At 44.7% G+C, this 254,837-nt stretch overlaps 1 protein-coding gene across 1 annotated transcript; it reads right to left on the bottom strand.

Annotated features, from left to right (window-relative positions):
• Positions 1–37,989: 37,989 nt before the first annotated feature.
• FGR (FGR proto-oncogene, Src family tyrosine kinase) lies at positions 37,990–238,186 on the bottom strand. Its single transcript, XM_088442123.1, has 12 exons — positions 238,087–238,186; positions 148,697–148,916; positions 141,322–141,421; positions 139,037–139,135; positions 137,004–137,107; positions 112,213–112,362; positions 78,238–78,393; positions 77,406–77,585; positions 77,085–77,161; positions 70,361–70,514; positions 39,937–40,068; positions 37,990–39,680 (listed from the first exon to the last, which is right to left on the bottom strand). The coding sequence occupies exons 2-12, from the start codon at positions 148,911–148,913 to the stop codon at positions 39,472–39,474; spliced, it is 1,578 nt and encodes a 525-aa protein (XP_088298249.1). The 5' UTR covers positions 148,914–148,916; positions 238,087–238,186; the 3' UTR covers positions 37,990–39,471.
• Positions 238,187–254,837: the final 16,651 nt, after the last annotated feature.

Here is a 254,837-nt window from a genome sequence, read left to right as displayed (position 1 = left end):
CCCCGGTTCGGTAGGGCGCGTCGGTCGACGTGAGGAAGGACGGTACTCACCTCGTCTCCTTCCCCCTAGGTCATCGTGTCCGTGTTTTATTTGGAGGTTCCAGGACCGTCTGCTCAACACACGGCCTGAAGGTGAGAGGGTGCGACGCAAGGTAAGTAACAGACGTACACTTGCACGGCAGCAGGCATTGCACCGCGCCCACCCCTCACATTTTGGCGTAGTCGGCAGGATCACGGACACGATGTGGACCACCGGCAAGAGGACCCCCCTACGGACAGCTCCGGAGTGGAACCATCCCCGGGCGTATGAGGACAAGAGTGACTGGATTACGGTGTCGAGAGAAGACATCGTGAAGATGGTGCAGCGGTCGGTACAGCGCGGCAAGGAAGAGCGCCGGGAGAAGGGGCGCAAGAAATCAGCTGTGACCCCCTGCAAGACGTGTCAGCGGCTGGGACATGATGCCAGCGAATGTCCCTGGCGTGAATTTAGGGCGACAGAAGAGGAAGAAATGTCCCCGTTGGAGATCACACAGATGGCCCAGCAAGCGGTCCAGAGATGTGGTCAGAAGAACTCTGTGAAGAAGAGACTCTGGTGTATGCTCTGCGGAACCTACGGGCATGAGCATAATAGCTGTCCACGTGATGAAGAGTGGCACCAGGAGGATGAAGAATTCCGGTGTGAAGGATGTGGAGATCCAGAGCATGAGCTTCGAGATTGTCCGTGGGACGAAAATCGGATGATCTTGGATGGCAGAGCCCAGAAGTGGATAGAAGAAGCCAGGGAAGTGGAGCAGAAGAGCCTGCTGGAAGTACGTTCGCAGGTGCCCATTGTTCCTGAGCAGGAGCCGAAGGGTAGAGACCCCTTTGTGATGAAGATGGCAACAGCACCCCCGTGCTGGAAGTGTCGGCGGCAGGGACACTTGGCCCATGAGTGTCCCTGGGAAGATGCAGTGGCACTGTTATGCCCCGAAGAGGTCCCAGTGAAGAAGAATCCTTGCCCGCAGAGGACGGATGTGGATGACTGGGAGGTGAAGATGCCACGCTATAAGGAAGAGCGTGAAGACCCAGTGGCAAAGAAGTCTAGGATCTCCCCATGCTGGAAGAGTCCGCGACCTGGATACCCGGAGATGTCAACGGAGCTTGGCGCTCGGCAGCCAAGAAGCGGCGGGTAGCCGGCGCTGGGAGAGAGTACCTGCTCCCAGCGCCGGTCAGGCGTTGGGCGCGGTGTACTGTGCGGCGGGCGTTTGGCTCTGGCCGCGAGCCAAACCTGGCTCGCGGGCCAGCAGCCAATCAGAGGCGGACGCGACGAGCCAATCGCGGCTCGCCGCGTCATAGCCCCGACCATTCGCGCCGTCTTGTATTAGACAGCGCCGAGCGGGAAAAGTCTGTTCGGCGGCGGAGAGGGAGGAGAGAAGACCTCCCGAAGAGCGGAAGATCGTCGCGGCAACAGAGGCGGCGGAGGCGGAAGAGGCCAGAAGACGCCGCTGTCAAGGAAGAAGAAGAAGACAGGCGGCGCCGGCTGGAAGAAAGGAAGAAGAGGCGGCGCCGCTGGCCAGGACGGGCCAGCGGCCGAAGAATGCGGCTGAGTACCGGAGAGGAGAGGTGAGAGGGTGCGACGCAAGGTAAGTAACAGACGTACACCTGCACGGCAGCAGGCATTGCACCGCGCCCGCCCCTCACAACATGACAGTCAGGAGCTTATTGGCTGGTTGTTTATCACTATCCACTTTATCACTTTCCAGAGCTTCATACATCTGCCCCATTGATCCCTATAGCTACATGCATTTTCATGAAAGCGTTCTCCTGGCCACTTATATGGAGCCCCTTGTAATATACAGTACATGAGCAAGCCCTGAAAAGTATCAAAAATGTATTCAATTATTTTTACTTATCTATTCCCGCTGCCTGGCACCCTCCCCCCCACCTACCTTTCCCCTGCAGGCTGCAGCATTTTACTTACATAAGTCACTCACAATGAGAACCTGACACAGCGCACACTACTGCTGCCAGCTGCTGCCAGATTCAATGTCTACCGCTTGCCAAGTAAGTGCCAGTGCGCCACTGAATGTGTAATACTCTTCATTGCCTGGCACAGGGAAGAGAGCTTGCTGACAGGCGCGCAGCGTGACGTCATCGCGTCACGTCAAGCGCACACATAGGTTAAAGAAGACACTGAGAGGCAGAACAACTTTGCCCATGATGATTAATCCGGTCAGTAATCAGTCCTGACCGGGTGCCGTTGGGAGTATATTAATTGGCAGTCATCACTGCAGGCGTGTGTGGGAGGGTGCTGGGCATTAGAGTGTGCCTGTGTACACCAGGCATCCCCCCTGCACACGCCTATAAATACAGTAGATCTTACTGCTTTGGGGTTTGTTTACATTTGAATCATACTTACCGGGAGGGACAGCCAGGTCTGTGCAGCATGGGATTGGCTTAAGTGGGCGGTGCGGGGGCGTGCTGGTGCGATCTGGTCATCGAGGCCCTGCCCCCCACTTTACAATGGCGTTATTACCGGTAGTGTAAAGAAGGGGGTGGGGCTGCGATGATGCGATTCAGCGCAAATCTCATTATCACCCCCCCGGACCACCCACTTTTGCTTGCTAAGTGGGTGCTAAGCGGGGGGATGGCGGCCTCTTACTCTTGCAGGAGGCTACCAGCCATCCTGGGAGATTAGGCAAGTATGAGTTGAATGTAAGTAAATTTTATGGCACGCCTCTCAGATGTAGCAGTATACGTCCACTTTAACGGCACGCTCATACGTGTTGCTTTCACAACCTCCTTAAAATACTTTTTAAAAAGTAGGAAAGTATGGTATGTAGGCAGGTAGATTGCACAGCATATATGTAGGGCACAGCCATTATTCTTCAAGATAAAGACATTCCCTGGGTAATTATCTTTTGGTTTCTTTCCACCAAATAGTAACACTGAACAGGTCCAGTAGAGCTGGGTAAACGTACACACCTAACAGATATGTCTGCAGATGATGGTTGTTCATACACACTGAACAACAATCATCTGGCCATGGGTCCCGCTGGCAAAGGGAGTGTAGGGCGGTCGTCTGACCACCCATACACACAGCACAATGCCTCAATATATGTGCAGATATATTGGGCATCGGCTGTGCGGCACAGCCGACGCGGTATGTCTGTGAACAACGTCGTTCACAAACATATTGCTGGTACACACTGACCGTTAGGCACACAATATATTGGCCAATCAATTGATCTGCCAATGTGTACCCAGCAATAGACTATCTAGGGAGAAAGAAACCAGAGGACAATTACCCAGGGAAGGTTTTTTTGTAGATTGGACATACACATTTTCAACAGTATAGAACTTGTGAGAAATAGCAGCTCCTGATCCTCGTCTTCAGGCTCAGGAGCCTATTCACCATCGAAAGCCGTATGGCCTCCAATGATTTAGTATTGATCTGGCTGCGAGGGATACTTAAGTATCCAGCTCGCAGCGGGGGACAGATTACACAGGAGCAATTCATAATTTTCCGGTGTTAGTATCGCAGCGCGAGACCCAGCCAGCTCCCCTCGGTTAGTATCGCAGCTACAGAAGTATCTGCATTACTTACTTCCTCCCCGTCGGCCCGGATACGCATGTGTGACCCAAGGTCACGCATGCGCACAGCCGCAGGGGAGTCCGTGAGAAGGCGGCGGAGGGATCCGCTCAGATCCCTCTTCGCATCTCCGGAACTCCTTCCCATAGGAAGGAGCGGGACTATAAAAGCAAAAGCCGTCTGAAGATGGCACTTGTTCTCGGCAGCAAACTCTGAAAACTTTCAGTTTTTGGAGTTTGTTGAATATCAGGGCGTCCTAACGGACCCCTGATGATGAATGGCTCAATAAATAAAATGTGTGGAAACTAGTGTTTCCGCATGGTTACTGGGCCATTTATCGATGTTGAATAGGCCTTTCAGTCATGATGTCCGTCTTTAAAGTTTTAGGGGATGAGACATAAGACTTACATCTCATCCCACAGTGTCTCTAGCGCTGCAACTATGTAACTGGGGGAGGGAAGCCAGCAGGTTGGAGGCGGACAGCCAGCAGGGACAGTGGGGCACTCCGCTCATATATGCATTGCGGCGAGCGCCGGGAATTCTTTTAACTATGGCAGTGGCTGGTTGAGCATTGTGGGCTGGGGTGGTAGCAGTGCTGCCCCAGTACTACCCTGGCTGTGGTCCCCTTCATCTCCATGGGTCCTGGTGCTATGCACCAGCTGCACTGCTAGTAGTTCTGCCTATGAACTCTACTGTAGTCTAGTCATCTTCTATCGTAGAACATCCATTTTAATATCTTTTGGGGCACTAAACAGCATCAAATTAGCTTCACACTTTGTAATGTGTTTCTCAATTTGAAGCCCTCCCTTAACCACTTATCTGACAATTTTTTTTACGTCGAAACCGCACAGAGGGCCTGATTCAGAGCCGCTCGTAAGCAGCAGCTCGTTCGCTATGAGCGATGTTCGCACAACTGCGCATGCGTATGGGTCGTAATGCACATGCGCAAACCAGTCATTGCGGTCGGAAATCGAGCGCTCGAAAAACAGCGAGGGGCTGCTAATTTGATTGACAGAATGTACCGTTTGTGGGTGGTAACAAGGGAAGGTGATTGAAAACGAGGGAGTGGAGATCCGAACGCAGGCGTGCCTAACGGTAAAAAGGGCATTAAATGGGAGTGCATAATTAGTAAAGGAGCGTCATCGACCACGTCACTTGGTTGTCTTTTAGCCCGAGCTGCTCACAGTGATTGCGGTAGGATAAACCTACCACAAGCACTGCGAGCAGTTCAGATGCCTTTTGATGTACCCGATTAATCTAATAAATACCGGAGATGACGTGTGATGCGAACAGCAAAGGGGCGTCTTTACAAAATAGCGAGTGCATTTTTCGTTCGCTCACTCAGACATAGAGGCGTCCACAAACCGCAATGAGCGAGCGCTCAATTTAAATAGCCGGCCCCTTTTTAGGAACGACCGTCCGCAAATAGCGTCCGGCTCTGAATCAGGCCCAGAATTTTTTATTTATTTATTTAAGTTTAAAAAGTATTTCTAAAAATATATTTAAATATTTGAATTAAAAAATTTAGCTAGGGAATGTTTTGCATCCCCCAACCCCTGTGTCCATAGGCCCCCATTGTAATTTAACTTCCCAAACCCCCATCAAAAATAGCGCCCCCTTTTGTTAAAAGTTCCCCAGCAATGTCAATCCGCACCCCCCTAGTGGCAATAGGTCCCCCCAATCAAAAAATATTTTAATGGGCATTATAACCACTCCCCCACAGTGCCAAAAGATCACTGCATCACTGCAGGTGGCTCTAGGGAGTCAGAGGAGATACATTTTGCACTTGTGTACTATAATATTTAGGGAGGTCGTACATGTCAAAGTTCTGAAGCTCACGTGTCCATTGTAGGCGCTTTCAGTGGTGAACAGGTGTCTGCATGGGCACTCTGACCTGACTGCAGCTACACAGCCCCATATGCAGCAAGCTGGGGCAGCCAGAATGACGGCAACCCTGAACACACACACACACACACAATCATTCATCAAAGCAAGGTACAAGCCACCATCATTTATTGAACTCCCCCCCCCCCCCCCGGCTCCAAGCTTGTTCACATTCTGGCTGCCCCCTGCGGGAGGGAGCAGCAAGATCAGCATAGGAGGGGGGTGTGGCCGGCATAGGGGGGCGTAGCGGACACATTACCCGGCATTTGCGAGTGGAGCGGGGGGCCACCCCCATTGCAGGGGTTTGTGTTGTAACTGCGGGGGGTCTGGAAGGGTTGGCGGCTGCACCGAGGCAGCAAAGACTCTAGCACTGTGCCAGAGCCCATGCTCTCTAGTGCAAATGCGCCATCTTCCCAAATATCACTGGGCAAATGGAGCTGCAGAGGAGGGACCCGCTTGCCGGAGCACGGTAAAATGCCTGGTTGGGGCCTGGTTAATACGACACTGTTGACATAGTGGTTATCAGTACTGCCTTACAGCCCTGAGGTTATGAGTTAAATTACTGATCAAGGAATATTGTGAGTAGTTTGTATGTTCTCCCCATGTTTGCATTGGTGTCCCTTGGGTGCTTCAGCTTCTTCCCACACTCCAAAACCATACTGATAGGTTAATTGGCTTCTGCCAAAAACAAAATCCTAGTAATCGCGTGTGTTCATGTGACAGGGAATATAGGGCCTGATTCAAAGTTGATGGTTTGCATGCAACTCCTAAGGCATGGGGACTGCACATGTGCGTTACCTATTCTGCGTTTGTGCAGAACGGGTCCTGCATCATCACATGCAGTGCCCCCTAAACCGCAGCCTAATTGACATGCTGTGGCCGTTTGGGGGTTGGAAGGGTACAAATGAACTATACTTGCTGAAGCTTCCAATGTTTTTGTAGTTGACCATCAGGACATAGTTGTCGCTCCCGACCTCCCGGGAAGGCAGGCAATCCTCCCGGCCCCCCATTAATCACGGCATTGTGAAGAGGGGGCGGAGCCACGATGACGCGATCGCGCTGTCACGCCCCCATGCTCCGCCCCCAACACTACGTCATGTGCCGGGCCCCGCACCCTTTGGCCACGTCATGCCCCCAGCCATGTAAGCCCGACAGCTCCCTCCCGGAAGGAGGGAGCCAAATGTCGGCAAGCATGCATCAGGAATGTTGTATGTTTAGTTAGTGCCGAACAAGCAAGCTGTTTATTTTGAGGTTGTATTTTATTTCTTAGCTTAATAAAACTGTCTGTTGTCAGTGGTACCCAAAACCTTGGACTTGTGTGATCTCTCAGCCACTGTTCACTACCGTCTACACCAGTATATGGTACCTGTCCTCTTAATACGGTTACAACACGGTGGAGAATGCAAGCATTTGATCTGTGCATATTGAGAGGAGCAGCAGCAGCCTTGAGAAACATGCAGGAAGCAGATCTGTGTGTACTTGGAGAGAGGCCAGACTACAAATACAGCCCAAAGTAAGATCGCAAGAGTGATGCTCTGCAGAGACTTTTTATATCGTGACATGGACTGCGAGTTGCAGTGCCACACATAAAAGTCGAAGTGGCGTTCAGTCTACACAGTTTTGGAATCTGTTACAGTTAAACCAGACCCTCTTTTCTTTTTTTTTTTTTTAACACAATGTTGAATCATGTCCTGGGTAACAGTGGCTCCAAAGTTGACAGTAAAATCTGTTAATATGGAGGAACTGATCATGCAAGTTGGTCCAGGCCAATATAAAACAGGCTAAAACTCATGAAACTTTAAGGAAGCCATCCAGGAACAGCGTAGAACCTTGACTGTGGTCGTGCAGCAGCTGGCAGCAGAGGCTAAAAATATGTCCACAGCTCAGTGACAAGCTCCAGTTCCATACGAGCTAGTCACTTTCTTCAAAAAATGACTATGGCTGTTGACATGTAGGTGTATCTGACTGCCGAGCATGAGAGTTGGCTTAAATAACAGTGGTATGGCCTATTGGCACCTTTTCTTTAAGGGAGAACTCCGAAAACGTACTTAGATTTAAGCCCTGTAGATGCTCAGGGCTACGAAAAGCTAAAAACTGAAATTCTGACTTGCCTGGTGTCACGGCTTGAATAGTCAGATCCAGGTCAGTAACAGTGGACAGGGCTGACGAGGTATACTGGAATCTAGGAGGCTGGATTAGCTGACTAATCATGGAGAGGGTCCATGTGACAAGTTGCTGAGTGCCATCTAAGATGTCAGAGATCTCTATAAAGTTTTCAGTCTATCCCTGGAAACAATTAAAGGGAACTCAGCCCCTAGCACTGAACACAGGGGATAAGAGCTGGAACCAATATTTGAATGTCATGGCCAGGGTTTCTCAGCATGGTGGTCACCGCGTATTACCTGTGAGGTCATTGTGGCGAGGGGTCTCTGGCAGCAGTGCTGGTGTTTGGCGAGGGGCATTGGCTGCATGTGGTTCTGTGCAGGCACATTGTCACTGAGGCCTGGTGGTGTTTCCGTTCCGTTTGGCATGGGCGCCGCCATCTTGCCTCAGGTCATGTGATTCAAGCTGTCCAATCCTGGTGGGTCATGTGCTCTTTCCAGCCAGTCACAGCGCGGCACCTGGTATTTAGGAGCCTTCATTCATTGCCAGTACAATGTGTTCGTCAGCTGTGGCTGAGAGAGAGTAACTGTGCCTTACCTGTCTGCCTGGAAGCGCTACTAGCCTGTTACCTTGCCTGCTCCAAACCTGCTGGACTCACCCTACACCCTCAATCTACCTTTCCCCTGCCTGAGTACCTGAACCTGCTGTTTCCCTGCACCTTGCCTCACATTCTAACTCCCAGTTGGACTTCATTACCTCTGCCTGCACTTCGTTACAGCTCACCAAACCTGCATTCTGGACATTTCCTGCCTGTCACTATCTGGACATTCTCCCATTTGCTTCATCACAGTTATCAAGTGCACTGTAGTGCTAAACCTGGACTTTCTCTTTTGCCATTCCCGTGTCTGCTAAATCACTTATTAAAAACTCCACCTTTTTATTTAAATCTGCTTCTGTGTCTGCTCCTGTCACCACCCAGGGTCCACAACAAACCCAGACCTTCACATTGAGAACTAAGCAGTGAGGAATACAGCAGATCAATAGCTTGCCTGGAATCCACTGAGGATAGTACAAACCGACTTCCAGAGCTGGGTGCCCGGCTCCCTGGAGGATCTTCTATGTATCCAGGTATCTTCTGTCTGGCTGCGGCAGTGGCTTCCTGTCTCTGTGGCTGTCAGCAGATTCCCCGGCATCCACGAGCTGAATTCCATCACCTGACACCTGCAGCCAATCCTTGATGACCCAGTTACAGTGCAGTGCTATCAACAGTCTCGCTGTGTGCTACTCGGTGAGATCCTGCTAATTCTTTTCCTTTGCCTAGAAACTCCTTATGCATTCACCACCTTTCTGCACTACTAGCTCCAGTAGTTCGGTCCCATTCCAGTGATCCAGTATTCCTGTCCCATTGCAGTGTTTCATAATTCTGGTCCCATTCTGTTATCCAACATTTTGATTAAATTCTGGCTATCCAGCGTTCCGGTCCCATTCTGGTTAGTCAGTATTCCGATCCAGAGCTACTCTGAGTTCCACGTGATCTAGATACTAGCTAGTGCAGTGGTTTGGTTTCCCTTTCCCCCTCTTTCCTTTGATATTACTCCTACTGATTCTAGCCTGGTTGATGTAATGAAGCTCTTCTTATCTCTATCTACCTGCACCTGTGTGCCTCAAGCACTTATCCTATTGTTTCCATCAAGACTCTGGCTGTCCTACCAGTGACTCCAGTTGTCAGCAACCATATCTTGCCTACCAGGTAAACACACAGTGCACTCCAATACACTCCTATATATCTGTCTAGTCCATGTGCAGGAAGTATATTAGGCTGTCTAGCTTTCAGCCGCTCGTCCCAGATCCCACTCCTGCCAGAGACTCCAGTCCGGTTTCAAAGACAAATACAAACATGACAGTTTGCACTGGCCACATGGATCCGACAGGCAGTTCAGTGCTTGGAACAAACCTCCTGCAGAATGTTGCAGGTCGTATAGAGGGTCTACAGTTGACACAACAACAGCTGGCTCAGCATCTACAAGAACTTTTTGTTCACCAGGACTATTTGCAGACCAATCTCTCAGGACTCTGGGCTCCTTCCCTTCCTGAGAATCCTACATCCAGAACCATGGCTTCTGTTCCATGTACGCCAGCTACCCTGCTTCATTTACCAAGCCACAAACACATTTGATGTCAGTCCCAATTTATGCTGCAGATTTTTAAATCAGCGCGGTGTGCTTTCAGCCTGCAGCCCGCCAACTTTCCTACTGCCAAGACATGAGTCACCTATATTGTGTCCCTGCTAATCGGTCAAGCCATTGACTGGGTCAGATCAACTGCTTTCCAATTACCACGAGTATATTGCCACTTTTCACAAGATCTTTCACGATCCCAGGAGATCAACTTCTGCTTCCATTGACATCATAAGGTTACGTCAAGGCAACAAGACTGTAGGGACAGTATATAGTCCATTTCCGGACCCTGGCATCAGAGATGCAGTCAAATGAGGAGGCACTAATGGCAGCATTTTGGAACGGGCTTTCCGAAAAAAATCAAAGAATTAGCTACTCGGGACCAGCCCGCTAGATTGGATAACTTGATATCACTTTGTATTAAAGTGGACTAGCATCTAAGAGAACGATCCATGAAGAAGAATAAAAATGACCGATTCAGATATCGTTCCTCTTCCAGTCCATTACCCTCTGAGGAAGAACTTATGCAGGTCAACAGATTGCTTCTTTCTTCCAAAGAGCGTCTTAGATGCCGTCAAGCCAATGTCTGTTTGTACTTCGGTGATGCCGGCTATGTTCTTGATTCCTGTCCCAAACGACTCTGAAATGGATGCTACTAGTCTTTAAAGGAGAGACAAGATTAGGAGTACTCAGTCACTCTCCATGTAAACCTGACTCATCATCACGGTGACCAAGGTGCATTCCAAGTCTGATACACTTTCAGCACTCCTCGACTCCGGAGCAGAGAACTTCATCATGTCTGAATATATTTTCATGCATCAGACAACCACCAAGGTGGTACCTCAATCTGTCTCCTTGTCCACAGTAGATGGCAGTCTGATACCTTCCGGACAAGTCCTCTTAACCTCTGCATAGGAGCATTAAATTCAGAAGAAATCTCCTTCTTAGTTATTCTAAGAAGGTCTGGGACTTCCATTGTTGCAAAAGCACAACCCACAAATTTACTGGTCCTCTATGCAGATTCTGTCTTGGGGTAAGGCCTGTACTAACATTTGTTTCCAGAAAGTTGTTCCTCTCTGATCTTCTGAGACAGCTATTGCAGAGAAGTTACCTTCTCAGTACTATTCTTATCATTATGTCTTTAGTAAACAAGGTGCCAACAGTCTTCCTCCTCATTGGGAATGGTATTGTCCTATAGACCTAATTCCAGGAAAGGCACCCCCTTGAGGTCGCACCTATCCATTGCTTGCACCTGAAAAAGCTACTGTGTCTGCTTACATCAAAGAGAATCTGGAAAAAGGATTTATCCATCCTTCCTCTTTGCCTGCAGGAGCAGTGTTTTGTAAAAAAAAAAAAAAAGAACATGGTGGACTTCACTAGAGCTGGCCCTAAGCAATTTAATTCCCTAGGCAAGATTTTTGTTGATGCCCCCTAGCAGATAATCCCACCACCAAGTTAAGTGCTTTTACACAGACACCACAAATAACACATTAGTTTATGGCTTATTTTTTATTGTTAAAGAAACACATGCAGTAAAGCTCTTCATGTCAGCTACTGATGCCAGCCAGTGAATCTACACTCTACAGTGCCATCCCTCCTCCTTCTGCATAGCATGCTGTGCATGGCCATCACCGACTAGAAGGGCCAGCGCTGACTTGAAGGATGATGATTGATCTCATCACCCTTCATTTGAACTAATGACGCCGTCGCCATTGGTCCCTCACTGCGTCCAGGCATCCTCCTTTGTTATGGTCCGTGCGCAGAAGTGAATGGTGTAAAATGAGTCAATCAGACTCATTATAGTGCTGCCTGCTGCAGTCCCCTTCATTGCGGTGGGTCAGTGCAATGTACCGGCTGCACCACCGCTAGTTCCGCCTCGGACCCAGCACTTCTCTCCCTGTCTCACAGCGCAGCACCCGTCACTCAGCAGCACAGATCACAGAGGCTGCCAACAACACCCATCACCTTTCTCCCACAGAGCAATCCTCTTCCAGCACCCTGCACAGAGCACAGCACCCCTTATACAGAAACTCTCTGCCCTCTCCCAGCACAGCACCCCTTACCCAGCAGCACAGATCACAGCCACACCCAACACCCATCACCAATCACCATTCACCCAACCAGCACACAGCACCAGCACCCTTCACAGACAGCAGTCAGCTCAGCACCCCTCACTACATGCTGAGCTGACTTTAATCAAAACATTTCTATAACACAGATTCTTACTTTTTAAAACTGGCTGGCTAGCTGCCTGTGTGTCCACCCCTGCTGTTTTGCAGTTTCTGTTGAATTCTCCTCACTGCACTTTGTGGGGGTGAAGCTGGTAGGCTGCAGGCTGTCAGTGCAGGCTCAGCCTGCAGGACTCTGCAAAGACCCATGGGAGGAGGAGCTGCTGCTGCTGGGCATGCGCAGCAACCCTCCTCCAGAGACCAGCGGCACTTTTTGTTGATGACCAGTGCCTACTGCCCCCACTTTGCAGAATGCTACTCTGCTCTAGCCTCCCTGGACCTGATTATTCTTCCAGGGTGGCAGCTCGCTGTTGCTGGCTGTGAGATATCTACTGCAGTTGCTGTCCGATCTGAGCTAAGAGCTCCGGCCGCATGACCACTAGCAGAGCTGCCGTCCAGGTGCCCGGCCCCCTCAACTGCTGCCGGCTGTTCTGTCGCTGCCTGCCCGTTCACTGTTTGCTGCTGCCAGGCCCGATTGGAGCTCAGCTGAGAGCTCCAATCGGGCCCAGTAGCAGCAAACAGTGGACACCGAACAGCGACAGTAGCAGCTGCACCAGCTGACAACAGGTGCCCTGTGCCTCAGTGCCTGCCCCAAACCTACGCCAGCCCCAGGCGGACTTGGATGCCCCTAGGCATTTTGCTTAGTTTGCCTATGCCTAGGGCCGGCTCTGGTCTTTACCCTTGTATAGACTACAGAGGGCTTAATGAAGTTATGGTGAAGAATTACCGAGCTCTTCGATTGGGTAAAAGGTTGCACAATTTTTACCAAGCTGAATCTGAGAGGAGCATACAACTTGATCCGTATTCAAAAAGGAGCGAATAGAAAACCGAGTTCAATACGAGAGACGGGCACTATGAATACCTAGTGATGCCATTTGGGTTGAGCTTGCTCCCACGGTCTTCCAACATTTCTTTAACATGATATTTCATGATCTCCTCTACCAGTCAGTCATTGTCTATCTGGACGATATCCTTATCTTTTCTCAAGATCATACAGCACATCAGGTACAAGTAAAAGAGTTTCTCCAGAGATTGCGCAACAACCATTTATTCTGCAGCTTGTGTCTTTGAGGTCTTGTATATTCCATTCTTAGCATACACCATCTCCGGCTCTGGTCTCCAGATGGATTCTGAAAAAGTACAGGATGTACTTTCTTGGACTGAACCTACCTCCCTGAAAGCCATCCAGAGGTTCCTTGGCTTCACCAAATATTATTATAAATTATTTGAGGCTTTTCTAGTCTGGTGGCTCCCATTACAACCCTCACTCGGAAGGATGCAACCCTGCTCAGTGGCCACCAGAAGCCAAATCTGCCTTTCAGCTCCTCTAACAGTCTTTAATCTCAGCTCCAGTATTAAGACAACAAGATGTCACTCAACCCTTCATCCTAGAGGTGGACGCATCCTCTGAAGGGGTAGGAGCGGTGCTCTCTCAGAGACTTGATGAGATAAAACTAGACCCTTTCGGTTTCTTTTCAAGAAATTTCCTACCTACTGAGAGGAACTACCCAATAGGTGAAAAAGAACTCCTTGCCATTAAATTGGCATTTGAAGAATGGTGTTATCTTCTGGAAGATGCATGATTCCCAATTTCTGTATACACAGATCAGAAAAACCTCCTCTGAAAATAGCGCAGTGTCTGTCTCCAAGACAAGCCCAGTGGGCATTATTTTTCTCCAGGTTTAACTTTAAGTCTTCCTTCCGTCCTGGTTCCCAAAATGGCAAAGCCAAGACTCTATAACGTTCTATGTGTCCTACAAGAAGACTCAGGACCTGATTCACTACCGATCGCAACTGCGAATGCAATAACGATTACTCACGCAGTTCAACTGCGATAGCATGCTAATCCATTGTGTCCACTTTGCCGCCGCATCACGAAACAAGGACGCCCACTTTACCTTACACACATCTGTAATGTTTAGCAAGACTGTGAAAACATCAGTACAATCGAGTCTCACGCACACTTGTACAAGCTCAGACCTTTCTCAGAAATTGCTAACTTCAGATCACGCTATGAGTCCTCAAGCTGCGTAAGGCATTGCAGTGGATAATCTATGCACACCCATGCAACAGCGTTAAACGCACTGCCACGTCTGCATTTCGCCGACCACCCCTTCATCACCACCCCCAAACGGGACTTTCTGTCAATCACATAGGAGTTCAAAAAACCCTTGAATTTGTTAAAAGAACTTACTGGTGGCCGACTATGAGATCCGACGTACAAGATTTAATTTCCTCTTGTGAACAGTGTGCTCAACACAAAGTGTCACATCAAGCTCCGGTTGGTCCACTTCAACCCCTGTCGATTCCAAATCATCCTTGGACTTTGTAACTGACCTTCCGCCTTCCAAAGGGTACAATACAATCTGGGTAATTGTTGAACGTTTCGCAAAAATGGCCTGTTTTATCCCACAGGTTGGTTAAACTTCTGCGCAGGCTGGAGCAAGAATATAGCAAACAGGCTGAACAGGACTGGATCCAGAATGTAAGACACAGGCAATGAATATATAGGCTGATCCGGATTAGAACTGGAGCTTGAACGGAAATGGGACTGGAGATGCACGGTAACTTGATCCAGATTGGAATCAAAGCTTTAACTGGAATAGAACCAGAGAACAGTAACTTGATCTGGACTGGGAGACTGATTCAGAGATGTACCTTAATCCGTACATAGCATTTAGGGGGTGGGGCATTAGGGTGGGTCATGCCTGGTCACCATTCCCAGAAACAGGGGCTTGTCGCCCCCATATTTCGGGAGGGACGGGGCCATGGTCTGCGTCAGTGGATGCAGATTCTTGGCTCCTTAAGTGACCAGCATCTGGTCAGGCGATGGGAAGCTTCAGCTCCCACAGCCTGACCAAAAGATCAACCATCGCTAAATGGCAGGGTCCGTTTAAGATCAGCGAGAAAGTGAATGAGGTTAACTATAAATTGTACCAGCCAGGAAAAAGAAAGCCCAAATAAATTTACCATTTTAACCTAATATAACCCTTGAAGGCTAGGTTTCTCCAATCAGCTGAACCTTTCCAGTATTCTTATTCTCATTAGTTCTAGAAGTAAAGGTGTCAGAGACTTTCAGTTGTTCCAAAAAACAGAGTTTCTCATATGGAATAGGGATATAACAGTGAGTTGTCAAGCCTCATAGTTTTAATCATCTGCCATCTGGCCATGGGTCCCGCTGGTCGGGGGTCGCATCACACCCTCCTCCCCATGGCCTCTGCAGCAAGAGTATGGACGGTAGTCTGACCATCCATACACACAGCACAATGTGCAGATATATCTGCCGTCGGCTGTGCTGCACAGCTGACGCAATATGTCTGTGAACAACGTCGTTCACAAACATATCGTCTGTACACACTGGCTGACTCACCCACTATATAGCACTTGTTCACTTGAATGGTCAATATATCAGCCAGCGTGTACTCAGCATAAGAGTAGGCCGTTTAGTGCTTGCACCTGTGTGAGTATATGAAAAAGCTGAGGAAAAAGAGGGGCTGGGCTGCACATCCTAATCTTACACATAATAAGAGGTGCTACCATACTGAGACCTGTAGTTCTACAGCAGAAAAATGGGAGTTGCAGGTGTACACTATAAGCACTAACAATTCTAATGTATCAGTAGAAGGGATGGTTAGGGACCCCAATAGCGCAAGTAAGGGGAGTACTGAGTACCCAGAAACCCCCATGACAGACGAGAGAGTGGGCACCATGTTTATTAAGCCCCACCCCTTTGTGGGGCTTTGCAGGTCATTGGGAAGGAGGCGGAGTCATCATGACCAGATTCCATTAGGTTTGTGTCATTTTGGCCCTGCCCCCTTGCTACTGACCCACAAATCGTGGCATTTTGCTACATGGTGCCTGGCTGACCCCATCTGTTACCTGTAGCTGCTCCAAGGTGAAAGAGAGAGTGTGAGTGTTTTTGTGTTGTATGTGTCACATATGTGTGTGTATATATACGTACGTACGTGTATATATATATATATATTGTAACACAGTTGGGATAGGGGTCCCTCTCCTGGGATAGATGGACTCCCACTTTACACACACAGCAGCCGTAGAAACAGGATACAAGTCAGAGGTTCTCGTACAAACTGGTCGACGCCAGTCTTTATTGTGCCAAATGTATATAAACATAAACAAAACATAAACATAAGTCCTAGCCCGGCTGGGCACTTGCTACACACCAGATTCCCTCTCTATAATAATGGTAGGGCCTATTGCCCTCACCATCAACAAAACACGTGCACAGTACTTACAAGGATTATCACCAAGTGTCTCTGAACAGGCTAGTCTGCCTGCTCTCCCAGATGTGAGACACTCAGCCACAAACAAACCCAGCTTATATTAGCCATTTCCAGCTGCAAGCCCTAAAGACCCTGTTACCAGGCTGAAAGGCCCAAAACCTGGAGTGGCCTGTGGATGGAGCCCTCCCTCTCCTCATATCCACACCCCCAGGACCCAAACCGGCATTTCTCTAAAGCCGACAATTCTAGTCTGTTTTTCCCAAACAGACTTCTCCTGGGGGTTTCAGAACACATATGACAGGAACCTAGGACATACATAGAAGCCATTCCACACTTCTCCAATGCTTCTATCACATATCCCCCCCCCCTTTGGTTTCAACCTGTGGGACGGAACAACTGCAGCCCCCAAACAATGGACACGTGACAAAGCATCTGCATTGGCCAGCTGGCTTCCTGGCCTGTGTTCTACCATAAGTTTAAAGGTTTGTACTGCCAAGAACCATCTCGTTATTCTCGCATTACTGTCCTTGTTTTCTGACTTCCACTTCAGAGGGGAAGTCAGAAAACCATGGTCAGTCATCAAGCTGAACTTTCTTCCCACCAAGTAGTACCTGAGAGTCTCTAACGCCCACTTTATGGCCAATGCTTCTTTCTCGACTGTAGCATAGTTTCTTTCATGTACATTTAATTTCTGGCTTGAAAAGAAAATCGGGTTTTCTTCACCCTCTTTGCTTTGGGACAGGACCGCTCCGATGCCTACATCTGATGCATCGGTTTGTACAACAAACTCTCTGTCAAAATCAGGGGTCATCAGAACTGGTTGGGTACATAATGCTATTTTTAACGCCTGGAAAGCCTTCTCTGCTTCAGGACCCCATTCCACCATGACTTTCTGTTTGCCTTTGGTAAAGTCAGTCAATGGGACTGCAATGGTGGCAAAATTGGGTATAAACCTCCTATAATACCCAGTGATCCCTAAGAATGCTCTCACCTGCTTTTTATTCAGGGGTCGTGGCCAGTTTTGGATTGCCTCAATCTTATTGAGCTGTGGCTTTATCAAACCTCTGCCAATGGTGTACCCAAGATATTTTACTTCTTCCATCCCCAGGCAACACTTTTTTGGGTTGGCTGTCAAACCTGCCTTATAGATGGAGTCAAACACTGCTTGTACTCTGGGCAAGTGAGACTGCCAATCAGGACTATGAATGACCACATCATCCAGATAAGCAGCAACATACCGTCTATGGGGCCTTAGAATCCTATCCATCATTCTTTGAAAGGTAGTAGGTGCCCCATGTAGCCCAAAGGGAAACATCTTGTATTGAAACAACCCATCTGGTGCAGAAAACGCTGTCTTTTCTTTGGCGTTCTCAGTTAACGGCACTTGCCAATACCCTTTGGTTAAGTCAAGAGTAGTTAAATATCTGGCTGTTCCCAGCCTTTCAATTAGTTTGTCCGCCCTAGGCATAGGGTAGGCATCGAACTTTGACACACTGTTCAATTTCCTGAAGTCATTGCAGAATCGCACACTCCCGTCAGGTTTTGGAATGAGCACAATGGAACTTGGCCACTCACTATGCGATTCTTCAATTACACCCAACTCTAACAATTTTTTCATTTCCTTCGACACTGATTCTCTTTGGGCTTCTGGTAACCTATAGGGCTTTAGGTTAACCTTAACCCCTGGGTCAGTGATTATGTCATGTTTGATGACCGTGGTTTTCCCTGGTAGGTCAGAAAACAGCACCCTATTTCTGATAAGAAATTCCTGAACTTCCTGCTGTTGACTGGCTGACAGGGTTTTTGCCACTGTCACTTCGGGTACCATGGGCTCTGGGTTTACTGGAGGGGCTCGGATGGCTGACAGTGCTGCTCTATCCTTAAAGGGTTTTATAAGATTTACATGGTATATCTGTTCTGGCTTTCTTTTCCCCGGCTGGTAAACTTTATAATTGACCTGCCCCACTTTTTCTAAGATTTCAAAGGGTCCTTGCCATTTAGCCAAAAGTTTACTTTCTACTGTGGGAACCAACACCAACACTCTGTCTCCAGGAGCAAAGTTGCGTAAGCGAGCATTGCGGTTGTATACCCTCTGCTGTGCTGCTGGGCCTGTTCCAAGTGCTCTCTTACTATCGGCACCACAGCAGCAATTCTTTCTTGCATTTGAGAAACATGCTCAATAACTGTTTTATATGGACTGGACTGCCCCTCCCATGTCTCTTTGGCAATGTCAAGTAACCCCCTTGGATGTCTCCCATACAATAAATCAAAAGGGGAAAACCCTGTAGAGGATTGGGGAACCTCTCTTATGGCCAGCTGCAAATAAGGTAACAAGTAATCCCAATCTCTACCATCTTTGTCCACTACTTTCCTTAGCATGTGTTTTAAAGTTTTATTAAACCACTCCACTAACCCATCGGTCCGGGGATGGTACACAGAGGTTCTTAATTGGTCAATTTTAAACAGGCAGCATAACTCCTTCATGATTTTTGACATAAATGGGGTACCTTGGTCAGTCAAGATCTCCTTAGATATTCCCAACCTGCTAAAGACATGGACCAATTCTCTAGCAATGGTCTTGGTTGACGTATTGCGTAATGGTATCGCTTCCGGGTACCTGGTAGTGTAATCCATTATCACCAGAATATATTGATGGCCCCGGGCAGATTTCATTAATGGCCTAATCAAATCCATAGCTATTCTTTCAAACGGAACCTCAATAATGGTTAACGGAACCAGGGGACTTTTGAAATGTGGCCTTGGAGCATGATACTGACATTCAGGGCAGGAGGCACAATAGTCAGATACCTCTTTATGGACCCCGGCCAAAAAAACCTCTGGACAATTCGCTCAGTAGTTTTCTCTACTCCTAGGTGGCCTGCCGTTATATGACCATGGGCCAGATCTAACACTTTTCTTCTGTATGCTTTGGGAACTATTAATTGTTCCACAATATCTTCCCCCTTCTTAGTCACCTGATACAACAAATCCTGACATACTGCCATATGAGGATATGACAAAGGACTATCGGAGTCTATGGGTTTACCATTGATCACCTTCACATTCTCCCTGGCTTTTACCAGAGTAGGGTCATTTAACTGCTCCACGGCAAAGACCTCTCTTCTGACCTCTAAATCAGGCAGACGATCAACTGGCTCAACAACACTACCCACCTCAGTGAGAGGCACATCACTTGGCAAGCCACCATCACGCACCGCATTCTCTGGTTCGCCAATCATACTAGAAAAAGGGAACATCTCTGATGTTCATCAGTAACCCTCTCAAACGATCAAGGGTGATTTACCTTAGTGCAAAATCGGCTTTCCCACAACTTCCAGAAGTGAGCAAAGTCTCTCCCCAAATTGCATCATACATTAAGCCCTGTACCAAACCCACAGAGACTATCGCGGAACCACATGGTGTCTCGATGTTCACTTCTGCAGTAATATAATAGCGAGTGTCCCCATGTATGCAGGTCACACCAACAGTTTTCCCCTTATGCTTCAAGGGGTTCACCAGCTCAGCTTTCATAAGTGTCACCAGGCTACCAAAATCTAACACATCCTCTACACGGTTGCCTTCTACAGTGAGTATACACATGTGCTTATCAGTCTCAGCCCGCCGGTCAGCAGTACAGGCTGGCTGTGCAAAGACAGACCCCCTGCGGTTGACATGAGCAGTATCACATTGCATAAGTTCAGAGGCAAGTGAACAATTAGCCGCAATATGGCCGAAACCACCACATCAGAACATTGAATTACATTAATATCTAGCCTTTTACGAGGTAGGAACCTTCCTGGCCTAGCTGGCCCATCTCTAGGTTCCACACCCCCAGTCTTGAGTTTGTTCCACCGCCCAGCACCCTTCTCCCCTGGAACAGTCTTACCAGTGTCAATGGGAGTTCACTGATGCGCCATCGGGGCTCGGTGGGGCACACTCATCAGCTCCCCAGCCACCACGTACCTCACCACCAGTTCGACTAGCTGATCTGCGGACTTAGGGTCTGCATGGCTCACCCACTTGCGCAGAGACGCAGGTAGCGATCGCAGATACCGGTCCATCATGACTCTTTCCACAATCTGTGGTCCTGTCAGCGTCTTGGGCTGCAGCCATTTTGTGGTTAGATGGACGAGGTCATGCATCTGTGAGCGTGGAGGTTTTTCCATTTGGAACTCCCAGCGGTGGACTCGATGGGCCCGAACAAATGAGGTGACTCCCAAGCGGGTTAGGATCTCCCGTTCTAACTTTGCATAGTCCTTGGCATCATCCAGGCATAAATCATAGTAGATGTAGTGGTGAGGGTATATGTGACCCTGGGCGCTCCCTGAATGTAAGCAGGCCTGGTGAGTAATGAGTTTTTCTAGTAGGAAAACTGAAGTAAATGGCAATAAAATGGATCTTATCTACTGTAGGCGCTATTCAGTATTTAACCATATGAGAACATATGAGAGGTTCCAGTTATTAAGTGAAACAAATATAACATTTATTCAAACATGTGATAATAAAAAAAAACATGTGAAGATGTATGAAAACATGAAACATTTAGCATACAAAATCATGAATGGAGGGGTACCGAAGGGTTAGGGGTTTAGTCGAAAAATTCTTGGGGTTGGGAATGGTGGGCAAACGCCCTGACAGAATGAGTAGATTCAGTCAGATTTACCAGCATGTGGATTGAAGCTGGATGGGTGAGTGGGATGGACGAGGGTAATGTCCAGAGTATTCTTGGGGTTGGTGATGGTATAAAAAATGACCCACAGGATGGGTATATATATTCAATTATTCCAGTTAAAAGATAAAACTGGATACATGAAGTACTTTAGTAAAGTCATACCGGAGGAGGGGTGGGGAGCCAGCGGGTGTTGGTTTGCAGGGATTCCGGGTGGCCCTGCAATGGCTCCACTAGTTTGTACCCAAATCGTCCTGGGATCTTTGTTTGTTGTCCAGCTAGTCATTCCCTCCCTAACCTCAGCATCAACCATTCGTAAGAACGTCTTGATGCTCTAGTTACTGGAGGGTGGGTCAAAATCACTGGGTCTCTTAAACTTTACAGGTTTACCAGTATTAACCTGCAAATCACTAGAGGCAGATAAAAAATCTTTAAGATGCAGTTTCCTGCCCATCTTATACTGGTCAACTGACCAATTACAGCTGTCAAAGCTGCAGGTTGGCACAAAACTGAGGCCCCTAGACAGAAGGGAAATCTAAGCAGTGGGGAGCCTACGTTTTGACAAGTTAAAAATCAATTCCTCATTCCCCACCTGCCACAAGGGCGGCCTCCTGTACCTACTCCTCCTTGGGTGCAGCCTACAATGTTTTTTAGTCGCCCTGTAGGCTGTGATCTGGTGGCCATGCCTTAAAAAAATCACCTATTGGTGGTCTGGCTTCAAAACTTTCAGAATCTGAATTAGAGTTAGAAGTGGAAGTCTCAGCTCTAAATTCTCTAAAGGGGCGTCTTTGTCTCCCCCTAGACATGGCCCTCTCACCATTACCGTCTCCTGATAACCATCGATACACGGTGTGAGTTTTATAATCGTATTCCACAGTCTCCAAAATGTTTACGCTTGAATGCCACAATTTCAGCCTTATATTTTTCTGTCTGGCTACTCAATTTGTCAAGCCAAGGTTCCGAAGTGGCTCCACTGGGTGTGCTAGCAAACTCTTTCTCAAAACTAGCGATCTCACTTCTGGTCTTATTCATTTCTACTCCAACCTCCTCTACTACTAAAAGAAGTAGATCAAGGGAACATTTATTAAGAATGCCACACCATCGACTGCAGAACACAGGGTTTCTGCGGCCGATGGTGGGCACATTGTTAATTCTAAATCCCCTAGGGATCCGCTTAGTTCTATAATAATCGGACAAAAATTGTCTATGCAATAGTAAATCCACCTCCCTTCTTTTTAATCTACTCAGCTTGTTGTATATTTCAGCCAATGTTTGAATGGGGAGAGCATCAAATTCTAATTGTTTAAACAATACTCTATCTGCGTCATCATCTGCAAGACTGACCTGTACGTTCTCAGCATCACTAAGTAGAGCTTCACTGAGGAAACCTTGGCTTGCCTGTGTATCCATAGCTTAAACCCACCACAAGAAAAAGTTCCTACTATACATACACTACAGAAAACATATACAAAAAAACCATACAAATAATCACTTCCAATATAGACCCCTCGGAAGCTTTTCTAAAAATAAAACAATCAAAAAAAGAAAAAAGAAGACATAGAAAATATATATATATATATACATATATATATATGTATATGTATATATATATATATATATATATATATATATATCAAAAAGTGTCCATCCTAAACAACTGTTGGTAACTGTCCAGATAATATTAGATTTTCAGCTTAATAGCCATTGTTGTATACTTGAAATATGAAACAAATATATTGAAAAAAGGACAAGGGTGCATGGCTAAAGGAGCATATATACAATGATATTCTCCTTACAGAACATTTAAAAAATGACAGCCAGCTGTCACTGTATTCTCAAAGTTCAGGCTTTGCCTGGGGTGATTACCTCAATGATGATGTACCACCATCATATCCATAATATAACAAACAGAGGGCCTGATTCAGAGCTGCTCGTAAGCGGGCGCTCGTTCGCTCCGAGCGATGTTCGCACAACTGCGCATTCGTATGGGTCGTAATGCGCATACGACAACCAGTCAGTGCGGTCGGAAATCGAGCACTCGCAAAATAGCGAGTGCCTGCTAATTTGAGTGACAGGATGATGCGTTTGTGGGTGGTAACAGGGGAAGGTGCTTGAAAACGGGGAGTGGTGATCCGAACGCAGTCGTGCCAAATGGTCAAAACGGGCGTTTTAAGGGTGTGCATAATTAACAAAGCAGCGTCATCGGCCACGTCACTTGGTTGTCTCTTAGCCTGAACTGTTCGCATGATTGCGGCAGGAAAATCCTACCACAAGCACTGCGAGCAGTTCAGATGCCTTTCGATGTACTCGATTAATCTAATAAATAGCGGAGATGACGTAGGATGCGAGCGGCCAGGGGGCGTCTTTACAAAATAGCGAGCGCATGTTTTGTTCGCTCGCTCAGACATAGAGGCGTCATCAACAGACTGCAAAGAGCGAGCGCTCAATTTAAATATCCGGCCCCTTTTTCTGAACGAGCGAGTGCAAATAGCGTCCGGCTCTGAATCAGGCCCAGAGTTCACTCACCAGGGCTTCTCTTCAAAGTGTAAAAACACCTATTTTAATAATAACACATTGGTGCAGTAAAAGAGTCGACGTTTCAACCGCAAAAACGCGGTCTTTTTCAAGACACCTCCAGTGCAGACAGACAAGACACATAGGGGGTCATTCAGACCCACTCGCGAGCGGCAGTACGCTCGCAAGTGGGTCGATGTTCCCCACTGCGCACGCGCACGACGGAGGGAGCTCCGTCGTGCGCATGCGCGAGACCTGGCGAGCGAAGGACTTTCCATCGCTCCGGGTCTCGCACCAAAGGGGGCGTGCTGTCGATGTTGATTGACAGCACGCCCCCTTTGGTGGGCGTTCCGGGGGCGTGCCTGCCAGACGGAGGCGTTCCTATGGGAACGCCTACCATCTGAAGCCGGCCCCACTGACATCACTAGTGATGTCAGTGGGAGTGATTTTGGCTCTGATAGAGCCAAAATCACTCCTGGCCTTGCGGTTGAGAAACCCGACCACAGGGTTTCACTCGCAAGTTCAATGGTCGCGATGGTCAAGACCATCGCGACCATCTTGTTGGACGCTCGTATATACTGTGGGTGGTGACCCACAGCTATACGAGCATCCAGGAGGACGCTCCATTTTCATGGAGGTGGGCCCTGATTCAGAGCGAGCGCTCTGGTCAGAGCGTCCGGCTCTGAATCAGGGCCTTAGCTCCTACACTCCACAGGCTCCCTTATATACCACTAATAATCACTCCTTAAGCAACCTCACCTGTACGCCACTTACCGGAAATCCCTAAGACCGGAAGTCCCTTGAAGAAGTCCAAGACAGGGACAAAACGAGTTGGAGGCTCCTATTCTCTACCCATTCATGAACTTGCCATGTTTTATTCCTATTTATTCTGATATTCTTACGACAATTTTTTTTATATATATATTTATTGGTGGATTGTATTTTATCCTACATGTGGAAGGATATTACTGTTGTGTTTGATTAAAAAAAAAAAATTATATTTATTTTTAAATTGTATGAGTATTTTTGCACATTCATAATCTGAATATTAATGCACTGCTGCACACGTTTATGAAATCTTGTTTATATACAGTATATTGCTGCTAATCATCATTTTGTGAATATTAGTATTAATTTAGAAATTTCTCCATATGAATTATTTTTGCACTGAGCACTTTTTCTGTGTATGTCACTAAGTACTTTACATTATAAAGTCACTATTTTTAATATACATATAAGGGTATATAAGCACATGAGGCGCTCCATTCCAGTTCCAATATTAGCATTTTTTATTTCTTACTGGTTGAGCTGACACCCATATTTTTGGGGAGTGCCTGATACCTAGTCCTACATCCCTATATGGTTAAGGAATACATACGTATGTGACAAGTACATTTAAATACCATGCGCGAAGACCTGTACCTAATTGGCGCTGTAATATCCCGCTACCCCCCGCTACATATATATATATGTTTTATATATATATATATATATATATATATATATAAGGTTCACCGTGATGTGGTAGCTAGGCAAATATCTATGGCCAAATATATACTAGGAACCTTACTTGAAAACCATTTTCATATTTGGAGTTTATTATAAATACTAGTCAGCAGCATGTCAAAATTACGGGACATTGTCACGCCTGAGAAAAGCCCCATCTGAGCGCTCAAATTGGTCACTTTTCAGTCATTCCTGCTAGTCAGCTCAGGGGACTGCGAGTAGAAATGTCAGCATCGGTGGCTGAGGAAACCCACGCAAGCACAGCGAGAATATACAAACTCCTGCAGTTCCCCTATCTCCTCACGTTATCTTATGAGGAAGTCCTGGTTGAAGCCACCCAGATTCGTTCACGCCTCCCAAGTGTACTCTTCAGCCTTCCACGCCTGTTCCGACCAATCTGAACCCTCAGGCATGACCGTTTGTACTGGAGCAATGGATCCAGCTGAGAATCAGGCAGAAGCTGCAAGATTTACACAGGATCTTGTTACTCACCTAGAACACCACAGGGTCAAGTGGTTCAGATCCTCCAAGAACTGACTAACCAGCTGGATAACATCCTATCTACACTTAGAGGCTCAGGAACTGCCGCTATATCTATTCCGATTCTGCCAGCTCCAGTTTCCTCAGCGACACCTCATCTACACATTCCTACTCCTGCTAAATTTGATGGGAATCCCAAAAATTCCAGTTTTTTTTTTTTTTATCAATGCGAATTCAGGGTCTCATTCAGACCCGCTCGCGAGCACAGGACGCTCGCAAGCGGGTAGATGGTACCCAAATGCACATGCGCACGACGGAGGGAGCTCCGTTGTGCGCATGCGCGAGACCCGAATAACGTTGACCAAGCCGTCGTTATGGGTCTCGCACTAAAGGGGGCGTGCTGTCGATGGTGACTGACAGCACGCCCCCTTTAGTGGGCGTGCCGGGGGAGTGGTTGCCAGATGGAGGCGTTCCCATGGGAACGCCTACCGTCTGGGTCCGGCTCCACTGACATCACTAGTGATGTCAGTGGGAGTGATTTTGGCACTGATAGAGCCAAAATCACTCGTGGGATTGCGGCAGCGAGACCCTACCACAGGGTCTCGTCGCAAGCCCGATGGTCGCGACCATCGCGACCATCATCATGGACGCTCGCATAAGCTGTGGGTGGTCACCCACAGCTATGCGAGCATCCAAGAGGCCACTCTATTTTCAGGTAGGAGGGCCCTGATTCAGAGCGAGCGCTCTGGTCAGAGCGTCCGGCTCTGAATCAGGCCCTCAGTTTGAGCTCCAACCCAGCAATTTTCCTACAGATTGTACCCGTGTGGCATATCTCATCTCACTATTATCTGGATCTGCCTTAGACTGGGCTTCACTCTTATGGGAAGGATCTGATCCAATCCTAGCAGCTTACAAAGAAGACGAGACGAGCCTGGGAGAGTGTCATCTGCATCTGCAGACCTTCTACATCTGCGCCTTCTATACCTTCTACATTCTGTAGGCCAGTATCTGGTGCAGTTTCAAATACTGGCATCAGAACTCTCTTGGAATGATGGAGCATTCTATGCAGCCTTTTGGAATGGCTTATCAGACAAAATTAAAGAAGTTCTTGTTACCTGTGACCTTCTGGACAAGTTAGAGGACTTGATCTCCCTGTGCACCAAGGTGTACTTACGCTTTAAACAACGAGCCATTGAGAGAGGCAAATTTGTTCATCCTAAGCCTCGGGTGACAGTCTTGCCCTGGTCAGCTTCTCCTTAGAAAGGAGGAACAGATGCAAATCAATCAATCTCACCTATCACAGGAAGAACGCCGAAGATGACAGTCTGAGAATCTCTGCCTTTATTGTGCTGCTCCTTCCCATCAGCTAAACAATTATCCCAAGCATCCGGGAAACTCCCGCTCCTAACTCGGAAAGGAGAAGCTACGTTAGAAGTAGTTCATTCCTCTCCAAAGAAAACCGATTCCATTCTCTCAGTTTCTCTGTAAGTGGCAGCATTTCAAGCAAGTTTCTCCTCTGATGAATTTCGGTGCAGCTGGCAACTTTGTTACATCTGATTTGGTCCAGTGATGGGCATTACCAACTGAGACTCTGCTTCATCATATCTACCTCACAGCTGTTGATGGAAGTCGCATCCTACGGGGTACAATTACCCTTCAGACTCCACCTCTGCAAGTCAAGATTGGTGCTATGCACTCTGAACTTTTAGGTTTTCTTGTCATACTCAGGGCATCACATTCCATAGTTCTGGGCTTGCCCTGGCTCCTTCTGCATATTCCCCAAATTGACTGGAGAACCTCTGAAATTACCACCTGGGGTCCTTCCTCCTTCGGTTCTTGTCTTCAAAAAGTTCTTCCAGTATACTCTGCTGTTTTGTCTCATCCAGATACTCCTCTTCCTACTTATGAAGAATTCACTGATGTCTTCAGTAAAGCTGGTGCTGATGTACTTCCTCATCACTGTGAATGAGGGAAATCTCCTCCCAGAGGGCGACGTTATCCGCTATCACTCCCAGAAACAAAAGCCATGACTGACTAATTCCAAGAGGAAAAAGGCTTCATCCGCCCTTCCACCTCACCGGCTGGTGAGGGCTTATTTTTCGCCTAAAAGAAGGATGGAGGGTTGCGCCCCTGCATCAACTACAGGGGTTTGAATTACATCACTATTAAAAACTGCTATCCTCTCCCTCTGATTACAGAGTTTTTTGACAGTCAGTGGAGTCACCATCTTCACCAAATTGGACTTGTGAGAAGCATATAATCTGCTACAAATTTGGGAAGGAGACGAGTTGAAGACCACATTTAACACCCTCGAAGGTCACAGTATTCCAGCACTATGTCAATGAGATCTTCCGCAATCTTCTGTACAAACATGTTGTTGTCTATCATGACAATATTCTCATATCCGCCAATGACCTGGAGGAACATAACCGGCAAGTAAAGGAGGTTCTGACACATCTCTGTTCCAATCACCTCTACTACAAATTGGAGTAGTGTGTCTTGAAGTCAAGTCTATTGCCGTCCAGGGATATATAATTTCAGGTTCTGGTCTCAGAATGGATCCAGACAAGCTCCAAGCAATTTAGGAATGGCCGCTTCCTACGACTCTCAAGACTGTTCAACGCTTCCTTGGGTTTGCGAACTACTATCGTAAATTCATAAAGAACTTTTCCACCATCATTGCACCTATTACGGCTCTCACCCAGAAAGGTGCCAATCCATCCCGATTGTCAGAAGAAGCAAAGGAAGCCTTTATTGAAATCAAACAGAAGTTAATCTCAGCTCCTGTTCTACGTCAACCTGATGTCACACAGCCATTCATCTTGGAAGTAGATGCTTCTCCCATAGGAGTAGCTGCTGTGCTTTCCAATTGTGCTCCTGATGGTCTTCTCCATCCCTGTTGATTTTTCTCCAGGAAATTCACTCCGACTGAGTGCAGCTACTCTATTGGGGATCAAGAACTTCTTGCTATTAACTTAGCCTTGTAGGAGTGGACCTATCTTTTGGAAGGAGATGTACATCCCATTTCCATTTTGACAGACCACAAAAACCTTTTGTATCTTAAGACAGCCCATTATCTGAATCCAAGGCAAGCCAGATGGGCTCTCTTCTTCTCACGCTTCAACTTCAAATTGTCTTTTCGTCCAGGGGTCCAGAATCGGAAAGGCTGATGCCCTCACTCTGTGGAGCAAGAAAATGAGAATACCTCCGCTGGGAAGCATCTCATCATCAATCTGGTGGCTTTCTCTGCAGTCAGAGTAGAATTCTCAAAAAAACTCTTGTCAGCCTGCATTACACTAGAACTGCTACATTGGGCCCATGCTTATGGCTTTGCAGGTCATACAGGCATACAGAAAATCTCCAAGTTCATTTCCAGAGCTCACTGGTGGACCTCTCTCAGAAAAGACATTCAGGATTCATTGTAACAAGTGCACCTATAATAAAGTTCCTTGTCAAGCCCCAGCTGGGCAGTTACTATTTCTCTCTGTGCCTGATTCAGAGACGCTCGTAAGCGGCCGCTCGTTCGCTCCGAGCGATGTTCGCACATCTGCGCATGCGTATGGGTCGTAATGCGCATGCGCCAACCAGTCAGTGCGGTCGGAAATCGAGCGCTCGCAAAATAGCGAGTGCCTGCTAATGTGAGTGACAGGATGAGGCGTTTGTGGGTGGTAACAGGGGAAGGTGCTTGTAAACCGGGAGTGGTGATCCGAACACAGGCATGCCAAATGGTCAAAACGGGCGTTTTAAGGGTGTGCATAATTAACCAAGCAGCGTCATCGACCACGTCACTTGGTTGTTTCTTAGCCTGAACTGTTCGCATGATTGCGGTAGGAAAATCCAACCACAAGCACTGCGAGCAGTTCAGACGCCTTTCGATGTACTCGATTAATCAAATAAATAGCGGAGATGACGTAGAATGCGAGCGGCCAGGGGGCGTCTTTACAAAATAGCGAGCGCATGTTTCGTTCGCTCGCTCAGACATAGAGGCGTCAACAGACTGCAAAGAGCAAGCGCTCAATTTAAATATCCGGCCCCTTTTTCTGAACGAGCGAGCGCAAATAGCGTCCGGCTCTGAATCAGGCCCTCTGTTTCATATCAGCTGTGGACACATCTGTCGATGAACTGCATTACCAATCTTCCAGTTTCTAATAAATTCAACACCATCTGGGTGCTAGTTGACCGGTTCACCAATATGGCTCACTTCATACCCCTCACCGGTCTTCCGTCAGCTCCCAAGTTTGCTCAATTATTCATACAAGAAATCTTCAGACTCCATGGACTACCTCTGGAAATCATCTCCGACTGGGGAGTGTAGTTTGTCACCAAGTTTTGTCGTTCCTTGTGTTTTACACTTCAAGTCAAACTCAATTTTTCCACTGCCTACCACCCCCAATCCAATGGCCAGATGGAAAAAGTCAACCAAGATCTGGAGTAATTTCTTCGTCTATAAATATCCTCTTCTCAGGACAACTGGGGTGAACTGCTTCCTTGGGTGGAATTTTGTCACAGCAATTAGTACCAGTCTTCATCTGGTTCTATGCCCTTTTATGCCACTTATGGCCTTGTGTTCCTGAGTTTCAGCCTCTTCCTGGCCCACAGGTTCTAGCTGATGACTGGTGCAGTCAAGGTGCTTGCAGAACTTTTCCAAGATCTGGAAGCAGATCTACTCCTCCGTTATGAAGACTTCTGAGCAGTACAAGAAGTTTGCTGACAGGAAGAGGAGAGCAATTCCCAGTCTTAAGCAAGGAGATCGAGTTTGGCTCTCTACACAAAATCTGCAGTTGAGAGTTCCATCCATGAAATTTGTGCCCTGCAACATTGGGCAATTCGCCATTGAGTATTTTATCAACCCAGTTTCGTTCAAACTCATGCTAGCTCCCTTCCTGAGGATACCAAACTCTTTCCATATTACATTATTGAAACCACTCGTACGCAACCGGTTTCATTCAGCACTTCCAAAAGCACCCAAAGTCCAGACTCATCATGGAGTTGAATAAGAAGTGGCAAATATTCTGGACTCTAGAATCCGTTATGGATGTCTTCAATACTTGATCGATTGGAAGGGCTAAGGCCAGAAGAACGTTCCTGGACTTTTGCCTTTGATGTTCACGCTCCCCAGTTGATCAAATCATTCCATGCCAAGTGTCCACGAAAGCCTAAGGGGTGTCTGGGGTTACAGCTCTGTGTTGAGCTGTATGGTCTGTACGTATCTGTACGGTCCCAGTCTGTCCTATCACAGTGTTCCAGTCTGGTTTAACTAAAGGACTTGCTACTAGCATTACCATCGGTCCCAGCCAATACCTATTACCATTGGTCCCAGTCGATATCTATTACCATCGGTTCCATCCTATATCTCCAAACATCAGTCCCATCCGATATTGATAAACGTCGGTCACAAATTCAGCATCATCGGTCTCAAACCGATCTTACTCATCAATTCAGCATAATCGTTCTCAAACCAATCCTACTCATCAATTCAGCATCATCGGTCTCAAACTGATCCTACTTAATTCAGTACCATCAATTCCATTCTATTCAACTCATCATTAGTTCCAATCATCGGTCCCAGGGCCCAATTCAGACCCACTCGCTAGGCTGCATTCGCACGTAGCTGCTGATGGTTCACTACGATGCACGTATGCATCGTAGTGCGCATGCTCGAACTAGTCCATGCGATCGGGAAGCGTTCGCTTGCTGCGCATAGCCAGCTCGCTAGAATGAGTGACAGGACAAGCCATTTATGGGTGGTGACAGGGGATGGTCGAACGGGGGTATAGTGGTGCAAACGCAAGCATGTCTGAGCGTCTTAATGCCGTTTCAGAGGTGTGCATAATTAAGACGCAGCGTCATAGTACATGTCACATGGTTGTTTTACACACTGAAGCACTTGTAGTGCTTGCGGTAGGGTATGGTCGACCACACATTGTTGCATACACTTCCTGGAGATGACGTGGGACAGTGGGTGTCTTATGTCAGGCTGATGGGTGTCTAAATACACACCGCAATCGCATGCTAAGACATAGTGGTCGTGCTAATGCCTTGCCATGCGATCGCGGAATTTGCATACTTTGGCTGCGTGCGAACGCATCTAGCGAGCGGGTCTGAATCGAGCCCCCAGTCCGATATCATCATCTTCAGTTCTCATTCCAACCTGCTGTTTAATGAAGACATTCCATTCCTGTCCTCGCCTTTGGGCTGATCATCCACTGCAGTAACTTTACCTCCTCACATTAACATATGAGGAAGTAAAAAGAATCATCAAATAAAAAAAGCGCTGACCCTAAAAGGCACACAATAATCATCAAATATAATCAGATAAAAATAAAAAGACATTAATAGATATATCAGATGATAAAAAATACAATAATTTTATTCCCAAGAGAAAAATCTCATAATCTCTCAATTAATCTGCATACTAAAAACATCAATTATGTAAAATATATCATACCAAGAGACGTTTGCAAAATATCACAACATATCACCCTGCAACCATGATATCCGATGTTAGGAAGAAATGTTAGTAGGAGAGACAAGCCCTAATAATATGAGTTGCAAAAGTCTCGGAGCAATTTCCTTCAGGTTAGAATGAGGCTCAACCCCTCGTATCTTAAGTAGCTGCAGGCCAGTGAGTCACCTACATTTTATGATATTATTATTTTATATGAGTATTAATAGTAGCACTAGTGCTTATTACTAATATTTTACATATGAGGGAGTCCTGGCTCAAGCCACCCAGATTCATTCACGCCTCCCAAGTCTCCTTTTCAGCCTCCCACGCCTGTTCTGACCAACCTCAACCCTCAGATGTGACAGCAATATGTGTTGGGGTAATACATTTAAAATTGTAAACAATTGTAATTTAGTACGTGGCACTACAAATACCAGTGCACACTGCAACTCATTCATTGGTTGGGTCTGCTAGAGCATAATGATAATCTAAGAAAATCTTTTCCTGTGATATTTATTGCATGCTTAAATCCTCGGGGATCCCCTTTCCATCTTTCTTCCTTCTTTTGATGATGATGATGACTGCCTTGTCTAGTATTCAGCTGCAAAGGGGCGTATTGAGAGGAGGGGGCCCAAGTGCATGCCCCGTCTGGGGCCCCCTCCTCTCTCCCCGACGGCCGGCAGCAGACTGACCGCAGCAGTAGACTCTGTGCACTATTTTACGATTTCCCCTCTGCACATGCTCAGAATGCAGGGAAAATGGCAGCAGTGTCCATTTTCCAGGAGTTTTGTATAGGGCTGAGACACCCGATGCGGGGTAAGTAATAAAAACATATGGGTGCAGGGTGTGCAGTGTGGGCCCTCCACGGACCCTGGGGTACGTGTGCACCGCACACCCTGCATCAATTATAGATACGCCCTGCAGCTGCATTAAGATGCACTTAAAGCTTAGTGCACCCCGTTCTTACACATGGGATGTAGTTAACTTATCGACATTTAGAATGTTGACAAGCACAAGGGGGACAGCGGTATGTTGAACCCATCATGCTAGTAATGAAATGTGAAGCATTGTTCACTGTCTCGACTTTAGTACTGTAAACTTTATGCTGTATCATCATGTTTAAAGTTCTAAAGCCAACACGGTTCCGATGCTTTACAATGCATTACTATGTCAGCCTAGTGGGTTCAACATACCACTGTCTACCTTGAGCTTGTCGATATTCTGAATGTTGCTAAACTTTACCCAACCCTTACACACTATTTAAGTCATACATATCTCCAGATATGTGCAATTTTAAATAACCATATACGTCCACTTAAGTAGAGAACAATATATTATACTGCAGTTGTACTCAAGGGATTAAATTAGTACTAAAGTGTAAACAAGTGGTTCCCCTTCAAATACTTAGTTACACCCCTGTGTGGGGCACTTGCAGGGGTGCCACATGTCGGTGATCCAAGACCAAATCAATCTATTTATGGTCAATGTGATGGGCAAAACCAGTGCTGGTGGCTACCAATCATATGTAGAAAAACAGAAGCACAACACTGTCCACCACCACATAACTGACCCTAAGGATGACAGGTAAGCACAATTTACTTAATTTAATAATTTTTACTGAATTCCTCAATAAGAAACTTTGGACCAAGGGTGCAATGGAGTAATGGCGATAATTAGAAAGTTTGGGAACCACTGCTGTAAACAAATAGTTTGTTATTATAGAGACGGGTCAACTTTGCCTTCTCTTAAGTTTCAGCCCAGGTTTCTCTCAAAGTAAGGAAAACAGGGCATCAGGAAATACAGTATGACCTCTATCAAGACCATGGACCTGATTCAGACCCACTCGCTAAGGCGCGATTGCTCGCTCAGAGCGATTTTCGCCCATCTGCGCATGCGTATAATTCTCAGTGCGCGTGCGCAAACCATTCGTTGCAATCTGCTTTTGGTAGCTTGTAAGCCACTATCAGGTCGCTGCTTTGAATGACAGATAGTGCCGTTTGTGGGTGGTAACAGGGGAAGGTGCATGTGAACAGGGGAGTGGTGTTGTGAATGCAGGCGTGTCTGCCAGCCAAAACGGCGTTTAAAGGGCGTGCATAATTAGCAAAGTAGCGTCATTGTACACGTCACTGTGAGGATACGGGGTTCTCTCAATCACCCAGACACCGAGCAGATGAACCCAAAGTGATGGTGTATTTTTCCACAGCAACAGAAATAGATAATATGTCAGGACAAGCGGTAAATACAGTGAACAGGCAATAAACAGGTAGCAGTCCGGACAGAGGTAGTCCCAGTAGAGTATAACGTCCCAGAACAATTCCACGAAATAGCTAGAGACCCTCAGTCCCCACAGTAGAAACCATCACTGATCACACATGCAGGGCCACCATCAGGGGGGGACTGCCGGGTCTCCTGTATCAGGCCCGGAGAGAGATGGGGCCCGGGTGGCAGCGGCGAGGAAGAGAATCAGTGCTGCGGCATTTGAACTACTATGGAGCTGACTGCAAGCCAATCAAAGCTTGTGGAACGGCAGCAATAAGGAGAAGCTGCTCCTGATTAGCTGCTGTTCCGCGAGCTGTGATTGGCTCACAGCCAGCTCAGTAGTATTCAGCTGGCCGCGAGCCAATCACAGCTCGCGGAGCAGCAGCCAATCAGAAGCGGCTGCTCCTGATTGGCTGCTGTTACGTGAGTTATGATTGGCCCGCGGCCGGCACTTTAGTTCTAATGCCGCAGCGCAGCCAGATGCTCTTTTTCTCCGCCTGCTGCCAGGTGCATTACTTGCCACTGCCACCCTGGCCCCTTTCTCAGGTTTGTTTCTGTTGACCCTGTCTTCTGTCCCCACTCGATTACAGCCAGCCTTCCCTAAGCCCTCTCCTTCCCAGCCATCCTTCCTTCCCTGCCCATCCCCCAGTCCAGTCAGCCTTCCTTCCCTGCCCCCCCCAGTGCAGCCAGCCTTCCTTTCCTGCCCCCCCTGTGCAGCCAGCCTTCCTTCCATGCCCACCCCCACAGTGCAGCCAGCCTTCCTTCCCTGCCCACCCCCCCAGTGCAGCCAGCCCTCCTTCCCTGCCCACCCCCACAGTGCAGCCAGCATTCCTTCCCTGCCTACCCCCCCAGTCCAGCAAGCCACCCTTCCCTGCCTACCCCCAGTCCAGCAGGCCATCCTTCCCTGCCCACCCCCCAGTCCAACCAGCATTCCTTCCCTGTCCACCTCCCCAAAGCTGGCCATCCTTCCCTGCCTACCCCCCCATTTCAGCCAGCCTTCCCTACACTTTCTTCTCCTTCTAGTCCAGCAAACCAGCCTGTTTTCCCTTTCCTAGTCCAGCAAGTCTTCCCTACGGCACCCCTATGTCTAGCCAGCCTTCTCTGCCCTGCCTCTCCCCTAGTCCAGCTGGCCTTCCCTGCCCTTTGCCCCCCCAGACCAAACCAGCCTTCCCTGCCCTTTGCCACCCCAAGCCCCTTCCCCGAGGGGTGCTCACGCTTTTTTAGACTTCCCTGCCCTGTGCCCCCCATTAATATCCAGTCTTCTCTGCCCTGTGCCCCCTCCACCATGTCTAGCCATCCCTGATTTACACACCAATTGATGCACCACCCCTGAAGTAGCTCCACCCACATTATCCACAACTCCACCCAAGTCTGCCCTATACCCCCGTGGGCCCTGCCTATTTTGTTAGTACCGGGCCACAAAATTTCTGATGGCAGCCCTGCACACATGCAGTGAATAGCGTATAAGTCCACTCAATCGTTTCCAGGATCCCAAACAGTAGAAGCTAATCACAGAACACACAGCAGTGAATAGCGTATAGGTCCTTGCAGAATTTCCAAAGTATAAATCCACACAGAACTGGTGATGTGTTCCACTAGCACCTTGGCAGAGCGAGACCTCTGAGCCAATGTCAGCGACTAACATGAGCAGCTGCCTTCGGTGACCTGTTCTGAAACCTTCCAACTTCCCACGATATTGTGACCTCCCAGCTTAATTGCACCGTTTCCTGATTGGTGCGAGTCCCTTATGCTGTCACTTTCTCCTACCTCCTCCGGATATTACTTCCCCGATGAACACCTGCTGGGTTGGTTCCGTTCAGTCTACCAGATTCAAGTGAGGCACAAAAACAGGCAAATGGAAGGAGGAGTAAATCCTGAATGTCCCCTGTCGAGGTGGAAATTAACTTAGGGGATCTTTTTTTCTGTGAGGTGTTACATTGCTCTACTGGTTATGAATAAACAGACATATGGACAAGGACTAAACAAAGGCTAAACATCAAGGGCTAGACAGTACTAAACATTACATTTCCTGCCATTCTTACAGTAAATAATATACATGCTAATGGAAATGCGTGTCCTGAGAATGATCACACATACACTAGGAGACGGGTAGGGGAAAACAAAAAGGACTAAAAAGTTAATTAATCGCTGCAAAGAAATGAGATGCTTTAAATACATTTTTACCACACATGTCATTTCGTTACAGTCACCTGCATGTATTTCAGCCCGCACTGATCGCAGTGCTTGCGGCGGGGAAAGGCAACCCCAAGGGCTGCGAGCAGCTTCAATGGCTCACGATGGTCCCGATTAATCATACATTTCCCGGAGATGATGTGTGTTGCGAGTGGCAAGGGGGCGTCTTCAGACACTTGCGAGCGCACTTTGCCGTAGCTCGCTAACACACAGTGGGTGTCCTTACGCGACGCAGTGCGAGCTCTTAATTTACATATCTGGCCCCTTTCTGCAAGCGAGCGATCGCATTTTGCGAGCGGGTCTGAATCAGGTTTCATATCCATAGGAAACCCAAACCATGTATCTCCTCATACCTAATAACAGTTTGCACTGAAATGCGATTGCATGTGATATCCTGTAATGATCATGTCATTATATAATCTTGTCTTTATGATACAGTAGGTTGATATACTATACCATATAACTATTTATTTTGCTCTGTGCTAAGTGCTACCATATTTATGAGTTGAGAAGAGCTCCAGTAACAAAATGATCACAGAAAAAAAAGATAATAAAAAATACCCAGATAAGTAGACATGAGATATATATAAGGAGAAGATCAGCCAAGTAAAGAAAAACTTGGTTATCTTATTATGCACACTATTGTGGCACTAAATAGACAATAATATACTTTAGTAAAACAGACTGAAATTTGCAACCTTCAAATTAGTTTCATTTATAATACTGTTAAGGGGTTAAGAAAAGTAATCCAAGTAACTGTGTTCTGCAGTTTGTGAATTTATCCCACATAACTGGAACTAAAGCTAGAAATACAAAACCTGACGACTGGGCGGTGCATATATATAGAGTGGGTATCACTAGTTCATTTGCAAAGCTAGGTAGAATTTACCAACTATAAACAGGAATGATGAGATCTCACAAAACAAGCACGCACACACACAAGCACGCACACACACACACACAAGCACACGTTAACACACACACTTACTTCAACATGTCACCTCTGGATAAATTATGTGCACAATATTTCTCCTGACAAGAATTCCTTTCCAACCACTCCATCTCCTCATGACCTCCTACCACCTAACCACCCTGCATTTTCTCGTCTCCTCTACAGAGCTTTCAATCACTTTTAGTCACCCCTAATAACTCTTTATCACCACCCTGCTGCTCCTCACCTTCCCTCATCACATCTCCTATTACTGATTGCATTCCACACCCCCTCCTCCCTACTTCTGCCTAACCTTCCTCTTCACACACATGATACCATCTGCCCCTCCACTACCTCTTCCCATCCTCTGTTTCCTTTCCCTTTACAGCTCCCAGAGGTGTAGAGGGCGGCAAGGGGCTGGCATTCTGTTTGTACAGGGAAAGGGCTGGTTTAATGCCAATCTGTCTCTGCACACACAGCAGAAAAATCTAGTCTGGGAGTTAAAGGGAGGAGGGAGAGAGGACTTTACACAAGGAGGGAGGTGTGAAAACATCTGAATCAGCTGAGAGGTGTCTGTAATATAACCCCGAGAGAAGAAGACGACAGCAAGAGATACAGAGAAATATAGAGATGGAGAGGAAATAATGATTCAGTATTAAACGGAAAAGAGACAACCTAGCTAGCATAATAATGATAGGAAGATGGAACTTAAATGAAGAGATATGATTTTTATTTGTTTATTTTTTTTAACATGCTAATAAACCAATATTGTCACAGTGACCTGGAGACTTCATTGTCCATCCTGCTCCTGCCTCCAAACTTCAATGTGCCTTGTATGTAGCTGGGAAAAGTCTAAACATGCCTGACATCAGCTGTCCCTCTCTGCAGCTCATCCACACTCTCAGGATCCTGAATAAGCCTAGCAACACAGATTAGTGGCCCAACATGCCAGATAGAATTTGTAGTTTCTTGGATCAAGCATTTTGATCTTGCAAGGATAGTATCACTGTCATTTTGGAGTGACATATGCTGCAATATTGTTTCAATTTCTTGTTATCAGCTGTAATATTGCAGCATGTGTGGCCAGCTTTAATAAGATGACTCTAAGATAGTTTACAACAAAAAGCCTTCAATAGCAATTCATAATGATTTTAAGGTTAATGTCAATTTAAGATTGATATTTATTAATACATTGATAAAATCAATATTTATTGCATGCTTGAGTTAAATGTACAACAAAGTCTAAGGGCCTCATTTTAAAATGAGACATAGCCCCTTAGGCACATGCTAAAGGGGTTATGTCATCCCTTCAATATTTAACAAACAGTGGTAAACTAAGTTTATTGTATCACTTATGCCATCTATAAATAGCTAGAACGATACTGTCCACATTACCGGCAATGAGGACCCAGCAACAGTCTTTCTGGCTTCAGCAAAGCCTTCCGGGCTTTGCTGTGGCCCTGTCGGGTGAAAGTGACAAACGCATGTGCAGGCTGGCATTTGTACATGCGCTTGACTCCAACAGCCCGTCGCAGGCAGTGGTAGTCTGCCAGCAGCAGAGTGGATGATGCCACTGAGGAGGGGAACTTCGCTGGATCTCACCAGAAGGGGTAAGTAATGTTGAATACCAGTGGCATATTTGCTAGAATCACTGCAATACTTAGTGAAATATGAAGCTGGTAATAAGACTCGCTCTTAAATGGGGCCCTACAGATCTATTTAATGTATGGCATATAACATTTCATGTAAAAAACTGTCAAAAATGCAACACATTTAATATGTCACACAAACAGCAGAAAGTTAGTGGAACTGGTTGATGTGATGGACCCTGGGAGTGATACTAAGAATTGGACCATAAACTTGGAGATAAACCTAATGTTCCTGAGTCTAAGGGTAAAAGTCAGTAAGTTCCCACGTATGCTCACATATAGTGTGGCATGTCCACCCGCCGTTACTACAAATTTGTTTCCACAGCTTCATCAATGTCAATATACAGTCTGTTATTGTAGATACTGCTAAGACCTGATTTCTCTACACTTGTTCTCCTGGAGATTCTTTGCACCTCTATAAAACCTAGCTATTGATTGACAATAAGGCATTAAAGGAATTAGATACCATCCTGTGGTTGATGGGCAAGCCAAATAGTTTGTGGTGGTCTTTTGAGGTGATCCTTTTTTTTTTCCTTACGTTGCAAACATTCAAAACAGAGATGTCATAAAGTGAGAGTTCTCATTCCATGATCCTAGGTGTCACCTCTCTCTGGCCTTAGATGTTTTCTCCAGGCTGATACTGAGGTTCAGTGGCCGTAAAGTAATCTTCCAGAAAGCACTGCATATACTCAAATGTTGGACGTTCCTCAGGGTCTCCCTTCCAGCACTGTAACATAAGGTCATGAAGAGATGGGGGGCAGCTTGGAGGAGATTGCATGCGGTACCCTCTTTCTACTTGCTCCAGTACTTCCCTATTACTCATGCCTAGTATAGAGAGAGATTTTAGGGAATATAATTTATATAAGAAGTTAAAGACAAATACAGATTCAAATATATTTTATACGAATGAGATAAAATGTGTTTATTTATAGAAATGTACTTACAGCAGTGAATATACTGTATATGTCAATATAAATTTATATATATATATATATATATATATATATGTAAAAGTACAGCTGTGTATCTTTTACATCATACTAAGCTCTCCAGAATCTGTTGCCTAGCAGAATATTTGTACCTGGATACGGAACTCTTCCCTTCGTCACCAGCTCAGACAATAGGATTCCAAATGACCAGACGTCAGATTTAATGGTGAATCTTCCATACATAGCAGCCTCAGGAGCTGTCCACTTGATCGGAAATTTGGCACCTGTTTGGATGCACAGTGATTAAGTATAAGTCATTAGCAGTTAAGAGGCTTGTATCCTGGCTATACAGAGAAATGTCAGGCAGAAAAGGATTTCTAAAACAGAAAGAATTAAATTTATGTAGCTCTTTGACAAATGTAACAAATACAGAAGGTGGTATATGCAATGGGATACATACGGCTTGTCAACAATCAAAATGTTGACAAACAATATGTGAACCACGGAAAGCAGGCGTTGTGATGCGTTGTGAACTTTAACCATTTTATGCGTGTCGGTGGTACAACTGTACACATGTTTACAGTTGTACTGCCGGTGAGTGTAAATGCTGTAAGCAGCATTCTACACTTGCAGATATCGAGGTGCCTGCATTCCAGGGTCCCCATTGTGCTTGTCAACAGTTTGATTGTCAACAGCACTGTACATCTCGTATGCAATCTTTATTGTAGACCAGCTATGAGTGTTACAGTAAATTTGGAAACTATGTGGGGTCACTGGAAAAAAAATTACTAGCTGTAATTTACAAATAATATGGACCTGCAGTGCACATGACATATTGTGATGTCAAGCACCTATTTTTGCCTGATTGGACATATTTTTATAAAATATTCATATGGGACAACACCAAGATGGTGTCATCTGCAGGGGGATGGGGGGCAAAATTCTTCATCTTCAGATGGAAAAAGTTGAAAGATAAGGCAGCTACTTAACAGATGTGCGGCACACGTATGTACCTTGTATTATACCACACATATGAAAACAAGAATTTTTTTTTATTGCAGGATTACATAATTTTAATAAGATCAAATAAACTCCAAAAGATGGAGTACATGCATTTACATAGTCATAAGCAGAGGTGCCACAACGTTTTCAGGTTAGGGGGCCAAGATATCATTTCATTTTGGTGTCCCCAAATCGCTGAATGTCGCTCCCTCAGCACCTACCTGAAGACAGAGATCAGTAAGCCTGAGTGGTCTTTGGCCTCTGTATGCAGACATCACTGCTCGCTCCCAGTTTCCTCACTCACCTCACTCACTTACACAACACTGGCACAGCACTACCACACAGCTCTGGGAACACATGCAGCCAATAGCACATCCCTATACAGACATGTTATCCAACCAGCTCCAGGAGAGGAGAAGGATAGATAGCTACGTGCTGCCAGGAGTTGTTGTTTTGCATAGGCTTAGGAATTTATTGCTATGGTGCAGAGCCTTGCTCTAGGACGACTGAGACCATCATGCAACGCGGTGCCAGCTGCTTTCCTAACTTTATCAAACCGGACAATTCAATGAAAGGCAGTCTAATAATAAAACCTGTGTGTAATGTCCATCCCTGCATCAGAGCTGGATTAAAACCCCATGGGGCCCTAGGTGAGATTCTGGTTTGGTGCCCACTCCCATCCAATTTGTCCCTGCAACAATATTTTTTCCAGACAAATTATATAACCCAACCCCACCCTTAATTTAAATCTAAGTGTAGACATGTGCTGGGTAATGTTGCAACATGGGCAGGGCATATTACAGTGCACAGTGCAGTCCATGACCAGGGTCTTCCACCTATATACCCTCCACACTCCCATCTCTGCAGCAATCAGCGTCACACAATCAGCCATAGACCAAACACAGTGGCCTCAACCCTATTAGATGCGAGTTTGCAAATGCAAGTTTGTTTCATGAAACTCGCAGACATCGCACACATGTGCATGATCTAATTAGAATTGCCAACTTGTGTGACTCGCGGTGAGAGTGTGCAACTTTTCTACAAAATGTGAACTGGGAGAAGTGCATGAATGGAATTTGCAGTGTGAGTTCGAAGTGAGAATGACTCGCAGGACCCTCCTCGCACCTAGTATGATCGAGCCCAGTGTATGCACCCTGCTATTCCCTGTACTAAATTCTGAAGGTATAAAACAAGAAACAAATCAAGGATGAAAAAACAAATATACATATCAAATGCAGCAAACTTTGCACCATCAATAGCTACACATTTGACTTGGTTTTGTTTAATCCTAATACTATAAGAGGTATCAATAGAATTTATTGTGAGTTGGCAAATATGGTCAAAAATAAACAAATATGCAAACTCAGTTTCCCTAAACTTTTTTCTCCAATGAGTCAGACATGAAACTGTTACGATTCTCTAGGTTGCTCCGTGTAAACCTTCTAGAACCCAGGCTGGCGAGGTCTTCTGCCACTAACAGCCACCCCCTGTTCCCTTAGAACTATAAACGTTCACCGATACTTAAGTGGCCGTCTGAACTTAAACTCGGAGTAGTAGTGGTCTACACAAATTACCTATGGGAACCACAGAATAGCATGAGATACTGGATACCAGTAAGATAGTCAGTGGTACGGCTAGAGCCAGTAGTACAACTTGGAGAGCTGGCGGTACGGCTCGAGAACCAGTGATGCGGCTTTAGAGCTGGTAGTACAAGTTGGAGAACTGATGGTGCAGCTTGAAAGCTGGTGATGCAGCTTTGAGAGCCAATGATGCTGCTTTGAGCCGGTAGTACAAGTTGGAGAACTGATGGTGCGGCTTGCGAGCCGGTGATGCAGCTTTGAGAGCCGATGTGCAGCTTTGAGCTGGTTGTACAAGTTGAAGAACTGATGGTGCGGCTTGAGAGCCGGTGATGCAGCTTGAGAGCTGGTGATGTGGCTTTGAGAGCCGATGGTGCGGCTTTGAGCCGATAGTATAAGTTGGAGAACTGATTGTATGGCTTGAGAGCCGGTGATGTGGCTTTGAGAGCTGATGGTGTGGCTGGAGGGCCGATAGTACAAGTTGGAGAACTGATGGTGCAGTTTGAGAGCCAGTGATGCAGCTTTGAGAGGCGATGGTGCGGCTCTGAGCCGGTAGTACAAGTTGAAGAACTGATGGTGCGGCTTGAGAGCCAGTGGTGCGGCTTTGGGCCGGTAGTACAAGTTGAAGAACTGATGGTGCGGCTTGAGAGCCAGTGATGTGGCTTTGAGAGGGAATGGTGCGACTTTGAGCCGGTAGTACAAGTTGAAGAACTGATGGTGTGGCTTTAGAGCCGGTGATGTGGCTTTGAGAGCCGAAGGTGTGGCCGGAGGGCCAATGGAGTGGTTAGGGAGCCTGTAGCAGTATTTAAGCTGACAGAGTGGCTGGTGAGCCGATGGAGCAGCTAGAGAGCCTGTAGCAGCTTGTAAGCTAATGGAGTGCCTGGAGAGCCAATGGAGCAGCCAGGGAGTTTGTAGCAGCTTGTAAGCTGATGGAGTGGCTAGGGAGCCAGTGATGCAGGGTTCACTTTAATCTGGAACAACAGGAATGCTGATCATGCAGCAGAGCCAGGAGATCCACTAGGAATGCTATATTCGGCGAGGCGGCAAAAGGCCAGCGTGCACAAGTAAGAGAAGGAACCAATCATGCTGCATTGTGGAAAGCACGTGACACCCTATGGCATCCGGATGGCTTGGCAACCGACAGAACTGGAACAATACTGCTGGAAGGAGGTAAATTGCTGGAGAGGAACAAGTCGTGACCGCGACTTGTAACAGTTACATACAGATGTATATGTGTATATGTGTAAATACCTTACTGCTTCTGTTCATTATGGGGGGCTCCATTCTTCCAAAATATCCCAGCCCCCACCATTCAACAAAGGTTATACAAACCCAGCAGGCAGGGGCTGGCTGGCAACTTTTAACCTGGGGGGCAAATGCATGCAGGTGGCCCTGGCAGAGGAGTAGCGTGTAGCCAGGGTGCCCAGAGCACACGTGCATGCTACGGCGCCCCCCCTCAAGTGTTCCAGGCAGGAGGCGGGTCCATATGGAATTAATGTAAATTAAAAATAAAGATTAGGGGCAGCCCCCTGTAGTGGTGCCCATATGCAGTGCCCCCTGTGCCCCAGGAGAGGACCCCCTTATGCAGGCCTCCAGTAGTGCCCCCAGTAGTGATCCTCCTATGCAGTGCCCCTTATACAATGCCCCCAGTAGTGGTCCCCCCTGTGCAGTGCCCCTTGTGCCCCCAGTAGTAAGCCCCTTGTGCCCCCAGTAGTAAGCCCGTTATATAGTGCCCCCAGTAGTGGCCCCCCTGTGCAGTGCCCCTTGTGCCCCCAGTAGTAAGCCCCTTGTGCCCCCAGTAGTAAGCCCGTTATATAGTGCCCCCAGTAGTGGTACCCCCTATGCAGTGCCCCCAGTAGTAGTCCCCCACTTGTAGTGCCCCCAGTAGTAGTTCCACCCCCTGTAGTGACCCCAGTAGTAGTCCCCCTTGTAGTCCCCACCTTGTAGTGCCCCCTGTAGTAATCCCCCTTGTAGTTCCCCCAGTAGTAGCCCCCCTTTGTAGTGCCTCCAGTAGTGCTCTCCCCCTTGTAGCGCCCCCAGTAGTAGTCCCCCCTTGTAGTGCCCCCAGTAGTAATCCCCCCTTGTAGTGCCCCCAGTAGTAGTCCCCCCTTCTTGTACCCCCAGTAGTACTCTCCCCCTTTTAGTGACCCCAGTAGTGCTCTCCCCCTTTTAATGCCCCAGTAGTAATCTCCCCCTTGTAGTGCCACGTGTAATAAAAAAAAAAAACACTTACCTGAATCTCCACTCCTCTGTTCTTCCTCCCGGGCCGCTCTGCATTATGGGAGAGACGTCTCTCACGTTACCCACTGCAGGACCCGGAAGATGGAGCGGCTCCTGCAGTGGGCGCAGAGGCAGTCAGTAAGAGTCTGACAGACTCTCATTGGCTGCCACTCAAAACAAACACACAACTGCCGGCGCCAGCGGCTGTGTGTTAGTCAGTGTGTGGCGCTGACCAAACTCCGTCCGGCCCGTCAGCGGCCCGCATGGCGCTGCGGCCCGGGGGGCACATGGCACCATGCCCCCTGGTCCAGCCCGCCACTGCCAGCAGGCACTGCCTCACTCTGAAGAATCCCTCCCATGAGGCTGTTGTTGATCTACTCCACGGGTCAGAAAAGCATGTGATGAACTCCACCAATTAGAGCTCAGCATATGCCTTTCTGACCTTTTGTGTTAAGTGTCATGGGTCTACTCAGTTCCCAGCAATGCACTCAGTGTGCTTGATTGCTCAGTCCCTAGATGCAGCTGCCAGGCCACATTAACCATTGAGGCATCGGCAGTCTGGTGAAGCTGCAGCACTGTATTGTGACAGCAGGCGGATGTTCAGCCCCCTATGTAATCCGGCTCTGCCCTGCATTGACTGGTGCCTCTATCAAATGTTGGGGGGGGGGGGGTGAGCCAGCCCCTTGCCGCTGCCACCCCCCTGTACCTGTCGTTATAAGACCACAAAAGATGCCACCTCCAGTCAGCGGCATCTCTCCTTGGACTTATCCTGGAAGAGAGAGCTGAAAAGTAGGTAGGTATGCAGTGTATATGTAACAGTGAGTATAGCTGTATCTGCAAGCAAACAATACTTAAGCGCTCCTCCTTCCGAGGTTTGTTTTTTTTTTTTTTTTATTTCTTCAATTGACGCAAAGTTTATGTGATATACCTCGGAAGGAGGAGCGCTTAAGTATTGTTTGCTTGTATATGTAATTCCAGTGACGTGTGTAGGTCATATCTTTAAGTTGCACTCCGAGTTGCATTGGAGCATGGGTGTATTTAATTTTTTCTATGGCTGTATCTGCTACTGCTGAATAAACCACAATCTCTGATTAAGTACAAGGGGCCTGATTCAGACCCACTCGCGAGCGGCTGTACGCTCGCAAGTGGGTCGATGGTCTGCACTGAGCATGCGCACGACGGAGGGAGCTCCGTCGTGCGCATGCGCCAGACACGACGAGCGAAGGACTTTCCTTCGCTCGTTGTGTCCGATCAAAGGGGGCGTGCTGTCAATGAACGCCTCCCGTCAGAAGCCGGCCCACTGACATCACTAGTGATGTCAGTGGGAGTGATTTTGGCTCTGATAGAGCCAAAATCACTCCGGAGCTTGCGGTTGAAAACCTCAACCGCAGGCTCCGGCTCGCAATTTCGATGGTCGCGATGGTCACGACCATCGCGGCCATCAAAATGCACGCTCGTATAGCCTGTGGGTGGTGACCCACAGCTATACGAGCGTCCAGGAGGACGCTCCATGAAAAAGGAGCCCGGCCCTCATGCAGAGCGTGCGCTCTGCTCAGAGCGTACGGCTCTGAATGAGGGCCAAGGGCTTTTCAAAACTTTGGTCATGCAGTGGAGTGTGCCTATCATCTCTGCAGATTACAACACCTGACACACACATAATTTCTAACAATCAGGACACGGGCAAGTGGTCAGAGAGCCCCCCAATGTTGCCTACCTCCAACATGACTCCTTCCACCCGGTACTACTTGGCCATACTTGCCAACTCTCCCTCATTGTCAGGGAGACTCCCTGAAATAGTAGCAATCTCCCTGACTTCCTGAAGAGTCCAGCAATCTCCCTGATTGCATCTTACCACATCATTATGCTGTTATATACAAAAACAAACTCCCAGATGTATAAAATTCAAATGGGATCATTAGTACCATTTGCCTGCATTTGTTATAAGGCACAATGATCCCTATGGCTACATTCATTTTCTGAAAAGTATCAGTGTGTTTACATCAAGTAGATCTTACTAACTGCTTTGGGGCTCATTTACATTAGGATGTAAGTCAATGTTATGACACGCCTCTCAGATGTAGCAGCACACGCCCACTTTCCTGCCGTGCTCATAAGTGCTGCATTCACAATCTCCCTGAAATGCTTTTTCAAATGTAGGCAAGTATGCACTTGCCATCTCTCCATGATTGTCAGGGAGACTCCCTGAAATAGCAGCAATCTCCCTGAAGAGTCTAGCAATCTCCCTGATTGCACCTTACTCCCATTATGAAGATGTTATATACAAAAGGAAACATATATATATGCATTCAAATGAGATCATTAGTATAATTTCCCTGCATTGGGTATAAGGCACAATGATCCCTATGGCTATATACATTTTCTCAAAAGTATCAGTGTGGTTTTTTTCATCACCAAGCAGATCTTACTAACTTCTTTGGGGCTCATTTACATTTAGATGTAAGTCAATTGTATGACACACCTTCCCAGATATAGCAGTACACGCCCACTTTAATGGTGCATACACACGGTCAGATTTTTCTTGAGAGCTGAACGATAACAATTTTAAAAAATCATTCAATCGTTCATATCTGAAGGAAAATCTGACATATCTGACATGTCTGAACGATGAACGAAGCGCGTTCCCGATGGTCAGATAACGATATCTGACATCTGATGTGTTTGCAGTCAGTTTTGGACGATTTCAGTCATTTTAATGCAGTCAAAAATCATTCGTAGTTCAAGTCGTTCAAATCGTTTGCAAAATCGTTCAATCGTTCATCTGACACATCTAACCGTGTGTATGCTCCATAACACGCATTTATAGGTGGTGCTTTCACAATCTCCCTGAAAGGCAAGTATGAAGTGCACGCAAAGACGAGTATTTCTGCCTTCATGCAGAGCTGCACATAGCCTGAGATGTGTCCGACTCCACATTGGCAGCAGATACACCTAGTTTACTTCAAGTCACCATCTTCAGCAGCAACATTGCGCAACAGAATATGCTGCACTATATAAGGAACTGTTAATAAAAAAATAATGAACATATTTGCTTTTGCCTTTCAGCAGATGCAAAATATTCACCTAATAGGAGCATACTTATGCCTGTTACTTCAGGCCTGCATGGATTGCAATTTTCATAATCAGACCCTTAGGGGGCCTGATTATTACCTTCTAGAAGGTGCTAGATAAATGTTTAGTAAATCTGATTGGTTGCTATGGGCAACATCTCCACTTCTAAAAACCCGCACTTTAGTCAATAATATACCCTTTACCGTGCTCAGCCTATGACAGACAGTGCCAGTTATGCAGTCGTGCAAACTGCACATTTTCTTTCTGAGCAAGCACAGAGATTTCACATAAGCTACACTACAAACTGGCATAGTACTCACTCTGCAGCAGCCCCATAAACAGCAAAAGTGAACACACCACAAGTCATAAACATAAATCTATTCTCTTACTGGTTGTCTTGTCATCGGGATTCTCAGCAAGCACGAGGGGATATTAAAGTAAATCTGGACACAGGAATGATTATTGAACTGGAACGTTCCTTCGAACTTGTATTGCAGGTTTAAACAAACTACAGGTTAAAAAAAATAACAAATGACCTCTTCATCCACAGCCAAACTCAATAAACAGTGTACCATTTCACATGCAGAACACATGTGACACCATGATGGAAACTTATTAAATATTGTCTTTGCCGGAGGCTATCAAATGTGATGGTGAGTGGCAGACTAGAGATGGCAAAACTACCAGAAAATCCACCAGAAAAGCTATCTGGCCAATCAGAACATAAGAGATAGCACAAAGCACTTATAATTAGTTATTTTATGAATATCTCATGGGGGACAATTTAATATGTGATCTTCAAGTGCAAAGATCAGTGAATTCCCAGCAGCAGACTCAGAGGATTCCCAAGAATATCACAGGGACACGGTCCCTTTAGGGGAAATCGCAGCCAACCAAAAGATACCAAAATAAAAGGACGCCCACCCCCAGGGGGGGTCAGAACAAGAGGGAACCAAGGTCCAGACACAAAGAAGAAAACCTAGTCTTCAACCTCTCCTCCATGCTGTTTAGTTAAGTGGAACTCCGGATATTAAATAAAGGCTTACCCTTCCTCCCCACTAAGCATCATAACGACCTTACCTGGAAAATAGATTTACATCGCTTTTCCAGAAAACTCAGGTTACAAGAGTTTTTTTCAAACAAGTCAAACGGAACTGGTACCCTCAGTATTTCACAATTTTTTGTCTTCTAGATCCAAGTCCAGCTTCGATTCCCAATCCAACAACCCTTCACTTAAAGCCTTTACGCATCTTTTAGACGACTCAGTGCCCAAATATGCAGGAGCTTCCACCATCAAACATTATAATTTGTCCAAACCAGAGAGAGATGCTCTTAAGAAAATGGGTCAATATTGGGATTTCATATTTCGCCCCACTGATAAGGGGGGTGGAGTAGTAATTCAGGATCTAAAAGACTACTTGAGCGAACTGTACAGGCACCTGTCAGATAACAACACTTATCACAAATTGATAACGGGTCCCACTGCAAGCTACAAAAAAAGAACTGGACAACATTCTTCAACAAGCTAAGAACAAGAAGCTAATACCAGATAACATCTTTAAAGCATTGACCCAAGATTTTCCAGTGTCCCCGATGTTGTTTTCAGTCCCCAAGATACATAAAAGTTTAAATAATTCGCCGGGCAGGCCAATTATTTCAGCCCACAACTCACTTTATCAACCTGTGTCACAGTTTCTCGATGCCATACTACAACCTCTGGTGGTCAAACAACCCACTTTCATCAAAGATACTACAAGCTTCCTAAAATTACTACAAACAGTTGACAATATTCCTAAGGACACCATTCTATATGTCATGGACGTGAATAACTTATATACCAGCATTCCCCATCAAGCAGGTCTGGAAGCGATTCAAGAGTTTTTAACTCAAGAAAACATGAAACTCTTAGAGCTCACATTGAAAAGGAATTACTTTCTGTTCAACGGCCATTATTTCCAACAAAGCTCAGGATGTGCCATAGGGCAGTATTGTGGCTCCTTCCTTTGCCAACATTTTCATGTTTAAAGAAGAGAAAAGGTTATTTTTTGACAATCCTACAGTATCAGTCCACATTCTAAAATACGCCCGTTATATAGATGACCTTTTTCTTTTGTGGATGGGAGGTGAATTAGAATTTATAACCCTCATGGAAAATATCAATAAACAAACCTCCCCCATCAAGTTCACTTACCAACACAGTGCAACAACGATTAATTATTTGGACGTACAGGTCATGCTAAAAGGGAACAAACTGAGTACAACCCCATATTCAAAACCTACTGATAAAACCTACTGATAAAAACACTCCTTAGAGCCAATAGGCATCATCCAAAAGCTTTGATCAAAGGATTACCTAAATCTCAGTTGATTCGTATTGCCAGGATCAACAGCGACCCAGCTTCTTTGAATGCGGAATTGGACAAAGTAGTGCAAACATTCCTTCAACGGGGTTATGATCCACATCTACTGAAACAATAAAAGGAAGAAGTACTATCTTTCAACAGAGACCTTTACTGCAACCAAGGAATAGGGATCAGAAACAGATTATCCCTTGGAAGAACAAATTTAGTACTTCAAGCTCAGGTATTCAAAGAGAGACCAAAGCTCTATGACCAATTGTCGCAACAGATAAGGACTTACCCTGTTTCAGACATAAAAAATCCATGGCTTGTTACACGAAAGCAAAAAACATACGCAACATCATAGTGCATGCAGATGTTACAGATTTTGACGCCAAACTGAATGTCAACTTCCTCTCTAAAGCCCTAGGGTACGATAAGTGCTTGGGATATGTCACTTGTCAGTACATGTCCACGGGTCCCACTTTCAATCACCCGTATTCAGGTCGAGCCATACGGATCAGACATGTCCTCAACTGTATGTCCAACCACATAGTGTACATCATCACGTGTCCTTGTAGTTTGATGTACGTGGGAAAGACCACTAGATCGATGAAGGAACACATGGCACTCCATCTTTCAGCCATTAAATCAGCTTTCATGGGAAAAACATCAGATAAACCGGTAGACAGGCACTTTGCCGATAAAAAACATCCTGTTAAATCATTAAGATACATGGCCATAGATCACATTCCCCCCTCCATTAGGGGAGGGGGCAGAGGAAATAAACTTCTGCAAAGAGAAGGCCGATGGATTTTTAATTTGAACACCATGCATCCCTCCGGATTGAATGACAATATCTCGTGGACCATTTTCCAATAACCTTGATTAATTTTTCAAATAATTTTGATTAATTTCTCTGTACCGAGGAGAATTACTCATAAATATGTTTTTTAGGACTTTTTTTTACTTATCATTCTCCTAAGAATTTTCTAATTTTTTTGAATTTATCCTCATGTTTGATTTTTCCACAAGAGTTCTCTATTTTTTAATTTCTTCTCTATTTTTAATTTCTTCTTCTTTTTTTCATTTCTTCTTCTTTTAATTTTTTTCACAATTACCCAGCTTAACTGTTTATTGGCATCCATTATTTTAGTATTAGCTCACCAAGGACATCACACAATTACACTTTTCAGTTAGTTTTGTATTTCTACCCATGTCCTTTAGCACTTCGTTCACTGATTTTCATTATCACGCAGCACATAGACATCATCCAATAGACATAATTTTTTTGACATTTCCTCCTTAGTTTTTCACCTAGTCACTCACATACAATTTCAAGCACCATAATACCTAACACATTCATTGTTTCAACACAATGTTTTCTTCTTTATCTTTTTTCAGATTATTTGTCATATTTTTATTTAAATTTTTTAATTTTGTCATCATATTTCTTTATATTCATGAGACACATACACCTTTCATCACAAACTTATATCATCCTTCCCTCCTATCGCAGCCATGTTACTAATCTTTATCTCGAGTTTATACTAACTACACTTCCTCTACTAAAGTTTTGGTGGCATGTTCCATTATTATTTTCCATTATCTGGTATTGCACGATCTATTTTTCTCAGTGTCTGGGGTAGCCGAGGCAACCCAGCGCCTGACACGCGTGACGTCAACAGTCCGCGACCTCGGAAGCTCCGGAGCACGGACGGAGATGGAGAAGCCGACTTGTCTTTTTGCACACAGTGGGTGGTCACTTCTTCTTATATAAGGTAAGCTTTCACTTTACACACTTGTTCACACCTTGACAAAGGAGCCACAGAGCCCCGAAACGTTGGATACTTTTTGTGACAACATTTAATACATTAGATTTATACTAGTCTCTGAGTGCCGCAGTTATTTGTTTTCTTGTATATACAGTCAGGTGCATAAATATTGGGACATTGACAGAATTTTCATATTTTGGCCTCTATTCACCCTGACAATGTCCCCCATCATCCACACACGGGCAAAAAGTATAAAATTAGACAAGTGCTGTCGTGTAACACCAAATTTGCTATTTATTTGATAACATGCCCGTGTGCTTTATGCTATATAGGCATGACCTCCCGGTCCTTTAAGGAACGGATGGCCTTACATAGGTCTGCCATTCATATGGCTTTGAATGGAAGAAATAAATATAGATCAGCCGGTTGCCAAGCATTTTAAACAGATGGGTCATCAGTTGTCCACATTACGCTATAAACTCATAGGTCACATTCCGGAATTACCCAAGGTGGTAACAGAGTGGCAGCTCTCACTACGTTAGAAGCAAAATGGATCCTGTGAATGAACAGTATACAACCTCATGGATTTAAAGAACGAATTGCTTGGAATTCACTTATTTAAAAAATTATTTTCCCTGTGTCTTTTTCCCTGTGTCTGTGTATGTTCTTGTATGCATGCTTTATCCTTTCTTATTCACAGCCTCTATATATATATACAGTCAGGTGCATAAATATTGGGACATTGACAGAATTTTCATATTTTGGCCTCTATTCACCACCACAATGGCTTTGAAATGAAACAAACAAGATGTGCCTTAACTGCAGACTTTCAGATTTAATTTGAGGGTAATTACATCCAAATCAGGTGAACGGTGTAGGAATTACAACGGTTTCTATATTTGCCTCCCACTTTTTAAGGGGCCAAAAGTAATGGGACTATGAGCGCAAAAGCTATTTCATGGACAGGTGTGGGCTATTCCCTCGTTATTTCATTATCAATTAAGCAGGTAAAAGGTCTGGACTTGATTCTAGGTGTGACATTTGCATTTGGAATCAGTTGCTGTCGACTCTCAATATGAGATCCAAAGAGCTGTCACTATCAGTGACGCAAGCCATCATAGGCTGAAAAATCAAAACAAACCCATCAGAGAGATAGCAAAAACATTAGGTGTGGCCAAATCAACTGTTTGGAACATTCTTAAAAGAAAGAACGCATCGGAGAGCTCAGCAACACCAAAAGACCCGGAAGACCACGGAAAACAACTGTGGTGGATGACAGAAGAATTATTTCCCTGGTGAAGAAAAACCCCTTCACAACAGTTGGCCAAATCAAGAACACTCTCCAGGAGGTAGGTGTATATATGTCAAAGTCAACAATCAAAAGAAGACTTCACAAGAGTGAATATAGAGGGTTCACCACAAGATGTAAACCATTGGTGAGCCACAAAAACAGGAAGACCAGATTAGAGTTTGCCAAACAACATCTACAAAGTCATTACAGTTCTGGAACAACATCCTATGGACACATGAGACAAAGATCAACTTGTAGCAGAGTGATGGGAAGAGAAGAGTATGGAGAAGGAAAGGAACTGCTCATGATCCAAAACATACCACCTCATCAGTGAAGCATGGTGGTAGTAGTGTCATGGCGTGGGCATGTATGGCTGCCAATGGATCTGGTTCCCTTGTATTTATTGATGATGTGACTGCTGACAAAAGCAGCAGAATGAATTCTGAAGTGTTTTGGGTAATATTATATGCTCATATTCAGTCAAATGCTTCAGAACTCATTGGACAGTGCTTCACAGTGCAGATGGACAATGACCCGAAGCATACTGCAAAAGCAACCAAAGAGTTTTTTAAGGCTAAAAAGTGTAATGTTATGCAATGGCCAAGTCAATCCCCTGACCTGAATCCAATTGAGCATGCATTTCACTTGATGAAGACAAAACTGAAGGGAAAATGCCCCAAGAACAAGCAGGAACTGAAGACATTTGCAGTAGAGGCCTGGCAGAGCATCACCAGGGATGAAACCCAGCGTCTGGTGATGTCTATGCATTCCAGACTTCAGGCTGTAATTGCCTGCAAAGAATTTGCAACAAAGTATTAAGAAGTGAAAGTTAGATTTAGGATTGTTTATTTTGTCCCATTACTTTTGGCCCCTTAAAAATTGGGAGGCACATATAGAAACCGTTGTAATTCCTACATCGTTCACCCGATTTGGATGGAATTACCCTCAAATTAAATCTGAAAGTCTGCAGTTAAATCACATCTTGTTTGTTTCATTTCAAAGCCATTGTGGTGGTGAATAGAGGACAAAATATGAAAATTCTGTCAATGTCCCAATATTTATGGACCTGACTGTATATTTCCTAACTAGTAACTAAAGCAAAAAGGGATTGATGTGACTTAAACTATATACCATATATACAATATAGAAAACATGAGAGCGAGCCACAGAAAGCACAAGAAATGGTAGAAGACTTGTATCTGTAGAATGATCCAGTAAAACAGACATCCAATCAGGAGGTCTCTGAAATATTATATTGCCTGGATTCAAGACATTTGTCCCAATGTTTTTTAAAATTTAGACTAAATGGCATATTTATTAACATTATTTTAACTAAAATGATGTGAAAACAGGTGTTTCCACACACCCTTTTCACATTATTTTAGTATCACTTAAATTTATTAAAGATCAATTGGAGTAGTTTTCATGAAAAACAACCCCAATCCCTTCAATTCACATATAGGCCCTCATTCAGACCCACTCGCGAGCGGCTGTCCGCTTGCAAGTGGGTCGATGGTCTGCCCTGCGCATGCGCATGACGGAGGGAGCTCCGTCGTGCGCATGCGTGAGACGCGACGAGCGAAGGACTTTCCTTCGCTCGGAGTGTATCATCAAAGGGGGCGTGCTGTCGATGTTGACTGACAGCACGCCCCCTTTGGTGGGCGTGCCGGGGGCATGCCTGCCAGACGGAGGCGTTCCCAAAGGAACGCTTACCGTCTACCGTCTGAAGCCGGCCCCACTGACATCACTAGTGGGAGTGGGAGTGTCAGTGGGAGTGATTTTGGCTCTGATAGAGCCAAAATCACTCCTGGCCTTGCGGTTGAAAAACTCAACCGCAGGCTTTTGCTCGCAGTTTCGATGGTCAAGACCATCGCGACCATCATCCTGCACGCTCGTATATGCTGTGGATGGTGACCCACAGCTATACGAGCGTCCAGAAGGACGCTCCATATTAATGGAGGTGGGCCCTGATTCAGAGCGAGCGCTCTGGTCAGAGCGTCCGGCTCTGAATCAGGGCCATTGTTCATAAACAGATTTAATTTCCAATACTTGTAATAGGAAATGTGATTTGCTCAGATTTACTAAAAATATATTGTGAAAAAATACCGGGGAAATCCTGTGATAATAAAGCCACAGATGGCGTTATTAGGGCTTTCCCCACGGTTCCATGACTCCTGCTCTGCTCTAACAAGCAGAGCAAAGCCAGCGCCTGTGATCAGCTGTGTGGTCTAAATTTACCACAAGCTGATCACTTAAAAAAAATTGTAAAAAAACCCAAACACTTCCCTGCATCTAGGGACCGGCGATTGCTGCTCCGGTGAGGTCCTCTAGGGCTCCGGTCAGCTGCTCTCCAGGCTCCTGCATTGGCTCTGGTCAGCTGCTGCATAGAGCAATATGTGGCGGGGGGAGGGATCGTTCTCGCGGGGGGTTACCGGGAGTGCATGCGCGGAGACATACTGTATTTTTGTGAAACATACAATGAAAAGTATGTGAAGAAGTGGATGCGCAGGGACAGAGCTTTATCGCAAGCTGTGTCCCTGCATGCAATTTTTGATACATCAAATATCACATTGCGATATTGGGCAAATTTAGCACAGCCAATCGGCATCTAAGATGTGAATTGTGATGAATATGCCCCTTAGCCTTTTGGGTAAAATACATATGTTTCTCATAAAGCACTGTGGAGTTAACCAGAGATTTTCCTACCCTTATATCATGACCTAAAGGCGCCATCCAGGTTCTTGCAATTACCACCTTTGCAAGGGCACTGAGATTGAAAAAGTAGTGTACTTATCTAATACATCAGAAGGTAGAATTCCAAGAATACACACTCTGGGCCTGATTCAGAGCCGCTCGTAAGCGGCCGCTCGTTCGTTCCGAGCGATGTTTGCACAACTGCGCATGCGTACGGATCGTAATACGCATGTGCGAACCAGTCAGTGCGGCCAAAAATCGTTTGTTCGCTAAATAGCAAATGCCTGCTATTTTGAGTGACAGGACGAGGCGTATGTGGGTGGTAACAGGGGAAGGTGCTTGAAAACGGGGAGTGGAGATCCGAACGCAGGGGTGCTTAAAGGTCAAAACGGGCGTTTTATGGGTGTGCATAATTAATACAGCAGCGTCATTGACCACGTCACTGGGTTATTTTACAGTCAGAACTGCTCGCAAGATTGCGGTAGGAAAAACCAACCACAAGAATAGCGAGCAGTTCATACGCTGGTCGATGTACTCGATTAATCTAATTACTAGCGGACATGATGTAGGATGCGAGTGGCCAGGGGGCGTAGTTTTCCAAAAAACGACCGCATGTTTTGTACGCTCGTTCAGACCTAGAGGCGTGAACAGACCGCAAAGAGCGAACGGTTCATTTGAATAGCCACCCCTTTTTTCTGAACGAGCGAGTGCAAATAGCGTCCGGCTCTGAATGAGGTCCTCTGTACGTTAATAGAGAAGAGGGGACTCCTGTATTAGCAATGACCTGAGTAATGCTATTCCAAAAGGCACACACCATAGAATACTTCCATAGTAAATGCCTAAAGGTGCCCCGGGCGAGGTTACATTTAAGACACATATCACATATCAATAAAATGAATTCGAATAATAAATAAGGCGCCGAACACTTGTTTGCTGCAAACAAGAAGTCACCGCAGTACCACCCTGAGATACTGAATCATAGTATATAATAAATAGGTTGTGACGACTATACCTGCGCACGGTGTAATAGTAAAAATATATGGAAAATACTTCCCCAATATATGTTGATTCTTGCAACTAGATGTCAACAGATCGTTTCTCCGTGGACATGAAAAACATCAGAGATGTGTACACATCGTGTGATATCGTACAAATAAATTTTATTCACAATAATAAGGGAAAGAAAAAAAAGTGTATATATAAAAAATATAAAATAAAGTAATAAATACACAATATAAATGAAAAAATAATTGAAAAAATAAATATGTAACCTTCAATAATGTGCCAGAAAAGATATTGATATACAGGGCACGTTGAAATGTACCCTTCAATACTAGTTGGCTAAAATATATTAAAATGTGGTATATATATGGAATCCTTCAATGATATGTAATATCAAATTACCAGAAGTCCCATTACTGAGGGCTCGTAGATATAAAGATGGAGGTTTTCCGGATAACCTCTTATCCACTCCTCGTCAGGGAACTCCTTATGATGTGAGTCTCACAAATCCAGTGGTCCTGTCACCAATTGCCAATGCGTTTCGAGAGACAATCTCTCTTCCTCAAGGCTGTGTGACAAGGATACCCCCAGTCTGCCTTATATACCCTGCAGTCAGACCTCTTCCGGGTCAGAGGGTGAATCACACACGCGAGGTTTCTAAATTATCCCTGTATAGAGGGAGTTTTTATAAGTATGACTTTATAATGTGGTAAAACCATAGGATCTTAGAATATCCTACCTTAGGGTGTTTTTAAAAATAGTTATAAATAAATGAGAAGATTCACCCTCTGACCCAGAAGAGGTCTGACTGCAGGGTATATAAGGCAGACTGGGGGTATCCTTGTCACACAGCCTTGAGGAAGAGAGATTGTCTCTCGAAACGCGTTGGCAATTGGTGACAGGACCACTGGATTTGTGAGACTCACATCATAAGGAGTTCCCTGACGAGGAGTGAATAAGAGGTTATCCGGAAAACCTCCATCTTTATATCTACGAGCCCTCAGTAATGGGACTTCTGGTAATTTGATATTACATATCATTGAAGGATTCCATATATATACCACATTTTAATATATTTTAGCCAACTAGTATTGAAGGGTACATTTCAACGTGCCCTGTATATCAATATCTTTTCTGGCACATTATTGAAGGTTACATATTTATTTTTTCAATTATTTTTTCATTTATATTGTGTATTTATTACTTTATTTTATATTTTTTATATATACACTTTTTTTTCTTTCCCTTATTATTGTGAATAAAATTTATTTGTACGATATCACACGATGTGTACACATCTCTGATGTTTTTCATGTCCACGGAGAAACGATCTGTTGACATCTAGTTGCAAGAATCAACATATATTGGGGAAGTATTTTCCATATATTTTTACTATTACACCGTGCGCACGTATAGTCGTCACAACCTATTTATTATATACATATCACATATCAGTCGCACTCCCAGAGTCTAACTGGCGTGAGGTAGGTTCAGGTAGGTTCTATGAAGGATAAAAAAATTGTATTTGCTGGAACCGAATGGAAGCAGTAGAGCTTCTGAGAGATGCCAAGGCAGGAGACCATGTGCAGCCAAAAGAAAGTAATACATACAGGAGAGCAAACAAACCAAGGGATGATAAAAACGTTTTAACAGGAGAATCTGAAATAGGTGGAGGGGCATTAGAAAATAGGGAGGACAGGGCATGTCGTAACTGTAGAAATCTATAGAAATAAAAGGGGCAGGTTAAAGTCACCAGAAAGACTTCAGGACAAAACCGTCATATAAGTGACCTATAGAAAACACACCCTGCGTACCCCACACCTTATCAAGTTGCATGTGGGAGAGTTCAGACAGCTGCCTAGAACCCCACAAAGGAGTGTCCGGGGCCACTTCCCCATATTTCATCAGTGCAGCAGTCAGTTGCCATATTTTAATTGCCTGGACAAAAGGAGGTAAAACCGGTCAGTGGGGATCGTCCCTCAAGCAGGACTTGTAAAGGGGTGTGACCTGGAGACACCTTAGACACCAACAACCACACACGCAAATGAGCCAACTGGGCAGCAAAATAATGTAAACGAAAATGAGGAATGGCCATACCCCCTGCCTGCCTAGATCTAGTAAGGCTACTATTTAGTTGAATTCTGGGACATTTGTCTATCCAGACCAGAGATCAGGCTATTCAGTTTTCTACAAACAGAAGCAGGTATATAAACAGGACACTGCTCAAATACATAGAGAAACTAATACCCCTTTTCCACCAAAATTCCACAAAAATTCCGGGTCTGATCCGGAGTTGGAACAGGGTTCCTATCCTATACGGATCAGACCTGGAATTTAGCTGCTCACACCGCAGTCGGGTCTGCATAGACCCGGCTTTTCCGGCGTGAAAGTGGACGCTTGGAGATGACGTCATCTCCAAGCGCCACTGAAGCCGGACCAATCGGCCGGCTTGCGTCGCACTACAGGTCATCAAGACCTAGAGTGCGCCGTACACACAGCAGAGTTTCACGGGTTACTCCTGTGTTAAACCCTGCTATTTACCTGGGTTGGATTGCCGGGTCACTCCTTTTACACCAAGGAGCTGGCTGGGTTAACCCTGCAATAACCTGGGTTTTAGCTCTGGTGTAAAAGGGGTATAAGGGAGGACCACCATCTTTATCAAGTTAACATGGCCAGTCACCGTCAGCAGTAATTTAGATATGCCAAAAGTGGCTGTATATTCAAGGCATATTTTTATTTCAATAAAATATTCACATTCATTTGGTTTTATTTTATAATTTAATTATAACAAGGCAACACTTATTATGGGGTTCACTTCATGAAATAATAAATGTCACCTGCATTTTAAACAAATTGTCCCCATAATTTCATTATTAAATAACATCCCCACCCCCTTAAAATAATCTGAAAATAATATTGACTTCTTAATATAAAAACATATTAATTTGTCCACCTTAATACATTCATAAAATAATTTTGCCCCATAAGATATATATTGTCTTTGCCCCTTTATTCAGCAATTGTTTGTCCCTATCTAATAAAAAAGAACGCTAATAAAAATGATGTCATCACGTCAGCTCTAATTTGCATGGTGCTACCTCCCAAAGAGTTTAATTAAAAAAATAAACTTCCACACTCTGTGAACAGAAAGAGCTACCATGGCAGGAGCCCGTGGCTGGCAGCCTGCAGCTAGCTGGGTAGTCAGTGACAGTCACCAAAGGCACAGCTTGAGAGCATAAGCTTAAGTGAGAGGGCATGCTGATTCCAGTGCACCTGATAAGGAGTACCCGGTGTGTGGCAGGAACATTCCAGGTGGGGATCCTTGTCCCTGTTTGCCCACACGGGTCCCCAGCACCTGTAGCAGTACCGCCTCTTAGTCCACCTTTTAGCCTGTGTTCTTTGGCAGCCAGCCATGATTGGCCAGGAAAGACAAGTGATCAATGCATCGTTGGAAGGCTCCAACCTCGGAGGTGCCATGGCATAAGGGCTGGGGGGTACGGATTAAAAAAGCATACAGTCTGGGGCCAGGTGATGGGGGAGAGAGTGGCACTTACAACCCATATTGTAATTAATAAGTGCACTGTGCTTATACCATGATACATCTGACAGGAGCCAATGAACTTTGCAATATAGAAGTCTGTCACCAGGTGGAGCCATTACACACCAAAATTGAGACAAGTCAGCAACAGGATAGTGTGTTGCTGGATGCACATGTGTAGTAGAGACCAGAAGATGCAGAGGAGTGGAGTGCAGAGCAGGTCTGCTGTTAGAGACAACAGACTTGGCAAAGTGTTGTCACTGAAGTGGTAGGTGATTGAAGCCACTGAATACCTGATGATGGTTGGCTGCTGCAGAAGTTCCAACTGAGACTGAGAGACAGAGGCAATATTTCAGCAGTGATGTCATGGGAGGGGGGGGGTGGAGGAGGAGGGGGAAGGGTGGCAGCGGGGAGTGGATGCTATGCCCCGAAAATGGCACAAACCAGGGGGCATGGCTTTGTGCAATGAAGTCAAGCCCCCTTTTAAATGCATGCACCAAAGGCACACACAAAGGGCCTGATTCAGAGCCGCTTGTAAGCGGCCGCTCGTTCGTTCCGAGCGATGTTGCCCAACTGCGCATGCGTACGGATCGTTATACGCATGCGCTAACCAGTCAGTGCGGCCGAAATTCATGTGCTCGCAAAATAGCGAATGCCTGCTATTTTGAGTGACAGAAAGAGGCGTATGTGGGTGGTAACAGGGGAAGGTGCTTGAAAATGGGGAGTGGAAATCAGAACGCAGGCGTGCTTAAAGGTCAAAATGGGCGTTTTATGGGTGTGCATATTTAAAACAGCAGCGTCATTGACCACGTCACTGGGTTATTTTAGATTCAGAACTGCTCGCAAAATTGTGGTAGCAAACACCAACCACAAGAATAGCGAGCAGTTCATACCCTTGTTGATGTACTCGATTAATCTAATAAATAGCGGACATGACGTAGGATGCGAGTGGCCAGGGGGCGTATTTTTCCAAAAAACGAACGCAAGTTTTGCTCGCTCGTTCAGACATAGAGGCGTGAACAGACCGCAAACAGCGAACGGTTCATTTGAATAGCCACCCCTTGTTTTAGAACGAACGACCGCAAATAGCGAGTGGCTCTGAATGAGGGCCAAAGTCTACATACTGCTGCAATGGGTGTCATCACACATAGTGACAGCACTGCGTATCAGCACTTGGAGTCGCAGTTGAGATCTGTGGAGGCTGTGAGTGGGTAAAAGCTGTAAAAGGGAGACGTCCTACTGAGCTGCAGCACTACTGAGAATTATTTAGGAGCTATTGAGAACTTTTTGAGAGGTAATGAGAACTGTAACAGAGATATTGTGAGAGTGTATGAAAGATACTGAGACTTATCAACAGATAGAGAATTGCTGAGAGAACTACTATATTTCAAGTACTGTGTAATCCTGACTTGTGCAAGAGACTGAGTTTGAGTAAACAGAGTGATATTCTTTTTGGTTGAGCTACTCGAGAAACAGTGCCTGAGTATGTCAGTGAAAAGAGCGGCAGCCATTTTGTGTGAATACTGAGTTGAGTTAAAGAGCCATTTGGGATAGAGTTATTGCTACTGTGCAGTGCTGAAGATAAGTGGAACTGTGTTTAGTGTGCCTTACCATTGGAAATCCAAAGCTATTGCTCTCTGTAATCAGGAAAAAACAGCATTGGTGTCACAAAATTGGGACTTATTCGCTCTTACCCTGTCATGCAATGCTTCATTAAGGAGTGCTGTCACTTTAATCCTGAGGGTCATGGGTGCAGCCATGCTGGCTCTGATCAGGTGAGCACCAGTATCCAGTCTCTACATATCTCTGGTGCTCACATGACCACCTCATCCTATCCCTGACAAGAGCACCCTGTTAAAGCCTGCACCAGACACTAGCACCTTGTCAGAACAATGTGTAGTTCAATACTCCAGTGTGGTTCCTTTCCTTCCAGTGATCTCACTTTCAAGTGAGTAAATGCTACCTCTGACCCACTGTCGGAAACTGCGCTACTGGAATCCTGCAAGCTGCTACCTCTGAGTCTGCTGCATCCACTCTGCAGCACTGTGCTGTATGCTACTTCCTGCCTACATGTACCAGTCTGTGTTCAAGCACTGGTCCCAGTCAAGCTCAACTACTGTTACCTCCGGTCCCAATTCGATCAAAGGCTGTGGTTCCACTCCAGCTGGCTGCTGCTCTCTCCAGTCCCAGTCCTGTTCAAGCCTGCAGTCTCACTCCAGCTGGCTGCAATTCTTTCTGTCTCCATTCCGGTTCAAGCCTTCGGGTTCACTCTGGCTGGTTACTATCCACTCCAGCTAAGCTGCTGTTACTTCTGGTCCCAATTTGATTCAAGCCTGCAGTTCCACTCAGGCTCAGCAGCTGTTATCGATGGTCCCAGTTCAGTTCAAGTCTCCGGATCCAATCCGGTTCCACATCTGCTACCTCTGGTCCCTATCTGGTTCAAGTAAGGTCCAAGCCAGTGACTTATTCCTATTTCCAATCTGCATTGTAGTCTGAAGTCTCCTGGGCATCCTATGAACTTTCCTAGTGATTCCAAGTGTGAAACATACTACCTAAATTAATCCTGGCTACAAGCAAGTCCTCTCACTTGCTCATTGCGGGTTCAAGTGGAATGTTCTTTCACTGTACTTCAGATTACCTTTCTGCTTTGCAAATTACATTGCTTCCTCTCAGCATTGCAGCTCCTGACCTACTCTGAGTCCCTCTGCTCACTATACCATCTGTACTTCTACCATTGGTGGTTGTTGCCCTAAGGGTCCACTCTTAGCTTATTAGGGTTCATGCTGAGTTTCTGCTCCTGCATTCACTCCAGTTGCTGGGGACTGGGTGGAGGATCTGGATTCTTGAGGGTCCAGGTCCCAGTGACCCTGCTCTGGTAATCAGTTTGCAGCATCTGTCAGCAGATTCCACATGGGCTACTGGTTACCTGTTTTACTCACTGCTCTCAAACACTGGTTCTGACCCCTTATTCCTGTATTTAGGGTAGTTCCACTCAATTGGTTCCAAGGACAGACAGGGAGCCTTCCAGGTGTCACTGACCTCTCTAAAGGCACCAGGCATTTACTGCACGGGTCCCAAGCCATGAGTAGACCTCTGATTTAGCCACCACAATTCCACTACGACCCGTCAGTCCAGTCCGCGGGACCTGACTTGGATCTCAAAAACCTCAAATGTGACAATTAGACACTAAGCTAATCACTATTACCAATTTTGGATTCCGATTATAGGTCAGTCATCATCCAGCAGCAGAGCACTCCAACGACAGAACTTTGTGTGACTTTAGCATAAAATACTGAACAGTTTTGAGGTTTTTGCTAAATGTGCTCAGTAATAATCCATGTTACTATTACTGTATATCTGGGTTTTGCAAAGGTTAATGTGTGTTTAAAGCAGTGGTTTTCAAACTAGTTGCGGTGGCACCCAGAAGTGTCATGGGACAGGTTTGCTGAGGGTTGGTGGTCAAGGACCAAATCAAATTGTTTATGGTCAATGTGTTAGGCAAAACTTGTGCCGCTGACTGCCAATAATAAACTACCCCCCTTTAATAATTCTACTTGGTTATTCTATTTACCAAGGCTGCCACGTTATGTCATGTTATTGTCTGTATAAGACTAGCCTCTGCTACAGCCTGAGGCGGATAAAGCTCATGGAGTCATTGCCAAAGGAGAAGGAGGATCCACTGGAGCTGCCGTCTCAGCTGTAAGGACCATCAACACCTGACTTATCTGTGCCCACTACAACACTCGGGGTACCACACCTCTTCATGGGCTCTATTTATTAACATTATTTTTACTAAAATAAAGTGAAAAAGGGTGTTTTCACACCCTATTCACACTATTTTAGTTTCACCTGTAGTTATTACAGGGCAATTGGAGTAGAATTAGTAAAATTCTACTCCAACCCCTAGTATCACTTATTTTTAGTAAAGCAGATCGCATTTCCCATAATTGTAATGGGAAATGTGATCCGACCAAAGTTACTAAAAATAAAATGTGAAAAAAATATCGGGGGAAGCCCTGTGATAATAACGCCACCTGGAGGTGGCGTTATCCAGGCTCTACCCTTGTTACCGGGCTCCCACTCTGCTCTAACGGGGAGAGCAGAGGCGGGAGCCGGTACCAGTAATCAGCTATGTGTTCTAAACAGACCGCAAGCTGATTGCTGTAAAAAAAAGAAGAAAAAAAATTGAAATTTTTTTTTTTACTTACCTTAATCCAGGGACCGGTGATCGGGCCTCCGGTGATGGCTCCTCTCCGGTCAGCTGGTCTCCCATAGTACACTGCGGCCCGGTCATCAGGTGATCGGGTCCCAGTGCAGTATGGGAGATCACCTGATCGGGAAGCCCGGAGAAGATAACTGGAGGCCAGGAGGATGCAGGTAAGTGTAATGAAGGGAGGGGGGGGTCGCGGGGGTCTGCGATCGCGGGGGGCGGGGCTTAGCATTGTTGGGGGTAGCAGCGACGGTGGGTCGGCGCATGCGCGGGCTCTTAGTCGCGGTATTTTTTCAGAAAATACCGCGACTACAGTGCGGATGGGATCCGCAGGGACAGAGCTTTATCGTAAGCTCTGTCCCTGCAAGGGATTTATAGTAAATCCCTGTGATATTGCCTGAATTCGCAATGCGAATTCACTCGGTAATATCACACTACAATCCGCATTCAATATGCGAATTGTAAATAGAGCCCCATATGTTCCAAATGAGCACATAACTCAAACAACATGCAGTTTGTTATCTCACCTGTCACAAGGCTCTATTTATTAACATTATTTTTACTAAAATAAAGTGAACAGGGGTGTTTTCACACCCTTTTCACATTATTTTAGTATCACCTACAGTTACTAAAGGGCAATTGGAGTAGAATTCGTAAAATTCTACTCTAGGGGTGAGCAGGTTCGGATTTCTGAAATCCGAACCCCCCCGAGCCCCCCCGATCCGAGGCCGATCCGAGTCAGGCTCGACTTTTCCCGCCTGACTCGGATCTGAAATCGAGGCAAAACGTCATCGTCCCGCCGTCGTCTCGCGGGTTTTGGATCCTATATAAGGTACCCCCGTCATTTTCTCACTCGGCTGTGGACAGTGAAGAGGGAGGGTGGGAGTTAGGGCTGGCTGGGCTGTGTAGTGTAGTGTAGTGTTGTGCTGTGCTGCGCTGCTGTTGTCCATAAGTCCATAGGGGCTGGCTGGACTGTGTTGTGCAGTCAGTTGTCCATAGGGGCTGTGTCCACTCCAAAGTCCTGTGCAGTGTCCCAGTCCTAAAGGGGTGCTGTAGTGTTGTCCAGGGGGTGCTCTGTCCATCAGGGGTGCTCCCCCCAAGTGCAAAAAAAATTAATATTTTTTCCGTGTTTGTGAATTGTGTGCGCAGTAGCCGCACGTGCATCAACAAAGTAGTGCCAAGTGTGCGCCTGTGTCATAAGTAAAGGGCCGGCTGGCTTGACCATTAAAGGGTGCTGTAACCCCCAAAGTGCACTCCAAACAAAATAAAAAAATATTTTCTGTGTTTGTGAATTGTGTGCACTGTGACTGCACGTGCATCAACAAAGGAGCAGCGCCAAGCGTGCGCCTGTGTCCCATAAGTAAAGGGCCGGCTGGCTTGTCCGTTAAAGGGTGCTGTAACCCCCAAAGGGCACTCCAAACAAAATAAAAAAATATATTTTTTTGTGTTTGTGAATTGTGTGCGCAGTAGCAGCACGTGCATCAACAAAGTAGTGCCAAGCGTGCGCCTGTGTCATAAGTAAAGGGCCGGCTGGCTTGTCCGTTAAAGGGTGCTGTAACCCCCAAAGGGCACTCCAAACAAAATAAAAAAATATTTTCTGTGTTTGTGAATTGTGTGCACTGTGGCTGCACATGCATCAACAAAGGAGCAGCGCCAAGCGTGCGCCTGTGTCCCATAAGTAAAGGACCGGCTGGCTGGTCCGTTAAAGGGTGCTGTAACCCCCAAAGGGCACTCCAAACAAAATAAAAATATATATTTTTTTGTGTTTGTGAATTGTGTGCGCAGTAGCAGCACGTGCATCAACAAAGTAGTGCCAAGCGTTCGCCTGTGTCATAAGTAAAGGGCCGGCTGGCTTGTCCGTTAAAGGGTGCTGTAACCCCCAAAGGGCACTCCAAACATAATAAAAAAATATTTTCTGTGTTTGTGAATTGTGTGCACTGTGGCTGCACGTGCATCAACAAAGGAGCAGCGCCAAGCGTGCGCCTGTGTCCCATAAGTAAAGGGCCGGCTGGCTCATTTCTTAAAGGGTGGTGTAACCCACAAAGTGCACTAGTGTCCAACAAAAATAAAAAATTATTTTCTGTGCTTGTGTGCGCCTTAGCCGCACATATATATCAATATAACATAAATGGAGGACCAAACTTTCTCCGATAAAAATAAAATAGGGAAAGATCAAGAACCACTTCCTCCTAGTGCTGTTGCTGCTGCTGGGAGTTGTTCATCATCCCAGAGAGGAAGTAGGAACACCACTACTTTTACTAAACAATTGACCCTCCAACAGTCCCTAGCGAGGAGGATGAAGTACGACAGCAGTCATCCTGAAGCAAAACGTATAACTGAGGCCTTGACTGCTATGTTGGTGTTAGACGTGCGTCCAGTATCCGCCATTAGTGCAGTGGGATTTAGACAACTGATGGAGGTAGTGTGTCCCCGGTTCCAAATCCCGTCTAGATTCCACCTGCATCCTCAAAGCAGCAGCGACAAGCGTGCGTCTGTCTGTTAAAGGGTGGTGTAACCCTCAAAGTACGCTCCACAAACAATAAATAAATTCTTATTTTTTTTCTGTCTTTGTGAATTGTGTGGGCTGTAGCCGCACCTGCATCCTCAAAGCAGCAGCGACAAGCGTGCGTCTGTCTGTTAAAGGATTACATCGGTGACAGCATCCAAGTAGGCATGTCAGACAGTCCGTACATGTACTGGTAGGAAAAAGAGGCAATTTGGAGGCCCCTGTACAAACTGGCTCTATTTTACCTGAGTTGCCCCCCCCCTCCAGTGTGTACTCCGAAAGAGTGTTTAGTGCAGCCGCGAACCTTGTCAGCAAAAGGCGTAGGAGGTTGCTTCCACAAAATGTGGAGAAGATGATGTTCATAAAAATTAATTATCAACTCTTCCAGGGAAACCAGCCTCCAGCACGTACAGAGGGACCTGTGGTGGTGGATTCCAGCGGGGACGAATTAATACTCTGTGAGGATGAGGATGTACACAACACTGAAGAGGGTGAGGAATCGGTGAATGAGGAGGATGAGGACGACATCTTGCCTCCGTAGAGCCAGTTTGTGCAGGGCCAGATTAATTGCCAGCTTGTTTTGTGGGGGCCCAAACGAACCAATCATTTCAGCCACAGTCGTGTGGCAGACCCTGGCGCTGAAATGATTGGTTTGTTAAAGTGTGCATGTCCTGTTTATACAACATAAGGGTGGGTGGGAGGGCCCAAGGACAATTCCATCTTGTACCTCTTTTTTTTCTTTGCATTATGTACTGTTTGGGGCCTAGATTTTCAAACTGCCATCCTGTCTGCCACTGCAGTGTCACTCCTAGATGGGCCACGTGTTTGTGCCGCCCACTCGTGTCGCTTAGCATAGTCATCCATCTACCTCGGTGCAACCTTTTGGAAATAAAAACACTATTGTGAGGTGTGAGGTGTTCAGAATAGACTGGAAATGAGTGGAAATTAAGGTTTTTGAGGTTAATAATACCATAGGAGCAGAAAAATCAACACATGCCCGATGTGTGTGGTTTTTTCCTGTGGGGGACTATGTGGGGCTTCATCTTAGTCAGACACAGTCGCTTCTGAATCTGCGTCTTTCCGGTTGCTTGTCTGCAACCTTATGGTGCACATCTGTGCGTCCGAATGTGCAAGGACTGAGACACCAATTTGCAGAGTCTGAAGAACCTGAGATACTGCTTGGTGCGTCTTTAGACCATCTGTCACATCATCGACATTTGCACAAGCCCTATGGCAAATGCAGTTACTCCATCCATGTATGGCCTCCTGTGTGAGCGTCTGTGTATGCAACTACTTTCACCAACATGTACGCGACACTCCCATGACACGCCCATAATTTGGACCATCTCCGTGCATGCGCTAAGCCACCTTCTGGTCACTGCCCAGGAATGCCCACTACATTTTCAATACACTTTTCCCTGTGGGCACCTGTATTACAACTGCAACTCTGCATGGACACAATTGGGAGGCGTAGCAAAAAAAATCGCTCCACTGTGTCTGACATCGGCAATTCATCCGGCTTAGAATAAGCCCCTGTGTGATTTTTTAAATGTATTTTTATGTATAGTATTAATTCTCTATGTTTTTGGAATGGGGGAGGGCAGAGGGGTGCTCCAAAATTTGTTGCACAGGGTTCTAATTGACCTGTAGCTGGCCTTGGGTTTGACAAAACCCACTTTTAATACATTTTCCTCCATGTGACTCAAATTTGAAAGATTCATCACTACAATATATTTTAAAATAGTGATGGTGCACTTGGTCTGGTCCCAAGTGGGCACCGAATATGTTTTTGGGGGGTGGGGTACTGGATGCCGGCAGTCGGGATCCCGGCAGTCAGAATCCCGCCGCCAGCATCCTGTCAGGGTTAGGATACCGACACCTGTCGGTCAGTATCTTAACCCTCCTCCTCACCGGTGCCTAAACCTAACCTCTCCCTCCCCGCACCCTAAACCCCTTAGTGCCTAACCCTAACGCTAGCCCTCCCCCTAACCCCGCTACTTACCTTCGAAATTCCGTCAGTCAGGATGGCGGCGCCGGGATTCTGATAGGTGTCAGGATTCCGGCGCCGGCATTCTGAGCACGGAATCCCAGTGGTCGGGATGACCGCTTCCCATTTTTGGGGTACAGTGATTGTCACACATTTTAACAGGGACTGCCTCTTTAGCAGTTTCACTATAAGGGCACATTGGTACATTTTTAATTTACATTTTCTTACAATTACACATTAGAAGACTAACATGTACTTTTATATCTCTGGAAATTATAGGGACATGACCACGGCATGCTTTAGGAGTGGACAGATTAGAAAAGAGAATGCTACATCACAAAGAAGTGTCTGGCTCTTATGAAAAACAGCCACCCCAAACCATTCTCTCCTACAGTGAAAAAAGAGCAGAAAAGTAAAAAATATCAGTGAATGGTGTTCACGGCACCTACTCACTGCCACTCTACAGTGGAAACATTGTGGTGGTGAGAAGGACGTACATCCTCAGCAGTTGGGGCAAAAGCTCTGACTGTCTGGACAGTCCCCTAGAATCACTACTGTCCCAAATGGAAGGTATGTTAGAAAAACACAAAGCAATACATTGAGCCTGATTCAAAGTCGGACACAATGGTGATTATGTATGCCGATCAAGTGATTGTTTGCCATCGTGCATACATATAAACCGCACTGCGTGTGCGCAGCATTCGCATTGTGATTTCGGACGCACAGGGGATCCATCTCAAAGCGAGTGACAGGTTGTCAGGTTTGGGGGTGGTAACAGGGTGTGGTCAGAAAAATGCAGGCGTGTCTGACTGATTAAACGCTGTTACATGGGCATACATAAACTAGCCCTTGCGATCTCCTACGCAACATGAGAGCCGTCTGCATGTCAGGAGGGCTGCCGAGTTTGCGGCAGCTCAGACTTGCTGCAAGGGCAAGATGGCCACTCGATGTGTGTCGATGCTACCGATATTTATGCATATGAGAAGGCAGCAGCGAGCGTCCTTATGCACTGATAGGCTTAGGAACAATTTGCATATTTTTCGCAGCTGCGTTCAGAGCGAAATGGCAGCTGGGATCGCATTAGCTTCCATCTCTGAATCCGGTCCATAATTCCATGCTTACCCATATGCACAAACTATTACTTACCTAATATACAAAGAAACAGTCACACTTTTACAAGGTCACTAGTCTGGATTTGTGAAAAGGTGCTCACTTTACATATAGTATTATTTGTTTTGTTCATGAATAATTTATTAATTAAAATATATTAATGAGGGTTGGTCTTATGATGAGTTTCAGTTTAGTGGGAGGGCTGAAGAGTACTGAAACAATTTCCATGGCATGGGGAAAAGTGAGAAACATTTACCTTGTCGAGCTGTGTACTCATTGTCTTCTATGAGGCGAGCAAGGCCAAAGTCTGCAATCTTACAGATCAAGTTGTCCCCCACAAGAATATTGGCAGCTCTGAGATCACGGTGAATATAATTCATTCGTTCAATGTATGCCATACCAGATGCTATCTAAAGGAACAAAAATACATTGTTCAGATGCATACAACAGAGTATTGTGGAGAGATTAGCTGACAATATAAATTGACATGGTCGGATATACTACAGAGTTGTAGTGGTAGAAACTGCAACTGGTGGAGAGAGAGAGCGAATACCAAAGACCCCCATACTGGACACCAACCATTGCCCATTGGTCAGCAGTTTAGCAATATATAAGATGCCCATTGACTGCAGAATATAATATGCCCTGCAATTGCCTATCGAGATGCATTATACCCAGTAATTGCCCATAGTTTAGTAATATGCAAAGTATTTTCCCTACAGTAGGAAATATATCTGGCAAGATGTAATTTGTTGAGCTATTACACATCAAAATGTTATTTGCCCAGTAGGGCATTAAGTAGAAAGATGTAATGTATCCAATAAGGATGTTTACTCAACATGTTCTTGACAAATCCTCAATATAATAATAACACCAGCAATTCTGCCTTAGGGCTCTATTTATTAACATTATTTTTACTAAAATAAAGTGAAAAAGGGTGTTTTCACACCCTTTTCACATTATTTTAGTATCACCTATAGTTATTACAGGGCAATTGGAGTAGAATTCGTAAAATTCTACTCCAACCCCTAAGTATCACTTATTTTTAGTAATCAGATCGCATTTCCCATAATTGTAATGGGAAATGTGATCTGGTCAAAGTTACTAAAAATAAATAGTGAAAAAAATACCTAGGGATGCCCTGTGATAATGATTATCCAGGGTCTCCCCCGGTTACCGGACTCCTGCTCCGCTCTAACGGGGAGAGCAGAGCCAAGAGTCAGTCGCAGTAATCAGCTGTGTGGTCTAAACAGACCACAAGCTAATTACTGTAAAAAAAAAGAAAAAAAATGTCAAATTGTTTTTTTACTTACCTGACTCCAGGGACCGGTGATCGGGCCTCCGGTGATGTCTCCCCTCCGGTCAGCTGGTCTCCCATAGTGCATTGCGGCCCGGTCATCAGGTAATCGGGTTCCAGTGCAGTATGGGATATCAGCTGGCCGGAGACATGGAGGACATTACCGGAGGCCCGGATCATGCAGGTAAATGCTATTAACGGAGGGGGGAGGGTTGCGGGGGGGGGCTAGGGGGCGGGGGGGGGCGGAGGGTGCGGGGGGCGAGGCTTAGCACCGGGGGGGGTAGCAGCGGTGGCCGGTCGGTGCATGCGCGGGCACTTTGTCACTGTATTTTTTGTGAAAATACCGTGACTAGTGTGCGGAGGGGATTCGCAGGGACAGAGCTCTCTCACAAGCTCTGTTCCTGCAAGGGATTTGTAGTAAATCCCTGTGATATTGCCTGAATTCGCAATGCGAACTCAGTCGATAATATCACACTACAATCTGCATTCAATATGCGGATTGTAGTAAATAGTACATTATGTGACCCGAGAATGCATGTCAGTGCCAGTGGCCAACTGGAGACTATTAGCACATACTCTCACATTATAGTGGACGATATGAAACTGAATACTGCTAGAGCAGCGCTACTGTCCAGAGACATGCACCAGAGACACACAGCCTCATTAGAGTTTAATGCAAGTCAGCCATAATTACTCCTGCATGACATGCACTGAACTACAAGTGTATATTCCGCTATATGCAGATTTGAAAGGCAGTAACTAGAGTAGTGTGGCCGCACATAGCACACATGCCCTGTGGGCAGAACTGGCCACCTCCAACCGCGATCACCAATCAATCGGGACAATGCACCCTTATTTGCTGCTGCGCGCAGTACAAGCTCCCCGCCATTACCCGCACCGGGTGCAAAGAGAGGTAGGGACAACACTCATATGGAGCATTACTACTGTGGTCATAATGTGTACGGTTAATTCCTACTGTGTGGCATAATGTGTAATGGGTGGATGCGTGCCATAATGTGTAAGGGGGAGGGGATTTCTACTGTGTAGCATAATGTGTAAGGGGGAGGGAATTTCTACTGTGTAGCATAATGTGTAAGGGGGAGGGGATTTCTACTGTGTAGCATAATGTGTAAGGGGAAGGGGATTTCTACTGTGTAGCATAATGTGTAAGGGGGAGGGGATTTCTACTGTGTAGCATAATGTGTAAGGGGGAGGAGATTTCTACTGTGTGGCATAATGTGTAAGGGGGAGAAGATTTCTACTGTGTAGCATAATGTGTAAGGGGGAGGGGATTTCTACTGTGTAGCATAATGTATAAGGGGGAGGAGATTTCTACTGTGTAGCATAATGTGTAAGGGGGAGGAGATTTCTACTGTGTGGCATAATGTGTATGGAGCATTACTACTGTGGTCATAATATGTAAGGTTAATTACTACTGTGTGGCATAATATGTAAGGGGGATTTCTACTGTGTAGCATAATATGTAAGGTGGGAATTTGTACTGTGTGGCATAATGTGTAAGGGGAAGGGGATTTATACTGCCTGGCATAATGTGTAAGGGGGAGAGTATTTCTACTGTGTGGCATAATGTGTAAGGGGGAGGAGATTTCTACTGTGTGGCATAATGTGTAAAGGGGAGGAGATTTCTACTTTGTGGCATAATGTGTATGGAGCATTACTACTGTGGTCATAATGTGTAAGATTAATTACTACTGTGTGGCATAATGTGTATTGAGCATTACTACTGTAGTCATAACGTGTCAGGTTAATTACTACTGTGTGGCATAATTTGTAAAGGGGAGGAGATTTCTACTGTGTGGCATTATGTATATGGAGTATTACTACTGCGGTCATAATGTGTAAGGTTACATACTATTGTGTGTGCATAATCTGTAAGGGGCGCTACTACTGTGTAGCATAATATGTAAGGTGCACTACTATGTAGTGTAATGTGAATAAGGGGCACTACTGTGTGGTGAAACGTGAATTGAGGCTACTATAGTGTGGCCACGCTCCTTCACCACAAGACCACACTCCTTTTTGGGCGCCCGTGCCTGCGGTGCTCACTGTCCCTGTTTACAATATGGGGGCGGCACCAATGCTCTTTCTGGCACAGGGCACCAAAATGTCTAGTTACAGCTCTGCAGATTTGTATGCATTTCTGTGGGTACGCTTGGTTTGATCCCTGTCATCATCAGTACACACTTGCACTGGCCCTATCCATGGTGCAAAAGATATCTACGAACACAGGCATATTTCCGCTTGCAGTCATTTCTGCATAGCCCACACTCAGTTGACATGTTACAGCCCAGTTTCCCCCTTCAGTTGCAAGTGCTTCAGGTAACATCTAATTGCATTTCAATCATGCTGGCTACTTGTCATGGAGAGGGCCACAATTATTATTTTCCTCATACCTCCCAACTGTCCTCATTTGGGCCCAGCAGCTCCCAGAGCACTACGCATGCCCCAAGTATGCCAAAAATGAGGGGCATAGCCAAAGGGCACTTCATTTCTAGCAAGGTCACACCCATTGTCACGAGGCTCCTTTTCCAGACATCAGCCCTTGCACAGTGCTGGACAATCAGAGCATATTTATTTATATCAGTATCTTCCTAAATGAACATTTTACAATAATCATTTTATAGAACCAAACCACACACTGAGGTCAGTTTAGTCAGAAGCCAATTAACTAGTATATTTTGCAACTTTGACAGGAAAAATAGAGCACTCGGATTAAACCAAGTTCTACATAAATAGATTAGCTTAGAACCTGAGTCCCAATATTACAAGGCTGCAATGCTGATCACTGTGCCACTGGAATGATAGCAGTAAAACAATACAATTGTTTTATTTGCCAAACTTGGCTTTCTCTGTCTCTAAATATATTTAACAATGTTTTGTAATCCAAACATATGAAATTTACAGTTTAGAGATTTTATATTCCAAAAAGTGACATTATTAGTGGATAAACTAAAAAAAGTATCAGCTGCTGCTAAGTCTAAACAAAAAAAATAAGTAGTTTGAGCGAAGTTTGGTTTCTTTAGAGGCAGAAGTTCCCACTTCAGCCTGGATAACCCCAGGGGCTCCATAACTGAGGTTTACTCATATGCGGAAGTCCAAGAGCCTGCATATATGGCAGCCCTGATTGAGTGCCTAGGAACAGCATGAAATGTTTCCTGGCTATGTCCCTGGAACTCTGGAAGTGACAGCCTGGCAGCTGTTACAATGTACAGGGATGCATACAGCTGACATAATGAATGTCTGTATGTCCATGGTGGCTCCAAGAGAAGCACATGCTCGTACTCTACACATTTCTGTTGGGAGGTTATTTTTAAAGTGGTAAAAACACAGCTAGTAGTATGGAAGCTAGCAGTATGAATCTAACAGTATGGAGCTAGCAGTATGGAGCTAGTAGTATGAATCTAGCAGTATGGAGCTAGTAGTATGAATCTAGCAGTATGGAGCTAGTAGTATGAATCTAGCAGTATGGAGCTAGTAGTATGAATCTAGCAGTATGGAGCTAGTAGTATGAATCTAGCAGTATGAATCTAGCAGTATGGAAGCTAGCAGTATGGAGCTAGTAGTATGAATCTAGCAGTATGGAAGCTAGCAGTATGGAGCTAGTAGTATGAATCTAGCAGTATGGAAGCTAGCAGTATGGAAGCTAACAGTATGGAGCTAGTAGTATGAATCTAGCAGTATGAATCTAGCAGTATGGAAGCTAGCAGTATGGAGCTAGTAGTATGAAGCTAGCAGTATGGAGCTAGCAGTATGGAGCTAGTAGTATGAATCTAGCAGTATGAATCTAACAGTATGGAGCTAGCAGTATGGAGCTAGTAGTATGAATCTAGCAGTATGGAGCTAGTAGTATGAATCTAGCAGTATGGAGCTAGTAGTATGAATCTAGCAGTATGGAGCTAGTAGTATGAATCTAGCAGTATGGAGCTAGTAGTATGAATCTAGCAGTATGGAGCTAGTAGTATGAATCTAGCAGTATGAATCTAGCAGTATGGAAGCTAGCAGTATGGAGCTAGTAGTATGAATCTAGCAGTATGGAAGCTAGCAGTATGGAGCTAGTAGTATGAATCTAGCAGTATGGAAGCTAGCAGTATGGAAGCTAACAGTATGGAGCTAGTAGTATGAATCTAGCAGTATGAATCTAGCAGTATGGAAGCTAGCAGTATGGAGCTAGTAGTATGAATCTAGCAGTATGGAAGCTAGCAGTATGGAGCTAGTAGTATGAATCTAGCAGTATGAATCTAGCAGTATGGAAGCTAGCAGTATGGAGCTAGTAGTATGAATCTAGCAGTATGGAAGCTAGCAGTATGGAGCTAGTAGTATGAATCTAGCAGTATGGAAGCTAACAGTATGGAGCTAGTAGTATGAATCTAGCAGTATGAATCTAGCAGTATGGAAGCTAGCAGTATGGAGCTAGTAGTATGAATCTAGCAGTATGGAAGCTAGCAGTATGGAAGCTAACAGTATGGAGCTAGTAGTATGAATCTAGCAGTATGAATCTAGCAGTATGGAAGCTAGCAGTATGGAGCTAGTAGTATGGAAGCTAACAGTATGGAGCTAGTAGTATGGAGCTAGTGGTATGAAGCTAGCACTATGGAGCTAGAAGTATGAGCTAGCGGTATGGAGCTAGCAGTATGGAGCTAGCAGTACGGAGCTAGAATATGAAGCGAGCAGTATGAAGCTAGTGGTATGAAGCTAGCACTATGGAGCTAGCAGTGGAGCTAGTAGTATAAAGCGCTAACAGTATGAATCTAGCAGAATGAAACTAGCAGTATGAAGCAAGCAGTATGAAGCTAGCAGTATGAAGCAAGTGGTGAAGCTAGCAGTATGAAGCAAGTGGTGAAGCTAGCAGTATGAAGCAAGCGGTATGAAGCTAGCAGTATGAAGCAAGTGGTATGAAGCTAGCAGTATGAAGCAAGTGGTATGACGCTAGCAGTATGGAGCAAGTGGTATGAAGCTAGCAGTATGGAGCTAGCAGTATGAAACTAGCAGTATGGAGCTAGCAGTATGAAGCATTTGTAAAGTATACAAAGGTTTGCATCTATTGGAAAGCAACATATCCCCTTCCTCATCCTACCACTGTGAACATTACACTGCTTACTCCTGAATGTTAATTTTATATTGTGGTCTAATGTGATGTCTAAAAATTTAGGATTTTTCTTCAGGTTCCATACTTTGTTGTGGTGGCCTTGAAGGTAGCAGATGTAATAAAAAAAACTAAAGGGCTGAGGGGAAAGTGAAGTAATTAGAGTACCACATAGTTTTGGGAAATGTATTATAGATTAGTTGATTGTAGAGATACAGTATATAGTGGTTTGCACTAGGGGGAGAGGTATCAAGAATTTAGGGGGAGATTTATCAAAGCTTGGAGAGAGATAAAGTACCAACCAATCAGCTTCTGTCATTTTTCAAACAGCCTGTAAAATGACAGTTAGAAGTCAATTCATTGGTACTATATATCTCTCCAAGGTTTGATACACCTCCCACTATAAACTGGAGAAGTTGCCCAAAGCAACCAATCAGCTTCTAAATGTAATTTATCTAGCACAGCCTATGAAGCTGATTGGTTACTTTGTGCATCATTTCTAGTTTATCTCTCTCCAAGGCTCGATACATTTCCTCTTCTGTGTTTTAAGGTGTTCATGAGATAAATATTCTCACTCACCTGTGCTGACATGTCCACTAATTGTGGTAGCTTCAAGTATCGCCCATCCTTTTCTTTCAGATAATCTAGCAAGCTACCTGTGGAACAGAACAGACAAGTAGAGGATGGACAAGTTGCTAAAATGTGAAGATACTAACTGACCAATAAGATCGGTAACACATTTAACTAGAGGTGCAGGAGATGTTACATTACAGCAATGCAGAGGGTCACAGAACAAGAAGCAATTTGTTAAAGGTATTTATGCAGACATCATATGCCAGACATGTGATAGTCATCCACAGGAATGTCAGGTGGAATCTGTCAACATGTGGACAAACTTACCTTGTGTCATATACTCAGTAACAATGTATATGGGCTCTTCAGACACCACTGCATATAACTGGACCAGTTTATCATGGCGAAGCTTCTTCATGATCTGAGCCTCCTCCAAAAATGCTTCGGGTGACATAGTGCCAGGTTTGAGGGTCTTCACTGCAACTTTAGTGGTCCCACTCCATGTACCTTGAAATTGTGGAGATAGAAAAAATACTTGAAAATAAAAATTCAAGGAAGGGATTTTAATATAGATGAATGAAATACTATTCTGTAAGCAAGGTAAAAGGATCAATTAAGAGTTTAATACTAAACAAGTAAAGAAGAAAAGAGTAGCACTGCAAATCACTGTACTTACCTCTGTAGCACTGCAATTTAATTCAGTGCTTAGGTCCTCCATGTGGAGCAATAATTATCAGTAATAATCCAAATGCATACACATTGTACAATTGTGGCGGATTGATTCAGTCAATTTGACCAAACTGGCTAACCATTATATTTGTGGGATCACTATCAAAATCAATTCATATTATAGCATGAGAGCTGTCCTAGGTACCAAATAAAGGTCAAATGAAAATGAAATGTAAGGCTGTCCATGTGGACAACTATTTTCTATAACTTGTATCTGGTCACTAAGATTCACAGTCTGTGGATACATGAGGCGATGTCCTCAGAATTCCTACCAATAGCCATCACCTTTCTGTGAAACTAGTGGAAACACTAACATGCAAGGTTTAGAAGACAAAAACATTTTCTTTAGCTCATAGCAAATAAAACACGTTGCCCAATAGTTGCCATAGCATCTTTGTCAATGATTAAGGGTTGGAAAATGACTTCTTACCTTTCCAGACGTCTCCAAAGCAGCCCTGACCCAGTTTTTTGTCTAGGGTGATGGAATCTCTCATTATTTCCCAGGCATCTTTTGCAAGTCCCAAAGTTTGAGGTTTCAGGTTGACACAAGGCTTTGTTAACAAATGGGTTAGACCATCATTGAATTCTATAAAGGTGACAATTAAATTATGTAATAATTGAAGAATTATGCAATATTTTGTTATTATAACATGAAAAAAATCAGTTATTATTAAGAAGTCAGTAGGTATCCTTCAATTTGTAGATCATTATAAGAAAATCAAGTCACTGACTACTAAATAAGTTCTCCAGACTTATAACTTTAACTTAATTGTACAGGTTGTCTTTATTATTGAATTATTGATCATAGAAACATAGAATATGATGGCAGATAAGAATTACTTGGCCCATCTAGTCTGCCCCTTTTAATTTATCCTTTTGGCAACTTCAACCCTATCGTGTGTATTACATATGGTTTACCTTGTGACCTCAGGTCACCTGGCATCTAAGGTGTGTCTGCCAAACTTGTATGCTTCCAGCATGCTGGAGAACTATTATGTATGACTGTCTCACAAGGTTTTAGACCTGCAAATTGTTTCAAGTCAGAATAAGTTTAGTGTCTGGTGTAGAGAAGAAAAGCATGTGAGTTTCAGATATGTCATTAAGTGGTGACATCTTAGAAAAAACATTTGTATGATGGGCACTAGTGTATCAGATTTACTGAGTGTCTATAACTTCAGGTTGCAAATATTTAAAATGACTGTGGTACATCTACAAACTATGACTTTGCAAATAAAATGCATATGGTAGACGTGCACCCATGTAGTTAAAATATGGGATAGTAAAAATTAATAATTTGCTTGAAATAATCAAATATATGTGATAAGTTTCTAGTAGAGAGCACGTAAATGGAGGAGACTTTGAAGCTTCCAATAACACCCACTGCTCAGAGCTGCCCCAAGCTAATCTGTAGCAGGGCCTTAACTCAGGTGGTGCGACCTGTGCCATGGCACAGGGCACTGTTTGGGCCTGTCAATTTTTTGTTTATTATCGTTCTCACTTGTAGCTTCCTCTTCTTTTATCCCCAGAATCTCCTGGTCTCCCCTACCTCTCCCCTGGCCCTTCCCCATTTTGGAGTGTGCTTCTTATGACCCTATTTCAAAAATTGGGGGGTTCCAATGCTCTTTCTTGCACAGGGCACCAAAAAGTCTAGTTACAGCTCTGCTCTGTAGGCCGGGCTGCACAGAGAGTGGCATAGTCTTAGCACTGTCATCAGCTGTGTTTGTGTCACAGTGTCAGAAGTGGAGAGGGGGAGAACGGGAAGGATCTGCAAAGATTCCTCTTCTCATTTTCCCTGCCAGGCACAGCTGCAGCAGGAGAACGGGGGCGTGATCTGCAAAGATTCTGACTCTCAGTCTCCCTGACCAGCACAGCAGGAGAACTGGGTAGGGATCCTCTGATCTGTGTAGTCAGCTGAAGTCCTGTATAGGATTTTCACTGCACGTCAGCTAACCACACAGATCAGTTGATCAGATCACAACAGCAGACCACCAATCAGAGATTTCTAAATGGAAGTAAGTTATATTTTATTTATTATCCATGATGACCATTTTTATTTTATTTATGCATGCAGCCTGTGCACTGTCAGACACAGCCTGATCACAGAAGCCAAATCCAGGCTCTTCTCTGCCTGTCAGATGTCAGGAAGGGCAGAGCAGGACTAAAGGGAAACAGACCAAAGTCTACATAATGCAATCTGAGGATGGCATTATGTAGGTCCAAAAAGTTTTAACAGTTGAAGTTTGTTAAATCTGGGCTGATCACATTTCCAATCAGAGGTATGGGAAATGCGATCAGCATGCGGAGCTGATTTTAGGGCATGGAGGAGATTTTTATGAAATATCCTCCAAAAGCCCTGTGATAAATTTTTGTTAAACTAAAATAATATGAAAAGGTTGTGAAAACACCAGTTTTCATATTATTTTAAAAGATTGATAAATATGCCTGAGTGTTAGGCACTGTGTGAACAGTGGGCCTGATTCATTTCGGATAGCAATTGCAACAGCGTACGCAGTTGGCCGATTGTTATGTACTGCGTATGCTACACTGCGATCACACTGTGATTACACAGAGCACGGTAAGCCATCGCAAAGTGGGTGACAGGTAGTCAACACTTGGGGGTGGTGACGGGGGAGTGGTTGGAGAAACGCAGGCGTGCCTGTCCGTTTGAACACCGTTACATGGGCAGGGCCGGATTAAGGCTTGTGGGGGCAAGGTCGCAGCATACTACATCATGTTCGCGACACTGCTGGGAACCGACTGCCGGCAGCATAGCTGACATGATATAGTACACTGCCAGGAGCAAACGCAGGATTTTGAGTGGGACGGTAGAGAGAGAGAGAGAAGGAGGGAGGGGGGAGAGGGAGGGAGAGACAAGAGACGGGATGCATCAAAGGTAGAAATCCGGTCAAACACCCAAAATGCAGGTTTAACTGCATTTCTCATATACACCAAGCCCTGGAATGAGATGCGAAGATGGCGTTACCCTATAGAATGCTATGGGATTCTATCAGGAGAGTGCTGTGAGAGGGATCCAATTGGATCCCTCCCAGCACCCCCCGCGGCGCGTGTGTCCTTCTGCACATGCGCAGAAGGATGCCAGTCCCTCCAGCAAAAAGACCGCTCTCACCGAGACAGCGGTCCTTTGCGGTGTTCGTCATGCATACCAATGTAGCGAAAGCCGGCATGCATGCGAAAAGCGTCGGGTGCATCGCATCCTGAATGCGTTTCTTCATGTATCGCGCTCAAAGAGGGAGACAGAAAGAGAGGGGGGGGGGGGAGAGAAAGAGAGGAAGGGAGTGAGACATGGAGAGGGAGGGAGACAGCAAAATAGAGGGGGAGAGGGAAAAGAAGAGAGGTAAGGTAGAGGGAGGAAGGAAGGGACAGAGGGAGAGAGAGAGAAAAGGAGGGATAGAGGGAGGGGAGAGAGAAAGGGAGATAGAGAGGTCATGAGGGAGAGAGAGAAAGACAGGGAGGGAGGGAGGGAGGGAGGAGAGAAAGGGAGAGAGAGAGAGACAGAAGGCGGGATGCACTCAATGAAAAATGCGGTAAAAACCCAGTTTCCGGGGTTTTACCGCATTTTCGGAATGCACTAATGTGTTACTGCCGGGTCCCCGATGCGGAGGGTAACGCCAGCTATTGCTGGCGTTACCCTATAGAAGCCTATGGGCTTCTACCGCATCGCGCTGCTATGAGGGATCCTTCCCAGCATGCCCCGCATCACTCTGCAAATGCACAGATAGGCTCCCGGGTCATAGACCCGGAAGTCCACTGTGCAGCTGAGATTGCAAAGGACAGCTCATATCGGAAGAGCCGTCCTTTGCGTTACTGATCGCATATGTTAGTGCATATGCGAACAGTACAATTGCGGTGCATGGCGGTAAGTGGCGCCATATGTTAGTGCATCCCACCCAGAGAGAGAGAGGACGGGACAGAGGAGCTGATTCAGACCTGCTCGCTAGGATGCGATCCCTCGTAGCTGGCCGATTGTCGCTTTCTGCGCATGCATACGCATCGCAGTGCACGTGCGTGAACCAGTGCGAGAGAACGGTAAGTGGTCACTCGTTGTGCCTAGACTGCCCACCAGAGTGAGTGACAGGAGAAGCACGTTTATGGGTGGTGACAAGGGCAGGCCACTAGAAACAGGGAAGTGGAGGTACAGGGAAGTGGAGGTGCGAACGCCGTTTCAGAGGCGTGCATAATTAAAAGGCAGCGTCATTGTACATGTCACTTGGTTGAATTTCACTCTGAAGTGATCACAGTGCTTGCGGCAGAGTATAGTCATCCTCAAGCGCTGCGTTCGCTTCTGATGGTGCTCGACGTACCAAAGTTTTCATGCACTTCCAGGAGATGATGTGCGCAAGTGGGCGTCTTATGAATGGCTGGTGGCCATCTGCTTACACAAAGTGATCGCACGCCAAGACATAGTGGGCGTGCTAATGCCTTGCCGCGCGATCGTCTGCCTTGCTTGGCATGCGCTGGATTTGCATACGCTCAGTGCGAGCGAACGCATCTAGCGACTGGGTCTGAATGAGCTCCATAGAGCACATAGCCACACACACACTAACCAGTGTTTTCAGACTAGCAGCAGCAGCATCAGGCAGGCTTCTGATGGGGGCGGGCAATTCACAGTATTAGGCTCCACCCCCTACCCATACACCCGCAAATCATGGCAGTATGTTAGCAAGGGGGCGGGGCTTCTATCATCAGCCATGGTCCATCAGTGACTGTGCTGTCACTGTTGTCGGGACTTGGAGCCGGGCAGAGGGTGTACGTTTGCCACTATGTGCGGGCCCCTAATGTGTGGGGGCCCCTGCACAACCGCCCCGTCCACCCCCCTATAATCCAGCCCTTTACATGGGTGTGCATAAATTAGCCAATTTCTAAGTCATGGCTGCTGTAATTGTGCATGAGGGGCCGATGGTACTCGATGTTTCCGATGTGTGTGCAGGACTGCAAGGTATTACGGATGTGAGATAGCGGTAGTGGGAAGCAGTGGGTGTCTCTATGCTGACAGTGCAATGGCATTGTGATAAAATTCATTAGCATATCTTTGCAGCATACCTGCATGCGATTACGGAGCTGCGATCGCAATAGGGATCCGTAATGTCGAAGCTGAATAATTGAGTGAGACAAGTTCAGTTTAAAATTTAATCGCAGCGACTCCATCTTGCGAATGGCCGCAAGACTCCATTTTAGAAATGCGATCGCAAGACGCCATTTTGCGAATGGCCGCCTAAGCGCCATTTTAGGTGAACTCACAATATAGTACATGTGGCGATATTTTTATTAGCACTATGCGATCGCTTCTTTCACCATTTTTCATACGCACAATTATACCCACAAGGGCGCTATTAAATAATCGCAATTAGCGAATGCATGAGACTTAGTATGAAACCGCTGAAAAAGTAGCTTTATGCGCTCGCATCTGTCCCAAATTATCTAGCGTCCTTATATCAAACCCCGAATACTCACACACTACATATTCGCACACAAGGTTCCATTAGCATCAAATTGTATGATTCAAGTTGGTTAAGTTAGTTTAAATGCTAAGAAATAAAGGTTTTTGATATCTAAGGTATTATACATGATAAGCAAGGTGTGTTTGTTCTCGTTCTGATGCGTACACTTTTTACAGCATCCCGGTGTTATCGGTGGAGAGATCGCATCATGCAAACTCAAGTTACGGATCGCAGAACTTACAAGCAACAAAATGTTTAGCTGATGAAATGTTACAGGAGGCGTTACCAGAAAGACTCCGGCTGTTAGAGGCAAGGAAAGTCTATTTGAAACAACCTGTTAAATGTGTCGTTTACATATGCTTCTCCTCTGGGAACCAATGAGATCAGCAGGAAGTTCTCCCTTTGTCCTGTTTCAGTCTGGGGGGGAATAAATACATGTGTCCGAACACTGGTTTGCAGATCATGCTGAATATTGGGTGAACTGAGGATATCAAGTCTGAGGTCTATCTCTGGGTCCAGAGGCGCAGCGTATGTATAACTGTACTTGGGTCTGTATTATTTCCTTTTACGCCTAACTTATGTATTTATAGATTGCGTGTAACTGACTGTACTTTTACCTGAATAATACTTGTGCGTTGGAACCACAGATTCCACTCCTGTCTTTATTTTGCGGTTATACTGCGTATGCAATTAGCGTTCTGTTTAGAGGTTTTAGGCAGGCTTTTGTCTTAGAGGTTCTAGGCAGGTGAATCTTAGAGGTTTATAGGAAGGAATATACTAAAGGTTAATACTGACGATTCAACAGTTGGGGGCTCGTAGGTTTATCACACTATCTGATACACAATAACACTCGGTCAGTCCTCTCTCAGCAAAAGGGTGGAGGCGCCTTTTGAGAGACGCATTAGTCTTTCATTACCACAGTGTTGCTGAGAGCGTACTGCCGGTTATTGTGTAGAGGAAGCGCTGATTAGAATCCAGGGACAAGAGAGGAAAAAAGTTTGTTTTTTCCTCTGTTGATAGAACCTTGTGTTTAGAGGGGTGCTGCAGTATTTGCGTACGCAGCTAAAACGCATTTTTGCGTACGCAGTTAAAAAAAGTAATTATACGCTTGTGTGGTAGTCGCATATTTGTGTATGCGGCCGATCGCATAATAGCGTATACGCACTTCCGGTTCTGCTGCCACGTGTTTGAACAAAGCCATTGAGGTTTACATTTTTTTTTCTATCTGCCAATATCTGGGTTAAACGTTTATTTTCTGCGCAGAGAAAAAGTGTGTAACAGTGTGTGTATTGTTGGTAGGGGTAATTTATTCCCTAAAGTTAAGGGTACCGTATGATCCTTAAGGGCTAGGTGCAAGGGTTAGCCTAGTCGCTCGGTAAGCAGCTTTACCGTTCTAAACACAGTAGCAGGTGTACATGTTGTCTTTGTTGTATAGAGGTGCGTGAGAGTGGCCGACATATAAACTCTCATAGGTCTGGATGTTACCTTACTAAAGCTTATCCGGGTCTGGAAGTTGCCTGTTTCAAAAGTTATCTAGGTGTGGAAGTGGCCTTACGAAATCTTATCCAGGTGTGTGGGCGCCGCCGACTTAAATCGTTAAGTGAAAGTATCTTGATTGTCTTTCACCAGTTTAAATTTTTATTGAAAAGCGTAGGAGTTGTCTCAGAATGGGAGCCACGCAAACAGTAGAAATGTTAAGCAATGATGTGCTGCTAATGGAGGCTCCGATTGGATCAGCCCGTCGTATTATGCATATTAAGTACGGTACTTATGCAATAAGGTATTGTGATATATGGTTTAATATGACGAGAAAGAGTGTTAGACCGTTTCCCAGAATTGGTAGTTTTGACAAAAATGTGTTAGATAATGTCCAGGATCACATCAGTATGGTGCGATCCCGAGAGAAAAAGATTAAGTATTTTGAATGTTTAAAAATATGGCAGCATGAAAGGGATGCTTGGCTTAAAAATGTGCAAACGACGCAAACTAGCATTGCGAATGCATTGCCAGAAAATACATCCACGACGCTGAGATGCAATACGGGCGAGCCGCAAATTGGCGCGCACGTGCGGCAAAGTAGCATCATGGAGAGTATTGCCAGCAGTTCACGCTCACCTCCCCCACCTTATGTGGATGGAGGTGCAAGTACAGTTACCAAAAATACCAATAAAAATGTAACAAGTAATTTGTACCCCCTCTTAAGTAACCATAAAGAAAATGTTTATGATGTAGAAGATGAGCCTATTGTAATGTCTGCCATTTCCCATGCTGTACAAATGATAGATGCTGCATCACCACCATCACGGGTGGTGCCGCCATCTCCATCGGTAACAGCAAGGGAAGTGTTAATACACTCTGCACCCATTGAGGAAGTTGTTAATACCATACGTAGCAGCAGCAGATTAAACCCCCAGCCAGGTAACCAGGTCAGAGGTAGCAACGCTGCCGGTCTGCATCCCATTCGGACAATAACTGTTCCGAATGGAAATGCAGATGCAAACGGTGTAGTGCCCACGAGGGAAGTAGTAATGCATTGTCCATGGACAAGAGCAGAACTGAATTCCATCATAAATGATTTCCCCAATCCCAAAAAGGAACAAGCCAAATGTCAAAGATTTTTGAGAAATTTGGGTAGTTCTCATGAGCCCACTAATAAAGATTGGCGTGTGGTGTTAAGGGCCTGCCTGCCACACAATACCGCCGTGACAAAATTTATCACGGACTGTGTATTGGATGGCGACGTTCCCTTAACAGACCAAGTAAACCAAGGTAACATTTCCCGCATTGTGACTCAATTGGGTGTATATTTTCCAGTAATAGTTAACTGGAACAAAATTTTCACAATCAAACAAAAAGAGAGTGAAACTGCAGAAGAATATTGTGACTGGGCTCTGCAGGCTATCACCCAGTACACTGGGATAGAAGAGATTAAAGATAGCACTCACCACAGGGGAATGATAGTCACGATATTAATGGATGGTTTAAAAGAGAATTTAAAAACTCGGGTTCAGACCTCACAGCCTGGCTGGCAGGGACTTACAATAGATAACCTCATAGAGTCTGCCATAGAACATGACAAAAACACCTCAAAAAAGAGGGAGACCCAGAGCGAAAAATTAATGGCTGTCAGTATACAAGCTCTGGAGAGAATGACGTTAACATCACAGCCAACAGACACGCTTGCACTTGCACACACAACACTCATGTCAGAACAAGTTGCTCTCACTAACCCCACTCAACAACTAACACAACTCTATCCCACTAACCCAATGCAACCACAGGTCCCAGAATATCCACCCACTTCTTTTCCCCCACAATACCCTTACCCTCCCTATCCTTACCCATATCCACCACCTTTGCCCTCTGCTCAAACTTCACAACAACACATGCTTTCACCTGAATCACGGACATGTTTTAATTGCAAACAAACAGGACACTTAAGTAGAAACTGCACAGTAAAAAGAGTATGGACCCCACACCAAGGGAAACCTGGATATCCCCATAAGGGATATGCAAAGAGATCAGCAAATATTCAGCAAGCACCAGCTCCAATTGTAGCCGTAAATGCTTTATTGGAGAATGGTAGCCAACGCTAGGGGTCAGGTCATACCTGTAGTCTACAGATAGTCAGGTTAACGGGAAGTACTAGGGAAGAACCGGTCTTGATGGTTGATGTAGCTGGTACTGAATATTCTTTTCTTGTAGACACAGGGGCGACCAAGTCAGTGATGAAATCTCCCGTTAATTTACAGGTGACCAACGAGACAATACCAACAATGGGTAAAGTGGAACGTTATCCTTTAACCAGACCCGCAGAGGTTAGTATTGGGCCGTTGCATACCAGACATTCTATTCTTCTGGCTGCCGCGGCTCCTACTAACCTGCTGGGCAGAGACTTGTTAAGTAAAATGGGATGTGTCATATATTGCACCCCTGATGGTGTATATTTAGATATCCTAGAGAGAATGGTATACGAGGTGCGGGATATGTTAGACACCCCACAAAGGATAATGTACCACTCTACAGTTTTAAAAGAAAATCCATCACAAGTAGATGAAATGTTGTCCCAAATTCCAGATTCCCTTTGGACAAAAGATGGACAGGACACTGGATTAATGGCAAATGTAAGCCCGGTAATGATACACTTAAAAAGCAGTAGGCAAGCTCCAAAAATTCCCCAGTACCCACTAAAACAGGAAGTAGAACTAGGGGTGTTTCCAATAATCGAGCGATTATTGCAACAGGGAATTTTAGTTCGTACAGCTAGTGTAGCCAACAGTCCCATCTTTCCAGTAAAGAAGAGTGGTGGGAGGGGTTATAGGCTGGTGCAAGACCTTAGAGGTGTTAATAAGGTAGTAGAGAGCCAATTCCCTGTAGTGCCGAATCCAGCTGTCATCTTGATGCAGATCCCACCAAATGCAACCCATTTCACTGTCATTGACCTCTGTTCTGCTTTCTTCTCTGTGCCTCTCCACCCTGACTGTCAGTACCTATTCGCATTTACATACAGAGGTGTGCAATATACATGGACACGATTGCCCCAAGGTTTCATAGACAGCCCCAGTATTTTCTCCCAGGAATTGCATGACTGTTTACAAGCTTTTCAACCTGCCAATGGATCAGTTCTAATTCAATATGTGGACGATTTATTGCTATGTTCTGACTCTTTTATGTCATGTGTGAATGATACTAAACTTTTGTTACTTAATCTCTCGCAAACAGGACACAAAGTGGCTAAGGACAAGTTACAGCCGTGCCAGCCCAGAGTAAAATATTTGGGACACTGTCTAACCCAAGGGTTACGACATCTTACAAATGATAGAATCCAGGCCATACAAAACATGACACTGCCGCAGAATCAACAGCAAATTCGTACCTTCTTGGGAATGTGTGGATATTGCCGAATGTAGATCCCAGGTTTTTCTATTTTGGCCTTGCCTTTACAGGAACTATTAAATCAGGGATAAGGGGCTGGGAAAGCACTTCTGCACTAGGTTTAGGTTTAAGAAGGTATATATACTTGTGTAATGGCCCCAATTAGACAATTTGTGGTACATATGAAATCATTCTATGGGGGTGCTGCCAAGGACAATAAGTAGGAGTTTACAAAAAAGAGAAGAAAAGGGTATTAGTCTCTTCCTCAAAGCCCGATCGCGTCGCACACACTGAGGAATCAGAACAGGCTTTTCTTAATCTTAAGGATAGCCTGACAAAAGCTCCTGCATTGGGAATACCCGATTATGAAAAACCTTTTGATTTATATTGTACGGAAGCCGATGGTTGTGCTGCAGGTGTCCTTACACAAAAACATGGTGATGCCAGTAGGCCCGTAGCATACTACAGTGCCCAATTGGACACGGTAGCAAGATCACTCCCCACCTGTTTGAGAAGTGTAGCAGCTACCGCTTTATTGGTGAGTAAAAGTGAGGACGTAGTATTGGGCCATGATATGATTGTCTACACTCCCCATGCTGTATCTGCTCTGTTGAACTCAGCTCAAACCAGACACGTCTCCTCGGCTAGGTTAACCAAATGGGAACTAGCCCTAATCGCTCCTGCAAATATTACAGTTAAACGTTTCAGTACGCTGAATCCAGCAACATACCTGCCATATGTACAACATGATGTACAAAGGGTGGAAGGAGAGGAGTTGCTGGCGGGAGGTGAGTTCAGCAGACATGATGACACTCACAATTGTATGACATATCTGAATCAGACCTTTACTGCTAGACCTGACATACATGACACACCTTTAGAGAATGTGGATGTGACTTTCTATACGGATGGGAGTTGTCATAGACAAACAGACACAGGTGAATTATGTACAGGTTATGCTGTTGTAAATGACAAAGACATCATGGAAGCTAAACCTCTTGGTCCTCCTCACTCAGCCCAGGTGGCAGAGTTAGTAGCACTGACTAGAGCATGTGAACTGGCAGCAGGCAAATCTGCTAACATTTACACTGACTTGAGGTACGCGTTCGGGGTGGTGCACGATTTTGGGGCTCTATGGCATCTGAGAAATTTTATAACAGCAGCAGGCACACCAGTTGCACACTCCCGACACATAAAACATCTCTTAGAAGCAATCCAACTGCCCAAAGCAGTGGCAGTAATTAAATGCAAAGCCCACACATGTGAGGATGACCCAGTGTCACTGGGCAACAACAGAGCTGACGAAGCTGCAAAATGGGCAGCGGGGTTAAAAATGCCTTCTCCAATTGAAACAATTATGTCATTATGTAACCATTGATATGCTGAAATTAATTGAGATGCAAAATTTGTGTTCAATTCAGGAAAAATCCATTTGGAAGTCCAAGGGGTGTGGGCAAGAGTCCTCCGGGCTCTGGAGGGACGGACATGGTAAGCCAGTAGCCCCCAAGGCATATTACCCCAGCCTGGCTGAAGCAGCACACGGTCTGACTCATCTAGGTAAACAGGGCATGTGCAAGTTGGGGAGGGCATACTGGTGCGCACCAGGGTTTTCTTCACAAGCAGAGAAGATAGCAATGTCCTGTCTGACCTGCTTGAGAAAGAACATAGGGAAAGCGATCCCTACCGAACCGTCCCACATTCCACCGACTGATGGACCTTTCCAGGTGATACAAATTGATTTCATCCAATTACCACCCTGCAGGAACCTTAAGTATGTATTAGTGTGCACAGACGTATTCTCTAACTGGGTTGAGGCCTACCCAGCAGCCACTAATACTGCTGCGTTCACTGCCAAGAAAATAGTTCAGGAATTTGTATGCAGGTACGGTATCCCTAGAATCATCGAAAGTGATAGGGGTACCCATTTCACAGGTGATGTTTTCCAAAATATGTGTAAGCTGATGGGTATTAATAGCCGACTTCACACCCCCTACCGACCGCAAGCCAGTGCCAAGGTAGAGAGGATGAACGGGACTATTAAAAATAAGCTAAGTAAAATCATGGTGGAGACTGGACTAGGATGGCCAGAAGCTTTACCTTTGGTCCTACATAGTATAAGGACCACTCCTAGATTTCCTCTGAATCTGTCCCCATTTGAAATATTGTTTGGTAGACAACCTCATTTGATTATAAGTCCACAGGAAGATCTAAAGGGTAACAACGAGGTAACTTTGAAGTATCTTATATCAATGAGTGAGCAGTTAAAGCAACAGCAGCAGAAACTGAAATTGTTGTCCCATGATGTGCCTGAAATGAACTGCCATGATGTTGAACCAGGAGAATATGTAATGATCCGAAATTTCTTACGTTCAGGTTGTTTGACTGATCGGTGGGAAGGTCCGTACCAGGTGCTGCTGACAAGTACTACATCTTTGAAGGTGGCCGAGAGAGATACCTGGGTCCATTCCACTCACTGTAAAAAGGTCAATCAACCGGTGGAGAAACAGGTCGGAGACAAAGCTGATAGTGTGGATCTGTCACTCGCGAGCTTGTTCCGGGAGGATTGAAAAGGTTGTAGTGAGATACCTGAACTGAGAGAAATTTGCAGGTTTGTTGTGACAATGGACGGGCCTGTTGTGTTCATTTTCATATTCTCTTTTAGAGTGTTCACCATCCTGGTCAGTTCGGGAATATCCAGTGTCTGTGATGGGGACCTATTGAGGAAACAGGAGCTGATGGCAGTGCTGATGGAGTGGAGAAAGGAGGAGTGCAATGCCAATCAGGGGAGTGTCTGACCAATCTTAGTACTGTTATTGTTAAGAGAGCTATCATTCCGGATACTCGGGGAAGGTGTGAAGGGTTATCGTCTGAAGATTCCTGTATTTGTGAGTTTTGTGGGTCCCTAGTTGATGAGAACTGTATTCAACGGTGCCAACCTAAATATAACCCGTACTGGGGAGGGTATCCTTTAGAGGATTATCACAGCATGGTAGGCAAAGTGTTAAATCAAACCGATTGCTGGGTGTGTTCACATGTGCCACAGGGACAGCATAATGTAGGGTTGGTACCATTTCCGCTGAATATCACGGAAATTTTAGAATTACAGAAGGGGAAACATTGGATGGAAAATTCCTCTCATCCAAACCGCCTCATTTCAAACTCTATCAATTTCAAGTAGATAAATCACTTTTGTGTTTAAACATAACCAACCCCAATAAACCCGGAGGTTGGGAAGTGACAGGGAATAATCAGACGATGACCTTCTCACAAAGAGCTGATAATGAGTCCATAAACTATGATCTGCTACGCTCAATTAAATCAAGTGGGAAATATTTTAGGTACCGGTATACATTGAGTTCCACCAAAGAAATGATTGGTAAAGTACCAGATGGTTATTGTGCTAAAATAATACAACCAGAAACTTGCATATACCAGATGGAAGAGCCTGAGATATGATTGTTTGCAAGAGAAATGTGTTTAATGATAATGATGCATACCATTCCTTATATTCTCCCTGATAATGTATATTTTATATGTGGAAGAAAACCGTATCAATGGCTCTCCCCGAGTTCCGAAGGTTTGTGTTATCTGGGGAGAGTAGTCCCAGAAGTTATGACCCTCACACATGTTGAAATGTTGGGAATACATAAAAACACACCGTCACCATATCTTCACACACAATATGAACATAGAGGCAAGAGAAATATGATACCTGGTGATATGCATAAAGCCGTTCAGTTAATCAGTGAGACAACTGGCTTCCAAGTTTTAGTCGCCCTGGATCCCACCAGAATTGCTAGGGGTACATTAAATTTTAGATATATCCAGGAACTTGCTAAATTAATAGATAATATCACCGAGATGTACGATGACACATTCAGGTACACAGGGAGAGAATTGCAAGCGTACAAGAAAGAACTAGTGCAACACAGGCTAGTGTTGAATTATTTAACTGCTGTTACTGGAGGGTATTGCGTAACGTTAGCCACCCAATTTGGAGTAAAGTGTTGCACTTATGTCACCAATGATACCAGCGACCCTAAGGAGGTGATAGACCAGAAGATGGATGAGATTCTGCAGCTAAAGTGGGAATTTCGTAAGAACCATAATGCATCAGTGGCTGAAGCAGGGGAAAAGATAGAAGGATGGGTGTCATGGCTGAACCCAGTGAAATGGTTCTCGGGTCTAGGAGAGTGGGTCCAGGAAGTGGTCGCCAGCGTAGGCAAATTCTTGATCCTTATACTGATTGTCATCATAGTAATTTGCATATGCGTCCGGTGTGTTCCTATTGTGTTGAAGTGTGGAAAATGTGAAAACAGAGTGAAATGAAGGGATGAAACTATGATGGTGGTCAGAAATGATAATATGTATACTGAGGTAGATACAGAACTGCACTACAACCCTGAGCTAGGAAGTACCATCATTTAAATGTATAATATTTAGACATGCATAGAAGATATTATTGAAATGTTATCTATAGAACACCCAGACAATGTAAAGTCTCAAATTCCCCTTCAAAACTACTGTTATAAGACTGGTGCATTCCCACATCTGTCACATGATCTCCCAAGATCCGCGGTGTGCGTATAATAGTAGTTTTATGCCCCCGCCTAGAGACACATTGTCGATGGATTAAGAACCACCTTGTGCCATCCCATGATAACACTAAATAATATGTGAATGTAAGCCCAAAATAAATTTTTATAGCAGATTGTGATAGCATGTTGTTTGCTATCAAAGGGTGGACTGTCGAAGCTGAATAATTGAGTGAGACAAGCTCAGTTTAAAATATAATCGCAGCGACGCCATCTTGCGAATGGCCGCAAGACTCCATTTTAGAAATGCGATTGCAAGACGCCATTTTGCGAATGGTCGCCTAAGCGCCATTTTAGGTGAACTCACAATATAGTACATGTGGCGATATTTTTATTAGCACTATGCGATCGCTTCTTTCACCATTTTTCATACGCACAATTATACCCACAAGGGCGCTATTAAATAATTGCAATTAGCGAATGCATGAGACTTAGTATGAAACCGCTGAAAAAGTAGCTTTATGCGCACGCATCTGTCCCAAATGATCTAGCGTCCTTATGTCAAACCCCGAATACTCACACACTACATATTCGCACACAAGGTTCCATTAGCATCAAATTGTATGATTCAAGTTGGTTAAGTTAGTTTAAATGCTAAGAAATAAAGGTTTTTGATATCTAAGGTATTATACATGATAAGCAAGGTGTGTTTGGTCTCGTTCTGATGCGTACGCTTTTTACAGCATCCCGGTGTTATCGGTGGAGAGATCGCATCATGCAAACTCAAGTTACGGATCGCAGAACTTACAAGCAACAAAATGTTTAGCTGATGAAATGTTACAGGAGGCGTTACCAGAAAGACTCCGGCTGTTAGAGGCAGGGAAAGTCTATTTGAAACAGCCTGTTAAAAGTGTCGTTACATACGCTTCTCCTCTGGGAACCAATGAGATCAGCAGGAAGTTCTCCCTTTGTCCTGTTTCAGTCAGGGGGGGAATAAATACATGTGTCCGAACACTGGTTTGCAGATCATGCTGAATATTGGGTGAACTGAGGATATCAAGTCTGAGGTCTATCTCTGGGTCCAGAGGCGCAGCGTATGTATAACTGTACTTGGGTCTGTATTATTTCCTTTTACGCCTAACTTATGTATGTATAGATTGCGTGTAACTGACTGTACTTTTACCTGAATAATGCTTGTGCGTTGGAACCACAGATTCCACTCCTGTCTTTATTTTGCGGTTATACTGCGTACGCAATTAGCGTTCTGTTTAGAGGTTTTAGGCAGGCTTTTGTCTTAGAGGTTCTAGGCAGGTGAATCTTAGAGGTTTATAGGAAGGAATATACTAAAGGTTAATACTGACGATTCAACAGTAATGAATAAGGCCCAGTGAACAGAGAAAGTTTCATAGCATTGAGCAGATATCTATGATGAAGTGCACTGTTTTATTTAGCTAAATAACAAATGAAGGGCCTGATTCAGAGATGAACGCAATGGCGATTCCATACACAGATCGAGCGATTGTTTGCCATCGCACATGCATATAAGTCTAACTGCGCGTGTGTGTGCTGCGATCGAATTGCGATTATACATCGCACAGTAATTGACAGGTTGTCAGCGTTTCGGGGTGGTAACAGGATGGTGGTCAGAAAAACACAGGCTTGTCTGTAGATTTAAACGCTTTTTCATTGGCGTGCATAAATTAACCACTGCAATTGCCTATGCAGCATGAGAGCTCTCTGCATGAGAGGAGAGCTGCCGAGTCTGCGGCTGGTCAGACCTGCAGCAAGGGAAAGATGGCCGCTTGATGCTACGCAGGTATGTGTCGTCACACACAGGCAAGAAGGCAGCAGTGGGCGTCTTTATGCTCAGGTGGTCTTTGCAAACATTAGCATATTTTCACAGCTGCATTGCATATGAAAATGCAGCTGCGATCGCGTTAGCATCCATCTATGAATCAGGCCCTAAGAAAAGACTGGTCTGTAAAAATGGCAGTATAGTCCATAAATTGGGCTGCAGCTCCGAAGCAAATAAGAAGGTGCAATCCACAGAGTTGGAACGATAAGGTTTCAACTCAGGTTAACCATTACTTTAGATGGGTTTAGCCGTTTTACACGGCTAAACCCGGTCTAATAGGGAGTGAAAAGGGTGATAATTAATGAGCGCCCAGAACAATTGAATTGCAAAACTGGGCGCTCCTTAATTATCGCTGCCCACACAACAATTGAATCGCCCCCTGTCACGACTCTAGAAAAAGTGGCCCCTGTGATAGAACAGGTTTTGCTGGTTGAGATTCCGGCAGCACAAACTGAGGAGGTCTGAGATATGTTTTCCTCATATGACGGCACGAGACTGGGAGAACTGATTACAGGAACGATAGATGAATACAGACTTTATAGAAGCTGGAACTGACACGAATTGATCTGAAGAATAGAACTTTAATGATAACAGGAATGGTTGGAGGAAATAGTGGTATAGGTACAGAACCAGTCCCAGTAATACGTAGTAGCAATACTGAGTAATATTCCACTAGATAGATGCTTGAAACAGTCCGTGAATAAATCTTTGAGACTGAAGACTGTATGCAGAAGCACTGGGTTGGGCTCAGGTAAAAGACAGTGGGGGCGATTCAGACCCAGACTGAAGCCGTGATCGCTCGCATCCAAAAGGGGCCGGGGAGAGCGATGGCAGAGCGAACGCACGCCGGTCTAAAGACGCCCACTTTTCTTTCTTAACACACGTCATCTCCAGGAAGTGTATGATTAATCAGAGCCATCGAGAGCCATCGGAGCAGCATGCACTGCAGGCTGAAATACAGCCAAGTGACGTGTACAATGACACTTCCATGCAAATTATGGACACCCATTAAACACCGTTTTGACGGCCAGACACGCCTGCGTTCGCACCACCACTCCCCCGTTCACAAGCACCTTCCCCTGTTACCACCCACAAACGGCAATATCTGTCACTTGAAGTAGCGTCCAGTCTGTGTACTACGAGCGCATGATTCCCGGCCGCAGTGACTGGTTCACGTGTCCGGGTCTGAATTTTGCCCAGAGTTCTAGGAGCAAGGTGCTGAGCTATGCTCAGTAAATATCAAAAGTTCTTGGAGCAAGGTGCTGAGCAATGCTCAGTAAATATCAAAAGTTCTTGGAAGCTGGTTTAATTGTACTGAGTCAGGAACAAACATAGATCTGGCAGGAGCCAAAAGGAAACATTTAGGAGACATTGCACAGACACTGACTGAGAGTTCAGGAAGGGTTTATATACCCAGTGCCTGCTACTGGTTGGCCATACACTAACAGCTGATCCCAGAAGTGAATAGGATTGGTACTTGCAAGATCACATGATCAAACCAAGATGGCTGCACCCATGGACAGGACAAGCCCTTGTGGATACAGTGGAGCAGCGCTATAGCAGTTGAGTGAGAACCACTGGGTAGTGGGATTGGACAGTAGGCTCCGTGGCAGTGTTAAACTGTTCCATGTGCCAAACTCCGCTCACAGCTGTGGGGAGAGCGGGCATGCAGGAGAGTGTGCCGGAATCTGGATAGGGGGAGTGCAGCTGACCGGGACTTCTGTTGCGGCCTGACAGTCCGGGTCCTGACACCCCCTATGGCACCAGTAGGGGGTAGAGAGAAAAACAAGTGTTGTATTATGTCAACCAAACCAGTCCCTTTCCTTGCAATCCTTGTACCCATTCAAATGTGACACCATATTGTGGTAATTTGACAGGTTAGAAAAGAGTAAGCTCTGAACTTGTGTTCCTCTTATGGGTAACCTTGGTGTTGAAATCTAGGCTTCTACCAGATTAGGTCAGAACAAGCTTTGATACATTCACTGTTGGACTGCAGGGAAGTGGAGTGTTCTGCATTAACATCTCCATCTGAAGAAGCATGTGGTTCAGAGAGTGTGATTGCCTAGGGTCATTTACAAAAAAAAAGATTGTTATTAAAAGTTTAATGGTGTAAACACAGGAAACATAGTACAGAATAAAACAATATACACAGAAGTGCCAAAAGTCATGGGATAGGTGTCCCTCTCTAGCCCGGCGAAGTGCAGAAACTCGATGTGGCATTGATTCCACAAGAGAAAGACCTCTGGAGAGATGTTGACCCATGCCATATAGATAGCTTCCCACAGCTCCCTGATACTTGTAGGTGCAGGATTTTGGGTGCGAATGAACCTCTCCACCACGTCCCATAAATGCTCTATTTACTTCATGTCAGGCAAAAGTGGTAGCCACACCATTCGCGGGAACTCTCCAGAATGCTCCTTGAACCAATTCTGGACAACTAGAGACTGATGGCACGGTGCATTATCCTGCTGGAATATTCCATCGTTGTGGGGGTACTTGAAGTCCATGAAGGGATGCAAATGGTCATTAAGAAACCCAACCTATGCCATGTGAACACACCCCACACTATTATGGAACCATCACCAGCCTGCACAGTGCCTTGTTGACAACTGGGGTCCATGGCCTCATGGGGTCTGTGCCACACCCAAACCCTACCATCAGCCAAAAACAACAGGATTTGTGACTCATTGGACCACACCACATGTTGCCAGTCCTCCAGAGTCCAATTAGCAACGTCACGAGTAGTGTTAACAGGAGCACTCTGGTGGGTCTTCAGCTCCCATATCCCATTGAAGCTAAAGAACGCTACACTCACCAGCTGGATATTTGTCTGGTTTCTCCTGCATTGAATGTTGATGTGATTTGAGCCAATGTTGCTTATCTGTTACCACAGACAATTCTAGACAGACACAAGCTGGTCACGATCATTAAGCACCCGTGGTCTGCCACTGCTCTGCCCACGGTGGGAGGTAATGTTTTCCATGAGGAAGGCTACACATGTGACACTGTAGATCGAGGAATGTTGAATGCCTGCACAACTTTGGAAATGGAATGTCCCATTCTATGGGTACCCATCATGCCCTATTCAGTTCCAATAATTTGCGTCGCCTTGCCATGAGCAGCGTAGCCGATGTCCAAACTTACTCATGAGATGTCTGATGACAACTGACTGGGCAATTCCAAGATGTCACAGTACAGTGGCACCACCTATGATTTCCTTTACATACTGTCATCCCATGATTTTTGGCACTTCAGTGTATGGTCAACACATATACAGCAATATAAATAAAGTGTAAACAATGGCAGTTCGGTACATATTACACTAAAAGTGTAGACAATTATGTTGACCAAAAAATAGCAGAGAAAGAAAAAGGTATATAAGAGGGGAAGAAGAGACAGAAGGAGGAAAAGGGGGACTACCCAATGTAGGCTAAGGTTAATAAAAGGGTAAAATAAGAAAACATGGAGAAGCTAAACAGTAGCTAAAGGAGGTTTGGCCCCAAAGTAGATGGTCCAGGATGTCCAAAATTTCACAAAGTGGTCAGGTGTACCGTGTATTACAGAAGTGATGCGCTCCATTGAGTATGTGGTCCATTTATCGTAAAAGAAAGAGAAGGAGGGAAGGCTAGTTTCCAATGTGAGGTAATTCTACATTTAGCTGTATTAAGCATAATTTTAATAAGTACTTTTGTTGAAGTGGAAACTTGAGGGAGAGGACAAGAAAGTAAAGAATACAATGGAGAGCTTGGCATTTGGAGACCTACAATTGCTCTAATAAGATCATGTTTTTTTTTCCAGTAGCCTTGAAACTGTGGACAGGACCAATAAATGTGCAAAACTAAACCTCGCTAACCACATGAGTCAGATAGGGACCAGATACCATTGATAATAAAGCGTAATGGAATTGTCTTTAATGTGTACTGAAATAGAACTTTTTGCTATTTCTGTTCTAATTTTTGACCACTCCTCCTGCTCCAGAGTCTCACCCATGTCTCGCTCCCAAACCAACTCATGAATTTCTTTTAGGGGTTGTGTATAGGAAAGTAGAAGTTGATAAATGGTTAAGATAAGACCCTTAGATGATTGACAATGGTGACTTAATGATTCCATGGAAGAGATAGGGGTTACAAATGATTAGTAAAATTACAGATTTGTAAGTATTGGTAAAAAACAAGATCTAGAGGAAAGAGAATATGTTGGGTTCAGAAATTAAATATCCAGTGGTCCTCTCCTGGGGGAAAACAGGGTTATTCCGCAGAGGAATCAGGAGAGGGCGAAAAGAGCGTACATGAAATCTCAAATTGAGAGAGTAAAGCGTAGCGTGATTTTTATCTGATCCCTAACATGCTGGTAGAGGACGATTTGGTAGAGCAACTGAGGTCAGTAATTACCTGCAAGATCATCAAACCGTTTCATCATCGAGAATGTAGAAGAAGGCACATGTTAAATTTAGAAGTCCTCCTCTATCTTTGGTCTCTCTTATGTTACTCCTGGATATGTCATGTTTCATATTGAACTATTGTACTTTTATTTGTATGCAACTATTGACTTTATGTTGCATTGACCACATGCCTATCTTCAAAGGTTCTGCGTTTTTATATTTTAATTTCCAAAACTTGCAAAATGTAATAAAAAGTACTGGATTAAATATAAACACATGAACATATGTATATATACAGTCAGGTCCATAAATATTGGGACATTGACAGAATTTTCATATTTTGGCCTCTATTCACCAGCACAATGGCTTTGAAATGAAACAAACAAGATATGCTTTAACTGCAGACTTTCAGATTTAATTTGAGGGTAATTACATCCAAATCAGGTGAACGGTGTAGGAATTACAATGGTTTCTATATGTGCCTCCCACTTTTTAAGGGGCCAAAAGTAATGGGACAAACTAAACAATCCTAAATCTAACTTTCACTTTTTAATACTTTGTTGCAAATCCTTTGCAGGCAATTACAGCCTGAAGTCTGGAATGCATAGACATCACCAGACGTTGGGTTTCATCCCTGGTGATGCTCTGCCAGGCCTCTACTGCAAATGTCTTCAGTTCCTGCTTGTTCTTGGGGCATTTTCCCTTCAGTTTTGTCTTCATCAAGTGAAATGCATGCTCAATCGAATTCAGGTCAGGGGATTGACTTGGCCATTGCATAACATTCCACTTTTTAGCCTTAAAAAACTCTTTGGTTGCTTTTGCAGTATGCTTCGGGTCATTGTCCATCTGCACTGTGAAGTGCTGTCCAATGAGTTCTGAAGCATTTGACTGAATATGAACATATAATATTGCCTGAAACACTTCAGAATTCATTCTGCTGCTTTTGTCAGCAGTCACATCATCAATAAATACAAGGGAACCAGTTCCATTGGCAGCCATACATGCCCACGCCATGACACTACCACTACAATGCTTCACTGATGAGGTGGTATGTTTTGGATCATGAGCAGTTCCTTTCCTTCTCTTCTCTTCCCATTACTCTGGTACAAGTTGATCTTTGTCTCATCTGTCAATAGGATGTTGTTCCAGAACTGTAATGGCTTTTTAGATGTTGTTTGGCAAACTCTAATCTGGTCTTCCTGTTTTTGTGGCTCACCAATTTTTTGCATCTTGTGCTGAACCCTCTATATTCACTCTTGTGAAGTCTTCTCTTGATTGTTGACTTTGACAGATATACATCTACCTCCTGGAGAGTGTTCTTGATTTGGCCAACTGTTGTGAAGGGGTTTTTCTTCACCAGGGAAATAATTCTTCTGTCATCCACCACAGTTGTTTTCCGTGGTCTTCCGGGTCTTTTGGTGTCGCTGAGCTCTCCGGTGCGTTCTTTCTTTTTAAGAATGTTCCAAACAGTTGTTTTTGCCACACCTAATGTTTTTGCTATCTCTCTGATGGGTTTGTTTTGATTTTTCAGCCTATTGATGGCTTGCTTCACTGATAGTGACAGCTCTTTGGATCTCATATTGAGAGTTGACAGCAACTGATTCCAAATGCAAATGTCACACCTAGAATCAAGTCCAGACCTTTTACCTGCTTAATTGATAATGAAATAACGAGGGAATAGCCCACACCTGTCCATGAAATAGCTTTTGAGTTGATAGTCCCATTACTTTTGGCCCCTTAAAAAGTGGGAGGCACATATTGAAACTGTTGTAATTCCTACACCGTTCACCTGATTTGGATGTAATTACCCTCAAATTAAATCTGAAAGTCTGCAGTTAAAGCACATCTTGTTTGTTTCATTTCAAAACCATTGTGGTGGTGAATAGAGGCCAAAATCTGAAAATTCTGTCAATGTCCCAATATTTATGCACCTGACTGTATATATATATATATATATATATATATATACACACACACACGCATACTTATCTCTATAAGAAAATCTATCTGTACCTTACTGTACTGCATTGTGAACCTAATAGGTGAATTAATTTGATTAAGAACCTGTATCATCTCAAGTAGAGCTTCTTCAGCTCCACACCAGATCAAAAATACATCGTCAATATATCGACGGTAAAAAGCGATACTATCTCCAAACGGTGGCAGGATGTGAGTATTCTCATATCTGTCCATATATAAATTGCCATATGCCGGGGCGATGTTACTACCCATTGCCGTACCGGCCGTTTGGAGATAGTATCGCTCACCGACTCTAAAGTGTATATATGCCTTGGATATACTTATGCTAGATTAATATGTGATATATAAGGTGTGTACCCATCAGATCAGGTATTGTTTTTATGCTTATAGTCTGTTTCTATGTTATACTTGTTAATTAGGGGTGGGTTTAGTAATTAGAGTGGGTGGTGTTTCTGTGTACTGTGAAGGTATAAATGGGTTGTCAGTACTTTGTAATACATCTTGACAAAGGTCCACACTTGGGACCGAAACGTCGACATACTATGATACCTGCTGCTATGTAACATTTAAATAAAGGATTTTATTGGAAGACTGGTGAGTGCACCCCATTTTTTGCATATTTTTGTTCTTTATGGGTGGTTTTTGGACTTCCTTTTGGGTAAGCTACCCCAGCAATTTAACTATGAGGACGTGAGTTTGGACCAACCCAAACTATATATATATATATATATATATGTATATATATCAGCATGGATGGGATATGTTGGATATTGTAACTATATTGTGGCATAGAGGGTACTTTGCCACGAAAGGGGCAGATAGCGTTAAGAATCCTGATGCTTACTACAACAAAGGCCTTACACACTGCTACTCTACCTGCATGTGACTGATTTGATGTGTGTGAAGGTATAAAGCAGGGATGGGGAACCTTAGGCCCAGGGGCCGTATAAGGCCCCCCGAAATCATTTGGTCTGGCCCTCGGAGCTTTTCTCTGCTAGCCTCATCTGTATAGCAGGGTGCCTACAATGGTACCCTGTAGCCAGAATCTATGTAGCAGTGGTGATGATGGTGTGCTGAGAGTTGACACAGGGGGAGATGATGGTGTGCTGAGAGACGACGCAGTGGGGAGATGATTGTGTGCTGAGAGTTGACGCAGAGGGGAGATGATGGTGTGCTGAGAGTTGAAGCAGGGGGGGAGGTGATGGTGTGCTAAGAGACAATGCGGTGGGAAGATGATGGTGTGCTGAGAGTTGATGCAGGGGGGAAGTGATGGTGTGGCTGACAGTTGACGCAGTGGGGAGATTATGGTGTGCTGAGAGATGATGCGGTGGGGAGATGATGGTGTGCTGAGTTGATGCATAGGGAAGATGATGTTGTGCTGAGAGTTGATGCAGGGGGGAGGTGATGGTGTGCTGAGAGATGACATGGTGGGAAGATAATGGTGTGCTGAGAGTTGAGCGGGGGGACAAGATGATGTGCTGAGAGTTGACACAAGGGGGAGATAATTGTGTGCTGAGTTGATGCAGGGGGGGAGGTGATGGTGTGCTGAGAGTTGATGCAGGGGGGAGGTGATGGTGTGCTGATAGTTGATGCAGGGGGGGAGGTGGTGGTGTGCTGAGAGACAATGCAGTGGGAAGATGATGGTGTGCTGAGAGTTGATGCAGGGGGGAAGATGATGGTGCGCTGAGAGTTGACGCGAGTGGGGAGGTGATGGTGTGCTGAGAGACGATGTAGAGGGGAGATGATGGTGTGCTGAAAGCTGACACAGGGGGGCAATGATGGTGTGCTGAGAGACAAGGTGGGGGGAGGCAATGGTGTAGCTGAGAGATGACGCAGGGAGGGAAATTATGGTGTGGCTAAGAGACAATGCAGTGAGATGATGGTGTGGCTGAGAGATGCAGGGGGAAGGAAGTTACACAGGGGGAACGAGTCTGGCTGAACTGCTGTTGTATGATAATGACCTTGTTAATATTCCTACACAAACAGGCATCTTCTGGATGATGTGACCTACATGAATACTGAATACCAACTGAAGACGCCGTCATTCCAGGGAGGATGTATTTCTTCAGAGGTTCCACATTGTGAGAAACAACCTTATAGGTAAGGTGCATATGGAATGGAAAGGAATGTTCCCAGAGTGACAAGAAATGGGTGGCGTGTCATGTTGGCATGCCCCATTTTCAGTAGCCACACCCCTTCTGATATGTGACCATGCAATTTTTTTGACGCACGCAAAATATGTTTTACTATATGGTGAGGGGAGGGGGGGGGGGCGCCAATCTTAAACTTGCCCTGGGCTCTAAAGACCCTAGTTACCCTAGATATTTTTTATACTGCGGTTACTTGGTTACTTTACAGGCCAACTTTTTTCATTTCTTTCATTGTGCACAAGAGTTTCATCTCTTTCACTTAGCGGCAATGAATCCACCTATTCTCACACAGATAAATCCACAAAACATGGCCTGTGACTTAAGAGGTCCTGTGGTATTAAAGCTATGAATTAAAATGTAATACATATTATACAATTTTGTGATAATAACTGTAAATAATGGAATCAAAAGTAGAACAAAATATAAAGACACACTAATATTATTCTACAGTATGTAGTAACTGCTCCTAAAATGTATTTCTAGCCCTTTCTTAACATCCACCATTAAAAAAGGAATAGTTTCATCTAGATATTTGGGCCAGTAGCGCACGCAGGGTGAGTTTCTAAGCCCCCAGAAACCCCCCGTGACGGGTCACATTTTTTTCCAGAGACAGAGACAACCTTGTCTCCGTCTCTGCACCAGCCCGCGGACCACCCACTATCCCCTTCAGCTACCATTAGCGCTGTCAACGCTTACGCGTCAGGTGGCTTTCACATCACCTGACACGGAAGAGCTGACAGCTAAACCGGCAGGGTCCGGACAGCGCACCACAATCTCTACACAGTCCACCCAGAGTGAGCATGGGAAAGCCTGAGGGAGGATTGCTGCCGCCCAGCAGCCCGGCACCTAGGAGGACGTCCGCAGCTAGCAGTAGGAAAAGCTGCTATTAGTATGTTATGTGCGTGTCTGTGTTTGTACATAGTAAGTATGCTTCGTGTGTATGCTTCAATATGTGTATGTATGCTGTTTGAATGCTGTGTGTGTATGTGCTATGTGTGTATGTGCTGTGTGTGTGTGTACTGTATGTTTGCTGAGTATGTCTCACACATATACTATATAAATATATATATATATATATTATATATATATAATCTACACACACAAACACGGTATATATATATATATATATATATATATATATATTATCTACACACAAACAAGGTATATATATATATATATATATATATATATATATACCCCCCCTGCTAAAAATCCTGCGTTTTCCACTGTGGTCCTTTCAAGGTACCCCTTAGTTGCACCACTGGGAATTACGAAAGTTAATAATAAGTAATTAGAAACCAATCAGGGCTGAAGGTGTGTACACAATAGATGATATTATGCACGTTTTGGCCAATTCTGATGAAAGCAGAATTATTATGCCATTTGTGTCACTCCATTGTTTTGTTTGTTGAACGTGCTTTTTTGTTTTTCATGTTCCTGTTCTGTAATCAATGTATATATATATTTGTTTGATTTGCCCACTATATGTCCATGCGGAATATTCAGATGATTATGAAAAATAGATTATAATATTTTTTAGCTGTGTTCTCCGATCGCACTGTGATAATGTAGTTATAGCACGTAAAAAACCAAGGCCTGCTCAAGGACGTAATTTATTGTTTATTGTATTAGATTATATGGTTTTGTATTATGTCTAATGAACAAATGGTTAACCTACATGGATATGTCTGATTTTCTTTTACTGCTGCTGAACTATACTGGTCTGGAGAGGTAAGGGTTAACTTACCACTTTATTAGATCAGTCTGCAAATATGTGCATGAATGAGCCAGACAGCTGTATAGGGAGAAGCAAGAAAAATCTATGTACAATAGGATTTTTCATTCATTGGTAAATCTGCTCCACTGCCTTGGGTATTCAATCCAAAATAAATGGATTATTCATTGAAGCTGCTATGCCAAGTATTGCCACATGATGGCACCATCATCCCATCATTTATGGTTTGTGCTCAATGTACTGTGACTATGGCTAATATTGCAACCTGCAAAGTTGGTAGAGACTTATAGAAACAACTGCAGCGAAAGATGTTACTACAATTAAAACTAGAGATGTGCGCCGAACCCCGTGTTTAGGTTTTGGATCTGGTTCTCCCCTGGTTTTGGATCTGAATCTGGTTTTGGATGTTTTTCCTTGGTGTTTTGTTATTAGGTTTTGTTTTTGGTTTTGGATCTGTATTTAAAAAAAAAAAAAAATTATATAAACAGCTAAAACCACATCATTTGGGCCTGTTTTTGTTTCTACAGTATTAAGAACCTTAATAACAATCATTTTCAGGCATTTCTAGGCATTTTTAACCACCTCACAGCTCACAATATTGATTTCACTATTTTTCACCAATACAGGCCAAAGGCTGCAGCGAGCTGGCTGGCTAAAGTAAGCAACAGAGCAGCAGCACAAACGCACGGCAGTTCAATAAAATATAGGACATCTATGAAATATTGCCACACAGCAGTGGCAGACAGGATGGCAGTTTAATAAACTATAATATAGTCAGTCGGCAATGCCCCAAATTGTGACAAATGTAAAGGAAAGAGGTGCAAGATGGAATTGTCCCTCCCACCCACTCTTATGTGGGATATTAAAAAGGACATGCACAGTTTAACAAACCAAGCACTTTAGCCACTAGGACGGACACTTTCGTGGCTGAACTCCTTGGTTTGTTTGGGCCCCCACAAAACTTTTTTTGGAAGGACTACCTTCAATTATTAAGGAGGAGGTTGATGATGAGGGTGTTGGTGGTGGAGATTACATGTCCTGGTCCACACTGCTGGTAGCTGATACTGAACTGCTTGTTATTAATTTACGAATTATAATTTTGTTAAACAAATTGCATGAACTCGCTGCATATGATATGACGTAACAGGGAGGAGGTTCCTAGATGGTTAATGTCCCTTCCTCTCCTAACTTTGGCTTTACAAATGGAACAGATGCCTTCACAACTGTTGTCAGAATTTAGATTAAAATAATTCCACACCCAAGACGTTGCTTTTCTGGCTTTCTTTTTATCATTAGCAAGAACTGCTGCCACTGGTGGCTGATTTATGCAAACCACATTCTTATCATCAACATCCACATTAGCGTCAGGTAGGACAAAAATTTCCCCCTCATCCTCCTTTTGCACTTCCTCCACACTATCATTCTAATTTTTTATTATTTCACCATCTAATACTAGCACAGCCGTCATGGCGTCAGTGATCCACTGTGAAACTGGGTGACAGCTATTATACTTACTTCCTCTATCAAAGGACTGTTTAATAGTCAATTGTTTTTTTTAAATTACTTCCGATCACGAATGAGGATGTTGATGATGATGCAGGTTTTGGTGTTGGAGATCGAAGGCGTTTGGATCCCACAGAGAGGGAGCAGGTAGGTGACACTGGACTTGTTATGTTTTGAGTTTTGGAACTTGGCGACATACACTTTGATATTTGATGAATGTGCTCCAAGTGACGTAACAAGGAGGAGGTCCCTAGGTGGTTTAGGTCCCTCCCTGTACTCACTCTTGCTTTGCAAATGTTACATATGGCTTGACAACTGTTGTCCGGATTGGGGTGGAAATAATTCCACACGTGATAAGTGGATTTTTTTGTCTTTTGCCCCGGCATGACAACAATGGGCTTTGGCCTTTTCAATCCATGTGCAACAGCTGTTGCCTTTCTTACACAAAGGACATCCTCGGCATCAACATCCTCATCACCAACATCTTCATCATCAACATCCTCATCATCCTTAGCATCTTCAACTACCAAAATATCCTTCTCCTCCATGTGCAATTCCACAGAAGCATCCTCGATGACTACGTCTGCAAGATGTTGACTTTCCTTCCCCACATTTACAGAGGGCACACAAATGTTGGAACTTGGAGGATCCTCCAGTACACTAGTATTTAGGTCTGGCTCACACATGACAACTGCGGACACACTTGCACTCTCCTCGGGGATTTGTGATTTCTTTTTCCTCAGGGCACACAGTTGGTTTTTCCGGAGCTGTCTTACTCATTTTAACAACTTTAAATGTTTTAATGGTACCACCACCACTACTATTACAAGCAGAAGGGCTATCAGAATCAGCAGTCTTCATAAAGAATGGCCAAGGCCTTATCCTTTCCTTTCCACAACGTGTAGTGAATGGCATATTGCCAATTTTATGTATATCTAAAGGCAAATTTCTTTTCAATTGTTTTTTCTTAAGTTTGGTAAAAGTAGCGTTACCATATCGATGGCGTGACTTAAGCCCTGGGGCATTGGCCTTCATAGAGGATGAGGAAGTTGACAGCCTTGCACTACTGGCGGCAGCTACAACATGTGGTTCTTGGCCTTGCTCTCCTGTCATGTGACAGCCCTCCAAATTTTCTGTGGTCTTGAAGCAGTGTCACAAGCACCAATAGTGCAGACAAGGTGCGGTTACAAAATTCACACACATGCAGTCGTGCGCACACACTAAAATATTAGACCAAAAAAAGACAATTTATTTCAAAACATTTTTCAGCTCCAGAACTTGGGCCCAGAGCAGCGATTGATCACGACTGGAGTGGGGCAGCACTAGGTTGCAACTTAACTTGCATTGCTAGCTGGTTACACGCACACACACAGACAGTAAAAGATCCAAAAAAAACCAATTGATTTTAATTTTTTTTATAATCAAGAACTTGGGCCCAGAGCACAGATTAATCACGACTGGAGTCGGGCAGCACTAGGTTGCAACTTGCATTGCTGGCTGGATCTTGTGCGGTACTGCGGTTAAGCCTAACACTAGCCTTTTTTTACTATATATATATTTTTTCTTTTTGAGTCCAAAACTTGGGCCCAGATGGACACAGCACCAGCCCAGATGTATCTGCAGATCTGTACCAGCCTATGGACACAGCAGACAGCAAAGCACCAGCCCAGAATGGATCAGCAGCACCAGCCCAGGACCATACTTGCCTACTTTTGAAAAAACATTTCAGGGAGATTGTGAAAGCAGCACCTATGAGCACATGTTACAGTGGGCGTGTACTGCTACATCTGAGAGTCGTGTCCTAAACCTGACTTACATCTAAAATGTAAACCAGCCCAAAAGCAGTTAGTAAGATCTGTTTGTTGATGAAAACACACTAATACTTTGCAGAAATTCATAGGGATCATTGTGCCTTATAATAACCAATGCAAGGAAATTACACTAATGATCCCATTTGAATGTATATATCTCTGTTTTTTAATATAACAGCTTCATAATGGGGTAAGGATGAAATGAGGGAGATTGCTAGACTCTTCAGGGAGACAGGGATATTGCTACTATTTCAGGGAGCCTCCCTGACAATGAGGGAGAGTTGGCAAGTATGGCCTCCCTGTTCAGTCTCCACAGCTGGAGTGAAATGGCGTCCATCGCGTGGTCCCTTATATGCTACATTGATCATAAAGACGAAAGCTCGCGAACCGCGAGATTTCAGACTCCATAGTTTTGCCTCGGCTTGAGATCCGAGTCAGGCGGGAAAAATTGAGCCTGCTTGGATCCAACTCGGATCTGCTAAGTTCGGGTGGGTTCGTATCTCTGAAATCCGAACCCACTCATCTCTAATTAAAACAAGGCGGTGAACACTTAGCCAATATCACTATCTGTTTTAAACATTACTATTATTATTATTATTATTATTATTATTATTAACAATAATTGACTACGGAATATTTATTTTTTTAAATACAATGTATTTTGTGTTCAAAATCACAATTACTATTGGTCCTTGTGTACTTTACGGACTCATTGCAGAGAGAACCCAATGAATGTTTTAAATGGTACCTGCATACTTTATGTACACAAGTACCGAACGTTGTCCCAACCTAAAGAAGAAAATTGTCTACTCGTGGGTTGTCCCCTCCTAATGAAGAAATATGTCCCCTCGCGGGTTCCTGCGCTCGCCACGCTTCGGGCTCAGGTTATATTCCCCTTCTATGCCCACTTGGATGGTAGGGAATGACACTGGACACTGGGAATTATGCTGGACACTGGCTGCTGATGTCAGAGTCCTCTCCGTGAAGGGGATTTACACATTACCATGATTGATAATAATAATGATTGTAGAACACTTGGGTTCTTTCTGCAATGAGTCCGTAAAGTACACAAGTACCTTACTTTTTATCACATAAGTCCCAGGGGGGGTAACCCTATCTGACGGGCAAGGGGGCATGGTTAGGTGTAGAATGAGGTGCTGTACAGGACCTCTGACGTCACAACCATGTGACCCATGACAAAAGGGGGAGGGGCAAGGTTCAGAACGGGGGGCCAAAAGTGTCCTCTCGCGTGTTCGCTTAGCTCACCACAGGTTTATATTCACCCTCTATGCACACGTGGATAGTAACACTGGTAGCTGACCCGCCCTGCCGTAGCGGTCACATGGTTGTGACGTCAGAGGTCCTTACTTCAACTTGGATCTAGCAACAACCAAGGGGGCATGGCGCCGTATTCTTGTCATAATGGCCCCATCCCCGCTGTAAAAGCTACATTCCTGTAAATGTCATTGTGACCCCGTTGTTCAAATTGCAGTATTTTACAGCTGAGGACGCTGCTAGGATGACACAATTCTATACGAATCATGTCATCCAAACTCCTGACAGCGCACTTCAGTAGGGAAGTGGACGGACACTGGGAGACTCATCAACTTTGTCGGGAGGCTGACATACTTACTTCCCCTCTACTGTACACTCAGCCACGATTTCCAGCAAAAAATATGGCAAAGTAAATAAGTTTATTTATTTATATAGTACTCAGTGGCACTTTCAGGGGTGGTTTCTGAGTACCTACAACTCCCCCCGAAAGACCAAATTTATTTTGCCCATGATCGTAGCACCACCCCCTCGCGACCGTGACTTGTGGGTCTGTGGATGAGGGAGCAGAATCAATTTGACGTGATTCTATGAGAATTGTATAATTTTGGTCATAGGTTGGGTACGGTATGACGGCACTCAGGATCCCGGCAGCAGAATCATGACGCCGGTATCCCGACAGGGTTAGAATACTGACACCTGATGTTAGGTATCTTAAACCTACCCCTAACCCTCTCTCCCCACACCCTAAACCTAACCCTCCCCCTACTGCCTAAACTTAACCAACCCACCCCGCAGCCTAAACCTTAACCCTCCCCCTAGTGCCTAACCCCTATCCCTCCCCCTAACCCCACTACTTACCGTCAGGATGCCGGCAGTCACAATGTCGGCAACGGGATTCTGACTGGTGTCGGCATTCTGACGGCAGCATTCTGAGCATCGGTATCCTGCACGCCGAGATAATGACTACATCCTCCATTGATGCGCAAATTATACCATTATGCTAGGGGGCTGGGCCTAATGATACAAAGAGCCCAGCCCCGTCCCCATCAACAACCTCCTGCAGCATCTCCATAAGTTAAAGTGTGTGTATGTATATTAACTTGAAAATCTATCTATGTACACATGCATGCAAGGAGACCCCTTTACCAATCCTGCACTTGCCCCTGGTACCACCATAAACACAATTCTGTGCAAAGAATATTTATAATTCATATCACTGCCTTCCCCTTTGGAGCTTACAATTATTTATTTATTAACAGTAACTTATGTAGCCCCAGCATATTCTGTTGCACTTTACAATTGGGAACAAAACAGTAATAAAACAAGACTGGGTAATAATAACAGATAGACATTCTAAATCCTGTAACATACAAGCACATACACTAGGGATAATCGGGTTAGAGTCCAATTAACACACAAATATGCTTAGGGGGGGTGGCAAACCCGCGTGAACAGGGAGCACATGCAAACTCCACATGTATAGTGCTTGGATTAGCCTGAGCCCTGGTTGGGAACTGAGCTCATGATCTCCGTCCTGTGAGGCAGTAATACTAAACACACTATGTCGGGGTTCTGCCTAAAGTTATTGAAAAGCAACAGTCATGGAAAAGGAATAAGTAAATACAATTTTTACAATTTGCTACACCATTGTTAAAGTAATGGTATACTTTTGAGAAATACTAAATTAATGTGGCCAGGCAGGATACCTAACAGCAGTCCAAACTGAAACAGTGTCCAAAATTCGGCCATTCCCCGATACACTAAATACCAAGTCACAGCCAATGCATGTCACACCCACTTACAGTCAGGCCACACCCAGTATATGCTAGACAACACCCCTGTGACCTTTTAAAATTGGGATTGTCCCATGAAAATCATGAGGTCTGAGTAAGTTCATTTGTGGCAAAACACAATTAAAAAATGTATGGGTGACCTCATTTGGTGCATTGGGAATGGTTACACCATCTATAAGGTCTGCTGACAGAGCCATATGCAACTGCCCCCTCCTCTGGGCAGCCCCCCATCCCCCATCTTACCTTGCTCCGGCAAGCAGATCCCTCTTCCTCCACCATCTTCCCAGTGATAGTCGGGAAGATGGCGCATGTGCACAAGAGAGCACAGGCTCTGGCACAGTGCCAGTGTCTTTGCTCTCACAGTGCGGCACCATCTTCTAGAATATGTCACCTAGGGGCCCATGCCCAAGGAGACAAACATCAGGAGTCATATACATTGTGTCTGTAAGGTGCTAGGTATATGTAAGCACAGTGGGCTTGATTCAGAGATGGGCGGTATTGCAGCCGTGATTGTGATGTTTGCGGAGTTGTAGTGGTGGTAATATGCAATGTCTAGTTTCAGCCTTCCCCTTGTGCGCTAGCATGCGCTGGACTGTGCCCACTTTCAATGCCCGTGGACAGTGCAACTCTGTCGGTGGTTATGAACACTCCACCACCCGCGCACCATCACGTCCACCATCGACCCTTGCACCAGCCTATGGATGACATAGTGTCTCCTTCTGAAATTGCTCTAAACCTATCCTCTGTGGCTGTGCGTCTGGGAACGCATCCGCTGTTACTGACACACCTGTGACACTCCCATAACACACCCATCAGACAGCCTGTTTTTGCATTCCCCTCAGGCCACCTCCCAGTCACCATCCAGGAAAGCCCATGGTCTTGCGCCACCAGTTCTACTGCCAGGTGCCCCGTATGCAACAACACGCATCTCAGTTGCCCTCCACACACCCATGATAGCACAATTACGTATTGTTCTTATTATGCCACCTTGCCACTGTAAAAACGCTTATTTTTTATAACATGATTGTGTTCATAAAATGTAATTACACATACCTTTGTAATGTTGTACCAGCTCTTGTACAGTGTCAAACTGGGCTCGTGTTGTGATGTAAAAGCCGCCATTGTCAATCTTTCGGACCTTGTAATGTTTGACATGATCGCCTTTTCTATTATCCCAGTCACGGATAGAAAGGGAGAAAGCACCTAAGAGTAGGAATGAAAGAGAACATGAGTGACAAAGAAAAACAGAACAAAAATGATCAATAAGAAAAAGGTTTTATCATGTATCTCCATATATAAGATTGCAAAATAATTGATGGAATTTAAAAGAAAAACAGAAATGTTTGGTTAGTCACTTATTGAGTCTATGTACTAAGCCTTGGATGGAGATAAATTGAAAGGAGTAAAGTACCAACCAACCATCTCCTAACTGTCATTTTTCAAGCCTGTTACATGGCAGTTAGGAGCTGATTGGTTTGTACTTTATCTCCGTTCACTTTATCTCCATTCAAGGCTTAGTAAATAGACCCCAAGGGAGCTTCTCTCCACAGAGGGCCTGATTCCGAGATTTACGGAATGCTGATATATTCGCAGATCGAGTGATCGTTTGCCATTGTGCATGCCGCACTGCGCATGCACAGTGATTGTATTGTGATCCCGCTCGCAACAGAGGATTCACTCACATAGTTAGTGACAGGTAGTCAGCGTTTGGATGGAGGTAACGGTTGGTCAGGACCGTTTACACACCGTATCATGGGCGTGCATAAATTAGCCATTGCATTCTCCTGAGCTTGAGAGCTCTCAGCATGTCAGGAGAGCCGTAGTGATTGAGGCAAGTCAAACTTGACTTACAAGCTGCATGGCTGACCGATCTGCATTGATGTTACTGATGTTCACATTGTTGTATGCCGTCAGCCGGATATGAGAAGGCAGCAGTGGGCGTCCATATGCTCGGCTAAGCTTTGGAAGGCATTAGCATATTTTAGCAACTGTGATCTGTAAGAGATTGCAGTTGCGATTGCATTAGTGTAAATCTCGCAATCAGGCCCAGAGACTACACTAGTGGATAGTTGTGCATTTGGTTGTGGTATGTTACCCTGGTCTGTGTTCACACTATGAATTATCGCTGATACTTTCAGATGAGTACACATTTGCATCTGTGGCTAATGTTTATTTGTGGATATTCAGCTGGATTCTCAAGTTAGCTCATTTAGGTGTCTATTCATCATCACTTCATGTTTACAAAAGCATGTGAAAATGAACTATTTCACCTGCAATTGTAAAAATTAAGTGATCGGGCCATTCATTAAGAGGGTAAAGTAGGAGATATCACAGATATCTCCTACTTACCTTCCTCTGACGGAATGGCCCGCTGTCCCCATACACTAGTATGGGGACAGAATTCATCAAGCTCCGAAAATACAATATTATGGCGAATGCTCCCGATACCTACTGCTTCCCTATGGGAAGGAGTCCCAGGTTGCGAAGAGGGATCCTTTCGGAATCCTCCGTCCCTTTTAAAATTGGGATTGTCCCTGGTGCGCATGCGTGACCTGTAGGAGCAAAGGCGAAAGGAGCAGTGAAGGGTCTAAGTGCTGACATCTCTATGTCACACTAACCCCTGGTGTAATGAAGTTTCCCACAGATGAAGTCAGATAAAGAGATTTAACTGGTACAGGAGGTACCATAAATCTTGTCTGCTTCTAAAATATAAATGGTGATATAGGTACCTATTCATCAACACTAAAATAAAATTTTTAAGGACATTTTCCTTAATTAACATTATTTTATTATTCATTAACACACTTAGCACAGGAGATATCACTGATATCTCCTGGTTAAGTCCCCCTGCGTTAATTTCCCCACTCCCCATACATTAGTATGGGGATGTAGAAATTAGGCTATTCATCAAATTCCGAATATTATGTATTTTCAGAATTTGATGGTGTTACTATACGCCACTCTCAGGTGGCGTATAGCGGGTGATGCTGGTCTACTTTCAGCTGGGCTGGTACTCCTCTGGCTCGCTCCGTCACTCCCTCGTCCCTCCTCCGGTTGCTGCTCCGATTGTGTTCTCCTGACAGAACACAGTAAAGTTTTAAAAACAAAATAATAATAATATATATATGTTTTTAACTTTACTGTTTTCTCGTCTTCAGACAGGAGGTCGGGTTCCGCAGCTGCAATGGCAAGGTAGGTGGGGGTCAGGGAGGTGAGCAGAGGGGAGGAGGGGGTTACAGAATTACCGCAGCTGTAATCAGTGCTGCGCATGTGCTGCTTTTGTGAACGTAACGGTGCATGTGCAGCACGGATTCCAGCTGCGGTAAGTTAGTTTACAGAAAAGTATATATTTCCTGAAAAGCTGTAATCGCAAAAATGACAGCTTTTCGGAATAGATAGTTATGGAGAGGAGGAATGATGTATTCCTCCGGTAATTAGGTAGAACTCCATGCCAGTTCTAAACCTAATTACCTCCATCAATTTTTTTTTTTAAAGTAAATATTTTATTATTGAATCACCATGAAAGTAAAACATACATATTGTAACTGATATCATAACAGTTGATCATTGAATAAAATGAACAATCACATCAATTTACACCTTGTTTGTGTATATTAAAATAATTTGTATACATAATCAAAAAATAATAAACACAGATATTTCAATAATACAGATAAATCTCTGATGAGACCAAAATCTTGTAAAATATAAAACAATGATACCTGTTGTACTCTTATACATTGTTCTAACAGTATATATAACATACCAACCATCGAAACTAGAAAGGAAAGCTGCTACAGGGACAAGACGCCAAGGGGGGAGGACATGGGGAGGAGGGAGGGGGGAGAAGGGGGGGGGCGGGGAGTTTAACCAGGAGGCATTCTCCCTTAAGAGTCCAACCTAATTGGAAGTTCCCCAGATATGGATCGGTAACAATACCATTGGGTACATTTGAATGATTCATAAATTCTATGGACCTCATTCAGAGTCGGTCGAAGCGGCCGCACGGTCGTACGCCATCGATGTTCGCTATACTGCGCATGCATAAAGTTCGCAATGCGCGTGCGTAAACTAGCCGCTACGATCAGAAATTTCTCTCTCCTTGAACACAGCCAGGTTGGTAGTTTGATTGACAGATTGAGGCGTTTGTGGGTGGTAACAGGGGAAGGTGCTTGAAAACGGGGGAGTGGATATCCGAACGCAGGCGTGCCTAATTATGCGAACGGCATTTTATGGGAGTGCATACGGTTTATGGGAGTGCATAATTAACAAAGTAGCGTCATGGCACATGTGACATGGGAGGTTTTTACACTGACATGAACGTAGAGCTTAAGATATGGTATGGTCAACCTTAAGCTCTACGACCAGTTCCGATGGTTCCCGATGGTCTAGATTAATCCTTATATGCCCGGAGATGACGTGCAATGCGTACGAGAAGGGGGCGTATTTTTTGGAATTCCGACTGCTTCCTCCCCTTGGTCGGCCAGCTACCGATCCGAACTTAGGGACGCAACTTGCGAGGGAATAATTTGCATATCCGGCACCTTTTCCCGTACGACCGTGCGGCCGCTTCGACCGACTCTGAATGAGGTCCTATGTCTCTGAGCTAAAGTCAAGGTGCCTATGTAACTCTCCCAAGTTAAGAAATTTTTTCTAAACGAGTCTCTTTCTCTATTATTGTCTCAATCCAATCCATGTTAAATACATGAATGAGTTTTTCCTTAAAAAGACGCAATGTAGCTGGTCTCTTACAACCCCTTGCCACTTGCTGACCTTCGAGAAGTATCCCAAACAGAGTACATATATCTGTGAATGGTACATAATTCACCAGGTGCTCAAGGGCGTATTTCCTTATTTGTAGCCAAAAAGTTCTTAAAAGAGGACAAGAACAGAAATAGTGGTACAAATTGGCTATGGCGGACTGACAACGAGGACACGAGGCCAAGGAGCTCATACCCGCTAAATATTGTCTATGTGGGGAGAAGTATGCTTTTTGAAAAATATTCATAAACATTTCCTGGTATTGAATAGCTGGGAGTAAATTACATGATAAGAGAAGAGCTTTGTTAAGAATTTTGCATGATAATGCAGGAATCACCGGCACCCACCTACTCATTCCAATACGTACCACCTCATGTTGTATGGTTTGTCTTAAAAAGGAGTAGTGTATTGATAACGCCTTTTTTGTGGTTGGATCCGAAAGAAGTATAGTATTAAATGTGTTTTCCCAATCCGAATTCGAGAAACATTTAATGAGTGAAGCCACATAATATTTAGCCTGCATAAATGTGATGGGATGAATGCGAAATGAGGGAAACCTTTCCAACGCCTCCTCATACTTAAGTGAGCGTTTTAATGGTATGTTAAGGAAGATACCTATATTAGTCAGCCCTTCTTTATGAAGTTTAGTGAATGGGAATGCTGCCCTACCCCCCTGAAATTCCGGATTTGCTATAAAAGGCAAAAATATAGATTTATAAGAATTTAACTGGCAACGATGATGAAGAATATGCCACACTTTTCCTGTGGACCATAAGAGGGGATTATCTCTTATATGATTTGGAATTTCTGCGTCCTGCATATGTAGGAAGCTCGCCAAGTTGCAGTCTTCTAAAATTGGCCCTCAATTGATGAATTTGCATAAAGGTCTCAGCCATGGATCCAGTCACGGAGATACCTTAATATTGCAATACGATTATAATTTAAGATATGAGGAAAGTTAATACCCCCGTTTGCTTTTGTTTGCTGTAGTTTAATTAACCCAATCCTTGGGCTTTTGGATTTCCAAATAAAATTTCTAAAGAGAGAGTTCAATAAACGTAAATCTCTTTGAGTTAAAAGAAGTGGAAGAGAATGAAACAGATATAACAGCCTTGGGAACATTACCATCTGGATAAGGTTGGCTCTACCCATGTAGGACAGGCATAGATGTTTCCAACCCTCCAATTCCTTAGTTATATGTGTAATTGCTTTCGAGAAATTAAGTTTATACAATTCAGCTGGACATTTGGGAAGTTGAATTCCCAAATAATCAATACTCAATTTGGCCCATTGCAATGGTAAATGGGAACCCCAGCGAGGCACTTGTATATTGGGATGGAGATAAAGGCCCACCAATTTGGACAGATATGCCACATATCCTGAGATCTTTCCAAAGCCTGAGAGTTTAGACAGTATTTTCCCCAAAGAATTTTCAGGATCACTATTGTAAAGTAATAGGTAATCCACAAAAGCAGATAGTTTAATCTCTGTTGCCCCCACTTTAACTCCTCGGAATTCTGACCAAGTCTGGAGGATTCGAAACCAAGGATCAATATATAAATTGAACAATAGCGGGGAAAGGGGACACCCCTGTCTAGTTCCTCGATACAGTACGATCGGATCTCCTTGAACCCCATTAACTAACAAAGTTGTAGTAGGATGAAAATAAAAGGTACCCATTAATCCAATAAACAAAGAATCAAAGCCTCTTTTTTCCAATACTGCAAGTAAGTGTGGCCAAGCAACCGAATCAAAGGCCTTATGGGTGTCAAGACTGAGTTGCATGCCTCCTGGTCTCTCCCGACCTATATTTGCCAGAACCGCCGCTAGTGCCATACGGATACCCCTAACCGAGTGTCTGCCTTGGACAAATCCCGTTTGATGTGAGGTTAGCAAGTCAGGCATCATAGTTTGCAGCCTATTAGCCATTATCTTGGTCAACAATTTAAAATACGATATCGTCAGGTTGCTGCATGTTGGGGAATGGGGGAGAGAGTCGGGCGCTGAACGATATCGTTAATGATATCGTTCAGCGGGTGTGCTCAATGTCATGAACGACATTGAGCACACCCTGCCAGGGACACACTAGATGATATCGCTCAGGGAGCATATCGTCTAGTCTGTATGCTCCTTAAGCCTCTGTAAATGAAGGGAAAGCCGGGTTATCATGCAATATTTTATTAAATAATTCTACCAAAGTGGGTAATATGCTGTCTTTTAAGATTTTATAATAAGAACCTGAGAAATCATCAGGTCCAGGCAATATATGAGGTAGTAGCCCAGTTATAACACTACTTAATTTTGCCTCCACAATATCCTTTGATAACATATCCCGTTGGTCTTGGGTTAATACAGGTAATCGGGCTGCCGAGAGAAGTTGTTCCCGTAAGTCATCCTCCTCCTCGATTGGTTGATAAAGATTTGAAAAATAAGAGTGGAAATGGGATAGAATCTCTTTGGTATTCAAATGTGTAGTATTAGATGAAGGGTCCTTGATTGCTGTAATATAGGATTTTTATGTCCATGGCTTAGACATGAGTGCTAGTAGTTTGCCAGGTTTGTTGCCCCATTTATAAAACATTTGCTTAGAATAAACTAGGCGGGTTCTAGCCTGAGCAGATAAGAAAGAATATTTTTAAGATATTCCTCCAAGTTATGCGCAGACTGATTGGCTTGATAATGTGGAAATGCTAGCGCCACTGCAGTATGCAATTCCAAGTATTGTTTTTTTGATTCCCTTCTAAGTTTAGATACATATTGTAAAACATGACCTCGCATAACTGCTTTGGAAGCACTCCAAAATAAAACAATGTCTTGCCAATGTTCCAAATTATCATCCTGATAGTTAGACCAAGATGTAATTAAAAATTGTCTAAATTGGTCTGATTTAGCTAAATATTGTGGAAAGCGCCATTGGCGATCCGCAGGGGTTGTGGAGATATGCCATAAGTCCAAAGATACTGGGGCGTGATCCGATATTAAGATCTCATGGATCTCTGACATATGTACCTGGGTCATCAAAGAATATGAAATAAAATAAAAAATCAATCCTAGATAAAGATTGATGAGCCTGAGAAAGATGAGTGTACGTACATTCCAAGCCATGTATAAGTCTCCATTGATCAGACAACTGGTGCAGAGTCTTAAGAGACTGTATAAAGTACCACGAGGGTGTATTAGACCTATTTATTAAAGAAGACCTATCAACACTAGGGTCATCCACTTAATTATAATCACCCGCTAATATTAAGTCATATACCATTCTGTGTGCCAATATCTGAGACAGTTTAGCCAGAAATTGATGTGGGGATATATTTGGAGCGTAAAGATTAACTATGGTATAATTACATACTTCAATGGACAAATCTATCAGCAAGAAGTGACCCTCTGGGTCTATTATCTAATCCAAAATGGAGTATTTTAAATTTCTATTGAATAGGATTGCCACCTCTCTTTATTTAGACCTGTAAGCAGGGCCGGTGCAAGGTTTCTTGGCACCCTAGGCATTGCTTCAACCTTGCACTCCCCCCCACCCTCACCCTCGGATAGCTACACAAGCCCTTATACAGTTCCCCTTATACAGTGCCCCCAGTAGTGGTCCTCCTATTCAGTGCCTCTTATATAGTGCCCCAGGTAGTGGTTCCACCAGTGCAGTGCCTCCAGTAGTAGTCCCCCCAGCAGTGCCCCCAGTAGTAGTCCTCCCAGCAGTGCCCCCAGTGGTAGTCCTCCCAGCAGTGCCCCCAGTGGTAGTCCTCCCAGCAATGCCCCCATTGGTAGTCCCCCTCCAGCAGTGCCCCCATCAGTAGTCCCCCCCAGCAGTGCCCCCAGTAGTAGTCCCCCCCAGCAGTGCCCCCAGTAGTAGTCCGTCCACCCCCAGCAGTACCCCCAGCAGTGATCCCAGGGCCAGACAGACACACACGTAAAAAACCCCAAACCTCCACCTACCTTAATCCCCGCTCCGGCATCGCTCCTCTGTCCCCCCGGGCCCTCCCGCTCTGCATGATGGGAGAGACGTCATGACGTCTCTCCCATCACCCACTGCTGGAGCCAGAAAATGGAGCTCATGAATGAAACAAAAATAAACAGAACAATGGAAGCACAATATATCAAATGAAGAACATTAAATCATTGGTACCATATGTGGAACAAAGCATAAGAAAGGCAATATGTCAAATAAAAAGCATATTTAATAAAGGCATTATAATTGAATTGTAATGTAAAACATATCAATATAAAATGTGTAGATGAATCAAATAGATTATCTGCACAGTGATGTGTCACAATAGACCTCAGAGTAAGACAATTAATATATAGATAAAATAAATAGAATAAAATAAAAATTGAAAACAGATAGCAAAAAAACGTCACTACATAATGCAATGGAGAAAACCTAATGAACTCCTTGGGTTGTTTACATACACATAGTGATATGTCTGAATGTTGATTTAGGAGTTGTAATGTTCAGATATAAATAGTCAGAATGGAAGTTATTGTGTATCCAAGTGGGTAAACTTCCACAATGTGGTAGGTATAGGTGGCTGACCTGTGAGGAAGGTAATAAATGATACCTGTGATCGGCGTACTAATAGCCGGATGAGGTAAACGGAGGGCAGTGTCCGGATTGCAGCTCCGAAGATAGTGGCTGCCCGCTCTTCCTGAGACTAAGGACCTCATTGGGAGTCGGTCGTTGCGGCTGCACGGTCGTACGCCACCGATGTTCGCTATACTGCGCATGCGTATAGTTCACAATGCGCGTGCGCAAACTAGCCGCTACGATCAGAAATTTCTCTCTCCTTGAACACAGCCAGGTCGGTAGTTTGAGTGACAGAATGAGGCGTTTGTGGGTGGTTACAGGGGAAGGTGCTTGAAAACGGGGGAGTGGAGATCCGAACGCAGGCGTGCCTAATTATGCGAACGTCGTTTTATGTGAGTGCATACGGATTATGGGAGTGCATAATTAACAAAGTAGCGTCATGGCACATGTGACATGGGAGGTTATTACACTGACATGATCGTAGAGCTTAAGAGAGGGTATGGTCACCCTTAAGCTCTACGACCAGTTTCAATGGTTCCCGATGGTCTAGATTAATCCTTATATGCCCGGAGATGACGTGCAATGCGTACGAGAAGGGGACGTATTTTTTTTTATTCCGACCGCTTCCTCCCCTTGGTCGGCCAGCTACCGATCCGAACTTAGGGACGCAACTTGCGAGGGAATCATTTGAATATCCGGCCTCTTTTCCCGTTCGACCATGCGGCCGCTTCAATCGACTCTGAATGAGGTCCTAAGACCCGTATAGTATAGATGAGGCTCTGGTTGGTGAGCGCTTTGAGTCCGGGTGATGTCATATAGGTTAGTCGGTCTGCAGCTGTGGTGGGTCCCGCTATGAAGTGAGCTCACTGTAGCGATAGCGCCCGGGTGATGGGATGTTTAATGCATCTGAAGTGCATGCAGTGATAGAAATTTCTTGGTTGAATCCACCGGTAAGGTAAAACTAATGCATTTTTCGGCCTTAGTGGGTCTGGCCTTAATCCCCGCTCCGGCATCTGCTCCTCTGTCCCCCCCGGGCCCGCCCGCTCTGCATGATGGGAGAGACGTCATGACGTCTCTCCCGTCACCCACTGCGGGAGCCAGGAAATGGAGCTCATGAGTGAGCTCCAGCCAGGCTCTGGCAGTGGGCGCAGCAGCCGATGAGAGTCTGTCTGACTCTCATCAGCTGCTAAAGCAAACACACAGCTGCCGGTGCCGGCGGCTGTGTGTTTGTTACTAGTAGTGTAGTGCGGGCTGCACTTATGTGCTGTACGCACTACACATTTTTCCTGAGGCGCCCTGCAGCGGCCGGCACTGTTAGGCAACTGCCTAATTTGCCTAGTGGTAGCGCCGGTCCTGCCTGTGAGATGCAGTTATACATTCTCCAATCCATCTGGCCTTAAGTGTACCCTGCTCTCCCTGCGCCCAATGCGTCTCTTGTAATAATACAATATCTGGGTACAGGGGGTGCAGGTGATTCGCTACCTTCTTACACTTAATAAGGGTACTCCAAACCAAAAAAAAAATTATTTTCTGTGTTTGTGAATTGTGTGCGCAGTAGCCGCACGTGCATCAACAAAGTAGTGCCAAGTGTGCGCCTGTGTCATAAGTAAAGGGCCGGCTGGCTTGACCGTTAAAGGGTGCTGTAACCCCCGAAAGTACACTCCAGTCCAAACCAAAAAAAAAATTATTTTCTGTGTTTGTGAATTGTGTGCGCAGTAGCCGCACGTGCATCAACAAAGTAGTGCCAAGCGTGCGCCTGTGTCATAAGTAAAGGGCCGGCTGGCTTGACCGTTAAAGGGTGCTGTAACCCCCGAAAGTACACTCCAGTCCAAACCAAAAAAAAAATTATTTTCTGTGTTTGTGAATTGTGTGCGCAGTAGCCGCACGTGCATCAACAAAGTAGTGCCAAGCGTGCGCCTGTGTCATAAGTAAAGGGCCGGCTGGCTAGACCGTTAAAGGGTGCTGTAACCCCCGAAAGTACACTCCAGTCCAAACCAAAAAAAAAAATATTTTCTGTGTTTGTGAATTGTGTGCGCAGTAGCCGCACGTGCATCAACAAAGTAGTGCCAAGCGTGCGCCTGTGTCATAAGTAAAGGGCCGGCTGGCTTGACCGTTAAAGGGTTCTGTAACCCCGAAAGTACACTCCAAACCAAAAAAATATATATTTTCTGTGTTTGTGACTTGTGTGCACTGTGGCTGCACGTGCATCAACAAAGGAGCAGCGCCAAGCGTGCGCCTGTGTCCCATAAGTAAAGAGCCGGCTGGCTCATTTCTTAAAGGTTGGTGTAACCCACAAAGTGCACTACTCTCCAGCAAAAATAAAAAAATATTTTCTGTGTTTGTGTGCGCTTTAGCCGCACGTATATTATATATCAATATAACATAAATGGATGACCAAACTTTCTCCGATAAAAATAAAATAGGGAAAGATCAAGAACCACTTCCTCCTAGTGCTGTTGCTGCTGCTGGGAGTTGTTCATCATCCCAGAGAGGAAGTAGGAACATCACTACTTTTACTAAACAATTGACCCTCCAACAGTCCCTAGCGATGAGGATGAAGTACGACAGCAGTCATCCTGAAGCAAAACGTATAACTGAGGCCTTGACTGCTATGTTGGTGTTAGACGTGCGTCCGGTATCCGACATTAGTGCAGTGGGATTTAGACAATTGATGGAGGTAGTGTGTCCTCGGTTCCAAATCCCGTCTAGATTCCACCTGCATCCTCAAAGCAGCAGCGACAAGCGTGCGTCTGTCTGTTAAAGGGTGGTGACACCCTCAAAGTGTGCTACACAAACAATTAAAATATTGTTCTTTTTTTTTTTCTGTCTTTGTGAAATGTGTGGGCTGTAGCCGCACCTGCATCCTTAAAGCAGCAGCGACAAGCGTGCGTCTGTCTGTTAAAGGGTGGTGACACCCTCAAAGTGTGCTACACAAACAATTAAAATATTGTTCTTTTTTTTTCTGTCTTTGTGAATTGTGTGGGCTGTAGCCGCACTTGCATCCTCAAAGCAGCAGCGACAAGCGTGCGTCTGTCTGTTAAAGGGTGTTGTAACTCTCAAAGTGCTCCAAAAAATCTAAATATTTTTTTTAATGTGTTTGTGACTTGTGTGCGATGTAGCCACACTTGCATCCTCAAAGCAGCAGCGACAAGCGTGCGTCTGTCTGTTAAAGGGTGGTGACACCCTCAAAGTGTGCTACACAAACAATAAAAATATTCTTCTTCTTTTTTCTGTCTTTGTGTGGGCTGTAGCCGCACCTGCATCCTTAAAGCAGCAGCGACAAGCGTGCGTCTGTCTGTTAAAGGGTGGTGACACCCTCACAGTGTGCTACACAAACAATTAAAATATTGTTCTTTTTTTTTCGGTCTTTGTGAAATGTGTGGGCTGTAGCCGCACCTGCATCCTTAAAGCAGCAGCGACAAGCGTGCGTCTGTCTGTTAAAGGGTGGTGTAACTCTCAAAGTGCTCCAAAAAATAAAAAACTATTTTCTTAATGTGTTTGTGACTTGTGTGCGATGTAGCTGCACTTGCATCCTCAAAGCAGCAGCGACAAGCGTGCGTCTGTCTGTTAAAGGGTGGTGACACCCTCAAAGTGTGCTACACAAACAATAAAAATATTGTTCTTTTTTTTTCGGTCTTTGTGAAATGTGTGGGCTGTAGCCGCACCTGCATCCTTAAAGCAGCAGCGACAAGCGTGCGTCTGTCTGTTAAAGGGTGGTGTAACTCTCAAAGTGCTCCAAAAAATAAAAAACTATTTTTTTAATGTGTTTGTGACTTGTGTGTGATGTAGCCGCACTTGCATCCTCAAAGCAGCAGCGACAAGCGTGCGTCTGTCTGTTAAAGGGTGGTGACACCCTCAAAGTGTGCTACACAAACAATAAAAATATTCTTCTTTTTTCTGTCTTTGTGAATTGTGTGGGCTGTAGCCGCACCTGCATCCTTAAAGCAGCAGCGACAAGCGTGCGTCTGTCTGTTAAAGGGTGGTGACACCCTCAAAGTGTGCTACACAAACAATTAAAATATTGTTCTTTTTTTTTCGGTCTTTGTGAAATGTGTGGGCTGTAGCCGCACCTGCATCCTTAAAGCAGCAGCGACAAGCGTGCGTCTGTCTGTTAAAGGGTGGTGACACCCTCAAAGTGTGCTACACAAACAATAAAAATATTCTTCTTCTTTTTTCTGTCTTTGTGAATTGTGTGGACTGTAGCCGCACTTGCATCCTCAAAGCAGCAGCGACAAGCGTGCGTCTGTCTGTTAAAGGGTGGTGTAACCCTCAAAGTGTGCTCCACAAACAATAAAAATATTCTTTTTTTTTTTCTGTCTTTGTGAATTGTGTGGGCTGTAGCCGCACTTGAATCCTCAAAGCAGCAGCGACAAGCGTGCGTCTGTCTGTTAAAGGATTACATCGGTGACAGCATCCAAGTAGGCATGTCAGACAGTCCGTACCTGTACTGGCAGGAAAAAGAAGCAATTTGGAGGTCCCTGTACAAACTGGCTCTATTTTACCTGAGTTGCCCCCCCTCCAGTGTGTACTCCGAAAGAGTGTTTAGTGCAGCCGGGAACCTTGTCAGCGAAAGGCGTAGGAGGTTGCTTCCACAAAATGTGGAGAAGATGATGTTCATAAAATGAATTATCAACTCTTCCAGGGAGACCAGCCTCCAGAACATACAGAGGGACCTGTGGTTCCAGCAGGGACGAATTAATACTCTGTGAGGATGAGGATGTACACACTGAAGAGGGTGAGGAATCGATGGATGAGGAGGATGAGGATGACATCTTGCCTCCGTAGAGCCAGTTTGTGCAGGGACAGATTAATTGCCAGCTTGTTTTGTGGGGGCCCAAACGAACCAATCATTTCAGCCACAGTTGTGTGGCAGACCCTGGCGCTGAAATGATTGGTTTGTTAAAGTGTGCATGTCCTGTTTATACAACATAAGGGTGGGTGGGAGGGCCCAAGGACAATTCCATCTTGCACCTCTTTTTTTTCTTTGCATTATGTACAGTTTGGGGCCTAGTTTTTCAATGCCATCCTGTCTGCCACTGCAGTTTCACGCCTAGATGGGTCACGTGTTTGTGCCGCCCACTCGTGTCGCTTAGCATAGTCATCCAGCTACCTCGGTGCAACCTTTTGGACATAAAAACACTATTGTGAGGTGTGAGGTATTCAGAATAGACTGGAAATGAGTGGAAATTAAGGTTATTGAGGTTAATAATAGCATAGGAGCAGAAAAACCTACAAATTCTGTGATTTTAGCTGTTTTTATGCTTTTTTTCAAAAAAATACAGATCCAAAACACAAAACCCAGAACCCAAAACACGGAAGGGTGGTTTTGGCAAAACCAATCCAGATCCAAAACACGAAGAAAGATCCAGATCCAAAACCAAAACACAAAACACGAAAAGTGGCCGGTGCACACCCCTAGTTTGGACTGGAGTGTACTTTCGGGGGTTACAGCACCCTTTAACGGTCAAGCCAGCCGGCCCTTTACTTATGACACAGGCGCACGCTTGGCACTACTTTGTTGATGCACGTGCGGCTACTGCGCACACAATTCACAAACACAGAAAATAATTTTTTTTTTGGTTTGGACTGGAGTGTACTTTGGGGGTTACAGCACCCTTTAACGGTCAAGCCAGCCGGCCCTTTACTTATGACACAGGCGCACGCTTGGCACTACTTTGTTGATGCACATGCGGCTACTGCGCACACAATTCACAAACACAGAAAATAATTTTTTTTTTGGTTTGGACTGGAGTGTACTTTGGGGGTTACAGCACCCTTTAACGGTCAAGCCAGCCGACCCTTTACTTATGACACAGGCGCACGCTTGGCACTACTTTGTTGATGCACGTACGGCTACTGCGCACACAATTCACAAACACAGAAAATAATTTTTTTTTTGGTTTGGACTGGAGTGTACTTTCGGGGGTTACAGCACCCTTAACGGTCAAGCCAGCCGGCCCTTTACTTATGACACAGGCGCACGCTTGGCACTACTTTGTTGATGCACGTGCGGCTACTGCGCACACAATTCACAAACACAGAAAATATATTATTTTTTTAGCACTTGGGGGGAGCACCCCTGATGGACAGAGCACCCCCTGGACAACACTACAGCACCCCTTTAGGACTGGGACACTGCACAGGACTTTGGAGTGGACACAGCCCCTATGGAGAACTGACTGCACAACACAGTCCAGCCAGCCCCTATGGACTTTGAAGTAGTGGACACAGCCCCTATTAACAACAGCAGCACAGCACAGCACAACACAGCCAGCCCCTATGGACTTTGAAGTAGTGGACAACAGCAGCACTACACTACACTACACTACACAGCCCTAACTCCCACCCTCCCTCTTCACTGTCCACAGCCGAGTGAGAAAATGGCGCCGACGCGGGTACCTTATACAGGATCCAAAACCCGCGAGACTCGGAAGGCGGGATGATGACGTTTTGCCTCGATTTCAGATCCGAGTCAGGCGGGAAAAGTCTAGCCTGATTCGGATCGGTCTCGGATCGGGGGGGCTCGGGGGGGTTCGGATTTCAGAAATCCGAACCCGCTCACCCCTAGTTGCAGGGTACCCGCTACTTAATTTCCTGAGGGGCCATCTGTAGAGAATAATGGGGGTGAAGGGGGAGACGCAGAGGCATTTGATTTTTGACAGGTTCTACCAATGGTTCTCTCTGAGGATGAATTGGAATTATGTGGCGGTGGTAACTTCTCTATGTACCTGTCCATGCCCTAAGTTGGACAGGCCAAGAGATATAGCTTTACTGAACCGTCTACTATTTATTGCAAGTTAAGCAGAAAAATATATTAAATGGACCTGTTTATGTCTAATTCGGCTCTTTAACCCTTTAGATTCTGTTAATTACATTTTATATATTCTATGTATCCAAATAATTATTTCCTGAGGGTATATCCCCAGAATCCAATTAGTAGAATCTCCGTCACAGTTTTACAGAAATATCAGTAATAAAACTCTATGGTATAATAATCGAGCAAAATGTTATACAATTATTAAACTATAAATATTGTTTTGTGTACAGAAATGTAAGATACTAAAATATCACAAGAATTATGCCTGTATTGAATTTGTAGTGAAGATATTATCTTTACTCAAGGATTACATCTTGTAAAGAACAAACTATAGTTTGTAAAGAGCCTGTAATTAGAAAAAACCCCACTAGATGGAGACAGAACTTTAGAAATAGACCACTAGAAGGTCTTTACATTTGATCTCAATATTTCCATGTTATGGATATCTTTTCCACAGGAGATATGTTAAATTCAATCAGGGATTTCACAGTCCTGCTAGTGAAGGTTCTTCACCTTATGGACTCTATTTATCAGGGCCGTAGCTAGGGTAGTTAGGCCGGTGCCATCGTACAGGGTACCACAGGTCAGGGGGCGCTGTTTGGGCCTGTCAAATTTCTGTTTATTGTCATTCTCACTTATAACTTCCTCTTATTTCATCCCCAGCATCTCCTGGCCTCCCCTATCTCTTTCCTGGCCCTTCCCCATGAGGCAATTCCCCTTTTTTGGGTGCATTATGTCCCTTTGAAAAATGAGGGGGGCGCCAATGCTCTTTCTGGCGCAGGGCACCAAAAAGTCTAGTTTTACTAAAATAAAGTGAAAAATGGTGTTTCCACACCCTTTTCACATTATTTTAGTATCACATAAAGTTACTACAGGGCAATTGGAGTAGAATTCGTAAAAGTCTACTCCAACCCCTAAGTATCACTTATTTTTAGTAATCAGATCGCATTTCCCATAATTGTAATGGAAAATGCTATCTGTGTGCAAGTTACTAAAAATAATTGTGAAAAAAATACCCGGGGAGGCCCTGTGATAATAACGCCATCTGGAGGTGGCGTTATCCAGGGTCTCCCTCGGTTACCGGACTCCTGCTCCGCTCTAACGGGCAGAGCAGAGCCCGGAGCCGGCCCCAGTGATCTGCTGTGTGGTCTAAACAGGGATGTCAGCTGCCCGGAGCCATGGAGGACATCACCGGAGCCCGGATCATGCAGGTAAGTGCAATTAAGGGAGGGGGGGTTGCAGGTTTTTTTTCCCCGTGATTGCGGAGGGCGGGGCTTAGTGCAGGGGGGTGGGGCTTAGCATGGTGGGGGGGTAGCAGCGGCGGCCGGTCGGCGCATGCACGGGCAATTGTCACTGTATTTTTTCCAAAAATGCTGTGATAAGGCTGCAGAGGGGATTCGCAGGGACAGGGCTTTATGGCAAGCTCTGTCCCTGCAAAGGATTTTTAGTAAATCCCTGTGATATTGCCTGAATTTCGCAATGCGAATTGTAGTAAATAGAGCCCTTTGTCTTGTATTAGAGATTCACAGCAGTCCTTGCAAATCCTCAGTTAGCCAGAACTGGCTGAGAACATTAACATCCCCCTACGTAACTGCAGGTGTGGAGGTAATTATGGAGGGATTGTCAGGGGATACCCTTATATGGAAAAGAGATAAGCAAGGAATATAGTGAGGGAAAGTTATGTATCAGGGGGGGTAATAGAGGTATCAAGTGGGGTCAGGGATCACACACAAGGAGGGTAGGAAGTGGAACCAAGTATTGGTTAAAGTAAAGGGATATTTAAGAGATATTAGTAAGGGAAGAAAGACAAAACAACGTTAGTACCTGGGGGATCCGAATGGCCACGTCTCCTCCTCCAGGCACCGCTTTCCCCTCAGATTCTCCAATTATCCCAGGTAAAAGGCATCGAGAGGTCAGGGACAAGCTAGACCCATGGAGCGGTGTTTCTTTCAGCACCAGAGCAATGATGTGCAGCCCAACTTCACACTCCCAATCACAGGATCCTCGCAGTAAACAAGCAATCTGATCCGTCACCGCGAACCGCGTCTCTCCGTCAGAGGGACGGTCAATCAGAGGAGGGGTCCCAGTCGGCAGTGGCAACCCCCGCAGCCAAAGTAGCGGCTCTATTCAGCGTCTCCAGACAACAACCATAAAGGGCCGGCAGCAGGTAAGGGAATCCTGTAGGGATCACAGGGGAGCTGTCCCAGCAGTCAGCGGCAGCTTTCCGACAGCATGGCAATAACTCACAGTCGCACCACTCCCGGTCCCCCCCGTCCAGTACTCGGAACAGAAGGAATACCAGTGAGTAAGGCAGGGGTTGGTTAACTTTCTGTAGGTAAGAGCCCGACAAGTAGCCCCCTCTCCCCACGCCAAGTTTTCGCACCAGTTATTTGGCAGTCATACAGGCCAGCAATTTGCGTGGCCAGACTCAGGTGGATATAAATATCCTGCAGAGACAATATAGGTCTCAATCAGGTCACCCACTTTCCAGCTATCAGATAGATCAGGTATGGGGATCCTACGAACCCTCAAAATTGTGGATTATCCTTGATATTATGAGCAAGACTAAAAGGCGGCCATGCTTGATGCCCCGCCCACTGGAAGTCGCCGCCATTGATTTTTTTTTTTAGTTATGGTGAATAGGCCCCATAGTCTAGATTTTACTATCACTTAGATTTTCCCTTCACTTATATATTGGGACACTCTGTACAACATTGCTTTAATGTTCTTTTTCTACATTATTCTGTTTTTTACTGAAAGTTCATGTAAATCCAGTTATAATTGATATATATGTATGATAGCTGTAACTCAGCAGCATGGTTACTGTGACATCATACACCTATCCTGTGACATCACAGTGCCTCATCCTGTAATATCCTGTCTACAGTTGCTGCAATTTACAGTTACTGGCCAGGAAGGAGGAAGGTCAGTCCTACATAGCAGGGGATGATGGAGGTGGGTAAGGAAAGCAGAGTGCAGTGTATTAGGGTGAAAGACAGGACAATATAGAACAGGGAATATATGTACAAGGAAACAAAATTAGGAGAAGTACAGGAAGGAATAACACATTTAGGAACAAATATTCATAATGTAGTTTTAGAGAAATCAAGAGGGCAGTATGGATGATAAACACACAAAGTATGTAGCTGGAAGAACAGAGACTTATAGCATGGATGAGGAAAAGACAGGAAAACTATCCACGTGAGACAGTGCAGAGTGAGGGCTGGCAGAGGGATCATTAGTAATACAATGGGCTGTGAGGAGAGACAGGGACAAATAAATGTATTTGTAGCGGTGGGGTGTGGGGGTGTGATGAGAGCACAGTACAAAACAGAGACTCAGGTGGGGGAGAGTGGACAATATAAAACACGTAGATATGTAGATGGGGACCAGCACATATAGATGTGGGGCATACTTGCCAACTCTCCCTCATTGTCAGGTAATAGCAGCAATCTCCCTGTCTCCCTGAAGAGTCTAGTAATCTCCCTGATTGCATCTTGCCCCCACTATGTAGCTGTTATATTAAAAAAAAGATATATATATATATATATATATATATTCAAATGGGATCATTATTATCAGTTCCCTGCATTGGGTATAAGGTACATGATCCCTATGCCTACATGTGTTATCTGAAAAGTATCAGTGTGTTTTCCTCAACAAGCAGATCTTACTAATTGATTTTGAGCTCGTTTACATTTGGATGTAAGTCAGTATTATGACTCGCCTCTCATATGTAGCAGTACACGCCCACTTTCCCGCTACACTGATAGGTGCTGCATTCACAATCTCCCTTTTCAGGCAAGTATGATGTGGGGGCACAATACAAAAACAGAAATACACAGCATACACAGATCGGGGGGAGGGGGGGGGGGGCAGGACCCCATGAGGAGTGCCCATTATGCAGGCCCCCCTGTAGCAGTCAGTGCCCATTATGCAGGCCCCCCTGTAGCAGTCAGTGTCCATTATGCAGGCCCCTCTGTAGCAGTCAGTGTCCATTATGCAGGCCCCTCTATAGCAGTCAGTGTCCATTATGCAGGCCCCTCTGTAGCAGTCAGTGTCCATTATGCAGGCCCCTCTGTAGCAGTCAGTGTCCATTATGCAGGCCCCTCTATAGCAGTCAGTGTCCATTATGCAGGCCCCTCTGTAGCAGTCAGTGTCCATTATGCAGGCCCCTCTGTAGCAGTGCACCTTATACAATGCCCCCCTGTAGCAGTGCCCATTATTCAGGCCCCCCTGTAGCAGTGCCCATTATGCAGGCCCCCCTGTAGCAGTCAGTGTCCATTATGCAGGCCCCTCTGTAGCAGTGCACCTTATACAATGCCCCCCTGTAGCAGTGCCCATTATTCAGGCCCCCCTGTAGCAGTGCCCATTATGCAGGCCCCCCTGTAGCAGTCAGTGCCCATTATGCAGGCCCCCCTGTAGCTGTGCCCATTATGCAGGCCCCCTGTAGCAGTGCCCATTATTCAGGCCCCCATGTAGCAGTGCCCATTATGCAGACCCCCCTGTAGCAGCACCCCTTATGCAGCCCCACTTGTAGCAGTGCCCCTTATGCAGGCACCCCTGTAATTGAGCCCCAACCCACCAGTACTTACCTGACTCGCCGCCATCCGGAATGTCCCTCACTTCCACGCTGACTGGATCTAACATGATCTAGCAGGCTCTACAGCGCGCGGCTGACGTCATGACATCACCCGCACACTGCCTGACTGGGAACGCTGGCCTCTGAAGCGATCGGAGGCTTCCTTAGCCTCCGATCACTTCAGAGGCCAGCGCACTCAGTCATGCAGTGGTGAAGCAATGGCCCCCGGTGCCCCCAAGCCGCTGCGGGGGCTGTAGTTACGCCACTGGTGGGGCATCTGATAGGCCTTATAAGGGCCACATGAGAAGCACCTGGACCTGGGGAGACTATTTTTCTCTGTTCGCTCCCCCTAAGCCACTGATCTACAGATAGTGAAATGCCTGGCCTGTATTTAGATTAGGGATGTGCAGGCTCGGTTCTACTCGGTTCCGTAGTCAGTCAGACTAATCAGTGCATGCGTAGTGTGAGGTAGTCCTTACAGACACCTCAGCTGCAGAGGGAAAGTATCATTTTTATCAAAAGCTTACTACGGAAAAATAGCAGCTTTTCGGAAGTGATACTTTTCTCAAAGAGGCTTGATGATAAGTGATAATTATGTAATGATGAATGCCTCCAAGAAAAATGTTTAAACTCGCAGCTAGTTTAGAATATGAATATGCTTCTTAGGGCCATTCTCCTGTGGATACTTTGCTGGATTCTCCAGTTATCCCTGTGGTTACTCTGCTGTGCTCTCAAGCCACTGTTTCCCAGCAGTCCATTCTCTCCAACTTTCTCCTATAGAGATCCACTGGCTATATATAATACCCACTTCACTCTGACTATACATTTAGCTATCGACTAGTGTTGTTTCATGTATCCAGAGGGCTGGATACATGAAATACTGCAATGAAGCCCGAATTCTTTTGAGGAAATCCCTGGTTAAACTCTATGCCCCTGGGTTGTTCCTACTGTGTGATGACACTGAATCCTATTCACACCAGTCAATCCTGACACTCTGCCTTTGGCAGGACCACAGAGAAGAAAATTTAGTGGTGGTTTCAGTTTTCACACAGGCTTGATCCTGAACCTGTCCAACAGAAGTAGTGAGTAAGTCTAAAATAGATGGTAGATCCAAGACCAAGCCTGGGCTCCCTATTTTAAGCCAAACTGGTACTCATAGTGGTGTGACTTCAATGGGGCTGAATCTGCAGTAGATATCACCTCTTCACTGGGTTGGGTTATTGCCTAACAGAGGGTGGCTACTGTACATCCTCAATTTCTTGGATGACAGTTCAACTCTAGGAAGTCTGGCTAGAGTTGGGAAAGAACAAAGCACACCCATTGGCTTGAACATAATGTATAATTTACTTAAGTCCTTGTCCCAATCCAAATATATTTTTGATCAAATGTAATCAGCTGACCGGAATTTCAAGCTTATCATGACTGACTGCTAGTGATAGAAGTACCACGCAGTCTTTGTGTACTGATTGGCACTACTTCTTTGGGTGCCCCTTGAGGACTGGGTGTCTATGAACCTAGTATCCATAGTCTGTTAACGGGATGTGATGGAGAATTTGGCAGTACCTGAAGATGGGGGTATGGGCAGTATTGTTATATGGGGCCTGAAGTGACGGGGGCCTGCTACATGTAGGTGCCAATGAACCCGATTGCAAAATGGCTCTTATTCACAGGCAGTTGTCCACCTGTGAATAAGAAGCAGTTAATACGTGGGATCATCAGCATCGGCATGGAGCGCCATCATCAGCACTGGAGTAATTGGAGAGGTTGGATGTTGGGGACCGTATCTGTATCATTTGTTCTCTGCCCCACCAGTTCTGAAGACAGCCCTCCCTGCGGAACCAACCTGGTGACAGAACCTACACACCGCACTTTAACAAACAGCAATAGCATAAAAACTCAACAACATATAAACTCAACAACATGCAGTGCTAGGTGAGATGGGTATGCCAGGGCATATAAACTCAACAACATGCAGCATGCAGTGCTAGGTGAGATGGGTATGCCAGGCTGTGTTAACCTTTACTATCAATATGCCCCGTACTCTCTACAGCACCAATGCTTTTAAATAGACCATCCAGTGCACATCAAGGTGCATGCTTATTCTCAGCCTTTGGGAAATATCTCTGCAACATAGAACTTGTATAAGCTGCCTAATTGCACCGATGCTGTGTGCTTTGGTTGGCATCTAGGCACGTGTGGACAAAGCAAGGCCTATGGAAGGACTTGTTTTGCTTTGCCTTGGCTCACCTGTGCTTGATAAGCTCCTGATCTCCTATGTGTGCAAAAATATATAACAGGTGGGGATAATTTATAAAGACCATATTGAGTTTGTTCATGGTCTATGTATGTATTCAGGACCTGATTCTGAGTTGCACAAAATGCGGTCTCAATTCGAGAAGCCTATTACGTTCATAAATTCTATGCAACAATCACACTGCCCTTGTTCTCAGGCCCCAAATGCAGCCGTCATCACTAGTAACAGCACTTACACCTACCGATTGCTAGGTGAAGAGTATGCAACTGAAAATGGCATGCACAATCTATACACATGACTCAGGATAGGTTACAACTCTAGCTACATGCCCATGACACTGCTACAGGACATTTCTTTAATGGGAAAATGCCTACTTGCCACCCAGTACTGCCCTTTCAGCTGTCAATGAGGAGCAACTGAGAAGTATAGCTTGTGAATGCTATAAGATAGGTATATGTTGGCTGTGGCACATGCTCGGTTTGTGAAAAATTGCTAAATACATTTGCATTCAGATTCACATGTGTCTCAGACTTGTGTACCCTCAATCTGCACCATCACATCAGTTTAGCAGGTAGAACCCATTTAGGTTTGTCTTCAACAAATGATAATGTTACCAGTAACATAAACACAGTATATTTTCCCATTTTGTCATTGTCTTCACAAATTTAAACTTTTCCTAGCAGTTGTTTCACACTAAGGGCTCTATTTATTAACATTATTTTTACTAAAATAAAGTGAAAAAGGGTGTTTTCACACCCTTTTCACATTATTTTAGTATCACCTATAGTTATTACAGGGCAATTGAATGTGATTCGTAAAATTCTACTCCAACCCCTAAGTATCACTTATTTTTAGTAATCAGATCGCATTTCCCATAGTTGTAATGAGAAATGTGATCTGGCCAAAGTTACTAAAGATAAATTGTAAAAAAATATCGGGGAAAGCCTTGTGATAATAACACCACCTGGAGGTGGCGTTATCCAGGGTCTCCCCCGGTTACCGGACTCCTGCTCCACTCTAACAGGGAGAGCAGAATCGGGAGTCGGTCCCAGTAATCAGCTGTGTGGTCTAAACAGGCCGCAAGCTGATTACTGTAAAAAAATGAAAAAAAAATTGTCAAAAAATATTTTTACTTACCTGACACCAGGGACCGGTGGTCGTCTCCCCTCCGGTCAGCTGGTCTCCCATAGTGCACTGCGGCCCGGTCATCAGGTGATCGAGTCCCAGTGCAGTATCGGAGGCATGGAGGACATCACCGGAGGTCTGGATCATGCAGGTAAGTGTAATTAAGGAAGAGGGGGGGTTGCAGGGGGGGGGCAGAGGGGTCGCGGGGGGTCCGCGATTGTGGATGGTGGAGCTTAGTGCTGGGGGGCTAGCAGCGGCGGCCGGTCGGCGCATGGGTGGGCACTTTGTCACTGTATTTTTTGCGAAAATACCGTAACCAGTGTGCGGAGGGGATTTGCAGGGTCAGAGCTTTATCGCAAGCTCTGTCCCTGCAAGGGATTTGTAGTAAATCCCTGTGATATTGCCACACTACAATCTGCATTCAATATACAGATTGTAGTAAATAGAGCCCTAAGGGGCCTATTTAGTAAGCCCAAAAATTCAGTCAATCCTTCTAAAACATCTGCTTTTGAAGGATTCATTCATTTTTTATCATCAGGGGTATTTATTAAGGGGGTAATATTGCAGATTATGGAGATATCAGCTTTGTTCCTCCTTTCTACTATCGCAAATAGCAAATGCAGTCTGCATAGTTTTCTACAGGTTCCACGGAAAAGCTCGATTTACCAACCTCTGACAGAATCAGCGGTTTGGAGATTAGGAGGTCTATTTACTAAGCAGTGTTAGGAGAAGTGAAAAGTGAAGAGTGAAAAGTGATAAATTGACCCCTAGCTGTGGTGTCCTTAGCCCAATATAGCCTATTGGATATAATTTGCATTAGCTGGAAGCTAGCAAAGTATTGATTTGTGCTTCCCTCAAGGTGTTGAATGTTCCAGGTCCATTCAATATATCAGATAGCCAAGAAGCACCCCTCAAATTACCAGTGCAGTAGGCACATGATCTGCTGTTTCATTGCGTGCATCCTGCATCATTGAGAAACGGTATCCAGTCACATGGTATACAGTTACCATGTCAACACACAATGCATTAGAGAATGAGGACATGGTTTAACATGTTGATGGGAACCATGTTAACATCCTCAGAATGTTTTTGGATAGCGGTAAAATGATTAGGGATAGGGAAAAAATACTCATCGGAACGCCAATCCATCAGACGTCTCCACCGGATGTGCTGGTCTCATGGCTGCTGGGACACTGATAATCATGGCTGCTGGGACACTGATAAAGAGGCTGGAGACACGCTTAACGACTGGACCAGGTAAATAACAGCTAGGCCACCAAGGACGTTAGGTCAACATTCTATCATGTCGCCATGTCATTCGTATAGACAGGATAAATTTCGACATGGTTACTGTCGATCTAACATACCACACCCTTGAGAGACACCCACATTCGCCCATCTTTCACAAACATTTGCTCTCTCAGCAGGACACTACTTTGCCATGCATATTCATGCACTGCTCCATATAAATAGCTAGATGGCTCAAAAACTACTAATTTGTTATATCACAACAGCTTGTGCTGGCTTTTTGCTTTGTAGTTTGTACCAGTGGTTCGTAAATGACCCAGTGTATCTGTCGAAGACCATACTTGGCATCTCTTTTCATTGGAAATCTGGACAAAATAGCCCACATCCCTCTGCATGTAGCAATGATTTATAAACCCCAGTGTAGTAAAATGCAGGGCAGAATTTGCCACTTGAAAACGTAGCCCATATGTACTGTGTGTAAACTGTGAACTAATTTATCACTAATACACAGCTTTGCTCTCACCCTTTGTAGTTTCACTTTCTCTGATTAGGAAGCTTCCTTGCATGTTTCCTTCACCCATGAGCTGCCTCTCAGCATCCTTCCTGCCAAGTTTACCAAAATACCACCTAGATAAAAAATAAAAATCATACACTTCAGCTAGACTCCATACAGACATGTTAGGGGACTTTATTAAAAACAAGATACAAAGGGCGGGATGTGCTAAGCATGGCATCCCGCCTGTCTTCTGGTACATGCTGCGGTTCATTACCACGATATGTACCTAGAATATTGCAAAGGACAGCTCTCCCGATAAGAGCTGTCTTTGGCGATCCCCCTGGATAAAGGTACCTCCGGGTTTAACACCCAGAAGTCCCACTTCTGGCCACGGGGGGGGGGGGTGGGGGGGGGGTGATGGGAGGGATACGATTGGATCACTCTCAGTAGGAGCCTGACTGTAGAGCGGCCTTGATTGGCTGATGGGCCTGGCTAATACCTGACTAATTGACTGACGGGCCTGGTTAACACATGCATCTCTACATGTCCGATGGCTTGGGAAAAAGCATTTTGTTGTTTTTACAAGACCCGTGGAAACTAATGGAGAAGGGGACAAAGCAATGCCAGGAGGTAGGTGAGTATTGGATTTTTTATTAACAGGAAAAATCTCTTAATTCGACTTGGAGAAGGGGACCGAACATCTAGCAGAAGGTAAGTATGTGTGAGTGTGTTAGGTATGTAATAAAGTTATAATTTCTACGGTGTGTGTGTACTGTCTTTTTTTTACTATTTTTTATTACAGTGGTGGTACGGGTGCCGGCCGCCTGCTGGCACTTGCTGTTCCACAAGTGCCAAAGGGCAGGCACTCTGGCACCTGTAGAACAATAACAATAGTACCAATCTATATTTCACTCTATTACCCCTGCATCCACCAGCCAGGGGTGCAGGGAGGAGCCACGGGCTTCAATGTAAGCCTGGGGTGCTTAAGAGAGGGGTATCCTTTTATTGGGGGGTCCCCACCTCCCCTGAGATCCCCGGCTCGGACTGACTAGCTTGGTGTGTTAATTCTTTGGCCAGGGAGACCCATTAAAAGGGTCCCCTGGCTGTGGCATTACACCCCGGCTAGATTTGAGTCCGGTGCTGGTTTTAAAAATAGAGAGAACCCCATGCCATTTTTTCCCCCTATTTTTAAAACCAGGACTGGCTCTGGGAGCCCAGTGCTGGTTCCTAAAATATGGGGAAACCTACACGTTTTTTTCTCCCGTATTTTTAGAACCAGGCCTGGGGCTGGTTATGCTTTGTGTTTTAACAATAAAAGGCAGACACATACATGGATCACACTGATCTGTGTATGTTTCTGCTAGACACACTGCTCAGGAGGGGGTCTATTTGTAAGTATTTTGATGCCATGTTTGGTTTTATTACACCCGTGATGTGATTACAATCACGATTTTTGGTTAATTCCCGTGTTGTATTCCTGGATATGGAAAGTACTGCCCTGTTCAGACGATGGTGTATTCATTTCTAGTTGTATTTTCGGGGGAATTTTAACTTCAAATTTGTCTGTTATCACCTCTAAAGATACAGAAAAATGTCAATTTACCCCGGACCAACACGGTTCTTAGTATATTTACCCGTAAGTCTTCATCCATAGCTAACAATCACATTTCTTAAAAATACTGGTCTTCAAACAGATTAACAAAGCAATTATCTGACTGAGCAATTTATTCTATGTTTGCAAATCATATTATTTACTTAGTTATTTATTGCCAAGTCAGGTATTAAGAGAGGAATTCCAATTACCCATGATGAACTCATGGCGGGAGTAACTGCTGCTGTATTCTGCACTTATGGTACCTCTGAACTAGCAGATTTTTATTCACAGCCCCATAGGGCTGCATTCATAAATATGCAAGTCTGGCATGAGAAGGGTCTGCTAGGGGTGTAAGTTCGGGTGCCGTTGCTGGCGTTTGTATGCCGCTGCAATGGCAACTCGCTCAATTCACGGGTAATTGGATTCCCCCTAAGTGTCTTCTTGCTGTATACATTATTGTACTCACTCTTCGGCTTGGATAGAATTCACTGGAGCCACATAGTTACTAGGAACATATCCTGTGACCCCAGAGCGCAGCGATCTTGCCTCCCACCAGTCCCCTTCACTGCAAAAAGAAATAGTCTAAAAATTACATTATATATTTTAACATACACACTACATTTACACATGTAATCAATGATTTTTATAAACACATCTCACATTGATATTAGAAGAAAGTAATTGTAATTGTTAAAACATTATAACAATCTATCCATTAGGATTCATACCGTCTTGTGTAAAATTCAGGTACTGTACTACAATTTTTAACAAGTACAATGCACAAAAGTGCTTTCAATTAGCTCATACCCACTTGTGATGTTTAAGGGCCCATACATGAGCAATCACAAAAGAATGATTCATAGAACCTGTGATTTCCCCCCCAATCTAAAGATTCTACAATCCACCAATCTGTGCCCATACATTACAAATATGTTTCAGTGATTTGCAGATCATTTTCAGGAAAGACCGATCTGTCAATCTTGAAAGACTCATCATTTTACTAGTAATGAACTGCAAATCTCCTGATTGTTACCATAAACCAGCAATCTACAGCCCCATTTGGTTGGTGAAATCCAACATGTTGGACAACCTGATATACTGATTCCGATCACTTTTCGGCAATTGGTGTATCCCATACATTGCAGATTTTTTTTGCCCTAATGATCTGCAAAACATTGCAATGTGTGGGGGCTTTTAGTAATTTTCTGCCCTTTTCCATTAAATGCGCTTGACACCAATTAAACACCTCTGACAATTATATCCTCATCTAAGATATATGTAATTGTCGCCATTTTCATATATTTTTTTATTTACACATTCTCAGAAAAAAAATATGGAGCACAAACAAAGCCTCATCACCGCTATGCTAAACAGAAAGCCCATACACATAAAAAGGTAGTGCTTGGATATGGAATTTCCTTAATTAATTACACAATTTTATACAAACAGACATGGACTAATGATCAACAATTATAATTCCGTTTTTGCATCATTCATCACAGGTAAATGTGAAGTTAGTGGTCCTGTAAGGATTTGGTAGGACTATTTGGTCATTGCATGGTGTACAGCCCAGGTCTTTCAGGATGGATTCATTGGGCTGATAACCCTGTGTTCGATGTCTTTGGTAATGGATCTTGGGATGCAGTCATAATGTCAACATTTACAATGTCGGCATTAATAATATTTACACCACAATGTCAACAGTTATGATTTCGACATTGTTGAAATGTTGACATTGAAATATTGGCATCTGCAGAATGTCGATACGTTCTCAATGTTGACATATGAAATTTTGACATACCGCAGGGACCAGAGAGTTAGGGTTAGGCTGCGGCAGAAAAGGGTTAGGACTAGGGTATGGCAGAGGAAGACTCGGGTCAGGCACTAGAGGGAGAGTTAAGTTTAGGCTATGGGAGGTGAGTCACTAGGAAGAGGGTTAGGCTACGGGAGGGGAGATTAGGGTTGGGCAGTAGGGGGAGGGTTAGGGTTAGGCTATGGGAGGGGTATTAGGGTTGGCCAGTAGGGGGAGGGTTAGGCTACGGGAGGGGAGGTTAAGTTGGGCAGTAGGGGGAGGGCTAGGCTACGAGAGGGGTGGTTAGGGTTGGGCAGTAGGGGGAGGGTTAGGGTTAGCCTACAAGAGAGGAGGTTAAGCTTTAGGCAGTATGTGGAGGGTTAGATTTGGGCTACAGGAAGGGATGTTAGGGCTAGGCACTAGTGGGAATTAGGGCTAGGCGTTAGCAATACTCACTGCTGGAACTGCTGAAGGATAACCCAGTAGTCATCATGATTTCACCACTGGACCCGGAAGACAGGGCTGGAGCCTTTGGACCCGCTGTCCCACAAAAGTCACTGCTAGGCCACTAGGAACGTTTTGTTCACATTCTCTTTAGGTTGACATTTATTCAGTGTCTATGCTACGACCACTTCGGCTTTATGAATGTCGACATGATGAATGTCAACAAAATATACCACACCCAATGGATCTCATGTGACCAGCTTCCCATAGTGATTGGGTTGATCCAATAAAATGTTATGTCTGAATAACTAAATTTGTTAAATTTAGCCCTCTACCTATGGATCCAAATTGTTTAAAGAATATGAATGCAACATGCATGAGTAGCATTAATGTACCTTACATTAGCCCACTGTGGTGAATTACAGAAATTGTTACAAAAGGCTTGTGGGACTACTATGGAAAATAGCAGATTCTAACTACATAAGTATAGCTCCTCCCAATAGTAGGTTACGTACGAATTGTTTATTATGTGGAATTTGTCTCCCTTCAGAAAACTCAGATCATCTTCAGTCCGAGCTTCATAATCATACAGCGCAATGAAGGCGGTTGCTCCTCCTAAGCAGAGGGAGAGAGAACAGAGTGTAACTCAGTGGACATAAGATAGAGAAAAGGACTTTCAGTCTGATTCAGAGTTGGACGTAAACACGATGGTTTGTGCACAACTCCAATATTTAATGATCGGCACATGCGCAAGTTCGGTACTGTGCCTGTGCCAATCACTGACTGCGCTGGCTGCAACAGTCCAACCGCAGCATGATCGGGGGTGGGGAAGTCAGCGTCCTTGAAAATGGGGACATGTCGGCCCTGTTTTCAAAGCGTGTCAAAGCCAGAGTCTGCGTCTTCCAATGCTTTTTCCTGGCCCCGCCAGTGAAAACACAGGTTGTTCTGCGTAACCTGAGGGTTTCTCAGATGACTGATGTTTTCACAGATGATCCAATGGTGCTTCCTCGGATGCAGCAGAGGATCAAAGAAGCTTTCAGGAGGCGTCTATTTACACAACACGCTTCCTGCAGCATTAGAATATTTCCACACAGTAGCTGCATCCAAAGCCCATCTCTGAATCAGGTCCTTTGTCCCGCATATGATTTCCTACAGCAACTGAGAGAAACAACGAACAATATTGTGCAGTACATGTTTAGTTGGCTATTCTTTTTTAATCACTGACGTGCCACCATCAAACATCTAACAGATTAGCCCATCCTATACATGGTTATAAAATGGCATTACTTGGACACTGCATCATTCTATATAGTGTCCACAGTAATGCCATTTCATATCCATAAATAGGATGAGCTAATTAAATTGTTCATCATAGGGGTGAAAGTGATTATTTCATATGACTTTACAGTGATTAGTATTTTCCTTTTCTTCTAAGATGATAAGTTGACCTAAATTATGCCGGGTTTAGATAGTCAATGTCTAGATAGACAACAGATGTTAGACAGGCAATAGGTTGACAGGGACCATATCTGTCGGGGTAAGTGCCTAACCCTCCCATATTTGGTGCCTAACACTAACCATTGGGGTTAGTGCATAACTGTAACCGTCCTTTCTAGTGCCTAAACCTCCGGTAAGTGCCTAACCCACCCTCCTGGTGCCTAACCCTAACCATCAGGGTAAGTGCCTAACCCTAACTGTCCCTTCTAGTGCCTAACCTAACTCTCCGGTAAGTGCCTAACCCTTACCCACGCTCCTGGTGCCTAACCCTAACCATCGGGGTAAGTGCCTAACCCTAAACCTCCGGTAAGTGCCTACCCCTAACCACGCTACTGGTGCCTAACCCTAACCTTCGGGTTAAGTGTATAACCCTAACCGTCCCTTCTAGTGCCTAACCCTCCGGTAAGTACCTAACCCTAATCCTAACTCTTAAAAATAATTGTGACCATTATTGTTTCGCCCATTTTCATGGCGACCTTTTGATAATGTCGACCTTTTCTGTCAACCTTTTGTCCCTGTCGACCTATTGCCTGTCTAACATCTGTTGTCTATCTAATTACTGTCTATCTATTGACTGGAACTCGATTATGCCCTGCACCATCAGAAATCTTCACCTTCTGTAAGTGTATAGTTCTTTTGGCAAATGTACTCATGCCGTAATTGAGAATAGGGTGAAGGCTAACTTATATGAGCATATGTAGACTATTTTCTTGTACTAAACTGAAAAATGCGGTAAAACCCCATGAAAATTCAGTTTTCAGGGGGTTTTACCGCAATTCCCATATGTACTAAGCGCATGTGATGCATTCCGGTGCTTCTTCCTGGTGGGTAGCACCATCTTCAGGTGGCATTACCTAATAGAAGCCTATGCCTATAGGCTTCTTTTTGGGACCCCCCCTGAGAGTGATCCAATCGGATCCATCCCATCTCCCCCCACAGTGCAATCATCTATCCAAGGTTGTCCTTTACGATTTGAATTGCAGTTCTAAGTACATACTGGGGTAATTAACCCCGGTATGTACCTGATAAGAGGATTGAGGATGCTGTGCTTAGTACATCCTGCACTCTATGTTCTTTGCGTCATGTACTTACAAGAATACTTTTTCAGATATAAAAATGAACAAACTGCTGCATTGAGCAACCCTCTCTGTTACCTTCTTGAGAGGTGTACTTAGTAATTGAGTTTGCACCTGCCCTATGTAAATTTTCCCAGTCTAATGTCTCAAAAATGTACATCTGTTTTGCTATGTATTTCAAACGGAATCGGTATGGGATGCCAGCAGTCGGGATCCCGGCTGTCAGAATCCCAACAGGGCTAGCATACCGACACTTGTTGTTTGGTATGCTAACCCTCCCCCTCTCCCTAACCTAACCCTCCCCCTTTGGTGCCTAACCCTAACCTCCCTAGTGCCTGAACCTAACCCCCCTCCTTGCACCCTAAAGCTAACCCTCTCCCCTTAGTGCCTAAACCTAACCCTCCCCCTAGAGTCTAACCCTAACCCCCTCTGGCTGGGATACTGACTGTATCCCATTTCAAACAGATGTACAAACACAGACAATGGCTACAGCAGGCAAGGATGCATATTGCTAATGCCTTTCCTTCACACTTCAGTGCCACGATTACCTTTGCATGTGTCCTTATGAATAATTAATAACGTTTATCTCTATAGTACCAGCCGACCATGTCCAAAAAATCACCCTTCCTCTAAGTAATTACAGTCAGCACAGTCCATTGCTTATATATGTGCCCGTGCGACGTGAAGAAGCATGTCTATGCAGTTCCAGAAGCCACTGCCAGGCGGTATTGGTGAGCAGCGCCCACAACGTAACAAAACCCTGCCGAACTTCAAGGGTCCTGGAGCAGCCACAATCTATCACCCGGCACAGTGGCGTGTGTCTAAAGCCGGGTACACACTAAACGATGTAGATATCTAGTGTGCACCGACCTCACTCGCCACGGGACCCCGTGGGGTGCCGGCATCGGCAAGTGCATGCACACTTGTCGATGCCGGTAGTGACTGAACGATAGCGGGGGCCATGCTGCATTAGGCAGCTTGGCCCCCGCTAACAATATCGCCTGTTGGACCTACATGTAGGTCCAATGGGCGAGGTCACTGATGACACATAGGAGCGTGCATCATCAGTGACAAATTTGACGTAATGATCGGTCGTTACCTACAAATCAGTTTACAATGTTGTCTAGCCCCAGCCTGGGCGCGCATTCCTGCAAGCGAACACCGCACCGGCGACAGTCAAGAGGCTGCCCTGAACTGATGTAGAAGCACCGTGGTCCCGTTTTGTTATTTTTTTTGTCTATGAGTGGGCCAGGTTTTTTATTATTATTTATTTTATTATGTATTTAAGTGCATTAAGGAGCCCATTTATTATTAAATATTTTCGTCTTATTCCCAGAAAACACCCATTTTGGGTGGTAAACGTAAATATTTAGTATCACCCCATGTATGAAGTAGAGATTCTTTTATTCCTGCCAGCAGCCGCAGCCCCCATAGGTTTCTATGGGGGATGCGGTGCTGCCAGATTTACCAACTTCCGGAATGCGAATCATTCCGGAGATTGGCCCCCACTGCCAACGCCATCTGAAGATGGTGTCAGCCTTTTGTAGCCTATGGGCTACAATTTGCATAATTAGCTGGCAGAGGGTGCCCATGGAACCCATCCCAGCAATGGCGGCCGTGCATGTGCTGTCAGCGGGACTCCTTTTGGAGCCCCTGCCCTGTAGGTCCTGGACAGGGCCGACTCCAGGGGTAGCCGCGCCCTGTGCTGGAAGGATGTCAAGCGCTCTGCGTGACCGAAAATTGGGGGCATGGCCTAATTACCATAGACCACGCCCCCTATGTGACATTATTTGGGGTCATGACTGCACGGAACGCCTCCCATATAACGTCAGGCTGGGGGCAAGCCCAGCACTTCGTCTCTAGCTGGCCTTCCCCCAGCCCTCTCCTGGCACTGAATGGATGCCGCACGCATGCACACAGCATCCATTCAGCTACTCCGGGGTCCGGCACCACAGCACAGCTGCGGCGGTGGGAGTTCCCAACCTCCCGACCAGACCACCCGCGGGACACTTCATCCCATGGGTGGGACAGTGCTGTCCCGTTGAAATCGGGATGCTGGGAGGGGTGCACCCTCTATGGTGTCGCACTGGTCGAACACCCATAAAGCCAGCCCTTTTCCTGGATAATACATTCCAGCGCTACGATCACATCTTGCAATGCAATCATGGGCAGTAATATCATGCCCAGATCGCACTGCAAATGTGATCATTAATAAATGGGCCCCTAAAGGAGTAGTGGTCACTAGTTTGGGCTCCGAGCGTCTACAGTCCTGGAATCTCTATCACAATGGAGATGGGGGCTAGGTACATCATACTTGCTGTCATGTCCCACTATATATATATGTTTCATATGCTGTTAGTTTCTGTCATGTTATTATTGCAAGGCTTTGCATCTTGTTAATTTTGTCCTTCCTAGTTTTCTGTAGCTAGGATCTGATGTCATCAGCCCTCATTTCTTCCTGTCTGTAGCTCAGTGTGTGTGTCTGTCATTTTAGCTTGCAGCTGCACTTGTTGAGTTCTGGCAAATTATCATCTTTTCACCAACTATGTTATGCATAACTACAAGAATATCAGTTTGAAATAAACCCTCATCTGGATTCTTCATATGTGCCTTACTAATTGAGTTGACACTGTCTGACAAAGGGCCTGATTCAGACCCGCTCGCAAGTGGGTCGATGTTGTGCACTGCGCATGCGCATGACGGTGGGAGCTCCGTCGTGCGCATGCACCAGACGCGACGAGCGAAGGACTTTCCTTCGCTCGTTGTGTCTGATCAAAGGGGGCGTGCTGTCGATGTTGATTGACAGCACGCCCCCTTTGGTGGGCATGCCGGGGGCGTGCCTCCCAGACGGGGGCGTTCCCAAGGGAACGCCTACCGTCAGAAGCCGGCCCACTGACATCACTAGTGATGTCAGTGGGAGTGATTTTGGCTCTGATAGAGCCAAAATCACTCCGGGCCTTGCGGTTGAAAAACTCAACCGCAGGCTCCGGCTCGCAGTGGCGATGGTCGCGATGGTCAAGACCATCGCGGCCATCAAACTGCACGCTCGTATAGGCTGTGGGTGGTGACCCACAGCTATACGAGCGTCCAGGAGGACGCTCCATAATTATGGAGGGCGGCCCTCATTCAGAGCGTGCGCTCTGCTCAGAGCGTACGGCTCTGAATGAGGGCCAAAGTCTCTTGGTGTAAGTACTGGTTCAATACAGATAAACACAGAGGAATTATCTCAGGGGCCTTACACTTACAGCCTGGTTATAAAGTCAGATTACTTGCCAACACTCCCTGATTGTCAGGGAGACTCAGTGAAATAGTAGCAATCTCCCTGTCTCTCTGAAGAGTCTTGTAATCTCCCTGATTGCACCTTACCCTCATTATAAAGCTGTTATATAAAAAACAACCACAGAGATATATATATATATATATATATATATATATATATATTACATTCAAATGGACTCATTAGTATAATTTCCCTGCATTAGTTATAGGGCACAATGATCCCTATGGCTACATGCATTTTCTGAAAAGTATCAGTGTATTTTCATCAACAAGTAGATCTTACTGACTGCTTTGGGGCTCATTTACATGTGGATGTAAGTCTGTACACACCTCTCAGATGTAGCAGTACACGCCCACTTTACCGCCACGCTCATAGGTGCTGCATTCACAATCTCCCTGAAATGCTTTTTCAAAAGTAGACAAGTATGAGGTACATATTACCCGGCCTGGCCTCTATAGAGGCGCAGTAGTGCTGGGGAGGTGTGCTGCCAATAGCCCTATAGAGCAAGCGTGCGGCACCTTACTGCCACAGTGCAGCATATGTGTCCTGCCATTACCTCTACTTGCCCTTCATTGTACTTCCTCTGAAGTGCAGTGAGACTGGACTGCGCGGTGCACAGGTACAGGATTTATAGGACAGCGAACTTAGCAGGCAGCCGCCAGGGGCTATGTGCACACGTGATACAACCAGGGGTGTAACTAGGTATTTCAAGGCCCCATAGCAAAAGTTTGTAAGGGCCCCTATGTACCACCCAATGGTGAAAAATTTATATAACCATAGGCGGATTCCCCTGTCGTTTAGGAGACTTTAAATTTTTTTACCTTTATTGCAGCTACACGGCCGCCACCAGGATGAGGCTGCTGTCAGCCTTCCTTCCCCGAGATATGCAGCTACTCTATGATTGCCGGCCTTTCAATAAAGTTTTTTTCTCTTTTAAGACCCGGTGCAAGTGACGTCATGACGTCATGCCGCAGAGAGGAGCTGCTTCACGTGAGGCAGGCCATGAGTAGCAACAAGGTAAGTGTGGGAGCTACTGGGGACAGAATGGGGGCTGCATACACAGAAAGAGGGCTGCTGGGGACAAAGAAGGGGGGCTGCAGACACAGAAGGGGGGCTGCTGGTGCTGAGGACACAGAAGGGGGGCTGCTGGGGCTGGAGACACAGAAGAAGACATGGCTGGGGAGACAGAAGTGGGGCTAGCTGGAACTGCTACTACTCGATGGTCATCTCGCCATGTCCATCCTTATGCGTAGCCACGCCACGTTGAATGCATATGCAGTAAAGGCCGGGGCATAGGCAGCACAGATGCCAAACCAATGCATGCTCTGAAGAGGCCTCCAATCTAGATGCATTGGGGGAACGAAGACATCGGAGGAGGGGGCCACACCATTGCCCCTCTCATCTCCCTTAGCAGCCACTAAAGCAGCCAGGTATTTATGCCACTTGCTTCCATTTTTCTAACTACACAGTGACTGCTACAAGCTGAGATACTATTACAATACTCATCTCCAGAGGTGTAACTAGACTTTTTGGTGCCCTATGCCAGAGAGAGCATTGGTACCCTGGGGAAGCCATGAGATGCTGGGGATAAAAGAAGAGGAAGCTACAAGTAAGAATGATAAGATACAGGAAAATTGACAGGCCTAAACTGAGCCTCCTGCCCTGCATTGCCCTGTGCCATGGCACACTACAATAGTTACGGCCTTGCTCATCTCATCCATTGACTATCAAACGTCTATCATCCAACCACTTGTTTCACTAACTACACCAACCGCAGCTTTACTGTGGACATAGCCAGAAGAGAAGGATGTTCTGATTAACTGTAAACCCATCCCTCCTTACCATCGACATTGTAAATGGGATGTTGCTTCATTATCTATTATGTAAGACAGAATTAAAAAATGATGGTAAATGAAACACTGACATATTTTCTGCATTGTTTACAGTACTCTTCTCTTTATACAAATAATCATATCACCTTCATCTTTGATTTATGATGTGATGATGTCATACTGTTTCCAGCAGACAGCCTTTTACCTATAGATCCTGTGACACCCATAACTCTCTGTCCTCCACCTATAAAAGGTCCTCCTACTATACATATGGAATTGCTGGCGGAAATGCCGATGTCTTGGTTCCAGCGTGATGTTGTTGTTGTTGTAGGATCAGGGAAATAGTGCTGACTGGTAACAGCATCCACATTTACATCCCCTGCTTTTTCTTCCGTGTTCTTTTTGCACTGTGCACAGCCCATCACCTGCATGGAGAGTGAAAGCATCAGTACCCTTGTAGCATTACTAATGTAGCACTGCTGATACAATCAGTTCTGCATTGTAATTCTCTTACTTTGATCATTGTGATAATTACATTGTTTTTTTCTGCCATATTGTACCATTGTTTTAGCCCTTATACCCTTTTTTCACCAAAATCCCCAGTCTGTCCCAAGCCAAATCAGACCCAGAATATACCCCACTCCCACTGCGGCGCCGCCCTGGATGCAGTGCCGGCTCTTGGAGAAGATGTCATCACCTAGCGCCGGAAACTCCAGCTCTCCGCTGAACACCAGACTGGAGTGATTCGGCGACCAGGGGAGGGGGTCAGGGTCCTTCCTGGGTGGGAGGGGTGTCCTTTTAGGAGGATGTAATCTCTCCCTCCCTGGTGACAGCTGTCATAGACACCTTAAGAATACCACCCAATCAGCATGCTGTAAATGGGTCCCGGATCGTAAGACCCGGGTTACCCATTTCCACTAAGCTTGACCAGGGTTTTACTCAGGTAAAACCCTGCACGAGGCCCAGGAAGAAATGCCGGGTCAATCGACCTGGGATTTTTTTGTAGGAGCCTTTTCCACTGAGTCGCTACCCGGGTTGACACGGCAATAACCCGGGTATTTTGGCCAGTGAAAAGGGGTATTAGATACCATGGTCTGCAGGGTAGATCACTCCAAGGACTGTCAATGATGCCACCCATAGTTGAGGTATGGCAATTTCACACAATTCATAACCAGTGGCGTAACTATGGGGGGTCGAGCGGGGCTTGTGCCCTGGGCGACGTGGCAGGCCCAGCAGAGGGGGGCGCCAGCCAGGGCATTGTTACCCGCACCGCCCGCTCTCCGCTCCCCCCCGCTTCCCCTGACGAAATCTACTGTACACAGTACAGTGTAGTGAGTGACTACAACAGCAAGCTGAGACCTGAGAGGCTAAGAGCTGCTGCCGGCGCCGGGTGACACGGATAGTAAAAGTTCTCCTTCCCCAGCGCTCTGCAGCTTCACCACTGGTAAGTATTGGGGGGGAGGGAGCAGGATGTCAGCATGTGTGTATATGCATCAGCGTGTGTATCTGTTTCAGCATGTGCATGTGTGTATCTGTGTCAGCATGTGTGTATCTGTGTCAGCATGTGTTTGCATGTGTCAGCATGTGTGTATCTGTCAGCATGTGTATATCTGTGTCAGCATGTGTGTATATGCATCAGCGTGTCTATATATGTGTCAGCATGTGTGTATCTGTGTCAGCATGTGTGTATCTGTGTCAACATGTATGTATATGTGTCAGCATGTGTGTATATATGTGTCAGCATATATGTATCTGTGTCAGCATGTGTGTATCTGTGTCAGCATGTGTGTATCTGTTACTGTCAGCATGTATGTATCTGTGTCAGCATGTGTGTATATATGTGTCAGCGTGTGTATCGGTGTCAGCATGTATGTATCTGTGTCAGCATGTGTGTATCTGTGTCAGCATGTGTGTATCTGTGTCAGTGTGTGTGTATCTGTGTCAGCGTGGGTGTAATTGTGTCACCGTGTGTGTGTATCTGTGTCAGTGTGTGTGTATTTGTGTCAGTGTGTGTGTATCTGTGTCAGCGTGTGTGTATCTGTGTTAGTGTGTATCTGTGTCAGTGTGTGTATGTGTCTGTGTGTGTCTGTATGCGTCTGTGTCACCGTGTGTGTGTATCTGTGTCAGTGTGTGTGTATCTGTGTCAGCGTGTGTATCTGTGTTAGTGTGTATCTGTGTCAGTGTGTGTATGTGTCTGTGTGTGTATGCATCTGTGTCAGCGTGTGTGTGTGCGTATCTGTGTTAGTGTGTCTCTGTGTGTGTCTGTCTGTGTGTGACTGTATGTGTGTGTGTCTGTGTCAGTGTGTATGTATGTGTATATGTCAGTGTGTATGTTTGTGTATATGTCAGTGTGTGTGTATATGTGTCAGTATGTACTGTATGTGTATATGTCAGTGTGTGTGTATATGTGTCAGTGTGAATATATGTCAGTGTGTATGTGTATATGTCAGTGTGTGCAGCGCAGTAGCAGGACGGCAGTGCTCCCTGTGCTGCACTTCCGCCCCTCTCGCTCACCCCCACCCCCCTCCTCCTCCTGAGCGCTTACCTTTTCCTCTCGGAGGTGGGTGGAGGGCGGGGATCTTCGCCGGCATCGCTGGTGTGCGCCGCGCAGCACTGCAGGTCACTTTCTGCAGACCTCTCCGGAGACGGGCAGTTCGTGGCCGGTGCCGCTAGAGGATTCCGCCCTGTGCGGAGGCACCGGCCGCACCACCCTCCCTACGGCCCTGAGTGTGTGTTTATGTGTCAGTATGTACTGTATGTGTATATGTCAGTGTGTATGTCAGTGTGTGTGTATATGTGTCATTGTGAATATATGTCAGTGTGTATATGTCAGTGTGTATATATATATATATATATATATATATATGTGTGTTTTATACATGTGTCAGTGTGTGTGTGTGTATATATATATGTGTCAGTGTGTGTGTGTATCTGTGTCAGTGTGTTTGTGCTGAGAGAGAACGCGGGGGGAAGATGATGGTGTGACTGTGAGACGACGCAGGGAGGGAGCTGATCGCCTGAGAGACGACGCAGGGGGGAGCTAATCGCCTGACTGAGAGATGACGCGGGGGGGGGGGGGGAGGTGACGGTATGTTGAGAGATGAGGCAGGGGGGAGATGATGGTGTGCTGAGAGTTGACACAGGGTGGCGGTGATGGTGTGCAGTGAGACGACACGGGGGAGGCTATGGTGTGGCTGACGGATGATGCAGTGGGATGATGGTGTGGCTGAGAGACGCAGGGGAAAGGAAGTTACACAGGAGGCACGAGGCTGGTTGAACCGCTGTTGTATGATGATGACACTGTTATTATTCCCACACGAACAGGCATCTTCCGGACGATGTGACCTACATGAATAGTGAATACGGACTGAAGACGCCATCGTCCCAGGGAGGATACATTTCTTCAGAGGTTCCATGTTGTGAGAAACCACCGCAGAGGTAAGGTGCATATGGAATGTAAAGGAATGTGCCAAAATATGGGTGTCGTGTCATGTTGGCACGCCCCATATTCAGTATCCACGCCCCTTCTGGTAGGTGACCACACCCATATTTTTGGCGCACGCCGAAGGCGCGCAAGATATATTTGTAGTTTGTGTGTGCGTGTGTGTGTGTGTGTGGGGGGGCGCCAATCTGAAACTCGCCCTGGGCTCTGCAGACCCTAGTTACGCCACTGTTCATAACATAATGAACCCAAACTGTATAACTCTTAACAATAGTATTAAACTGATTAAATATGAAATGACTTTAAAACAGTAAGGGGAATTACAAAATACCTTAACCCCCTCTGGGGAATATCATACCTACTGATAAGGTCAGAAGTCAGACGAGTGACGTCAGAGATAGACAGTGAAATAATCTGCATCCTATTAGGTTTTCTACTTTACATCCGATTTATCTGTCTGTTGCTCCTTTTCTTTTTCTGCAGACCTCTCACTTCTCACTGGTCCCTTTTCACCTCATATTGTTGTATATTTATTTCTGCTCCCTATTATCACTGTGGCAGTGCGTCACTTCCACTTCAGGATCCCTGTGACACAAGGGGGTAAATTTACTAAAGTGAGAGTTTTTAGAAGTGTAGATGTTGCCCATAGCAACCAATCAGATTCTAGCTATTATCTTCTAGAAGGTGCTATTTAAATGTTAAGTAGAATCTGATTGGTTGCTATGGGCAACATCTACACTTCTAAAAACTCTCACTTTAGTAAATTTACCCCAAGCAGTACAGCGTGTTTTCCACACCATAGGGGGTGAGCCAGATATGCTTACTTATATTTTTATTCTGAAACAATTCAACCTATCTATCCGACCATTGCTAAGGGTGGGAATCCTACTTATACACAGATAAGCTCTTTCTGTTCTCTTTTCAAGATATTTACAGTGTGCTTTACTTCTCGTCAGCAGAGTGTCCTTATATAAACCCACGGACTCGCGATTCATGGCACTTTGCCACAATGGTTGCGGGACCTAATGATGCGAAGAGCCTGGCCCAGCCCCCAAAATAGTAATCCTCTCCGCGAGGGGGGAGCCAGGTCTGCGTCGACATCACTGCAGGGGGACATGGTCTAGCAATGGATGGGCAGTGCGGAGGGGGGATGGTGGCTCAATCGCATCATCGTGGCCCCACCCCCCACTGTACAGAGCCGATATTACAGGCATTGTACAGTGGGGGGTGAGGCTACAATAACACGATTCAGCACAAGTCGCGTCATTGGCCCCTCGGCACTGCCCTCTTTTGCTCAGGTAGTGGGCAGCCACAGGGGGGTGTGGGCAACAATGGGGGTGATAAAATAGAATATTCTGCAATATTTCTCAATTCTTGGATTCTATTGCTATGAGTAATGTGGAGTCATATAATTGTATGTTTTTTGTCTCCTAGGGCTCTATTTACTACAATCCGCATTTGGAATGCAGATTGTAGTGTGATATTACCGAGTGAATTTGCATTGCGAATTCAGCCAATATCACAGGGATTTACTACAAATCCCTTGCAGGGACAGAGCTTGCGATAAAGCCCTGTCCCTGCGAATCCCCTCCGCACACTTATCACGGTATTTTCGCAAAAAATACCTTGACAAGTGCCCGTGCATGCGCCGACAGGCCGCTAAGCCCCGCCCCGCGATCGCGACTGCCCTCCCTTAATTACACTTACCTCCGGTGATCGGGGCTCCAGTGATGTCCTCCGTGGCTCCGGTTAGCTGATCTCCCATCCTGCACTGGGACCCGGTCAGCTGACCGATTCCCAGTGCAGGATGGGAGACCAATTGACCGGAGGGAGGATATCACTGGAGCACCGACCACCGGTCCATGGACTCAGGTAAGTTGTTTTTTTCACTATATTTGTTTTTCTTTTTTTTTAGCAGTGATCAGCGTGCGACCCACACAGCTGATCACTGGGGCCGGCTCTGGGCTCCGCTCTGCCTGTTAGAGCGGAGCAGGAGTCCGGTAACTGGGGGAGACCCTGGATAATGCCACCTCCAGGTGGCGTTATTATCACAGGGCTTCCCCCGGTATTTTTTCACAATTTATTTTTAGTAACTACCAGACAGATCGCATTTCCCATTACAATTATGGGAAATGCAATCTGATTACTAAAAATATGTGATAATTAGGGGTTGGAGTAGAATTCGTAAAATTCTACTCCAATTGCCCTTTAGTAACTTTAGGTGATATTAAAATAATGTGAAAAGGGTGTGAAAACACCCTTTTTCACTTTATTTTAGTAAAAATAATGATAATAAAAAGAGCCCATAGGGGTCTATTCAGCATTGATTTTTTTTTACATAAAAAATACGGAAACTATGATTTCCGTATTTTTTATGTAACTCTCCTATTCAGCAATGAGATAATGGAGAAGATAATGCAATTATCTTCTCCATTGATTCCCATCTCGCTGAATACCGCACTGTAGGGATCAGCCATTGATCTCTACAGTGCTTTAATGTTTTCTGCTATTCAGCAAAGCAAGAAGTGTTATCACTCGATAAATATTTTCTTTATATAATGCCATTTCAGAATGGCGTTATACGAAGAAAATACTTAAATATCCCGAAAACTGCAGGGACAGAGGGACATTTTCCCATAAATCCCTGCAGCATCTTGTAAGCCCGTACAGTCTGCGTCCTTGCTTCACGGTGATCGGCGGCGGGTAAGTCATTCTAGAGCTTTTTAAACCTCCCGAAATTGTTTGATATGTGTATACAGGCTTTATACTATCCTGTATACATGTATATTTATGTGCGATTATATTTTACATTTATATATAAAAGTTAAATATTAAAGCACATAAATATACATGTATAAAGCCTGTATAAAGCCTGTATACACATATCAATCAGGTTCGGGAGGATGGAGCTGTACTTGACCTCTACGCGGTCACCGGGAAGCCAGGATGGAAACTATTCCCGAGCGCATGACTGAGCATGCGCAGAGGAACAAACAGAAGGGATTGTTTTCGGAATCTCGAAAACAATACCTTCTGTGACATCGCCGGGACAATGTGTTACCGCAACCACTCCCCCTGCTCAAAATATTGGTGCATAGCTTCCATATTTTATCAGAATTGATAAAATCTCATGACGATGTTGCCCAATAATATTCTGGGCAACATCGTTGCTGAATAGACCCCTTAATCTCTGGTTTTATATTCACAGAAGTGAAACCTATTTTATTTATATTTTTGATTATTTTTAATTATTATTAGCTACCAAATTGATGCATTAGTCATTTTAGATTTTGAAGAAGCATTATTTGTTTTAGGTTTGTGACCATACTCAAACCATGTCTAAGGGGCCTATTCATCATCACTTAATTCTTACAAAAGCGGGTTAACATGCACATTTTCACCTGCAATTGTAAAAATTACGTTATTGGGCCATTCATCAAGAAAGTAAAGCATTGGCAGAATAGCCTGTTGTCCCCATACACTAGTATGGGGACACAATTCATCAAGCTCCGAAAATATATTTTCGGAGCTTGACTGCGGGAGCATTCGCCATCTTCAGATGGTGAATGCTCCTGCTCCGGGCTCGCAACCCGCTCCTTCCCTATGGGATGGAGGTCCGGGTTGCGAAGAGGGATCCTTTTGGATCCCTCCGCCCCTGTCCGGCTCCTTCTGCCGGACATCGGTGCTCTTGTGCTCATGCGTGACCCGAAAGGAGCAGTGAAGCCGCTTGCGGTTACAGCTGATTTTGCATCAGCTGTCACAGTGCTGGAGCAATGATGAATTGCTCTGGCAGCCGCAGCGAGTTAGGATGTTAATTATCGGGGTCCGTTCGGACCCCGATAATTAAAATCATGAATAGGCTCCTAAATCATTCACCTTCCATACGGTGGTTTGCCATATTGCATTTGCAAGCCACACCCTGATAAATTGATCTATTTGTGATGTTTCTTGGGTCTAAAGCTACTTACACACTATACAATTATTTTGTTGATTTGTGAATAATCGGGTGATCGGCCTGACTTATTGCATAGTGTGTATGAATGATCGTTTCAGCGTTTCACCGATAAAATGGTAAGAAAACATCCACAAACGCATTCCTTCCATTATCTGATCTGTCGGTCAAGAACGAAAATCTCGTCTTCAAATTCCCGATACCGAGCAGTGTCTGTGCATTCTCAATAATCTGCCCATATTCCTTATATTCCCCTGTCACTATGTCATCATCCTTGTGGGTGGACATATGCAAAATCAGTGTGGTGTGGTGAAAAATCTCTAGCTTCTATGGAAAAATTGCATACTGTGTAGCACAGATATTGGGACAGACAATTTGCTGTCTAAGCAGATTGAGCAATTGTTAGCCATTGCGGATGTGTGTAAGCCGCACGCTGTATACGCAGCAATTGTATTGCGATTATGCTCGCACAAAGGATTTATATGGAAAGTGACTGACAAGTAGTCAGCATTTGGGGAAGGTAATGGGAGTGAATAGGCAAACACAGGTGTGTAAGGACCGTTAGACACTGTTTTCTGGGCGTGCATAAATTAGCCACCCTCTGTGTCCGATATTTCTGGTTTAGTGCATGTGTGGCGGATGTGAGATGCTGTCAGTGGGCGTCTCTATGCACTGGATGGTGGGTGAGTCATTAGCAAATTTTCGCAATTGCGATCCATGAGAGATCCACAACTGCGATTGCATTAGTGTCCACATCTGTTGAAGCCGGATAACTAGCTGAGGCAGGATCAGTTTAAAATTAAATCTGCGCAACATCATTTTGCGAATGGCAACAAGATACCATTTTGCGACTGGCTGCCCAGCGCCATTTTAGTGAATCTCGCCCATTATAAGTACATACAGCGATGCTATTATTTAGCGTTGTGCGATTCCCACGCAATAGAAAGAAGTTAAAAGTCCTCATCATATAAATATAGACAGTCGCCAAACCATATAAAATGATTATCCCTGCAAAACACATACCATGGTGTACTCCACAAACACATAGTCGCACAGCACTAACTAGTGTCTTTTCCCAAAACCCCAATACTTACAACACTGCACACTTACATAAAAGGTTCCCTAGCATTAAAGTGTAATATTCAAGGTTCATTCAGTAATTATTAATGCTGTGAAATAAAGGTTATTAGATATCTAAGGTTTAGTACATGGTAAGCAGACCGTGTTTGGTGTTGTACTGATCCACTGTGTCTCAACAGATTTCCGGTATCATCTGTGAGAAGATCGCAACATGCGTCTGCAAACTATGGACTATAGAGAGTTAAAACATTAAAATGTACTCTGTAATGTTATCAGCTTAGATTAGCATGCAGCGGGAAAAAGGACACAAAGGGCTGTTGGAGGCTGTTTGTATCCAGTTGAATTGACCTATGAACTATACTGTAACAAGAACCAGGAAGAAGAACCAATGGAATCATGCCAAACTGTTCTATTGTATGCCTATCCCTGTAAAGAGTATATATGTGCGCTCTCTGAACTCAGAAGAGAGTCTTCTTGCTGTGCTGTTGACGGAGGTTTCTATATTGATGCCGGTATCTGGGTCCAGAGTGCGTGCGTATGTAACAACTGTACCTTGGGTCTGTATGATTTATTTGCGCTAATTGTCTTTAGATCACAGCGTGTAACCATCTGTTTTTTATATTGAATAATAACTTTTTGTGCTTTGGAACCACACTCAAAGACTGAAAACATTTATTTCTTGTGCGACTCATTACGCTAAATAGCGACAATTATTAGAAGGTATAGGCAGGATTTTAGAAGGTATAGACAGGATTGCATAGAGGTTTTAAATAGGTATCCATAGTTGAATCATGCTATCGGTCACTTGGTAACACTCGGTAGCGATCTCTCAGCAAAAGGGTGGAGGCGCCATAGCAGGAGAATGCATTGTGCCTTCGAAAATCTGCTACCACTTTGTTGCTGAGAGTCCGCTACTCGTTATTGTGGTCTAAGGAGCGCTGATTAAGAATCCAGGCACAAGGAAGGAAAAAGTTTTCCTTCATTGATAGATTTTTTTTTTATGTTTAAAAGGGGAAGTCGCACAATAACGTAAGGGTATTAATGCATTTTGTGTAGTAGTCGCATTAGTGTGTATGCGACTAGTCGCACAATAGCGTATACATATTTCCTGTAGTGCTGCTACGTGTTTTAAACAAAGCCGTTGAGAGCGCACGGTGATATTGATAGATAGCATTGTTGTAAATACCTTGATCAGTGTTGCCATAGTCTGGGAAAATGTGTATTTGTCTGCGCAGGAAAAGGGTGTGTAACAGTGAATATTTGTTGGTAGGTGTAACATGTTCCCTAGTTAAGGGTATCGTAGGACCCTTAAGTGCTAGGCGCCTGGTGTCGGCCTAGTGGCTCGGTAGTAGATACTGCAGTCTATACACATAAGCAGGTGTAGTTGTTGTCTTTGTTGTAGTTTCAGCTCTCAGTGTGATTACAGTATTCAGTGATCAGTTAGGGTTATTTGAGTATTGTAATTGAACCGCACAGTTTTGGCTAAATTGTGATTGTGAACTGAGCAGAGGGTGGTGAAATCACTGAAAAGGGTAGGTGTTATTGGAATATCTACATGCTAGCAGTTGAAAGGTAGTCAAAGAGGGATTAGGTGCGTGGAAGCAACCTGGTTATTCTTCCATAGGTGTGTGTGGGCGCATCCTGTTAATATCGTCCGCAGGTAAGTGAAAGTATCTTCACTGTCTTTCACCAGTTTAAATCTCTGTTGAAAAGCTTAGGGTTCTCCCAGACTGGGAGCCAAGCAAATGGTAGATATGTTAGATGATGTGCTGCTGTTGGAAGCGCCGCTTGGGTCGGCACGGCATATTATGCATACTAAATACGGTGCTTATGTGACTAAGTATTGTGATGTATGGTTTAAAATGACGATGAAGAGTGTTAGACCGTTCCCCAGAATTGGCAGCTTTGATAAGGAGGTATTGAACAATGTCCGAGATAGCATCTGTATGGTGCGCTCTCGAATGAAAAAGTTAAAATATAACGAGTGTTTAAAATTATGGTAGCGTGAGGGGGATGCGTGGCTTAAAGGTGTGCACGCGACGCAAACCAGCATCGCGAGCACGTTACCGGAGGGTACACATGTAGCGCTAAATAGCGCGCATGTGCAGCAAGGTAGCGTAGCGGAAGGTATTGCCGTGGTTCGCATGCACCACCACCGCCCTATGCGGATGTGGTGCAGGTACAGTTGTTGTAAAAACCCATAAAAATGTAACAAGTAACTTGTACCCTCTCTTGAGTAATCACAAAGAAAATGTTTATGATGCGAATTATGAATCTATTGTTATGTCTGCCATTTCCCATTCTGTACACATGTTAAATGCTCCATCACAACAAGCACAAGTGCTGCCATCTTCATCAGTGATAGTACAGGAAGTGTTAACATCCACTGCACCTGTAGAGGAATTTGTTAACCCTATAGCAGTAATGGACTACATCCCCAGCCAGGTAACAAGGTCAAAAGTAGCTGTGCGGCCGGTCTGCATCCCATTTGGACAATAACTGTTCCGAATGGGAATGCGGATGTGAACGGTGTGGTGCCCACAAGGGAGGTAGCAATGCATTGTCCTTGGACAAGAGCAGAGCTAAATTCCATAATGAATGATTTCCCTGATCCTAAAAAGGAATTAGCCAATTGCCAAAGATTTTTGAAAAATTTGGGTAGCGCTCACGAGCCAACCAATAAAGATTGGCGAATGGTGTTAAGGGCTTGTCTTCCACAAGTTTCCATTGTTTTCCACAATACCAATGTGAAAAAGTTTATCACGGATTGCGTATTGGATGGAGATGGTCCCGTGACAGAGTAACCAAGGTAACGTTACCCACATAATAACTCAGTTGGGTGTATATTTTCCAGTAGTAGTTAACTGGAGCTAAATTTTCACCATAAAACAAAGAGAGTGAATCTGCAGAGGATTATTGTAACCGAGCTCTGCAGGCTATCACCCAGTACACTGGGTTAGAGGATATTAAAGATAGCACTCATCACAGGGGAATGATCATCACTGTACTTATGGATGGTCTAAAAGACAATCTAAAGACCCGAGTTCAGACCTCACAACCTGGCTGGAGGGGAGTTACTGTAGACACACTCATAGAATCCCCTATTGAACATGATAAAAACATCCTCAAAAAGAGAGAGACCCAGAATGAGAAGCTAATGGCTGTTAGTATTCAAGCTCTAGAAGGAATGACTGTAACATCACAGCCACCAGACACACATGAACCTCCACAGCTATACTTCCTCACCAATCCTGCACCACCACAAACACAGCCCTACCCCACTTATCACACACAGCCTCAAAACCCATACTACCCACAACCACCATATTACCCTCAACATCCTTATCCACACCCACAATCTTTCCCTACCGCTCAACCCACATAGCAACCCTTTCACCCACCCCACTCATGAAGGTGCTTTAACGCAACCAAGTGGGACATGTAAGTAGGAACTGTAAGGTGAAGAAGGTGGGACCCCCTAACCAGGGAGTACCTGGATATCCCCATAAGGGATATACACAGAGTACAGGAAACCCACAACAGTCACCAGCTCCAATTGTAGCCGTAAATGCTGTATTGGAGAGTGAGAGTCAACGCTAGGGGTCAGGTCATACCTGTAGTCTACAGATAGTCAGATTAACGGGAAGTACTAGGCATGGTTGATGTAGCTGGTACTAAATATCCTTTTCTTCAAGACACAGGGGCGACCAGATCAGTGATAAAATCTCCAGCTAATTTACAGGTGACCAGCGAGACAGTACCAGCAATGGGTGTAACGGGTAAAGTGCAACATTATCCTTTAACTAAATCCACAGAGGTCACTATCGGGCCATTGCATATCAGGCATTCTTCCCTCCTGGCAGCAGCAGCTCCTACTAACCTACTGGGAAGGGATTTGTTATGTAAGATGGGATGTGTCATATATTGTACCCCTGATGGTATATTTCTAGATATCCCAGAGAGAGTTGCGCACGAGGTGAGGGATATGTTGGACACTCCCCAAAGGATTATGTATCGCTCTACCGGTTCAGGTAAAAATCCATCTCAGGTAGATCAAATGTTATCCCAAATTCCAGATTCACTTTGGACCAAAGATGGACAGGACACTGGATTAATGGCAAATGTAGCTCCCGTAATGGTAAACCTAAAAAGCGATAGGCAAACTCCAAAAATTCCCCAGTACCCATTAAAACAGGAGGTAGAGTTAGGGGTTTATCCCTTAATTGAGCAATTATTACAGCAGGAAATTTTAGTCCATACAGCAAGTGTAGCCAACAGTCCCATCTTTCCTGTGAAGATGAGTGGTGGGAGGGGTTATAGGTTGGTACAGGACCTTAGAGGGGTTAATAAGGTAGTAGAGAACCAATTTCCTGTAGTGCCAAATCCAGCTGTCATTCTTATGCAGATCCTACCAAATGCAACCCATTTCACTGTCATTGACCTCTGTTCTGCTTTCTTCTCTGTACCTCTTCATCCTGACTGTCAGTACCTATTAGCTTTTACATACAGGGGTGTACAATACACATGGACACCATTGCCCCAGGATTTCATAGACAGCCCCAGTATCTTCTCCTAGGCCTTACACGACTGTTTACAATCTTTTCAATCTGCCAATGGATCTGTTCTAATACAATATGTGGACGATTTATTGTTATGTTCTGATTCGATTATGTCATGTTTAAATGATACTAAACTTTTATTGCTTCATCTCTCGCAAACAGGATACAAGGTTGCTAAGGACAAACTACAGCCATGCCAGTCCAGGGTTAAATACTTGGGACACTGCCTAACCCAGGGGTTACAACATCTGACAAATGACAGAATCCAAGCCATATAGAACATGACAATGCCGCAGAATCAACAGCAAATTCGTACCTTCTTGGGAATGTGTGGATACTGCAGAATGTGGATCCCAGGTTTTCCTATTTTGGCCTTGCCATTACAGGACTTAGGGCAAAATTTAACAAGTGGCGGTTTGACGGTGGTTTTTATTGTATTCTAAACCCTGGCGGTTTGGTGGCAGTTTCTATTCTATTCTAAACCCCGGCGGTTTGGTAGCTGTTTCTATTCTATTCTAAACCCCGGGGGTTTGGTGGCGGTTTTGCAGTGGTTTCTAAATTACAGCCCTGTTCTATTCTATTTTAAAATGTGTTTTGATGGCAGTTTTGCAGCGGTTTTGGCCCTAGTAAATCTGCAGAAAGCAAAACTGCCACCAAACCACAGTAAAAACACATTTTAGAATAGAATAGAACAGGGCTGTCATTTAGAAACTGCTGCAAAACCGCCACCAAACCCCCGGGGTTTAGAATAGAATAGAAACCGCAGTCAAACCACCGCTTAGTAAATTTTGCCCTTAGTCTCTTAATCAAAGCCCGATCGTGTCATACACACAGAGGAATCAGAGTAGGCTTTCCTTAATCTTAAGAGCACCTGCATTCGGAATACCTGATTATGAAAAACCATTTGATTTGTATTGTACAGAAAGCTAATGGTTGTGCAGCAGGTGTCCTCACACAAAAACATGGTGATGCCAGTAGGCCCGTTGCATACTACAGTGCACAATTGGACACTGTGGCAAGATCACTCCCAACGTGTTTAAGAAGTATAGCAGCAACTGCTCTATTGGTTAGTAAGAGTGAGGATGCGGTACTAGGCCATGATATGATTGTCTATACTCCCCATGCTGTATCTGCTTTGCTAAACTCTGCCCAAACCAGACATGTCTCCTCAGCTAGATTCACAAAATGGGAACTAGCCTTAATAGCACCTGCAAACATCACCATCAAAAGTTGCAATACATGAAACCCAGCTACGTATTTACCATATGTGCAACATGATGCACAAAGGGTGGAGAGAGGTGAGTCGCTGGCGAAAGGTGAGTTCTGCATGTATATTGATGCACATGATTGTATGGAATATCTGAATCAAACCTTTACTGCAAGACCCGACATACGGGATACACCTCTAGAAAATGTAGATGTGACATTTTACACTGATGGGAGTTGTCATAGACAAACTGATACTGGAGAGTTATGTACAGGTTATGCTGTGGTAAATGATGAGGTCATCATAAAGGCCGAACCTTTAGGCCCACCACACTCGGCCCAAGTGGCGGAACTGGTGGCACTAAAGACGGCGTGTGATTTAGTGGAAGGTAAATCTGCTAATATCTACACTGACTCTAGGTACGCCTTCGGAGTAGTACACAATTTCGGCGCTCTATGGCCGAGAAAAGTTATGACAGCGGCAGGCACACCAATTGCACATTCCAGAGATATAAAAGGACTATTGAAGGCAGTCCAATTGCCTAAGACAGTGGCGGTAATTAAGTGTAAAGCCCATACATGTGAGGATGATCCAGTGTCACTGGGCAACAACAGGGCAGACGAAGCTGCAAAATGGGCAGCAGGGTTAAAAATGAATGTACCAACTGAACAAATGATGACTTTTCAAACGATTGACATGCTGAAATTAACTGAGATGCAAAATTTGTGTTCCATACAGGAAAAGGCAGTCTGGAAGTCCAAGGGATGTGGGCAAGAGCCTTCTGGACTCTGGAGAGATGGACAAGGTAAGCCAGTGTCTCCCAAGGTGTACTACCCAAGCCTGGCTGAGGCAGCGCACGGTCTGACTCATTTTGGAAAGCAAGGTATGTGCAATTGATGAGAGCATACTGGTGCGCACCAGGTTTTTCTCCTCAAGCAGAAAAGAGAGCAATGTCCTGTCTGACCTGCTTGAGGAAAAACATTGGGAAAATGATCCCTACTGAACCATCCCACATTCCTCCGACTGACGGACCTTTCCAGGTAACACAAATTGATTTCATCCAATTACCACCCTGCAGGAATCTCAAGTATGTATTAGTGTGCACTGATGTATTTTCTAATTGGGTTGAGGCATATCCAGCTGCCACTAATACTGCTGTGTTTACTGCCAAGAAAATTGTTCAGGAGTTTGTATGCAGATACAGTATCCCTAGATTTATTGAGAGTGATAGGGGTACTCATTTCACAGGTGATGTTTTCCAAAATATGTGTAAGCTGATGGGTATTAATAGTCGACTTCATACCCCCTACTGACCGCAAGCCAGTGCCAAGCTGGAGAGGATGAACGGTACTATTAAAAACAAATTGGGTAAAATCATGTCGGAAACTGGACTAGGTTGGCCAGAAGCGCGACAACTTGTCCTTCATAGTATCAGGACAACTCCTAGACCCCCTCTTAATCTGACCCCTTTGAAATACTGTTTGGTAGACAACCTCATTTGATCATAAGTCCGCAGGAAGATTTGAAAGGTAACAACGAGGTAACTGTAAGGTATCTTATAACAATGAGTAAACAGTTAAAACAGCAACAGCAGAAACTGAAATTGTTGTCACATGATATGCCTGAAACAAACTGTCATGATGTTGAACCTGGAGAATTTGTTATGATCAGAAATTTCTTGCGTTCAGGTTGTTTGACTGATCGGTGGGAAGGTCTGTATCAGGTGTTGCTGACGAGTACAACCTCATTGAAGGTGGCGGAGAGAGATACCTGGGTCCATTCCACTCACTGTAAGAAGGTCAACCAACTGGTGGAGATACAAGGCGGAGTTGGGGCAGATAACGTGGACCTGTCGATCGTGAGCTTGTTCCGGTAGAGGTTAAAAGGTTGCAGTGAGATATCTGAACTAAAGAAATTTGCAGGTCCTTGCTACGGCAATGGACTGGTCTGCTGTGTTTATTTTTGTATTGTCTTCCAGAGTTTCCATCATCCTGGTTTGTTCGGGGATTTCTGGTTTCTGTGACCGGAGACCGATAGAAGAGATGGGAGCTAATGGCAGTATTGATGGAGTGGAGTCTAGAGGAAGAGTGTTATGCCAATCAGGGGAGTGTCTGACCAATCTTAGTACAGTAATTGATAAGAGATCTGCTATTCTGGATACTCGGAGACAGTGTGAAGGTCTATCGCCTGAGGATTATTGTATGTGTGAGTTCTGTGGGTCCATAGTCAACGAGAGATGCATCCAACAGTGCCAACCAAAGTAAAACCAGTATTGGGGTGGATATCCTTTAGAGGATTATCATACCATGGTGGGCAAAATTTTTAACCAAACCGACTGTTGGGTGTGCTCTCACGTGCCCCAAGGACAGCATAATGTAGGATTAGTGCCATTTCCATTAAATATTTCTGAAATTTTAAAATTGCAAACGGAAGACACTGGATGGAAAATTTCTTAATACCAAACCACCCCATTTTAAACTCCACCAGTACCAGGCAGATAAGACACTTTTATGTTTAAACATCACCAACTTCAATGAACCAAGAAGTTGGGAGGTGACTGGGAATAACCAGACGATGACCTTCTCACAAAGAGCTGACCGTGAGCCTGTGAATTATGAACTGCTATGCACAATTAGGTCAGGTGGAAGACACTTCCGGTATAAATATACACTGAGTAACACCAAAGACATGGTTGGCAGAGTATCAGAAGGGTACTGTGCCAGAGTTATACAACTAGAAACATGTATTAGCCAGATGGGAGAATTTGAGATAGGATCATTTGTTAGGGAAATGTGTTGGATGATTATGATGCATTCTATTCCTTATTTTCTCCCCGATGATGTATATTTTATATGTGGAAGGAAAGCGTATAAGTGGCTCTCTCCGAGTTCTGAAGGTTTGTGTTATTTGGGAAGAGTAGTTCCAGAAGTTATGACCCTTACACATGGTGAAATGCTCCACACCATCACCATATCTTCACACACAGTATGAACACAGAGACAAATGAAATATGATACCTGGTGACGTGCATAAAGCCACAGAGTTAATTAGTGAGACAACTGGCTTTCAAGTTTTGGTAGCATTGGATCCCACCAGGATAGCTCGGGGTACACTGAATTTTAGATATATCCAAGATCTTGCTAAATTAATAGATAATATCACAGAGATGTATGATGACACATTCAGGTATACAGGTAGGGAGTTGCAAGCTTACAAGAAAGAACTCGTGCAACATAGACTAGTGTTAAATTATTTAACAGCTCTCACTGGAGGGTATTGCATAACTTTGGCTACCCAATTTGGTGTAAAATGTTGCACTTATATTACAAATGATACCAGCGATCCCATGGAGGTAATAGACTAGAAAATGGATGAAATTCTGCAGTTAAAATGGGAATTTCGGAAGAACCATAATGCTTCAGTGGATGAAGTAGAGGGGAAGGTAGAGGAATGGGTTTCATGGTTGAACCCAGTGAAATGGTTCTCAGGTCTAGGAGAGTGGGTCCAGGAAATAATTGCGAGCATAGGTAAACTCCTGATCCTCATACTAGTTGTCATCATAGTAATTAGCTTATGTGTCAGGTGTGTTCCTACTGTGTTCAAATGTGGAAAATGTAAAGATAAGGTGAATCAAAGGAATGAAATTATGATAGTGGTCAGTAGTAACAATATGAATACTGAGGTAAATGTAGGACTGCATTACAACCTTGAACTAGAAGGTACCATCATATGATGTATAAGATTTAGACATGCATAAAAATGTGTTATTAAAATGTTATTTTAAAACATCTTAAATAATGTAAGTCCCTATTCCCCCTCAAGACTTCCTTTATAGGATTGGTGCATCCCCACATCTCTCCCATGATCTTCCAAGATCCGTGGTGTGCGTATAAGGGTAGTTTTATGTCCCCTCCTAGAGACACATTATTGTTGGATTAAGAACCACCTTGTACCATCCCATAAATTAACATTAAATAATATGTCATAATGTAAGCCTAAATTAATTTTAAAATCAGAGTATGATAGCATGATGTTTGCTATCAAAGGGTGGACTGTCAAAGCCGGATAATTGGCTGAGACAGGAACGGTTTAAAATTAAATCTGTGCTACACCATTTTGCAAATGGCAACAAGACGCCATTTTGTGACTGGCCGCCCAGCGGTATTTTAGTGAATCTTACCCATTATAAGTACATACGGCGATGCTATTATTTAGCGTTGTGTGATTCCCACGCAATAGAAAGAAGTTAAAAGTCCTCATCATATAAATATAGACAGTCACCAAAACATATAAAATGATTATCTCTACAAAACACATACCATTGTGTACTCCACAAACACATAGTCGCACAGTGCTAACTAGCGTCTTTTCCCAAAACCCCAATACTTACACACTGCACACTTACATAAAAGGTTCCCTAGCATTAAAGTGTAATATTCAAGGTTCATTCAGTAATTATTAATGTTGTGAAATAAAGGTTATTAGATATCTAAGCTTTAGTACATGATAAGCAGACCGTGTTTGGTGTTGTACTGATCCTCTGTGTCTCAATAGATTTCCGGTATCATTCCGGTGAGAAGATCACAACATGCGTCTGCAAACTATGGACTATAGAGAGTTAAAACATTAAAATGTACTCTGTAATGTTATCAGCTTAGATTAGCATGCAGCGGGAAAAAGGACACAAAGGGCTGTTGGAGGCTGTATCCATTCGAATTGACCTATGAACTATACTGTAACAGAAGAACCAGGAAGAAGAACCAATGGAATCATGCCAAACTGTTCTATTGTATTGCCTATCCCTGTAAAGAATATATATGTGGACTCTCTGAACTCAGAAGAGAGTCTTCTTGCTGTGCTGTTGACAGAGGTTTCTATACTGATGCCGGTATCTGGGTCCAGAGCGCGTGCGTATGTAACAACTGTACCTTGGGTCTGTATGATTTATTTGCGCTAATTGTCTTTAGATCACAGGGTGTAACCATCTGTTTTTTATATTGAATAATAACTTTTTGTGCTTTGGAACCACATTCAAAAGTCTGAAAGCATTTATTTCTTGTGCGACTCATTACGCTAAATAACGACAATTATTAGAAGGTATAGGCAGGATTTAGAAGGTATAGACAGGATTGCATAGAGGTTTTAAATAGGTATCCATAATCTGAATCAGGCCTACTGTCTGCATGGTCTGCCAGTACTAGAAACATTAAGCAAAAGGTTTTCTGGTTAAACAAGACAAAACTGAAAGGTTTATTAAATGAAACAGCTACATGTGGTGGTTGTGTTACATTTTGTTTCTCATAAATAGGAACACTGCAAATTATAGACTATATACTTCTGTGTACTGAGGACATAACTCTAGGACAAAATGCACTCCTCAGAAGGATATATGTTTTTCTTCCTATTGAATTATCAGTTATTGCCAATAGCATAATATAATTGCATACCTCCGGTCATGCCCCAACACACTGACTGCTGCTCTATATGCTAACCAGGCCCACAGACAGATTATTATTATCCTTTATTTATATGGCGCCACAAGGGTTCCGCAGCGCCTTACAAAGTACGTAAACAAATGAGCACACAAAAGATAAGTACATAGACAAATGAGCACACAAGAAAAACAGTTATTAACAGTACAAACAATGCAGGACAAATACACGATTTATACATTGCTGTATAACACTTAAATAAGCAGCATGGCGTCAGCAACCAAGGGTTAGGTGCTGTTGTAAATTAAAGTAGGAGTAAGTGAGGGAGAAGCACATGAGGGAAGAGGGCCCTGCTCGTGAGAGCTTTCATTCTAATGGGGAAAGGGGCAGACAAACAGGGGTGACACACATGGGCTGGATTGGGAGGAAGGAACATGGAGTAGTGGGTTAGGATGAGAGCTGGAAAGCTTTGAGGAAGAAAGGGGTCTTGAGAGCCCATTTCAAGGTTAGGAGCCAAGAAGAAAAGTTAACATGGAATTTTGAGTTAAGGCCAGGGGGACGAGAAAAGTCAGCTACTCGAGGAAGTCGGAAAAGGCAACTGATATGAGCATTGAATGCAAATAATGAAGTGGAGAGTTTAGAAGGTAAGAGTTGGTGGGAGTGACCAGATGATAGAAGTACCCCAACACCAACACTGTGGCAACCTCCAGGCCAAGGAGTGTGAAAAAATGTGAGGCTTCCAAAGGAGATAGCTGCAGGAGAAGTGGTGTCAGATGGGTAAGTCCAGGATTTGGTGATGGCTAGGAGATTGAAGGAGTTGGATATGAAGCCGTAATGGACAGGGACCAGTTGATTATAGACAGGACTGGCATTCCAGAGGAGACAGGAGAGAGGGACAGAGTTGGGAGGAGAGAGGAGATTGTTAGGGTTGCTGTAGTGTGGGGTTGAGATTGATTTAGATCAGGGGGATAAGGAGAATGTGGGTATGTGGTGGGCTTCTGAGTGAGGAATGGTGACAGCAAGTGGTGGGCAAGGTGGAGATTTAGTGTGGTGTGGGTTGAGAAGAAGAGGTGTAACTTGGAGAAAAGGGAGGGTGTGGGGCTTATGAGTTATGGGAGGTGTGAGTACTAGATGGGATGAAGGGAGATAGAGGAGAGGAGGGAGGGAGAGGAGAATGTGGAGGAGACTATGGAGGGAGAAAAGAAATGGGAACTGGTGGTAGAGGAAAGTATTATGTAGCTTCTGAGAGAGGGGGGAGTAGAAGAAAAGAGAGACATTGCGTAGATGAGGGATTGGAGGGGAATAAAACAGCAGTAGTAGTGATGAGAGTGAGATACAGGAATTGCACAGTTAAAATGTCTAAAAATCAGATAAAAGGAAGAACAGTGTTAGTAGATGTAAATGCACAACTACAAGAGTATATAATAAACAAAATTAGTTTAGAGCTGTTAAAGTTGCAGGACTTTAAATTAAGGATAAAGCATTCTTATAGATGAGAAGGTGTTTAAAAATGGTAGATACTACAGTGGTGTAGAGATAAATTGACAGTGGTATAGGAATAATAAACATTATAGGGTCAAAAAACATACATTCAAAAATTAAAATGCAGCAATCCAACTGGTAGTTGCTTGCAATGCTGAAGCAGGCTGTCGGCAAAAGGTGTGTTCAGGTTATAATGAAAGCTGGTGGCTGAGTTGCAGGGTATCCAGAAGCTCAGAAGATCTTTTTCAATTGTTTTCAAGTTGTAAAGAGTTCTTTTTTAAATGTTGTCCTCCTGTCTTCCTCCTTTTTAACTCTTGACTAACTCTTTAATTTATTCTGTGCATATAATACCACTTAGAAAAATAAAACACTTTGAAATAAAAACCTAACCTAACAGATATGCCCCATCCCGATACAAGGTCAATGCCCTTATTGCTGATAAAATTCGACACTGTCCCACAAATGAAGGACAATTAAGGATTATTGTGAAGGAACCAACACTCAACTAGTCTTGAAGAAAAATAAGCCCTATTTCAGTGAGACATTATCAGAGTTCTGTTTACATTGAATTAATAAATATTAAACAATAAATAACAAAAAATCATCTTCCTCGCATGGCTGTAAATTAAGATATTTTTTAAGTTATACAGTATATCATTAAAATATTTTTACAAACCAAATCTAAACCTTAAAAGCAAAATGTCCAATATCATTAATTAGAGGACGTTATTTGCAAACAAAATATGAATGTGCATTGACACATGTCAACCACTTGGATCAGATTTTATTCATTGTAGGATATTAATATTTACACTGTTAGTAAATAACCAACAAAGAGCCTGATTCAACTGTTGGTAAATAACCAACAAAGAGCCTGATTCAGACATGGAAACAGATGTGCAATACCGTCCAACTAATATTCTAATGCAGCAGGCGGTGTCTGTAGGAAATAGAGTCCTCCTGTTAGCATCTGCGATCTGAGTACTGCGTCCAAAGACGCAGCCTCAGATCACCATTGCAACCATCGGAAGCTTACTCAGAATGGCAATGTGCATTCTTAGCCAGGGTCAGGGAATCTGCATTGGAAGACACAAATCCCCAGCACTTTCCGGAAGCACAGGCCAACCATGACCCTGCTTCGCCCCTAAACATCAGCAGCATATTGGGGGCACAGTGTGGGATGATGCAGGACCCATTCTGCACATACGCAAACCCCCAACAAACGGAGATGTACGCAACCCATCAGGTTCGCGACTTAGCGTACATCTCTGAATCTGGCCGAAAAGCTGAGCGATCATTAAGCAATGGTGACTCTCTAAATTAAAAATTAGGACAAGACAGACCAGGGTCGGGATGCACTAACATAATGCGCCACTTACCGCCAGGCTTCGCATTTGTACTGAACGCATATGCACTAACATATGCGATCAGTAAAGCAAAGGACAGCTCTTCCGATAAGAGCTGTCATTTGCGATCTGCCCTGCACCGTGAACTTCCGGGTTTATGACCCGGGAGTCCATCTGCGCATGCGCAGTGACGCAGCGGCCGTGGGGCATGCTGGGAGGGATCCCTCATAGCAACACGATGTGTAAGAAACCCAAGTAAAATTTATTAAAGATTTGGAAATACAAATATATAAGCACAATATTAAGTCATAATATTTAAACCATGACAGTATACAAAGCAAATTAGCAAAAATGTTACAATTTATAGGCTGTATGGACAACCAAATAGTATAGCTTTGCATAAACCATAAGATGGCAAAATATAAAATTAAATTAATCATCTAATATAACAAATGCAAAGTAGTGGGATAGAAAGAAAAAGAAAGGACAGGTATGAAAAAGAGGGAGAACAAGATTGGGGGGTGGTGGTGGTAGAGGAAGAGAGAGTATACACCGGGAACCTAAGGACCACGAGACATATGTTAAGTGATTTAAAGGCATGTGGGAATCAGAGTTACAAGACTCCCATCAGGGATATATAGCGAGCAGACTCGCAAAATTCCAACCAATAAAACCACACCTTCAGGTGATACTTGGACTTATCAGCAGCAGACAGTATAATATCATCCATTGAGCGATATAGTTCGATCCTATGAAACCAATCAACTATAGTCGGGGGGAGGTGGACTTCCATCGCACGGGTATAACGGCCTTGGCAGCACTATTAAGGTATTTCAAAAGGGATTTTTTTAAATGCAGATAAAGGTATGGTACTTAAATTCAGGAGCCAAAATTCAGACCCAGCTGGAACATCCGAGCCCACAATTTCCCGTGCAACGGAGACCACCCCATCCCAAAAGGGCCTCAGAACCGGACATGACCGCCATATATGGAGGGGATTATCCAAGTCTTTACCACACTCCAAGGTATATTTTGGATAAGACTGATGGACAGCGGTACCAACGAGAGATTACTTTAAAATGGGTCTCAAAAGTTAGTATGTTGTTAGAGCTACTCCAAGAATTCTCAAAAATACTGTAGATGCCCATTGAGTATCACAAATTTCTATACCAAGATCTCTCCCATTTTTTAGTAAAATTTGGCATTAAGGAAAATGGTTTTCAATCAGGAGTGTGTATATAGTATAAACAACATGGATGTTGAAGACAGAACCAATTGCTTAAAGGGCAAAAGATTATGAGTTCCTGAGGAGGAGAGATTTCGTGAATGGAGAAAATGTTTAAAGTGGAGGTATCGCCAAATCTTGTTGTTGGGTAACTGCTACTGTGCTTGGATATCATGAAAAGACAGTACTCCGGAGACACCCATCAACTGACCAACCCTAGATATCCCTGCTTGCTACCAGCATTTGAAAACCAGTTTGGAAACCCCCGGGGGAAATGCTGGATTGGCAAATATCGGAGTTAGAGGAGATGGAACCGTGGTGATACAAGTCTAGTCCCCTAAGCCTTTTCCAAGTCCCTAATGTAGGTCATATAGTTGGATGTGAAATGTTAGGTAAACGTGACAACCAGGACACAACATTCAGGGACAACCTCAAAAAGGAGCCTTCAACAGAAACCCACTGTTTGACAGAATTTGCCCTAGACCAGTCAAGTATTCTACTAAGCATAACAGCATCATCATGATAGGCACTGAAATGTGGGAGCTGGAATCCTCCTAAATGACTTAGTCTAAACGTCATATTTGAACTGAGGGGTTCTCCCGTCCCACCCAAAATTTTTTACCACCCGATGAAGATCTGTAAACCAACCATGGGGAATAAGTATTGACAAAGTTTGTAAGAGATAGAGCACCCGAGGTAGAATATTCATTTTTATTACATTAATCCTCCCAATCCATGAGATACCCTTACGTGTCCAAGCAGTAAATTCCTGATGGATTTTCGCAAGTAAAGGGGCAAAATTGAGTGAGTAAACCTTAGATAGGTCTCTAGGGAGAAGGAGTACTAGATATTTTAAATGCGAGCAGACTAGAAAGAACCGAAGTGTTAACAGCGAGATTCATAGCTACCGATTTGGAATAATTAATTTAAAAAAAGGAAAGTTTGCTAAAAATTTGAAATTCTTTCATCAAGTTAGGAAGGGAGATTACAGGGTTTGTGATGATTGCTAGCAAGTCATCAGTAAAGAGGGCTAATTTATATTCCGAGTCCCCCACCCTTAATCCAGAAATATTAGGATTTGGCCCAGGCAAGAGCCTCCATGCATAGCACAAATATCAACGGAGACAGCAGGCAGAAAAGCGATCCATAGTGAATCAGGCCCATAGAGAAGAGCTCTCACAAAAACCACAACAGCAAAAAAGCATATAGAAACAATAACACCCAAAATTTGGTTAGATATACAAGGTCCCGGTGGAGGGACTGTAGCACAGTGTCCCAGCAGGAGGAGGGATCAGCGGTCACACGGCCAGCACACTCCTCGGATCACCACAGCTACCAGGGAGGCAGAGCAGGTCAGCAGGCAACAGGTAGACGTTGGAGAGGGAGGACAAACAGCTCCAGACCCCCGCAACAATGTAGTGTTCTGGATGGATCGTGTCCAAAATCGAGGCCCCAGCTTCTGCAGGTTCAATAGGCTGCAACCCGCAGAGATGCAGGAGTTATACCCCGGCTCTGCGGACTTTACCACTCGGCGTGGATTGGCTCAGAGAAGGTGGGGGAGTAAAGGAAACTTAAATAAATTAGTTTTTTGTCGCCCAGGATGGAGCTCCACCAGAAAACATCCTCTCCTGTCAGTTGCCAGGCCAAGACCCTCAGTACAAACATTATCACTGTCTGCTGAGAGTTGGGCAGATCATGTGTGAGCCATAATGCATAACCAAATAAATGGCCTGATTCATTACGGATCGCAACTGCGATTGCAACAGCAATTACGCACGCAGTCTCACTGCGATAGTATGCTAATCAACTGCGATTGCTATGCCATTGCAGCACTACATAAGGACGCCCACTTTACCATACACACATCCATAATGTTTAGCAAGACTGCGAAACCATCTGTACCATCGAGTAAAATAGCAGCCTCACACACACTTGCACAAGGTCTGATCTTACTTAGAAATTGCTAACCTCGTCACACACAGTGACTACACAAGCTGTGTATGGCAGAGCAGTGGATAATTTATGCACGCCCATGCAATGCCATTCAAATTCACTGGCATGCCTGCGTTTTGCCAACAACCCCTCTGTCACCACCCACAAATGGCACTTCGTGTCAATCACTCTGCGATGGATCTGCATAGTCACTGCGATTGCAATCCCAATCGCAGTGGAGTGTTCGCGCACGTGCACTGCACTACATACACATGTGCAGAATGCAACAGTCGGCCAATTGCATGCGTAATCACAGTTGCAATCCTTGCTGAATCAGGCCCAAAGTTGCAATATGGGTGTGTGGTTTTGAAACTCAGACTGTGCTAATAAATTATCAAGATAAAAAATGTGCAATATTATTTTTCTCTTGTACTGTGTGATGTATTCAAACAGTGGAGCTGATTCTGAGTTGGACAGATCTTTGCACGGAGGCAAACGGAGAGTTTCTGCATACAGCACATGCGCAGATGCGAATATCAGCATTTTCCGCATGTCCGTCCTATTCTGGCCATATCTGTCTTCATGAAATTGGCCGTTTTGGGATGGGAACTTGATGGTGACAATGTGATTGCACAGAACCTCAGCTTTAATATCGTGGAGGTTTGCATTTTAGGTGATGTAATTGTATAATTACATTGGTTTACTGCTTTCTTGTTAAGCCAGCAATGTTAGGGGCCTATTCATAATCAAAGGCCATACAGCCACCGATGATGAAGTATTAGACTCGCTGAGAGGGATTCTTTAGTATCCAACTCGCAGCGGGGAAGCCTGACATCAGAGCAATTCATCATTGAGGGGACAACTGCTCCGAAAAACAGTTGTCCCCGTGGAAAGTATCACGGCTACATTTGTAGCTGTGTTACTTACCTGATCCCCGTCATCCCGGCTACGCATTTGTGACCTCGGGTTACGCATGTACAAAGCCGCCAGGATGGAGAGAGGAGGCGGCGGAGGGATCCGCTCGGATCCCTCTTGGCCCCCCGGAACTCCTTCCCATTGGAAGGAGCGGGGATCCGAGAACAAGCGCCGTCTGGAGATGGCACTTGTTATCGGCAGCAAACTCAGAAAACTTTCAGTTTTTGGAGTATGCTGAATACCGGGGGGGCCTATCAGATCCCTAATGATGAATGGTTACCAGGCCATTTATCAGTTGATGAATAGACCCCTTAATCTTTAGTCCAAAATAAAATAATTGTGTGGTCATTGAGTCTGCAAAAGGGGGAAATCTACACAGGTTTGCCTCTCTGTCACGTTGTGCTGTTCCTGAGCTTTTGGCTGAAGAGGGCTCAAGTGGTCTCCTCTGAGAGAAACTGAGCGTACACCAGGGGACCTGGGCCTTGTGAGTAACACAGAAGAGCCACTGGGAAAAGAGAGAGCAAACAAGAATACCACACACCATGGGCCTGATTCAGACCTGCCCGCAAGCGGGTCAATGGCCGGGCAGTGCACACGCGCGGCGTGCGCGTGAGCCCCGGAGCAAGCGAGAAATTACTTGCTCCGGCGCTCGCATCCAAAAGGGGCTGCTGTCGATGTTGATCAACAGCTCGCCCCGTTTGGTAGGCGGGTCGGGGGGGTGACTGGCCAAACGGAGGCGTTCCCGAAGGAACGCCTACCGTTTGGGGCGGCCCCACTGACATCACTCGTGATGTCAGTGGTCAGCTTCCGGCTCTATCACCTGGCCGCTTGCTAAAGCTGTGGGTGGTCTGAATCAGGGCCCATATGTTTGTGCACATATATACGTCAATATAATTTTTGTTGGCTAATAAAGGTGTCCTTGTGCTTCTGGGCTTGCCGTCATCGGACAGGTATGTGAATGACAGCCTATGAATGGCTGGCCATTTCTTTTCTCATCCTATTTCAAATTTGAAGGTCTTACCACTAGGCATCATCCCAAAAAAGATTCAGGGGTTTGCAAGATTATTCATCACGTCTACTACCAGTACCACATCTCCTATCCAGATGGGTGTTTAGTCAACACTGCCATAAACCTGATTTATGTTGTCTAGTGTACACCAGCTTTGACTCTGCCATGTCTATGGTGAGAGGATTAATTACTAGGGCCCTATAGCCCTATATATTGTCACACACCACCGTGCTAGGCTAAGGTACCTGATGCTGCTTTTCAGTCATCATGAACCTGGTGGGTCACTGCAAGCCTTCCCCGCTATCAGCCCCTTCAGTCAGCCATGTGGGTATAGTTCCTGCTACATCCTTTCCTGCACCATCTCAGCATGAGTGCCACCACTTTGGCATAGACACATGATATCATATCCACAAATTAGGTCAGCAGTTCTCACCACCTGACTTGTACAGTCTATTGGGTTAATGGGCACCCTATTTAAGTTAGCTCCTGCGTTCTGACCTGTGCCAGAACAACAGAACAGAGGCTCTAATTGCAGTTCTGTTTCTATTCAGTTCACCTGTGTGGTCACCATCAGCCTTGCAGTCCTGTTCTACTCATATCACCTGAGCGGCCTCAGCCACAGTTCTGCTCTGTTCTGTTTACAGTTCTGATGTCGACATAGTTAAAATGTCAACAGGCAATGTGTTGACATTGTCAGAATGTTGACATGTGAAGTGTTGACATTGTCAGAATGTCGACATTAAGGTTAAGCTGTGGAACGGAGGCCTAGGGTTAGGCTGTGCGGGGAGGGGAAGGTTAGGGTTAGGCACTAGATGGAAAGTTAGGGATTAAGGTTAGGCAGGGGAGAGTCTGAACTGCTCGCAGTGCTTGTGGTTGGATTTTCCTACCGCAATCATGCGAACAGTTCAGGCTAAGAAACAACCAAGTGACGTGGTCGATGACGCTGCTTTGTTAATTATGCACACCCTTCAAACGCCTGTTTTGACCGTTTGGCGCACCTGCGTTCGGATCTCCACTCCCCGTTTTCAAGCACCTTCCCCTGTTACCACCCACAAACGCCTCATCCTGTCACTGAAATTAGCAGGCACTCGCTATTTATCGAGCGCTCGATTTCCGACTGCAATGACTGCTTGGTGCATGCGCATTACGACCCATACGCATGCGCAGATGTGCGAACATTGCTCGGAGCGAACGAGCGGCGGCTTACGAGCGGCTCTGAATCAGGCCCTCTGTTTGATACATAGACCCTGTGTAGAGATTCCTAGTTACATTGGGCTGAGGAGTGGCTGCATGTTGGTTTCATGGATGGACCATATACTATACTCAGTCTATTTGGAGAAGATATGCATAAAGCTGCATACAGACACAACGATTTAGTAAATGAACGATTTTAGTAAACGATTTTAGTTCATTTTTTCAAGGGAAAAAGGAACAAAAATCGCTTACTAAAATCGTTCATTTGCTAAATGTAATCAACGATTTTTTTGAACTACAAACGATTTGTGCATATTCCCTTACTGAAAATTGTTGAGTTTGTCAGTCTGACCGAACTACAAACGTGAACGCGCATGAACGATAATCGTTCATCGTTTTAACTCAGAAAGTGAACGGATTTTTTCAACGATTGAAAGATAAACGATATCACTATCGATAATCGTTAAAAAAATCGCTGTGTGTGTATGCACCTTTAGACTCACAGTAAATCTGAGATTGCCAGCCCTTGTAGGACTGCCCTATATCTTACTGGGTGCTGCTACTTCATGTTGGAAAGATTGCTTTTTTTTATTATTCTCATAGACAGCTGCTTAATAATTTGATCAGAGATTTTTGCTTGATATAGGGGCAAATGCACTCAGAACTAAGTCTTGGAGAGTGATAAAGTGGAGCGTGATAAAGTACCATCCAATCAGCTCCTAAGTGTCATTTTTCAAACACAGCCTGTAAACGGACAGGAGCTGGTACTTTATCACTCTTCACTTTATCACTCTCTAAGGCTTAGTGCATCTCTCCATTAGAGACTATTAATACTAGGGCTATTAACAGGGGCTTAGGAAGGTTAATAAAAATGTGTCAGATTATCACATAGGGCACAGAGTGCAGAGGTTCGGTGGGCGGCAGCGTTGCCCCCACCTGGAACTTGCTCCTGGCTAGCAGGGTGTCTAGAATGGCATCCTGCAGCCAGAATTGCTGCTGCAACACCCGCGGAGCACGCCCGGTCAGCTCTGCATTTACAGCAGCAGCCAGTCACGCCCTCTTCTGCGAAACGTAATGATGTCATGTGCGCAACGTCATGACGCTGTGTGCTCAGTGGGTGGGGCCGGCACAGGGTGCAACCATGCCCTGTTATGGCTCTGATTGGCATGATGTAATGCCAATATAGGTATTTATATTTTTAATTTGTATCTAGAGAAGGCAGTGAAGAGGGCCTTAATCTTGTTGGGAAGAAAATGACAATATAGGGAAGGAGGTTTGGTGAATTTGAGGGAGATGTATCAAGCCTATTAAAGAGTTGAGAAATTACCCATAGCAACCAATCAGCTTCTACCTGTAATTTGAAAGAATGCACAAGATAAATGCCAGCTAGTAGCTGATTGGTTACTATGAGCAACTTCTCCAATTCTCCCTCTTTGTCCTGCATGCCTGAGATCAGCAACACAAAATGGGCTCGATTCAATTCACCGGGATGCAGAATAGCCCCAGGAGCTCCTGTAGCTATTCAAATCACTACTCTGTTTGGTCCGACTAAAGGATTTATTTTGTTTTCCGGCTTAGCTAACAGTCGAGTGGCCGGCACTTTAGTCGGAGAATGCAGGTTTTCGTGACTAAACAACCATGTTAAGTCGCAAGAACTGTCATTCTCCAGCTGAACTGGCAACTGTCAGTTCAAACAGCGCAGTGGATTGAACAGTTCTGGGAGCTCCCTCCCGGGGCTACTCCGCATTGCATTGAATTGAATCGAGCCCAATGGGGACTGTGTCAAATGAGTATTGGAGGAGACTGGCTTTACTGACGTTCTGAAAGTTTCTCCTTCAAGTGGAATGTGAACTGCTTTGAATGAAATGTTGTGTGGTATGTGGCAATTGCCATGTACACCCTTGCTTTAAAGTGTTGCATAAAAAAGGGCTGTGACTAGTTTCTCCTCACTGTGTTGTCTGGTCATTGCCAGTAGTTGTGGTCCTCATAGGTTTGGAGTCTAGGGAATACATTTACTAAAGGTCAATTTAGATAGATTTAGATACATTTTAAATAAATCTACATTGACAGACTTTCCGATTGCAAAATCTGCATATTTAGTTTCCGTAGGATTTCAATTTCAATTGAAGTTGAAAGCTACAGATGATAAATGCCTGGATTTAGGGCCTGATTCAGAGCCGGTCGCTATTTGCGGTCGTTCGTTCAACAAAAAGGGGTGGCTATTCAAATGAACCGTTCGCTCTTTGCGGTCTGTTGACGCCTCTATGTCTGAACGAGCGAACAAAACTTGCGGTTGTAATTTTGAAAAAGACGCCCCCTTGCCGCTCGCACCATACGTCATGTCCGCTATTTATTAGATTAATCGAGTACATCGAACAGCGTATGAACTGCTCGCTATTCTTATGGTTGGTTTTTCCTGCCACAAATTTGCGAGCAGTTCTGGCTATAAAATAACCCAGTGACGTGGTCAATGACGCTCCAGTATTAATTATGCACACCCTTAAAACGCCCGTTTTGACCTTTAAGCACGCCTGCGTTCTGATCTCCACTCCCCGTTTTCAAGCACCTTGTTACCACCCACATACGCCTCCTCCTGTCACTCATATTAGCAGGCATTCGCTATTTAGCGAACAAACGATTTTCGGCCGCACTGACTGGTTCGCGCATGCGTATTACGATCCTTACGCATGCGCAGTTGGGCAAACATTGCTTGGAGCGAACGAGCGGCCGCTTACGAGCGGCTCTGAATCAGGCACTTTGTGCTCGGAAAGACTGTCGATGTTGATCAATTTAGATCGATTTTAAATCACTCTAAACTGACCTTTAGTAAATATACCTCTAGGTGTACATATAATTTGTAGACATGAATCTTTATCTTGTATCTTTTTTAAATAAGGAACTTCTACTTGCAGTTCCTAAGCAATGGGGAAGGCATAGTTTTGTTATTTATGGTCAGGGCTGAAACTGAGACCTAAAAGTTCTCATTTTGTTCACTGAGTTATATAATGTGTAATGAATAGTTTCAAGTTTAAGGAAATATTAGCTAGCTTGTGGCTCTGCTGCTACAGTATTATTACATTTATTGCTCACATACTGAATGACTGTGGGGTATAGTTATCAAGCCTAAAACCTTCCAGAAACAGATGTTTCTGCATGGTTGAGCAATTTGAGGTATTAGGGCAATTTCTGAAATGCCTAACACAGAATACATCAGAGATCTCTGTTGCATTGGGCAAACTAATGTTGAATACATCAAATTATCAAGCTCCATAAAACTTAACTTTTCTTAACCTGTCTCTTAAACTTTTCAGAGTGCAGCCAAGGATATACTGAGAGCAGTCACAGGCCTGGCTCTTGGGGGAGAGTAGCCCAAAGCTGGGGAGATGTGGCATATGCCTTCCAAAGAAAAAGTAAAAACCCTCAGTTTTCTTGGCGCCCCAAAGCAGCCATGGCGACTGCACGATTCACTGATGGCCATACATTTGTCCCCCTTAGCAGATGACACGGACACAGACAGGGCCCCCACCAGACCCCTACAACAATCCCGGGCCAAGGTATTGGTATCCGTCACCCCTCTTTGCACCCGGGAGTGTATCCCATAGGCTACAATGGCTGAAGATTGCGTTAACTACCAGGAAAAAACTCCAGAAAGCACAGCTTGGTAAATGTCACAGTTTAGCAGCCACCATAGAAACTTATGGGCTGCTTTTGCAATCAAAAATGGAAGTTTGCAGCAGATTTCGCTGATATCTGCTACGGTCATACATCCAATGCTTAATATTTGCAGATTGCCTCTGAAAGCCAGTATTTTCAGGGATATTCCATATATTGGACCTCATTCAGACCCGCTCACAAGCGGGTCGATGTTTAGGTCCTGCGCACCCGCAGCGGCCGCACTGCACGTGCACAAGCACCGGAGCGAGAGAGAAATTCTCTCGCTCCGGAGCTCACTACAAAAGGGGCGGCTGTCGATGTTGATCGACAGCTTGCCCCATTTTGTAGGCGTGGCAGGGGGTAGTTTCACAAATGGAGGCGTTCCTTAAGGAATGCCTACCGTTTTGTGGGCGGCGGCACTCACATCAGCAGTGATGTCAGTGGGGAGCTTTCTGCTCGATCAGAGCAGAAAGCTTCCTGGGGCTTGCGATTGCCGGGACCCAACCTTAGGGTCTCATCGCAAGCCCCGATGGTCGCGATGGTCTTGACCATCGCGACCATCATACTGCTCGGTCGCTAAGGCTGTGGGTGGTAACCCACAGCTTAGCTAGCGACCAGGAGGTCGCACTTTAAAAGAGAAGCGGCCGTCCACATTCAGAATGAGCGCTCGCATTATGCGAGCGCCTCTGAATGAGGGCCATTGTTTTGTTAAACATGGCCCTTAGTGTTAGAAGATACTTCCAGTCTCTTCATTAGCTTCATTATTGTTCTGTTAGTGTTTTGCTTTGGTTGCTGTTAGATGGTGATGTTTGGATCATTCATAATCAGTCATTCCTACCATTTTACTTAGCTTCAATAGACAGCCCTGACAGCTTATGAGTAACTAAAAAGAATTGTGTTAGAGCTTATTTCTTTTGCGTTATATATTAACCAACCAAGAAGAACTGTATCAAAAACACTGGAAAGGTTGTCCAAGGGAGAAATATATGCCCCAGGTTTTTAGATTCTGTCTGATAGACAGGAGCTGATTAGTAGCCTTGATTGCCACACAACCTGTAAGAGGCTGATAAAGGGTGTGCCAGTCTCTGTAGTCCATCTCACTGCTTGGGGAACAGGTCAGAGGCCTGTTGAGAGACGAGGTGATTATTGAATGTAAGTGCTGTGCTAAAGACTTCTGTTTTGTGAGAGGGTTGTTAGATCCTTTCACTCTGAGAGGGGGAATAATTTTGTTTAGTTAAGGCCGGAAAGGCCAGGATTTACTTTAATGTTTTATTTTTGTGTTGCTAATAACATTAATTGCGTACAAATGTACCAAGACCATGGACTGGTGTACTGCTACTTGGCTGTTCAGGACAAGTGCAACCATTTACCCTAGGAGATGGCACCCTTACCCTGATCTTACCACAGTACCTACATTGCCCTGTTTTCATATTCAAGAGCTTCAACTGAACCACAAAAGGGGACACTTCAAATGAATTCGTTCTGCAGTGCAAATCTGGATGTTTGTTTTCAAGCTGTTTTATGTGTTAGATACCATGCATAGATTATTAAACAAAAGGGCAAATAAATACTTTACAAACTCTTGTAGTGATGAAAAGTATAACTCCCAGTTGGCAGTTTGTACAGATCTAATAAACAAAAGTCTTGTGTCATCCATATGAACGTGAAGAGCCATCCTGAATGTTGTTTTTCTTTATATTCTTTGTTCTCAATTATTCCATTTTGGCCAGCACATTTACATCTGCCAAATTTTGTTTCTTGGGAATAGTTTTCTTGTAGACTTCAGAGTAACTTCTCAAAACTCATGCTCTAACCTTGCATTAATTTCATCTAGTCCCAAAGTACGTTGTCTTGGAGTCATCCTGGACTCTTCCCTCTCCTTCAAACCACATATTCAGAACCTCTCGCAGTCCTGTCATTTCCATCTCAAGAATATTTCCAAGATCGGACCCTTTCTCATCAAAGATGCCACCAAAACCCTCATACACTCACTGGTCATCTCCAGATTGGACTACTGTAACCTCCTGCTATCTGGCCTCCCCAAATCCCATCTCTCTCCTCTCCAGTCTGTGCTCAACACTGCTTCTCAGCTCATCTTCCTCTCCAAAAGCTCTACATCTGCCTCCCCTCTCTTACAAGCCCTCCACTGGCTCCCCTTCTCTTTCAGAACCCAATTCAAGGTTCTCACACTCACTTACAAAGCCCTCACCCATTCCTCCCACATTTACATCTCTGATCTCCTCTCCCCTCACTCTTCTGTCCGCCCGCTTCGTTCACTTAATACACGCTGCCTTTCATGCCAATTGTTTACTTCCTCCCACTCCCGCCTCCAAGATTTTGCCCGCACTGCTCCCCACCTTTGGAACTCCCTCCCTCTCCCCATCAGACTCTGCACCTCTCTACAATCTTTCAAACGAGCTCTTAAGACTCACTACCTCATTAAAGCCTTCCAGCTCTCATCCTAACTTGCTGCTACATCTTCCTTCCTCCCCGCCTACCCCATCTGTGTCACTCCTGTTCGTCTGCCCCTCCCTTATAGAATGTAAGCTCTTTCGAGCAGGGCCCTCTACCCTCTTGTGCTTCTCCCTACTGTAATTTATCTCTTGCTCCCCACTAGGGCAACCAACATTTGGCTGCTTATGAGGGCGTAAAGGTCGCTAATATAGCAATGCTTATTATACATGTCCATGTCCTGCTTTGTATTGTAAGTCACTGGTTACTTATTTGTTCATGTACTTTGTAAGGTGCTGCAGAACACTTGTGGAGCCATATAAATAAATGATAACAATAATAATAATCATGCTGCTTGTATTATTCCTCAATTTAGCATTTGAAAAGAGCAAACCTCAGTGATATATGTGCTTTGACTGTTCTGCTTACACACTTTCCTGCTGGAATTTTAGATACAACATTCTCAGCATACAGTACAGAAAAGGTGGCTTTAATGACTGTACAGCCCAAAAATTAACTAATAACTCGAAGCATTGTTATTAATTTGGCTCTAAGATTCCAGTTATTTGATGTCTTTTTTATCCATAGCTAGTGCCTTATTTGTCAACAAGTTTTATCATATGCAACGAGTGATAAAACCAGTTGCGTATGATAAATGGTGCTCAAGCCAGTCAGCTCCTAACTGTCATTTTCCAAACAGATGACAGTTGGGAGCTGATTGGCTGGGGCAGCATTATCATACACAACGAGTTTTATTACTCGTCGTGAATGATAAAACTCGTTGATAAATAAGGAACCTAGGGGTCTATTTACTAAGCAGTGTTAGGAGACAGAGTGAAAAGGGATAAGGTACCAGCCACTCAGCTCCCAACTGTCATTTTTCAAACAGCCTGTGACATGGTAGTTAGGAGCTGATTGGCTGGTACCTTATCACCGTTCACTTTATCTCCTAACACAGCTTAGTAAATAGACCCCCTAGTTTTAAAATAGGCTTATAGACACCAAGATCCAACAGTTTTTTTAGGGGCTAAAACATACGTTATGATCTTCAACTTCTTCATGAATGAAGAAGTGTCGGTATCCTAACCCTGTCGGGATACAGGTGTCAAAATTTTGTCAGGATTTTGACCACTGGGATACAGTGCGCAGGCATCCCATACCCATCCCAAAGTTCCTTTTTTTTTTTACCAATAATGATGGTATAACTTTTAAAACAGTAAAATATATAAAATGTAGTTAGTAACCTTCCTTGATATTTTTCTTGTGCTGATCATAAAAGGTCCTTAGAAAATTTTCCATATTACCACTCTGAAAGCAGTTATTGACCAAAGTCTGAGTCTGTAGCTGTGGCCATCTTGAATTTGTTTTGTCAACTTGTCACACAGGCAATTTGCCAGAAAATTCTGTCAAAATCCTGGTAGTACATGATAGTACATTATATTAGCACTGTATCCTAAGTACTCATTCTTTCCCTTCAATCAAAATCCCGCAAAATTAAAGTACATATATCCTTATACTACTGAATGGAGAGTCACTTGCAGAAGGCATACATAGTTCATTATAAAGCAGCATAGGGATAAAAAAGTTTTCAACATATCAATCCTCTATCTGGGGGAGATGTATCAAACCGTGGAGAGAGATAAGGTAGACAGAGATAAAGTACCAACCAATTAGCTCCTAACTGTCATTTTTTAAACACAGCCTGTTAAATGACAGGACTAGCCTGCTCGCAGACTCCTGCGTCAGCTAGCTCCCATTGGCCAAAACTAGCTGCGGTCCGGCTAATCCAGCACACCTGTCAATCACACAGAAACCCTTCTGATTTTTCCCTGGAAAGTTTAATGATGATTCCCCAGCAGCAGCATTTTGGAGTAGACAAACGGCACCACCCCCTGGCAGTTTTGTTAACGGCTGCAGTTTCCACCGTGCAACCGCCACTGATCATTTAAAATTCCTAATACAGTGGTCGGTCAACAACCTTAATTGGGGTGTGAGCAACTCAAGATAAATAAAACGTCCTGAAGAGCTACTAAAATTGTAGAAAAATAAATCTGTAGTGTGTCCACGTTAAGTGGTCTAGCAACTTATTTTGTAACAGGGCCGTAACTAGGGTAGTGCGTCCAGTGACATGGCACAGGGCACCGCAGGGCATGGAGCGCTGTTTGGGCCTGTCAATTTTACTGTTTATTCCTACTGTACTTTGTAACTTCCTCTTCTTTTATGCCCAGCATCTTCTATGGGTTGGCGACTACTGTCCTAATACATTAATGTTTAGTTGAGCACTAGGGAAAGCATCCTTTAAGTAAAAACCATCAACCAACTTCCTTTTGTGATTTACTCGAATAGGGTATCAGTCACGGTCTCTGGCTCATCCTAACGTAACACTGCAAGTGTAACATCATCCACATAGGCAAAGTGGCGTAACTACTGCCCCCGGAGCCCCCGCGGTGGCTTGGAGGCGCCGGGTAGCTTGGGGGCGACGGGGGCAGTGGTTACGCCACTGCAACTGTGAGCACTGGGTTCTGAAATGATCGGCGGCTAAGGAAGCCTCCGATCACTTCAGAGGCCAGCGTTTCCAGTAATGCAGTGCGCGGGTGACGTCATAACGTCACCCGCGACCTGGGGAACCTGCGCGGCCGCGTCTGCTGGATCTATTTAGATCCAGACAGTGTGGCAGCGGGAGAGACAACGCGGATGACAGCGCGCAAAGTCAGGTAAGTGAGGGAAGGGGAGGGGAAGAGAGAGGATTGGGGAGGCCACAACTACAGGAGAGGCCACAACTACAGTGGGCACTACTAAAAGGGGCACAACTACAGGGGCACTACTAAAAGGGGCACAACTACAGAGGGCACTCCTAGAAGGGGCACAACTACAGGGGGCACTACTAAAAGAGGCACTACTAGAAGGGGCACAACTACAGGGGGCATTACTAAAAGGGGCACAACTACAGAGGGCACTACTTTAATGGGCACAACTACAGGGGGCCCTGCATAATGGGCACTACTACAGGGGGCATTGCATAATGGGCACTATTATAGGGGGCATTGCATAAGGAGCACTAGTATAGGAGGCATTGCATATGGGGCACAACTACAGGGGGCACTACTTTAATGGGCACAACTACAGGGGGCCCTGCATAATGGGCACTACTACAGGGGGCATTGCATAAGGGGCACTATTACAGGGGACATTGCATAAGGGGCACTATTACAGGGGACATTGCATAAGGGCACTAGTATAGGGGGCATTGCATATGGGGCACAACTACAGGGGGCACTACTTTAATGGGCACAACTACAGGGGGCCCTGCATAATGGGCACTTCTACAGGGGGCATTGCATAAGGGGCACTATTACAGGGGACATTGCATAAGGGGCACTATTACAGGGGACATTGCATAAGGGGCACTAGTATAGGGGGCATTGCATATGGGGCACAACTACAGGGGGCACTACTTTAATGGGCACAACTACAGGGGGCCCTGTATAATGGACACTATTACAGGGGGCATTGCATAAGGAGCACTATTACAGGGGGGCATTGCATAAGGGGCACTAGTATAGGGGGCACTGTATAAGGGGCACTAACTTGATACACGCAGTTTACAGGTTATAAACTATGTTCCCAATAATCTGGTTCTAAACGGACATAAAATCTGTGCAACCTGTCTTGAGCTGAGGTGACAGACTGGCAGAAGCAGAGAGGAGGGTTGGTGAAGTAGATCTGTCAGGGTGGGATGTAATGGGCATTACTGTTTGGCATAATGCGTATTTGGCATTACTGTGTGCACAATGTGCTATTAGGGGCATTACTGTGTGGCATAATGTGTTGTATGTGGCATTACAGTGTGGCATAATGTGAAATAGGGGCATTACAGCGTGGCATAAATTTGTTATAAGGGCATTACTGTATGTCATTATGTGTTATATGTGGCATTATTGTGTGGCATGTGTAAGGGGATTGCTGTGTGGCATAATGTGTTGTAAGGGGCATTCCAGTGTGGTACACTGTGTTATAAGTGGCATTACTTAGTGTGTCATAATGTGTAAGGCACGTTGCTGTATCATGTAACCACACACCTTTAACGTCGTCTTTGGGTGTGTTTGATCTTTGGGCGGGGAAGGGGGCGCCTGAAACTTTTTATGCATGGGGGAGCAAAATTTATAGTTACGCCACTGCATAGGCAGCTGCCATTACGGTTTTATCTGGGTCTAGAAACAATATCAGAGGGTCAGTGGCAAACACATTCAGCAAAGGGCTTAAGTTAACCTTGCCTTACTCGCGGATCTTCACTGAAAGTGTCACATACCTAACCATTGATCAGATGAAAGCTAGGTGAGTGTCTCTAGAAGCCAATCTATAAAATGCTCTGGGAAACAATATCTACCAGGGACAGCCCAGAGATACTCAAGGTTAGCAAGAGTCTCTGTTTGATCTATACCCAGAAAGTACTCACCCAGCCTCCCAGACTAGCACTGTTCCTGGGTGTCCCAGGCAACAGGACAAGGACAGGTCCTTTTTTCTTCACTGAAGTGTTGATAATAGAAGGACAGCCACCCTGACTGTCTTTCTATCAGAATTGGGAAGATTCTGGTTGAATGGTTCAACATGCATAGCAAAATGTTCACAGAGGAAGCTGCTCCGTTTAGCCTAATTTATGACTCAGTCATGAGACTGACGGGAAAGCAAGATTGTTTAATTACATACAGCAATTGTGTTTATTATGTATCTGTTTGTTATTGGCCAGAATGCACCTACAAGTGTGCATGTCACATGTATGAGGGGATAACAATAAAGTCCCATTAAAAGTATAGGACAAAAAATAAGAAAAATGAAAGTCCTTTTGTGAAGTGAAACATTTGCTGCTATACACTTATATAACATTCAGAATCTTGCACTGCATAAGGCAACTTTGATTCACTGCTCTGCGGAACTTTGCTAAGTAAGAATCTACTACACCCAGCTCCTCCACTCCGTCTGCAGTTGTATGGTGGTCCAAAGCTGCTTTTGTTCAGCATAACAGATGTTGAATTCATTAACTACCACTGACCATCAAAAAACTCCATTTATTTGGGATTAGTGCCATTACTCATCTAGGTGTAACAATTTGTTTCTGTCTCAACCGGAACAGCCTGGTCATTCATTGTGATATCAACTGATAAATTTGTTCAAACACAATGGAGCAGATTTACCACAATCCACATTTGAAATATGGTTTTGGTATGATGTTTTCGACCACAATCGCAGTGCGGTAATTCACTTTACAGCTAGAATTTATGGAGGTGCCAGGACACAGCCTGAAATTAAAAGTGAAATGGAGTGAGGGCGGAAGTGCCGTTCCATGCCCTGACAGTGCTGTTATTGTGTATAGTCAGGGAAATGGGGAAGGAAAGATCGTCACACAGGCTGGGATTTAAATGGAAAAATTAATTAAGTGAGGAATAGAAATCCACTTTCCCCTTGTTATTAAACTATTGATAGTCAGATATTAGGGTAACGGTGGTGCTCACTAGAGTTGGGATATTAAGGTATTGGAGTAAGGTTAGAAAGAAAAGAACTCTGTTGGGTGAGCACTCTGAGAAATGTAATGTTATTAACTTAAAATGGGGTAGATGTATTATAGCGGCACTTAACGTGCCGCTATAACGCTTCCCGCTTCGCCTCTTTACCGAGGTGCAGCAGGAAGCACTACCGATGAGATGTATAAACATCTCATCGGCAGGAGAGGGGGAGCGTTAACTCCCCCCTCCGGCGCTACCCGCTAGAGACAGCAGCGCATCAGCCTAGTGCTGATGCGTTGCTGTCTCTGTCCCGGCCGGCTCCACTGAGCATGCGCGGGATCTCGCAAGTATCGCGAGATCCCCGCATGGAGCCCTGGAGCCGGTAGCCGCTGCAGCAGGGACAGCGCTGTCCCTGCTGTGGGGATAGGCTAGCGCCAGGCTGTAGCTGTCGATAACGACAGCTACAGCCGGCCGAACGGTCAGACGATCTGACCGTTCGTTCGTAGCCCAGGCTATCAGCGCTGCTATCTTGTAGATAGCAGTGCCGATAATGACAGGGGCACATAGCTCCCCTGTCATTTACCGCCCAGATCCCCGATCATACATCGGGGAGAAACGGTATCAGCGCACATAACGTGCGCTGATATCGTTTCTGGGCTTCATACATCTCCCCCAATATAACTTGTAATGCATTATAATTAATATATAGCCCTACCACGATAGGCTAGTAGATTAGTATAAGCATAGAAAATGTTATGCACACTATTCCTATCTAATACATATACAGTGTACTTACTTAAAAGTTAAATATATATAAAGTTAGAAGTGATTATTTTAAATGTATACCTCTTATATGTCAAAACTCACATAGCCGACAACTGAATAAATAGCATATAAAATGGTGCCATAAAACATTTTTATCAAACAACAAAAAATATTTTCAAAGACCTAGGTATATTCTAGGAGATGATGGTTCCCCCTTACCTAGCTATTTATGGCAAAATATCAAGAACGAAAATCATAAACATATGTTTAGCTTTAATTGCCAACTACTAAAAACATAAGTTTGTCCCCGTAGTAAATTTATTGAATCAGGATGGTCAGGATAGAGAAGCTGCTATTTCTGATTCTACTGCTCCTCACCTTGGCCTGAGGCTATCTATGAGGAGTGAGAGATCATTGAAAAGCAGGTTGCCCTTAGAAACAACAGTGTAACAGTGACATTCCTCAGGTTTTCATTTCTGCCGTTAGAGGTCTTACCAACCGGCATTGGACCCTAATGAGAGAATTACTTATCCTGAGATAATCAGCGGTTAATAGAGGAATAGAAAGAAGTTGTGGTGACCCAGATATGACAGTGAATATAGTGACAGTGAATATAAGTTCAGAAAAAACGACATCAAGCAATAATCATAAGCTACATTGTTAATTGTTTTAATTTAATATTAGTAAATGGTAGTACTGTCTAATCATACATTGTTTCCATCACAGTGTCAAAATGTTAAACCTTCTCGTATCTAAAATGGTGTGTTGCAATGTTTCAAACCATGAATCAAAGAAAACATTAGTAATGGTGGGTACACACTACACGATATGCTCCCTGAGCGATATCGTGTAGTGTTGTCCCCGGCAGGCTGTGCTCAATGTCTTTCATGACATTGAGCACAGCCGCTGAACGATATCATTAACGATATCGTTCAGCGCCGGGCTCTCTCCCCCATTCCCTGACATGCAGCAACCTGACGAGATCGTCAGGTTGGCCTGCATGTCAGCCCGATGAACGATAATGACGAACGACCCGCAGGAACGCGCGTCGTCGTTATCGTTCATCTTTTTGGGGTTAAAAATGGACGATAAAGTGGACGACTGAACGATAACGATATCGTTATCGTTCAGTCGTCCACTTTATCGCCCAGTGTGTACGCACCTTATGGTGCGTACACACTGGGCGATTAAAGTGGATGACTGAACGATAACGATATCGTTATCATTCAGTCGTCCACTTTATCGTCCATTTTTAACACAAAAAAGATGAACGATGACGACGACGCGCGTTCCCGCGGGTCGTTCGTCATCCTCGTTCATCGGGCTGACATGCAGGCCAACCTGACGACCTCGTCAGGTTGCTGCATGTCAGGGAATGGGTGAGAGAGCCCGGCGCTGAACGATATCGCTAATGATATTGTTCAGCGGCTGTGCTCAATGTCATGAACGACATTGAGCACAGCCTGCCGGGGACACACTAGACGATATTGCTCAGGGAGCATATCGTCTAGTGTGTATGCACCTTTAGACTACAAAAATTACTCATGCAGGATATAATGGGAACGATTATTCTCTTGTATACAGTGTAGCCATATATATCTATTCTCATACTGGTATACTATAATGTTGCAATCCATGAAAAAAGAACACATTTTAGTTATCACAAAATTTAGCATAGATCATTTGTAATATCCCATAGTAATATACGGTAGGGAGACTACTAAAAAAATGTTTATACAGGGTGTAATAGGAACGTTTAACCTATTTCATACAATATGGCAGTCTATTTCATTCAAAGTGGCAGTATATGCTATGGTCCTAAAGATGGTTCTTGAAGCTCACAGAACCATGAGAATGTTTCTTCAAATTAGGAACAAGTTTACCGTTATGTCCCCAAAAAATAAGCGCGATATTCAGACTGTAAAGAATGATTTATACAGCATATAAATAAGAACAATTCCTCTATTTCATTCAGTATACAAACACCTTTTTTGATCTTGAAAAAGTCTTTTACACTGATGCGACCATATGGACATTAATGCAGATAGTGTAAGGTACAAAATGAACCACTTTTTCACCAAGACAGCATATATTTAGTTGTTAAACATATGCAGCTAAACTGGAAAAAATCCAATAAAGTCCCAAAGCACCCTGCATTTTGTGTTCAAACTGCACATGTCATACATATAGGGCTGGTAGTTAAATAAACAAAACCCCCTTAGGGTAAGTACAAATATAACAGTGCTGTGTCCATAAGTAATAAACGGGGTTACAAACTTAGCGTAGGGGTGTCCCGTGCTGCGCAGCCACGGGAACCCTTGCTGCTGCTTCCGACGCACTTTTCGCCTTTGTGGCTTGATCAAGGAGATACTATCAAGGGTTCCCGCAGCTGCGCAGCACGGGACATCCCTACGCTAAGTTAGTTTTGTTTTGGGACATAACGGTAAACTTGTTCCTAATTTGAAGAAACATTCTCATGGTTCCGTGAGCTTCAAGAACCATCTTTAGGACCATAGCATATACTGCCACTTTGAATGAAATAGACTGCCATATTGTATGAAATAGGTTAAACGTTCCTATTACACCCTGTATAAACATTTTTTTAGTAGTCTCCCTACCGTATATTTCTATGGGATATTACAAATGATCTATGCTAAATTTTGTGATAACTAAAATGTGTTCTTTTTTCATGGATTGCAACATTATAGTATACCAGTATGAGAATAGATATATATGGCTACACTGTATACAAGAGACTAATCGTTCCCATTATATCCTGCATGAGTAATTTTTGTAGTCTTACTAATGTTTTCTTTGATTCATGGTTTGAAACATTACAATATCCCATTTTAGATACGAGAAGGTGTAACATTTTGACACTGTGATGGAAACAATGTATGAATAGACAGTACTACCATTTACTCATGCGGGCCATACACGGGACGATTTGAAAAAGTACGACACTTCGGTACGTTTTCAAATTCAGCCTGATGCATCGCATGCTGCTGTGAATGGTAAACGATGCATCTTACAAGATGCTTCGTTTACCTATTTAACAACATGATGGATCACAGATCTAATGGTTTCTCCATAAGATCTACGATGCTGATGTACGACGGCGGGGACGTGTATCGCCGTTGTACAGCATGCCAAACCACACATGATATGCACGATTGATTGTTGCGATCGATCGAAATCGTGCACATCGTATAAAAAATCTTATCGTGTATGGCCGGCATCATACTAAATTAAAACCATTAACAATATAACATGATTATTGCTTGATGTTGTTTTTTCTGAACTTATATCCACTGTCATTTAACATTTGTATATCTGGGTCACCACAATTTCTCTCTATTCCTCTATTAACCGCTGATTATCTCAGGATAAGTAATTATCTCATTAAGTGTCCAATGCCGGTTGGTAAGACCTCTAACAGCAGAAATGAAAACCTGAGGAATGTCACTGTTACACTGTTGTTTCTAAGGGCAACCAGCTTTTCAATGATCTCTCACGTCTTATAGATAGCCTCAGGCCAAGGTGAGGACCAATAGAATCAGAAATAGCAGCTTCTCTATCCTGACCATCCTGATTTAATAAATTTACTACGGGGACAAACTTATGTTATTAGTAGTTGGCAATTAAAGCATAACATATGTTTATGATTTTCGTTCTTGATATTTCACTATAAATAGCTAGGTAAGAGGGAGCCAACACCTCCTAGTATATACATAGGTCTTTGAAAATATTTTTTGTTGTTTGATAAAAAATGTTTTATGGCAGCATTTTATATGCTATTTATGCAGTTGTCGGCTATGTGAGTTCTGACATATAGAAGGTATACTTTTAAAATAATCACTTCTAACTTTATATATATATTTTTTACTTTTTTGGATGCCCGGCACTCACCAGCAGCAAAACAACAGTGCAGGTGCCCCTCCTGCAGCAATATTAACAAATAGAGCTGATATGTATAAACCCAGCATTGGATGGCACTCCGGAATACAGGTAATAAAGCAGACCAATCTAGTGTGGTATTCAACGTTTCAGAGGTTCTCCCTCTTTTATCAAGACATATATATATCTCCACAGTACTGCTGGCTCTCAGAACAAAGCTGCAACAATTTGATCCTGTGCCAGAATCCAATATCATACATCTCCAAAAAACAAACGGCTCTAGGACACTGGTGTAAAGAACAATAGCTTGTACTGTAAAAAGATTAACAGTTTGTATGGTCCTTATGACGGTGCGGCATCTCTGAAACTGTTGATTTTTTTTACAATACAAGCTATTGTTTTTTTACACCAGTGTCCTACAGCCATTTGTTTTTTGGAGGTATATATATATATAATTGTGGCTAGATTTTTTTTCGGATTTGGAAACCCCCCTTTCAAATTCCTGTGTTTGCCACCTCCCACAAACGGCACTTCCTGTAAATCACTCCGCGAGGGGTTTGCGTAGTTACTGCGGTCGCAGTCCCGATCACAGTGGCCGATCCATGCACACGCACTGCGATGCATATGCATGCGCAGATTGCAACAATTGGCCGATTGTGTGCATAATCGCAGTTGCGATCCGTAATGAATCAGGCCCTTAACCAGGTGTTCTGTTTGACCTGTTTGAACGAAGTCCCAGTCTGAAGTCTGCCAGCTGGAGTGAGAGCAGAATTTCCTCCAGACACCTGTGGTAAGTCCCTTTCTTTTCCACAATTACTGAATCATGAATATCTTTACAAGTGAAAAAAAAAAATGTAGTAACAAACTAGTAGTCCCTTCAATCATTTTTCTAATATCGTTTATATTTTCCATCATATTTATTTATTATTTATTTATTTGTTAACAGTTTCTTATATAGCGCAGCATATTCCGTTGCGCTTTACAATTTGAATCAACATTAATAGAACAAGACTGGGTTGTAAAAGACAGACATAAAGGTAAGAGGGCCCTGCTCGCAAGCTTACAATCTACATATATTATATTTCAATACAGTAATATTTCAAGACTGTCTCTTATTGTGTTTGTTGGATAACATTATAGCTGTGGTTTCTGGCCTCGGTACTGGAAGCTCCCTATGATTAGACCTGCAGAAATATAAAGTTTCATACTTAGGCCCATATTCAATTTGAGGCGAAAAGCTGAGATTGGCGAAAAAGTTTCTCCGATGACGTCATTTCGGCAGGCGAAAAAGTATCGCCGTATTCAATTTGAAATACTTTCCGCCTAGGCAGAAAGCCAATGCAATGTAATAGGTGAAAAAGTTTCGCCTATGAATAGCAGACAGAAAAAAGTGCATAATTGTGGTTTTGGGGTGCAACATTGCGGGAACCCCGTGCAGCCTTAAGACAGTCCCCCAAAGGTAAACTGTCAAAAATAAAACAAAAAGACTTAAGGACACCCCAAAAAATGGCTTTCAATTTGGGGGTGAAAAAATCCAAAGTTGGGGACAAAGTTAAAAACTAACAAAATAGACTCCAGGGGGGTCCCCAAGTATGCCCCAGATGTTTTTTCGATTGTAGGTGCTTGCCGCAGGTGGATTTTTCACGATTTTATTACCTACACTTTAGCAACTTTTAAATATGCTACCCCCCATTTTCAAGTACCCCAAATTTGCTGGGACTAGCTATTTTCTTCAAAAAACAATGCTAAATGGTATTCTTCACCACTTCTACAAAAACGCTATATAGCACCACTTGAGACCATTTTAAGTGGCCAAATACCTTCAGCAGGTCTACTCGGGGGACCCATAGTGAGCCCCCATGTCAGTGCATCTTTTGGGGGAGTGTCAGGCTGAATTCCCCAAATCTGACAGCACTTTTCTCCTGTTTCAGTTTCGCCGGGTGCCTTTTTCGCGTCCTTTCAAATTGAATACAAGGATGAGTGCAATACTTTTTCGCCTGCAAAACACGCGATGTAGGTGAAAGTCGGGCAGGTGAAAAAGTAAAGTGGGTGTGAAAAATATTGAATACGGGCTTTAGCTGGAAGACAAAGAGTATCTTTAAGTATCTAGTTTTCAAGAAGTCACAATCTTTCATTTATATCTACTTACTATATATTATTATGCAACATAATTATATTACTTGTCTGAATAAACTGTTGTCACATCCTATTGCACAAGGATAGTGCAGTATGTTTTACAGCAGCTATTATTATTATTATTATTATTATTATTATTATTTTGTTGTGACACAGTATTAAATAATTAAGAACTAAAGCCTCTGAAGCAGTTTTTTTTATAGAGGAAGGAAGAGTGGGCGGGTGTGAGAAGTGGAGACATATCTTCTGCATGTTTAGCAATCGACTAACCTCAATGACCTTTTCATAAATATACTATGTACAAAAGTGGACATTTTCAGCATATACTGTATGTATGGCTTCTTTTTTCTGAAGACGAGTGACCTGCAGGGTAGGAAGGGGTGGTAGCAAACTTACCTCTGCTGAGGGAAGGGAGTTGGAGGTGGGGTCTTGTATCCTAAGCCACTGGCTTCCATACACTTGACGAATGTTCAGATGTTTATTTTATTAAGTTCTGTAATTATTTCACTGATATCTTCCTGTTTCTGGTACTAGCTATATAAATTAAGGTATTTTGGACTACATCAAAATTAGTCACTCACTTGTAAAAGATCTTGGGTCACTATTCAGGGCTGACAGAAAAGTGCTACAAGCTCAGATGCAGGACTTCGGTTAGATGTTAGATCCCTTACACTGAAGATATCTGGCAGGGACAAAGCTAGGTGAGCATGTGGGGCACGTGCCCTAGATACCAGGGTGCTAGGGTCAAATTACTTAATAGGCGCCCTGGGGAGGCCAATACCTATCACTGCCATGTGGCCAATAGGCAAATTTCACACCTCGTGGCAGTAGAGTGACTATCATAGTGACTATATGTGAGAGGACGCATGCGGGGGCCACCACTCTCACAGGCATCCAACTTTATGCCACACATGGTGCTTGGCCCTTTCCAGACCGGGGGTACACTGCATGACACTTCACTGTATCGACACAGGAGAATGCATTGACTAGACTAACGCACAGCAATCAAAGTAGAAGTACAACTGATGGGCATATATATACCTGGGGAAGGACATATCTTAATGCTATAGGCTAGGCTCACATCATCAAACCTAAAATCCACAAACAAAACATTTTGTTTTTGAATGAGATATGGAAATATCCTGGTTACGGGGAGCTCTGGTGGCAAGCTTGTGGATCTGAAGGGTATGTGTGAAGGTCTGATGGTATATGGTGGTGGGTCTTGACTGACTTGTAAATAGCATATGGGTAGGTCTGATGTACATGTGGAAGAGGTCTGATGGTAGATGGTATATAAAGGGCATTTGCAGATGTCTGATGGGCCTATGGTGGAGGGGTCTGATTGGCTTGTGGGTGGTCCGATAGACATGTGGGGAGATCTAATGGGCAAGTGGGGAAGGTCTGATGGCATATAAAAGGCATGTGGAATTTCTGATTGTATGTAAGGGGCATGTGTTTTGGTCTGGTAGGCATGTGGGGGTGAATTAAAAAAAAAGTTATTCCTAAATGGGGCACTCGCGGATCGGGACTATACAATATGACAAATTATTGTCAACTGAATCAGGGAAGCACTCATATGTACTAAATATCACTTTTATTTCTCTTATCTAAAAATGCAGTTCATGAAATATAAAGAAAAATTAAATATAATCAAATTAAAATTAAAAATTGTGTGACTACTACTAGTTTTCTGTGTTATTTCTTTGTCTGTATATTAATCAGCATGATATAGCCCAGTGGCTTGTTATGAACTAATCAGACTGGTGTCTGTAGAGCAAGGGACATATAACACCTCATTAATTCAAATTTATTAGATATAAGTTGTGTATCTCCCAAGGGTCCTATTATCTGACCTTTACTGTCGACTCTATTCGCATATAGGTAACTATGGACCTGATTCAGAGGCTCGCTCTGAAACAGGGCGGGCGCTTGGTTTTTAAGTTGCGGCCTCTTGGCCGCTCGCATAGCTGTCGGGCTTGCGACGAGACCCTTGTGGTAGGGTCTCGTTCATCACAAGCCCCAGAGAGCTTTCGGCTCTAACAGAGCCGGAAGCTCTCCACTGACATCACTTGTGATGTCAGTGGGGCCGCCCCCAAAGGCAGGTGTTCTCATGGGAACGCCTCCGTTTGGGCAGCCACCCCCCCGGCCCGCCCACCAAAGGGGGCAAGCTGTCACTCAACATCGACAGCTCAGCGCTCGCAACCGGGTCTGAATCAGGCCCTATGTCCTCTTCTAGCCCCCTTGTCTCAAAGGCAGAGTACTGTTAATAAATCTCTATGATGAATGAAGTATCAATTGAGCCGATGTGATCATCAGTGGTTATCTATCTGATAACACAGTCAACACTGTAATTATTATCATACACTGTGTATCTATAGCATATAGGAATTTTGTAGAATCCTATATATACAGTCAGGTGCATAAATATTGGGACATTGACAGAATTTTCATATTTTGGCCTCTGTTCACCACCACAATGGCTTTGAAATTAAACAAACAAGATGTGCTTTAACTGCAGACTTTCAGATTTAATTTGAGGGTAATTACATCCAAATCAGGTGAACGGTGTAGGAATTACAACGGTTTCTATATGTGCCTCCCACTTTTTAAGGGGCCAAAAGTAATGGGACTATCAACTCAAAAGCTATTTCATGGACAGGTGTGAGCTATTCCCTCGTTATTTCATTATCAATTAAGCAGGTAAAAGGTCTGGAGTTGATTCTAGGTGTGACATTTGCATTTGGAATCAGTTGCTGTCGACTCTCAATATGAGATCCAAAGAGCTGTCACTATCAGTGAAGCAAGACATCATTAGGCTGAAAAATCAAAACAAACCCATCAGAGAGAGAGCAAAAACATTAGGTGTGGCCATATCAACTGTTTGGAACATTCTTAAAAAGAAAAAATGATACATAGATCATGAAACAAAGTACCTAGTAATCTCCTGAGTACTATGTGTCATGTGTGCATGTTTGAAGCATCCCAGCATCTAACAGACACCCTCCATGTACATTCTTATCTCAGTGTCACAGTGGATTCAACACATATATAAATACATAGCACACGCTGGGTAACTTGCGCCGCATGTCTCCTGATGCATGTTTCACATCTACAGCTTTTTCTAGGTCAACCTCAGTGTGCCAACTCTGAAATGGAAAACAAGCAACCTATAAGTAAAAAAACAAGCCCAAAACAAGCACAAACCAATCCTAAAAAGCCCAATAAAAATACCCAATTTCTGGGGGTGTCCCTTTCTCCTCACTCTCTACCTGCCTAACTTCCTTTATTCCCCCTATTCTCTAACTTAAATATTTTAGTGTGTGAAGTGCCTTATTATCTGCCTGTATTGATTTTCTCCCTCTACACCAGCCTCCATACTCTTACCTCCTCCCTCTTTTCATACCTCAATCCCTTGCAAGTCTTCAGCTGGGTACACACTTGCCGATGTGTGTACCCAGTGATGCAACGCCCGACCACGCAATATATATCCGGTGGTCGATACATACTGCACGATGTGGTGACCAAACGTCCGATATGTCAGACACTGGCTCCATCCACTATACCAGTGTCGGCATCTGAGTCGCTCCATCGGCCCTACATGCAGGCCGACGGAACGACCCGATGGAGGAGTGCGCATGATCACGCATAGTTGTTACACACTGGCTGATGTGGATATGTCGGCCCGATCAGCAGGATCAGGCGACATATCGTCTAGTGTGTACCCACCTTTCCTTTATCTGACTCGTCTTCTCCGCATTTCTTTACCTCCTTCATTCCTGTCACCTGTCTAATTCCATTATCCTGTCTTTTTAACAGCCTCAGTCATTTTAACTCACCCCCATGTACCTGCCTCATTTCTATAATCTAGTTCACAGGTTCTCAAACTCGGTCCTCAGGACCCCAAACAGTGCATGTTTTCCATGTCTCCACACTGAATCAAGTGAAATAATTAGCTCCACCTGTGGACCTTTTTAAAATGTGTCATTGAATAATGATTACACCTGTGCACCTGCTGGGTGACCTGCAAAACGTGAACTGTGTGGGGTCCTGAGGACCGAGTTTGAGAACCACTGATCTAGTTTACCTCTCCTTCTTGTCTGCCCCCTACAACTTCACCCTGTCCACTGCCCTCTATTCCCCAGACACAACCTTCCCTCAGTCACTACCAGTGCAAAACACACACACACACACACACACACACACACACACATTACCTCCAGGGGTGCCTCGGTAATGCACACAAAAAAAACAAGCCCAAAAACAAGCAACCTTAAAAAAACAAGCCCAAAAACAAGCAACAAGCAACTTGCAAAAAAAAGAAGCAACTTGCAAAAAAAAACAAGCCAAATTCCGCTTGTTATAAGCGGACTTGGCAACTATGGTCAACCTGTCTCCCGGGTTGACAGTTCTTATATAGCGCTTGCCGGCCAATCAGAGCACTATCCTGGTTGATGGATATGTTCTTCAGCCAGTCCCTGTTCCTCCCTATGTTTGACTCTTCGTAGAACCTGTCAGCTTTTCTATTGGTCCATTCCCAAGTCTCAAGAAACTTCATAGTAAACAAGCAGGTAGGATCCATCATACGAAAATGTGTAAATGTATTGTATCAATCCATGGTTATTGGGTCTAATAAAGAGCTCAAAGTATACATCATTATCTGTTAAAGTTAATTCATATTTTAAAATTTCACTATCGATATATCATATATCCATCATTCAACAATATATGTTCACAATTATATATAGTTCACAATTTTTATGATTTATTGTTTAGATTATTATTATTAGTTAGAGAGACCTATATATAATATTATTTTCGGAATAGTATACAATTAAAAGCCCTCATAAGGATCGGAATATGAAGACACCTCTATATGTGAATGCAATTTTCAATTATTTTATTCTATAGGTATTCATATATGGTTGTGGTATGAGACTCATGATTGGACCAATAGAAAAGCTGACAGGCTGCTCTGATTGGCTCTATGAAGAGTCAATCATAGGGAGAAACAGGGATTGGCTGAAGAACATATCCATCGACCAGGATAGCGCTCAGATTGGCATATCTATATCTATAATTAGTACATATGAGTGCTTCCCCGATTCAGTTGACAATACATTGTAATATTGTATAGTCCTAATCCGCGAGTGCCCCATTAAGGAATAACTTTTTCTTCTTTTTGTATTCACACTGTTGGTCTTATTCCAGGTTGCATTTCCTTGAAATTACGACAAATCATTGTACCATAGATATGCTTACAACAAGGAAGGATTCATGTCAAATTTGTTTGTATATATCTGTGTGGGTAATTCAGTTCTCCTAGTATAAGGCATGTGGGGGTGTCTGATCGCATGTGGGTATATGTGAGAGGCATCAGGGGACGAGGGCGATGTCAATGGAAGCATTTGCCTCTGGCCACCAGCTCTCAGAGAGGCACAGACAAATACTTCTATAACAGCTGCATTTGCCATGCTAATCACTGCAGCGGGACAGTCAACAGTTATAGCTGGATCTATCTGTGGGGTCCGGGCAGCTGCTGTCACTTGACTGCGACAGCCTGGTACAATAGTGTTTTTTATTTTCTTTATCGTGACATGGCACTGCTGACAGAGGAGCTGACGGCACTGCTGACAAGGTAAGTGTGTGTGGGCTGCAGGGGGCTGGATGTGTGGGCTGGCTGGAGAGAATGAAGGGTGCTGGCTGGGGAGACAGAAGAGGGTTAGCTGGAGATACAGAAGGGAGCTGGCTAGAGAGACAGAAGGGGCCTGGTTGGAGAGACAGGAGTGGGCTGGCTGGAGAAACAGTGGATGCTGGCTGGGCAGACAGAACAGTGCTGTGTGAGGAGACAGAAGGGGGCTGGCTGAAGACACAGAAAGGGGTTAACTGGGGATACAGAAGGGAGCTGGCTGGAGAAACAGAAGGGGGCTGGCTGGGGAGACACTGGGGCGCTGTTGAGACAGAAGGGGACTGCTGGCTGTGGGTCCTCTATCATCTACCACCTCCGGAGGTCTGGTATGAACGTCCCTTATTATATATATACTCATACTCTCTACTGCATAATTGTAGCATTCATCAATGCAATGTTTATATATATATATATATATATATTTACTGTATATATATATATATAAAAGATAAAAATAATAAAAAAAAAAATATATATATATATATATATATATACGAAAAAAGGTGGCACTCAGAGACTTCAGTAAGGAGTGTAGCAAGTACCCACTGCGGGGTAACTTTTAATGTGACAACTTCACAGCATCGACGTTTCGGGGATCGTATCCCCTTTCTCAAGACAACAAAGGGGATGCGATCCCCGAAACGTCGATGCTGTGAAGTTGTCACAATAAAAGTTACCCCGCAGTGGGTACTTGCTACACTCCTTACTGAAGTCTCTGAGTGCCACCTTTTTTCGTATATGCATTCGGGGAACCTTTCCCCTTTGGAAGGCACCGGAGCGAGGTACAATGGAGAGGACTGGTGAGTGCCGGGTCACTATTGGATATATATATATATATATTTTATTTATATATCCCTATACTTCAACAACTGTATAAAGTCTGTATATACTGTACTAAGCCACATATATACTGCTGCCCAAGTATATGTAATACCCCACTGTGTACTGGGAGGTAGAGGTGGAAGTGATTGTTTATTACTTATTACTATTTATTTATTTTTATTAAAAATGGCGCCACTGGACCCACTATACTTTCCTGTTGCTGGACAAACTAGGCAAAAGCTAAAAGGACCCAATATATAGGGAGAGAAGATGCCTCACCTTATTTATGGTGCCGGAACTGATATTTGGGGTGAAAAAATGTGGAGTGAGACTGAGGACCTCATTCAGAGTCGGTCGAAGCGGCCGCTCAGTCGTACGGGAAAAGGGGCCGGATATGCAAATGATACCCTCGCAAGTTGCGTCCTTAAGTTTGGATCGGTAGCTGGCCGACCAAGATGAGGAAGTGGCCGGAAGACAAAAAAATACGCCCCCTTCTCGTACGCATTACACGTCAACTCCAGGCATATAAGGATTAATCGAGACCATCGGGAACCATCGGAACTGGTCGTAGAGCTTAAGGTTGACCATACCCTCTCTTAAGCTCTACGATCATGTCAGTGTAAAAACCTCCCATGTCACATGTGCCATGACGCTACTTTGTTCATTATGCACTCCCATAAACTGTATGCACTCCCATAAAACGCCGTTTGCATAATTAGGCACGCCTGCGTTCGGATCTCCACTCCCCCGTTTTCAAGCACCTTCCACTGTTACCACCCACAAACACCTCAATATGTCACTCAAACTACCGACCTGGCTGTGTTCAAGGAGAGAAATTTCTGATCGCAGCGGCTAGTTTGCGCACGCGCATTGCAAACTTTCCGCATGCGCAGTATAGCGAACATCGGTGGCGTACGACCGTGCGGCTGCTTCGACCGACTCTGAATGAGGTCCTGTGTGTGGCTGAGGTGTACCACTTACACAGAGGACATCGGGCGGTGCTGGGTAGCCCCACCTGAGAGACAAAGCTGCAGCCAGGAGTGGCTATGGGTGTCGCTGGGAGTCAAGAGGTTTGCTGCTGACCTATTACTCCTTTGAAATCATAAACTAGAATTAGGATCTGTTCCTTAGCCAGTTCGCCAGCCTTGCTAATACTAGCCAGTACTAATTATGGAAATATTTAAATTGTGACCTAAGGGCCTGATTCAGAGCCGCTCGTAAGCGGCCGCTCGTTCGTTCTGAGCGATGTTTGCCCAACTGCGCATGCGTATGGATCGTAATACGCATGCGCGAACCAGTCAGTGCAGCCGAAAATCGTTTGTTCGCTAAATAGCGAATGCCTGCTATTTTGAGTGACAGGAGGAGGCGTATGTAATAATCTAGAGGCACTCCTGATCCAATTTATTGTGGAATATTCTACTTTTAATTGTTGTGTTTATGTTGCAGCATTAAATCGAATAACTATTTAATAACTGCACCATTGTATTTACACTGTATTATGGGCCTTATTAAGATATGTAGAATGGGTTCTGCGTCGATGCACCCAGTGCCCCATGAGGTGCAGCCTGATTGACAGGCTGCGCCCATTTGGAGGCAGGTTGGGTCCAATTCTGGGTCTATTCTGGAAAATGGGGGAGTTTCACCCTTGTTTTCTGGGAGTGCCAAGGCCAAGGTTTGCGTCCTTCCTTGCCTTAGCTACGGAGCTGCGAAGGCCAATTTGAGAAACTTCAGGGTTACTCAGGTGGCCGATGGTGTACCAAAAGATCCAGTGCTACATCTAAGGATGCAGCGCTCAGAATCTGCAATCAGGAAAAGTCTTTTATCTTCAGATGCCTCCTATGGCATTAGCATATGTTAGCATCGCTGCTATGTCCAAAGACTCAGCAGTGATGCTAACAGCATCCATCTCTGAATGAGGCCCTACATTCTGTGTTTTGTCTCGTCAAGACTTGATGACTAAGTTCTTTTGTTACGTTTTCATTATTACTTCCATATATTTTGAATAAGCTTAGACGTGGTTATCAAAATAGTGAATGTTACATTTCTTTATTCATTTATTTAGTATTTGTATTGTAAGTTTCCTGAAGAGTTGTAACTGCCATGGTGGATGAAAGAATGGCAGCTTGGTGGAAAAGAAGCCGAACAGACCTTATGTCCTATTCACAGCTTCATAGTAGTTGAAGTTACATTAATATGAACTATTAACCTAAGTATCTATCTCATGAAATGCATTGCTATATTGCGTCAACTAACTCTTAACAAAAGAAAAACTTGCCTAATTTATTTGTATGGGTTTGGGGAACCTGCCTCTCTGCTATGATGATAAGGAAGAGAAAAGACAGTCAACACTGATCAAAGAATTCAAACCTGACCTGTCGCTCATCTGAGTATACTATGAATAGATAGCTCCGGTTCCAATAATTGTATACTCGGGGGCGTGACATAGCTAAGTGGTGTCATGAACAGCATCAGAGACAAAAGCAAGGTTTCCCTAAAACACAACATGTTGACATAAACTATCACAAGCTCAGGGAGGAGTTACGGCTTTTAGGATCCTATCACCATGATGTATTATTTTGGGGCTCAGTGGCTGCCCAGTTATTCTGGGGATACCAGCAATCTGGAAACCGGGGATCTTACGGAATTTAAAATGAAGATGTTGTCAATGATATTTTCCACATTTACACACCCAATAAATCTAAAACAAAATAGAAAAACTCCTGGGACAACTGAAGGGAGCAGCTTTGAGTGAAGTGAATTCTTGTCCAGCCCATGAAAAAGCCACTCTGGAAGAATTTTCTGACAAATTTTTGAAAGTCAATTTCCTATGCTAGGAAGCAACAACATGAAGAATCTATTTGGCATTTTGCCATTAACCTGCAGGAGGCCTTGAAAGCTATTAGACAGGTGTGTGAAGATGAGATCAGACAAGTCAATAAAACTTTAATAGATCAAATTGTCAAAGGTATTAGCAGAAAGTCCAGTAAGGCTCAACTGTGATTGCTTAAGTTACAATTTCCAAACTATTCATTTTTAGACTTTAAAGAAGCTGCTATTTGGGTAATTGGTCCTAATGTCAATCTAGAACCACCATGTCCAGAAGTCCTTGCTGGTCACCACTAATCAATGTGCCCAATCACAATCCTGACTCTATTGAAACACTGAGTTCCCAATTAGCTGATCTTACCCGGGAATTATGGGCCGTTCAACATCCTATAATTCTGAAGCCAAACACAGAAACTATAGTATGGTGTAAAAGCAAGGTAGACCCTAACGGACAGGATTGTGATACGGTTGTTGAAGTTGAGCCCAGGACCAAAACATCTACCACTCTTATTGCCTGAAGTATACTGAGAGTTGAAAAGGGAGACTCCTAATTCGGGTTTTAAATCCTCATGGTCATCTGGTCCATCTGTTCCGCAATCAACTCATGTCTGATTTGACTGTAGTAGATTCCCAGAAAATTCATCTTTTATCGCCCAATGTGGAAACAAGTCCCAGGTGGGAGGAAATTCAGATAGGAGACCATGAAACCCCAAAGGAGTAGAAACATGGAGTGCTTGAAAAAGTGTGGAAGAATCAGCAGACTTTTAGTCCGCATATGGGCAACTTTGGTTGTTTAGACATTAATTAGGGAAATAAATCAACCATTGGCACCTGCCCTTTATCAACCTCTGAAACAGATGCTAGAGGAAATGAAGTCTACTGGTATAATTCGGGAAAGCCACAGCCCTTGGGTAGCACTGAGGGTACTGGTTAAAAAGAAGGATGGAACATTGAGGTTCTGTGTAGACTACCAGAAATTAAATCAAGTAACACATAAAGACTCATACCTATTACCCTATTATTAACTGAAATTAAATCTGAAGCTTTCTTTTCCAATCTAGACCTCACCGGTGGTTATTGGACAGAGAGAAAACAGCCTTCACGACCCTAATGAATCTATTCAAATTTGATTGTATGCTGTTCAGACTGAGCAATGCACCTGGAAAATGCTAATGTGTTATGAAATATTGGCTTGGTCAAAAACACTATGACATGGTGCTATTATACTTAATTATTTTTTCCAAAATCTACCAGGATCATCTATAACATCTAAATGATGTGTTCCAACAGCTGGCTAAATACGGCTTGAAAATAAAGCCTTCTAATGTCATCTGTTAAAGGCCTAGGTGTGCTTTCTGGAATATATTGTTAGCGCCCACGGAATAGCCCCAGATCCAAACAAGATGCAAGCAGTGAAAGACTGGCCTGTTTCCTTTACAATTTCTGGGATCTGCCAAAGTTGCTGCCCCAATTCACACATTATTGAGATGAGTACAACAAAATGGATCCTTCAAGAGTAATCCCATAAACTGGACAACTACGCAACAAGCAGAATTTGAACAATTAAAGCAATTGTTGATGACAGCTCCACTTCTAAGTTCTGACCTATCCCGACTGTGATCAGTTGTTCCATTTATATATAAATGCTAGCACTCAAGGACTGGGAGCTATCTTAGCTCAGGTTCAAGATGGCCAATAAAGTGTCATCGCTTAAGCCAGTACAGGATTTACTAAGACCAAACAGAACAATAATAATTACAGTGAGTTTAAATTAGAGTTCTTGGCATTAGCCTGGGCGGTGACAGATAAGTTTAAGTATTAACTGGCTGCTATTCCCTTCATAGTATTTACAAGCAGTAATCATCTTTCACATATACATACCGCCTGCGTAGAAGCAATGAAACAGAGGTGGTCTTCCCGGTGAGCTAATTTTAATTACTCTCAAGTACCGGAGTAGATGCTTAAACAGTAATGCGGATGCACTTTCATGCTTACCCACTGAAGAGAAGAAGGACAATACAGATGAAAGGTAGTGCAAATCGATTCTTTGTCTTAATATAAAGCCAGGTAGTTTGGAGAGGAGTCACTCAGAAGGACGAAGGCAACATCTACAGGAAGCTAGTCCTGTGATCCAACATTTGAAAAAATGAATAACTGCTGAAGGAACCCTAAACAAAACTCATCAGTTTTCATCCGAACCTGAATTGAACAAACTGTGGCGGCAGAGAAAAAAATGAAGGGTTGAAAATAACTTCCTGATTCATAGTACTGCACATCCAAAAACCTATTGTCAATGTGTACAACGACAAGTCAATTCACTATTAGAGGCCTATCATGACCACTCTAGTCATTTTTGAAGTTACAATACAGAAAGAATCTACGAAAGAGGTTCTATTCGGTGGACATGAGGCAAGATGTTGAAAAGTGGTGCAATGAATGTCCCACGTGTAATGTGAACAAGTGGGGTACAATAAAAAAAAACCCGCCATCCAATCAGTACCATTAGACCATTGGATTTAGTGATCCTGGATCACGTTAAACTAGAAAAGGTCAACACCAAAGACCTATTCAGATAAGTACAAAGCCTTGCAAACACCTTCTGTTACAGGTGGAAAAGACAGTACATCTGTACCTTACAGCCAAGGACAAGTGGCAATTTGCCAAACCTAACTTAAAGCCTGGTGGCATTATGCTGGTCAAAGATTTCCAATCACAACGTAATGAGTGGTACATTACCGTAATGAGTGGTCTTGTCACCAAAATGTTCTCAAGCAAGATGAGAAGGTCCATAAGGTCAAGGTCAAGATCTGCTAGCAGGGAGAGACTAAGTTGTTTCTTAAACCAGGGTCTGAACAGGTAATTTTGTTACCTTCTGAGGTTTAAATTGTGTTATCAGTCAGCTCTGTAATAAGGTTTTACGGCGCCCTGTGCCAGGTCACAACGCCGACCCCATGACGTCATGACAAGGGAGTGAGGCTGCCAGTGATAACTGCTGAAGGAACCTTAAACAAAACTCATCAGTCTTCATTCTAACCTGATTAATTTAATAAAGATCCACTACTCTATTAGCATGTGCATGGAAATCCACTTGCCGAAACTTTAACCTCACACAGTTCCCAAAACTTAAAAATCCACCCCTGACTTTGAACTCCCATATTCCACTCAAGTAATACAGGAATATCACAGTCAGCTCTTTGCATGAATATAAACCTAGCAACCACAGGAAACGGAACCTTAAATAAATATGTGCATATGTTACAATATATTTTTGAAGAAAATATTGCCAACAAGAAAGCTTCAGCAAAATGCAAATAAAATTGAACTTGAATAAATTGTATAAATGCTAGTAATGGGGCATACACACTAGACGATATGCTCCATGAGCGATATGTTAGTGTTTGGCTTTGATCACCAGGGCATATGACATTTAGCATACATACTGAACGATATCATTAATGACAATATCATTCAGTGACGTCACCCTGCACTTCCCAGAACATGCAGTTCCTGATGATATTGTCAGATTGACCTGCATATTTGGACAACAACAGACATCGTGGATGACCCACAAAAGCACGCATCATCCATCATTTTGAGCATACACACTGGACGATATGAACGATATGAAAGACAATCGTTATCGTCCATATCATTCAGTTTTATCGTCTAGTGTGTATGCCCCTTAACTTTATGTAAAACAGTGGGGATTGGGAGGTAGCCTTTTGATGATAGTCCTTGGCAGACTATGTAGGTACTTGTTCTACATGGAGCTTAGGTTTAGGGACCTGTTTTTTTTTCTTGATCTCTAGTCCAAGTCAGCAGAGGTCCCAGAGAAGAAGGGCTTGGGAAAGAGAATTGAAGACAGGAAGGGAGAAGACAGGCCGCACAATTATACCTACTGTATTTTATCTTGCACCTTGCCTGTCACACATGAGGTTTGGAATTGGTTGGGACATGCATGGGAGGCTGAAGAGGAGACTTGGGAGGCATGGATGAAGCTTGGTGCTTGAGCCAGGACTACTGTGAGAAGGTAGATGAACTGTAGAGACCGATGTTGATAAATTGAAGAACTGATTTGGTTTGAGACCGTTGTTGATGAATTGAAGAACTGTTTTGGTTTGAGACCGATGATGATGAATTGAAGTACTGGATCAGTTTGAGACCGATGATGATGAATTGAAGTACTGGATTGGATTGAGACTGATGATGATTAATTGAAGTACTGGATCGGTTTGAGACCGATGTTGAGGAATTGAAGAACTGGATCAATTTGGGACCAATGATTGAGATATCAGATGTGAGCGATGATTGGAGATATCGGATGGGACTGATGATTGGAGGTATCGGATGGGACTGATGATTGAAGGTTATCGGCTGGAACCGATGGAGGCAGATATGAACAAGTCTCTAAGATTGGAGTGTGAGATGGAATAGGAGACTAGGGGGTCTATTTAGTAAGCCTTGGATGGAGATATAGTGAATGAAGATAAAGTCCTAACCAATCAGCTCTTAACTGCCATGTCACAGGCTGTGTTTGAAAAATTATAGTTGAGAGCTGATTGGTTGGGACTTTATCTCCGTTTACATTATCTCCACCCAAGGCTTAGTAAATAGACCCCTAGATTACCAGACTTGGAACTTGAATGTAACAGACTGGGACCATTCAGATACAGAGGCCCTCATTCAGAGGCAGTCGTTAGATGCAAGCGGTCGCACTGAAACAGGGTGGCCGCTTGCATCCTGAACGGCCGCCTCCTTGTCGATCGTTAAGCTGTGGGTTACCACCCACAGCTTAACGACCGACCAGGTTGATGGTCACGATGGTGATCACCATCGCGACCATCGGGGCTTATGACCAGACCCTAAGGTTGGGTCTGGGCACTCGTAAACCCCAGGTAGCTTTCTGATCTGATGGAGCAAGAAGCTCCGCACTAACATCACTGATGATGCTGCCCACAAAATGGTAGGCATTCGTAAAGGAATGCCTCTGTTTTGGAAACCACCCCCCTGGCCCGCCTGCCAAACGGGGGCAGCTGTCGATCAACATCGACAACCGCCCCTTTGGTAGCGAGCTACGGAGCAACAGAGTTTCTCCTTGGCTTGCGCATGCGCAGTGCGGCTGCTGCACATGCGCAGGCCTAACCATCGAGTCGTTTACGAGCGCCTCAGCGCTCACGACCGACTCTGAATAAGGTCCAGAGTACCTGGGAGCTCAGCACAGAGCTGTAACTTCAGCAGAAGCTATGTTGTACTGGCAACAGGAGCCAGTAAGGAATTGGAATTTATAGGGGTGGATCCCCAGGAATTGGATGTTGTGATCAGCTGGTCTGGAAGCAGGAGTCCAACATGGCTGCACCCATACTGTGGTTTGTAGGGAACTCTGGTGTGAAGCTTGTGTACCATCATTCTGGTGAGACACGCTGTGAGCAAGGGACTGCGAGAGCCACCTCCATGCTCAGTTACAGGACACTGAGCAGACTGGGCAGGAGCAGCACAGATAGACTTCAGTATCAGTTGAGAGCAATGTTCAGCATGAGCGGACCTCTGTGCTATACGGGAAAGATGCACAGCGCAAATGGACCTCATCGCTAGCCTTGACAGACACCAGAGAAGGTGGCTTTTAGAGTCTGGAGCGTGACACTGCCTTTATACTATAAGGCTCTATGTATATGTTTACTGTAGAAACTATAAAAAGAGAAAGAAAGAAAGAAAGAAAGAAAGAAAGAAAGAAAGAAAGAAAGAAAGAAAGAAAGAGAAATAAATACATTTTGGACTCTGGGTCCACCTGGAAGCTAAGCCGCGATTGCTTGCTATGGGTGCCAGTCTGCGCATGCGTATGTGAACCAGTCACTGCGATCGGGAATCGTGCGCTAGTAGCACAAAGACTGGGCGCTACTTTGAGTGACAGTGCCGTTTGTGGGTGGTAACAGGGGAAGGTCCTGGAAAACGGGGGAGTGGATGTGCGAACACAGGCGTGTCTGAGCGTCAAAATGGCTATCTTTGGGCATGCATAATTAACATGGAAGTGTCATCGTACACGTCACCTGGTTGTATTTCAGCTTGCAATGATCGCAGTGCTTGCGGCGGGGTAGGGTCTACCTAAAGCGCTGCGTGAGGTAGAAGTGTATGATTAATCAGTAACACGGAGATGATGTGTGCTAAGAAAGTAAAGTGGGCGTCTTTACACCGGCATGCGCTTACTCTGCCGTCGCTCTCTAAGACATAGAGGGCGTCCTTACACCAGACAGTGCGATCGCGGAATTTGCATACTCGGCCCCTTTTGTCTGCGAGAAAGCGCTGCTTAGCGTCCGGGTCTGAATCGCCCCCTCTATGTGGTATATTTACTAAGGTCGTTTTTAATGGATTTAAAATCGATGGAAATCGATCATCATCAATGTTGTGTTTCTGGGGCTAAATCATACATTACAAACAGACATTTTTTTTTTAAGTATTCGGAAATGTATGATATAGCCCCAGAAATACAATATCGATGATGATCAATTTTCATCAATTTAAAATTGATCAAAATCAATTAAAATCGACCTTTAGTAAATATACCCTAATTATCAAAGGTTGAAAGTCCTATTGTTGGGGAAAATGGGCTTTTGCTTCACTTTGCCCCTGTATCTCTGAGGTTATACCAAGTTCCAAAATATATATTTATAAAAGTGTATTTGGAGTAAAAGTATTTCTTATTTACACCATATACAGTATATCAGCTGTCCTACACCATTTTTCAATCCTTGACCTGGAAAATGTGTTGAAAATCTGACATCATAGGCTGTTTAAAACATAGTTGTGGCATTCACACTGCATACACAGGGAAGACAACTGAAGGTAATTGTCACCGGATGAGACTGATTGTGATTTATTTTGTGCTTGCATCAGATTTAAGACTTGTGTTGTAATTTTCTGTAAATATGTTTAGCAATGTAAAGGCACATTTCCAGTTAAGTGTTAAAAGCAAAACGTCATCTTTCACGTATATCTTGGCACAGATGCCAGTGAAAGTTGATGTTTCGCCTCGTTCTGAGATACCAACCCAAAACCCAACCATCCCTTCCTGGAATATATGGTGATAGTAAATGTAAATTTATTATTTATTAATAACACTGTCTTATTTATGATACTTAATTAAATAACTGTATTGTGCAAATAGTTGGCGACATCCTGGCTGACTCCTCCTGGAGGGTGCAACTAGGTGGAAGGACTGGTGGATGTGAAACAGCAAGATACCATATACAGTCATGATTCCTGGTACTGTGAAGCGGGATTGGGGCCATGATGATGTGATTCAGCGCAAATCATGTCATCAAGCCCATTCGGGAAGTGGCAGACAGTGGGTGGCAGCGAGCAGCCTCTGGGAGTCTTGTCCACTTTTCCAGGTATCTTGAAGAGCCACCTGAGCTTTGTGAGTCTCCCGGATATTGAGGGAGAGCACAGTCAGACAGGTCTTCCCAGGAAGGGGTGGAGTATTCCCCGGTGGGCCTCACTGAGTCTACTCTGGTACAGATGGCTTGACAAATGTTGTCAGGATTTTGGTGAATATAATTTCACACAAAAGAGGTGGCATTTTTGGTCTTATGCCCTGAAATTTCAGACTCACACATAGCACTCGTGGACACACTTAGAGGTAAATTTACTAAGAATCATGTTTGGGCGAGATTAAACTCAAACAGGTTCCCACAAACACATGTGAGTTTTCCCAGACCAAACTCACAAATTTACCAAGAAGTGAGTTTTGCAAAATCATGTTTTTCAATGGTGAATGAAAACGAGTTTTGTCGTGTGAGTTTTAGGTAAAACACACATGAGAATGGATGTGCTTATAAAACACACAGGAGAATGGATGTGTTTAGAAAACACACAGGATAATGGTTGTGTTTATAAAAACACACTGGAGAATGCATGCATCAATTAGAAACATGTTCTGATTGAAGCAGTCACATCACGTATACATTGTCTAAGCGTATAAAAACACCACAAACAGCCCAACCTTTGAGGGTTTTGTTGGTTGGAGGTTGCAGAGGGACAGTGATGAGTGTGTTTAGTTATATAGGAGAGTTTTTGGCTACTGGAATAGATTGCAGCTTGGTATGGAAATTGTTTTGTGCTTATTGATTTGTTTGTCTAATTTTTCTGTCTTTCACAATTCTTAGTAAATTTACCCCTTAGACTCTTCTCAGGGATTTGTGAAATTTGTTAACACACAGTTTGCTCTTCAGCCTTAGGTTTTTTTTTTGTGAACTGATTTGCCTGTTTTAAAGATGACATATGTAAATTTAGAGTAAGATGGTATTGCATGTGAGGTTTCAGAAGATGCCTTCTGAAACCCGGCTTCTGGAATAGACATTATAGTGCATGAAAGAGCAGTATCAGGACCACCATTGGCAAAATAAGGTCATAGCCCGAGCCTTTCCTTGCAACTAAATGTGGTGTATGGAATGTTGGCAATTTTACATTTTTCGGCAGCAAAATTTCCCTATATTATTAGAAGTGATGTTTTCTTTAACATTGTGAAATATTGTTTCGATTTCAGGACCACCTCTAGTAGATATTGAATACTGTCATGACTGGCAGCAGCACTAGCACTGTGTTGCTGCTCTAGCTCTTCTATCGACTGATCCATATCAACTCACAGCACTCCTGGTAATGGTACCCTAATGATGTTATCTTTTTAATACAGTGCCTAAACACACAACACAGTATCTCACAGCGCTCCAAGTACCGGGTTGCTGCTCCTACTCTTCTATCAACTCATACATATCGACTCACAGCACTCCTAGTACTGGCACCCTAATGATGTTATTTTTTTAAAACAGTGCCTGCACACACAACAGTTTTATTTTAAGCTTTTTTAACACAGTGCCTGAACACATGACACAGTGCCTCACAGCGCTCCTAGTAATGGCACCCTAATTACATTATTTTTTAATACAGTGCCTGAACACACAACAGTTTTATTTTAATATTTTTTTTAACATAGTTCCTGAACAACAACACAATGCCCGACAGTGCTCCTAGGGCCTGATTCAGAGCTCCTAGTAATGACACCATAACAAACTTATTTTTTAACACAGTGCTTGAACACACAACACAGTGCCACACAGCATTCTTAGTAATGGCACCCTTTTTATGTTATTTTTTAACACAGTGCCTGAACAGAACACTTTTATTTGAATACTTTTAACACAGTGTCTGAGCACACAACACAGTGCTGAAAGTGCTCCTAGGGCCTGACTCAGAGATGTACGCTAATGCAATCGCAGTGGCATTTCATGTGAAATCGAAAATATGCTAAGGTTTTCAAAGCTTACCCGAGCATAGGGATGCCCACTGCTTCTCATATCTGTCCGACAATGTACAACAGCATAAACATTGGTAACAGACACACATACCTCCCAAAATTTCAATGTTGGAAGGAGGGACAGGTCGCGCGCCGAAGGAGGGACAGGTTGCGCGCCATCGGCACGCGTGTCCAAAAAGGGTGTGTGGCCTAATAAAAAGGGGTGGAGCCTATTAAAAATGGGGCGGAGCCTCGCGGCTTCCCCCGTTTTCGGCACTTTGGGGGCGTACCCAGCACTCTCCGAGATGCTGGCTAGCCCCCAGGCAGTCCGTTCACACGAGAACAGATGCCGTACACATACACACAGCATCTGTTCTCCTCCAGCACACCCGCTGCTCTCCCCAACTTCTCCCCCACCGCGGGACACTGAAGCTCGTGGGCGGGACAGCGGGACAGTCCCAGAAAAATGGGACTGTCCCGCTGAATGCAGGACAGTTGGGAGGTATGGACACAGATTGGCCAGCCACGCAGCTTATAAGTCAAGTCTGACCTGCCTCAAACACTATGGGGTATATTTACTAAAGTGTGGGATTTTAGAAGTGGAGATGTTGCCCATAGCAACCAATCAGATTCTAGCTATTTTCTTATAGAAGGTGCTGGATAAATGATAAGTAGAATTTGATTGGTTGCTATGGGCAATATCTCCACTTCTAAAAACTCGCACTTTAGTAAATATACCCTTATGGCTCTCCTAACACACAGAGGACCTCATTCAGAGTCGGTCGTAAGCGGCCGCTCGGTCGTACGCATCCGATGTTTCCAAACCACGCATGCGCACGGTTAGTTGTGCGCATGTGCGTACGAGGCTTTGTGATCCAAAATGCTGTAGATCGTACGGCTTACGAGCAGGAAGTGGCTTCCAAGAGTTGATTGACATGAAAGGCCGTTTGTGGGTGTTGACGGGGGTGGTGGTCTGAAAACGCAGGCGTGCCTCAGCGTTTTGAGGGTGTTTTTTAGGGGCGTACATAAATTACCTGCTACGACCGACATAGAAGGCCAGAAGTAGTAAAACGTCACTCTGCGAGCAGGTTCGAGGCCTGGCAAGCCCTAGAGTACAATCGATACTATCGAATGTTATTGATGTTAGGATTAATATTTCTATTTTGAGCCACACAATGCAACCAGCTAATAATCGATTGATGAAGCTAATAACACTGCTAATTGGCTTGTAATTGATTCAGCTGCATTTGCATTAGCGAATAATAAGAATAAATAAATTTCATGGGGATGGCTTTTTCTATGCGTTTTTTTTATTTTTGTGGGCATCAACACAACACAAGCGGCCGCAACCATCAGAAGAAAATTAACATACAGCGACTGACAACGATTGACTTGATCGCTAGCTGCTATCACTCGCTAGCTAGTGGAGGTGTATTGTTCATGTATGGGCGTCACTGTGGTTGCGACCGACCGGCCGTGCGATTGCTTCCTTTTTCAGTTTCTCGGTCGTTAGGCGTACGACCGAGCGGCCGCTTACGACCGACTCTGAATGAGGTCCAGAAAGCTCTCATCGTGCGAAGGAGATTGCAATTACTAATTTATGCACACCCAGGAAATGGCATTTAAACAGTTAGACATGCCTGCATTTGCCTAACCACCCTCCTTTACCTCCCCAAACGCTGACTACCTATCACTTACTTTGCGAATAAATCCTCTGTGTGAACGCAATTGCAAAACAATCGCTGCATATGCACAGTGCAGCTTACATGCATATGCAATGGCAAACAATTTCTCAATATGCGTAAATATCGGCATTATGTAAATCTCTGAATCAGGCCCCTATTAATAGCACCGTAATCATGTTATTTTTTAACACAGTGCCTGAACACACAACACAGTGCCTCACAGCGCTTCTAGTAATGAAACCCTAATGATCTTATTATTTAATGTAGTGCCTGAGCACACAACAGTTTTAATATTTTTTTAACCTAGTGCCTAAACACACAACACAGTGCCTCACAGCGCTCCCACTAATGGAACCCTAATGATGTTATTTTTTAATACAGTGCCAACACACAACAATTTTATTTTAATATTTTTAACGCAGTGCCTGAACACAGCACTCTTTGTAATGGCAACCTTATGATGTTATATTTCAACACAGTGCCTAATCACGCAACAGATTTATTTTAATATTTATTTTAATAACACAGTGCCTGAACACACAACACAGTGTCTCACAGTGCTTCTAGTAATGGCACCTTAATGGTGTTTTTTTTAACAGTGTCTGAGCCCACAACACAGCGCCTCACTGTGCTCCTAGTAATGACACGCTAATGACATTGAGCCTGATTCAGCAAGAAACACATTCGTTCATATGCACGCAATCGGCCGATTGTTACGTACTGCACATGCGTGTGCATCGCAGTGCACAAACTAGCCATTGTGAGTGGCAGTGCGTTTGCAGCAGCTATGCAGACCCATTGCAGAGTGATTGACAGGAAGTTCTGTTTGTGGGTGGTGACGGGGGATGGTGGGCCGAACGCAGGTATCCCTGTGCATTTGAATGCCATTGCGTGGGCATTCAGAAATTATCCACTGCGATGCCCTACGCATCCTGAGGCCTCATAGCGTGTGCTGAAGTTTGCAATTTCTGAGTAAGGTCTGACCTTGTGCAAGTGTGCATGAGGCTGCGATTGTACTCACTGTTACCGATGGTTTTGCAGACTTGCTAAGTATTAAGGATGTGTGTAAAGTGGGCGTCCTTATGTTAGGCAGCGACGGCATTGCGATTGCAATCATTAGCATATCTTTGCAGTGAGACTGCGTGTGTACTTGCTATTGCGATCGCAGCAGCGATCCTTACTGAATCAGGTCCGCAGTGCCTGAACACATCACAGTGCCTCACAGTGCTCCTAGTAATAGCAACTTAATACAGTGCCCCTTTAGCACAGTTCTCCTAGTGGCTTTTTTAACACATGGCCTGATTCAGAGATGTACACTAACCCGATGGTTGACATTTGCGGGGTGGAGCGGGGGTGTGGTCATACCATTCCCCAAAACAGGGGCGTGTTGCCACACTCTTCCAGGGGGGACGAGGCCAGGGTCTGTCTCATTGGATGCAGATTTCCTGGCCTCGCAATTGACTAGGATCCAATCAGGCTGCTCCAGCTACTCAGTCTGGCCAAAGGAGCAACTCACGATGGTTGTGATGTTAATCCCAGGCTGAGACCTCGGTCGCAGCGCTGGGATCGCATATGCAGCAAGAAGATATCAATTCCTTACAGACACCTCCTGCTGCGTTAGCATTTTAGATGGCCTGAATTGCACAGCTGTTTGTGTGCGGCGCTGCAATTCAGTCCATCGCTGAATCAGGACCACAGTTCATGTAGTCCTGAACACACAACACAGTGCCTCTTTATGGCATTTTTTTTTTAATAACACAGTGCCCTTTAACACAATGGCGTTTTTTGGTGCCTGAAAGTGACGTTTTTTACCACATTGCTGCAGCCCACAGTCCACACCCTCTACCTCTGATCTCTTGTGTGACATGGCACCCGATCACAAGGGAGGGACTTTTATATGCAATCCAAAACACGCGAGATCCGGCCCCGGGGAGATGACGTTTTACCTTGCTTTGGGATCTGAAGTTGGCGGGAAGACCTGAGCCAGCACTCGGTTTGGCTTGTAACCCCTAAGTTCGGGTGAGTTCATGTTCAAGGAATCTGAACCTGCACATCTCTAGTATTTAGGGCCTGATTCAGATGTGGACAGTATTGCAGAGCTGCAAGGAAGCGGCTGTGCAATACCATCAGCAAATATTTAAATGCTGTAGGAGGTGTCTATAGATTGCAGACGCCTCCTGACAGCAATTACGATCCCAGTACAGCGTCCGTAAACACTGCATCGGATCACCATCGCTGCCATCGGTCACGATGGCGGCAGCACCGGCCAGTCTGAGTAAGCTTCAGCATACTCAGACTGGCAGCTGGCGAGGTCAGGAAATCTGCATTATTCAACTCAGTCCCTGGCCTTGGCACTCCTGGAAAACTGCCCTGCTCTAACCCTCAAATGCTGCAGCATGTTGGCCACTTATACAGCATTATAAACCCCATTCATATATCACACCAAAAGTCTGTGTGATTAAAAAAGCACATCTAACATCATGCCGATTGCAAATACAGTCTGTGAAGTAAATGCCAAGATTGCCTGAAGTGGCACGATTCATAAAACATGATGTGGCACTGGCACATCTGATTGGTACAAGAAAGGGAATGAACAATAGGTAAGATGTCAGGGGCATCATCACCCAACCAAGACCATCAAGACCATCGCGACCATCGGGCTTGCGACGAGACCCTTGTGGTAGGATCTTGTGGCCGCAAGCCCCAGAGTGCTTTCGGCTCTAACAGAGCCGAAAGCACTCCCACTGACATCACTTGTGATGTCAGTGGTGCAGGCCCCAGACGGTAGGCGTTCCCGTGGGAACGCCTCCGTCTGGGCAGCCATGCCCCCGGCCCACCCACCAAAGAGGGCGTGATGTCACTCAACATCGACAGCATGCCCCCTTTGGTACGAGACCCGGAGCAATGGATTGTCCCGTCGCTATCCGGGTCTCACGCATGCGCAAAACGGAGCTGGCTCTGTCGTGCGCATGCGCATTGGGCTACCATAGCACTTGCAAGCGGGTCTGAATCAGGCACTGAGTCAGAGGTGGACACTAATGTGTACGCAGCCGCACATTCCCACGCTCATAGCTGTGAAAATATGCTAATGTTAGCAAAGATCACCCGAGCATAAAGACGCCAACTGCTGCATTCGTACTTGCATGCGCAATCGCATCGGTGGCCATTTTACCTTTGCGGAAGGTCTGACCTGTCGCAGCCTAGGGAGCTCTTCTGCCGCACAGGGCTGCGTATGCACTTGCAGTGACTAATTTATCACGCCCATGAAACAGTGTTTAAACGCCCAGACATGCCTGCGTTTCCTTAACCACCCCCCATCAACACCCCCAAATGGTCACTTCCTGTCAATCAGCAATGGGTCTCCGTGGTCTGCGGGCTCGCACGGCGATCGCTGCGGGATTGCACAGCTGCCTTCTCGCACACACTGCGATGCATATGCATACGCTATGGCCAACAATCACAAAGTCTGCATGCGAATTGCAATAGCGTCCACCTCTGAATCAGGTCCATAGTGGATACAAATCATGGAGTCATATATTTGTACACATTGCTAAGCTTTGGAAGACATTAGCATATGCTTGTCTATATTTATAGTATGCATAGGACTGTCCTCGCAACTGGGTCGATGGTGGCCCAGAGCGCATGCGCACGCTGGAGTCGGCTCCGTCGTGAACATGCGCGAGACCCGGATAGTGACGGGCAATCCGTCGCTCCGGGTCTCGTAGTTGAGTGACAGCACGCCCCCTTTGATGGGCGGGCCGGGGTGGGTGGCTGCCCAGACGGAGGCATTCCCATGAGAATGCCTACCATCTGGGGGCGGCCCCACTGACATCACGAGTGATGTCAGTGGGAGAGATTTCGGCTCTGTTAGAGCCGAAATCTCTCTGGGGATTGCGGCCACGAGACCCTACCACAAGGGTCTCGTCGCAAGCCCGATGGTCGCGATGGTCTTGAGAGAGTGCTCTGTCAGAGCATCCGGCTCTGAATCAGGGCCTCTGTCCCTCCTTCATGATTGCTGGGCAGTTAGGGAGGTAGAATCCATTTACAGCTGCTTTGCATGCAGAAAACCTGAGGGCCTTGAGGGTGCTGGATGAAGAGAGCTCTGGGTTACTCAGTCCATGCTTTAAGACAGTAAACTGAGACGGTGGCCTGTAGGACCTGCTCTAGCTCCTCAAGAGGTCCGACCTCTGACATGCGCTACTGCATATGCATGGCATCTCTGAGCTTCTATCTGGCTGATGTTCCTCATGGACAATTGTTACCCTGAGACTCTCCTTCTGTTTGCTGTGTGCAGAGCCTACAAAGTTAACATCCGCCAGTGCTTTTACCACGAGACACCTGACACACTACACTGTCCAGAAATACCCATAAGCTCCAGGCTGCTTCTACACTGCTATCATGCCTGTTATATCACTGTGTCTTATGCTACCTTCCTTCTGAATAAACCGTCACCGACTTTGGGCGGTATTCAATTGTTATAGTGTGCCCCATCTCCCATCTAAAGTGACAGGAGATCGTGGGCCACTATTGTTGCTGTTTTTCGTGCTGATCACATCCAAAGTGGTCGGGTTTAGCCGCCTGAAATGGCTACCCCCGACCAAAGTGCTGGGCGCGATCGCGAAAAGTGCTGTTTAGGTGCCCAAACAGGTCACTTTTTGCCCATTTCAGCTCGCACCCCCCTAAGGCTACAAGCTGAAATGATGCGCTGGCAGCTGATCGCACCCAACAGGAGCAACAACTGAATATTTCCTGTCGGGTGCGTAAAGGGGCAAAACAATTGAATACCCCCCTTTGATGGAGAAACGCGTCATAGATTTGATCTGGGACTAGATGGACTTGTCCTTAACCTCCTACTTGGTTTATTACAAATGAGAACTAAGGGCCTGATTCAGACCCACTCGCGAGCGGCTGTACGCTCGCAAGTGGGTCGATGGCCTGCACTGAGCATGCGCACGACGGAGGGAGCTCCGTCGTGCGCATGCGCCAGACACGACGAGCGAAGGACTTTCCTTCGCTCGTTGTGTCCGATCAAAGGGGGCGTGCTGTCAATGTTGATTGACAGCACGCCCCCTTTGGTGGGCGTGCCGGGGGCGTGCCTCCCTGACGGGGGCGTTCCCACGGGAACGCCTCCCGTCAGAAGCCGGCCCACTGACATCACTAGTGATGTCAGTGGGAGTGATTTTGGCTCTGATAGAGCCAAAATCACTCCGGAGCTTGCGGTTGAAAACCTCAACCGCAGGCTCCGGCTCGCAATTTCGATGGTCGCGATGGTCACGACCATCGCGGCCATCAAAATGCACGCTCGTATAGCCTGTGGGTGGTGACCCACAGCTATACGAGCGTCCAGGAGGACGCTCCATGAAAAAGGAGCCCGGCCCTCATGCAGAGCGTGCGCTCTGCTCAGAGCGTACGGCTCTGAATGAGGGCCATAGGTATATAAGTCTTATCACACTTCCCTTGTCAACTGCTCCCACCTAACAGCTGTGGAACTCCAGTTGCCATTTGCCCCCACTGAGCAGCCAGTACGCTGTGACAAGCTTTCATCTCACCGAGCTGGTTCATGTGATTGGGCGACGGTGGCTTTCAGGAGATGCTTTTTATGATCTCTGCCAAGTATCTCTGCAAGTTACATCTGCTGGCTACTGCATCTAATGTGAGAGGATTCTGTGACCCGTTCCTTTAAGTTGGACCAGCGGCTGTTCCCTTTGCCTCAGGGTATCTACTGGGGAATTTGCCGATGACATTTCTGGATCACAGGGAGAACCATAAATATATCAGTTACCTTCTGCAGACATCAACCTCTTGGAAGGAGCAATTTACTTCATCCTAATAATACCTTCAGTATACATTTAGGAGGTGGGCATAATTAAGGTTTTGTGTGAAGCTGTATAGTGCTGTGGACAGTGTACTACCTAATATTATGGAACTTATTTTACCCACATGGACTGGTTCATCTGATTAGCATTTAAAATTATGTTTGTGGATTGTACAGTGGGTGGAAGAGGCTGCACAGCCCTTAGGTTGAATCCGCCACTGGTACAATTATTATTATTATATTTTATTTATAGGGCGCCACAAGTGGTCCGCAGCACCGTACATACAGTAAAGGGTACACAGAACATTACATTACAATACAGTAACCAACTTATAAACAGAGCACAAGTAACAATTAGCAACACAATTCTCCATACACAATACAGCTGGGAAGGTGAAGGCTGTCATAGAAGTGCTAGAGAAGAAGGCTGTGAGACAGTGGGGAGGAGGACCCTGCTCCTAGGAGCTTACAATCTAGGGGAAAGGGGAGACAGACAGATGACATGAGGCAAGAGTATGTAGAGGGGGACCTGAGTGGAGGAAGTAAGCAGGGTAGAGATGGCTGAGGTGGGAGGGATAGAGACCTGGTAACATGGTTATGTGGTGGAAGGGTATGCTTTGGTGAACAGGTGGGTTTTCAGTGCACGTTTGAAGCTCTGCAGGGTCAGGGAGAGCCTGATCGAGCGAGGGAGCTCATTCCAGTGAAGGGGGGCTGCACAAGCAAAATCTTGGATACGTGCATGAGATGAAGTAACCAGGGCGGAGGAGAGGTAACAGTCATTGGCAGACCGAAGTGAGCGGGAGGGAGTATGTAAGGAAATGAGGTTTGAGATGTAGGGAGCAGTAGAGTTAGAGAGGGCCTTGTATGTAAAGGTGAGGAGTTTGAAGAGGATTCTGTAGGGGAATGGGAGCCAGTGCAGGTTTTGGCAGAGGGGAGCAGCAGAAGTGGAACGGCGGGAGAGGAATATAAGTCTAGCTGCCGCATTGAGAACAGACTGGAGGGGAGCAAGATGGCAAAGTGGAAGGCCAGTAAGGAGAAGGTTGCAGTAGTCAAGCCGAGAAATGATTAGTGAATGAATAATCAGTTTGGTAGCATTCTGGGAGAGGAAAGGCCTAATACGAGCGATGTTGCATAGCTGGAGCTGACAGGATTGAGTCAGAGATTGAATGTGGGGTGTGAAGGAGAGGGTGGAGTCAAGGGTGACACCCAAGCAGCGAAGTTGGGGGACAGGGGAGATGATTGTGTTGTCAACAGTGATAGCGAGATTGGTTGGAGTGGAGACTCTATTAGGGGGAAAGATGATGAGTTCGGTTTTGTCCATGTTGAGCTTCAGAGAGCGCTCTGACATCCAGGAAGAGATGGCGGAGAGGCAACTGGTTACCTGAGAGAGAACAGAAGGGGAGAGTTCAGGAGAGGATAGGTATAGTTGTGTGTCATCGGCATAGAGGTGGTATTGGAGGCCAAAGGAGCTGATGAGTTCTCCTAGTTTAGAAGTGTACAGGGAGAAGAGCAGTGGGTCCAGGACAGAACCCTGTGGGACACCAACGGGAAGGGTGGAAGGGGGGGAGGTGGAGCCGGAGGAAGACACAGAGAAGGAGCGGTTGGTGAGGTAAGAAGTGAACCAGGCATGGACGGTGTTAGAGATCCCAAAGGTCTGAAGGGTGCGAAGGAGGAGAGTATGGTCCACGGTGTCAAAGGCTGCAGAGAGGTCCAGGAGGATGAGCAGAGAGAAGTGGCCCCTGGATTTGGCTGTAAGCAGGTCATTGGTGACTTTGGCCAGGGCAGTTTCAGTGGAGTTACGTTGGTGAAAGCCAGATTGGAGAGGATCAAGGATGGAGTTGTCAGAGAGATAGCTGGTGATGCGGCTATAGACAAGCCTCTCAAGTAGTTTGGAGGCAAAAGGGAGAAGAGAAATAGGGCGGTACAATGAACAATGAAGCCAATCACAATCACACAGCACATGAAGCTCTCTGTGGTGAGCTGCAGAAGAGGGGATGCCCTGCTTTGATTATTTGATTGTAGTGTGGGTGAGTCATTCTTTTTTCTGATGAATATTTATTTCTCCATATGAACTACCATGAATGAAAGAATACTTTTAAGAAAGTGGTGGCCAGGGTTTTCACAGAGGCTTGTATTTAAGTAAAGCTTATTTGAAAGCTGACTGTGTTTTTTATACCTTTGTACACTGTGGGCTTTATTTACGAAGCAGCAGCTATTGTACCGTAAGTGTAAGGCGAAAATTTGAAACGGCACCCGCGGCATGCTGGGCTGTACACAGACTGCGACCCACCGGGAAGCAGCAGCTTACAATAGCCGCTGTTTCGTAAATAAAGCCACAGAATTTCTGGAGTTTCACAAACTCAGATTGTCTTATGCCTTATGTGTTTTTTTGTACTTGAAATTTGGGACTTCATATATGGGGAATGGGGAACTACATATTAACAAATAGGCAAATTAGGTCACAGCACTGAGTATGCCACCTATATGTACTTTAGTGGCTGTTCACACTGTTTTTTATGTGGTTTAAAATTTAAATATGTAGTTACCATGTAAAATTCAAAGGGGCCAAATACATTATGTTGACCTGCATGTTATATTGTACAGTGTTATTTACCACAGAATACACATGTTACTTGCATGCATGGCATAATAGCAGTATCATTTTACAGATAATAGCACAGTACAGTTATTTTAGACAGTTAGGTTAAAACAATATGTCTTGCACAGTGTTGCATACTCACTGTGAGCTTACTGTACAGGAAATGGTCACGTCCTGTGGACACATCTTATTGTAACTTATCCCACAATATAAGGTACTCTAAATATTATTTGGGGTTAGGTTCCTCTGTCTATATAGCTTTGTCTGCATTATCCCTTAGTTATACAAGTGATACATTTGTGCACAAATCACACAGAGGGTCTGATTCAGTACAGATCACAATTGCATATGCAGCTGCAAATTTGCACAGAAAGCAGCTGCTAAAATATGCTAATACTTCCCAAAGCTCAGCCGGCATAAAGAAGCCCACTACTGCTTTCTCACATGCGTCCACTGTTGCTCTTCTGCGTAAATATTGGTACCATCGATGCACATCGAACACCCATGCAGCATTGACAGGTCAGGTCTGGTCTGTCGCAGACACTGCAAGTCTCTTTGCATGCATTGGGCTCTCAAGCTGTGTATGCAATCGCAGTGGCTAATTTATGCACACACAAACAACAGCATTCAAACAAACAGACGCGCCTGCATTTTTCCGACCACTCCCTCGTCACCACCCCCAAGCGCTAACAGCCTGTCACTCACTCTGCGATGGATTCCTCTGTGCCTCCGTAATCGCAGTGCGATCGCAGCACACACGCAGTGCGGCCTATATGCATGCGCAAGGGCAAATAATCGCTCGATCTGCGTACGTAGTTGCACTTGCAATCGGTACTGAATCAGGCCCTGAGTTAATAGAAATCTGTGATACGTTTTATATTTACAGTAATAATGTAAAGTCCATTTCTGCTCATCAATAAAAGAAATAACAGTGGACATCCTGTTCTTTGCTTACTAAAAGTGGAAACCAAGAGAAGATTGCATTTCTCCTGCAGTTCTGCTGTAGATCATAGTTTAATACAACAATACATTCAGTTCTTTCAATAAGCTCTATGGACCAATGCAATGTTGCTCTGGTGTGTAATAGGTACATGTTAGTTTTTAAATCGTATAAATACATTGTACCATTTATGCATTAACAAGGAGCCCTGGATTGCTGATAAGTACAGATATGGGAGGCTAACATAATTTGACTGGACACACCCTTTAAGCATTACTAATAAATAATGTACTGCATAGGCCAATAATTGCTATACACAGCCAGCTACTAGCAGAACCAGCATTCGACCTGCCAACTGTCTTGATGTGTGAAAACACACCTATATATCTGTTGAGGCATATATATATATATATATATATATAAAATTATATATCATATATATATATTTATATTACTGGATCAAACTTACCAACGTTTGTTGATAAGCAGAATGTTGCCGAGGCTGAGGGGAGTTAAGCATGGAGAGGGCATTCCTATCAAAGTGCAAAGGGTCCTATACTTCAATGGCACCCGTTGTGTGGCTTCATGTTGCACCTTGGTGGAAAAGTACATTTCCAGGTACACTCTCAGCAATGTAATAACAAGCTTCATGCACAGAAAATTTGCAAATGTCATTCTCCTCTCATTGTTTTAAACCATACATGAGGCTAAACTGAGCAGTGTTTGAGGAGAAAATGAAAGGGTTTGTACTACTACTTTCCATGCTATAAAATGTTTGGAAGGCGGACTGGATGTGCCACTTACACCCAGAGGCGTAGGAATCAGTGGCGTAACTACTGCCCCCGCAGCCCCCGCGGTGGCTTGGAGGCGCCGAGTAGCTTGGAGGCGCCGGGGGCAGTGGTTACACCACTGCAACTGTGAGCGCTGGCCTCTGAAGTGATCGGAGGCTAAGGAAGCCTCCGATCACTTCAGAGGCCAGCGTTCCCAGTAATGCATTGCGCGGGTGACGTCATGACGTCATCCGCGCAGTAAGGAACCTGAGCGGCCGCGTCTGCAGCGCGGGAGTGGGCACTACTTGAAGGGGCACAACTACCGAGGCACTTCTTGAAGGGGCACTATTCTAAGGGGCATAACTACAAGGGGCAATACTTTAAGGGACACAGCTACAGGGGGGCACTACTTGAGGGGCACAACTACAGGGACACTACTTGAAGGGGCACAGCTACAGGGGCACTACTTGAAGGGGAACAATTACAGGGGCAATACTTGAAGGGGCACAATTACAGGGGGCACTACTTGAAGGAGCAGAATTACAAGGGACACTACTTAGAGGAGCACAACTACAGGGGCAATACTTTAAGGGGCACAACTACAGGGGCACAGCTACAGGGGGCACTGCCTATGGGCACAACTACAGGGGGTCCTGGATAATGGGTACTACTACAGGGGGTATTGCATAAGGGGCACTATTACAGGGGGCATTGCATATGGAGCACAACTACAGGGGGCACTATATAATATAAGGGGCACTAATTTAATAGGTTAGAAACTATGTTCCCAATAATCTGGTTCTACATGGACATAAAAGCTGTGCAAGCTGTCTTGAGCTGAGGTGATAGTCTGGCAGGAGCGGAGAGGAGGGTTGATGAAGTAGACCTGTCAGGGTGGGATGTAATGGGCATTACTGTGTGCACAATGTGCTATTAGGGGCATTACTGTGTGGCATTATGTGTTATAAGGGGAATAATGTATAAGGGGCATTACTGTGTGGCATAATGTGTTATGTGGCATAATGTGAAATAGAGGCATTACGGCATGGCATAATTTGTTATAAGGGCATCACTGTGTGGCATGTGTACAGTGCATTGCTGTGTGGCATAATGTGTTGTAAGGGGTATTATGGTGTGGCATAATGTGTTATTGGGGCATTCCGGTGGGCATAATGTGTTATAAGTGGTATTACTTATTACTTATTACTGTCATAATGTGTACGGCACATAACTGTATCGTGAACATGAAACCGCACACCTTAAATGTTGTCTTTAGGTGTGTTTGTTTTTTGGGCGGGGGGCGCCTTGAACTTTTTTGGCATGGGGGAGCAAAATTTATAGTTACGCCACTGGTAGGAATGATTTTATGTCAAGGGGGCAACATAATAAATTCTAATAGTTGGAACGATTTTAACAAGAAATGTAACAAAAAAATAGGGGGCCCGCAATGCTCATCAAGCACCCACTCCAAATGCTGTCAAACAAGGATACAGCACTACATCGCGCATAAATAAACAGGGGACTCCAGGGTAAATCCGCCTGGACATTCCTAGACTGAGTAGGGCCTAAAACAAAAAGACAGTTGCCATATTGCAGCATCAAGAAGCTCAACATATTGTGGCACCTTTACTAGAGAGACTACAAAAAGTCAATTTTTGGCTTCAGCTAAACAATCTGGGATGAGATCGCAACTGAAATCACTTTCACTGGGCATGCTTTGCAGCAGGCTGAGGAGGATGACAGATTGACTGCCACCATGATCTTCTAGACACCTGGCCAGGGACTGGGTCAGCCTTACCATGGTTGGGAAATTACCCATTATATTACTATTTCTATTGTGGTCATGGTGTGGGCTGGGGAGGGGGGTTTCCAGGCAGAAGGAAACACCCCCTGTGTTTGTCTATGGGATTATGGCCAAGGGTCTGGCATCCTGGCCGCAATCTCCCTCATTCCTTGATATAGAAGAGCAGCAGACTCATGGATGCAGGCCATTAGGGCCTCTTTCAGTCTCAAGAGAGTTTTTAAGTTCCTGAGGAAATCTTCCTTCATCTCCCAGAGAATGGGATCATTGGCGTAGAGGTGTGGCACCCACTCTTTCTCTCAGGGAAGGAGTTCCTGTGTTGCTAAGAGGAATCCTTTTGGAAGCCTCCTCCCCTGTCCAGCTCCTTCCACCAGACACCTGGGCTTTGTGCGCCTGCATGAACCCTAGTTCACGCAGGCGCACTAGCACTGCCGAGTCAGACGTAGCATTATTAATTTTCACTGCTATGAAAGCAGTGAAAAGATTTGTGGAGACAGCTGATGCTCAAATCATATATTTTGTAATACATAGTAGGAAATATAAGTAGTAATAGTTGCATTAGTAGGTAGCAAACATAATGTAATCAGTGATTCCGTTACCACAGCTTGGTGATTACATTACTTTCTTAAAAAATGTGCCCAGGTTACACAAATTCTCATACTTTTACCAAGTTTATGTAGATGTATCCCCTGGATTTCCCCATCTTGCAATACAATTGTGAAAATCTAGAGTTAATTCTGGAAGCTGAATTTTTCCATTTTGTGTACACACACATGAGATGTCTCATGAATGGCGATTCCATTACTGTCAATGAAAGTAGACTGATTTCTCTTAGATAACTTACACAAGATAACGTCAGCTATTTTGATAGTATCATACATTGGGTTTATTGTGGGATGTTGGTTTATGATGATTTGGTCACATTAGTGGTAGCAGTTGTATAATGAATAGAGTTTATCACTGTAAAAAGGTGATTCCGTTACCATTGGAATTGCCAAATTATTATTTACAACAGTTTTTATATGATGTCAGGCATTTCACAGGTAATATGCTGGTTTTAATGTATGCTTAGTTTTGCCATATCTGTGTATAACCATGTGAAACTTAAGTAAGTTTTTATAAAAACTTTTGTTTGTTTTGTTGAACATATACAGTATTCTGCGTCATTGGCCTACATCAGGCTTGTGCTTGATCACTACCCTTCTCCTCATCCTCGAAGACACCAATTCCGATGTCACCAGCCAATGGAACACATCTACCACACACGTGTTTTGCCTTATGGATTGCCTGAATATGAGATGATGATATCGACTTAGGCTTCCACCTCAGATCATCTTGGAAACTCTCCAAATAGCGGAAAGTGGCCTTAAATCATTTATTGACATTCCTACAGCAACCCCACGGGATGTAGTCAGCTGAACGGGATGTAGTCTAAATGCCGACGCTGATAACCCGGCAAGGGAGTTAAGATAGGTGTAGAAACACTGACACCTATCTTAATCCCGACGCCAGAACACAGATGGATGGACGCCCGAATGAGGCAAGTCTGTGGCACCCGTCCTCTTAGCCGCGGGGGGGGAGGGGGGGGCGGGTATGGTGTTAGGGTTAGGGCAGGCAGCGGGATTAGCGTTAGATTTTGGATGGGAGGTTAGGGTTAGGCACCCCTTGGGGGAAGGGTTAAGGTCAGGAACCACTGGGGGCGTTAGGTTTAGCCACTAAGGGGGGTGGGTTAGGTTTAGGCATGAAGGAGGGGGACTTAGTTTCAGGAACTAACGGGGAGGTTTAGGGTTAGGGTATGAGATGGGGAGGGTTAGGGTTAGGCTACCAGAAGGGAGGGTTAGGGTGGGAGGGGGTAGGGTAAGTATACTTACCCGACCCCTGTCGGGATACCAACCATCGGGATGCCGCTGTCGGTATTCTGACAGGAGGCATCCCGACAGCCGGCATATTATACCGATTCCCAACCCCACCACTGACACAGTTATTGTCACCTGGGTACACACCTATGCAATCAATCGGCTGATGGAGTAAATTCTCCCAATCAGCCAGTACTGTGTACCCAGAGTGACACCCTGTGAGGCCCCTGTGAGGCCCGTACACACTGTGCTAGAAATATAGCTCAGTGTGTACGGGCTTCTATGGGATTGGGAGGTCGGGTTGATAAATATTAAACCGAGCATAAAATGGCAATCTCCCAATCCCAACCATTGGAGGAGTATTATAAGCCATTTATCAGCTAATGCTCCTGCAATGGTCCTGCATACACAACCTCTACAATTGTCAGCCAGATTACCTGATATCTTACACTTCTGCACTTCAGAATCTTTCCAAACCATGGTGGCTGTGGCTGCTGGAATTTCCCAGCAACTTTCAGCAAGACTCTGAAGTTCATAGTAACTGCCATCAAGGTGCGCCACAGCCAGTTTGTAGACATGCCTTTGGATGAAGAGCTGTGGCAAAGAAGCAGTTTAGGGAGTTTGCAGACTTTCCCCACGTTATAGTGGTTCTGAATGGCACCCATATTGCCCTAGTGCCACCCAAGAATAATATGTGTGTGTATATAATGTATATATATATATATATATATATATATATATATATATACAACAGGCTTAATCCACGGCACTCAACCATCTGGGGTGCCCTTGGTATGTGACCGCACCATCTACATTAAAAATATCATACAAACTCGGCACTCACATGCTTTTCACACTGCAACTCCTTTGAAAACAGGGAATGTTGGTTCCAAAATATTGCAATAATTTGTTAAGCTGACCACCGCTTCACGGTCATTCCCATCTGGCCAGTCCCTACACTGATTCTCAGATAAATGATCTTGGTCTGCCACCTTTGGCTCAAGCTTGCATACATTTTAAACATGAATGTGTGTCCTGGCTTAAAGAGACAGGACCACACCCAGGGCTATCAGTTAATAAGCACCTGGAAAAAGAAAAAAAATTGTATTACATTTGAAAAACAGGGTGCCCTAGCAAGTGTTACCACAACCTTTTTAGAGATGGCACAATTTTTGAACACATTGGATGGTCCAATTCGATTTACCTATTTATGTGACAGCAAGGAAATACATTTTTTGGATGTTACTGTCTTTAAAGGCCTTAATGGTCTGGAATACACCTTGTTCAGAAAAGAGACTGACAGGAACACTCTTTTATGGGCTACAAACCACCACCCGTTGTCACTTTAATCCCAATTTATTAGGATACTACGGAATAATTTGATTCCTGAGCGTGCAGAGATACAACTACGTGAATTGTGTGATCGTTTTGCAACTTGGAGGTATACCAGGAAAATTATTGAGAGATGCCTCGCCAGGGCCCAAAAATTTTTTTTACAGGAACGACCAACTCGACGGGCTATTGACACCAATACGGTGATCCTGAGTGCTAAATGTGACTCCAACCTATTACATACACAGGGCTATTAAGAAATATTGGCCCATTGTGTCTTCAGACCCATCTTTTAAGAAAATTGCGAAGAGTTCCCCCCTGTTAAGTGTGAGAAAAGGTCCCAATCTCAAAGATGTCCTGTTAAGACCTGATATGCGCTGAAAATAACAATGTGATACACAATGGCTATGCCAACACAATGGCTGTTTTAAGTGAGTGGGCTGCACTACATGCAGAGTATTAATTACAGGTCAATACGTTTGTCACCCATTGAATGGGAATAGGATCTTTCTTCAATATCACCTTACGTGTTTGTTAGACCATGTGATATACTATTTGGTGTGCCCTTGTGGTCTATTTTATGTGGGAAAGACTGTTCGGACATTTCGGGAACAGATGTCGCAGCATCGTTCCTCTATTAGACTGGCATACGCAATGGGGAGTTCTGATAAGCCAGTGGCACAACATTATTTGAAAGAGAAACATCAAATCTCTGCATTACGATATATGATTATCGATTGGGTCGCACCAGCTCCGAGAGGCGGAGATCAAGGATGTACTCTATTAAGGAGAGAAGCTAAATGAATCTACCGATTGGGCACATTGGTGCCTAGAGGACTAAATTAGGTGAATCCTCTCAATATTTTTTTATAATTTTTTTATATAATATTTTTCGATTCCTAAGTGACAATACTCAGTATATTAAATCCTCTTGAAGATCATAGGACATTGTGTTATCTATTTTGGTATCTAGCATTTTTTCTGGACCTGTTGACCAATAATGTATATTTTATATGTATGTTATATGTTGTTTGTCTATTAGTCACTTAAGTTGGTGATATCGTTGGTTGCTATGGTTACCCGGTTAGGGTTGGGAATCGATCCATAAGTGATCACACTAGCGTCCAAATATGATGGTAGAATATGCTGTGAGGTTATGCTTATTAAGTGAGATGGGCTTATATGCTCTCATGTTCTAGCTGATTGAGCGTTTTAGGCAAATTATTAATTAGTTCCAGTAAACATGATGGTAAGAGACGCTGGTGACTAGTTGAGTTGGGCGCCATTTGCGTTCCATGGTGTGGAATGCAAGCTCGTGTTGCCATGACGGTCAGTGACGCTTTTGGTGAAAGGATGTCCGGTGGCTGTGTCATGTGACTATCGGCATTATCGCTAGCAGTGACTAGCGTGATGTACATTTTGTCGCAGTTCAAGTTAGGACTGGCGTGAATGACGTAGGTGTATATGTTGTTTGTTAATGCAGCTGATGACTAAGGGAATGTTTAATTAAGGTAACATGATTGATGGCACGATGACGCCGCTGAGGGGGATGTGTCCAACCCTGATTTTGGGTTTATAAGGCAACTTGGTGGTGGTGGTTAGATATTGTTCTCTCTGTCTCTGCCACTTGGTGGTCTTGATAAAGGTCCTGCTGTGGGACCGAAACGTCGACCTGTATTATGATGTAAGCGAATAAAACTACTTTTTTCTACTTTGGATTACAAGCCTGGTGAGTGCTCTCTCTTATGGACTATATATATATATATATATGTATTTATATATATGTATATATATATATATATATATATATATATATATATATAGTGTATATGGACCATAAATATGCCACTCTATTAATGTTAAAGTTGTATGTGGTGCCTCCTGTTTGCCAGTTTTGCAGCAAGTGCACATGATGGTTCATCATCCAGCAATCAGGGTTATGGCAGGAATTATCTGTGAAGCAAGGCACAGATGCATGATTGCTGTATAAATATTTTTGTACTTGTGGTTTTGATTTGTACCTCCGAATTATATATGTTTCTATCATGTGATGTTTCTTAATTTAAGGAGATAGTGGATACCCTTGTTGCCCATGGCTCCTGTCTCCTGGCTTGCAACATAGAGGCAGAGATATCCTACAATCCACACATATAGTTACCAGGCAGATCACTGAATAGACCTTTGGCCTCTTGAAGGCCAGCTTCAGGTGCCTTGACTGGCCTGGGGGAGCCCTCATGTATGCACCAAATGTTGTTTGTAAAATAATCGCTCTATGTGTGGTGTTTCACAACATCGCCATAAAAAGCAGGGTGCCATGGGATGAACCGGCCATTGAGCAGGAGGATGCGGAGGTTGTGGAAGGAACACTTGATTTACCATGGGGTAGGGAGTTTCACCAATATGTACTGGATAATTATTTCTTTTAAATTGACTTTTAATCTTAATATATTTATCAATAACATTGCAGTTTGATTGCTCACAGTCCAATACATTGCAATTATCTGTAATGTTTAGTTGTGCATACTGAATAATATAGAGTACCAGAACTGTAAGAGTAAGTGTAGTCATACATAATACTAGCTGTTGCCCACAGCTTTGCCCACGATGAAATCGCTTCTGCCAACATTTATTTTTATTTGAGGCCTTCTTCTTGTATTGCTTTGCACAGGGGCCCTGTCAAGGGAGTGGCCCACGTGACCAGTAGCGCTATACAGACTGGTGGCAGCAGCACCTTCACCGACCACTCACACCAATGTCACTATGTGCCCTGTGCACAGACTGCTATGTAGGCTATCCTAATCACCGACCACTCACACCAATGTCACTGTGTGCCCTATACACAGAGGGCCTGATTCAGACCCGCTCGTGAGCGCTATGCGTGCTGTCGATGTTGAGTGACAGCACGCCCCCTATGGTGGGCGGACAGGGGGCTTGGCTGCTCCCATGGGAACGCCTACCATCTGGGGCTGGCCCCACTGACATCACAAGTGATGTCAGTGGGAGTGCTTTCGGCTCTGTTTGAGCCGAAAGCACTCTTGGGCTTGCGGCAACGAGACCCTACCACAAGGGTCTCATCGCAAGCCTGATGGTCGCGATGGTCTTGACCATCGCCACCATCATCATGGCCGCTCGCTATAGCTGTGGGTGGTCACCCACAGCTATGCGAGTGGCCAGGAGGCCGTTCTGACAAACCAGAGGGCCGGCCCTGATTCAGAGCGTCCGGCTCTGAATCAGGCCCTGAATGCTATGTAGCCTATCCTATTCATCCACCACTCACACCAATGTCACTGTGTGCCCTGTGCACAGACTGCTATGTAGCCTATCCTATTAAAGTGAACGTGGGCCCAAAGCACCTCTCCCTTACTTTACTGGCCGCACAAATGGTGCTACATCTATCTCTTGTATTGATGATGTCAATAAATGTTGTTTTTGTTATTACTCAGTTTTAACTTGACTGATCAAGATAAAATAAAGTTCAGGTTATTTCTGGGACTTTCCACTAAATGATGATGCAGTTTTCATGAACATTGGTTCAGTAGTTTTTGCAAAAACTTGGAACAAACAGACACAGCATCCTTATATTAGTAAAGATATTACAGTATATTTGCTATGTTAAAGATTTGTCTCTTTTTTTTACAACCAAATAATTACAATTTATGAGGAAAGATTGTACATGAGTACATGTAGTTATGTTGTACACAGTGTATAAAATAACTGTTTAAGTGCCCCATTTGTATAGCTAACATATGCTGCTTATATCCACCATTTGTATGTAGAGACCCTTGTGTTTTGCACAAATGTGAGGTCACACGTGTCTGTAATAGCAAATCACAGCACAGTACTCCATATATATAGTGGCACTGGTGTCCATCACTGCCATCATGAGAGCCGCCAGCTTTAGACGCCAGGAGCTCTGCATTCTCACAGAGGAGATTGATACTAGACTGGGGCTGGCAGTACCGTAGTCACCAACGCGGTAAAATTATCTTCGTATCGAATGGTTCGCAGGAGGATCCACTGGTGGAGCATAGTTCAAGCTTGAATGCTGATGGAGTGACCCCCGGCACAGGCAGCCGGCAGTCCTAGCGAAAACACCAGGAGTGCCCAGTGTAAGCATGCTATAAAAATTTTTTCTGTAAGTGTAATCAAACAATGGACCTGATTCAGACCCGTTCGCTAAGCTGCGCTTGCTCGCTAGGAGCGATTGTCACCCGTCTGCACATGCCTCTAAGTCGCAGTGCGCATGCGCAAACTAGCATCTGCGATGTTCAATCGTGTGCTCATAGTACACAGACAGGACGCTACTTTGAGTGGCAGATTGTGCCATTTGTGGGTGGTAAGAGGGGAAGGTGCTTGTGAACGTGGAAATGGTTGTGTGAACGCAGGCGTGTCTGACCGTCAGAACGGCGTTTAATGGGTGTGCATAATTAGCAAAGTAGCGTCATTGCACACGTGACTTGGTTGTTTTTTAGCCTGAACTGCTCGCAGTGCTTGGGGTAGGTTACGTCAACCCCAAGCGCTGCGTGCAGCTCCGATGGCCCTCGATGTTCACGATTAATCAGACACTTGTGATGACGTGTGCTGCGAGTGACAGGTGGGAGGTTTTATAGTCCAGCGCACGCTAACTGCTGTCGCTCACTAAGACATAGAGGGCATCCTTACTGTTAACCTTGGCACACAGCACATCAACCCAACAACATTATTTTCCTCAGCTCCTTTACAGTGTTGGATAGCCCAGGGGCACAGCTAAGAGGGAGACAGAGGGGTAGACATGCCCCAGGTGACTGGACGTCGGCAGGAGGAGGTGTGATCTGGGCAGGGATGGAATGGCCGGCCGGGGGGCCCGGGAAGATCCTTTTTGCAAATGCGCAAATTGGTCAGACTGGTGCGCACGCCTAACTGTGAAGAGAGGTTGATCAGTGATGGGCTGGTTGCTAGGTTAACTGACAGCCCATTTTGACATGAAATACTCTCCATAGATTCCAACAGAACTGTATAAGGGCCCATACACCTACACGATCAGCATCCGATCCGATTCACATCAGATTACCCTGCAGTCCTGTCGACACCATTTCTTTTTTTTCTTAGCACAAGATCTGTCGTAACATCGATCCTGTGCCTCACGCGCTCATTATGGGAATATGGACAGTCATTGAAATGACTTGAATTGCCACACAATGGATCGCATGTAAAAAAAAATGCCACGTTCTGAATACGATAAGATCGAACATATGTGCTGCACATATGATCATAAGATACGATTGAAGGACCCACGGGAGCATCGTATGAAAACATGCACGATTTCAACAAGACTGAACGTACGTCAAGTCGAATATCGTGTGATCGTCTAGAAATCGCGTAGGTACATTGGGGCCTTATCACTATTAGCTGAATTTCAAAGAAAATTGTAGACTAAAATTTCATTCCAGGAAAAGTCGTGAAATATATATATCCATTTCCAAGATATTTTCTATAGTGACTCTCACATGGGGCTGTATTTATTGACATTATTTTTACTAAAATAAAGTGAAAAAGGCTGCTTCACACCCTTTTCACATTATTTTAGTATCACCTATAGTTATTACAGGGCAATTGGAGTAGAATTTGTAAAATTCTACTCCAACCCCTAAGTAGCACTTATTTTTAGTAAGCGGATTGCATTTCCCATAATTGTAATGGGAAATGTGATCTGGCCATAGTTACTAAAAATAAATTGTAAAAAAATACCAGGGAAAGCCCTGTGATAATAACGCCACCTGGAGGTGGCGTTATCCAGTGTCTCCGGGCTCCTACTCTGCTCTAAAAGGCAGAGCAGAGCACGGAGCCGGTCTCAGTGATCAGCTGTGTGGTCTAAACAGACCAGAAGCTGATCTCTGGTAAAATAAAAAAAAAGTAAAAAAAAAAAATGTACTTACCTGACTCCATGGACCGGTGGTCGGGGCTCTGGTGATGACTCCCCTCAGGTCAGCTGGTCTCCCATGGTGCACTGGGGCCCGGTCATCAGGTGATCAGGTCCCAGTGCAATATGGGATATCAGCTGACCGGAGGCATGGAAGACATCACCGGAGCACCGATGACTGCAGGTAAGTGCTATTAAGGGAGGGGGGGTTGCGGGAGGTTCCGCGATCGTGGGGGGTGGGGCTTAATGATGGGGGCAGGGCTTACCGCCGGGGGTAGCAGCGGCGGCCGGTCGGCGCATGCGCGGGCACTTTGTCACTGTATTTTTTGCGAAAATACCGTGACTAGTGTGCGGAGAGGATTCGCAGGGACAGAGATTTCTCGCAAGCTCTGTCCCTGCAAGGAATTTGTAGTAAATCCCTGTGATATTGTCTGAATTCGCAATCCGAATTCAGTCGATAATATCACACTACAATCTGCATTACAAATGCGGATTGTAGTAAATAGAGCCCATGGACTTGTTGGCTCAATTAAGCTATGTCTACTGTATATTTACTGTAGATGTATTACATAACTTCTATAGAAAAGTAAAGTGAAAGCAAACACTGTTCTTCGATGTGTAGGGATTCCTTTTATGACTGTACTCTTAAGTTCGCTGTGACAATGAAAACGTGAAAAAATTTTCAGCTTTACCAAATGTCAATTAAGATAACCAAAAGTAGACACTATAAGGCACTATTAGGGAAATAAACAGTAAACTATCTGTTTTCATTCTATAACTAAATTGCTAAATTATTCCTATTCAAATCTACCACCAGTCTCGTAAAACCCCCAAAAATTTTTCACCAGAGCAAATTTTGCAGCTAGTGGTTAAACCTCTGGACTTGCTTATCTTATGACAAAGGAACCTGTTATCCTGTTAATGACTTAATTCTTCCAGGTTCCCAACCTTCTTCCAGTTACAGTATCATCTCCAACTTCAGGCATGGGAGCAGCCTTTCAGTCATTTCCAAGCATGAAAATATTCCATTGGCAATTGCTGTACTTCACAGATATCATCCTGCACATAATATATACATACTAAAAATTATGTATCTTACCTTCTAATGTGAGATGGCTATCATCCGACACCTCTCTGACAGTTACTGTCTACTTATCTCTTACTTACACACACTTTTACCTCTCTTTTACTGTCCCTCCTTCTTATAGATCTACCCTTTACCTCTCTTCTCTTCTCTCTCTCTCTCTCTCTCTCTCTCTCTCTCTCTCTCTCTCTCTCTCTCTCTCTCTCTCTCTCACTCACTCTCACTCTCTCTCTCTCTCTCTCTCTCTCTCTCTCTCTCTCTCTCTCTCTCTCTCTCTCTCTCTCTCTCTCTCAATTCTCTAGTTCTCTCTCCCAGCTAATTCACACCCTTAGAAAACTGTCCCTCAAACTTCCTCCTTTCTCAGGTTCCTCTTTGCCATCTAACGCCTTCCTCTATTATACAGTATACCGAGAGACACACAAAAAATTCAGTCTTTATAAAAGGATGTTAAATGTTTAAAGGAAGCTACGCTTGTTAATGACGTATTTATAATCTATATGTGGTACCCCCATAGCTATGGGTTCACCCCAACTGTCAGGGTTTGCATGGTAACAGACCCATTTAGCACCAGCATTTTTTTTTTAATTATTATTATTATTATTATTATTTTAGTAACACTTTCCAGCAGCCCCATTAGGTTATATGGCAGGGCTGCTTTGAACTCTGGGCCTGATTCAGACCCGGTCGCTAAGCTGCGAATGCTCACAAGGGACCGGGTATGCAAATCCCGCAATCGCACTGTCTGGCTTAAGGATGCCCTCTATTTCTTAGAGGACGACGACCCATCGGAGCTGCACGCAGCACTTGAGGTAGCCCCTACCCCACCCCACCGCAAGCACTGCGATCAGTTCAGGCTAAAAAACAACCAAGTGACGTGTTCAATGATGCAACTTTGCTAATTATGCACACCCATTAAACTCTGTTTTGATGCTCAGACACGTCTGCGTTCGCACATCCACTCCCCCATTCACAAGACCCTTCCCCTGTCACCACCCACAAATGGCGCTGTCACTCAAAGTAGCTTCCAGTCTGTGTACTACCAGCGCACGATTCCCGGCCGCAGTGACTGGTTCGCACTTGCGTACTTTGACGCATATGCATATGTGCGATAATTGCCCCTAGCGAGCGTCCGCAGATTAGCGTCCGGGTCTGAATCAGGCCCTCTAAGTGACACCTCTCACCAGGGGCTCTATTTACTACAATCCGCATTGGTAATGCAGATTGTAGTGTGATATTACCGAGTGAATTCGCATTGCGAATTCAGGCAATATCACAGGGATTTACTACAAATCCCTTGCAGGGACAGAGCTTGCGATAATCCCTGCTAATCCCCTTCGGTGCCTTATCACGGTATTTTCGCCAAAACTACCGTGATTAAGTGCCCGCGCATGCGCCGACCGGTCGCCGCTGCTACCCCCCTCCGGCGCTAAGCTCCGCCCCTGGTGCTAAGCCCCGCCCCCCGTGATCGCCCCCCCCCTGCGACCCCCCTCTCCCTTACTTACACTTACCTGCATGCTGAAGGCCTCCGGTGATGTTCTCCATTCCTCCGGTCAGGTGATCTCCCATACTGCACTGCTGCCCGATCACCTGATGACCGGGCAGCAGTGCACTGTGGGAGACCAGCTGACCGGAGGGGAGTCATCACCGGAGGCCTGATCACCGGTCCCTGGAGTCAGGTGGGTAAAAAATTTTTTTACTTTTTTTTTTACAGTAATCAGCTTGCGGTCTGTTTAGACCACCCACCTGATTACAGGGACCGACTCCCGGCTTGCCGTTAGAGCAGGGCAGGAGGCCGGTAACCGGGGGAGACCCTGGATAACGCCACCTCCAGGTGGCGTTATTATCACAGGGCTTCCCCCGATATTTTTTTCACATTTATTTTTAGTAACTGTGGTCAGATCACATTTCCCATTACAGTTATGGGAAATGCGATCTGCTTTACTAAAAATAAGTGATACTTAGGGGTTGGAGTAGAATTTTATGAATTCTACTCCAATTGCCCTGTAATAACTATAGGTGATACTAAAATAATGTGAAAAGGGTGTGAAAACACCCTTTTTCACATTATTTTAGTAAAAATAATGTTGATAAATAGAGCCCCAGGCCTGTACTGCACATGCGTTAGGTAGTCTGGTTCATTAGATCGGCTGTGTCTAGATAGACAATACATAGGTCAACCATGATAGTTAGACAGGGAGTGTAGATCGACGTACCGTAGATCGAACGGAACATTAGCTAAACTGTAATATAGTCAAACGTGACAATAGATCGATATGTAGTATAATATTCATGCAAAAAAGTCGCATGGGATAAAGGTCAGCTTCACCAGGAAAAAACTAAAAAATACACCAGCACACTAGGGGTCTTATTCAAGTAAGGAAAGCAGTTGCGTATACACATGCAATCGGTCAATTTGCATTGCAGTGCGGTCAGAATTACGTACACAGAGGCTACGCAGACTCTTTACAGAGTGATGGACAGGAAGTGCCATTTTGGGTGTAACGGGGTGGTGGTCGGGCGAACGCAGGTGTGCCAGTGTGACTCAACACCGTTGCAGGGGCTTGCATAAATTATCCACTGCGCTACCAGACGCAGCCTGAGGACTCAGCATGCGCAGAAGTTAGCAATTCCTGAGTGAGGTCTGGGCTTGCCTATAATTATTGACAGTAGAGGTGTCAATAATTATAGGCAAGTGGGTCTCTTGGAAAAGGTCAGTTTAATCCTGGCAGCAACATTTGCAGGAGAAATTAAAGCTAGAGACGTTGTTGTGTCATGTGCTATTTGAGCTGACAACTTGCTGGCAAGGAGCTCTTATTGGGCTCTATTTACTACAATCCGCATATTGAATGCGGATTGTAGTGTGATATTACCGAGTGAATTCGCATTGCGAATTCAGGCAATATCACAGGGATTTACTATAAATCCCTTGCAGGGACAGAGCTTGCGATAAAGCTCTGTCCCTGCGGATCCCATCCGCACTCTAGTCGCTGTATTTTAGGAAAAAATACCGCGACTAAGAGCCCACGCACGTGCCGACCGACCACCGCTACTACCCCCCCACCGACGCTAAGCCCCGCCCCCCGCGATCGTGGACCCCCGCGACCCCCCCTCCCGTCATTAGACTAACCTGCATCCTCCTGGCCTCCGGTGATCTTCTCCGGGCTTCCCGATCAGGTGATCTCCCATACTGCACTGGGGCCCGATCACCTGATGACCGGGCCCCAGTGCACTGTGGGAGACCAGCTGACCGGAGAGGAGCCATCACCGGAGGCCCGATCACCGGTCCCTGGAGTCAGGTAAGTAAAAAAAAAAATGTTTAATTTTTTTTTTCATTTTTTTACAGCAATCAGCTTGCGGTCTGCTTAGACCACATAGCTGATTACTGGTACCGGCTCCCGCCTCTGCTCTCCCCGTTAGAGCAGAGTGGGAGCCCGGTAACCGGGGGAGACCCTGGATAACGCCACCTCCAGGTGGCATTATTATCACAGGGCTTCCCCCGGTATTTTTTTACAATTTATTTTTAGTAACTATGGTCGGATCACATTTCCCATTACAATTATGGGAAATGCGATCTGCTTTACTAAAAATAAGTGATACTGGGGGTTGGAGTAGAATTTTACTAATTCTACTCCAATTGCCCTGTAATAACTACAGGTGAAACTAAAATAATGTGAAAAGGGTGTGAAAACACCCTTTTTCACTTTATTTTAGTAAAAATAATGTTAATAAATAGAGCCCTGTATATCTTAAGATCTGTGCGCATGGGTCCGATGTTACTCGATGTTACCGATTTATTTGCTATGCTGCCCCAGTATACGGATGTGAGTAAGGGGAAGTGGGCGTCCTTATGTCAGGCTGCATACGCAATGTGAATGCACACATTTAAATAGCACCGCTGATATTAGCAACTGCGGTGAGTTCCTTACTGAATCAGGCCCTAAGATCCGCCATGGCTCTAACAGCCCCAGTCCATCTGGCAACATGACTGCATGGGTGCGGCAATGCCCCGGACTCAGCAGAGCAGATGGCCGTGGCACACGAAGCTGGTAACTTTTAATGTGCTGCTGGCAGGTTGTGCTGTGCATGTGAGACAGAGGGAGAGGCTGGACACACATAAGGGGGCCTGGCTGGACACACATGAGGAGGGCTGACTGGACGCACATAAAGGGGTGGGGGTTGCTGGTATTATGGGATGGATCACTTGTAAAGTCTTAAGACCACCATTCTATTGATGCTTAGTGTATCAGATTGAATCACAGTAGAGGTATCAATAATTATAGGCAAGTGGGTTATGGATACCCCTTAATCGCTATACCTAAATGTCGCTACTTAGCGCTTCAAGTCACTAAATTGAAATAATTGCTTTCCAATCCAATTGTGGTTCCAAGCACAAAAAGTTATATTTTACAGGAAAAAGTATAACACGCTGTGATCTAGACAATTAGCACAAAAAGCAAGTAAATACAAAGGTACAAGCCGATACATATGCGTGTGCACTGGTCCCAGTATACAGACGTCAATCCAGAAGCCTGTGGTCATCCAAGGAGAATGGCTGTATAGTAGAATCAGCATGCAGGTTATATACCTTACAGAGGTCAGCTCTAACAAAGAAACTAGTTGACAGATTTCCATTGGTTCTTGCTCTTGGACATTCTGGTACGATGCAGGTCATAGTGTCACTTGGGGTATGTCCCAATTCCTCAGGAGTTGCTTTGTGTGGTTTTTCCGCCGAAGAACTGGTTTAAACTAGCTAAAGACACTACATATAGAGGTATACATTCTAATCACTAATTCCCTATAATTCACAACTTGCGGACGCATTATGCGATCTCCTTGCCGATAGAACCGGAGATCTGCAAATAAACAGGGTGTTACGATCCTCTAGCAATTGCTAGGATCGAGATGGAGGTGTTGGAGATACGTGGCACATCGAAGAACAAACACAAGAAGTATAGTTAAATCATGGCAGTTTACTGAATAAATGATATGATGGAGTAGTGAAAACACAACATGTCAATGGTGCAATAAGGAGCTGAAACCATAGGACAGTCAATAGAATATACTGTAGGTTTACAGTCCAAACTAAAGTTGTTAAATGGCCAGGAGGCCTAGTAGACAGCAAGGCTTGAAACGTGGTGAAGAAGCAGGATTGCTGGATGGCCTGGAGGGTCTAGCAGACAGCGTTGCTTGAAACCTGGTATAGAAGCAGGATTGCAGTATGGCCTGGAGGGCCTAGCAGACAGCGATGCTTGAAATCTGGTGTAGAAGCAGGATTGCTGTATGGCCAGGAGGGCCTAGTAGACAGTGGTGCTTGAAACGTGGTGTTGAAGCAAGATTGCTGTATGGCCTGAAGGGCCTAGTAGACAGCGGTGCTTGAAACGTGGTGTTGAAGCAAGATTGCTGTATAGCCTGAAGGGCCTAGTAGACAGCGTAGCTAGAAACGTGGTTTAGAAGCAGGATAGCTGTATGGCCTGGAGGGCTCAGCAGACAGCGATGCTTGAAACGTGTTATAGAAGCAGAATAGCTGTATGGCCTGGAGGCTCTGTAGACAGCGATGCTTGAACCGTGGAATACAAGCAGGATAGCTGAATAGCCTGCAGTGCTCTGTAGACAGCGATGCTTGAACTGTGGTATAGAAGCAGGATAGCTGTATAGCCTGCAGTGTCCTATAGACAGCGATGCTTGAACCGTGGTATAGAAACAGGATAGCTGTATGGCCTGGAGGGCTTAGTAGACAGCGATGCTTGAACCATGGTATAGAAGCAGGATAGCTGTATGACCTGGAGGCTCTGTAGACAGCGATGCTTGAACCGGGGTATAGCAGCAGGATAGCTGTATGGCTTGGAGGGCTCAGTAGACAGCGATGCTTGAACCGTGGTATAGAAGCAGGATAGCTGTATGGCCTGGAGGCTCTGAAGACAGCGATGCTTGAACCGTGGTATAGAAGCAGGATAGCTGTATGGCCTGGAGGCTCTGTAGACAGTGATGCTTGAACCGTGGTATAGAAGCAGGATAGCTGTATGGCCTGAAGGGGCCTGCAGACAGCATTACTTGAAACATGGTATAGTAGCAGGATAGCTGTATGGCCTGGAGGACCCTGGAGACAGCTTGGAGGTAGCTTGGACCCAGGGTACTTGGGTCACTTAAAAGCCGGTGAGCAGAATACACGCAGCATGTAGAAATATCGCTGGAAGTCTGGATGCACAAAGAGCAGCTTGCATAACCAAAAGTTCCACATGAAAACTCTATAGCCGACAGAGCAGCGACAGTCCAGGAAGTTCAAATAGGATCAACTGCCAATCAGGCAACACTAGGAGGAAACATGTGAAATCCTCTGACGTCTGGGTCTCCTAGCAACCGGCAACCTGAAAGCATGGTCAGGAGCAGGAGGAATACTGGCAGGAGACAAGTCCTGGACTGGACTTCTAACACAGGGATTTAGAATGGTACCAAACATGACTTGTCCTCTATTTTCTGTACCTTAAATATCATTTACATTACATTTCACAACATAAGCATTTGCTAAAAAACCTCTATTAAGCTTAATGTGAGGGAACCTTTTTATAGTGCGTGCATGTGTGAGTGTGAGAATATTGTGTACTTTCGCTAGTATGCGTCGTACGTCTATGTGTTTTGTGCTTATCTGTAGGCTTTGATGTACAGCGCAAATGTGCGTTGTGCGTCTTGTATATTTTATATGTATTATCTAATGTGCGTATAGGTTTTCATTGGACTTAAAACAATATGCAGTAGCAAAACAGACTCACGACGCTAATAACCAAGTATAGCATCGTACACAATGGTATTGTGCTGACGACGCAAAATGGCGTTGTCAGATATTAATTTAAAAGTTTTGCTCTCAGCCAATCATCCGGCTTCGACAGGGTCTCTTGGAAAAGGTCATTTTTTTCCTGACAGCAATATTTGCAGGAGAAATTGAAGCAGGAGACGTCGTTGTATCATGTACTATTTGAGCTGACAACTTGCTGGCTTTTTGCATCTCTTAAGATCTGTATCAGTTGGAAAGAAAGACATTATATGCAGCTTGAAACTAGGATCTAGCATGGTTACCGAAATGTAGTGTCCAATTGCAAGATCATGACAACCCTTTGGTCCTGGCAAGTGAATAAAGAAGTTGATCTACAAGTCCAACATTCTTAGTGGAATTGCTTCGTTTAATCTCCTCCTTCAGCTTCTCTAGCTGTTTTTGCAATATTTTTATTAAGGGAATCACCTGACTCAAGCTGGCACTGTCTAATCTCACTTCATTATTTACTACTTCAAATGCTTTCAGTAGCTTGCATAAAACAGAGAGTATTCTCCACTGTGCTGGACCAAAGTATATACTCCCCTCCTCAAGGCATTGCTTGTTGTGTAGGTTTGGAAGGCTTGTTGCTGTTCCTCCACTTGTTAAACTATATAAAGGGTAAAATTCTACCTGGTCACTACCTCTTGCTTCAGTTGGTGACATGGCAAATTAAACTATTCTTGCTGCTGCTGCAGTCTTCTGCATGCGGTTGCTGAATGCCGAAAATGTCCAGACATTTTTCGGGCCACAGACAGTATCTTCTGCATGCCACTTTCATTTAAAAAAAAATCTTATCCACCAATTTAATTGTGTGGTCAAAACATGGGACGTGTTCAAATTCACCCAGTTGTAATGCTCTCACAATGTTATCAGAAATTACAAATCCTGAGGAGAATCCTAGCAGGGTAAGCCAATTTGCTATGCCATCCTTGAGTTTTTCTAACAGGTTGACACCGGAATGCATCTTAGTGAAGTTGGTGATACAGAGAGTAGCCTGTATGTGAATTATCTGGCATTGTGTGTTAGATACTGCTGCTGCTGAAGATGATACACCCAGTGGGCTGTCACAGTCATGTAATATTTAGTTTGACCAGTACCACCGATCATATCTGTGGCTAAGTGGATAGTAAGTACAATTACATTTTCTGGGCCAATAACTTGTTTTTTTTCTTTTACAATCCCAATACAGGCGAGTAATTGCTGTTCTGGAAAGATGGAATCCAGAAGGAATTTGGTAGTGGGGACACAGGACCTTGATTAACTGTCTAAAACCAGATGCATTGATGGTGGATATTGGACGCAGATCTAATACTAGCTTTGCCTTCATGGCTTCAGTGATCCACTGTGCGACTAGATGGCAGCTTTCATAAATGCTTCTTTTTTTTAAATGTTTCTTTATTGAAGCACAATAATTGTGTACAACAGTATAAAAGTTACACCAATATAGTTAATATTAGCATTAATAATAACATATTTATGGCATATACGCAGAAAAAATAACATCTAGAAACTGTCATAAATGCTTCTTATTGCAAAGAACTGTTTCACAGTCAATTTTTCTTTGAAACTAGGCTTCTTGGTCCCCTTCTGGGATGAAGATTCACCCCCAGCAGCAGCATCTCTAGCACACAGGGATTCTTCTGGGGAATCCTGGATAGGGGAGTAGTCAGTTAGCCTTCACAAATTGGATGCAGGTGGACTACCTGTGATCATAATTGAGGAGATTGAGGAGATTGATGATGAAGGTCTTGGCGGTGGAGATTGCATGTGCTGGGATCTATCCATGCTGCTGCTAGCTGATGCTGGACTGCTTGGTATTATCTTACAGGATTTTCCCAAATTATTTGTATAAACTTGCTGCAAATGACACAACAGGGAGGAAGTTCCAAGATGGTTAATGCCCCTAACTCTACTGCTTCACAAACAGTATAGCTGGCTTGACAAATTTTGTCAAGATTTGGGTAAAAAAAATCCATGAGAAAGAAGGGGGTCTATTTTGGTCTTATGCCAAGGCATGACAAAGGCCTTCTTCTTATCACGGCAATAACTGCTGCCACTGGTGGCTGACTTACTTTGACACAAAGAACTTCCTCATCATCAACATCCTCAGTAGTGTCAGATGCACAAATATACCCTACATCCTGTTGCACTTCCAAGTAGCATCCTCAATTTCTAAGTTACTATCTTTACTTTTGATGTGGAAATGGTGGAAGGAGGCTTCTCATGGAGTACAGTGTCAGAAATTCTCAGACTCACACATAGCACTTGGGGACACATTTAGACTCTTCTCAGGGATTTGTGAAGTTTGTGAACACATAGTTGTTCTTCAGGCTTAGTTTTGTCTTGGTGAATGGATTAGCCTGTTTTAACATTGACACTTGTAGACTTAGGGACATATTTACAAAAGTGCAAGTTTTTAGAAATGGAGATGTTGCCCATAGCAACCAATCAGATTCTACTTAACATTTATCTAGCACCTTCTAGAAGATAATAGCTAGAATCTGATTGGTTGCTATGGGCAACATCTCCACTTCTAAAAACCTGCACTTTAGTAAATATACCCCTTACAGTGAGAAGGAGTTGCATGTGAGGTTTCAGAAGATGCCTGACTGTGTTTGGCCTCGGCTTCCACAACAGGTATTCTAGTGCATGAAACAGAAATAGCAGGTCCACGACCACAAAGGAAGACCATGGCTTCAGTCTCTCCTTGCCACTGCATGTGGTGTATAGAATGTTGCCAAATTTACACTTTTTAGCTGTAAATTTTCCCTTTATTATTAGAGGTGATTTGTTTAGATTTCATGTGCCCTTTTAAACTTCTTTAACCTGGACCATTTTTAGTAGCTGTTGAAGTACTATCATGACTGCTAGTAGCAGCTGTAGCACCAGTACTGGGTTGTTGCTCCTGCTGTTCTATCAACTGATGCATATTGACTCACAGCATTCCTAGTATAAAGGTAGCACCTAATGAACTTATATTTTTTAACACACAAGTTCTATAATTTTAATTTTTAATAACAGTGCCCTAGTAATGGTGGCACACTAATGACATTATATTTTTTAACATGCAAGTTTTAAAATGTTGGAAGTAATTCAGAAAACCGTGCTCATCCAAAATGTGGTGATGGGGGGAGGGGGTGTGTGTTGTGGAGAAGTGAGATATAGGGGTCTAAGGAGGGAGAGGGTGGGGGATGATGAGGATGGAACGGAGAGTGAAAGATGTGTATATGTATGCATGAAAGGAAGGGGGGGTTGGAAAGAGGAGTGCTGCACCATCTACAGGAGTACCTGGTCCTGTTTGGAACTAGATATAATTATGGGAGTCGGGTGCACTCTTCCTATGGGTATATGTGTTGTGATTTGTGTGGTGAACCGTGTTGTGTAGAATAAAGACAGACAACAATGTGGGGGCCAAACCATTTATTTAGTAGACACAATGCTGCTCCAGAGTGGTTCAGGGGAGGGAGGAAGGAGATGGGGAAGACGGTGGGGAGTGGAGGAGGGGTGGTGTAATGGATGGGGGGTTGTATATCTGACTAGCTCTAGGTGGGAAGATAGATAGAACCTTTGAGGGGGCTTTTTGTTGTGTGGTTCTTGACCGGCACGTCTTCCCTGCTGGACTTTTGGTTGACAGTCTTGTGAGCAGTGTGGGGGTGCAAGGTGTCAGTAAAGTCAGTATTAAGTTCTGATAATATCGGCGTCCAGCACGGTGGTGTAGCAAAATGCTAGTGGGGTATACTGATGCGGCCGAAGTGTCTCTTGATGAGGTAAGACTTCCCTCCTCCTGGCGTGGACTGCTGGTTCTGTCGCAGTAATGTGTCTCGGTGGGGGGTGGGCCTGCCCTGTGCATGGATGAACCCCACAAGTCCGTGGGGTTCTCAGAGCAACAATCTGGGGGTGACGATGGTGTGGTATGGTGCCCACCCACCTAGGCCCGGATGCTGGTGCCGTTAGCTAGTAGTGCTGGCGGCTGGCCTGAGGTGGTGGGTGCCCTTCCTCTCTATGATTACCTGTGCTTTCCATCTGGGGTAAGCGTGATGATGCTTGTGGCTGGGTGTGGTAACACCAGGGTGTACTCGAGCCGGTCCAGGACAGGCTGCTGATCGCTGAAGGTGCCGGCTGCCTGGACCGGTGAGGAGAGGGTGCCCGTGATGTTGATGGAGCAGGATCTGCAGGCCAGGTGACTGCATGTGCGGCATTAGTGCTGCTAGGGGGGTCACAGTGCTGGTTCCGGATACCGGTGCAGACGCGCCCAAGGTTGTTGGAGGAGATGAGGTTTGCAGTAGTTCAAAAGCAGCCTCACGCACACGTGCACAAGATCTGACCTTACTCAGGAATTGCTAACCTCATCTCACGCAGTGAGATCTCTAGCTGCGTATGGCATCGCAGTGGCTAATTTATACACGCCCCTGTAACGGCATTCAAACGCACTGACACGCCTGTATTTTTCCGACCCGCCCCCATCACCACCCCCAAATGGTACTTCCTGTCAATCACTCTGCGATGGGTCATAGTCACTGTGATTGCAGTCCCGATTGCAGTGGTATATTCACGCATGTGCAATACGCAACAATCGGCCGATTGTGTGCGTAATTGCAGTTGCGATCGCTGCTGAATCAGGCCCAATGTGACATATAAACTACAGCATTTAATTTGATACATTAAGATAGGGCTCAATCGAGCACCTACAATATTGTTTAACAGTGAAATGACTTGGTGAAATACTTCACACCCGTTGTGCCACCCCAATTAATTTTGAGGATTCACATGCAGCTCCTGAATCTTTAAAAAGGGACGCTCGTAAACAGATGCGGTTTAAGAGAGGAGGGGGTGCATTTGCAGTATCCGCACTATCTGCAACTACTCCTCTCTCATGGAGTAGTGGAGAGTAGACTCTGGCAATAAGCTTACACAGGTCTCCAGGAAAATGGCACCCACTCCATCTTCCTGGTGATTTCTATAATGTGCATGCTCATCTCTCTGGGAAAATGGTGGCGACAAAATTTTCCTGGTGATGTCTGCAGAGGTGATTATAATGTATGGGTGCAGGGTGTGCAGTGAGGGCCCCCTGGACATAGGGGCCCTTGTGCACCACACACATTGCACTCATTATATATACGCCATGGCACAAAAAATATAATAAAAAGTAAATAGTTAAGATGAACAATAAAAGTTTTTCTTTACCTTTTGTTATGGTAGTAGTAGTAGTAGTAGTAGTAGTAGTAGTAGTAGTAGTAGTAGTAGTAGTAGTAATGCCCTCTTATCTCTTTGTGTAATTTCACTTTTTGTTTTATTACTGTGTTTGTTCCCCACAGCCAGACTGACCATCTGGCAATTCTGGCAAGGGCCAATGGCCTGATGGGGCAGTCCGGCTGTCTGGAAGCCTGGCCAAGCAGCTCCGCCTCCCAGAGCTCTGCACAGCAGGCATATTTAAATGGGGGTGATTAGAGGTTACACCCTGTGCCACATGGTCATGCCCACTTTTTTCGCATGGGAAGAATGCCAATGCTTATTTTAAGCCTCAGTCTGTCCGTATTGTTCCCAATTGTGAAGGACAGCAGGGTAAGTTGGCACTATACAAATATATGTAAGTAACCCTAATGGCCAATAATAAGCCAGCACTGGTAGTATTGCCAAACAGCACTGTATATATAACACTAGTAGTAGTAAAAATTTTACCCATTAATATTACAGCATTAGCTGTAATGGGATGTAGTCACGATGCCGGCAGACGGGATGCCGGGCGTTTATATATGGATGCCGCTATCCCGTACAGGATGAAGATACCGACATTGGCATCCCGAAGGTATGTATGCGGCTTAGTGAGGATAGATGGGGTTAGGCACCCACGGGGGGAGATTAGGGTTAGATACCCCCGGGGGGAGATTGGGGTTAGGCTATGGGAAGGGGGGTTAGGTTTAGGGTGCAGGGAGGAAGGGTTAGGATCAGGCACCCCTGGGGGGAGATTAGGGTTGGGCACCACTGGAGGAGGGTTAGGGCAGGACAGGGGGAGGGTAAGTATACTTGTCAGGATTTTGCAGACCAGGATGCCGTTGTCGGTTTTCTGACCGCTGGCATCCCATGCGCCGGCCATCCATCACCATTCCAGCTGTAATGCCCATTAATAGGTCTCCAGAACTAGCATTGCCCAATAATATTTCAACAATAATGCTCATTTATAGGCCACCATAAATAATTATGCCATGTAATATTCCAATAGAAGTAGTAGTTCTCAGTAATTAGCCAGCAAAAAAATAATGCCCATTAGTAAGCAACCAACAGCAGTAGTAGTAAAATACCAGTTACAACAGCAGTGCCTATTATAAGCCATCAGAAAGTCCAAATAGATGTTCCCGGTAATGTAATGTGTTAGTAGTAGTAGTTGTAGTAGTAATAGTAGTAGTAGCATCAGGCCCAGTGACAGCAAAGGGGACACCAGTACCGGGCCCCGAGGGTCAGGGGGGCTCCGAGGATTCAGGGACAGAAAAAAACGGGTCCACAGCACCTGCTGTTCTGCTGAAGACAGGAATCTTATTTCCTTGTTACAGCAGCCGTCCAGCAGAAACCCCACATACTGTCACCCTTCCTTCCCCAATTCAAACACAATAGTCGCATTTTGATTCTCAGGGGCCGGTGCTCCTCCTCCTGCATCCCTGCCTGAACCCAGCTCCTGCATCAACAGTAATCCATTCTCTGTCCTCCTGCTTCCTGTTCCTCTCTTCTCTCCCATCAGCTTTTTCCCTTAGTACATCTGACAATCTGCCACTCCCCCTCCCCTCACGACCCCCCCGACCCCCCTCTCGCAGCACCCCCGACCACCACACTCCTCTTCCTCCTCCTTAGCGGGCCAGCTAAAAAGTGTAGAGAGGGTCTCACCCAAGCCAAGCCGAGCCAAGTATCATGAGAGACCACACAGCCTCAGTATAAAGGTAAGTAAGTATGTTAGTTTTTAACATATATATTTGTGTGTGTAAGTATATTATTTTTTAACATATATATGTGTGTTTGTGTGTGTGTGTGTGTGTATATATAATATATATATATATATATATATATTAGTCAGAGGCGGCCCTAGGCATAGACAAACTAGGCAAATGCCTAGGGCATTTGGAATGCCCAGGGGCATGCATTCCAAGCCTAGGGCCAGCTCAGCTTGACACCAGGCAATGGTGGGACCGGGACAGGCGGACGGCAGCTCTGCTCTTGCTGTCCTACCTCGATCGGAGCTCTCAGCTCAGCTCTGATTGGGTTGCAGCTCATACAGCCGGCAGAAGCGGGGTGCAGAGACAGTGGGGGCATCGGGCAGTAACAAAAATCGCAGCTGGAAGAAGGCTGTTGGGCATGCCCACTTGCAGTAGCTCCTCCTCCCAGGGACCTTTGTGGAGTTCAGTAGCATGGGCCTGTTTGCTGGAAGACAAAGAGGGGGTGGGGGTGCCAATGCTCTTGCTGGCACAGGGCACCAAAATGTCTAGTTACAGCTCTGCGATGAATCATGCAATGGGTGAGGGGTAATGGATGTTGCTGGCTGCTGCTGTGATCTGTGCTGCTGGTTGATTGGTGCTGTGCTGGGAGAGGGGTGCTGGTTCAGAGGCAGACCTAGCGATGGTGCTAGGGGGCACCACCCAAAATATTGCCTAGGGCATCAAACTGGTTAGGGCCGTCTCTGATATTAGTGATGTTCGCCAACCCCCGTGTTTTGGTTTTGGTTTTGGACCTGGATCTGCCCTGGTTTTGGATCTGAATCTGGTTTTGGATTTTTATCCTTGGTGTTTTGTTTTTAGGTTTTGGTTTTGGTTTTGGATCTGTATTTTTTTCCAAAAAATTATATAAACAGCTAAAACCACATAATTAGGGCCTGTTTTTGTTCCTACAGTGTTATTAACCTTAATAACAATAATTTTCAGGCATTTCCATGCATTTTTAGCCACCTCACAACTCACAATATTGATTTCACTATTTTTCACCAATACAGGCCAAAGGCTGCAGCGAGCTGGCTGACAAAAGTAAGAGACAGAGCAGCAGCACAAATGCACGGCAGTTTAAAAAAATATAGGACATCTATGAAACATTGCCACACAGCAGTGGCAGACAGGATGGTAGTTTAATAAACTATAATAATGTCAGTCGGCAATACCCCAAATTGTGCCAAATGTAAAGGAAAGAGGTGCAAGATGGAATTGTCCCTCTGCTTGTTATTAATTTACAAATTATAATTTTGTTAAACAATTTGCATGAACTCGCTGCAAATAACGTAACAGGGAGGAGGTGCCTAGATGGTTAATGTCCCTTCCTCTGCTAACTTTGGCTTTACAAATGGAACAGATGCCTTCACAACTGTGAACAGAATTTAGATTAAAATAATTCCACACCCAAGACGTTGCTTTTCTGGCTTTCTTTTTATCATTAGCAAGAACTGCTGCCACTGGTGGCTGATTTAAGCAAACCACATCCTTATCATCAACATCCACATTAGCATTAGATAGGACACAAATTTCCCCCTAATCCTCCTTTTACACTTCCTCCACACTATCATCCTCATTTTTTATTATTTCACCATCTGATTCTAGCACAGCCGTCATGGCATCAGTGATCCGCTGTGAAATTGGGTGACAGCTGTTATACTTACTTCCTCTATCAAAGGACTGTTTAATAGTCAATTGTTTTTTTAAATTACTTCCGATCACGAATGAGGATGTTGATGATGCAGGTGTTGGTGTTGGAGATCAAAGGCGCTTGGATCCCACAGAGAGGGAGCAGGTAGGTGACACTGGACTTGTTACGTTTTGAGTTTTGGAACTTGGTGACATACACTTTGATATTTGATGAATGCGTTCCAAATGATGTAACAAGGAGGATGTTCCTATGTGGTTTAGGTCCCTTCCTCTACTCACTCTTGCTTGGGTCTGAAATAATTCCACACATGAGAAGTGGATTTTTTTGTCTTTTGTCCCAGCATGACAACAATGGGCTTTGTCTTTTTCAATCCATGGACAACAGCTGTTGCCTTTCTTACACAAAGGACATCCTCGGCATCAACATCCTCTTCACCAACATCTTCATCATCAACATCCTCATCATCCTTAGAACTAGGGGTGTGCACCGGCCACTTTTCGTGTTTTGGTTTTGGATCTGGATCTTTCTTCGTGTTTTGGATCTGGATTGGTTTTGCCAAAACCACCCTTCCGTGTTTTGGGTTCTGGATTTTGTGTTTTGGATCTGTATTTTTTTTTTAAAAAGCATAAAAACAGCTAAAATCACAGAATTTGTGGGTTTTTCTGCTCCTATGCTATTATTAACCTCAATAACCTTAATTTCTACTCATTTCCAGTCTATTCTGAACACCTCACACCTCACAATAGTGTTTTTATGTCCAAAAGGTTGCACCGAGGTAGCTGGATGACTATGCTAAGCGACACGAGTGGGCGGCACAAACACGTTGCCCATCTAGGAGTGACACTGCAGTGGCAGACAGGATGGCAGTTTGAAAAACTAGGCCCCAAACAGTACATAATGCAAAGAAAAAAAAGAGGTGCAAGATGAAATTGTCCTTTGGCCCTCCCACCCACCATTATGTTGTATAAACAGGAGATGCACACTTTAACAACCCAATCATTTCAGCGCCAGGGTCTGCCACACGACTGTGGCTGAAATGATTGGTTCGTTTGGGCCCCCACAAAACAAGCTGGCAATTAATCTGTCCCTGCACAAACTGGCTCTATGGAGGCAAGATGTCGTCCTCATCCTCCTCATTCACCGATTCCTCACCCTCTTCAGTGTTGTGTACATCCTCATCCTCACAGAGTATTAATTTGTCCCCACTGGAATCCACCACCACAGGTCCCTCTGTACGTTATGGAGGCTGGTCTCCCTGGAAGAGTTGATAATTCATTTTTATGAACATCATCTTCTCCACATTTTGTGGAAGCAACCTCCTACGCCTTTCGCTGACAAGGTTCCC

Source organism: Taudactylus pleione, unplaced genomic scaffold (genome assembly GCF_031769625.1).
Source record: "Taudactylus pleione unplaced genomic scaffold, aTauple2 ptg000305l, whole genome shotgun sequence".
Taxonomy (NCBI): Eukaryota; Metazoa; Chordata; class Amphibia; order Anura; family Myobatrachidae; genus Taudactylus; species Taudactylus pleione.
This window is presented reverse-complemented; position numbering and strand designations above follow the sequence as displayed.

What these genes read in the sequence shown, in the direction of transcription:
- FGR (XM_088442123.1), bottom strand. Translation starts at nt 148,913, where the DNA reads ATGGGCTGTGCACAGTGCAAAAAGAACACGGAAGAAAAAGCAGGGGAT. An exon ending in CTTTGGAGACGTCTGGAAAG is followed by an intron (nt 77,586 to 78,237) that starts GTAAGAAGTCAT and finishes CACAATTTCAAG; the next exon opens with GTACATGGAGTGGGACCACT. An exon ending in TGAGTACACAGCTCGACAAG is followed by an intron (nt 40,069 to 70,360) that starts GTAAATGTTTCT and finishes GCATCCAAACAG; the next exon opens with GTGCCAAATTTCCGATCAAG.